This window comes from Rhinolophus sinicus, linkage group LG07, assembly GCF_036562045.2.
Source record: "Rhinolophus sinicus isolate RSC01 linkage group LG07, ASM3656204v1, whole genome shotgun sequence".
In the NCBI taxonomy this organism is placed as follows: domain Eukaryota; kingdom Metazoa; phylum Chordata; class Mammalia; order Chiroptera; family Rhinolophidae; genus Rhinolophus; species Rhinolophus sinicus.
The window spans coordinates 85,197,134-85,409,928 of NC_133757.1; the positions used below are offsets into that span (position 1 = coordinate 85,197,134).

The 212,795-nt window shown below is 43.5% G+C and overlaps 3 protein-coding genes across 8 annotated transcripts; 1 reads left to right on the forward strand and 2 right to left on the reverse strand.

The window, feature by feature from the left end:
- Window positions 1–18,320: 18,320 nt before the first annotated feature.
- Window positions 18,321–125,978, reverse strand: DPYSL2 (dihydropyrimidinase like 2). Of its 3 annotated transcripts, none has more exons than XM_019714962.2 (14): window positions 125,625–125,978; window positions 81,517–81,605; window positions 79,704–79,888; window positions 46,681–46,845; window positions 44,378–44,439; window positions 43,778–43,858; window positions 43,147–43,215; window positions 39,118–39,238; window positions 30,721–30,877; window positions 30,114–30,255; window positions 28,319–28,489; window positions 23,418–23,597; window positions 22,431–22,596; window positions 18,321–20,859 (listed from the first exon to the last, which is right to left on the reverse strand). In XM_019714962.2, the coding sequence occupies exons 1-14, from the start codon at window positions 125,976–125,978 to the stop codon at window positions 20,768–20,770; spliced, it is 2,034 nt and encodes a 677-aa protein (XP_019570521.1). In that variant the 3' UTR covers window positions 18,321–20,767. The 3 variants fall into 3 exon arrangements, with proteins under 3 accessions (XP_019570521.1, XP_019570544.1, XP_019570537.1); XM_019714985.2 differs by lacking the exon at window positions 125,625–125,978 and adding an exon at window positions 84,906–85,235; XM_019714978.2 differs by lacking the exon at window positions 125,625–125,978 and adding an exon at window positions 84,304–84,654.
- A 222-nt stretch (window positions 125,979–126,200) lies between these two features.
- PNMA2 (PNMA family member 2) lies at window positions 126,201–133,274 on the forward strand. Its single transcript, XM_019714942.2, has 3 exons — window positions 126,201–126,472; window positions 129,183–129,311; window positions 129,615–133,274. The coding sequence occupies exon 3, from the start codon at window positions 130,114–130,116 to the stop codon at window positions 131,206–131,208; it is 1,095 nt and encodes a 364-aa protein (XP_019570501.2). The 5' UTR covers window positions 126,201–126,472; window positions 129,183–129,311; window positions 129,615–130,113; the 3' UTR covers window positions 131,209–133,274.
- A 55,278-nt stretch (window positions 133,275–188,552) lies between these two features.
- Window positions 188,553–209,347, reverse strand: BNIP3L (BCL2 interacting protein 3 like). Of its 4 annotated transcripts, none has more exons than XM_019714909.2 (6): window positions 209,150–209,347; window positions 201,889–202,072; window positions 197,814–197,886; window positions 193,233–193,357; window positions 192,961–193,110; window positions 188,553–191,322 (listed from the first exon to the last, which is right to left on the reverse strand). In XM_019714909.2, the coding sequence occupies exons 1-6, from the start codon at window positions 209,247–209,249 to the stop codon at window positions 191,274–191,276; spliced, it is 681 nt and encodes a 226-aa protein (XP_019570468.1). In that variant the 5' UTR covers window positions 209,250–209,347; the 3' UTR covers window positions 188,553–191,273. The 4 variants fall into 4 exon arrangements, with proteins under 4 accessions (XP_019570468.1, XP_019570476.1, XP_019570491.1 ...); XM_019714917.2 differs by having other exon boundaries at window positions 193,233–193,336; window positions 209,150–209,346; XM_019714932.2 differs by lacking the exon at window positions 209,150–209,347 and adding an exon at window positions 202,791–202,919 and having other exon boundaries at window positions 193,233–193,336.
- Window positions 209,348–212,795: the final 3,448 nt, after the last annotated feature.

Below are 212,795 nucleotides of genomic sequence, written 5' to 3' on the forward strand. Positions count from 1 at the left end.
AGTCAGATAATATAGAGCCAGCCCATACTTTTTATAATTGGTGTCAAGGGGCTCTACTACTTGAAGGAGGCCTCTTCAATATGTCAAGCATTTAATTCTCCTCCAGTCTTTACATACAAAACAAATCACATTCCCTGAACTGCACACACATTTACAACCTAGTTATGGCTCTGGGCTCAGACAGTTTTATGGGTAAGTCTTTGCAAACTTTCAAACAGATAGTCCTTGTACTATGTAAACTCTTGTGCAGCACAGGAAAAAATGGAAACAATTCTAATTAACTTAAGAAAATATCACAGCTCTAGAGCCAAAACCTCACAAAATCAGCATGTACAAAAAAATTAGACTAATCTCAATGACAAATATTGACCCCCAACTTGAATTCTAACAAATTGATATCAGCTTTTTGTTAAAAAATAATATGCATGAGTTAAGTAAATTTGTCACATCAATAGATCAAAAAAGAAAAAATTACATAATTATCCCAATAGGAGTCGCTAAAAAATTTTTTTAATTAAAGTTTATTGGGGTGACAATGGTTAGTAAAGTTACATAGATTTCAGGTGTACAATTCTGTATTATATCGTCTATAAATCCCATTGTGTGTTCACCATCCAGAGTCAGTTCTCCTTCCATCACCATATATTTGATTCCATTTACCCTCCTCCCACTCCCCTGCCCCCTTACCCTCTGGTAACCACTAAACTATTGCCTATGTCTATGAGTTTTTGTTTCTTTGTTTGTTCCTCTTGCTCCTTTGTTGCTTTCAGTTTACATCCCACATATCAGTGAAATCACGTGGTTCTCGACTTTTTCTGTCTGACTTATTTCACTTAGCATAATAATCTCAAGATCCATCCATATTGTCTCAGGATTTGCTAAAATTTGGTATCTGTTCTTAAGGGGAAAATATGACCTTCTCTAAAATAGGATTTTAAAAATATTTTTCTAACATGATAAAGAATTTCTATGTGACTAGAACAGCCAAAGCCATATTTACTTGGTATTTCCTAAAATATGTCCCAAATAATTATAGTTCTGAGGGATTTTATTAGTAAGTGTAAAAATAATGCTATGATTAAATAAATTAAAGATATGGTAAATTTACCAAATTAAACAGGCTTTTATGTGCTTATATGTTTTCCAAATGACCAAATGTTCGATACCCATTTGACACCATAGGACATTGTTTCTACAGAGCATCTCACCAGACTAGTCTTTTACAGGAAGTCACTTTGAAAAATGTTGTAATGACTGTCTCCCCAATAATGTGGAGACAAAATAAGAATGCTGCTCGTTCCACTTTAACCTTGTTCTAAAATTTCAAATCAAATTGTTCTCATACCAATTCATGTTGGTATGAATTGACATAAGTAGACAGATAATCATTGTGGACATTGAGAGAATTGAACAACTCTACCAGCCAACTTGATCTACTGACACCTCCCCACCAACAACAGAAAACACTCTTCTCAAGTGCGCTTGAAGATGGACCACCTTTAGGGCCATAAAGCTTTTCTCAATAAATGTAACACAGAGAAGAAAAACACTGCCAATGCCAGGTAATCAAGATTTGCATCCACAGTAATAAATCATGGTGACAATATATACCCTTAATATGATGTGATGAGATGACAATGTGATGGGAATGGCACTTTACCTCTGTGGTCATCCTCCCAAAATCAACACCCCCTCCCTTCTAATTATGAGAAAAGCATCAGACAAATCCCTATCGGGCAACATTCTTCAAAATATCTGACCAGCTCTCCTCAACACTGTTAAGATCATCAAACTCAAAGAAAGTCTGAGAAACTGTCTTATCCAAGGGAGTCTAAGGAGACATGACAACTAAAAAAAATGTGGTCTCCTGGATGGGATCCTACATTTGAAAAAGGACAGTAGGTAAAAGTTAAGGAAATATGAGTAAAGTGGACTTTAGTTATTAGAAATATATCAATGCTGGGTCATTAAATGTGACAAATGTACCATACTTATATAAGATGGTAATGCTAAAGGACGCTCACTGGGTGTGGGGCATATGGGAAATCTCTCTACTAACTTTACAGAACATCAACATGAAACACCAGAACAGGTTACCAGGGGAAATGAAGAGCCCAAATCCTACTGTGTCTGGTTAGCTAATTGACAACACTGCTGTAAATTACTTAAAAAAAAAAAGAAAAAGAAAAGAAAAGAAAAACAGGCCACCTGTAACAGGAAGATCATCTGAGACTTTTTAGTGACTCTTGTTAAATCTACACACCAACTTTGTATTAAAACATAACTCTCCAAACTTGGAGTCATCCACTGGTCTCCTCATACACAGAACACAGCCCATATCCCTACGTAGCTGACCAGGTGCTTGTTTCAGAATGGGTTTTCACCGATTTAGGTGTTACATTCTATTCTTTTCATGCTTGGTTTCAAGGTTCAGAAACTTGCTCTTGCACAGCTCATATACTGCTGCCATCTAGTGAAAAAAACTGTGCAACCTACCAGAGCTAAGTTTTTAACTCTTCAAATTCTCAACAAATACTTTGTCAACTGAGACTCTTAGGTCTTCGGCCTGTCATCCAGGAAAAAGTAGGCATGGCAAGAGCAGACAGGACCCCGTAGCAAACTGAAACTGAGCTTTAAAGGCAATCAGGTGAAGGACCATTCATCTAAATAAGAACCTAAATAATAGAATGCCCATTCTGGAATGGGTGGGAGTTGAATGGTAAGGTGGAGTGTGGAGAAGACAGAGAACTAGGAATGAGGGCGAGAGAGAGCAGTAGCAATTTCAATAGAGTAATCCTTTGTGCACGTTGTAACATTTCAACAAGTAACCCCATATCTGACATGCAAATGAGTCACTAAGAATTGATAGAAACTTCTTGGGGAATGAACAGCAGAACCAGAGAAATAGAACATCTGATCATCTTGGTCCTAAAACAGTTTACATAAAAAGCTCAAGTTCAAGGATCAGATTAGCGCCCTTGGAAAAGAACTAGGCTGAGACCTCATTTGATCATTTTCTACTATATTGGGTTTGGTGGGGGATCCACCTCTCCACAAACTGTCAGCGAGAAGGAGATTCATGAAGGTGTGTAAGTATAATCTGTACCACACTGCCCTTTGCTCTCTGCCAAGTAAGCTCCCCATGAAAGGAATTTATGGATGAACACTGAGGACAATTATGTCAAGAGCTGAGGTCATAATCAAGAGATCTCTAAGATGACATCTAGAGTAAACAGCTGCAACACTTTAGGAATCAATTTCCCACTTTTCTTAAGATAAAAATGATAAGATTATCAGCTAGTAGAGAGACACTTGGGCTTTACAAATATCTTGTAACTAATCTGAGGGTAGTGACATCAATGGTGTTTTCCATCCCTCTTCTGCTTCTATCACCCCAATTTTCCTTTGGGGAACTACCTCCTCCCTAGTGTGGCAGAGAGAATGCTCTGTGTTAACCAAACTGTTTCATTGTCATTGTGGGCACAAGGGAAGCCTATATTTCCCAAGCTGTTTGCATGTAAGTGGCTCATGAAATGAGTTCTGGCCAATGGAATGCAAGCAAAATGATGCACCTATCTCTAGGCCTGACCTAAAACCTCCTCTCTCTCGTCCTCGTCTGCCCACACTGGAGTCCACACGTTAAGGATGGTGGTTTCAGAGAATGAAATGAGCCAGGTTCACTGCGTCACCACTTAGAAGAAAAACACGCAGGAGAGCCTCTTGGCCTTAAACAGCTATGACAGAATTTGCTGGAATAAACTGTTGTTCTCTTAGCCACTTTGATTTAAATGTCATTTGTTCCAAAAAGCTTACAGACTACTTTGGGAGATGAGACATGCACCTTAAAGAGAAAATGACAATAATAGCAAGTGCTTGTGTAGTGCTTATGGTGGGCCAAGCACTGCTCTAAGCACCTTGAATATCATAGCTTATTTAATTCTCACTATAAATGTATAAGGTGGGAAATATTGATTATCTCCAATTTGGGGATGCAGAAGCTAGGGCAGAGAATGTTTAAGTCACTTGCTCAAGAGCACAAAGCTAGTAAGTAGCAGATCTGGAACCTGAACCCAAATTAGTCTGGCTACAGAGTCCATGTTCTTAAATACCATATTGCCTGCTTATAACACAGCTCAACTGACATTTATTCAGGACCTATTTGTGCAAGAAACTGTGCTAAATGCTATGGGAGACGAATAAAGCATGGCTCTATCCTTAAACAACTGATGATCTCAGAAGGTAAAATTGAAAAGCATCTACTGAGTATGAGTATTAAGTACTGACTATTGAGTACTGAGTATTGATACTTAAGAAATTAAACAAGGGGCAGAGAAGATCCAAGATGGCAGAGTAGATAAATGCTGTGCTTTCCTCATCCCGTGAACACATCAAAATTACAATTAAATTATAGAACAATCAACCTGGAGAACCATCTGAAGTCTAGCTGAACAGAAGTTTTATAATTAAGGATGTAAAGAAGAAGTCACATCAAAACTGGTAAAAGGGGCAGAGAAGTGAAATGGCTGGTCCCACATTCACATGTGGCAGTTGAAAATCCAGAGAGATAGCTCAGTCACAGAGGTTCCCCATGAAGGAGTGAGGGACCCCAGCACCCCTCACCAAGCTCCCCAGCTCAGTTTACTGGTGCTGGGAAGAGGAGCTCCCACAACATCTGGCTGTGAAAAACAGTGGGGATTCTGACCATGTGGACAGGAAGGAAGGCTGTGGGAAACCCAGACATCCTCTTAAAGGGCTCAAACAAGTACCTACCTTGGGCTCTGGATGAAGGAACGGTGACTCTGGGGGCATCGGAGACATAGGGGGAGAAACTGAGTTGTGTAACTTCGGGATGAGGAATGGAGGCACAGTACCCATTTTCCCTGTGTGGGGTCCTCCTGTATAGATGGCAGGTGGGTGCTATCTTTCCTGTGTTGAGCCTGCCCCCACAGGCCAAATCTGTATCTGATTTATCTAATTCGCCTGGTGAGTTCCGTGGCTCTGCCCTGTTGACTCACCCAACTTGCATACTGCAGGAGGCTTTATCAGCAGCTGAACCTCACAGGAGCCAGCAGGGGGCAGCCATCCTCAGTTCGCAGTGTGGTCTCTCCCACTCCCCTCCAGGTACAGTACAGGCAGCAACCAACAGTGGATCGCTTTGTAGCTCCTACCAGGCACTCCCTGGCCAGTCACAGGCAGTGGCTGACCTTAGCCTGCACCAAAGCCCCTTCCAAGGAGCCCCAGAACTAACAGAGCATCACAACAGAGCACCACCCAATTAGCTTCACAGGTGACACACACAAAGGGCAGTCTCAACAGGCACCAGAGCCTGCTGGGGCGAATCCCACTCCATGAGGTAAACTCCCCCTCACCTCCCTACCCACAGCAGCCCATAAGTTATTGACATGGCCAAACCCCACAGCGAATCAGCCTGAGGGTCAATACCACCCACAAACATGCCAACAGCAATCAAGGCTCAACTATAACAGGAAGGTACAGGCAACCACACAAGGGACACTCCTGGAGCACCTGGCTCAGGTGACGTGCCACTGGGCCCACAGGACACCTACCACATAAAGCTACCTGGTAAGACTGGGAGATGTAGCAGATCTACCTCATAGATAGAAACAAACACAGAGCCACAGCCAACATGAGAAAACAAAGAGATATGTCCCAAATAAAAGAAAAGGAGAAAACTCCAGAAAAAGAACTGAAAATAGAGGCAAGCAATCTACCACAGAGAGGATTCAAAACAATGGTTATAAAGATGATCAAGGAACTTAGTGAGAATTTCAACAAAGAGATAGCAAGCATAAAAAGGACATAGAAACCATAAAAAAAGAACCAGTCAGAAGCAAAGAATACAGTAACTGAAATGAAGAATGCACTAGAAGGAATCACCAGCAGAATAGATGGAGCATAAGATCAATCAGTGATTGGAAGGCAAGGTAGCAGAAAGCACCCAATTGGAACAGCAAAAACAAAAAAATGAGGATGGTTTAAGAGACCTCTGGGACAATATCAAGCATAACAACATTCACATCATGGGGTTACGAGAAGGAGAAGAGAGAAAGCAAGGGATTGAGAACCTATTTGAAGAAATAATGACTGAAAACTTTCCTAACCTGGCAAAGGAAATAGACATACAAGCCCAGGAAGCATAGAGAGCCCCCAAAAAAGATGAACCCAAACAGACCCACACCAAGACACATTATGATTAAAATGGCAAAGGCTAAAGACAAAGAGAGAATCCTAAAAGCAGCAAGAGAAAAGCAGTTACCTACAAGGGAGCTCCCATAAGATTATCAGCTGATGTCTCAACAGAAATTTTGTAGGCCAGAAGCGATTGGCACAAAATATTCAACGTGATGAAAAATAAGGACCTACAAACAAGGATACTCTACCCAACAAGGCTATTATTTAAAATCAAAGGACAAATAAAGAGTTTCCCAGACAAGAAAAAGCTAAATGAGTTCACCACCACCAAACCAGTGTTACAAGAGACTCACTTTAGATTGAAAGACACACAGAGACAGAAAGTAAAGGGTTGAAAAAAAGATAGTTCATGAAAAGGAAATGAAAAAAAAAAAAAGCTGGGGTGACAATACTTACACCAGACAAAATAGACTTTAAAACGAAGGCTATAACAAGAGACCAAGAAGAACCCAGTAATTTATCCAAAGAAACCCAAAACGCTACTCTGAGGGGACATGTGCATCCACATGTTCATTGCAGCATTATTTACAATGGCCAAGATGTGGAGGCAGCCTGGGTGCCCATGTATGAAAAAATGGATAAAGATGATGTGGTACATATATACAGTGGAATATTGCTCGGCCAGGGAAGGGAATGGGTTCCTGCCATCTGCGGTGGCATGGATGGATCTGGAGGGTGTTGTGCTGAGTGGAGTATGTCAGACAGTAAAAGACAGATGCAATGTGATTTCACTTATATGTGGAATCTAAAGAAGGAAATAAAGAGACTCATCTGCTTGCCAGATGGGAGGGGGCTTGATGGGGTGTGTGAAAAAGGGGAAGTGATTAAGAAGTACAAATTTGTTGTTACAAAGTAGTCATGGGGATGCAGGGTATAGTATAAGGAATATACTTAATAATATTGTAGTAACTGTGAGGTGTGATCAAAAAATATGGTGAATGTTTAAATTTTAAAAAACATTACAATAAAAGACACATTGCCATTAATCCCCCCCAACAAACTCCCCCTCGCTTTGAACACACTTATTCCATCATTCTTGCCACTTTCTGAAGCAGTTCTGGAAGTCCTCTTTCATGAGTATCTTTAGTGGCTGCCTCGATGTCCTGAATCGATTCAAAACATTTACCTTTCATGTCATTTTGACTTTGGGGAAGAGCCAGAAGCTGCACCATGCCAGATCTGGTAAATAAGGTGGATGAGGACACACCATAATATTTTCGACAGAAATTGCCGTATACCAAAAGCGATGTGTGACATTGTCATAATGGAAAATAAAGTAAAGACACTCACGAAAGAGGGACTTCCAAACTGCTTCAGAAAGTGGCAAGAATGAAGGAATAAGTGTGTTTGAAGCGACGGGGGGCATTCTGAGGGGGATTAATGGCAATGTGTCTTTTACTGTAATAAATTTTTTAATGTAAACATTCACTGTATTTTTCTATCACACATTCTATGTATGGTGTCAAATGGGTACTAGATTTATCAGGGTTATAGATGGGAGGGGTTTGGGGACAGGGTAAAAAAAGGTGAAGGGATTAAGAAGTACAAATTGGTAGTTACAAAATAATCATGGGGATATAAAGTAAAACATAGAGAATATAGTCAATAATAAGTTAATAACCATGTATAGTGTTAGGTGGGTACTAGACTAGTCAGGGGGATCACTTCTTAAATTATATAAATGTCTAACCATATGCTGTACCCCTGAAATTAACAGAAAATAATAGTGAATGTCAACTGTAATTGAAAAATTAAAAATGGAGATGTAAAGGGGAATAAGAGGTCCAAATTTCCAGGCATAAAACAAATAAGTCATGGGGATGTAATGTACAGCATGGGGAATACAGTCAATAATATTGTGACAGCGTGGGACAGTGTCTGATTGTTGCTGGACTTTTGGTGATCACTTCTTTAGGTATATAAATGTTGAATAACTATTGTGTACACATAAAACTAATATAATATTGTACATTAGCTATATTTTTAATAAAAAATCTTTTTAAAAAAAAGAAATTAAAGAAGGGAAAGCTAACAGTGCAGTGAGTGTAAAATAACTAACAGCTACTGAGCGCTGAGCAAACCAGGCAGTGATCCAAGTGTGTTTCACACACTAACCCATTTAAGCCTCAAACAACCACAAGAAGGATGGCCTCTGATGACTCCCCATCCTACAAAGTAGGAAATAGGCACAGTGCTTCAAGGACTTGCCCACACACCCAACTGGGAGATGGCTAAGCTAGGGTTCACATCCACACAGCCTGGCTGCAGACGCCACGCTCTTACCACTAGTCTCTATTGCCTCTCATGACTCAGCAAAAGAGCCCGCGATGAGACTCATGGATTTCAAATTTTGCCATTTCCAGGAATATGAGCCGGAGCCTATTATTTGTTTATCCATAAAATGGAGCTAACAATTTCTCCTGTGCTCACTAAATTATATTTACTACTGGTATTATTGATATTATTATTATTGTTGTTATTTTATAATTATTATTATTATTGTTATTGTTATTATAATTATTGTTATTATTATTATTACTAGTATTATCATTAGATACGGAGGCAAACAAAAGCGTGCTGAAGGGTGGTGTTCCAAGCAAGCGTGCTGAGGGAAAACTACACAAAGATGTGTAACTCTGCTACAAAATGTCTTGGAAGGTCTGTCAATTATAAGAAATAACTCAACCTTACTGAGTCAGCTAACTGTAAATATACCTGGTGAAAATGTTTCTTTACTATTGTATCAGGAACCTTGCTATCAGTGCAGGTCCTGTGGCTTTGCTCCTAGGAATCCGTCCCCATTCATTCCTCTACAACCTTCTTTTTCCACCTTCTAACTTCAGGTCATCAGCTTTAGCCTATTCTACTCCCTGTACTTGAGCCAGTAAGTCCTATTAAACGACATTTTTATGTCATTTGCTGTGGATCTTCAGAGAGGAGCACCTATATAATAGGAGGGGAGAAAACTTAAAAAAAAAACAAAAAACACAAATACTCAACCTCTCTTGCTAACATGGACCATCTCTCATAGTATAATGCCAAAACATTATTTTACCAAAAGGTCCCCTTCACACCAGGCATGAGAATGGGATGGAACAAAGAAAGTGAAGGGGCCAAGCTTGTTTGGAAAACAATAAGGAGATTAGTCTGACTGAAGCAGAGATTTATTTCACTGAGATAATGTAAAGAATTTAGTGAAAGAAAATGTAACAAATACAAAGTCAAAATTAACAGATGAGGCCCAGGGAAGAGAAAACATTTTTACAACCAAAGCACTTCCCATTAAGTCTACTCAGGGACCAGCCAACCTCAGGACCGAGCCCTGCCAGATGGGATGTGGCACATGGCATGGATTGCCAGGGAGACATTAGTCAGGAGCCTTCACCGTGATGTGGTCCTCTGCAGCTGGTGCTCTGGATAAGCACAGGGTGGTGTGGGGGCTGCTGGCTGGCGGGGCTGCTATGGTGGGAGGTCCAAGCTGGGTTTGTTTAACAGGTACAATTGGAGAACATGAGTTCAAGAAATTGAGGGAATTTGTAAGAAAGTTAAAGTACCTGCCATGGGGTCCTTGTGAGAGGCTAGGGGGAGGCTAATCACTGGAGGATAACCCAGACACAAGATTGAAGGTGTAGGATGTCAAAAAGTGGGTGTACGGGGAGGGGTGGATGGGAAAGCTGGTCAGAGACTGGAAGATGAAACTGGGAGGCCATCTCCCTACCTCTCAGCAGGACACCCACAGTCCATGCCAGCAGATGGCAAGCCCTTCTCCTCCTCATTCCCTTGAGAGACAAAGCAGTCCTTGAATACCTTCTCTGCTTTCTCACCTAACGCTTAAATAGGTAGGAAAAGATAAAAGGCATGTGTCCCCAGCAGAGGGATTGCAACAGCACGCATAAGTTGACCTCTTGTAACCGGCTTGTTGCGAGCTCAGAGGCCTCTTGAATTTCTGAGGGATGAAAATGGCGAAACTTTGTAGTGATAGGAAAAAGCAAGGGAAATAACCACCAAAAAGGGAAAGTCCACTGTACATCTAGTCTTCTCTAAGAAAGGACTGACCCTAAACAGCTATGGACAGCACACCTATAAGTTCTCCCCTCCTGCTCCCTTCTTCCCTGAAGAGTCCACACTTGGGTTCTATCAAGGGTCCCTGGTGTCCTCAGTCACAAGATGAAACTGAAAAGAGCTGGCCACAGGCAAGGTCATCATTGCAGGAGCATGGCCCACTTCTCTCTGACCTCCACCCTGTTCCTTTCACACACACCAGGTTGCCAGATGGTTCTGTGCTGTAGGATGAAGTTTATTAGAATGAAAATTGTTTCTGTAACTAGAGCACAGCTCAGCTGCCTAAGCTGGTCACATACATAATCTCAATGTGATAAGTGATTTGAACCATAAATCTTTCTATGGCAGAGTGCTTGGTCTTCAGTCCTCCCCATGTTTCTGCATGGGCTCCTCACATCATGTCCAGCCCTGAGAGACCCCCCCACCCTGAGTGGATGCCACAATCCTCGTTGCTAATGGCAGCGCCAGCTTATCCCCTTCCTGACTGCACCAGCCCTCTCCTGACAGCAAATCTGCATAAGATGACAATGTATTTACATGTCTAGGTCCCTGTGCTCCTTTGTAAAATGCTTTCGATAGGCATTATTTTATTCACTCTTGTCAGATTCCTATAAAAAGAGTTATATATGTAATTTGTGTATAGAGACACATTTGCAGTTTTTCACCAAATCAGCACAATTTACCCAAATCTCATACATAAAACTTAATGTACTCAAATTATCATTTTCATTTGCATTTTCTGTCGTTCTCTAAACCATTTTTTTTTTCTCCTGGATCTCTATGAATTGTATAGACCTCTTATTTCTTCTTCCCTAGAGCCTCTATATCTCCAAATTCATGTTGGCTTCATTAGATCACTGTATTCTTTTCTGCAAAGCTCATGTGTCCACGGTTTTCCTCCATGCATCTGCCTACCTGTCTGCACAGCTTTATTCTCTGGCACTTTCCATCTCTCCTTTTCCCACACCCTTCGAAGTGGGAGCTTTCTCATAGATAATAGAATAATAACAGCATAATAGATGAAAAACATGGCCACTGACCCAACTGAACAGGTTCAAAGCCTGGTTCTGAGCAAGTTGCTTAATGTTCCGTGCTTCTGTCTCAGCTGTATGATAGCAAAAATAACAGTGCCTTCCTCTGGATTGCTGCAATGATTGAGTTAATATGTAAAATGTCCTTAGAGCAGTGCCTGACACGTAATAATAAATGTTAGCTGTTATCAATGTAACTTTAAAAACAGATTGTTTTATTTAATAATTGACAGCATCTCTGATGTCTCAGAGTTCTACAATCTTTGCAATCAATTAACGACCTTTGCAGACATCAGTTTCCTTCTATTTCTATTTCAAAAGAGAAACTTAGGACATTATTTCCAACGTCTTTCTTTACTCTTTGCAATCCTCTACTTTGCACCATATCTGATTTATGGCTTGCCCTTTCTGATTTGGGCCTAAGCTGGGAGCAAAGCTGAGTCTATAACATCACCTCTCTGCTGCACAGAGAGTAAATAAGGCCCATAGAAGTGAACAACCTTCTGAAAAACACATACCTAATTAGTAGCACCATCAAAATTTATCTCCATCTCAAGATCCAAGATGATGGAGTAGATAAACACCATGCCTGCTTACTTCCATGAACACATTAAAATTAAAATTATAGAACAATCAACCTGGAGAACCATCTGAAGTCTGGCTGAATAGAAGATTTATAACTAAGGATATAAAGAAGCCACGTTGAGACTGGTAGGAGGGGCAGAGACGTGAAACAGGCTTGTCCCAAACCTCCATGTGGTGGTTGAAAATAGGGAGGGATACCTCGCCGTGGAGGTTTCCCGTGGAGAAGCGAAGGACCCCAGCCACACTCCAGGCTCCCCAGCCCAGAGCACTGGAGTTAGGAAAAGGAGGCCCCACAACATCTGGCTGTGAAAAACAGTGGGGATTCAAATAATCCAGGAGGGACAGAAGGTTGCGGAAAACCCAGGCGTCCTCTTAAATGGTCCACGCACAGACTCACTCCAGGCACTCACCTTGGGCTCCAGCGGGGGACATTGACTCGGTAAGTGTCACAGGCATACAGGGAGCAGACTGAGGTATGTGGCTTTGAGGCCGGGGCTGGAAAACAATCACCATTTTCCCTGTCTGGGGTCATACTCCTGTGCAGCCAGGCATGCAGACGCCATCTTTAATGTGTTGAACACACCCCCTACGCTTACGACCAAATCTGAATCTGATTGGTCTGGTAAGCTCCAGGGCTCCACCCTGCTGAATCACTGGGCTCCTGCCCTGCCCAACTCCCCCAATGCCAGAGGCACTTTCTCAGCAAACAGTCAGTCCCTCCCCTCTGCACTCTTTCTTGGAGAACTATCAGAGTCCATAGGCCCCAAGCAGGTGACGACTGGCCTCGGTGTGCTCTGAGACTTTTCCTGAGTAGCTCCAGGCTCAGCACTGGCACCAAATCAGAATCTACATTAACCTAGGAACAAAAACTTCTCATTTCCTGAGACCCTGCCTCACCCACCTCGCATACCACATGAGGCTTTATCAGTGGCTGAATGTTAAGGGAGCCAGCAGGTGGCAGCAGGCCTCCAGGTATTCTGGCATTTTGCAGAGCTACCCCAGGCCCGGTACTGGTGGCAGCTGTCCCAGCTGTCCTCGGTTTGCAGCGTGGTCTCTCCCACATGCCTCCAGGTTTAGCACAGGCAATAAAAAACCATGGATCGCTTTGTAGCTCCTACCAGGTAGTCCCTGACCAGTCACAGACAGTGGGTGACCTTGGCCTGCACTGAAGCCCCTCCCAAGAGGCCCCAGAACCAACATGTCTTCAGACCACAGCAGAGCACCACCCAATTAGCCCCACAAGCGGCACACACAAAGGGTGCTTTCAACAGGCACCAGAGCCTGCTGGGGCAAATCCCACTCAATAGGGTAAGCCCCCCACACAGCTGCCTGTAAGAGGTGGACATGGCCAAACCCCACAGCCAATCAGTCTGAGGGTAAATCCCACCCACTGGTGTGCCCACAATAATCAAGGCTCAACTATAACAGGAGGGTACATGCAACCTCCACAAGGGACACTCCTGGAACACCTGGCTCAGGTGACCAGGGAAAGTGTGCCAGGGCCCCACAGAGCACCTACTACATAAGGCCACATGGCTAAGAGGGGGACACATAGCAAATCTACCTCATACATAGAAACAAACACAGATACATGGTCAAAATGAGGAAACAATGAAATACATCCCAAATAAAAGAGCATGAGAAAACTCCAGAAAAAGAATGAAACGAAATGGAGGCTAGCAATCTACCAGATACAGATTTCAAAACAATTGTTATAAGGATGATCAAGGAACCTTGTGAGAACTTCAACAGAGACAGCAAGCGTAAAATAAGACATGGAAACCATAAAAAAAAAAAACACAAATAAACAATAAAAAAAACAGTCAGAAGTGAAGAATACAATAACTGAAATGAAGAACGCACTAGAAGGAATCACCAACAGACTAGATGGAGCAAGGAACAAATCAGTGATTTGGAAGGCAAGGTAGCAGAAAACACTCAGTTAGAACAGCAAAAAGAAAAAAAAATCCAAAAAACAAGGATAGTTTAAAAGACCTCTGGGACATCAAGTGTAATGACATTTACATCAAAGGGTTACCAGAAGGAGAAGAGAGAGAGCAAGGGATTGAGATACTATTTAAAGAAATAATGACTGAAAACTTTCCTAATCTAGTAAAGGAAATAGACATACAAGTCCGGGAAGCACAGTGAGTCCCAAAAAAGATGAACCCAAACAGGCCCACACCAAGACACATTATAATTAGAATGGCAAATGTTAAGGACAGAGAGAATCTTAAAAGCAGGAAGAGAAATCAACTAGTAATTTATAAGAGAGCTCCCATAAGATTGTTAGCTGATTTCTCAACAGAAACTTTGCAGGCCAGAAGGGATTGGCAGGAAATATTCACAGTGATGGAAAACAAAGATAAGGCTGGCCTGGTGGCTCAGGTGGTTGGAGCACCGTCCTCCTAACGCTGAGGTCGCCAGTTCGAATGCCACATGGGCCAGTGAGCTGCACCCACTATAGCTAAGATTGTGAACAACAGCTCTCCCTGAACCTGGGCTGCTGTGAGCAGTTGGAGGTCAGTTTGAATGGCTGGCAGCCATTGTGAGCGGCTGGCAGCCCAAGAGAGCTGCTGTGAGGTTCTGTGATTGGCCGACCTATGACTGGCAACTGACTGCATCAGCCGGGGGGAGCACAAGGCTCATAACACCAGCACGGGCGAGGGAGCTGTGTCCTACACAACTAGACTGAGAAACAATGGCTTGAACTGGAGTGGGCGGGGTGAGGGGGTGCGGAAGAAGGGGGAAAAAGAAAAAAAAAGAAAAACAAGGATCTACAGCCAAGATTACTCTACCCAGCAAGGCTATCATTTAAAATTGGAGGACAGATAAAGAGCTTCGCAGACAAGAAAAGGTTAAAGGAGTTCATCACCACCAAACCAGTATTACAACGAATCTTAGAGGGACTTTTTTAAGATGGGGCGGGGGATGAAAATTATGAATAATAAAATGGCAATAGCTATATACTTTCAATTATTTTCAATGTAAATTGATTGAATGCTCCAATCAAAAGACATAGGAGGGCTGAATGGATAAGAAACCCCACATATGCTGCCTACGAAAGAATCACTTCAGATTGAAAGACACACACAGGCAGAAAGAGATGGAAAAAATTTTTCATAAAAACAGAAACAACAAAAAAGTTGGCATAGTCATACTTATACCAGACAAAACAGACTTTAAAACAAAGGCTATAACAAGAGACAAAGAAGAAGCCAGTGATCCCACTTCTGGGTACTTATCCGAAGAAACCCAAAATGCTACTTCGAAGGGACGCGTGCATCCATATGTTCATTGCAGTTTTGTTTACAATGGCCAAGATGTGGAGGCAGTGTGGGTGTCCATGTATGAAAAAATGGATAAAGATGATGTGGTATATATACAAGTTCGGACAATTAAGTTTGTGAACCTGTTGCAATGATGTTGCTAAACTTTTTAGATATCAGAGGGATTATTCATTACGAATTTGTACCAACTGAACAGTTAACCAAGTTCACTATTTGGAAGTGCTGAAAAGGCTGTGTGCAGCAGTTAGACAACATGAACTTCTTGCCAACAATTCATGGCTCTTGCATCACGACAATGCACCAGCTCACATGGCACTGTCTGTGAAGGAGTTTTTAGCCAGTAAACAAATAACTGTATTAGAACACACTCCCTTCTCACCTCATCTGGCCCTCAATGACTATTTTCTTTACCCAAAGATAAAGGAAATATTGAAAGGAAGGCATTTTGATGAGATTCAGGACATCAAGGGTAATATGGTGACATCTCTGATGGCCATTCCAGAAAAAGAGTTCCAAAATTGCTTTGAAGAGTGGACTAGGCGCTGGATCAGTGCATAGCTTCCCAAGGGGAGTACTTCAAAGGTGACCATAATGATATTCAGCAATGAGGTATGTAGCACTTTTCTAAGATGAGTTCACGAACTTAATTGTCACACCTTGTATACAGTGGAATATTGCTCAGCTATGGAAGGGAATGGGTTCTTGCCATCTGTGGTGGCATGAATGGACCTGGAGGGTATTGTGCTGAGTAGAGTATGTCAGACAGAGAAAGATGGATGCAATGTGATTTCACTTATATGTGGAATCTAAAGAACAAAATAAACAAATCAGAAACAAACTCATAGATATAGAAAACATTTTGGTGGTTGCCAGATGAGAAAGGGTTTGGAGGTGTCGGTGAAAAAAGGAGAAGGGATTAAGAAGTACAGATTTGTTGTTACAAAGTAGTCATGGGGATGTAAGGTATAGCATAAGAGACATAGTCAATAATATTGTAATAACTATGGGTGTCAGATGGGTACTAGATTTGTTGGGGTGATAGATGAGAGGAGGCTGGGGACAGGGTAAAAAGGATGAAGGGATTAAGAAGTACAACTTGGTAGTTACAAATTAATCATGGGGATGGAAAGTAAAGCACAGGGAATATAGTCAATAATAAGGTAATAACTACATATAGTGCCAGGTGGGTACTAGTCAGGGGATCACTTCTTAAATTATATAAATGTCTAACCACTGTGCTGTACACCTGAAATTAATATAAAATAATATTGAATGTCAACTGTAACTGAAAAATTAAAAAGGGGGGAAGTGAAGGGCAATAAGTGATCCAGATTTCAAGGTATAAAACAAGTCATGGGGATGTAATGTACAGCATAGGGAATGTAATCAATATTGTGATAGTATAGTACGGTGTCAGATGGTTGCTGGACTTATCATGGTGATCACTTCTTTAGTTCTATAAATGTCAAACCAACTGGAGTACCCCTGAAACTTATATAACATTCTATGTTAGCTACATTCTTAATAAAAATCTGTTTTAAAAAAATGATACACTCGCACAAAAGAAACTTATCCCCCACTCTATTGATGAGGGGGAAAAAAGCTGCCTTTTCTTACAGAATATATGTGCTACAGACACTTGCCAGAGGATGTGACTTTAGACTCACGGCAATACAAGACAAAAACACTCCTGAATGGTATGCACTCCTTTTTCTAGATGCTCTGAAATCTCTTTGGAGGAAATCACACCATTCAAGTTATATACCTGGCCCCATTGTTTAGCTGCGTGGCACTCATGGCCATGCCCCTCCTAGCTCTAACGGACCCAAGCCTACAGCCAGAGCTTACATGGGCCCCTCTGCTGGGTCATCCTTCGGAGGGCAGAGCTCACCGCTGGTGTGGACAGCCCGTGGAGTGTCTTGTTTGCTAGGGGTTGGGCAAGACTTCGAATGTGGCTTGGGGTGTCCTCAGGAATGAGCATGGGGCCTGTCATGGTGTGATGAAGCCAGGATAACAGGAGGATGGGCCGTGGGCCTGGGATTTTTAACTCTTGTTGTAGGTTCTAACTCTTGTTGCCCCCCTCCCAAACAGATTTGATTTTCCTGGATCACTGTGCTCTGCCATCGGCAGTGAAGGAAGCCTAAGAGCCAGCCGTAGACACGCAACTCTGGTTACTGGGGGTCCCACTTGCCTACAGGTCTGAGGACCAAGAATTTCTATATTTCTTCTGAAGATCAAATTTATCTTCTGGCTGCCACAAATGTTATAGTTTTCTGACCCGGTCTCCCTTTTTGTATTTGCTGCTAGAACACTCAGGGTCCCTCACCATTTCCCAACCTCATGGCAGGTGTGTTGTACTAACCCCAGTCAGGCCTTATCTTATTTTTCCTACTCTAATTTTCCCTTCATTCAAACACTGTTTATGAAAGCTTGGTATAGTGTATAGTTTTTGTAAATCATCGCATATCCTGTTTGGACAGGGCTGGGTAGAAAACAAAAAGAGAAAAGAAAAAAAGACTTCATCAACCATGACAGGCCCAGGGAACCCCCAGCACACACCCTCTTCATTCCATGTTTTTGGAACCAATGCCAGTGCCAGTTAATGGGAAACTGTGGGAACCAAGCACCCAGCCTGCTCTCATTCCCAACTTGCACTCTTGACACTTACTTGGGGTGGAAGAACATATGCTTTATACCCTGGTTTCCTGCAACTTCCTGGACTGAGGTCGGGATGCAAGTCAACACACACGTTTCTCATCTTCCATGCCACCATGTAGGTCGAGAATTTTCCAGGGTGAACAGCTATAAGGACACAGGAAGCCCAGGGGTCATCTACACTAACCTATGCGGCCCCACCCAGTTAGGTTTGCAGCTTGGTTCAGGAGCCATCATGGTCTCTCTAGAATATAGTCTATGAATTTCTGACACTGAGCTCTGCCATGCAGAACTCTGATGGAATTACACCGCAGTGGCTGGGACATAACAATCTGGACATGCAGTTAAAACTCTTGAACTCTTGAATTGGGACAGTCACGAAAACGAGGCCAAAGGCACCTGTGAGTGCTTCAGGAAGCGAGGTTTTCCTGGAAGGCCGGGCTAAGCAGCTGCCACTTTAAACATCTCAACACAGACACACCCCTGAAACAACCACATTTTGCTTTATTAGGCGTTCCATGGTAATATAACACAGAGTTCTTAAGGAATAATAAACACAAGACTTGCTTTTTTACCATAATTATTTTGCCATTTAAGACAGTGGTTACAAAAAAAAAAAAAAAAAAAAAAAAGTTCTCTTCTGGCTACACACACGATCAGCTTTAGCACTGAAAGCTCCTCCGCTCAGGGTCACAATCACAATTCCAAGGATTAAAAACCATCTATTATTAAATCCTACACTGTTTTAGAGCATCAAGTCACTGCAGTTGTTCAGTTCTGAGACACTGTCGATTTATTTTAGCATTTACATATGACATTCATTTAACAGACACACAAAGCAAGCCAACAGGTAAACATGCTTACACAGCCTGCGAAAATCTTCAGGTTTTAAGTTGTTTTAAGAAAGCAATCAGGATAATCAAAATTACCATGACCTGGTAGAGGAAAAACAGGAAGACTCAAGTGAACACTAAAGAGCTGCGGGTGTTTCTTAGAATTGAAACAAAATTTTTTTTTCCAACTGGTTCAAATTTCCTCTAAGTACAGATGAGAAAAAAAGCAAATATATTAAGTTAACCAATTATTCTTTAAAAGTGCAATTTACTTTTCAAATAACAAATAACAAAAAATAAACCCCAACTATAACCCCAAAGGCAAAACGTGTGGAGACAAGTGGAATGACGGAATGACCTACTTTTTTTATGTGATGCTTTACAAAAACAGATTTGATTTTATAAAAGCCTGCAGACGTAACATTGCTTAGGAGAACCTGTAAACACGCGTGGAAGGATATATGCAACATCAGTCAGCAAAGACAGGGACAGGTACAAAGGCAGCTAGTGGAGAGGGTCACTGAGACAGGGAGAGGGAAGATGTGGACACAAGATCACCTTCGGTCTCTAAGGGGCCACATGTTTGATTTGTAAAGTTTTCTACCCACAATAGCTCTGACGTGACGTATCACTCATTAAATAGATGGTTCGTTCCCCTTGCAAAGTAAAATGGACTTTAAGTCCAACTTCCCAAGGATTTTCTGAGTTTAGAAGGCCTCCCTATACTACATGATGTCTTCTGAAATCACTGGACAAAGAAAATATATTTTTTCCCCAAAGTGAGAAACCCAGGGTGTTCTGGAATCCCAAAAGATACTTAACCAGGGAATAGCAGGCCCTTGGGGCCAGACTCCCACTAGTTCAACACTTCTGCGCTGGTGCTGACTTGAGGCTGGCTGGCTTACTTGGGTTTTGGGGCTCAACTTACAGATTTGAGCGTCTCTTTATCCAGTTAGCATTGCACGAAGGGAAAAAAACTCTCAGGTCCTGTAGCCTCAGACTTCTGCAACATTACAGCACTACCTGAGGGTCTGTTCTGGGCCCACGTGTGTTAGTGTGGGTGCGTAACACGGCCCTTCCCTGCACCTGGGAGTGTCTCAAACTTACATGTATACCCTCACGATGGTGGGTGGGTAGCACCAGTCTTATAGGGACTAGGACAGCAGATTACTATGGTTGTGATGACAAAACTCATATCCTCCCAGGCAGGTTCTTATGACCACAGTAGAAAGGTAGACGTGGTCATTTGAAAAGACAATAAGGGAAGGAGAGAAAAACACTGTCTCAGAGCCAAGGGCTGGAGGAAACACAAAGAAAGAGACAGACGTGAAAATATCCATGAATAAAAAAGTTACAGGGAAAAAGGAGAAGAGAAGTGAGGAAAGAGAATCATCAAGATTTAATCTGCAGCAAAATCTAGGCCAAAAAGAAAACCTGCCTTTATCAACAGTTGACCCAGAAGACTACGGAATGGTGATGTGGACATTCTGGAACCTCTCAGGAGGGACGATGAGTTTGCCAACCACCCTGAATCAGCTTGATGGTTACATAATTAATTGCATCATTAGGATGTCCAGTTCAAACCCCTTGTATTACTATTGAATTAAGCTTTCCAATTTAGTATTAAAAAAAAAACCTCATCCCCTCCCTCACCCACCCCTCCCAGCCCCACAAAGAAAACTTTTTTTTTTTTTTTAATTTAAAAAGAAAAAGGCAGCTCTGGGCAATTCACTTTATCTTCCCCCACAATGAAAAGGAAGATGATAAGTACAACAAGAGATTAGAGATGGAAAACACCCTCATGGTGATTTGCTCTGTTTCGCATGTCTGAGTGTTGGATGCAGTCCCATGTATGGGGTTGGTGGATAGACGTGGTGTGATATTCGTAGATGTGTAGGGAAGTGGGTGAGCAAAATCAGTGACTCCGGGTGACGAACCGAGTGTGGGGGCCCAAGAGGGAGCCCCGTGAACTGGCTGCCCCACAGTAACTATCACAGGCTCTTAAAGAAAAAAAATAAAAGAAGGAAGGAAGGAAGTCTCAGAATGTCCTCAGGTGTCCCATCCCCCATCCCCAAGTGAACTGTGTGGCTCAGGAACTCTAACCCAGGCTGGTGATGTTCGCACGGCCACCAGGGGGCGCCACGATGCGCTGGGTGGTACGGCGGGGGATGTTGTCGTCAATTTGAGCGCCTGGAGAGGAGAGAGGGGTAAAGGTCAAAAACAGTTACAGGAGTTCCTGCTTCAATCCGAAATAACACAGCTAAAGAGCAAAACGGCCAGGCCCACTTTGTCCTCTCAAAACCTCACTGAAAGCTGAAACTACAAAGAAGGGACGGGCTTAAAGTAGCCACAGAATCAGACACTATAAAGCAGTCCTTGCAGAAGCCCATGGGAGCCACTACTTGAAAAAGTAAAACTACTTCTAAAATAACACTACGTTTCATTTCAACTAAGTCAGACTACATCCTGTCCCTATTCTCACTGAGTGTGGCTTTTCTGAAGGTACGGCCCTCTCTCTGGGATTCTGTTCCCTGACACAACACACCTGACTGTATAATCAAAAGTAGAGGGGAAAAAAAAAAAAGTAGGAGTAATGATGGTCCCTTATACGTAAATGGCCTGGTGACATAACATAATATGGACATTATTGTGCCCATTTTACTTTATGACAAATTTAAGTTTCATTATTTTTAAATTGGTAATTGCATAGGCATATATGGCAATGTTCTAGAAACCAGTATATCTGACAAGAAAAAAAAAATCTATCTGATTGACTGTTTAACACACCATAGAAATCTGGATATATATCTGTGGCTCAGGAAGCTAGAAAAGCGGAAGGGTTCTCGTCATGGGCCAAATGAAGAATTGGAAGGAAGTTTCAAGTAAGGAAGCTCTAAAATCTGTACCCTTTCCTCTCATCGTCCCTGACATCACATGTTTTATCCAAGCAACTAGCTAACAATTTTCCAGTGGCCCTTTACATGTATATTAACTCACGTAATTTACATGTATATTAACTCATTTAATCCTCACAGCAACCCCATGAGGTAGCCACTGCTATTATACCCATTCTATAGATGAGTAACCTGAGGCACAGCTAGCCACCACCTGGACTGCGAAGTTAAGCTGCTGTAACTCCAGACTCCATACTAAACTACTGCAATATACAGCTGACCCTTAAACAAAGCAGGGGTTGGGGTGCCGACCCCATGTGTAATTTTGACTCCTCAAAACCTTATAGTTACAGTCAGCCCTTTGCATCTGTGGAGTCAACCAAACTTGGATCAAAAACAGTATTTTCTATCTGCGTTTGGGAACCCACAGTTGAGAATATGAAAATATTTTTGATTTGTGGTTGGTTGAATCCACGGGTAAATCCCCAGAGGCAAAGGGCCAAATGTATTTACTAAAAAAGTCCTCATATAAGGGAACCCACATATGGGGGAGAAGAAAAATCCTGAAATACCACATCCTTTATTTAGGATGGACATAATACATGTAAAAAAGTCCTCTTAATATACTGCATAGTCCACATAATGTATGCATCATGACAGTATATGTGACATAAACTGATGTCAAGATTCTGAAACCCAACTGGCCATCGTCTGTGAATTGCGTCTCCGGTGATATTAGTATTTCCACTTGGGAAGAATGGGAATGTCATTCACTTCACTGCTTCTCTTTCTACAAGTGATTCCAGACTCGCCAGCCCCAGGGAACATGGCCTGCAGAACAGGGTCCTCACCAAACCATAACCATACCAGACAAGCTGAATCCAGACTGGTGCAGGTTCCGGACAGGTGGGGCCTGCTGCTTGGCCGGGGACGTCTTAGCCGAGGAAGCTGGAGTGACTGTCTTGGGTGTCACAGACACCTCACACACAGGTCCGTCATACAGGCCACGAGGAACCCCCCTCAGCTCTGCCAGCTGCAAAACACAAGAGCCCCTCGACTCAGGCCACATTCACACAGGATGCCTCCCTGGCAGACCTCCTGATGGGGAAGGAACAGAGGCCAGGAGAGGCCTATGAGATTTGGGGATGGGAGATTCTCCTTATGGAGGGGTGTGGCGGGGACAGATGTCAGCATGGGAGTAGCCAGCCCCAAGGCTCTAGGCCAAAGCTTCCTACAAGGTAGATTACCAGTAACTCGTTACTCTTCTTACCATTTTCCCCCAAGGCACTTCCACTTAAACCCTGTAGGAATTCCCAAACATGCTGTAAAGAAAATCTGGCCTCCTGTTCAAGATCTGGCCCCAAACTTTCTTTCCAATCTCACTGTCCCTTTAATTCCTTTACAGCTCCATCCATCTGGCCTCACAGCCCCCAAGCAACAGTGCTGTGGACTGTTCACCATGTCCTGAATACACCATATTTTTCCATGCTCATGACATTCTCTCCATCTACTTCCCTTGTCTCCCTTCCTTGGCTTGTCAACCTTCCACTTCACCTTCAAGACCCAACTCAAAATGCCCTCTCCCCATGATACTTTCCCCCACGACTCCATAGCAGTGGATCCCTCCTCTGAACCTCATCACAGCACATGTCAGTCTTACTTCCTTCTGGCTGGCTGTGGAAACATCTGATTCCTCTGCTGGTATTCTGAACTCTGGGAATAAAAAGACCATGTTTCCCTTATCCCCGAATCCTCCATACTCATCTCAATATCCTGATTCAAAGTGCTTAGCCAGTGTTTACGAAACTGAACTTAACCCATGACAAAACAATTCAAAAGATCTGAGCTACTTACCCTGCTCCTTGCCTTGATACGTTTGTAAACGAAATCAGGGAAGGGCTTTCGGGGGATGTAGCGCCCAGAGCCCTCGGTGACATGAAGGGTACCGTCTTCTAGGACAATCTTCCCCTGGCTGATGACCACCAGTGGAGAGCCACGGCACTCCATGCCTTCAAAGATGTTGTACTCAAGAGCCTAGAGAAAGGGATCACAGTACACTTTATGGTATAAACGCCCTGCCATCCTGGCTATATCTAACAGTCCGGCAGCACCCACTGCCCGCCATCCCACAAACAAAAAAAAGGTCCAGGGCTATAGTCCCTGCCCCGACTGGCCACATCAGAAGGCGCTTCATCTCTATGTCCTAATTTCCCTGTCTCGAATATGGAATCATCTTTTCCCACCTGTCAAAAATGTGGGGGGGGGGGGATAATGGAACAGAAAAATTGTATGGAAAAGCATGAGGGTTTATAAATGCCACACAAATATAAGAAAAGGATTTCATGCATTAGCAATGACTTTGTTCTCCTCACTGCTCAAGCTCCCATCAGGTTCCAGTGCAAAGGCTGTCTGTGGCCAAGTTCTAAATTTAACCTTGAAATGGGCCATCCACGAGTAGCTTTTCCCACTGGTTTGCCTGGTTTTCCAAACTGTTAGCGATGTGGTAAACCTGAAGTCCCTAAATGAAAGGACTGTGGTGATTTAAGAGGCACGCCTTCACGAAGATGTTTGCGGTCTAGTTAATTTCCCATACAATGCTGTGGTCCTTTTGGTTTCAAGCTTTTCAGGGTGAAAGAGTGGTGTATCTGTGTTGCCTCTTGGGAAACATGCTGGGTCTCTATATGCAGTGAGTTTCTTGTTGGACAACGAGGCACCAGCAATCCGGGGACACTGTGCCCATCATGAAAAACTCCATGTCACAGTCCCATCGCATGGCTTTGGCTCACCCAGGACCATTCCCCAGATTCCAGAAGGCCTCCTGCTTCTTCCTGCCTGGCCTGCGCACAGGCACCAATGTCTGTGCTGTGCCCAGGACTGGAGCATTCATAGGGGACTCCAACCATCAAAAGCCACGTGGATCTCGGGGGGAATTTAAGCCAGGTTATCATCATGAAAGGAATTAGCCTGTGAACAGAGAGCTGTAACAGTGCCCGCACTGCAAGTAACATCTCTGCTCAGTGTACTGGCTGATTCGTAGGGAGAAGCCTCTGCTGGCTCCTCAGTTCATTAGGTGTCAAAATGCAGAGGTGCTGATTGAAAACAGCAATGAGGGGCTCTCAGCTCTGTCCTGAGACTCCAAGGAGTCATGTGGGAGCTACCGGAGGAATGAGGCAGAGAGGCATCTGGGAGGAGGGAAGGGACTCTACACGGGGATTCCCAGGACCCAAGTGTGTGTCCCCACGTCTCTCAGTGATTCTAAGACACTCCTCACTGAAGTCAGAACATGTCTGACAGCAGATGGACCTGCGCAGTTGCTGTCAGCATAGACAGACCCAAGTTCTTCCAGGGGGACATGCGTTCGTTTTCCCCTGTGGCCTCGGGGATTACCCCACGGAAGCCATTTTACTTTATACTCTTGGCTTCAGGTTTTTCTGGACCCTGCTGGCATCAGAAACTGAGAATTCCAACTTGCACGAGAAGCAGTTTTCAGTTCATATTCTCCAAGGAGACGTTTTGTCCTCTCCGCACCCAAAGCCAAAGTCAAGGCATACAAGATGTTTGCCACCCTTTCTATGTGGCAGATTTACATCTTATTTATCCTACACTAAACACAAGCTGGCCCTCGGTGGCACAACATATTTTTATGAATCTCCTGTTACTGTCATCTTGGGTGTGTTTTGCTTCATGATGATATATAAACTAATGGAATATCTGGAAATCGATGGCATCTTAGATTTGCTGAAATCCAGAAGCTATGTGATTCTGGGCAGATCACTTGAGTCCTGCCTCAGAAATTCAATTTCTTCATCTGCCTCCGACGCAAGGCTTGGTGAAGATGACAACACAAAAAGCATCATATGTGTGTGGATCCTCATGAAAGAATTCTGTCAGCTCTGAAATAACCTTTGAAAGGGTGTGCATCACCCTTTAAGGGTTGGATCCAGCCCCATGTCTACCATGTTACTCCACAGCTAATTGTCTATATTCTGACAAACTCCTCCTGCCCCCTGGAGTAACGGAGACAACCGTCAACACCACCATCTGCCTGGGTTCCCGTCCCAGATCTGCCACTCGCCAGATCACTCTGTGACTTTGGACAAGTCCTTGACACACCTCTCAGCCTCAGCTTCCTCATCTACAAGGGGAAATAGCCCACTTCGCAGAAATGATGCTAGGATCACAAGAAACAAAAGGAACAAAAGCATTTAGCATGCTACTTGGCACAAAGTAGGCACTTAGAAAAATGTTCACTCATTCACTGTCTGGTTGTTTTCATTCCACTTTTCCAATAAGATTGCAAGTCCTTTAGTGTCAAAGACATTGTAAGACACATACATTGAGTTTAGTTGCTTATAAATAACTGACCGTAAACACCTAGAGGAGCTTTGGACCATCTTCCATTTTTAAAAGATGGAGGAACCAGCAACATGACTCCTCCACATGACTTAAAATCGAAAAGTCCAGTAGTCAGATCACAGCTCTGGGTATTCAGAGCCTACTTTCTGTCAAACGATGAAGGCAGTCAGGCTTCATCACGCACCAGGTACAGGCATTTTTAACCTACATCTACACGGGCTCCCTAAAATTACTCATCTGGCTGGATGCCTGGAAAATCCAAGCAGAGGCTTAGCAACAGGGCTGTCAATAATAGTTAGCTAAATACTCCAAATTAAAGCTAATGAGCTCCTGGTAGAAACACTGTATTACATGGAAAAGCCGTTTACTAGTAGTCTCTCAAATGATTAATTGCACAGGCGTGCTTAATGTGGGCTCTTGAAAACAGGTGAGGACAGAAAAGAGGGACTTTTGGAAGCCAGTATTTCTTCCGTGGGGTTGCCTGGAGGTAAAGGCTGGGCGGTGCTACTGCTCTGGAAATGTTTGGACGGAATGGCTGGAGGGCAGACTCTGTCTTCTTGAATCATGGCTTCTTCACATCTTCTCTTCTGCCAGGTGAAGGGCTCCAAATGCCAGCTCCCTAGCTAGGTCACCTGCCGCTTAAATAATGAGTCCACTTCCCCATTTGCATTACCTCTGGGGAAGGGACTCTGCAAGGGAGGGGAGGAATTTTCTCCATGTAACTCTGACCAAGAGGTTGCATACGCAGTCTGGCAGGGAATAGCCATGGACAATTTTGGGTTCTAATTCTGGCTCTACCGCAAAATAGCTATGTAACATTAGACTAGTCACTTAAGCTCTCTATGCCTCCGTTTATTTATCTTCCCAATTGTGATAATAATACCATCCCTTTATTGAAAAGGCCAAAATAAAAGAGTAAATGGGAATATGATATTCAATGTATATGAATAGGGGGGCTCACTAGGGAGGACCCTAGGGCCCCTGCCTGTAAAGAAGCCATCCTGGACCCCCAAGAGGTTGTAATCTAAGTTACAAGTCGGTGTGGCCATAAGGCTATGCTGCAAAGCTAAGTCAACCAATGGGAAAGGAGGGAAAAAAGGCAACTATAAATAAATACTGAGAGCTGAGCAGCCTTCCCAGAAGGCACCCACCATCCTGGCACCCACAGATGCCAGCAGAAACTAGAAGTGCGCTCTGTACCCCAAGCTCCTCTGCTCAAATGGGAGAGGACTGGGATACAGCAAAGGGCCCAGGGCTGTCCTGGAGAAATGCCAGAAACACAGCCCTGAGCTGTCGTGGCACTTGGGGGAGGCGTCAGCACTTCTAGCCCAGGCTAACTAGGGGGGGCAGTCTAGAATCAGATTCCCTATTGAGCCAGCTTTCAATTTAGAACTTGATCTAGAATATCGTCTTCATTCATTATGAATCTCTTCATTCAATATGAATCTCTTCAAGATTCATGAGTTTCTGACAAAGAACACTTCTTCCCTATGCCCATTTCTTTTTCAAAGCTGCCCCTTTGTCCATATTCTTGCATGTATCTATATATGTAGCTATAGGTATAGATACACACACACCCACATGTAGTTTTTTTCTATGAAGGACCAATAGTATCTAACACCTCTGCTTAATGCCCCTGACCTCACAGAGTCACAGGGCACTCAGAGACCCCGTTTAAACCCTGGATTTATTCTCAGGTGAGGAGCCTGAGACATAACATGAAGTCACCTGCCCAGATTCTCATTAACAAGACAGGGCATCCCCAAGCTTTGTATTCCACGCTGAGAGACCAGAGATACCCCAAAACTGCAGGTCCTAAAGTCATGATCAGAACGGCTGCCAGGGTTATTTCTTCTGTTTGGGGAGAAGTCAAAGTCAATTAATACCTTGAGGACAATAAGAGCATCTGTCATTTAGGTTTCTATACGGCTACACTGATATGAGAAAACAATGGCTTAAAAGAATAAAAGTGCCCGGTGGGCGTCTCAGGAATGGACGTTTGGATGTTTTATTTCCGTCCCTTGCACCCAGCGTTGCCATGAGACATGCTGCCCGGACTATAAAAATGGAATGGCATGGTACCTGAGCTCTAGAAGCTTCTGATATCCTGGCATGACATGGGAGGCTCCGAAGGTCTATAGATAGAGACCTCTATCTATAAGAGAGGCTGTGGTGTTCCAAAATAGTGATAAGAGTAACTGATTCTCAGTCTTATTGACCTCAGTAAAGACAAAAAAGTTATGTTTTTTTCTCAGCAAATTGCAAGTTATCATATATCCTGGGGAGAAGTTCATTCCTCTCACAGCGAGTTCTTTTCATAATTCCTGGGGACTCTCCCCACCTCGGTCTCTTTCTGTGACTGATCTGTTTGGAGTGGGTCGACACAGGGCAGGACTTACACTATTGTGGGTCTTGGCAGAGATGGTTTTAACGCTGTCGGGGTCCCAGATGACCAGGTCAGCATCAGACCCCACGGCAATGCGGCCTTTCCGGGGGTAAAGGTTGAAGACTTTGGCTGCATTGGTGCTGGTCACGGCCACAAACTGGTTCTCATCCATCTTCCCAGTGACCTGAGGAGTACAACATGCACACACGCACACACGCACACACACACACACCAAAAGCAGGTCAACAAACGTGAAGGGTAGAACACGACTTAGCAATAAAAAGGAACACACTTTTGATACACACAACTTAGACGGATGTTAAGGGCATTATGCTAAGTGAAACTACCTATCTCAAAAGGTCACATACTGTATGATTTCATTTATGTAAACATTCTCAAAATAACAAACGTTCTAGAGATGGAGAACAGACAAGGAGTGAGATGCAGATCTGCCCAGGGTGTAAGGTTGACTATAAAAGAATAGCACAAAGCAGGTCTTTGCGGTGATGGAGGACATTTGTATCTTGATTTTCCTGGTGCCTACACGAATCTACATAGGACCAAAGGACACAGAACCAAACGCACACGTTGCACCCTTGTCAGTCTCCAGGCTTTGATATCATACTATAATTATGTGAGACGCAACCATGGGAGAGAATGGGGAAAGGGTACACATCCCCTCTGTGTCCTATTTTTATAACTTCTTCTGAATCTATAATTATTTCAAAGTGAAAGTAAAAAAAAAAAAAAAAAAAAAAAGCTGACGGGGCTGCAGTGCCTCTTCAGGAAACATCATTTGGCTTGAATGGCTGTCCTTTTCAAAGGTACAGGCATAGACCTAGGCGTCTAGTCTAGCCCACCCAGGAGTCTTAGCCCCGATTCTGGGTTTCCGCAGCCACAGGTGCCAATTGTGTTTCCTCACATCCTTCCTGCACCTTCTGATGCCTACGACTTCCTTTAAATACAGAATTTTTAAGAAACGGCTGCATATCTCAGTTAGGAAACCTACTCCAAAGCTAGTAGAAAAATGAGCAAAGGAAATGAGCAGGTTTTGAGAAAGCAAAAAATACAAATGGCTCATAAGCATATGTAAAAAAAAAAAATAATCACTCTAATGAGTAACTGAAGAGACTAAACGTAAAATAAAATTCACCCATCAAATCAGTAATATTTTGGTTTGGGGAGGGTAACACCAATTTGGACCTTGTAGAAGAAACTGGGGGATGCCATACAGTGCTGACTGCACACAAATTGATGCAATCTTTCTAGGAGGAATGTTGACAAGACATATCAAAAGCCTTAAAAATATGCACACCCTTTGACCCAGCAATACCACTTGTAGAAATTTCTCCTACAAACATAATTAAAGACGTGTCCAAGGATGTTCATCCCGGTAACAAAATCAGAAACATAAATATTCAAAGAACTGCACATGAATTCCATTTCAGCATTAAAATGAAATGGTCCGCTATTAAAAACCAAGAGTTTCAAGTATATTTAAGGATGTAAAAACTTTTTCATAATATACTGTTTTAATAAAGCAGCGCACAAAATAGTATGTATGCTGCCAATGTTCTTTACACACTCACACACATGCATAACATATACACACATATGGAATGTTAAGTAGAAAACGATCTCTAAGGAGTGGTCTTGGATTCCCAAACCTAAGATATATTGTCACACAAGTACCAGCTTCTAGAATTTTCTCAGCTGACATTTCAAGGTCTACATGACACCCATGGCCCTCAGAGGAGGAGGCAGGAGAAAGGCGAGACCCACCCATGAGTGACATCACTGCTCCTTACCACAGCCTTGTCCCAGATGACGGACATCCGCTCCTCCGTGCCATTGGTGCCTTCAGGGATCAGGGTGAAGTTGTCCTTTCCTACAGCCTTCTGGGCAGTGTTGAACGTACAATGGCCACTCCCAGTAACCTGGAGATCTCCACTAGAAGGAAAACATATAAGTGGCTTTTCTCTTCAAATCATCAAATTTGAACATGGTTTTTTGATGTGTCAGGCAGGCCACTGACCGTTTTTGAAATAACCTTTTCTCCCCTCAGGAGACAGGTAATTTGGGAAGATATGACATGATACTGAAGCTTCATTATAATGCTGTGCCCCTAAATCTATGTTGTGAGGTGTCTTATGGGTGACGATGCACCACAATGGAATCCTTTTGATACCTCATTATCCCCTTTGGTTGACCTTCAAAATGGCCCAAGTTTTTATTCAGAATTCCCCCTCAGAAAAGTGTCAAAGTGATAATCTCCAGTTCCTATCTGTTGACCTGAGTTTGGAGAATAAGGGTCTGTTTGCAAGCCTGCTTTCGCCCACCATGTTATAACCCACCAGGTCATTTGTCTGAGGAAAGACTGAGAATGCAAAGTGTGAACAAGTCTCCAAGACTCACCAGGACAGCAAGGAGTTCAGAAAGTCCGGAGTGGTCGGGTCGGGGCTCAGGGGTGGGGAGGTAACAAAAGCAGCAGCCTTGGCCCAGTTCTTGCTCCAGTAGTGGGAGCCATCAGTTCCCAAGCTGGCAGTGATAGGCTCACCATACACCACGGTTCCTGACAAACAAGACAACAAAGCTGAGTACGATACAATGAGGGAAAAGGGAAACCACCCTTGTTGGGAGCAGCTACCTACCCAGCAGCATGACAAGAGCTCTCAGGTAAGGACACTGATGCCAGACGAGGTAAAATACGTCAGCCAGCCAAAGTCATCGATCCAACATGTGCTCCCTAAGATTGCATCTTTAGCTCCTGCTCTCCTAACTCACCCCAAACAGTCCACCTCCTACATTGTTGATTCCCAAATCTATTATTAGGTTGGTGCAAAAGTAATTGCTGTTTAAAAGGTTAAAAATAATTGGGGAAAAAAACACGCAATTACTTACCTTGGCACCAACCTAATAACAATCTCAGACTGCATTCCAGCACCCAGTGCCAAGTGCCATCTAGACTCTTATTTTGGAGTGACCCAGGGCATCTCAAACTTAACCTTACTACTCACCAAACACTCATCTTGCTCTTCCAACATCTCCTATCCCCCCTTCGCAGTGTCTAGTTCTGGCTAATGGGCTGAGAGAGGAAATCAGATGTGATGCCAGTGGGCTGAAGCATTTGAGAGCAAGCACACATCTGCCCAAGCAACAGCCTGGATCCCTGAGTCACCACCTGAAGGCAGCTGCCCTTAGCGCCACCAGATTCACAGGCGATGTAAGAGTGAGAAATAAAGGACTGCGCACATTTATGCTACAAAGATTTCAGTTTCTGGAAGCCTCATCTAACTGAATTAATACATTGCCATGAAAGAAATGTCAGTTCCCTGATGCTCAAATCATGTCCTCTTCTCTGTCCATTCATGTGCATGCCAGTAAGGTGGCCTATATCCACTGAATGCCAATGCTTTAGTGCTTTAAATACATCCTTTCCTTTCCGAAACTCCACATACCTTCCCTTAATTCAGGCCTTCATCATTTCTCCCCAGCTCATTCCAACAGAGCCTCCCAATCAGTTTAGATTTATTTTGCTTTCCCAACCTTCTTCCCCATCTCTCCATTCATTCTCCATGACACGTCCAGAGTGATCTTCCTAAAACATAACCTTCCCAGACCATTGTCATGCATAAAGTCCTCCCAAGGAGCTTTCTGCCTTTAAGGACAGAAACAAACTCTTCACGGACACATCTGATGCCCTTAATTGTCCAGCCACCTTTCAAAGCTGATATCCTCTTTCACATATTCCAAAACTCAATCCCATCCTCCACTCCAATAATCCAATAATCACCCCATTTTGAATTTTTTGATTTTCCACTAGATGGAGAGACCCTGAAGAAAATACATCAGCCTGCACATACTAGGTACTCAATAAATGTGTGTCACATTAAATACAAGGTACCATCTTTTATTAACGAAAGGCATCACTGCTGGAATTTGATGGCAGGCCAGCCTTACCACCATCAGGAATTCACCTCTCTTCACCTCCCCCCCATCACAGGGCTACCCCCCAAAGTCCTGCCAAATGTTCTCTTTGCTCCAAACACAGGGCCCTCAGGGCCAAACACTTCTCAGTCAGGAATGTGTGTTCTTTCCTCTCCACAGCATTTTCCAAGGCCTTATCTCTCGATAATAAACCACAACACTCTCTATGTTGCACTCACCATTCAGAGCTGGCTCCTGGAGCTGCCCCTCCAGCCTCAGGAATTTCACAAAGGAGTCCCTGTTCAGCCAGGGAGTGTTAGAGGCCAGAGCAGGCAGCTCACGTGGGGAAATCAGTAATAATCCCGAAGCAGGATGGAGGGCTCCAAATCCCGGGGAAGCCTCACCCAGAAGGAAGCCCCCAGGAGGAAAAGGGCCAATGCTCAGAGTCACCTGGATCTATATACAAAGCCTCCCAGGCAGGATTTTGGGAGCCAGCTGGGCAGCTGCACAGACCGCTCCAGCTCACCCCAAATTGGAAAAACACCGCATAATGAGAAGGCCTCGGCTGCTGCCAAGTCGGCTTATGAAATGCAAATGTCTGAGCAGGACCCAGGGTTCTCACAGGACCTCCACTCCCTGCTTTGGTTTGAGCCGGAACTGGCTGAGTTGATTGTGGCTCTTCTAACCAGCCAGGTCTGGAGGTCCCGCTGGCTATTGTCTGAGCACAAGGGTGAAGTTGGGGCAAGTCATTAGGAAAACAAAGGACTCCTAATCCCAAAGGTTTCCTGGCTTTATAGACAGGAGAAAGTTCAAGAGCAGAACTGCTTGGAGGGAAAGAGTGGCTTGCCGGTCTTTGAAAATCCTTGGACAAGCATAAACAGTTTCCTGATTTTCCTGTAACTTGCTGGTGTTCGTCCTCTCCCTGGATCTGCAATTCAGTCCTGCTTTGGAAACTTGAGTACAAGGAGGGGCTGGTTCCTGGATGGCGTCCTGAATCCCACACACGTGAGTGCCCTTGACTGTGGCCTTCATCTCACTCTGAACTACAACTGTGATGGGGTGGAGAGCTGGTGCACAGGGGCTGGGTCCCGTTCTCCATGCACAGAACATGTACCTCAACACAAAGGAATGAATTTGGCCTTCAGCCTCTGGAAAACCGAGAACTGGGTTGGAGCTTCAAGGTCATGGCTGACCAGATCTGCCTCCTTAGACCAAGGCTGAGCCAGGACTCCTGGGGCGGGGCCCAGCTGAGATGGAGGCACTTGGCGAAGGAAGAAGGCACCTTGTGGCTCATATCTGTTTTGCCCTGTTCAAATTGCAGGGAATTCAGAGGTCCTTGCTGTCTTTTGGTTTATTTATTTTCTTTAGCCCCCAAAGGCACTGCAGGAGTTAAACCATTCTATGGGAGACTGCCACGGCACGCGCAGGTGAGGGCTCTGCCTCCCAGCACCAATGGCCTACAGCCACCCCAGGGCTGCTCTCCCCATTTTATAAATAGCCATGGATACCAAAATTTGACAGCATTGCCCACATGTAGGCCCCTGATTGGGACAGTGATTGGGACACACATACACACACTTCTGGACCTCCGTCAGGCCACAGACACCACTGAACTGCATGCCAGAAATAATTACCATTAATAATAATGAACCGTAGAATAGGTTTAATTGGCCTTTCTGCACTCCTCTAAACACACTCTGATCCTTTCTTGGTGGAGGTTAGACCTTTATAATTTTCTTCTCCAGGGAAAGTCTAAACTGAAAGATGTGACCCCCAAGCCAGCCTCGGGCAGGCTTTCTAGAGCAGTCAGGAACTGCAGGGGACTTTGGGGGTGGTGTGTATTCACAACGAGCCTGAGAAATGTTTGACAGCTCCCTCTCGTCTCAGAAAGCATGTTCCAGAACAAACAGCCAGGGCCTATCCATGGGTAACCCTGTGAGATTTTGGTACCAAGAGTGGTTCTAGAGGAAGAGAATCGAAGTTTTCTGAATAGGTCTGGGGGTTCTGGAACTGACTCTAATCTGATTTGATTTAAAGGCATGACTCATTTCTACTAGCACTGGTAATCCGAGGCGTGTTGAGGCAACAGAGATGCACAAATATCACCACGGGAGACTCCTAATCAAGTAAACACATATCGTACGAGGCAATGTTTGAGTTGACCATGTATTTGATACCTTAGACCGTTTTTGTCAAACTGAGTATAATGAGATTGGCTGGTTATTCCTAATTATGTAGGACAAAGCGAGGAAAGAAAGCATGAGCTCAGGGATTCAAACTCCCGGCCCAAGTGCGGCACCAAGGACCCCAAAGTTTCTGCCTGTCCCGAAGGAACTCCTCATCTGCAGTAGCCTCAGAATTCAGATGGCTGAAAACCAAACCCGAGCTCTCATCTTGCAAGTGGTTGCATTACAATGCAAATTGAATTCCCAATGTCTCAGTGTCTTTTGTTCAAGGGAGGGCATTGATTGGGAAGGAATTCTGCCTCCAGACAGCCTTGGAGCTCCAGCTGTAACATCAACTCTTTGCTGTAGGCCCACCCTGAAGATTTCAGACTTGCCAGCGCCTACTACTGCATGAGCCAATTCTTAAGATCAATCCCTCTCTCTCTCGCCCTCTATTATTGTTCTATTTATTGGTTCAGTTTCTTTGAAACGTCCTGACTACCAGATTTTGGTGAGATTTTATGACATTCACAAGCCAACGCACATGCCACTCTGGGTTCAAGAATGCTAGGCTGTGCATGAGCTTAACACCACGGATTCATTCCCAGGTTGGGGTGGTCCTCACCACCCCATGACCACATGCCTCAGTCATTCCTATTGACCCACAAGGCACAGAAGCCTTGCCTCGGTTTGGGTTCCCAGGGTTGAACATCCAGGCACCAGATGTTCTGAACGGTTCTGCATGTGGGTGATGGGGGTGGGTGAGGAGGAGGCTGGAGAAGGTTGTCCGCCGGAGGAGCTCACCAGGCACTGCCTTCGCGCTCCCATCCACACATGGAAGGCATCAGGAGCCACACTGGACACTCCGTGGAAAGAGAGCTGGCCAGGAGTACAGAACCCCGGGTTCTATTTCCCATGGGATAGATGATCTTGGGCAAGATATTCAATGTCCACATTCAGGTTCTCTTTCGTGACATAAGCCTATTAAATGGACCAACGTCTAAGTTCTTTTGAAGAGTAAAAATTGCTCAGGGTGTTCTGATGCTGGCTGTGTTTTCATTTCCTTCTCTGCAGAATGGGGTTGATGACACACTGTCCTGCCAGATGGCACAGAAGGAAGGAGGCAGCATGTGCAGCGCTGTCTCTGGGGGGCGAGGAAGACACATGCGGACGGTCGTGTTGGGTCAAGCAGGCATGTGAAAATAGTTCTCATTTACATTTTATCTCATATCCTTGCTTACCCAAACACCTCCTGTCTTAGTTTAGGACCAGCAGGTCTCTGGGTGGGGAGTTCACGGGATCAATAAGAGAAGAGGTAGGGTTATGATTTTTCAACACCTGCCATTTTCAGAGAAATGGTGAGTCCCCCCCTTACGTAGCCTGAGACAGGCAGGGTGAGTGTCTGTAAACAGCGGTGCATTCCTCTGTGCTGTAACCATCTTGGCTGCACTTCTCTGATAATATTGACCATTTGCCATTGTGACTTTCTGCCCATGTGTCCCTCCCCTGCTAGTGAAGGATTTAAGGGCTGGGACCATTTCTCTCGTGTCTGGCACAAAGGCTTGAAGTATCACATCGTAAAAATCAAAGTAAATAGTAAAAGTTCATGAATGAATGACGATCTCTCCAATTCACAGAGGAAGAAACGAAGCAGCAGGTAGTTGGCCGTGCCTCACACTTGTCTTCAGGGGCCGGAAGAACCCGCGTGAAGAAACAAAGAATCCTTAGCAGGAAACCCTTGCCCTAGGTCAGCAGACATCTTTGCTGTGCTTTTCTAAGCAGCCCTTCATCATTAATCGTATCAGTAGTTGGTACAGTTATTACATACGTCTTTATGAACAGTATCTCATTTACGCATCACCATCACCCTGTGAGATGAGTCACCATTACTACCCTCCCTTTGCAGGTGGGGAAATAAGACCTGAAGGTGATACGGAACCTGCCCAGCATCACATGCTAGTGCACAATGGACCTGGGATTTGGTCCAGGACAGGATACTGATCCCGGAGCGCTAACACTTAACACAGCCTTATATTGTTTTTCTTCTCGGTCCATATTATCCATGGCAGTGCTGGGTGCCAGGCTCCAGTTTTACAGGGTTTGTTGAGGAACTAAACCCCAACGGATACCGACAAGGAGATGGTCGCAGCATTCCCCATATTAAAATAATCTCAAAGCATGACGTCAGTCAGATATTAACATGGATATTCATGGCCTGACGTCAGATGCCTGATGATCAAGGCCCAATTCTACCATTCAGCAGCTCTGAGCTTTAGTTTCCTTAGCTGCAAAGTAAAACAAAGGACAAAACTCCCTGTCTCGGGCCACCTCCCCAAGTTGTTGTGTAGTTCTAGCAAGATGAAAAGACTCTTAAGCGCCTACAATGCAAGCTAGGGTTTCCCATGCGTGCTCATTAGCACCGGAATGCACTGGAAATTCTTTCCTGGAAGCTCAGGTTCCTCTAAAAGCAAAGGCTTCTAAGGACTGGAGAGTAAGAGTCTGAATGCAAGAGCCACCCTAAGAACCATGATGCGGGCACAGTTAGACTCACACCTGGAAGGTTCTGGAACAAATAGACTAAAATAGACCCTTCATCGTGCTCACCCCCCAGGAATCACACAGGATCAAAGTCTTAAAAACAGATGGAAATCATCAGGCACTGAGTCACAGAGTATTAGAGTGGAACTGGACTGTATAACACACTCCAGCTCCACATCTTCAAATGGGGAAACTGAAGCATGCAGAGAAGGAGCTCCACCACAGCGGGCAGGGCTGGCTCAGACCTCAGTGCTCTGCAAACCAGACCAGGGCCAGCTCCACCTGCCCGACCCAGGTCTGGTGAGAGACCCTACTCATCCATCCTTCAATCTGGGCAAGTCAGAGTCTGAATTGGAAAACAAGGCCTCAGTTTTTAAATTATATTAAATTGAATGTTTTATTACATTAAAGTTATGTTAAAATATTCAATTTTTTTGTTTCGTATTATCATCTGGGTACAGCATGGTTGCTGAAAAAAAAGCCATACCCTATCTTCCCCTTTTCAGACACTGTGCCCACTGTCCCCACGCTACGTGGAACTCCTGTGACTAGTGTTGGGTGCTGAGTGGTTCCCACACTTGCCCAGCCATACTGAAAATGGGGGCCTGGGTCACAGAGAGCCCAGGTGAAGGAGGGTCACCAACAGTCATCATCCACAATGTCTCCTAGACAAGTGAAAGCCGATTCTGAAGCGACGATCCTATTTCAGAGAAATGTTTATTTTTAAAAGGCAGTTACTTCCAGCTGCCAGGAGAGGGCAGACTTCCAGGAAGATGGCAATGCAGCAACCATAGTGTTCCCCCGAAAACAAGCCCTAGCATGATTTTTCAGGATGACATCCCCTGAACTTAAGCCCTAATGCGTCTCTTGGAGCAAAAATTAATATAAGACCCGGTGTTATTTTCGGGGAAACATGGCATTTGATGCAGAGCCTGAGGACAGAGACCCCAGGAGAGTTTCAGGGAAGAGGGGCCATCTGGAAGCCACACTCTCTTGGGACCAGCTGAATCAGTGGTCACTGAGCAATGTGATCTAGGTCTTGCATCAAGTCACCCACCAGTGAAGAAATCCTACAGTCTTCCTTCTCCACGTGGATCCCATCCCGCAGAACTAGAAACCGAATCACAGATGTCAAACTGCTCCCATACTGACAGAGAAGGAGGGACGCAGAAAGAGAGACAAAGGGATAGAAATGAGAAAGAGACCAAGAAAAAGATACGGAGACCAGGAGAAAATGGGACAACAACCAAGAGAGAAATGGAGACATGCAGATGGAGAGTGAAACAGAACAAGAAAGAGAGAGAAATGGAGACATACAGAGATGGAGAGGTCCAGAGAGACAAAAGAGTGGAGGACATAATGTGGAAGAAAGGATGGAAGAAGAGAAGAAAGGAAGGAGGGACAGAGGGCCCTTGTATGATATTCACGTTCCCATCAGGCCAAGAGCCACCCTCAAAGTCCACTACTGGTGAGCAGGCTCTGTGTGTGTGAAGGTACACTCCCAAGCACAGAACACATGGTGTGATCATCCAAACTCCTTGCCAAGGGCAGGTTTACAGCAGAGCTCTGCTGCATCCATAATAGATAAGGTGGCCCACGGAACAGCCTCTGGAAGCAGCGCTGGAAGCTGCACTTAGTAAATTAGTTTCCAAGAACATTCTTGATGGACTCCCAGTAACACGAGAGCCAGGCTCAGCCCCGAATATATCAATATAATTTACAGGGAGTGACTTGAGCCCCAGGAGACCTGGATTTGATGGGGCCAGGGCAACATCACCTCCCCCACACCCCCACAAGGTACTCTTACTTACTCCAGTGGATATCACTACCAGCCACGAAGGGAAATGCATTTTGCAATAGGAAGTTTCCCAGGATGCTGATTCTGTGGCAGATGAAAACTGATGTCATCTGTGTATGTGCCTAGTGTATTTAGACTGCATCAAATTAAACTCAACCTTTCTATAGAAGGCGGGCAGGAGAAAAATGTGCCTGCCCACCCACTTCTTGCTGTGTGGCTTTAAATAGACACTAACAAGGCCGCAGCGGCGGAACAGAGGGAGAAACTGGAGCTCCCTGCCTCACTGAGCTGTAATTAGGTTAATGCTGGCACGTGATGAAAGCAGCTTACTTGGCATGAGGGTCTGGAAAAGGAGCCCACAGTCAGACAGCCCGTAACGCTTACCCTTTTTCCGAGCCTGGGCAATGACTTCGGCAGCGCTCTTGCTCATCACCTTGGTGACGTACAGGGGGCAGTTGGTCTGGTTGGCAATGGTAATCGAACGATTCACGGCTTCAGCCTCGACCTACGGAAGAGCATCTGAACATGAGAACTGTGCCCACTCCACGAGCGCACCTTTACCCTCCACCCACCAAGAAAGGCTAAGATGAATGGGAGACCACTGTGCCGCAAGGTGCTACCCTCCATGGCACTGCAGGAGGGCGATGTGACCTGCCCAGAGTCACCCCACATTGACTGCTTGAAATCAGGGGGCATTCCTTCCTGGCCCTTCTGAGTGGTTCTCAGTCTGGTCGGCAGGCCTGCAATGTTAGCATCAGCCTGGAATCTGTAAGAAATGCAGATTCTCGGGCCCTGCCACAGACCCACAGGATCTGCATCTCTTGGAGGTGGGACCCAGAAATGTAGGTCTAACAACTCTATATGGTTTTCATGCTTGCTAATGTCTGAGAACCACCATGCACGGAAACATTGTTCCCAATTTGGTGCATTCATTGCCATGGCGTGGTCATGAGGCAAGACCCTCAGGGATGTGACTTTTGCACTGAGTTTCTGTCCGATGCACACAGAGGAAGCCAGCACCACCCAAGGAACAATGCGACCTCACAGGGCTCTGGGAATGGAGCAGGCAGTGCTTGTGCAAACCAAAGGCCCTCTGTATGTGAAACACGACCATGGCCAGCCACAGACTGGTACGACCTTCGGCCCGAGATGGGAAAGAGCTGCTCCAATTAATAATCTGATTCTTTAAACCTGATGTTTCAATGGATGATATTTCAAAGACCCCACGTGATGACTGCTAAATACTTTATCAGGTAAGACTACATAGATCAAATTATATCTTACACAGGAATCAGCCATGGGCAACTCAAAGAGCAAGTAAGATTATGGAACCACAGAGCTCAAAAAAGTCTTTTGCTTCCTCCCAAATGCTGGCAAAAGGCTGTAGCTTCAACTCTTTAAGGAAAGGGGCTGGGTCTTACTTGTATTTTTGTATCCTGCATGCCCCACCACCCATAGGTCCCAACGTCGTGCCCAGGACACAGCAGGTGCTCAAAACTGTTTACTGAACAAATAAATGTCTTCATGTTAATGGTTAACACGAGGCTATTCCATAAAGAGCTGCTATTTTTCACAAGAAATGACTGAACTCCTAGCTCCTTTCAGGCAACAAATATGTGAAGAGACATGTCTAGAAATCTAAAGGCAAACCAAATGGCTCTTGAAAAAGCTCATTAAACATCCAAATGTTTTTAATTCCTGGAATAGCTGAACGATTCGCACTTTCTCTCTCTCCTTGACTCCAGCGACAGCCGAAGTGCCTCTGGCCCGGGCAGCAGAGAGAAGGGACATCCTACATCCCTGTGGTCACCTCAACAGTCCACAGTCAAGCGAGAGAAGGACTCCATGAGCATCCTCGTCGCTTTCCAGTGGTGCCAGTGACTTCTCAATTTGCTGTCCCAACCCAGACACTCTGAAAGTGAACAGAGGCACTATTCATCATTGTATGGGAGCCATGGGTGGGGACCAAGCTGTCCTGGGTGAACTGGAATGCGTAATCATCCTATTTAGGGAGTAAATGGAGTGAAAGTACCAGTTCTATCCCAGCCCTACCCTGGGAGCGCTGGCTGCCATGAAGACGCTTTGGACTGAAGAATCCGGGCCCCAGGGCCTGTCTGGATTCACTCATCCTGTGTGAGCTGAGTTCTGACCCGCCTCTTGCCCCAGCCCTGCACAGGCCTGGCATGAGGAGGGCAGAGGCTGCACTCCAAGGTGACCTCATGGAGACAGAAGGTCATGTAAACCCCAGCTCTCCACGTTCCACCCAGAACCATGGAAGGAGCCACATCTGACCCTTCTGTGTGTGTGTAGGTGTGTGCCTCTGACATACAACATCAAGTACCTTGCCCACACGGAGCTCTGCTTTACATATTTACCAAAATTGTATTACTGTGGAAACATAAAATCTTATTTGCCTCCTTAAAGAGCTATCCGGGATTTGGAGGGGTTCCCGAGCCCTGCTTTCTGATTGTTAAAGATGAGGCACCCCAAGGTCCGGAGAGGAAAGCAAACTATACAGGAACATACAACAGTGTCAACACACACGCCAGCACCGGGACACCCAGCGGTCAGTACACAACACGCCCTTTGCGGCCCAGCGCCCCAGGAGTTTGCACATCCCAACCACGCCTCTCTGAAGGGCCCCGTTAAGAAGTTCCCTTCTCTGTTAAGAATTCTTCGCCCTCACCTCCTCCTCGTCCCCACTCTCTTCCCAGAGACAGAGTCTTAGGGCTGTACCTTGCTCGGAGCCCTCACCTTCGATCCTACTCAGGTACTTTCCATCTCCCTCTTTGTTCCTTTCAGAGGGGGTCTCTTCCTCATTCCTCTCACTGCCCCCCCACAGGCCCTCAACTGTCATGCGTGCTCGGGCACCATGCATGGATAGGTGGTTTCTAGATTTCTGCATTCTTTCCGTCTCCCTTTCAATTTTCTCAGCTGAAAACTGCAGAAAACCCTGCTGAATCAGCTCAGAAGGTGATCACCCTGAAAAGCAGAAAGAAAGCCCTCACAGCAGCCTCTTGTGAGGTGAGAGGACTTTCCCAAGGAGCCAAAATCTTCCGATATTGGGGCGTTCCCGGATCTTTCAGCCGCCAAAGGAGCCTCTGTAACCCACTGCTGTGGATTGTGAAACCCTCCGTGTAACAACTGCTATCAGACAGGTCTCCTATGTTAATCATGGACACTTGGGCTTGATTTCTGTGGTCAAAATAGCAATCGGGAAAATGTTCTTCTGCTAGCTGTGGCCTGTTCAGTGAGCCCAGGGCTGGCTTTGTGTTGTTTTCAGGTTTGCAGGGATCTGGGGATCCAAGAAGACAGCAGGAGAAAGGAAAGCAAGCCCCACGAAGGCTCTAACAATTAAGTGTGTGGCTCTCAGAAGTAGCCCCATGTAACAGGGTGTGTGGCATTTGCTTTCTCAGAGGCCACCTTCTTCCCACCACCTGTACAGTGTCTCCCTCACAGGATGGTTACAAAGCTGAAATGTGAACTGTCTACGGCCTCTGGGTGCTCAGTAAATGCTGGCTCTGAATGGGGCTTGTAAGAAAAAGAAAGGTAAGCCATCATGAGAGCCCTGTCAGCCCTCTGCCTCTCCCAAGGTCCTTGCAACTCAAAGGCTTGCGTTCACTCTGAAACCCATCCCTTTTCCATCACTTCTTTCCTGTAAAGAGGAAGTCTGTTCCTTTCCAGGAGACTCCCCAGCGTTCTCTTTGCTTGGAGCTGCCAGACCCTCAAAAGCCCGACCTTGAGCCTTTCATTAAGGAGCCAACTCCTGAGAATTACTGAAAGGCCACAAATTCTGATCTAGAAAAATAGATTCTTCATCACATACGTTGTAAGCACCCCTTTCTAATTTAAAATCGCTGGATGGTGATCTAAGACAGGGATAATTCAACCTTTTTGCCAGTAAGGCCCCAGGTCTTAATTTTCCTTCCCCAATTTTGAAAGATTCTGTCTACCAAACTCTACCGATCATGTTATAACCAGATTATGTGCAGACTTACCACAGGAAAACCTACAATTCCTTTATGCTTTCTAGACATTTAGAAGAGCTTTTAGATCCCCGTGACTACGTTTTGGTGACTGGTGAAATTTTGAAGGCCCCAAGTCATGAGTCATGAAACTCTGTCTACACGACGCTGACAAAAAGCTGTTTGTGTCTCCCCAAGAAAGGGCTGGAGAATTAGAGACCGAAAGAGGAGTCTTCAAGCTAAACAAGCCACACTGCTTCACCCCACGGCTCAGTCTAACCCTTCATTTTGCCTGAGTAGACACACACGTGGATAACCTGTGACTTCTCAGAGGGACCAAAATCAGCATCTGAGAGCCCCATTCTCAACAGGCAGGAAGGTGGGTTCTAAGCAGTTCTGACAGCCCAAGGGACACAAAGGACACATATTCCATTCAGCAGATGTTCACCTCCTCAGGCCGGCTCAGCACATGTCCCTCGGGGCCCGTGATGCCCAGGTCCAGGATCCTCTGCTGTTCCTGCAATGTTTAAAGAAAGCCAGGCAGTCAGGGAGAGCCGTGCGTGTGTGTGTGCTGACCTCAGGTGGCTCTGACTGCTCGAGCACTGGGTTCAAGTTACTCAGGCAAGATGTAAAAATGGCACTGCTGATGACTCAGCCTTCATCCCAAGACCCTTGAAGAGAAGGGCTCCCTACCCTATTCCCAGTCCTTCCTGAGCTACGACCGATCAATTACAGCCTCCCAAATACATGCAGCTGCTCCCCTGAGATGCTACCATGTCTGCATGTGGGAGCCCACGGCCTCCCAGCACACACAGGCAGCTGCATCACAGCACTGAGAGAAACGACGTCTCTGTGGAAAGGGAATAAACAGGCTGTGTGTCCTACAGGACACACAGAGAAGCGTCTGCACCACCGACATTCACGCTGTCGGTGAGACTGAGCACAGCGCCCGAGGACAGTCACACCAGGTCCCCCTGCTTTTCCACTTGGATGCTGAGCTACAGAAGTGGCTTGCCTTCCTTGAGCCTGCCTCTCCCGCTGTGGGTCATGCGGAAAGGATAGAGAGGAAGGCACCATACCTCTGCAATGATGTCGCCGTTCTCTGCGTGGACCTGGGCGATGGCACCGATATCCCGGATCACACTCAGTACTTCATAGATCTGAGAGAGGAAGGGGGTGGCATCAGAGCCCGGGACGTCCATCTTCCTGTTCACAAGCACAACCCTCTCCCTGGCGGCCACAGAGATCAAAAACGGCACCCCTCGGCTACTTCTATCAAGTTCTGCTTTTTTTGCCATGCCCCAAGGGCAATGTTTCTGGCCACATGTGGCACAGCAAGACCTCTCAGTAATTACCAGAAGCAGGGCAACCTACAAGGAGATGGATTAGAAGGGAGAAGCTCGGAGAAGCTCATGGATGACACTGGGTCTGAGTACACCTCTTGGCCACAGTCTAAGGCAGGCTGATTCCAGAGCCTGGGGGAACACTGGTCCTGGGGGGGCCAGGGCACTGGGGTCATGACCTCCCAAAAGGGACAGTGACATCAGGGACTTCATCCACCAGTCATTTCCACGAAGCTAAGGGATGTACATACACTGGAGGCAGCTTTCAAGACAAAAGCCGTGGCCTGAATATACCAAATGCCAGTCACCTTGTTCAGGAAAGGTGACTTTTCTTACCTGGGAATCCGTTAGCTGGAAGCGATCTTTGAAAGCCATGTACACGAGGAAAGAATTTACCCCTGGAGGACAGACAAAATAGACAGGTGGAGATGTGACTTTGGTAAACCAAAGAATCTGGAAGGAAATAAGAAAGCTATAATACCATGCATATGTGTGAGAGAGATGAGAGAAGGAGAAGAGAGAGACAAACAGATACAGAATGATAACGCAAATAGACAAAACAGACACAACTAGTAAATCTGGGAATAAGATGCAAAAGTTCTTTTTAGTATTCTTATCCTTTTTCTGTAAGTTTAAAACTGTATCAAAACTAAAAGTTGCTTGTATTTAGACACCCACACAAATACACAGCAGCATTATTCAAAATAGCCAAAGAGTGGAAGCAACCCAAGTGTCCCCTGACAGCTGAATGACTAAACAAAATGTGGCATATGCCTGCAATGGAACATCATTCAGCCTTAAGCAGGAAGGAAATTCTGACACATGCTACAAGATGAATCAGCCCGAAGGACTTCATGCTAAGTGAAGTAAGCCAGTCACAGAAAGACAAATACTGTAGGATTCCACCTTTATGTCAAATTCATAGAGACAGAAATTAGGATGAGGGTTGCCAGGAGCTGGGGGAAGGAGGGAATGGGGAGTTGTTTAATGGGGATAGAGTTTCAGTTTGAAAAGATGAAAGGTTCTGGAGATGGATGGTTGTGATGGTTGCACAACAATGTGAATGTACTTAACGCCACTGAACACTCAGCAATGGTTAAAGTGGTAAATTTAATGTTATGTTGCATTTTACCACAATTAAACATTAAAATATTAAACACAAAAGTTTCCCCCAACTTGTTGTGACTTTTAACAAGAAAATGAATTAGAAGATCCTATCAAAAAGATCTACAATAAGTGTCTTTTCTTCGATAAACAGACTGCCCTACATGCCAATTTTTAAGAAACATTTTTAAACAAGAAAAAAGTCCATGAATAGGACAAGCAGATGTCGTAATCCACATCCTGGCATTTTAGAGTTCTGGCCTCCCTAGGCACCAGACCAAACATCCCTGCCCAACATCCATCACGATGGTAAACAATTGTACTGACAATCTCCTAGCCCTAGAGCTTATTAATTCAAGCCACTGGGGGTGCTGGAAGCTGCCTAAATTCAAGCCTCAGGACGCCATGGACCTCTCTCCTGCCAGGCAAGAGTTGCTTTGGTAACCCTCTTGGCTGCTTTAGAGTAGATTCATTGTAAGTATCAAAAGTTGAAAGTTAAATCTTGGTATTCTCAAAAGTGACAAAGATCAAGGGTTAGCTATTTTCTTTCATGTAGGACCTTCATGCTATAAACAATCTTAGAATATCTAGTCCAACACCCTCCAGTGAGAGTTTTTTGTGTTTTTTTAATTGAGACACATAAAATTTAAGTGATTTTGCCCAAGCTCACACAGCTAGTTTGTGGAAGAGCAAAACTCTAGATTTTCATTTGGGGCTTTTCCTACCATATCTCTGCCTAGCAATTTCTCTTCAGTCATTCCCTCGCAGCTCCTGGAACTTTTGAGTTTAGAAGTCTCCAAAACCTAAAACAATAGGTGCTCCCCTGACAGTTAAGATCCAGTGAGGTCAACTTGTGACCCAGGGGTCAAGTCCACAGCCAAGCTCAAGGGGACCCCAGAAGATGATGTGACCTGGCAAAACCACCTTAACCCCCAAGGTTCCTGTGGACAAAAAGGTCCCTGAGGCACCTTGGGATAGTCAAGATTTCTCCAGCCTCCCTGGCAATCTTTCAGAACCCAATCCCTGGAATCCTGCTCCCCAAAATAGTTCTGCAGACCAAAAGAGAACCCTCAGGTTGTCCTAGGGGCCTCCTCACCCTTAAATCTGTCCTGGTTCTTCCAGGTTTGCAGGAAGAAGGTGCCCAAGCCCTCTACACCAGGTCCTAGGCACGCGCCTACAACTGCCCACAATCCTCACTGGGATATGCATTGTTATCCTTTGAGGGCAAATCACTCTCGTAGCCGCAACTCCCCAACCTGGGGAGGGTGCACGGTCCCCTCAAACCAGTAAGCTCTGAACAGTGGTTACATGAGAACAGGTCCCTGGGGTAAGGCTCGGGTTCTTGTATCAACGACAACTCCCGTTGCTGCATTGGGTTTGGCCACCTCCAGTCAGCATGAGCTGCAGCCCAAGCCCTCTCTCCTTGCAGGCCAGGTGGTGAGGACCGAAAGGGATCTATAAGCACATTCACAGAGCTTGTCTTCACAGGGCTGTGCCAGCTCACGGACTGGGGGTACTGGGTCAGCACAACCTACCGTGGTCCTTCACCAGGGCCTCCATCTCCTCTTGGATGCCCTTGTGCCACTCGGTAATGTCCACGTGCAGAGAGTAGTCACAGCAAGACTTGCTGTCGGCCCATTCCCTCCACTGGTCAAAGGCGGCCAGCAGGCTCGTCCCAGGCTCTGGTACGACATGGTCAACTAGAAAAGAACAGACATTTGTCGTCATCAACAGAAACCTCAAGGGCCACAGGCCAGCAGCTGTTTTCCCATTTCAACCCTGAACAAGGCTTCTTGGGTTCAAAGTCGAGATGGTGATCTCTACAACCAGCTTCTAAGAATCCACTTAAACCAGCTGACTACCCAATAGAGAAAAAGCAGAAACTTGGCATGGCATGGTTACTCCAGTGAAACCACGCATGAACTGCCCAGATCTGATTTCCCAGCTCAAAGGCCCTGAAAGCACACACCTCGGGCACATTTCTCGGACAATGAGTCATTATGGACAATGGCGGTGTCAAATGGCCAGCCAGAGCCCGCCAAATCCTTCTTTGTGTTGATAGCTACTTGTGAGACGCCCCCCCACCAGACAAGAAGGCAAGGAACTTGAAGATACTGGACCCAAGCCAGGTAGACTGCGCCTTTTAAAAGGTCCCTGGCATATCCACTCTCTCATCACCACTCGTATTTCTGCAGCATAATACCACTTTGTAATTTAAGGGAGAACTCTCATCTTAAGAGTTCAAAGTGTTTCAAAACTGTGGTTATTGTTATATTATTGAGCTCAGCTGATATGGAGACAGAGGACTCGAGTCAGGCTGAGCTGAGTTTGTTTCCTGGCTTAAGTGCTCTTAGGTAAGCTACTTAATCTCCTCTACCCTGAGCTTCTGTGCTGGTTTAAAATAGGGACATAACCTACCACAATACATTTGTCATGAGGATTAAATGAGATAGCATATCAACTTTAAGTCACTCCCCTATTCCCCTTGCTTTTCAGATAAAGATTAAAGTCCCCAACAAGGTCTACATGATCCTGCCCAATTTGGCCTGTGACTAATTCTACAGCATCAGCCTGGTCCATCTCCCCCCTCATACTCTGCTCTCCAACCACACACGGCTGCATTTCACTTCCTACAATATCAGCCTGCTCCCTTCTGCCACAGGGCCTTTGCACATGCTGTCTCTCCTAGGTCTTGGAGCGCTCTCACCCAGTGACCAAACTGAAATGACCTGTCCAAGGTTAAATCAAACTTGGGCAACAAAGAAGATAAAACATAGGACTTGATGCCTTAAGCAATGAATCATTCTCCTAAATAAAATATTAGATTGTACTACACCCAAGTAAGCAGTTCTTAGCTAAGAAAATGCCAGCCCAAGCAATGCTAGTGAGCTCAGATTTCTGAAATGGATCAAATCTTGCAGATGCTGCTAAATTGTAATTAACTGAGCTTGGCTCCATATGTCTCAAAAATACGGACATCTAAGCTGACTTTTCTTTTGACAAAATTTACTTTTTATAAGTAGTAGTATATGCAATTAAATGGGTACATACATAGCCGGTACTGGTAATACAATGTTGTCTAATGAAAGCAATGAGGATGTGTCCTTCTGGTGTAAGTCTGTTCCATCTGTAAAATGCCTGCACAGAAACCCTGACAAAACAATTCCACTATCTCTTCTTAAATTGTGTCCCCTTTCCTCCACTTCCACAAGAAAGAAAAGAAGAGAAAAAAGGAAAGGAAAAGAAAGGAAAGGGAAAGGAAGGGAAGGGAAGGGAAGGGAGGGGAAGGGAAGGGAAGGGAAGAGTTTGCAGTAATCACACTTTGGACAGACTCTCCCTAGTCACGTCCCTCTGCCCTGGCTTCATCACTTGCCTTCCTCCAAACCACTCTTCTAAGCAGTCAGAAGGATCTTAAACCTTTCATCAGATCCTGTCCTTCTCTGATTAAATCCTTCAATAGCTGTCCATCATTCTAGAATAAAATTCAAACTCCTCCCCTGGTCCTCCTGCAGATCCAGTCTTGGCCCATCTCTTCTTCGTACTGTCACCTGTCCCTGCTCACCACCATCAGGCCACCCCTGCGGTTTTTCACCCTTTGACCTGCCCAAGTCCTCCCCACATTCATGCCTTTGCACAAACACTTCCCTCTCTGGAAATCCATTCCCCTTATTCTTTACTCAGGCATCTCCTCTTCTTCCTTCTCATCAGACTAATTGTCACCATTCCAGGGTCACAACCCCATTTGCAGTCATTTCTGTGTCAGTTTCCCTAGTTTACTCTCTGACCCCTCGCTAGGACGTAAACTCCCTCAAGGCAGGGAGTGAGTACCTAGATACAGCAAGAGCTCAATAAATGTTCTCAACATTTATGGTCATTCAATAAATGAGTGACTTCCTTCCGGCTCACATTCCACCCAGCAACATGGGGTCAGGAAGGAGGTGTTCTCCTGGGAACACAACCAGATTTTCCTGCTCAATCCCATGAGTGTGTAAAAACATCTGGTGCTACGCTCCTCATCTTGAGACCTTATTAAAACACAGGTACCTTGGCCATCACCCCCGGGGATTTCAGATTCTGCAGGTCTGGGCTGGGACTTGAGAATTTGCTTTTTTTTTTTTTTTGCTTTTTTAATAAGCTCCCTGGGAGCTAACGAGTCTGCCTTTGGACCACCTGAACATCACCGATTAAGTGCAAATCTTCCCCTTTACTTCTCCTGCCACCTCCATTCACTCATGTGCATTGTACCAGGAGGGACAGTCTTACTTACAAAAAATATCAGGTTTCCTGACTGTAATACTGTGGCTTCCCTCCATATACAGACAACTCCTAGAGTTATGAACTCTTCAAAACTCAGGACACAAACAAAGCTGACGTCTTCAGGGAAATACACATTTCCTCCAAGAGCTCACAACACTCAAGAACGTGTCCACGAAAAGCCTCCACATGTTTTCCCACAGTTCTCTTTTCATGGAAGGTCTCCGGGGAAGAGCTGTTCCAGGGAACAGGGCAGAATGTCATACTCACTTCCGGAGGAAGCTGAGATTCCCCACTGAGGACACAAGCCTGAAAACGACTTGCCTGGAACTCACAGGCCTTTTCTCGGGTGACTGTCCTAAGCTATCTGTCCCTGCAAAAGCTTGGCTTTTGCCTTGCAGCTGACTTCTCTCCATTTGTGTAAGACAGGAGGGAAAGCTTGCCAACCCAGTCTTTCACCGTGCAGTGAAAAGAAGATGGACTTGGGGGGTCACCGGGTCCCAAGTTCTAATTCTGGTTCTTGCTGCAGCACTGTTGCTGTACGTAGTCTTCAGGACCTCTATTTCTTCATATATAAACCAGGGGCATGACATGACCTACAGTGCAGGGCTGCAAGGAGTTTAAGAAAGCGTGTGGGAAAGCTCCTGGCAAAACGGCGGCCACAAACTGAGTTTTCAGCCCCTCAGGATGAGCAGGCAGAAACGCCACTGTGGTTTCAGTGGCAGTCCGGTGAATCTGTTCACAAGGGAGGGAGCCAGGAACACGCCTGAGGACAGTGGCCTGACTTTGGAGTTATAACCAGTGTCCAGAAGTGCTTTCATCTAGAAGACACCAGCTAGTTCCAAAGGACTATTACGACTTCTCTTAAAACTATCAAAGGATCCTAAATCTTTAACAACTTTATTGAAATACGATTCACAAACTATACAATCCACCCATTTAAACGGTACAATTCAATGGTTTTTAGTCTAGTCACAGAGTTGTGCAACCATCACCGCAACCTATTTGTAAAACATCACCCAAAAAAGAAACCCCTGACCCACGAGCCGTCCCTCCCTGGGCCCCCCTGGCCCAGCTACTCCCAAACCTAAGCAATCATTAAGATGCTTTCTTTCTACATAGATTTGCCTGTTCTGCACATTTCATATAAATGGAGTCACACAGTATGTGGTCTTTTGTGTCTGGCTTCTTTCACTGAGCGTAACATTTCCAAGGTTCATCCATGTTGTGGCGTGGATCAGCACTTCATTCCTTTTTATTGCTTTCAGTGGTTTTTGGTATCCTATTTTTATGTTTATTGGACACTGGCAAAGTGTTAGACACAGAGTAGGCGGGCTGCTCCTCGAAAATACAATGATAGGGCTCCTTTGGGGTTTGCAGTATTGAAAAGGCGCTCCTTTTGAAAAACTTTTTATTTCGAGGTGATTGTAGATTCCCCTTGCAGGCGTAAGAAATGATACAGAGAGATCCTACGACCCACCACCCCGGTCCCTCAGGGGTAATAACATGTGACTTGAGCACATCACAACCAGGAAGTCCATATTGACAGAATCCAAGACCCCAAGTTTTTCAAAGGCCAGCGTTGGTACGTCTGATAGGCTCTCCAGGGGCCCTTTGTATTTAACACACTTAGAGATGCCAGAAAACGCCTCATCACAGAGCCTGTTCTGGAACTGAAGCGGCTAAGCAGGAACCACCACCTGAACGTCTGCTGGGAGGTAAGCATGTGGGGACGGAGGAAGCAGGCGGCAGCCCTTCCCCTCGCTCCGCCATCACCGCCTCTCTCTCCGAAGCCTCACATGTGGTCTCATGCAGGGGCAGGTCTAGAAGTTCCTGTTCGTCAGTCCACACACAGCCCTCGCTCCCTGGGGTATTCACTGCATCACGGTTGTCCATCTCCTGCCTCCCATTCCAGGATCATCGCTGCTTCATTCTCTAGTTCTGCATTCAACGGTGTGTGCAGTGGGTGGCCTCTCTCCTTTTCATCTTGGATAAGTTAATGGGCTTGAATTAAAAGCAATCCATCAGGGAGATGACAACACAAACGCGGGCTTATCTACGGCGCTCGGGAGCTGGCATCTACTCAGCAAAAAGCCGGGTGACCTATTCAATAGGGAAGGGCTTTTGCTGGTGGAGAGATAAGAGCCTCTGGGAGCCCAGCCTGCCAGTTAGGATAAGACGGTTTTGTTCTGGAAAAAGGCAGAAAGGGAAGAGAAAGCACCTGTCCCAGGGAATATACGGGGTGCCCATGGGAGAGGTGGTGGAGGATAGACTGGGGCCCGACGCCTGAGGATATGGACAGTTCTGCCATTTACTCATCATGCATGTGGCTTTGGACTTCAGATTGCTCATCTGTAAAATGGGGCTAATACTAGGACCTTGCCCATGGGGTTCCAGTGAGGCGTAAACGAGTTAACACGGGAACTACTTAGAAGAGTGCCTGCTACAGGGACGTACTCCATAAACACCAGCAGGAAGATAAAGTTATATTCTCTATAAGGAAAGCTACCCCACATAAACCCCTTTGTGAAGTATTCAGGTGCCTCCAAAGCACATGCTGACAGGGCTAACTACTTGCCTGGCACAAACACAGAGGACCCTTGAATAACGGGTTTGAACTGCATAGGCCCACTTATCTGCGGATTTTTTTCAATAAATACAGTAAATGTATTTTCTCTTCCATATGATTTTTTTATATTTAATTGAATTTTTTTTTCAGTTACAGTTGACATTCGATATAATTTTATATTAGTTTCAGGTGTACAGCATAGTGGTTAGCCATTTACATAATTGATGCAGTGATCCTCCAAATTAGTGTGGTACCCACCTGGCACTACACATAGTTGTTGCAACATTACTGACTACGTATATTCTCTATGCTGCACTTTACATCCTCATGACTATTTTGTAACTACCAATTTGTAATTCTTGATTCCTTCACCTTTTTCACTCTGCTCCCCAACCCCGCCTCTCCTCTGGCAACCATCAGTTTGTTCTCTGCATCTGAGTCTGTTTCTGTTTTGTCTGTTCATTTATTTTTGTTCTTTAGATTCCACATATAAGTGAGATCATATGGTATGTCTTTTTCAATCTGACGTACTTCACTTAGCATAAAACCCTCTAGGTCCACCCATATTGTCTCATGTATGATTTTCTTAATACTTTCTTTTTCTAGCTTATTTTATTGTAAGAATAGAGTATATAACATACAGTATACAAAATGTTTTAATCAACTGTCCATGTCATCGATAAGGCTTCTGGTCAACAATAGGCTATTAGTAGTTAAGTTTTCGGGGAGTCAAAACTTGTAAGTGGGAGGGTGGCCAGATGGCTCAGTTGGTTAGAGCGCAAGCTCTTAACAACAAGGTTGCTGGTTCAATTCCCACATGGGATGGTGGACTGCGCCCCCTGCAACTAAAGATTGAAAACAGCAACTGGACTTGGAGCTGAGCTGCGCCCTCCACAACTAGATTGAAGGACAACGACTTGACTTGGAGCTGATGGGCCCTGGAAAAACACACTGCTCCCCAATATTCCCCAATTAAAAAAAGAAGTTGTAAGTGGATTTTTGACAGCGGGGGTTGGGGGGACGGGGGAGGGGGAAGGGTTGGCGGCCCTAACCTGTATTGTTCAAGGGTCAACTGTATGCTGCTTCTCCCACAACACAAAGAAGCATTTTCCTAAGAGCTGGAACTCTCTGTAATGTTTGTGCCTCGTTTTCTCATCTATAAACCGGTGACGATACCATACCTCACAGCATGTCTATGAATGTGCAATAAGATAGTGTTTGTAAACTAAAAACTGCTGGTCAAATCTGACCAATTATCATTCACATTGTCTTCTGTGTCTCCCAAAGCATCACGCAGGAGGACTGGCATAGAGAAGTGCTCAATAATCGTGGGAGAGAACAAATATGGCACGTGCCTCTAGCAAGCAAGAACCTGGCCACCTCTGGTCCTGCAGCACTGGACAGCCTCTTCCCGCAAGGGGCCCAGCCACCGGACTCCGCAACTGAACACGCCAAGCTAAGAACCCCTGGCCTCCGCCAAAGTCCTGGGACCGCACCGCAATCACGTCCATCCACCGTACAGACGCACTGTGGCTACCTTGACGTTCCCAGCCCTCCTAAATGCTGGCAAGGGGCCCCGCTGCCTTTGGTTAACACTAGCCAAGGAAAGTGTGGCTAACTTTAACATAAGTAGAATTCATATTCGTCGGACATGGGAGCAATAGTGAATATGTATTGAACACTTCCTATGTGTCTGGTACTATACTGGGCATCGTCCATGGATTATCTTCTTTTATCTTTATACCAGCTCCCCAAGGTCGAAGCCAGTGCTGGCCCAAGTTTTCACTTGAAGAAGCTGAGGGACCATGAGATTAAGTACCCTGCTCACGTTATTAAAAACGCACCCCGCAGAGGGCCTGGCTGACGGAAGGGGCGCACCATTCATACCACCTGTGCTTTGGCCCAGTCAGGCCCTTGGTAGAACTGGATGGTGATCAGTAATGTGCCCTTGGGCTGGTGCAACTAATGATGGGCAGAGGTGGAATGTGACTCCAGAGCCCCGACTCTTAACCACTCCTGCTCAAGAGAGAGCGGGGAGTGAGGGGTTGAGAAGTGAAATGCAGCCTGTCCCTTACTTGTTTGTAACTACAACAAATACTTCAATACTTAAGTAAATAGAGGAAAACTGTAATTAGCCTAACAGTCACAAAGATATTAACACATACTCCTAACTGCTTGAAACTTGAGTAATCCCCTTATTTCTCGTTCCCAAACTTTCTCTGATATAATGTCGCTTTTAAAACTGGATGAATATCTTCATATAAACCAAGCTGAGCCGTAAGCAACTGTTCCATACCCAGCCATCAGTGCTAAGCCAGAATCTGGCCGGAATAGGGGCTGAGGCAAAATTCAGTAAAATGTATGTATAAAACAAACAAACAACTTCTTACGTGATCTGATGATCAGCCAGCTTGGGAGAAAACAAAGAGGTAGAAGACAGAGACCATGCCCTTAACATATTTAAAAATCTAGTTGAGAAAAAAAAATACATTAAAAGGTAACATAGGAAATGATGCTGCTTGATCCTTGTGTTCTGCCCTCTTACAGCCCTGCCCTTCTCACCAAGCTCTGGAACGAGCTGAATGCTGTTGACGCCCCAATTTCTCGCATCCCTTCCCTCTTGGCACACACACTTCAGCCTTGGCTCCACCCTGCCTCCGAAGTGCTCCTGGTGCATCCCATCCCTGTCCACGCCCCCCACCTTCCATGGTCGTGGGGTGACCGCCCACAGAATCACTGCCCCTCCTGCCCACCCCCATCCCAGTTTCCAGACAGCACTGCGAGTCTGTCTCTGCCCCTAGGAATAATGTCCCCTGGCTCTGTTTCTCCTCCACATTTTCAATGCTCGTGTCCCCAGGAGGTCTGCCCTACTTCATTAGATTCCACTCACATTTCTGACATTTATTCACAAGGTCCTGAGCTGGGGATCGGAACAGGGGGACACTAAGTCCTTCTCCGGCTGGCCCACATGGGGTTCCCTATTTCTTACTCTTGTGTGTCCTTTCCTCTCTCATTCCTCCCAGCAACATCCTTCTTTCCTCCCTCCTGATCTCCTTCCTCCCTTCCTCCACATTCCTCTGATTCCCGTAGTCTTCTTCAGGACGTCTGGAGCTCAGCACTCACCAGCTGATGGATTTGGGGACCAGAGCCTTCTTCGGTCCCTGGCAAATCCCCATGACAAGCAGCTGGAAGCAGGTGGGACCCACATGCCGCAGCATCTGTCAGGGTTGGCTCCTGCCGCACGAAGGAAGCTGCCCATCCAGAAGCTGGGAGTGGGAACCTGGGCGCCCTCACCTGCAGCACACGCCCCTGGCCCATCAACTTTCCCTTCCCGTGGCCCAGGCCGCTGTAATGAGGTTGCCCATCCCTTCCAGGAGGCTGAAAGAAGACTCTGAGGGTCCAGGTGTCAGAACCGCAGACCAAGGGTGGGAAAGGAGATGGGGAGCAGCGCAGAGAGAAGATCAGGAGGGAGGAAAGAAGCATGTTGCTGGGAGGAATGAGAGAGGAAAGGACAGACAAGAGTAAGAAATAAGGAACCCCACGTGGGCCAGCCGGAGAAGGACTTAGTGTCCCCCTGTTCGGATTCTAAACCCAGTGCTATTTCTGATTCTAAAGATGATCTTGGAAACACATCTTCTGCTTTTCATTCCATTTGCACAATTTAACACAGGCATAACCAGAGCTCCCTCCTTTAGGGAAATACAGATACCCCTCCAGAAATATTTTTAAATGGGAATAGGACAGCTGAACCATGTTATAATTTCATACCACTGTTTCCATTTATTTGACAGCAACAATACCAACCTCACGTGGGTATGTAACTTTTTAGTGGTTCACAAAGGGCTACCATGTGCCTTATCTCATTTGATGCTCCAACTAGGTAGACATGGCAGGGTCCCAATGCTCGCATCACAGACGAGGGAACTGAGGGCCACAAGACTCGCCTGCAGTCATGCAGACACTAACTGACAGAGCAGGACCCAAACCTACCTTGTTTCATAGCCTTTCCCAACTACCACCTTCTTGGCATTTCCATACCTACACCCTTTTCTATCATCGAAAACATATGTAGGTTCACATAACTGGACAGCTAATGAACTAAACCCAGGGGACAGAGCGGGAAATAGCCAATAGGAGTCAGTGAAAGTTAATTTGAGGCACCAGATAAAGAGCTTGTCAAAATGTCAGCACCCCATAAAACCCTTTTCTTTGAGGTCTGGGGTAGCTTGCACATGGCCTCTTTGCATGCGAGATCAAAGGCCAGGCTAATGAAATCTGTGTGTGGCGATGAAGGGTCATTTATAATGTGTAAATGCTAAGAGTGACAAACCAAACGTGGAGCAGAAAGAAATCCTCCCCTTGACTCATCAAAAGCAGCCGTGGAGAGACTGGGAGAGCAGAGAGCCCATCTGTAGGCAGCATGGCGTCAGCCTTGCCAGCAAGGGGCCCACCAGAGTCAACCAGCGGGCATGAGAAGGAAGGGCCGAAAGCGACCCACGTCGCCAGAACCGGCTTTCCTTGAAAAACAGCCTCCGTGGCAGGACTGGGTAGTTCGCACTCCACTGTCCTGAGAACGGCCGTGTACGGGCCAAGGCAACAGTGCCTCAGGGAAGGCTTCATCAAACCTTCAATGGTAGAAGCACTGTTTAACCACCAGGAGGGCTCTAAGGACGTCAACTGTCTGTGCATAACGATGCTACCAACTGCCCGAGTGTTACTTACCGATACAAGCAAGTCCGGCAGACTCTACCTGAAGAGACGGTTAGTGGCTAGAATCAGCATCAGACCCAGGGGCCCTAAGAACTCGCTCTGTCTTTTTACTGCTGAGGAGTCTGAGTTCCAGGGAAGTTTCTTCAAGAGTTGTGAAAAGACACGTCACGAGAGGCGGCAATACTGAAATGAATTCGAGGTCTGAATGCGAAATCTGTACTGTCTCCTTTATTTATTTATTTATTTATTTATTTTATAATAGGAGAAAATAGTACCTCTAATCCTGCCATCCTGCCAATAACTATTAATCTTTTTCTATATCTTCCAGATCTGTCACGTGCATGTATTTAATGTGGGTGTAATCACAGGGCACGCTCACTTTTAATTGTGGCTTTTTTCTTAATACCCTGTGGTCTTAGACTTCATAATTCAATTTTTTTATATAAGCACTTTCTCGGGGACAGCTATACTATGACTTTCTTAACTATTACCCAATATTGAACATACAGATTGCTTCCAATTTTCCTCTAGGCTAGATAATGTTCTTATGAACATAATCACACCAATAACTTCTCCCTATTTTAAATGGTTTTCTCCGAAAAGGGTCCTAGAGTTGGGATAATTGGATGAGCTATGGTTCTTCATAAAGATGACGACATTGCATTCCCAAAGTCTCACCACTTTATGCTACCACCAGCAACGCATCAGGATGTCACCCCAATTGCTGCTAGGATTTTCATTTATTTGCTTACTTGTAAGGGGGTTAAAAAAAACAGAGCTGTTTCACAATACTAGGCCATCTTTGTTTCAGACATACGGCAACCTTCCAAGACCCAAATAGGGGACTGAGTAATCCCTGAGAGATCAGATCAACAAGTATCACAGAGAAGTTACTGACAATTTAGCAGAAATATGATTAAATGGCTACGTCCACCATCTTTGTTCTAAGCACCTCCCAGTTTTGTCCACGTAAGCATTACGATGAATGTCACCAAGGGTGCCTTGTTAGGTGGACAAGACATAGGCCAGTGGGCCCCAGATAGACAGACAGGTGCTGTGCTTTGTCTCAGCTCCATGTATGTTCACAGAGGGACACTTACAAGGAAATGCCATCCCTAAAGCAGAATGACGAAATCACGGCCGAGGAGAAGGCAAGGAGAGCCAAAGGTGAAAACCCCAGCCAAACTCATTGGAATGCAAAGCTTCAAACTTCAGGTCCATGTAGAATTTCTCCAAGAAATGTTGAAACCATTGGCTAACTGTGGGAGAGGGCTCTGTTTCCTGTAATTAGAGTCAGAGTCTGAAAAGAAGCCAAGTTTATGGCATCTCTCATCCATGCACCAGTAGGAGAAACAGTTTGCTTCCTGCTTGCGTTTCCATCCTGGGATTCCTCTAAGCATGCTTAAGTCCTGGGGAACGACTGCTCCCGTACTGGGACTTCACATACCGTCAAGCTTGCTGGCTCTCAAATGCCCCGCTCAGAAAGCGGGGCCTCAACTCCACCATCCGAAAAGCTGACCTGAAATACGCTCTCATCCATGAGAGAAATGATAGAGAACTGGAAAAAACAGTGCTGTGTGAGACTAGCCCCCAATGCTGTCCGCACTGACTGTGCTGGAAAGAGGGCATGATGAAAAGACCCGGGGAGTTTACTGCAGAGGCTCAGAGCTCTGGGCTCCGACGCTTGCTCACCTGTCTGGGGTAGAATCTGGGCTCTGCCACTGACCAGTTCTAGGACCTCAGGCAAGTGACTTAACCCCCAGTGCCTCGGTTTCCGTATCACAAAATAGGAATAGCAACAGTGCCTCCTTCATAGTAGAGGGGTTAAAAGCGTGCACTCCGGAGTCAGACTGCCTGAGCTGGCATCCCAGCCCTGCCACCCACTCACTGCATAACCTCAGGATCCTTTACCATCTCCCAGCCTGTTTTGTTATCTGTAAAAATATGGATGTAACAATGGAGATAACAACAGTACCCACGCACTGGGTTGTTATAAAATGGGTTGTATTTGTAAAGGGCTTATAACAAACAGTACCTGGAACGCTTGTTCCTATACAAACATTTGTTACATAAATAGGAAATAACATTGGATTGTTTGAGAATATAAGGCCGCTTGACCCAATTTGTGGCATGCAGTCAGCCTTCTCCAAGTGTTCAATTCCACACTGAGGTATAGTGTAAAGGGGGTCAGAGCTTGGGGGGGCTTCAGGGAGGGGCACAGAATCTAGGAGGTCAAGGGCACCTTCCAGTGGGGCTGTGGGCCCGGTGGCAGAGATAGGGCTCAGAGGAATAGGCTCAGGACGAGGACCCACGAGGAATAACAGGTGTGAGAAGGGACCAAATAAAGGAGTTATTGAAAGGGGGGAGGCCCGAGGCTCCTGGTGTCACAAGAAAGGCATAGAACTTGAAGCCATTCATTTAGCAGAACCGTCTTCTGCATAAAATTGAGTTAAGACTAAAATGAGCAAAACAAATCTGTCCTGTTTACACAGCAAGTAGGCACTGGTTGTAAAAGGATGGTAAGATCCCCTGTCAACAGACATAAATGTAGACTTTTTACCTCCTGGGGAACCTCCCCCCTCATGACGCCTGGACACCATCATGGAAACTATCTTCCCATCAAATGGAATATATTAGGAATGAATAAATTCATCCCCATTTTATTATGAATCAAATGCAAGAAAAACTGCCCATCAGGGCAGAAGTACAAACCAGTCATCATTAACAGAATTCATGTAACTCCAATCACAAGCAAAGAAACCCGATTCCACCTTCAAAACGTCACTTCAGTTAAATATCTAGCAGACTTTTAGAATATTGAAACTATTTGTATGTTCAAAAATGCCTAGGGATATGGGAACCACAGACTAGGATGGATGACCTAGATCTCTCTTTCTTTTCCCACGTGAGGATGAGAGGACCGAGCAGGAAGTGAGTTTCCTAAGAGCGCCTGGCACAGGCAGCCTGAGGCGCTGCAGATTTCCTGAGCAGACCCCCCCTTCCATCAGCACCTTTTACCAGAAACAAGGCCCCAGGCACCAGGATGTTGCCTGGAGACTGTGTGCGTGTGTATGCACACATGCATGTGTATATGTGTGCACACATATGTATGTGGGTGCATGTGTGTGTGTGCATGTGCACTGGTGCGTGCATGTGTGCACACCTGTGTGTGCTGTGCCTGTGAGTGTGACAGGATCAAAGGGGTCGGGGGTGAGCGCCCTATTCCACCTCCCGTGGCTTTCAGGCTGCTTTAAGAAAATGGACACCTCCTAGTTTTCAGCACAAAGTCTGCCATAAAATGAATTGCAGACTATGAACCAATTACAGAAAGAGTGAAGGAAAGTAATGAGCAACAAGGACCCTAGGGGCTGGGACAACCTAAAGGGACCCCATACGGGGCCAGGTCAGACTCAGCTCTGAGGAACTCCACCTCGAAAGAGGGGCGGCCGCTGGCTATGTCGGGACAAGATGAAGTGGCTGGGAAACATGTTGAGTAATGACACTTCCTCTGTTTGTCTCAGCTTTTGGTTGCCTGGGACTACCAGACCACAGATTTGGTGCGGGCCTGCCAAAAATAAGAGATTACAGAGCTGTGTGGAACATCAAAAAAAATAACAGCCATACCACAGGCTTTCACGTGCAAAGACTGGGTTTGTCTCCGTTTTCCTTCACGATGGTTCCTTGTTGGAAGGGAATCTGGCAACAAACTCTAGGACTTGCAGCTTCCTAATTAGAGATCGACAGAAACACACGTACTTACATGCATAATGTGCAGAACTATGTCAAAAATGCTCCAGCCAAAGCTCCAAGGTCATTGTCAATAACAGGAAAGAACAAGGAGCAAATTAATGAAAACAGTGTTGTGTTTACATTCCTACTGAAGAAGATAAACAAACTCTATGATCTGATAACAATAATCCTGTGAAAACATGGACAGAAATAGAAGACATGGTGTTCGCACCAGTTATTTTGGGACATCATCCATGGACACACACCAAATCATATAATAAAGACACAAGAGCTTAGTTCAAATAAGAACAGCCGTGTGCACAGGACTCTAACTAGCAAATGAGCAACTCTCCCACCCTGGTACAAAGAATGGCTCTGGCTCTCAAATGCCCTGTTTAGCATTTGTATGGATGGTAAAGAAGTATCAGCTATTCAATTGGAGCTCCACCAGAAACAAAAGCATGAGGAGCCTGGTCTCTATTCTGTTTATTTCAATGTGGCACAATTCCCCTCCTTGTACCCCCTCCAAATAAAGTCCGGCAGGGAAGGAAGAGTTAGTGATGTCATATGTTGACTGGGATCTATCTAGAGCCAACATAATTGACCGGTGTTTTCCTCCTAGGAACCTGGACTGAATTCAAAAACACAGCATAACATCTCTGGAGACTGAACACGGCCATTGTACCATCGTGTGCTCTCCATCTCGGCTGAGGGCTAACTATTCAATGGGTCTTTTTCTGCCCAGTGGATTGATAAGACTGAATAAAAGCCAATGTATCTGGACAATAAGGTTTAAGTCTGATAAGGGATCCAGCTGTCAGGGAACCTTTAATTACACTTTCCAACTGTGTGGACAGTTGAGGGTTCAGATTCCACAAAAACGCCAGCCCGCACCACTGGACATAAATTCAAACACTTCCTCACATTATGTTCTCTTCCTTCCCAGGAATGACAGGGGTAAGAAATAGTAACCCAGATGCAAAGGAGCGCTCCGAGAGGACTTTTCTTTTTCTAAAACTCCTTTAGTGCAAAAGTACTTAAATGTCAAAAAAAAAACCTTGGGAAAACAGAAAGAACTGAATTTTCCATTATCCCATCACCCAAAGAAAATGACTATTAATATATTGATGTATGTCTATCCAATCTTTTTTCCTACCCACTTATACACACACATATATTCTTGACAAAAATCGTATCATAACTTTATAGTATGTGAATTCTACTTCAGTAAAGCTCTTTAAAAAAGTAGTATCAAGTTGGACATAGTGATCAAGCCTGCTTTCTCCCATCAATATAACATGAACATGTTCATAGTAATGTTTTCCACAATGAGTTCTAATGACTACACATTATTTTTCCCTAGAGATGGCCAAAATTTACTTAACCAATTATCTATTTTGGTCATTTTTTCTCATCATATATAATGTTATGACGAACATCCTTAAAACTAAATGTTTGCACATTGATTATTCTGGGTCAACGGGGATGAACGTTTTTTGTTATAACATTTTAAAGCTCTTGTTAGATATTCTTACTACCCTCCAGAAAGGTCGTACCCATGTAAACACCTACCAGCAGTTTATGAGTGCACATTTTACTACAACGTAGCCAACACTAGGTACTATAACTCCGTTAATTATCTGAAAATTTAGTAGACAAAAACTTAGCTCATTGTCATTTTAATTTATATTCCTTTTATTACTTATTCAGTTAAATATTTTTCCTAAGTTTAAATGGTAGAATTATTTCTTCTTTTGCGAATACCTTGTTCATACCCTTTACTTTTCCTATTAGCATTCATCTTTTTATCAAAATGTTGATTGTATATTTTAAATGCAACTACCCTTTTATTATATATTACAAATCTAGTTTCCTACTTCTTGTGTTTCTTTTCATTATTTTACTCTGATGGTGTTTTTAACTTCTGTGTAGTCAAGTGTCTCCCTCCATCTTTTCTGATTTGTCCCTCTGATGAAACATGGAAATTATATGACTCTTCATCTGTTATTTCCTTCCGGTTCTCTTTGACTTTGTTGTTTAAATTTAACTTTAACCCATCTTAAAAGTATTTTGGTATATGATGTAGTGTAAAGCGTTTACCTTTCTTTGTTTTTCAAATGGCTATTCCAGCATAATACTGTGACTATGCCATCATCTCCCCATGAGTTTGAAATATTACTTTTTTCAATCCCTTTCAAATATTTTTACTTCTTATTTTTCTTGTCTTATTACATTGTCTAGCACTTCCAGAAAAATAATAGTATAATAGAGATAGTAATTGGCATTCTGGTCCCGGACTCATCAGAGGGAGACCCTGAAGTATTTGCCGGGCCAGTGCTAATGCTCCTGCCCAAGGTCCAGGGCCCAGAGACCTGGTATAAAATGGAAGTTCAAGGCAAAGAGAAGACAGCAGTTTCTACACATTTTCCACACACAAACAAAATGCCTTTGAGAAGCACCTAAGATATTGGATACTAAACAGACCAAATGAAGACAATGCTAATATTTCCTATGGTAAATCCAAGACTTTGACAGGGAGGGGATTAGGGTAGAGAGATCGTCAGATGTCAGATTTTTCATTAGTCCTGCAGTGAAGGAGTGTTCAAAACGTGGCGGCCCTGGAGCTCACGGGGCAGCCAGTAGCTGAATTCCTAGCTCGGCGCTTCCTTTGACTCTCAAGAGACAGATTCCCTCACTCATTTCCTTCACTTCCTCTTTCCCCCACTAGGTTCATTTCCCCCTCATCCAGGAAGCCTTTACAGACTATCCAGATGGAAGCTGGCCACTTGCCCTTCAGACCAAGCAGAGTGCTCATCTGGCTTTCACCTTTTCCCTGGCATGACTTTCTAGGACACACTGGCTCCTCACTATCCAACTCTGACCATCTGACTCCCTCACTTCAACTCCACAAAAGTGCCAGAAAAGAACTCCATTCAGCCAAAGCAAATTGCTCTCAGGGTAGGGTGGTTATAGATCCTCACTCAGGACCGATATCTTCCTACTTTCACACAGGGGTGAGGATCTGAGTCATCTGGTCCCCACGCAGAAAGAAGACTTTAATTTCAATGAGGGAGTATGGCAACCACGGACAGGTCCACTAACAGCAGTAATAAAGTGAGAGAAGAGAGGAAGGGAGGAGGCAGGAAAATGATGCAACGGAAACAGATATTCCCAACAGCTAACGAGCATTTGTGGGCGTTGTTAAAATAAAAGTCCATCACTTTGTAGGTAAACATAGGGCTAATCTAACAGATTTAAAACCATAACTCTGAGTCATCGATAAAGGTTTAAATGATATTTCATTCCCTCCAGTTAGAAGGAAACATGCGTTACCCTTGAAGAGGTAGTCTCCCTTGTTTTAAAGGGGGAATTTTTCAGGAGAGGGTCTTTCAGGAAGGAAGGGACTTAACACTTATTAAGTGCCAGGTATATGCTTGATACTTTTTACACTCTACCAAATTCAAGCTGCACAGTAACCTTGAAACATTGTATTACAAATCAGAAAACAGTGGCTCAGGATTACCATCTGATTCAGGAATTCCACTTCTGGGTATATACACAAAAGAATTAAGAGCAAGGAGTATTGGTTCATAGCAGCATTATTCACAATAGCCACAAGGTGGAAACAACCCGTGTCCATCAATAGACAAATAGATTTTAAAATGCGGTAGCTGCATACAATGGAATATTATTCAGCCTTAAAAAGGAAGGAAATTCTGACACATGCAACATAGATGGACCTTGAAGCCATGATACTGAGTGATATAAGCCAGTCACAAAAGTTAAACACTGTTTGGATTGTATTTGTATGCAGTACCTAGAGTATTCAAATTCACAGAAACAGAAAGTAGAATGGTGGCAACCAGTGGCTGGAAGGAGAGGAATGGAGAGTTAGTGTTTAATTAATACAGAGTTTCAGTTTTGCAAGATGAAAAAAGTCCTGGAGATGGATGGTGGTGATGGCTGTACAACAATGTGAGTGCACTTACTGCCATTGAGCTGTACACTTAAAAATGGTTAAAGTGGTCAGCTTTATGTTGTGTGTATGTTAGCACAATTTTTTAAAAAGAGAGAAAGAGAAGGAGGGAGGGAAGAGGGAAAAAAAGAAAACTGTGGCTCAAAGAAATGAAAAATACTTCCCAGCTAGAAGACAGTGAAGGTACAAATCAAACACCATGTGGCCAAATCCCGAGTCCAAGCTCCCTTCCCTCACGGCACCTCCTGGAGCTCCCCCCGTCCCCACCTCAGGCACCTGAAGACCTGCCCTCACACAGCACAGGCTTCTTGCCAATGCCCTGCTCCTGCTCTCCAGGAACTAACTCTCCAGCAAAGCAGATTCCGCTGCCCAAAATCCCAGGAGCACCTGCCACCCCCCTGCCTGCCAGGCTACACAGTCAGGAGACCCTCGACAGTGCCTGTGAGAGGACTGGCTGGATTGTGATGGTAAATAGAAGGGAGTGGAGACTGGAGAGGAACTGAGAAAAACAGGCAGGTGGAGCGGACTTGCAACCACAGTGAACAGTGAATACTACTGTGCTCCAGCCCTTCACACTAAAACTTTTTTTAAATACCCAGCAATACTGATTGATTTGTAAATTCTAAAACATACCAGACTCTTGTTTACCAAATTCCACAAGCCTCAATCCATCCACACGCCACCTCTGTGTTGGCTGCCCACCCCACAATCAGACTCTACGGCAAATCCTGACCGGCCTACAAGTCTTGGCTCACTCAGGACCTGTTCGGGGAAGCCTACCGGTGACTCTCTCAGGCAGATTTTAAAGGTTTCTTCTTCTCTGTGGTCCCTGAACCTTAGTATAGAAATTATTCACATTTTATGATGATCTTTCATTGGTAGGTCTCCTCAGTAGCCTACAAGAACAGGGACCATATCTGTAGTTCTGATGCCTAGACCAGGAACGCCCACGGGGCCTAGCAAACATCAGCTGAATGTGCACGGGTGACGGGATGAATGAACAGGGGTTTCTTCGCAGTGAAAACGACAGTGCTAATTAACTGCGTTTAGGCAGAGCAGTAGCTGTGATGGCACTGGGGAAGTGACCACATCCTTCCTTCTGGTTATCACCCTCCATCAGCCCACATCAATGCAGCCTCAGCTGTCTAGCTCAATATTCTCTGTTCTGTCAGGTGCTCACTGCTGTTACATCACCGGAAACATCCGGAAACAAGGATGGAGTCGCCTCAAAGGACAGGGACTGAATGAAACCACACTTCACACCTGATGTCCCTCCTATGACAGAGGCCCAGCAGGACACATGCTGCCCAAGGAGCCAGATGGTCAGGGTTTCCGTCCTTATTTGGCCTTGGCATTAGTTGGGTGGCCTTGGGCAAGTCCCTTAACCTTTCCATTCTGCCATTTCCTCATGGGAAGTGGAGGATATTTTTGGCCCTATCTATTTTATAGAGTGAGCGGGAGGGTCCCAGGGGACAGCAGCTATCAATGCAGAACGTAATGAGTCTTCTTACTCTGGCCTATGGAGAGGGGGCATGGCCATCTGAGGCCGGAATGGACTGGCCTGGGAAATCCCCAGCACGGGGCCAAGGGTGCCCAGGCCTGGCGGGCTAGTGTGCTATGTCAGAAGAGGGACACTGCAGCAAAGAGAGTCCAAGGCCCCTGCCAGTTCTGCCCGACCCAGGACCATTTATTCACTCATGCCACCGGAAAGCAGAATGAAGGATGCTCACAAAAGACAGCAAAACTTACTAACACTTGTCACCCCAATAAACTTTAATTAAAAAAGAAAATTTAAAAAAAAAAAAAAGACGGCAAAACAGGACTCATTCTGGGCCACTTGGTGAAAGGGGAGGAAGTCTGGAGGGGATGGAGGTCGCCATTCCAACTAGCCAGGGACAGGGAACCCAGAGAGAGGGCTCCAGGGGTTGCTGGGGTGGGGTGAGGGGTGGGGGGCAGTGCTGGCTGAGTCCTACTTCACTGGGGCACCCCTGGTTTCAATTCTTCTTTCCCATCACTATGACCATCCTTATACTTTTCCCATCAGATGTCTCCACGCAGGGTTAGGAAAACACACTCACAACCAAGTCCTCACGTCATAGATCAAGACAAGGCGTGATTAAGAGTGAGTGACTGAGTGACTGGCCTTAAAATAAAGCCTCACGTCAAAAGCACAATGAGAGACTCACTCCTCCCCCAGATGGCAGTGATCGAAACGATGGATGATAACAAGTGATGGCGAGCGCATGCCGAGCTTGGAGCCTTCCTACGTTCCCTGCGGCTGGAAGTGTAAAATGGTGCCACTGTGGAAAACACTTTGGCAGTTCCTCAAAAAGTTAAAGGTGGTATTACCATATAACCCAGCAACCCACTTCAAGAAACATGAAAACAAATGCACACTCAAAAACTTGTCCATGAATGAACATTACTCACACGCAATATCCAAAAAGCGGAAACAACCCAAATGCCATCAACTGATCAATGGACAAGCAACATGTAGTACATCCACACAACGGAACGGTGCGCAGCCATAAAAAGGAATGAAGTACTGATACACGCTACAACATGCATGAGCCTTGAAACCTACGCTCAGCAAAAAAGCCAGACACAAAAGGCCATATACTGTATGATTCCGTTTATATGAAATGTTCCGAACAGGCAAATCCATAGAGACAGAACGTTGAACGGTGTTTGGCACAGGCTGAGAAAGGGGGAGTAGCTGTAAATTGGCATGGAGTTTCTTTGTGGAGTGGTAAGAATGTTCTGAAATTAAACAGAAGTGATAGTTGCACAATTCTGTGAATATACTTATAGAATCACTGCATTATACACTTCAAAAGACTGAATTTTATGGTATATAAATTATACATAAATTTTTAAAGAGTCAGTATAGTTTGTATAAGCCAACATATAACATAAATAATGAATGAATGAAGCAACCGTAAACTGATAAGATTCTGTTATTACTCAGCATCTTTTTTTAAATTCTTAAGAACAAGTAAGAATTAGCTGTTTTTTCGCAAAGCATCTTAAGAATAAAGAGAATGAAGAAAAGAAAGGGTCAAGCCAATACATGAAGAGGGAAAACAACCGGGGAAGTCACATTTTCTGGCACAATCATGGATGGAAAACCTATCGGTTGCTAGAGGCCACCTTTAACTGCCAGAGACCATGGAAATAGGGGATTTATGTCAGAGAAGCAGAAATGTCTCACAGAGCATTGCTTCTGGATCGCCTGACTCGCTCAGAACACAGACATAAAGCTCAAATGCCCGTCTGCACAAGCCAGAGAACACAACTGAGTGAGAACTTCCCACTCCCCTACATAGGAGAACCCATTCCTTTTTAATTGATCAGCTTTTCCAGTCTGTCTTTCATAAAGAGGACTTGCCATTTCATGAAAACCCACACTTCACTACACAGAAAGATAACACCTTCTTCAGCTATTCTCGGGAAAATAAGCTTTGTCTTAGAGATGAGTTTGCAGTGAGTTTCATGTCACCAGCACTCACTATCAATAATGAGCTACGAGGCACAAAGCAGCAGAAGTAGTACAGATATAAACGTGCACCATGGGCCCAAAAGTGGGCTCAGTCCTGCCTCCAAGGTCATGTCACCTCCTGTGCCTTAGTTTCCCAGCAGCAAAATGAGGGGATTGCAACAAACACTCTCTATGTCCCAGCCACAGCCCTCACCTGGAACTTGCAATCAGGTGTCAGGTTACCACCCATCCCCCAGTAATAAAGAGTTTGGTACTGAAGCTTTACCTGTCCTTCAGACCAACCATTACTTAAAAGTACCTTTTTCTACAATATAAAGGGAGAAATGATCAGATATCTTGACTCTCCCACTAAGCAGGATATAAAATTTAGTAAAGCAGATCTTCCTTTTCCAAAGTAAGATGGAAAATACATTTTCGTAGAGGAGGTGGGGAAAGAACTCACCGACAAACAGAGCTGAAAGCTTTCAGCAAGAAAAGACATTTAGGTGACCCTCCAGAGGTGCCTCTGTAACATCCAGAAGAAAAGCATTTCGGAGCTATGCTGACCATTATAATCGAAAAAATAAGTAAAAAGATATACAACGAAATGAGAGGCTTGCTGAAGTCAATCACACAAAACCCAGTTAGCCCTCCACACATCCAGGATCCAGGTGTCATGATAAAAAGTTCTGAGTGTCAGAGCAAAACTGGGCTGAAGGGGCTACTATCCCCACCCACGTAATCTGCCCCAAGCCCTGTCCTACCCATTTCCCTGAATCCTTAGCAACCCTGTTAGGCAAGAAAGGCTGGTCTAGGCCCTTCTGACAACGGACAAAAGCAAGACAGAGATGTGGGTCAACGTGCCTGAACGAATAAGCAGCACAGTGGAGACCAGAATTAAGGTCTCCTGAGTCCCAGCTCCATGAAGATGCATCGTCAAGAAGTTTAGGCCTCAAATTCTTTCCATTACACCTCATGCTTCTTCCCCTTGGATTTCTTCCATAAAGGAAAAAACAATGCAGAGAACAGCAAACCCAACTCTGAGAAACTGTTTGATTTTCCTCCCTGTCCCTGTGACTCCTCAAAAAATGCCATCTGCCTGAGGTGCTTCCCGACCAGAGAGCAGAGCCTAGTGAACCTTGATGAAAGACGAGACCCAGGCAAGACAGCCTTTGAAGCTGCTTACGGGACAGAGCTCAGCACGACCCAGCCCTGTGTGGAAATGGGTTCCTGGGCCTCCAGGAAGAGGGATTAAGCTCAGTTGATGAACGCATGACAACAGTTTCTCCTCTCAACTGCTCTCCGAATCCCATCTGGGAGACAGGGGGAAATCTAGGTCATCAATCCAGTGCTTCTGTTCGGGAGACCAGAGATACTCAACACACCACCATCTTGGTGAGCATCCTCCCCGTTGGGCATGGCCTCTTGCTTAGTGACACATGTTCACTATCTGATCACTTTCTCCCTTTATATTGGGGGGGGGGAGGGGGACAAAAACCAAACAACTTTTCAATGAAAGTTGGATCAAAGGGCAGGCGAAAGCTTAAACACTGAAATCTTTCTGTCCCTTGGGGATGGATCTAAGCCCAACACCTGAGCACTAACTCCAGGTGGTGACTGCATCTGGGACGTCTGGGAAGCACCTGGCACAATGCTGGGCACAGGGCAGCATTCAGGGGCACACTTTTTAATGGTTAAAAAGCATACAATGTTCCTTTATACTGAGATCTGCGAGTGCCGTTGGCCCAGAGCTTGGATCAGAATCCTAGCCCCTAACTCCTGCAAGCTCCCTGGCATGAGGCGAGTCACCTGGCTTCTCTGGGCTTCCCATTTCCTCATTTACGGTCTGAGGAGAAGCCCACATATCTTCAGGGTTGACATAAAGATTAGACACAGTGTTCATAGGGCTTTCATGGCACAGATCCCCAAGAAATGATATCAACTATCTGATCCCTCCAAAGTACCTTTCTTCTGACCATCTCATGTGCAGAGGATGAAGGCATGCAGCATCTCCCTATGAGTCTGCAGGTCAGTGGAGGGGTCCAGAGAGTGTCCACTGGGTCATTCCCTTTCAGAGCTCATCAGAGGACAAGAGCATTCAATGCAAGCCCCTGAGAGGAAAAGTGACGTGTGTCTGGGTTTACCTGGGACAGCCCTGGTTTGCATTGTTGTCCTGGGGTAAAAATTAGTAATTTTAAGAGTGTATTTTCACTCTTAAAAATACATCCATTTGGACAGTAACTTAAAGGACTGAAGTCCCCATCTAATGGTATAAAACGATACTTAAAACACACACCACCAATACTGGGCCTGGGCTGCGACACTCTGTTGGGCTTGCATTCAAAACGCTGAAGCAAACATGGGATTTCTTCTAGAATATTAAGTCCGCCCTCCTCCACTGGGCTCAGAGTGGTCCCCACATATCTGTCAATCCCTGGGGCATAGTTTTCTAACTCAACTCTCGTATTGCCTTAACTATGGATCTGTTCTGCCTGCCTTTTTATCCCCTACGATTTGTACAGCTAACGAACCAAGGCACCGAATACATACCAATGGTACAGACTGCCAGCTGAATGAAAGAAGCATGAGCTGCACACGTTAAAGAAAAAGCAGCTGTTTGCTCTGCCAGAACTGGCCAATAATGGGTCAGGGACCAGCGCTTTCATCTGAGGGGTGCGACACAATCCCTCCATTTGATGTCAGGAAAGGGGAATGAGTCACTCACCAGGCCTGCCCAGAGGAGAGGGCCTTGCATTCTGCCAGGACCGTCACGCCATGCTTCTCTGCGTGTTAGGCCCTGTATGACTAAATGCTTCCTGAGCTGAAATAACCCCTGGGGAAGAATTTGTCACCAGTGCTGCCAGAGGAATGACCCCTGGGTCTTGCACTGGAAGCTCCACTAGCTGCAGGGCTCTGGGAAGGAGAATGTTGGCACAAGTTCAGCGAGGACGGCAGACCTCTCTGAAGCGACCATAATGAATCCACTAGGAGAAACAGAGTGGGTCCGGGCGTTCAACAGCACAGTAATGACCAATTATAAAGTTGGCCTCGTTTGAATTCCTTTTTTGGCTGAAAATTCAAATCTAGAACAAGTTATTGACTTGATGAGCTGTTTCCTGGTGACACTTTGGCATCTGCGGAGCAGGATGTGTTGTCAAGAAATTTAGGCCCCGAATTCTCCAATGATTATTGAGGGGAAAGAAATAAAGTGGAAAGTAAAATTTTTATTTTTTTGTATAAGAAGCGATATTAAAGGGCTTATTATACAGAGCTGTTTTTCCTGCTATGTTCAAAACAAACTCCATTACATGGACTTAGAGATGAAACAAGCCTTGACCTCTCTTTCTAATCTCACCAAGTGGCAATAAAGGGAGGTGACCCATCTGGGATCAGCTGTCATGTGACTGCATCCTTGGATCAGGAGAGATGAACAATAGATGATTGAGAGATACAGACAGAAAGATAGATAGATAGATAGATGGATATTAGATTAGATACATTAGATAGACGATAGAGACTAGATTAGATAGATGCACAGACTCAGATATTTAACAGATTAAATATGTAGATATATGGACTAGGCAGATAAGATAGATGATAAGATATATGATAAATTAGATAGATAATTGAGAGATAGATTATAGCTAGACAATAGATAGATACATAGATAGATTGATTGATTGATTGATAGATGATAGACTGATTCACACATGTAACCAAAAGTGTCACAATAATCATTTTTAAATAGTATGGCGCAAACAATCTCACTTTTCACATAATCCTAACAAATAGGAATCTAGTGTCTCCATTTTATAGATGTGGAAATGGCCATTTGGAAATATATTAAATAGTCACACTCAAACAGAAAGTACTAGAAAGAGACACCGAACTTAGACCTTCCGATCCGTGGAACGCCCCCTTCCTGTCCCACGGCGTTACTTACGAGCTCACCCTCTGAAGCACGGTCCAGTAAACTTCACCCAGCTGGGAGAGAAGCGGAGACAGAAGATCTCAGTGGTTGCCTGAAGAGCCTATGATTCTATGTTATTACCAGGCTCTTTGGATTTTTCCCTCACAGGCTCCCCACAAGGAAGGATTCCAGTTCTGACCTATCATTAGAGGGAGATTAGGTCATAAACACTATTGGTTCAACCTAAAGAGAGTAGGGTTTTCTCAGGGAAACCAGCACAGCAGGTGGCCCAGGGAGCTGGGGACAGCAGTCCAGGTTCCAGCTGCACTCCACCTTCTGCACTCCCTCTCGTGACACCACCTCCAGGTCCTAACCAGTGCCCTACTCAGCCAGGTAAAACCAGAGGACACCAAGAACAGCAACTGAAGGAGGAGGCCCTTCGCTCTGCCCACCCTGCTTCATAAGCGCCAGGAGGGCACCTGGCTGCAGAGTCCACCCACCCCAGGTCAGGACAGTGTAATCCGCCTTTCTTCCTAAAGGGAACAGAGGGCAGAGATGTGACGCCTCCAGCTTTTAGAAAACCTTGTCAGACATTCAATTTCAGCAGAAGTCCAGCTGTTGGAGCAAGTATCTTAGCTCCGTGGCTTTTTAATGCTGGCTATCCCTTACGGCAGAAGCTTAAAACTATCAACGCACTCAGGCCCACCAGAACAATGAAATCAGAAGTTCCTGTCTCCGTACCTTATGAAAACTCCCCAGGGGATTCCAGCGTGTTCTCGAGGTGTGTAACTACAGCACTGGCTCACTGCAAAATTCCCTCCACCAGATAGTCAGCCTGGGCCACAAAGACCCAACCCCCGCTGCCTCCTCTCTATCATTAGGGGAACATTTAGTCACAGTCAAAGAAAGCCTCCCAAATGGGTTAACCAGAGAGAACTCTAATTTCTACTCACTGTAATGCCCCTATATCATTACCATGGCCATTAAGATGGACTAAAAGCAAGGAATTTGGGTAAACGGCTTCACCCAACAACAGCAGCAAGTCAGAGACAGAGCCCTCAAAACCCAAACAAATAAATAATCCTTCTCCCCCGAGAATAGGAAGATCTTCTCAAAGAGGGAAAAAGGGAAAGAAGGGGAGAGGGCCCCAAATGGAGTAATTTGGGGCCAGAGTTATGGACAGTAGGTAGGAAAACGCAAATCCCTTGGCCAACCACTCCCAAAAACAGTCATTTTTTCCTTTAAAATACGGTGTACCATTAATTTTTTAAAGATAGAGTATTCACCTATTACGGGCTCTCACGGAAAGCAAACGAATGCAAACCTAGGCAGGGAAAATGAAATGGGTACTTTGTCCCATTTCCTGTCATAAACAGAAGGAGGTATTATTAAACAAACCCACTGAAAACGTACAGTGTTGTTAGTTTTCTTAATGACTAAGTGGGTATGTCCCTTTTAATCACCCTTTTTCCCTGCAACTCAGCATGGGAGCTGTGCAGGGACCATGCTTTGGAGGGAAGGTAAGCAACGGGGGAAGGCAGTAAGGGGATGGGGTGGTTTCCCAGCTGTGTTTCCCCAGGCCCTAGGATTCCCCGGAGGCAGAGGGGCTGCCAAGAGGGAGAAGACAGGGAGAAAGGAGGTGAGCATCTGGGCTCCTCCACAGCACGCCATTCCAGTCAGAGCAGGACTGCCTTTATCAGTCTCATCTGCCAGGTTGTGTGTGTGTGAGGGGGAGGACACAGAACAAGGGCGTCCTTGGACATGTGAGTGTTATGTAGGCTCTCCTCTAGCCACACGGAACCCTGAGGCCATGGGATACTGACCGCTGAATGCCTGCGCCTCATGTCCAAAGACTAGGAAGACTTTATGGAGCCCCACATTTCCACTTCCCCCACGCCTCTCCTGGCCCTAGCTGTCATTCTGGGCAACAGGACTGACAGCAAGTTCCCAACAGTCTGCACATACCCTGTCTATAGAAAGTCAGAGAACAGGCTCGGGAAGCATCCAAGTACGGACACTCTCCAAGCTCTGTGTACAACACCCACAGGCAGAGTCAGAACTGGATTGGGTAGGATGCAGGCTCCATCTTCAGAGGTGAGAAAACCCACCCCCTTCATGGGGATGGGGTGATTTCCAAAGCTGCCAGCTCTCAAGTCAGGAACCTGGTATGAAACCACTAAGCAGACGAGGATAACTGCCACGATGCCCATCACATAGGGTTTAGGGAGCCAAACAGGAATGTCCTCGCTTCTGGAAGGGCCTAGGAAGACCCTAACCCCCACCGGGCTAGGAGGCTGGTGGGTGGAGCCCAACAGAGTAGCCTCCATCATGAGACAAGCACGTGTAGCGTGCCGGGCCTCCGGGTACAGCTGCGCTATTTCTCAGGACTCATCACTGTTTTCACACTCTTCCTCTGCTCAGCACCAGGAATTCGGTGATGAGCCCAAAATATCCCCAGGAGTGGATGGATTCTTCCAGTCAAGCCCCTCGTGGTGGAGATTTGCGACACCTGAGCGAGCCCCGTCCTGGGGTGTCTGCTTGCAGAAGGCACCCATGTCTTTAGGCAAAATGTGTGACCTCGCCCCTGTGGAGCCTGGGGGGACTCGAGGAGGGGCAGACGGAAAGTGCCCACACCATCAGCCATCGGATAACGTGGCTTTCTAATCGCCAGGCCATGGGCAGATTTTGCGGCGATAACTCTGGTCCTGGACTTTGAAACTTCAGTTTGATGTGGTCAGTCTTCTGTGTAAACACTTCCTACCCCGAGTCAAATGAATGATGCAAAGGGAATAATCAAAGTATCAATTACAGACACATTCATATTATAGTGTGTGTGTGTGTGCACGCGCTCACACATGTGTACTCGTCAGAAAGAGGGAGCAAACCCAACTGCCACATGGATGAAAAAATAACAAGCAATGGATGTGCCACAGTGACACGGAGCCACGTCTCCTCAGGAAAGCCCAGCCAGCAGCATATGAAAAGCCTGCTCGCCTATGTCTCGGGCCTCCTGCCTCCACGGGCGAGGATCTCTAGAAAGAACTAGGACAAGCCCAAGGGGTTTTAGGAAATGAGCGCTGAGTCTGCCGTGGTGCTTAGTTAAGGCCACTTCTCAAACAGATCTGACCCTGTGCACTCATATGCAAGCTCTCTCACAGGAGGGCCAGCAAGAGCTGCTATTCCCACTGCCTTCCAAAATGACAGTCCAGGAGGAGGGAGGGGCCCCCATCCACAATCTCAGGCTGATATGTGGGCTCTGGACTTTCCCCTCCTGCCTCTCTCCCCCAGCTGCTGCAACAGAGTGGCCCACTGCAGGGACCCAGTGGCTGAGCAGCAGAAATGGGGGCACGGCTGAAGAGGCAGCAGATACAATTAACATCAGACTCCCAGCTTTCTAGCATCACATTCAGATAAAGCAAAAAACCAAGTCCCATTAGTGTATTCATTCATTCATTCATTCATTCATTCATTCATTCATGCAATAGCAGACATTAATGGAGTATCTCAGGAGTGACACTGCTGGGTGGGTGGGGAATATTAAAATGAAAGAGACAGAGGAACCTTGATCAAACTGTAACGCAGGATGGATGTCAAAAGGGCCAAGAGGGAAAAACCCAAGGTTGGTGAAGATGCAAAGAAACAGCAGATTATAGTGAAGGGGGCTGAGCAGTGGCTTCGGAACAAAGGTGGCACCTAGGCTGGGCCATGGAGGGTTAACGAAGAGTCCCAGGGGCAGAGGCAAGAAAGGAAGGGCATCTCTGGCTTAATGACGAGGTGAGTCCAGGCTGGGCAGCAGGACTGGGCCACATCATGGAGGACTCTGCACTTGGGCTACATTCTCAGAGCCAAGAGGAGGCGCTGAGGGCCTCAGAGAAGGGAGAGGCATGATCCACGCTGGGCTGTGCTGGAGAAAGAGCCCGGGCTGCAGAGGCAGCACAGCAGGGGCAGTGAGACTTCTCAGAAGGCTGGGAGAAGACAGAAGTCTGAGTCAGGGGCAGTAGAGGAATGGGTGTAATAGTTAACACAGACACAAAATTGACTCAGTTCAGCACAGGGTGACTCTGTGGGTTCAAGCCAGCACAACCACAAGGGCAGCCCTCTCTGGGGCTGGGCACCAGCAGAGAGGCAAGAGTACGGGAGAAATGGTGAGTCTGATTGGAGATGGCTGCCGGGAGGTGCCTGAGGCACATCTGGGAGCCACTTCTAGAAGGTAAGTGACAAGTCCAGAGTTCAGGAGAGAGGGCCCTTCTAGAGCTGTGGCAACCACCTGTCCTCACCCTCTCTGTGATCAAGTCCCATCCTGATCCCTGCTGTATGGTGGGGCACAGGGGCAGGGGAGGATGCCCCCTTGGGTGTGCTGTGCCCAGGACTCCATGCCCTCTAGGCAAAGCCTTGAGTTCAGGTTAGTAGCAATGACAGTCAGGCTCTCGTCTGAGCTGTAGGTTGTTGGAGACCTAGAGTCTGCAGATCTGGCGTGGACCCCCATACTTTCAAACAACAATCACCAGATTCAAATGCAGATTCACAGATCCCACCAGCAGACTACCTACTACTTCAATAGGTTGGGTGGGGCCCGGCATGCACTGCAGCTGACACCGGGGTACACAGTCTGCTGACCACGCTTGGAGAAGCCATGCTCCCAGCAATCAGGTCAGACCCTCCTGCAGCTGCAACCTCTTTCCTCTGCCTCTGGTGAGAAAGCAGAGATGGGGGAGGGAGGCGGGGAGCATCTACAGAGATGGGGGTTGCTAGAACCTCACGTGAGATGGAATAGTAACTGCCTCACTCGAGTGCTTACTATTACAGGTGCTGTTCTGATGCCTCCAAGTCAATCTTTGTAATAACTTTCCTCATTTTCCAGATGAGATGACTGAAACCCCTCAGCCGGTCTGCATGCCGCCTACAGGGCACGTCTGGAGCCTCTGCCCACCCATCACAAGATGGAAAGGGCAAAGGGTGCTCCCTCTGCCCTGCACTGAGTACTCCTTACAAAGGTCTCACTGTGGAAGTCTCAATAGGAGGCTCTGTTTGACGGCAATAATATTATTTTCTGCTGCTGACGTGTCACCTCCATTTTCAAACTGGGAAAATTCGCCTGCATTTTCCACTGCAGGCAGTGCCATTTCAGACAGAAACGAATCCTCCAGGTCCCATATGACATGGGAGACACACAGCAGGGGCAGGTGACACAGCTTGGAAACACTCAGAAAGGCGGGAGCAAGGGGAGGTGGGCTGTATTGTACCAATTTACTTCAGTGGCTTGTTTCTGCGTGTTTGCACTTGAATCTCTTCCAAGTGTACCAAGCATTTATTTCTGGCCTCAATACTCATTAAAGAATTGACAAGTCATAGGTACCAATAAAGTCACATTCAACTAGCTGCTTTTTGCAAGGCTCCCTCTCTGAAAAGAGGCCCCGGCCACTCACTCACTTGAAGCAATGCAGAATGTATGCTCAGCAAGCAGGAAAAAATCCTGCTTTCCTCATCTGCATTACACCACGTATGTCCTGAGGGAAGGGCAGGCGAATGGAAATTCTATAGTAACCTCAGCTGGTTATTTGCAAGAGTAGTTAATATTTTTCTCAAGCTGTAAAAACAGTGGAGTTTGGAGTGTGACAACTGCGACCACATCCCCACCACCTCTGATGACTTTTATTCTTTGGGGTTTGTTCATTCAATCCGCCTACTCTTCAGCCTAATTGACTATTACACACCCCGCATTAAAAGGTGATCGCATTCTGCCCAATTGAGCTGGGTGGGCAGTCTGATGTTTCCTTTCTCCCTCATTTCTGTTTGCCGTAGGGCATCTGCTGACTCTTCTGGGCCCCATAGGCCAGGTGCTGGACTCCTGGGGATGTCCCTCGTCCCTGCACTGAAGGAATCACCTGGAATGAAGGGAAAGACGCCCAAACCACTGAGAAAGAAGGCCGAAGAGAAAGTCAGGACATCGGTAAGAAGGGAGGTGCCCACCTGGCGATGGCAGAAGGGGAGGGAAAGCAGAAAAGGGAAAAGCAGCAAGAGAGGAACCAAAGAATGGGACACGTGTGAGGAGTGCAGAGGCACATTCAGGAATGAGAGAGTTAGGAGAAATAGACTGATGGGGTCTTTCAAGTACATGAGAACAAAATAGGCTTTTCTGTATCTGTTGAACAAAGTGCATTTAGAGGCAAGCTCTGTCCTGAGCTCAGTGACTTGCCAAATGTGGAAGCTAGAAAGTTCATCCAGGGTCACCTAATACAAAAGTGACTTACCCAAGGTCACACAGCAAGTTAGTGTTAGAGGGAGACCAGAACAGCAGACTCCTGTCTGGAGGGCATTTCCCCCAAGGACAGACATCACTGATCACTCGCTCGGGAAATATAAGTTGTGGCTTACTAACACTGTGACCAAGGTAAGGGCCTGCAGTGCCCCCATATGAACTCCAAAACTGAGGCAGATTATAACCTTGACTTGACCTTCCAGGCTGACACCAAACAGTCTATGATTCTCCAAGCTCCAGTGTGGCTCTACAGCCAGCCCTGGAGGAGGGGCAGAAATGCCCGGTGGTGCCAAGTGCGTCCTGACTGACACCACTCAAAATGGCAGAACGGAGTCCCCAGGTATATGTGGAGGGCCCCCCCTTGAAAATGGTACCCAGTAGGTTAGAAGGTGATGTGTGCAAGAAAGAAGTACTAAGGCTTAAATATTGGAGACTATTAAAAAAAAAAAAAAATTGGAGACTCTTTCTGGGCAGTGATGAGAAAGTTGATACAAGAGAGTGGTCCCTAATCTTTCAGACACACAGAAGAGCAGGACTGAGAGAACATGAGAAGGTGAGTGTGTGATTTAAAATGTAGGGGAGTTCAGACTAGGAAGGGATGGCTGGGCAACATTCTTGTAGGTGGTAGGATAGAAAAGAGGAAGCTTAGAGACAGACCCTAAGTCACAGGTCAAGAGACCATCATTGTGAAAAATAACAAGTTAAGATTGGTTTTCCTAAAGGATATCCTCAATACCTGAGTTCCTTTCATTTTGACCCTCTTCTGAAACGAACTGTTAGCTTTTAAGACAGACTGTATGTTGACGTTCACTCTTGGATAAAAAAAATGTTTTTAAATGTGTCAATAGGCCCCACTGTGCATCTTCCCTACCTCCGCAAAAACAAAATACTTCTCAAAGGGACAATCAGCAGGCATGTTGGAAACGCGCCACTCACAAGCAAACTCCTAACATGTACGTTATGAACCCCAGGAAATATACATTAGATGTGGCCCAATGAAAAGCATAAATCCCTTCAGTGCAAGACATGAGGACATTTCAATGGCTTGTTTCTGCATGTTTGCACTCCAGCTGTTGGCGGGAGCAGTTTTCTAAACCAAATGAAAATTAATATTAGCTATGGGTCCCTCTCCAAACAGAACTGCCCAATTCCATGTATGTCAAACTCAGGCCAGGAAGTATTGCCCCCATTTGATTTTCTTGTCAGTAGAATAGAGATTCCTGATGGAACATTTGCTATACCCCATCTTCATTCCGACAAGATTCACTGCCAGGAATTCTTTAAAAATCAAAAAATACTTAAGAGCAAAGACTCGAAACTATAATAATAGCTCTGGAGATTACTCCAATTGCTGTGTTTTCAAAACAATCACAATCAGATCATATTTTTGGGCTAAGGAAGACAAAAGTTCTCAAGCAAAGAAAGTAAGAATCCATTCCTTTCATCCTACCAAAATTCTCTAGAACCATATTCTCAAGTTCAACAGAACTCAGAGTTGGACAGAGAATGTGAGGAAGGAAACGAGACAACCACTGGCCCACCCCACCCCTTGAAGTGGTAGAGCAAGGCCACTGCTCAGTGCAGCAACTTTGAGAAGAGGCAAACAGCACAGACTCATTCTCAAATGATAAAAGTTCCCAAGCGCTAAGATAATTATTTTTAAGCTGTCTTACTGATCATGGTGGTTCCCCCAGCCAGCGCTGCCTTGGTGCCTTGAAAGAAGTCATCGGCGGAAGTCATTCCCTGGTCAGGCATCTGGAAGCGGGTATGAACGTCGATCCCTCCAGGAATCACCATCCTAGAATGGGCCTCGATGGTCTTCACCCCTCCTGGCACAATCAGGTTTTCTCCTATTTGCCTAAATAAACAGGGTGGGTGACGATTGTGGTAAATGAAATGTCCTCAAATCAAATGGGATCTGACAGACATTTCCTCCAACCCCTCAATTACCTGCCCCTGTGTTCCCTGGACTCTTCCAGTTACTGTGAGCATTCATAACATATTCACTCCCCATTCCCCACTCCCAATTAAGAGGCAATGCAGCCCTTACTAGAAAACAACATTCAAATAAGGCATCAGAGGCCTGATCAAGGAGGCTTAGTTACCGGAAAATCCCTAAGATCAAATATAACAAGGCCCCAAGATATTTACAGAAAATGCCACTACATATACTCTATAACACACACAGCTGAGCTAATTATCCTATAGCAATTTCCTCCAGACCCGGTTGCACTTTACAAATATAGAGATCCTTTGCAATATAGAGCAAATAGAGGTGGAAGGGTGAAGGTAGAACAAAACAAAGGGGAAAAAAAGTGCATACTATGACTGAAACGATTTAAAAATTTGGAAGTATGGGATTATCAACTCAGGTAGTAAGAGCAAAAAAATTAATATTCATTATGCTGGGGGACATGCAGATTTCCGATTTTTAAAAAATATCTCTGCTACATCTTCCTATCAGTTTTTTTTGTTTGGATAGAAGTTCAAAAACAAATTAGTGATGATTAGAAATAGAGGCTTGCTCACTTACAGGCCAGTGTCTTTCTGCTAGACCAGACCATACAGACTGCGAACTAGGGGAAAATGGAACAGGCAAGTCATGGTATTTGAGAGCCTGGAGCTGAGACTGTCACAAGCAAACACACATGGAGAAAACATTAAACGTGGAAATGGGAAGACCTATTTTAGGTTCATAAATCTGGGTGTGAGTTTCCAGGCAACAGACACATCCATTCTAGTTTTCCACTCCTCGGGACTGGTATGCTATAGTACTTGATGAATGCTGCTTATTCAAAAGATGTCATTTGCTACAGTGTTTGTCTTTAAACAGATGTGCTGTTTCTCCAGAGCCCTGTGAGCTGTCCCAGTCAGAAGGGCATGAGGATACTGGTATGTAGTCAGCTCACTTAACCCTCTAGAGTCCAAAAACACCCTAATGCAGTAACTGCTCTGTTGTTAGTAACACAATACACAGTAAACATAAGGGCAGTCTTATTGGTGTTTGTTTGCACTTACGGAATGAAACCTAAAATTCCCTAGGGGATGAGGCAGTATTTTGTCTGTGTTACTTGGTAATTAATTTGGTGTCCTTTGGCCCCAACCACTTGGATTCTTGATTCAGAAAGCAGATGTGCTAAAAGAGGTTGTACTCCATGTTTGTGTCCTTCGACTGGGCAAACCATCCAAACAACTACATTCTAAAAAAAACCTTTAATATTTCAATAGATCATAAACCAAGTATTTGAGCTGGCAACAAGAAGATATTCTGTCACCTAGATTAAAAATAGTAAATTACATAATGGGTAAGGAAATGGGTGTGCATTTAATTGTGGCTTTCAAATTCACAAATTACCACCAATCAAAATGGGCTTAAACAAATATTAAGTCACTCTGAAATCACTGGAAGCTTGATACTCTGTGTGTGACTCATAGGTAATGCTTGGGAATACTGGAAGCTACATATCTATACAATGTTACACTTACTTGATCAACCCATCTTCCATGTATATGTCTGCATAGAATGATTGGTCATCATTAACGATTTTACCTCCTTTGATCAGAAGCCGATCACTCTGAAACAAAGATATAATAAGGTCACAATGTATACATGACCCATGAGAAACACTGATACTAAAATAAACGAGTTAAGGACACATTTTCCCTACTCAAAAGTGATGCTCAAAATGAGCCAATTTTGGTAATGTTCAGTGACAAAAGTGAACCTGTATGTGGCAACTTATTCATCACCTCATGAGTCAAAAAACAATGGCAAAGCTCAAAGCTTATTATAGGTTAAAACAAACAAACAAACAAACAAAAAAAAACCCTCTTTCCAAAGACAATACTTTTTTAAATGTCTTTAGGATAAACTTCATTTTTCAAACAAATACACCCACATGTAGGGAAGTCAATTCTTGGCAAGGTTTGTGTCGGGGAAAATTAACCAAAAGTCTGTTGTCATGGGAAACTCTACACAAACACACTTGGTTCCTCCATAACAAGGTTCCAATTCAGTATGTTCTTTATATTTGTATTTCTCTTTAAAGGTAAATCACAGCGATTGCAGAAAACAAGGATAAAACACTTCAAGTGTGCACCACTTTAACTATTAAGCTGTTAAGAAAAAAAGTAAAGTTTTATAATAAAGTAGATGAGATGGCAGGTTCTAAAATCTAACACCACTAGAGATTGTTAATACACTTATATTTTAATTGCAACAAAATATATGGCAAGCAGCACATGAGGGCCAGGAATGCACAGAAATGTTACATTATGATTCAGGCTATTGATGGAATGGAAAGTTAAAATCCTGTGTTCAATGTCTAGTCACCTATTCAACGCTATTTCAGACTGGGTTGAAATGTAATAAGTTGAACCACAAACTGCCCTTTTAATATGCAAAACATTTCAAAGGATGGCATTCATTTTGACAATGGCTAACTCAAAATTCAGTTATGAAACAACATTCTCAGCACGTGCTATTTATATTTAGCACCTACCAAGAAAATTATAGCGAATCTGTAATAAAAAATATATAAACTATGACAGACCCAGGAGTAAAGATACTTTTGTACATAAATGCGCACATGGGGTTAGAAAGTGTTTATAGTTTCTCCAACATAATGAAAACCAGTTAAGATGATTTAAATTTCGTACATTTTAGGGTCGGTCCTTCATCCTGCTGTAGACTTTGGAAAGTTAGTGGAACTAAAAGAGTCAACAATTCCTGCACTTGTATAAAGTAAATGTAAAGACCTTTACAAAATCTTGTCGTGTACACCATGTCACCCAAGCCTCACAACAAATCTGAGGCGGATGGAGTCAGATCCTTATTCCCATGACATAAAGAAAACTGAGGCTCAGAGGGGTTAAGCCACTTGCCCAAGGTTACCCAATAATCCAGCGCACTTTCCTGTCTTCCCAGCTCTCTCCCTCTCTGTATTCGGCTTTGATGGGATGAATACAGCTATGGAGGCAAAGAGAAGCCCTGCCCTGCACCACCTGCTCTCTTAGCCGGGTGGTACTTGTCCCAGCCATCATTGCGAATCCGGAGCCAACATCACACCAAGAAAAAAAATGAAACATCACAGCCCCGTTCATTCTAGTGCCTTCCAGAAGGCTTCTTACATAAGAGGCTGGCCATGATGATGGACAGAGGGAAACCATGCTATATAGGTCCTACATCACGCAACCAGATTTTTTTAAAGAGTAGAGGGGGCGCTCTTTTAAAAATCGGTCTTGTTTTTTGCTTTTTGAATTTTTTTCTCCCCACACTGTCAAAACGAAACTGCCTTTTTCATTCATGAAGACAGCAAATTACTTGAGGCTTGCAGCAAATCTCCACACCCCCACTACCCAGACTCCTTCCTCCCATCAGAGAACACAGAACGTCGGGTCCCATCGCGCATTGCCCTTGGGGGGTCTTGGGTCTTTGGCCTTCCAGAAAAAACTAGTATCCACCCTTGCTGTAGAACTGCCTAGCTCGTCCTATAAAATCTTCCCGGCACACGCCCCCTCCCCTGTGCATTTGTTTTCACATCTCTCTCCTGCAGATGGGTGTGCCCTTGTGTATCCAGAGGAAGCCCGGGTCCCCGTGGCTAAGAAGGAAACCAGAACGAAAGCGCGCCCTCAAATCCAGCACTGAACGCATCTGCACTTTTCAAAGATTCTATGGGTCTCTGCCTCAGCCCTGGGTTCTACCCAGCAATCAGCTGGCCATTTGCAATTGCACATCATTATATAACAATGAATTTTTCCCTCGCGTTCCTTCCTCCCTCCCCTGGGCTTCATTTGGGATGTTGAGAACTAGGACTGGCGAGGTTTTTCCTGGAAAGATGGGGAGAGGGTTGGCGGCAGGGGAGCGGTGGGAGCAAGAACCTGTGTTCATCGCTGAAGCATCGCCAATTCATCGCTTAGATGTGTTTTTCGTGATTTACAAACTAACCACCCCAGGCCCCAGGGCTGCGCCGGCACCTCCAACCGCCGTGATTATTGTCTGGCCGAGGCCGGGACGGGCCATCTGCTTCGTGCGTCGCGCAGCGCCATTACCTCCCTGAGCCCGGCTCGGCGCTGTCCCCAACGCCCACCCTTCCAGCCCGCTTTGTATGCGCCAACACAGACGTCTCCCGGACTGCAGAAGAGGTAGAAAGAGACAAGAAAGAGAGCCCAAAGCCCTGCCAGGGTCCCAGTCCCGAACCAGACGGCGGAAAAGCCAAGAGAGCCACCAAAAACCGGTCCCTGGTCAACAAAAAGCCCACGCCTGGTCCCCACCTTTCTCCGCTCATCACCACGTCCCTGTTTTTCCTTCCCGTTTCCACATCCTCCTGGTACACCCTGCCCTTTTAGCATCCCTCTGCTGTCATTACGCCTCCAGGCTGAAACCCGCTCCTTTTTCTAAGGAACCGGAGGAAAGCTCCAGAAAGCCCTTTACAGTGGGGGCGGGAGACACAGGGAGAATCCATTTCCCATCTCCTCATCCAGCTCCTGGAGTCCAGCCTCGCAGCACGCAGTCCGGAGAACAATATCCGAGCTTCAACCATGCATATTCAATCTGGCATCCATTTGCTTACACCCCGCAGGCCAGCACTGCAGCATCTTGCTCTGACAATAAAAGGATACAGCGGGTCTGGCGCGCTACCCAGGACGACCTTAATGCACTCAACGCTCCTATTTTAATGCCTTACAAATGATGTGGCTTACAATTCTATATTATTGCGTCTCCCACCACCACGATTGCCTTCTTTAGCAAACGGGGGGTGGGGGGAAAGTTGAGTCCCTCTTCCTCCCCCTCTTTTTAAAAAATTCCTTAGATGTTCTGTCCCACAAAAGGTTGCTTGCTGGCCGACCGCAGGTTTACCAAGTACCAAACTCACCGTGATGCGTGGAATATTTTTCTTCCCCTGATAAGACATCTCTCTCCTGGGAAAAAATTAATTTCAAGAGGGCAGCTTTAAAGCAAAAAATTGCCAGGAAGGAGACTTGGTATTTTTGTTTTGTTTTTGCAGGATGGAAAAAGGTGCAACGCTTAAGCTGGTCTTGCTGATAGCAAATTCCAGGAACGTAAAGGATAAATGCAATCCTCTGTCGCTCTTCCTTTTCTCCAACACAGCCCCAGCTAGGGCGGAAAAAAAAGAAAGAGAGAGCGAGAACAGGAGGGAAGGGGGTGGAAATAAACTACAGCAATAAAAGCCTCGGTTCAAGTCGGCCACCGCGGCGCATGCGCCGCCAGCCACTCCCTTTCCTCCCAGGCAAAATCCATCCGCTTCGAGAGAGACGAGCCCTGATTGGCCACAATCGTGGAATATGCAAATAAGGCAGGCAGGGAGGGAAGAGGAGCGGCGCGAGAGCGCGAAATGCTGCAGTGTGCCGCGGAGGGCGGCGGTCGGGGCGGGCGCCCGCGCTGGGGACGCGCCTTTCGCGCCCTTTCTCTAGGCCAAGGCATCCGGCACTGTGGCTGGCTGCAGCCCCAAAGGCAGCATCTGCAACGCAGGGACAATGGTGGGGTGACCATTAGGGACAGGGGGAGCCCAGCCCGAAGGAGGTGGGCCTCGGTGCAGCTCGGGCGGCACGCACCCGCTCGCGCGCGCCCCGGTGGATGCCCGCCCGCGCGCCAATCCGCGGAGGCCGCCGCTGCAGCCCCGCGTGGGGTGACTGCGCGGAGCCAATGGCTTCGCTGGCGGCGAGCGCGCGACTGCACCGCCGGCCGGCGCCGCACCGCCCGGGAGGGGCGCCGGAGCCCTCCTCCCGCCGCCCTCGCCTTTCACGAAGGCTCACTCGGCCTCCGCCCTGGAGTCGACGGGGGAATTCAAATGGCAGAGAGTAGAGGGAAGGGAGCGGGGAGGAAAGGGGAGGGCTCGCTGCGGCACCGCCCAGCTCCAGAGAGGGGCGGCTGGACGTGGGCCTGCTAGCTGGGCGGCGTTGGGGCGTCCTGCGGGCTCCCCGCGGGCGGGGAGGGGCACGGGCCCGAGGCGACACTGGAAATGTAGTCCGAGGGCAGGCGCTGGGCTGGAAGCAAGAAACGAAAGTCTGACGCCCTTCCTTCTCCCAGTAGAGAAGTGAGGCGGCCAGGGAAGGCCGCAGGACGCTGCTGCGGATGAGAAACCCTCGCCTGAACCGTCCCTTTGTGCCTTCGGGCCACAAGGAACTTGGGGGCAGGGGAGAATGCAACCGCAAGTTGAGGCAAAAAATGGTCCAACCTAAGCCACTGCCCTCTTTAACAGACACGCCCACCTAGACCCATTTGTGGGGCTGGGGGGTGGTCGCATTTCGTTGGTGCGTGCATATCTGTTGAGGAAAAGCTGTTGGGATCACAGCGCCCAAAGAGCCCAAAGAATTATGAGGCTCATAATGAGGCAAAAAGCGAGGAAATGAACTGGAGAAGCAGGAGGAATGAAAGAAAGGAAAGCTTCTGCCCCAAAAGAAGGGGAAACCGAGTCACAGAAAATCTCCTGGAATCAGAGTTAAAAACACAAGGGAGTCTTGACTCCCCAGTCAGAAATACTAGTCATACCTAAAACAGCATTCAAGGCCTCTCTTCTTGGGGCTAGCAATTGAACAGGCTTTGGGCCCCTTGCCTTTGTAAAAATCCCCATAGAGGGGAAAAAAGGCTGGTCCAGTTCATCCTGAGCAATCTACCAGGGGTCAACTCTTTGAAAGTTTGCCCACGCAGGTGCACAGACTACGACCAAAGAGCACAGACAAACCAAAGACCTAGGTGGCTTTGAGATCAAACGAGATAGAATCAATCTCTACATAATCTGGGCCCTCAAGCAGCCATGGTGGGGGTGGGGGTGGGGAATCTGTTTAATTGGCTCACACCTACTCAGCAAAGATGAGCCAGATAAACACGAAATAATCCTGGGGCTACTGTGGTCCCATGTAATAATGTCTTTCTGCATCTGGCCACTTGGGATGGTTATCTGTCCAGAAGGTATGAAATGCACCCTTTCACTCCTATTCCTGTAAATTCTAAAGTCCCAGAAAGGGGCTGAGGTATGCAGCAAGCTTCCTGTCTGGGTAATTCATTCAAGTTCCAATTAGCTATGCATCTTGAAAATAAAATCGAAGCACTTCCCCCTACATGTGATGTGCTAAGAGCAAAGGGAGTTGATGTCAGCAAGTATTGGCGTCAGCCTGTAGGAGTTCAAGTTTATAAGTCTGAGAAAACATAAAATGGGCCCTGCAACCTGGAAAGCCAACTGTAGATTCTAACAGTGTGTGTGTGTGTGGGGGGGGGGGGGGGAGGACAAGTGTCCTATTAAATCATAAGAAAAATACCACTTGGCAAGCAAGTAAATGAGATTCAAATTAACTTAAAATAACCTCTAATTATATTGTTTGTTTATATTCTTGTTATATTTTCCTGCCCCTGAATTGTTTGATCGTAACAGATGTAATTATACCATATTTGCCAATTTGCCATTGAATATTTTGCGTTACAATAAAAGCTCCCAAGAACTTTTGTGTCCAGTCTTATTTGTGTCAGTCTTATTTCTATAGCCACTGATACGAGGTTCCAAGTACATAATTGACATTTCCACTCATAAATATCCAAAGATGTAAGGTTTAAATTGATTGATCTGTTCTGATTAGATAGAGTCTAAGAGTATTTGGCATATAGAAGATAGCAAGTGATTTTAGTGGACCAAGGAAAGAACTGTTTGCAATCTGCATTTCTTACCGTACTTGCCGCTCAATGCAATGCAGAAAACTAAAGGGGGAAGGGGAGATTTTCCACCCGTTCTGCACTGACAGACTTGTTCATATACACTATTTTTTTTACATTGTCTTGACAAACTCTCCACGAAAGTTTCTCATAAAGTTTCAAATCATTATCCCTCTACCAAATATCTGAATCAATTCTCAGGTATGATTTTTCTGAATTTTTAGAAAATTAAATGCATGTCAAACATGAAAAAGCATTGTAAGATAGCCTATTCCACATTATGACCCTTTCCCAAAGCCCCTGCCTTCCCATACAAAGAGCAAGATGTGGTGACTACATGACAGCCATTTCATGAAATGGTTCTTTCCTGAGCATTCTGGGTTGTCTGGGGGAAGGGAGAACCTGCCTAAATAGATGCATGAGCACAAGGAATGAGTTCTACCCAGGTGAGTATCAGACTGACCACAGCCTCCTCTGCAGCTTTATGTCCCGTCCCTGACACCCACACCCCATGCTTGGGGTGCGTGCAAACTTGCACCAACACACACACTGCCCCTTCTCAAATCTGTGCCCTGTTCTGCATTCTTCCCCAAACTTCCATCCCTTTTTCCTCAACACTTCCTCTAAAAGTGAGCTTAAATCTCACCTCCCCGATAAAGTCTGTCCCCTGAAGCCTGAAGCACTACCTCCTGTATTCACCTCTACTGTAACATACATCTGCCATATTGTTTGCATTCCTCTTTTTCCAGGAACCAGAGCACTGTCTGATCCATGGTGGGGGCCCTCTACGTTTGGTGCGTAAATAAACGCTGTCATTGCTCTTACAAGAGAGAACAGATTCTTCCTTGTCACCACTATGGTCAGTTTTGATGGCAACACAATCCCCAACTCACATGTCTCTTAGCACTGTCTCCTGGCTGGGTCTTCCTTCTTGGCAGCCTAGCTCCCCTCCTGCAAGTCCCTGAAACTCCAAGAGAACCTTCTCATCATGCAGCTCATTATTCTTTGCACGGGTATAGCTGCCTGAATTTTAAGCTACGCCTCCACTAAACAAAACGGCCACATACCACCAAGCCTGAGAAAACACAGGGAGAGAGCATCCAATCCTACAATGAACTCCAGAGTCATACGAGGCATCTCCAGTACCTCTCAGCACCAATTTCTTCAATTGTTCCCTCTCCACTCTCGCCTTATTCTTTGTACTTGGTTGCATTACAGCATTTATCATATACCACCTAGGCTATACTGGCCTTACCAACACCATAACTCGGTGAGCATTACTTTCCCTCCAATTAAAGTTGGAGCTCACAGACACCAGAACAACATACAAAAGTCTTATTCATGTCGTACCCTTATATAGGGCCTGGCGAGTGAGGACTCAGAGAGAATGGGATGCATAGGTAGATGTCCGAGTGACAACATCCAACGCTGACTTTTAAGATGTCTGCATCATACAATTTGCCAGGAACTGGGGGTGGGGAGATGGAATGCTGCCACTCAGAAATGCGGGGTGACAGATGGGCGGCTTTCAGTTCCTCAGCACCCTGCACAGTATGCGTTGTCCCGGACCAGGCCCGTCCCTGGGCTTGGTTTCATCTTCCCCCTTTGGGAAGCAGGAGTGATCATTTCTGCTTTGTGGCCTCGCCTGGGCCTCTGCAGAAGTTTACTGTTCAGGATGTCACAGAGTAGGGAAACTCCAAAACGGAAATTGCTGACAGAAAGAACGGACCCTAGGTATGATAAAGAAGAGAAACCCCTGCGTCCCTGCATTACTGCAGTACTGACGCCAAAGGCCGTGGCCTCCGATGCAGCCTGCAGAGGAGTTCAACTTAATGCGGTGGTAAAGAGAAGGTACAGGAATTCCTTGCCAAAAACTGAGGGCATTGACTAGGACACTTGATCTGGAAGCGATATCTTCTTCTCTGTAGATGGAAACAGGCCATCACAGTCGTTTTCGTTGGGCACGTAACCCTGAAGGGGCAGAGTCTGCAGAGGCACAGCCAAGGCCCAACCGATCCAAGCTTGCCCAGGAGGTGCATTCTTTACCAGGGGGGACGCAGTGGTGACCGATGAGGGTTGGGAGTGACTGGCTGCCCGAGCCAGATGCTGCTTTTGCTGAAACTAGAAAGACTATTGGTCAACTCAGTGGGGGCTGTGAAAGCATCCAGAAGTCCTTACTGCATAAAGGTAGGAGGCTCATCTGTCCACATCCACAGAGGAAAGTGTGCACTTCACAGAATCTAGTACACTTGGTTTTCTCCTCTTATTTCCAGTTAGCACACAGTCCTCCAGAATACTCCCTGCGTTACCTACCTTGCCCATCATCCATCCTGTATAACCACACATTTTCCCTGGGGTTTTTCTGCAGAGCAGGAGACAGACAGCATCTTGCTATGGACATCACACCTCAGGTCCGCCCTCTGGTGGCTTATGCGGGAAGTGCACTGGGTCCCTTCCATCCTTGACTGGCTGGTGACAATGGACTAGAAAAGGGCCTTGTTCCAGTGTTCCTGGGTCTGAATTACCCAGAGTGATTTCACCTCTTTGTTGGAATAATCTGAATCTAATCAGTTCAGGCCACCTGATTAGAATCTCCAGAGATAAGGCCCAGGAATGATTTTTTTTTTACTAGTCTACCTCCAGCCACTAGACCACTCCCAACCACGTTTTATAGAAGAGGAAGAGAGAACATGGACTAAAACACAGGTCTCGCTCCCTACCTAAGACTTGTCCCGTTCCTCAAAGTACATCGATGGCCCTGCTCTTTACCCAGTGGGAACATCTCATGAAAGACTGGTAAATATTATCATCACGATCTTTCTAACTTGTCTGCCTTCTAGGAAAACACTGTTATGTAGTCAGTAAAGAGGGAATTAACATTTACTGAGCACCTACCATAGTCTAGGTATAGCACTGAGTACTGTAAATATATCTTATTTAATCCTCCCAAAAAAATCTTACTATGTAAAATCTTATTCTTATTTTATAGGCAGGAGAGTAAAGCTCAAAGGAACCTCTTGTTCCAGGCCCATGTTCACGCAAGAGCAAGAGCTGGACTCGAATCCAGATCTGTGTGATGGCCTCAAGCCCAAAGGGCTAGTTCATTAAATGATAAAGTACTTGTTTAGCAGAAATCAGGACCCAGCTTGTGAAAGAGGTGGGCCTAGGTGGTCTGCTGTTTTTTTCTTTACCACTTTCACAATTCCTTGCTGCCACTCAAGGCTCCCAGAATTTCCATCAGTCTGCTGGGACCTGTATGCGTTCCTTAGATGCTTCCCCTTGTCCGCAAATTAATTCTCTATCTCTGTTTTTCCTCATCACCCAACGAGACTCAGTTTCTCTTAGTGGCCCAGCTCTCCTTTCATTGGGAACATGATAAATTAACAACAAAGTTTGAATAAGCAATGAACCCTTCATGTGCTAAAAGAGGAACACTCTAATTGGCAGAATTTCAGACAACGAAGCAGGCTGCTTGCAGAAATGAAATGCAAACTGTTTATCAAGACGGCCTTCCTTCCCAGCCTCACCTTGTGCTCCCCCACCCATAAACCTGCAGCACCCTGGTCTCCCTGTTTCCTCTCAGTGCCCCCTCTTCTCCCATTCATTGCAGGGCTGGCTCTTTCTCGCCCTCCAATGCCCTCTTCAGGGAGACCCTCCCTGACCACCCTGTCTGAAGTCCACCCACAGATTCGCCACTATTCCCTATCTGAGCACTGTCTCTTCAACAGCAATCGTCACTAGCTGAACCTATTTTTGTGTATTTGCTTACTTGGGTATTTTTAGTCTCTACCTCTCAATTGCAAACTCCTAAGCCACCTTGTTCTCTAGTAGCAAGGCCTTCAGGCCTTCATGATAGGACTAACGCTCAACAAACAGGAGTTGAAGAAGCAAAGCAAGGCAGAGTCTCTCTAACGACCCTGTGCAGGTTCCCTCCTGGCCCTGCCCCACTGCACCAGCCACCAGCCTAGGTGATCAAGGCCCCACCTTTCACCTCTGTCTCCCTCATGGAAACCTCAGGTTTTTAAAATGCCAGATGGCAAGAATCCACCTCACTGGATTGGGTCATATGGCCTGGGGTCCAATTATCCATGGCAGAGCATGCAGAATCCTTTCCCACGGGGAATTGTCCTCCGAAAGCATCAGGCCTGCCCATCAAAAAGCTCAGCCCCACCTGCAGCTCCAGTTTGGTAATAGCAGTTGGGGTCCTCTTTCCAAGCCCGTCCTCCTGGCACAGGCTTCACTACACCCAGTCAATACAGCAGATCCTCGTCAATCTAGGACCTCCTCCATTCAGGAGCTGTGTCAGTTCCAAAAAGGGACAAGAAAAAGAGTGAATGATGTGCCTAGAGAGTGTAAACTATATTTCAGGAGTTTGTCTCTTAAAAGAACCAGCCACATTCAAATACTGGGAACTAGTTACATATTTAGAAACACTCCATGCCTCTTGCTCATTCGTTCGGACAGGTTCCCTAGAGACCTCATCGCGGGCAATTTATTAGCTTTGTCTGTGAATTCTTGAAAGTGGTCCCACTTGGATATTGTAAAGATGAAAAGAAACACTGAATTTCCCCTTAATCAGATTGGTCTTCCTTCTCCCTTCCTCACTCCCCTCTCCCCTGCCCACCCTCTATTTCTTTCCAAATTGACAGGAGTTTATTATCCCCCATGTGCCAGCCCAAGGAGACTAAAGGGTTACTGGGAGGTAAGCTTGCAAGCTCCTCACGCAGCCCCTGTATGCCACAAGGTCCTGTGAGCCGCAAAGCCATGGGGTGGTGCCACATGGACACCACGTGCTTCACAGGCTCCAGAGAAGCTGTGCTCCTCTGCCCTCAGCTTGGGGGCCCTGTCAGCCACCCAAAGACTGACTGCCACCCAACTTCTGAGCAATCCAGTCTCCCTCGAGAACAGAATGGGACCTCATGAGGACACGTGGATAAGGAAATTGTTAAAAGGATAAACAGCCAACTGGAGTTGTGTTAGGAAGAAATTGTCCATCATGTATGTGGGCCTTTAAACTAGATTCTACATCAATGAGCAATGGTGACTTCGTGTGGACATGTAAATCAAACGAGGGGAAGAATCGGAGTATCTACACTCATCCATGAGACTCAAGAGTTCTCTTCTGTTCCTTAGGAATTGAGAAATACAGTTAAATTAGTGAAATGGCCACTTTAAGGGATCGGGCTGAGAGAGGAAGAAAGTAATCCCTGGGGGCCTGAGGGATTAAGGGGGAGGTAGTACCCTCCCTCCCTCTTCTCTCCTCTCCACCCAAGACCACTGCCTTCATCTGAGGTGTCACCATCTTTCCCAATTAATTAACTGGGACCCTGCTTCCAGGTCTTATTCTGTCCTGAAGTCAGGGTACTTTTTCAAAAGTGCGATTCTGACCATGTTACTCTTCTGCTTATAATGCATTCAAGACTCCACAAAACCTATGTCATAAAGTCCAAAATCATTAGCAGATATCCAGGCTTTTTAAATACTTCAGCTTCGGCCTATTTCTTTTGCTTCCTTTAGTGTTATCTGCACCTCTATTTCACACTCCATGCTCCAGCCACATAAAACTCTGTGTTCCCTGAGTGTGTCGAGTTGCCTGTAGCTTGTGTCTGCACTCACATCTCTACCTCTCCCAGCACATCCATCCCCACTCTGACTCCTCACACCGTCACTTCCTCCGTGCAGTCATTCCTGAGCCTTCAAGTAGAGCTGGTCACTCCTGTGTACACCACAGAGCCCTGTACAGACTCCTGGACAAATGCCTGAAACAGTTTCCTCACTATTTTTTTGTACATTGTCTCTTTCTCCTAAACAATAAGCTTTTTGGAGTCAGAGGCTATACTTTCTTTCTTCAGCATAGAGCATAGGGCCTTGCAACAAATTTTGTAAGGATGGATGGATGAGTAGCTGGGTGGATAGATGGATGGATGGGTGAATGGATGTATGGGTGGATGATGGATGGATAAATAGATGGATGATGGATGAATGATGGATGGATGAGTGGATGGATGGATATAAGGGTGGATGATGGATGGATGAATGGATGGATGGATGGACGGATGGACGGACGGACGGACGGATGGATGGATGGGTAGGTAAAAGCTGGACAGATGAATAAGATCCTTGAACAAAAGTCCTAGTTATAAAATACAGTTACACTGGGTCTTGAGTCTAAAATAAACTTACAGGGCAAAAAATTCACAGCTGTGCTGTCTTAGGCCTCATCCATTTAAAGTTCCCAGGAGGACTGATGGGCACTCATGACAATCATTCTCCCCAACTAGAGAAGACTGCAGAACTGTCACTAAGGACCAGGTGCCTCTGCTTGCTACCAGCACCACCCTCTACTCATAGATATATTAGGCCCTCTCTGGAAGACACTTTGAATGTTACATAAACTTTAGAATCTACAGATGTGACTCCAGAAACTTTTCCTTGATGGGAATGAACTCAGAGAGCTTAACCAAAGGACATTTCACAGCATTGGCATCATCCAGTGTGACAAGTATCTGTATTGGTTGGTATGGAGGAAGTTACCATAGGCAAAGGAAGGCTGATCAAGTTCACCTGGTGAAATGTTCATTCAATCCAGTATTGAGATAAATGCTCCTTTCCTTGCGCCCTCCCCCTATTTTTCCTCTTTTTTTGTTGTTGTTGTTGTTTGTTTATTTGTTTGTTTGACTTATCAAGTCATTTGGACATTTGGCCTATAGAATGCCAGAAGTAGTCATGGTCTGGTGCATGACCAAGGTTGTCACCAGAACTGCAGGTGACCCCTGGGAAGCCAGCAGTGTGAGTAAGCCCTCCCCTTTCAGCCCTCCGTAGGGTCAAAGCCAAAGCGGAGAGATATGACGTGAGCCTCACGCAGATCCTTTCCTGAATCCTCGTTCGTATGATCTCCAAATCAGAATGGGGAAGAGCGGTGCGGAACTGCGTTTCATTCTTTCTGCACTTTCATTCTCTTTCTTCTCTCTACATTTCCATTTTAAAAGTTTCAGTTGACATTTCTTCAAACTCACTGACTCTTTCTTTGGTGGTACCTACTGTATTGGTAAGCCCATCAAAGGTGTTCTTCATTTCTGTTACAGTGTTTTTGTTTTCTAGAATTTTCTTTTGACTCTTTCTTATAATTTCTATCTCTCTGCTCACATTATCTCTCTGTTCTTTCATGTTTGCCACTTTTTCCATGAAAGCCCTTAGTAGATTAATCATAGTTATTTTAAATTTCCGGTTTGATAATTTTTCAGAATCTCTGTCATAGCTGAGACTGTCCATGAGTCTGGTTCTGTTCTGTGTCTTCGAAGTGTGTTTTGTCTTTTAGTATGCTTTGCAGTCTTTTGTTGAGGTAGTGATAAAGCCCTAGGTAAGAAGCATCCAGTACTTGCTCCTGTGGTGGGCTTCTGCTCCAGGAAACTCTGGTTCTCTGTATTAGCTTGTCTCTCCAGTTGTAGGTGCAGCAGTTGGCCCTGTGACTTCATTTATCTAATGGATCCAAGAAGGTCATTGATTTTCAGTTTATTCAGCTTTTCTCGTGTTGTGAGGATAGGAGTCAGGACTTCCAAGCTCCTAACACATCCGCCCTCACATCTTATCACATTTTTTAAAATGTAATATACACAGAGCATACACACAATAAATGTAAATAAAGGCACATGTATGAATTAAAAAAAAATATTCTAGAAGGATGTACATCAAAAATGCTAATAGTATTAATATTTTATGAGCAGTTTCTATGTGACAGATATTGTTTTAAGCTCTTTACAATAATTCATAATTATTATATTAGTGTTATATTATTATATAATTACTACTAATAATAATTGAGTGAAGTAATTTGTTTAAATAACTATTTAATTAAGTAGTTATTTAAATAAATAAATAGGTGACTTATTCTTCACAACAATCCTAGAGATAGGTAAGAGTCGCCGCTTTATATCTTTTTCAGTGTCTGAATTTTCTGCAATGAGCATATATTACTTCTGTAATACAATAAAGATACTAACTTTGATGAAAACAAGAAGGTATGAAAAGCAGCCAAGGGAAGAAATCACAGAAAACATTTCAAAGTCAAATCTAAACTGCTCTTGTATCATCACATCACTGTTTGTCTCCATGAAGGACTAAAAATATATTCTAACTAAAAAACTTTAAACCAGTGTTTTGCAAACATTTTGACCAAGATCCTTAGAGAAAAATACATTTTACACCTAAATCTGTGACCTAGCATAGATTATGTCTATGCAACTGGACTAAAAGAAAATATCTTTTTTATAAAAAATTGGTCACAATCCACTGTAGTGATCTCGCCACCCATTCGCCCCAATTGAAAGACTCTTAGACAATTATAACGAAGCAGTAATTGGTATGAATGATCAGCAATGTGACTGTAAGTCCCTCTCCGTCGCTTGCAACTAAACTTGGTATCAGGAGTTTAGAAGGTTTTTCTACTTACACATTTTGACTTCACAACTCATCTGCCACAGAGCTTTTACATCCACTTTCTCAGGTGGCCAATGTTCAAAACTGGAGAAATCTCATGCTCTTTTGAGGTCCTGGGGTACCATGCAGCAGGCAACGGCTGCAAAGCTCACCAGCTCCTGGGCCTGGTTAGTTTTCTGTGCCAACTTAGCTGGGCTGCAGTACCCAGGTATTTGATTAAATGTTATGCTGGATGTTTCTGTGAAGGTATGTTGAGATAGGAGTAACATTGAAGTCAGTAAACTTTGCATAAAGCAGTTAGCCTGCACAATGTGAATGGGCCTTCTCCAGTCACTTGAAGGTTTTAAGAGAAAGGGACCAACCTCCCCCTGAGAAAAAGAAGGAAATCCTGCCAGCAGACCACCTTCAGACTTGTACTGCAACACCAGCTCTTCCCTGGGTCTCCAGTCTTCAGATCACTCTGCAGACGGTGGGTGGACTTGCCAGTCTCCAGAATCACATGAGCCAATTCCATAAAATAAATCTTCCTCCCTATGTAAGCACATCGTATTGGTTCTATTTCCCTGGAGAACCCTAACAAAATGATGAACACACAAAAGATTATGGTTTCCGTCTTATTAGCCTACTCTCCCAACTGCCTTCTCTGTTTGCGCACTTTGATGAAGCAAGTTGCCATGTTGGAAAGACCCACCTAGCTAGTACCTGAGGGTTTGATAACAGCCAACGAGGAAGTGAGACCTCAGTAACCGAAGAAAAAAATGAATCCTTCTGACAGCCATGTGAGTGAGCCTGGAAGCAGACTCAAAGTGAGAGATGACTGCAACCTTTGCCAGCACCTAGATCACACAGCTTGTGAGCGATCCTAAAGCAGAGCTAAGCTGTGCCCAGGGTCCCAACCCACAGACACTGTGATCATTTCTGTGAGATAACAAATGTTGTTTTAAGCCACTAAGTTTTGAAGTAATTTTTATGCAGCAACAGATAATAATACACTACTAAGAGTACTACTAGTAGTAGTAGTATAAAAATATAAATTCAAAATTACTATTATTAGCATTGGGAATAAGGTTTTTAAATATGGGAATAGCCAATGGAGGTTTTTCAAATTAGCAAATACTTTGGTGAAATGGCAGGAGTTGAGGCAACAAATCCATATATGCATATATGTGTGTATATATATATATATATATATATATATATATATATATATGTATACACACACACACACACACACACACACACATATTTAAAGTGTCCAGGTGATTCTGATACTTGGTCTCTTTGGGAACCCTCGACATGACCCATGCCCTAATTCCATGAAGTTATTTCATAACAAAGGATGCTGTCTGGGGCTCAGATTGCTCTGGGCAACCCACTGGACCACTATTTCCCAGTGTAGAGGTACCCAAGGTGGCACTCCAACATTTTGTTTGAATAGTTACATATTTATGATGCATGACAAATAACAACTGGCATGTCAACTCCATATTTTTACATCTATTGTTGCTTAGACCAAAGTTAAAAAATAAATAGATAAATAAAATAAAATATGCAAGTTACTTCCCCTTTCTTCCCCCTCCCTTTGCTCAGGACATGTCCTGGGAGAGCACTCGGTCGGTGCACCCAGCAGTAGTGGAAGGTGAAGGAGGAGAAGTCCCAGGCTGAAGAAATGGCCCCTGTGACCAGGAAGACAGGTACATACACGGGTGTTGAGAAAAGTAAATAACATTCAGGACAATGGGAGTCATATCTCTTATTGTCATAAAAGAAAAAGGAGAAAGCAAGAATAAATTCTCTAGAATAAATTCTTCTGGAATTGGAAGAATCAGTTTTTAATATACAGAGACATAGGAAAATAAGTACATAGATAGATATAGATGTGTGTGTCTATATGTTTGTCATGATTTGCATACATACATATATTTTCCAGCCCTGTCCAATGAGAGGGCCTAGAAACAATGACAATTCAGTGGCACTAAGCACATCTAGCACCTTGAGTCTCACCCATTTCTGGTTTAGATGATATTTAGATGAGACTTTGGATTTTAGACTTTGACATTGATACCAGAACAAGTTAGGACTTTAGGGGCTATTGAGATTGAACAAAGGTATTTTATGTGTGAGAATAACATAAACTGGGGGGAACCAGGGGTGGAATGTTATGGACTGAATGTTTGTGTCCCCAGAGAATTTATATGTTGAAATCTAATCCCCAATAACTAAGGTAGGTAGTCAGGTCAAAAAAGCATAAACCATAAAGAAACATCAGACAAATCCAAATTGAGAGGCATTCTACAAAATCCTTAGTCTGTGATCTTCATTAAGTGTCAGGGTTATAAAAGTCCAGGAAAGATGAACTATTCCAGATTCAAGGATATTAAAGAGACATGGAAACTAGTGGTTTGGTGCAAAAGTAATTGCGGTTTTGGCAATTATTTTTAACCTTTTAAGCCACAATTACTTTTGCACCAACCTAATAAATGTAAATCCTGGCTTGGATATTGGACTTATAAATAGTATTGGCCAACTGGCAAAGTTGGAATGGCGTCTGAGGATTTCATGGTAGAACTAAATTTTCCAGTGTCATGGTCACACTTTGGTTATGGAGAGTAGTGTTCTGGTTTTTTAGGACATATACACTGAAGTACTAAAGGATCATGGAGCATCATTATCTGCAACTTATTCTCAAATGATTCGGAAAAAAATATACAATTGTGTGTGCTGCGTGCGAAAGAGAGAGAGAGGCAGATAGAGCAAAACGCCAACAATTTAAGGAACCTAGGTGAAAGGTATACAGAAATTCTTTTGTAACAATTAAATTTTAAATTACTTCAAAATATAAAGTTAAAAATAAGCTTACAAGCAGACGTCCATTTTTCTAAAATATTGAATAAATAATAGGAAAGACCATGTGCACATATGGCAAAAACTAATGACTGGAGTTAGGAACCCAGTGCTCTATCATCCTGCAACTCCTGAACTGGCCTTGACTTTGCAAAGGTGGGGCAACCAGCCCAAATCAGGCTCCACTAATGGGAAAGAGGAGAATCAAGGCCATTCCTCAGCTTCTCCCTCAATACCTGGTTTTGCCCTAGTCATTCAAGTATTTAGGCAATAGTGAGGAAAGTATTGCCTTTTGTAGGAATTACTTCTGAGTCCCCCAGCTGTAAGCAAATCTATTTAAGTCAACCGAAATGCCCATCAGTAGATAATTAGATAAAGAAACTGGTACATTTTTACAATGGAATACTATTCGGCCATTAAAAAGAATGAAATCCTACCGTTTGCAACAATATGGATAGACCTAGAGAATATTATGCTAAGTGAAATAAGTCAGACTGAGAAAGACATATAGCCATATGATCTCACGTGTATGTGGAATCTAAAGAACAGACTAAACGAGCAAACTAAACAGAAATAGACTCAGAGATATAGAGAAAAAAACGGATGGTTGCTAGATGGGAAGGGGGTGGGGATGTGGGAGAAGGTGAGGGGTTAGAAAGTAAAAATTAATAGTCACAATATGATACGGGGATATGAAATACAGTATAGGGAATATAATCAATACTGTTGTAAAGAGTATGTAGGGTGTCAGATGGACACTGGACTTATTAGAGAGAATAGTTCATAGACTGTGTAGATGCCTGACCACTGCACTGTACACCTGAAGGTGAAGTTGAATAATATTGAATGTCAACTATAATTTTATATATATATATATATAAATGTAAAGTACAGCATAGGGAATATAGTCAATGGTTTATAACAGCTATATACAATGTCAGAGAGGTAGTAGATTGGGGGGTGGTTATCACTTTGTGAGGGGTCTAAATGTGTAACTATTACATTGCTTTGTACACCTGAAACTAATAAAAAAAAGTTCTATCAAACAAATATATCCTTACTATCTATCATGACTTTCATTTATATGCCTCTCAGCTATGAAGGGACATCAGGCTTACTAGACATTTCTCACCCATTGCCCTTGGTGGCCCCAGTCAGGTTGTAATTCATATCCTCCTCACCGTTCTTTCACTGTCTTTCCCGTCAACAAAGCTGCATTCAGAATCTTCACTAATTCCCTATGAGATGCAAATGTTTCTCTTGTATTTCTGTTTTGTTTCTGTTTTGTTTCTACACTTATTGCCTAATTCTTCCTGTTCAAACACAATTTACTCCCCTTCACAAATGCACTACTCTCGTCTTGCTCACCTAATAATTTACTGTTGAAAAACGTTACCCACAGAGCACTTATCTAGATAGGGAGAAAGCTTTCTGCATTGGTGAGGACACTGCACACGGCTGACAGCACTGTGCGTTAACATGAAATTCCTGCTGCTGCTGAAGCGGAATATGTTGGCACTGCGTCCTGGCACACTCATTTCAAGACGCCAACATATTAGCGATGTCATCTGACCAGCTCATCTAAGGAAATAATTAGGTTACATCCCATTTGTCATATTGATCTACATGACCCCTCCACTGAAAAAAACCCTAATCTCAATATTCAACTTTGCGTAAACAGGCTTGGAACCTAGTATATGTTTCTCTCATTCGTTTTCTACCACAATCTCCGTACCTACCTTCTGTGAAATGAATTCAGGCTTCAGACTAGAAAAAGATCATGCAGTACCACAGGTAGTATTTTGGTTTTTTACGAGGTGCCAGTTCATGCTTTAAAAACTATATATGTATTACACATTTAATCCCCCTAAACAGCTCTAATGTTACGAATTGAATGCTTCTATCCCCCCAGATTCATCTGTTGAAAGCTACCTCCCAGTGCAATGGTATTAGGAGGTAGGGCCTTTGGGAGATGATGAGATCATGAGGGTGGGGCTCTTAGAAGAAGAGGCCAGAAAGCTCTCACCCCATTTGCCTCATCCTCCATGGGAGGATACAGACTTCCTGCCTCCAGAACTGTGAGAAAGAAATGTTTGTTGTTTAAACCACCCAGTCTACAGTAATTTGTTACAGCAGCCCAAACTGGCTAGCACACTTAAGGGTGAGACACCATTCTTATCTTAATTTAAGAAATGAGGAAATAGTCACAGAAATACCATTACCAGATAAAATACCAAAAAAAGGTGCCCAGGTAAATTTGGATTTCAGCTAAACAATGAATAATTTGTTTTAGTATAAGCATGTCCCAAATATTGCATGGGATATATTTATAATAACCAAAGTAAAAAATTATTTGATGTTTACCTGAAATTCAAAATTAATTGGGTGTCCTCTATTTTTATTTGCCAAAACTGGCAATCCTACATAGAAAGAGTAGGTAAGTTGGCCAACATGACACAGCTGGTAAGCGCAGCAACTGCCAATATAAAGCCGGGCAGCTGACTCCAGAGCTCACACTTCTACTTCGTGGATCTTTGTAAGGATTAAATGAGACAGTCCACAAAAATGGCTTAGAATGGTGTGTGACATCTACTAAGGATAATAATATTAATAACCAGCATTTTGTCATTGATAGTCCTAATATCTCCAACTCTAAAGGACACTATCAAGAAAGTAAAAAGACAGCCCACAGAATGGGGAAAAAATATTTGCAAATCATATATCTGATAAGGAACTGGTATTCAGAATACATAAAGAATGCCTAAAACTCAACAAGAAAATGACAAAACAACTCAATTTTTAAAAATTGGCAAAGGGCTTGAATAGACATTTCTCCAAAGAAGATATACAAATAGCCAACAAGTACATGAAAAGATGCTCAACATCATTAGTCATCAGGGAAATGCAAATCCAAACCAAAATGCAATACCACTTCATGACCAGGAGGATGGCTGTAAGCAAAAAGACAATAGCAAGAGTTGATGAGAATGTAGAGAAACTGGAGCCCTCATACACTACTAGGGGGAATGTAAAATGCGGCCACCACTGCGGAAAACAGTTTGGCAAGTTCATTAAAAAGTTAAACATAGAGTTATCATATGACCCAGAAATTCCACTCTTAAATACATACCTAAGAGAATTGAAAACATATGTCCACCAAAAACTGTACATAAATATGCATAGCAGCGTTATTCATACTAGTCAAAAAGTGGAAACAACCCAAGGTCTGTCAACTGATGAATGGCTAAAGAAAAGTAGTAATATTCATACAATGAAATATAATTCAACCATTTAAGAAATGAAGTCCTAATACATATTACAACATGGCTGAACTTTGAAAACACTATGCTAAGTGTTTAAGTGTGGGCTGGTCTAAGAGAATGCTACACTATGGGTGGCTTAAACATTTATTTCTCACGGTTCTGAAGGCTGGAGGTTTAAGAGCAGGGTGTCAGTATGATTGGGTTCTGGCGAGAGTCTTCTTCCTGACTTAAAGGTGGCCATTTACTCACTGTATCCTCACTCATTTGGTGGAGAGATGGAGGGATAACTCTCTTCTTCCTTTTAAAAGGACACTAATCGCATCATGGGGACTCCACTCTTTTGACCTAACCACCTCCCAAAGGTCCCACTTCCTACTACAATTCCATTGGGGGTTAGGGTTTCAACATAGGAATTTGGGGGAACACAAACATTCAGTCCCTAAAATTAAGGGAAAGGAGCCAGTCACAAAAGGCTTCCTATTGTATGATCCTATTTATATGAAATGTCCAGAATAGGCAAATTCAGAGACAGAAAACAAATTAGTGGTTTCCAGGAACTAGGAGTGGAGAGAATAGAGAGTAGTGCTTAATGAGTTTCTTTTGGAGTGATGAAAATGCATTGAAAGTAGATAGTGTTGATGGTTGCACAACTAGTGAATACACTAAAACCACTGAATTGCATACTTTAAAGGGGTGAAATTTTATGGTATGTGAATTATATCTCAATAAAAAAATGCTTTACCAAAACTCACTCCTCTCCTCAAGTCTACCCTGGCCCCACTTACCTTTGGAAGGTACCCTCCCCTCCTCTTTTACCTAAAATTAAAGCCCATAAGGCATCAGCTCCTTCAAGGTCCCTCCCTTCACCTTCAACCCCATGCCCGGGGTCACACAGTCTCTTCCCAGCTGCAAGAGAAAGCCCAGATCATCCCTGAGCAACCACATGCTCCTCTGCACTTAAAGCCAATCGCTCCTTTCTTATCAGGGAACCACAGCCCCACTCTATCAGGCCTGCCCTCCCACTGAGCCGTCCTCTCACGACACAAATATGACCAGCGTTCCCCTTCTTGTCAAAAGCAAATGAACTTACAAACACAGAAGGGCCCTCCCTGTGCCTGCCTCCCCAGCAAAATGCCTGTCTTCCCTAAGGACACCAAGATGAGATCCCCCATCAACCCCCACCACCTCACCTCCCAATCTCCCCAACCTCACAGCACCTAGCTGCTGCTACCCAACCTGCACCAAGACTGCTCACACTTGACTCCCGCAAGGGATGGTGAGCTGTGTCCCGTGCAACTAGCAACGGCAACTGGACCTGGAGCTGAGCTGCGCCTCCACCACTAAGACTGAAAGGACAACAACTTGAAGCTGAATGGCACCCTCCACAACTAAGACTGAGAGAACAACTTGACTTGGAATAGTCCGTGAAGTACATACTGTTCCCCAATAAAGTCCTGTTCCCCTTTCCCAGCAAAAATCTTTAAAAAAAAAAAAAAAAAAAAGATTGCTCACACAAAGACTAGTGCCTAATGGCCAACCAGTGGTCTTTCTTCAGGCTTCATTCCACTTCATTTTATTCTGCTTTGGACGGCATTGACCATCCTGCACCTTCTGAAATTTCCTTCCTTCCCCTCCCTATCTTCACTTTTATGATATTAATTAACATAAAACAGCCATTAATTAAGCACCTGCTAATACCAGGCACTGCACTTCCACCAATGGTCTTGGTTAGTCTGAACCAAGCTGTAGAATAGGGATTGTCTCTATTTCCTTATGTGGCTCCCAAGCCAGTAGATTCATTACAGTGATGCTCAGCGTTCAATACCTTACTCATCCTCAGCCCCAGATGGTTCTGACATCAGTCCTCCACCTGCCACGCTACCACTCCTGCCTGGTATTGCTCCTATTTCTCTGGCTACTTTTTCTTAATCTTTTTTGGTCATTTTGCCACCAGATTCTTCCCACCGCTAATAAATTCTTCCCCCTCCTGACAGAACAATCTTTTCACAGCAGATATCTAATCATGTCATTTCTGTTGAGAAACCTCCCACAGCTTTTCATCAGAGCTTCAAAGAAGAGCTAAATCTGAATTTATGTAAACCAGGCCACGGCAAAAAGAAGGAAAGCTTCTCAATCCCACAAAGGCAGCATAATAATCTAACAGCAAACCTTGGGGATACAAGAAAAGAGAAATCTAAAATCACATTATTTAAGACATTCCAGGAAAATATAAAGACAGAAACGCCACCATTAACGCCGCTCCCCCGCTAGCTATAATAAAACTCCAACACCTTAGCCTGTCTTCCCCAGCCCTGCACAATCTGGCCTCAACTCCTTTTGCAGCTTCATTTCCTGATGGTTTACTCTTTCCTGCTCCCTCCTCCCTCCTGACAAGCAATGCATTCGCTCAACTCAATGGCATCAATATTCGCTTCTTTCTGCCTGGTACAGTCCCTTTCTCTTCATGATGGAAAGTCCTCCTCATATTTCAAAGCCAACCTCAAAAACCATATCCTCTACGTGGGAAACCCTGACCCCTGTCATTCAATTCATCCAACAAAATCACATGAAGCATGTCTCTATCCCAGGCACAGGAAATTTAAAAGTTAAAAGAGACATGGCTTCTGCCACCAAGTTTACAATCTATGGGAGGAAGAACAATATTAAGCAAGTAGATAATAACAGCTAATATTTATGTAGACTTCCTGTATACCAGGCACTATTTTAAGCTCCTGACAACTGCGCAACACTCTAAGACAGGGACTATTCCTCTGTTAGGTTAACAGGTAAGAACACCGAGGCACAGGAACGTTAACTAACTTTCTCAGAGATCATGCAACAGGAAAACGGTAGAACCAGGATTTGAACTCAGTTGGTCTAGTTCTGAAGTCCATCCTCTAACTCCTCTGAGTACCCCCAGGACCATGGCTATGAAAGAAGTAAACAGAGATGTGACAGAGGGTAACTAGGACAGGGGACAGTGTGACTCTAAGGCTGTGATATCCAATACAGTTTCCAATGGCCGCCTATGGCTATTGACCCCTAGAAAGGTGGGTCGCCCAAACTGAGGGGTGTTGTACGAATAAATAGCATGTCTACCAGATTGCAAAGATGTGGTATGGATGACTATCAACAAGATGACCAACTATAGTACCCTTCGCTTGTATCCATCTTGTATGCCAGGATACCTTTGGCATCCATCTGCAGACAAAAGTGCCTTTGGGGGAGCTGTGGGTTCCAGCACCATAATCCAAGGGACCCTGGAAGAGTCTTGCTCACCTGTGTATCAGGTAATAGGTCAGAGAGACCTCGGTTCCAGCTGTGGACGCTGCAGTGGCTCGTGAACCAGCTCCAGCCCCTGTCAGCCATGGGCCACGAGCCTCTGGACAACACTGTCTTAGATAATCACTCAGGGATAGAGAGCCTTTATGGGAGCCCAGATTTCCAGCAGAGATGTACCAGTGTGTCACTGGAGAAAAAAATATACGAGTTTGGATGCCTTGGAGTGGGTGAGAGGAACAGGTGGGCTTTATCTGCATCCTACCTCCCCCAAGGTGGCACAGCCCGCAATGCCAAGAGTCCTTCTTGGTCCATGATTTCTCCCATGGAGGACAGTGAGAATGTGTAAGTGAGCCCCCAGTTTCCCCAGCTGTGTGGGACGCTGCCACAGTGGCCCATTTCTCTCTCACCCCACCCAGAGTACTGAGTTAGGAGCTGCATGACTGGGGTCAGGAAGAGGCTGGGAGAGCAACAGATAGGACACTTGGAGGGCATTAAACTATACTCTATTGTGTGCTCTATCAAGAAGCCAACCCAGGAGCCATTGGGGACGCCTCCTTTGCAGATCCCCCCAGCTGGATCACAGGTAAAAGCAGTGCTCTGAGCACTTCAACCCCACACACACACACACACACCCTGTGGCCAGCTCTGGGTACATGCTCCTGACAGTGGCAAGAATGACAACAGCAAGCTTTGGCAGACAGCTAGTGAGTACCCTCAGACAGCTGGCCCAAATTTGTGGGCCAGAGAGAGACCACGAACTTGCCCTTGAGCTCCACTCTTGGGAAAGCAAAAAGAATGCTAGCAGCACCTGGCCTGGTGCATTGCAAGATTGAGAGAAGGCATATAATCTTAAGCATTCTGCCACAAGAGGGAGCAAGAAACACGAAGCAAGCATATCTATAGAAGATCTGAGAGGCCTCTGAATCCCTAGTAAGTAGGGTGACAGAAAGCATTTCTCTCCCAAAGTCAGTCAGTAAAGACTGGAGGAGGTGACTGCTACTGTAAATGTGAAGACAACAACCCAAGACTTCATGGAACATGAAAAATCAAGGAAACATGACACCACCAGAGGAGCATAATAATCTCCCAGTACCTAACCCCGTAGACGTGTAGAAGTGCGATTTATCCAATAAAAAATTCAAAATAGCTGTTTTAAGGAAGCTCAGTGAGCTATAAGGAAACACAGAAAGACAATTTAATGAAATCAGGAAAACAACACATGAACAAAATGAGGAGTTTAACAAAGAATTAGAGGAGTTTAACAAATCATAAAAAAATAATAATAAAAAAACCCCAACTGAAATTTGGCACTGAAGAATACAGTGAATGAAAATTTAAAAAATGCAATAGAGAGCATCAAAAACCAAATAGATAAAGCAGAAGAATCTGTGAATTAGAAGACAGGACCTTTGAAATTATGCTGTCAGCGGAGAAGGAAGAAAAAGAATGAAAAGGAGTGAAGAAAGCCTATGTGATCTATGGGAGACCATCGACGGAAACAATATGTGAATCATTGGAATTCCAGAAAGAGAAGCGAGGGAGAAGGGGACAGAAAGCTATTTAAAGAAATAATGGCTGACACTCTTGATGGGAATGTAAACAGGAGCAGCCAATATGGAAAACAGCATGGAAGTGCCTCAAAATTTAAAAATAGAGCTATCATATGGATCCAGCAATTCCACTTCTGGGTATTTATCAAAGATTAAATCACTATGTGGAAGAGACATCTGCACTCCCATGTTTGTTGCATCATTATTCACAATGGTCAAGATATGAAAACACGTGTCTGTCTACTACTGAGTAAAGAAGATGCGATAGATACATATATGAATATTATGTGATATATGCTATATATACATATATATAATACATATATATGTATGTATTAGGTCACCCATGAGACAAAAGAAAAACGAGCCATTTGCAACAACATGGATGGACCTTGAGGGCATTATGATGATAAGTAAAATAAGACAGACAGATAAATACTATTTATCACTTATATGTGGACTCTAAAAAAACCCAAACTCATAAAAACGGGGAGTAGAATGGTGGTTGCCAGGGATTGTGAATTGGGAGGAATAGGAGAGATGTTGGAAAAGGGCACAAACTTCCTGTTGTAAGATGAATAAATTCTGGTTATTTAATGTACAAAATAGTGACTATAGGTAACAACACTGTATTATGTACTTGAAAGTTGCTAAGAGAGTAAATCTTAAATGTTCTCACCACACAAAAAAATGGTAATTATGTGAGGTAATGGAGACGTTAACTAACCTTACTGTTTTAATCATGTTGCAACATGATATAGATACGTTTATCAAATCATTATGTAGTACACCTTAAGTTACACAATGTTATGTCAATTATATCTCAATATAGCTAGGGGAAAAGACAGTATGAGAGAAAAGAATGTAAAAGATGTCATTAATGATTTTATACTGACTGCACATTGAAATGACAATATTTTGGATACATTTGGGTTAACTCAAATATATTATTACAATTAATTTTACAGGGGCAGCCAGTTAGCTCAGTTGGTTAGAGTGTGGTGCTTTGAACAACAAGGTTGCTGGTTCGATCCCCACATGGGCCACTGTGAGCTGCGCCCTCCACAACTAGACTGAAACAACTACTTGACTTGGAGCTGATGGGTCCTGGAAAAACACACTAAAAATAAATTTAAAAGTTTAAAAAAATGTAATTTTACATATTTGTTTTACTTTTTCAATGTGGCTACTAGCAAGTGTAAAGTTATCTATGTGGCACCCATTATATTGGAAAGCACTGCTTTAGATAAAGGGAAGCCTTTCTGTAGGAAAACTTCATTGTAAAGGTGACATTTAACCTGAAGTATAAGAAGGAGTTACTCATGCAAAGTACTGGGGAAAGAATAATCCTAGTAGAGCACAGAGACAATACAAAGACTAAGAGATGAGAAAGAGCTCACCATGCCCAAAGAACAGAAAAGAATCTTGAGTGACTAGAGCATAAAGAAGAAGGGGATGAGTGGTCTGAATGCAGCTGGAGAGGAAAGCAAGTGCCAAATCATGAAGTCTTTGAGAAACTGAAACGAAGGCCAGAACTACTTTAGGCCAAAGAATGACACGATCTAATTTCCATTTTTAAAGAATCACTCTAGTTGTTGTAGGACAATTCGCTGGATTATAGCAGCACTAGAATGAATCAGTGGTGATGATTAGAGGCGGTTACTGTGGTCCATGTGAGACACGATGGTCTCTGGGACGAAGTATTAAGAGGTGTGTGGTGCAGAGTCAACGGGTTTCAGGTGTTTTGCAGGTAAACCCTACAGATTGCTGATGGGATGGATATGAGAGAAGGACAGGGAGACATCGTGGATGAGTCTTGGGATTTTTGACTCGTGCAACCAAGTACGTGATATATCATACATCGAAGAAGACCTGGGGGGAGATGAGCATATTTAGGAAAAAATCTAAAGTTCTATTTTGAACATGTTAATTTTGAAATGTCTGTTAAATACATGAGTGAAAATGTTGAGTAGGCAAGCAGATAAGTCTAAGTTGGCCACATAAATTTGAATTCATTAGCACAAGTATTTAAAGCCATGGGATTGGATGACATCATCTAGGTAGACAAAGAAGATTTGAGCCCAAGTCTGAGTCCTAAAGCACTCATTCCAACACTCATTCCAGTCCTAAAACACTCAATCCAACACTGGGAGGTCTAAGGTATCAATACTTTATTATAATACTAAGATGAAATTTGCTTTATTCAATTTCCTTCTCTCATGAGTATACAGTAGAGTTTTCCAAAGCCTACATGATGTCTGATAACATCATGGTTCCAACAGCTAATGGAATATGTTCTTGCATAGCCTTAGGTTTTTGAGAATTTTCTAAAGTGGTAGATTTAGGTTATAAATATGTGTGTTTTCACAGATTAACTCTGTTCCCGGAACTTCTACTCTGCTCTTACCAGCTATTTTTAATTAGACCTGCTGTAATATCCGTGTACTCTCATTATCATCTAATAAGCAGTTACTTTGAAATTCCAGGTTTTCTTGAACCTGTGTGGAAACATAACTAGAACCAAGTTATATTTCGTTGCTTTTTTTTGCAATACTTTTTAAAATTTTGAAATCTTTTCAAAATTAAAAATCTTTCATCGCACTCTGTCATTATTTAGACTGTCTTGTTCTAAAATAAAAGAACATTTATTTATAATATTTCTATTATATTTAAGGATGGATTGTTGGCTTTAAGAAAAAGAGATCAGAAGAATCAATTTCTAAACACATACTTATATTGTCCACACTTAAAGATGATAAAAGATGCAATTGACATATCAGAAGGTTCTGTCAGTCACTTTTCATGTAAAAAATGTTATTTATGTTAACCTGTAATGGGTTTATTATTGTTATTTTAAATAAATAAATATTCTTTAAGTCCCAAGTTTTAATTTCTAATATGACAGAGATATAACCTACAAAAACAAAGGCTCAGGGGTCCTCAATAATTTTTAAGAATGTAAAGACATCCTGAGTCCAAAAAGTCTAAGAACCACTGATATAGAGGATAGAAAAGCATGAGTCAGCAAGGAGAAATGAGCGAAAGGCTGGTGAGTAGGAGGAGGGTGTGGCATTCTAGAAGTCAGAAAGAGTGTTTTAAGAAGGATAGTTCAATAAGTGGATTAAAGATGCCCCTATATCTCGGCCCCGAGGTTGTCTGCTTCACAGTATACTGGGACTGTGGGCTCAAAGCCTCCCAGTACCAAATTCAAATGTTTACACATCCAACTGCTATAAATACTCCCAATAAGCATATTTTTAGCCATTTAGAGCCTGCCTGCTTTGCATGTCCTGCAAAACCCGCACGCAACATCTGCTAGCCCTAGAGAAATCAAACCTTTTGGTTTTGCAAGACGCCAAGCTGCTGTGTTGCTGCCATTCAGTCTCTACCACAGAGACCCCCACTGCAGTGCTGAGCAACATCATGGGACACAGAAGCCCCTAATCCCTGCCCTGTATGATGTCCCTCTCCGCCAGGTGTCTCCTTGTCCTCTTTCCCTTCTGGATGGTGGCTCACACCTGTCCTTGGAAGGGCTGACGCTGTGAGGATTTCCCCTCTCAGGCCACTGTCAGTGTTGCCCAAATAAACCTGGCTGTGTGCTACTGCCATCTCTGCCATCTAGTGGTCCTGTTTTCCCTTTGCCAGCCCTGATATCCTCATGGGCATGGTCATGAACTCCTGGGTGATGGATTAAGATAATGACAAGGAAGGAAGGATCTATGAAGCCCACTACATGAAGGACACTGTGACCTTGACAAGTTTCACTAGAGATAACAACCATATTGGAATGGTTTGAAGAGCGAGTTGTGGTATCCCTAATATGTAAATAACTCTTAACAAACCAAAAGACAAAGACAATCAAACCCATAGAAAAATAGGTAAAGATTATAGGCAGGTAGTTGACCAAAGCAGCACTATAAACGACCAGTCGTCATATGAAAAGATGCTCCATCCGCTAGCACCAGACAAAGACAAGGGGAAACTATGAGATACCATTTTTAACCTACGTGATTGGCAATTTTTTAAATTTGATATTGAGTATTAAATTTGATACCAACTCATGGGGAAATAGGTATGCTCTTATATGACTGAGGAGAGTGTAAAATGGACAGTCCCTTGCTGTCCACTTCTGACAATATCTGTAGTAACGTTAAGTATGCTTGCCCGTGAGCCAGGAGTTTCACTATCTAGTGTCTACCATAAAGGCACACTCACACTCCTGCACAAGCAAAAAGAATGTGCAAGAGGCTCCCTGAAGTGTTGTTCATTACCAATAAAAACTGGGAACAACCGAAAAATGGCTCAATATCCCATGGTATATTCAAACTGTGGAACAATGCAGTGGTTGAGGACACATACTCTGGAGCCAAATGCCTGATTTTATATCCTGACTTCATCACTTACTGAGCACATAACCTTAAGCATGTTACTTGGTCTCTTTCTACCTCAGTTTCCTCATGAAAAGGGAGACACTAATGCCCACCCCACCCCCCCAGGGTCAGTGAATGGTCTAAATAAATAACCACGTGTAAAACAATTTGAATTGTGCTTAGGACACATTTAGCACCCAATAAGTCTTAGCAATTATGATTGGTATCAGCAGCTAAAAGAATGTAAGCTTATATGAACTAATATAATTTATATGTACTAACATAGACCTCTGCAACACAGAGAAAGAAAAAGAACAAGTTGTTGATATATAGTGATATCATTTATGTAAAACAAACACACATGCACGCACACATACATACACACGGAAGCACACAAATAATACTACACATTTTCTCCAAGGACAGATATACATGTAAATAGGTAGAAGTCCAAAAGGATACGAAGGAATGAATAAACCGTGGTTATAGTTTATCCAGGAGGGAAGGGGACCGGGATGAGGAGAGTGGTCAAAGGGGGCTTTAGCCATCTCTCTGTTTAATAATATATTCCTGTGTGATGTACGTTAGTTCTTTTTTTTTTTTAAGCAGTGAATGGGAGATGAAGAAACACAGCAAATATAGGTTAAGTCTTTAGAAAAGTTTGCTAAGAAAAGGAGCAGACAAACAAAATTTGGAGAAAAATATGGGTCAAGAGGGGATTTTTGTGAGTTTTCTTGTTGTTGTTTTATAATAGAGGTGCTAAGGGACGTGTGTATGCTGATAGAAACGATCCAGTAGATGGTGAGGAGGTGGACAGTTTCGGGAAGGAGGAAGGATGGTATTCAGGGCATACATGTGCCAATGGCCATAGGCGGAGTAGGGACCTTCCTTCTGCTGAGCGGTGGGGAGGGGAAAGCAGTACCAGTGATGGAAAATGATAAGTTTGGTGGTGAGAAGATAAGTGGGTGTCTTTCTGGAGACTTGTTCCCTCCACCCACTCCCTCCCAGTGAGTAAAGTGGAGTCATGCACTGAAAGAAGGTAGATGGAAAGAGTGTGTGAAATGTGAGGGAGAGGAGAAGATGTGGAGCATTTCTCTTGGTACTGGAAAGGGTTGAACGTCCATTTGTAGTTTGTGGCCGTAAATGAAAAGAAACCAAAGTCTCCCCACCTTGGCACCTTCACAGCAACGCTTCCGTACCTTTCTTACGGACCTCCTCAAAGATGTTCCAATTACCTTCACACACATCCATCACCTATTCATTTTACAGCATTAACAGCTCAGTTTGCTAGGTTCCTACTCAGGCCAAACATTTTCCATATATTACTCCGTTCAATCCTCACAATAACTCCAGGAGGTCACTATTTTGATGCCCACTTTTCAAATGAAAAAGCAGGTCTAAAAGAAATAGGTGATTTGCTCAAAACTACCACCTGGTATAATCAAAAATCTCTCTATAACATGGCAAACTCAGCCTAATAGTTTGCACACTAAATTCTCCAGTGACATTTAAGGAAACCTTAAGCATGAGTGTGAAGCACTGGACTGGTTTTCTCACAGAAGCACATCTTCTTATCTAACTAAATGGCCAAAAGGAAAGACAAAAAACTACCGGGTGATAGTGTCAAACAGTAAAGGGTCCTAAAAGCAGTCCCGAGTCCTGTTGGGCCTGAGAAGTTTGTAGAATGTCTCTGCATTGCTTTTCCTGGTCCCACATTTGGATTACTTCAATGCACGGCTTAACTCCTGAATCCTGCACAATAATTTTCAGAGTCCATACTTAATTAGGATGTGACCAAAAAATACCACAGACCAGTTAAGGGTGAGGTCAAGAAAAAACATTATGGAGATGTACTTTTGCTGGTATACTATTGATGAGCTAAGACAGCCCCAGTGCCATGATTGGGGGGCTCATTGTTACTGGATGAGCTCATGGTCAGGAGGTAAAGCTGATCCTTCCCAGAAACCCTGTTTTTGCTGATTCTGTCACTGACGTTGGAGGAGAGTTAGTGAGCAGAGAAGTAGATGATCATTTTTTGCAGTTGACTTTTCTCCAGCCATCTTCACTACCAGCTTTGGCGTAATCATATGTCCTCTAAGATCTATAGTTTATTTACAGAAATAAATAAAAAGACCCAGCCTTGTAATGGACAGGTGTGGACTCCATTGCTTTTAGTGAGCATGACTGTAACTCTGAACATGCATCAGGTTTTAAAAGTCAGCTTATGGATTTCCAGCCTTCAAAAGGCTTTAGGCCAGAGACCCCAGACAGAACACTCCAGCTAAAATACTAATGAAGGTCATACAAATACAAAAGTGCCCAATAAATCTATAAACCTAAAACCAACAGACACGTAAGGCCAGAACCTTGTAAGAATCTTAGGTCTACTATTGCCAGCTAATATTGTTATACTAATCATGCTTTTTCATGTTCTGCATTTCTGGTGCTTGGACATCTGGGGCCTTGATGACCCTGGAGAGGCTGCCGCTGCCAGGGCTGGCCAATTCCTAGATTCCTAAACTCTCCTGGGAATGCACTTCTTATAGGCAAAACAATCAATGCAAAGCCCATACCCCCATCTACCTCTTTGTGGAAGCTCTTAAACTCAGGGTCACTGTCTCCCTAACCTAATCACCCCAGGGTTAGGTTCCAGACAACTAGGGACAGCCCCTATGCCCCAGAGCCCACTAAAATTCTCCAACTAGCCAGTCCTAAGCCTGTTGACCCTACCTTGCCTGTACCTTCCCAGAAACTACAACAATAGCTCTTGCCCGTGTCTACCCCTCCCTCCCACGGCCTCCTGACTAGCTCCATGTTTCCCTGAGTGGCCCTGCACACATGCTATGTCTCCTGTTTCTGGGGATCTGTGAGTATAAAAAGTCCTTCTTTCATGACAGTCAGGTCCATGTCTGCGTGTATTACCTTAGCTGCTTAAAACCAATCCCAGTGATTTGAAACAATTGCCCATACGGGCCTGTGAGGCTCCTATCTCTTTATTGAACAGAGATAACAACCCCTGGAAAGAGACTGTGCAGGAAGGGGCAGATAAGGAGTGAGAGAGACGCCACTTCAACCAATACTGGTGTAGCAGCTGATGCCAGGCTTCCTGGGGCAAAGTGTTCACAAATCTAGGTCAAAATGAGAACCATATGATAATACATTTGATTTTTCATAAACTTCAATTTATGCATATTTTTTTAATTCTAGAGTTATTTTCTCTTGAATATTTTTGGTGCTAAAATAGTCTTCATTTTAGGAGATAATATTACGTAATAGTTTTTTTTTTCAGTGTCCCTATTTTGGCAACAGAAAAATTTGGCAACCATGAAGTTGTTCCCCAAATTTATTTTTGAAAGTTAACTGGAGTATGCAAGCCAAAGTCTGCAACCTCAGCACCAGAAAATGGAAAATGGACAAAGAACTGGTACCTGAATCAATCCTCAAACTGTAACCATAATAAAGAAGGCTCAACTGTACATGTGGTTGGAGAGTGGGGCCAAAGACAGTCAGTCACACACTCCTCTGCCAAAGACGTGGACTCTGAAGGGATCTCACCTGAGGGGGTAAACACAGAGGAAAAAATACCAAGCTTATGAAAAACTATTACAGAACAAGGGATAGGAGGTATCCTTGGAGGGAGTGAGTTCAGGAAACTATTTGGCATCTTCAGTGGAAGATAGGAAGACATCTCTAAAACAAAAACAGATATAAAACACTATAGAATATAATCCTACAACACCAAACCCTGATTTTAACAGCACAGCGAGAAATAGAAAATAGCTGCCAAGAGCTGGCCTGGCACTCACAGCGAGGTCTTCCCGTTGAAAGTAAATTTCACAGAGCATCCACATCAGACAAGACCACTCAGGGACCATGATGGATCAAGACAAAAATGAGACCCCTCCATAATCACATCTAATAAAATATGAACATTGCCCAAATCACCAAATACTAAACGTCCCTCTCTCCTCACTAATGAGTGCCTACTGCTTCAATACCAATCACAGCTTTGGCTTCAGTCTAATCTACCCCTCTATAGATAAGGTTTCTTGAGATCCCCAATCACAGAATTGTCCCCACTTTATGACAGAGCCCAGTCCAGAGGGAATCCTCGCTTCCTTGGACCCTCCCCAAAGTCACCCCACCAAAGCTCAGACCTCTAATACCTTTCCCTACAGAGATGCCTGATGGCTCCCCATTGTATGTGTTCTCCCTCAATTTAACAAGTGAGAAACCCAACTCGTGCCACTATAGTTGTGGTCCTGGTGGTCATTGGATGAAGGACGTTGACAGCATGCACAAGTAGGAATTGAATGATTATTTAACAAGATTGAGAGTAGCTCTCTCAAACGATAATGAAAGCATAGAGACCTTTTCATTAAAGTCAGAAATCAAACAGGGAACCTTAATATTACCACTTCTACCCAAAATGTTTCTAGAAGGGCTAGGCAATGTAATCATACAAAGAAAAGAAATAATAAATAAAGGCGGTAAAAAGACGTTAAAGTAGTACTAGATAATAAAACTGTTCCAAGAAAATCAATCGAAAACTATTAGAACCAAGAGTAAGTTCAGCAAGGCAATCTATTACCAATTAATATATAACTGAAGAGTCACCAGAATGTAAACTTCAAAATACAATGGGGAAATTTCCCATTCACAAAAAACATAAGGGAATAAATGTAACAAAAGATTTCAGAGGAATAGAACCAAATAACTGAAAAAAAGGCAAGACATACTATACACTTAAGTAAAAAGGCTTACTATCTTAAATATTTCTTATAATTCAATATACAAATTCAGTATAGATCTGGTAAAAATCATATCAAGGTTCTGTAATTTCATGGAAAATGCAGGTGAATGACAAAAAAAATAAACAAAAGTAAAGATATTTTTAAAATTACAGTAATTAAAGTGGTATTGAACCATTCCAAAATTAGTAAGGCAGATCAGTGAAACACAGAAGGAAGCCAAAAAATGCCCAGACATATATTAAAAAATTGAGTATATAAAAACTAAGTAAAATAACATTAATTATTAAATAAATACCATTAGGACAACTGGCTAACTATTTGAAAATTTGTTACACCTTATTTCAAGTTATAGGTAAAAATTAATTTCCAGATTTAAATACAAATAAACACAAAATTCAAAAAGGTTTTAGAAGAAAACTATAATTAAATATTAATATTGAAAGGCAAAAAACACAGAAAAGATGAATTAACTACATAAAATTTAAATTCGGATGCCAAAAAATGAAGACTATAAAAAAATTAGATGCAAACTAGGAAAAAATGTGTTAATAAGTGACATTAAAATGGATACATTTTAACATAATTTTTACAAATCAATGTTTAAAATATGAATACATCAAGAGGAAAATGGGCAAAAAGCAGGAAGTCATTGTCACCTATAAATTTGGGAAATACTGTAAGAACTATAAGACCCCGTGATGTCAGGAATGCTAAAAAGCAGTATTTCTCATTCATTTTTGACGGGAGAGTAAAGACTAGAAAAACAAACAAACAACAAAATGCTATTAATGGTTATTTCTAGATAATAAGATTATCAATGATTTCTTTCTTTCTTAAAAAATTTGCTTAGCAGTATAATCTACAATAAACATGGTACTTTGTCATGTTACCTCTAAAAAATGGAAAATAAAAATTGAATTCAATTAGTTTCTCTAACTAATTTTTCCTAAATTCAGCTTGTTAAGTCACAGCCCTCCTCAACACCATCCTGCCACTCCCAAATCACCGATTTGGTAAACAAATTTTCAAGTTCATTAAAATACACACACACACACACACACACACACACACACACACAAAGGGTGCCAAAAAAATGTGTACACATTTTAAGAAAGGAAAACTGTATTAAAATTGTAGTATTCAATACACACCAATAACAAAAGATGAACACAAGTCACGTTTGATTTCTGCAACTACAAGAGATGCTCAAAGTGGTTACCATCAGCATCCAGACACTTCTGATTATGGCGAACTACTGCTTGAGCAACATTGACCAAAGTGCCCACTTGTATACGTTTTTTGGTACCCCTGATGTATTACATTATATTATATTATATTATATTATATTATATTATATTATATTATATTATATTATATTATATTATATTATATTATATTTGTATAGTACCACATATATGTATACTACCACATATATATATGTGTACACACACACACACACACACACACACACACACACAAGAATTTTCTTTGTATGGTTGGATCACAAGATAGAAAGACCAAACTTAAGCAGTACACAAAACACTCAAGAATACTAACCTATTGCAAATGTTCTTCTTAATAAATTTCAAGGTTCCCATAAAACAATAGGGTTTAGTTAGATGAATATCATTCTAGGAAATGAGGCCCTAGAACTTCTTTACTAGATTTCAGTTGATCCAACAGTTCTGAGAACACCCAGGGATAATGTAACAACAAAAGCATAAGCAACAAAAGAAAATATAAATTGAACTTCGTCAAAATTAAAAACTTTTGGGAATCAAAGGGCACTATCAAGAAAGAGAATCCACAGAACAGGGGGAGATATTTGCAAATCATGTATCTGATAAGGTGCTGGTATCTAGAATATATAAAGAACTCCTACAACTCAACAAGAAAAAGACAACTCAATTTTTAAAAATTGGCAAAGAACTTGAATAGATATTTATCCAAGGAAGATACACAAACAGCCAAGAACATGAAAGATGCTTAACATCATTAGTCATTAGGGAAACGCAAATCCAAACCACAATGAGACACCACTTCACATCCACTAGGATAGTTATAGTTTTTAAAAAGGGGAAAAGAACCAGTGTGGTGGAGAATGTGCAAAAATTGGAACCCTTGTACATTGTTGGCAAGAATGCAAAAAGGTGGTAAAATGGGAGAAAACAATTTGGCAGTTCCTCAAAAGGCTAAACAGAAATACCATGTTTCCCTGAAAATAAGACCTAGCTGGACCATCAGCTCTAATGCATCTTTTGGAGCAAAAATTAATATAAGACCCAGTGTTGTTATGTTATGTTATGTTATGTTATGTTATGTTATGTTATGTTATGTTATGTTATACCAGGTCTTATAGTAAAATAAGACCAGGTCTTATATTAATTTTTGCTCTGAAAGATGCATTAGAGCTGATGGTCCAGCTAGGTCTTATTTTTGGGGAAACATGGTACCATGTGATCTAGCAATTCCCACCCTAGATATATACCTAACAGAACTGAAAACATATGTTTAAACAAAAACTCTTAAAAGAATGTTAACAGCAGTATTATTCATGATAGCCAAAAAGTGGAACCAACCCAAGTGTCCATCAAATGTTGACTAGATAAATAAATGCGCTATAATATATACAAACAATGACATATTGCTCAGCGATAAAAAGGAACGAAGGACTGACACATGCTACAATATGGATGAACCTTGAAAACATCACAATAAATGAAAGAAGCCAGACCCAAAAGGCCACATATTGTATGATTCCATTTACGCAAAGTGTCCAGAAAAAGCAAATCTATGGAGACAGAAAGCAGATTCATGGCTGCCATAGGTGCGAGTAAGGGTATAATAAGAAATGATTGCTTAATGAATATGAGATTTCTTTTTGGAGTGATAAAAAAATGTCCTGGAAATAGGCAATAGTGATGGTTGCACAACATTATAAATGCTCTAAAGTCACTGAATTGTAGACCACAATGAGAATTTTATGTTATGTACATTTTACCCTAATTGAAAAAAAGAACAAAACCAGGGACATCACAGGTTTCCTTCAAAACCTTTAGTGGAAATTGGAGACAGAGCCTTACAGATCAAGGCCCAGCTTGATGACAGCCCCCGGTTAGGTGATCGCGCAGGAAACACAGCTAGCAAACAACAGGGCCAGACGACAAGCCAGGCTTCCCGTCTCCCAGCCCTGAGTTCTTTCTGTCAGAGAGCTAGCGAGCTGCCTCAGAATCAGAGCCGAGTCAAACTGTCCACACGTGTCTCAAAAGCAGACCCCAGCCACCTTCAAGACCACGTCTTTCCCCTTCAAACACTCTTTTTGTGCAGCTCTGGGCCTATGCTACCCATCAATCCAGCTCAAGTGTCCATCAGACCACCTGCCAATGCTCCTATTGGTGGCTTGGTCATTGTTTGCTTGTCATTCATGATTTACATTAAGTGGAAAAATCACCTTGTCATCACATTGCTCTAATCTTTGAAAAATATGTCATTCATACTCTCAGAGTTGGCCTCTGTCCCAGCGATATTTGAAGACATCTCTTGTGTTTAAAAAAACTGATGGACAGACTACCCGCAGTTTAGGGCACGTTCATAAAGCAAATCAACAGTCCCTTTTGTAAATGGCTTCAAAGAATTCATTGAAAACAAACAAACAAAAAACCACATAGGTACAGCAGCTTTTTGCAACAGTTAATTCTTTGGAGACGATATAAGAATAATTAATAGAGAAAGCAATTCAGTACATCACAGTGCTTAAGAGTCTCTTTAGTCGCATAGACCCTGGGCTCCAATCCTGCCTCTGGCTTTTCATTAGCAAGTTGCTTTGCAAGTTTCTTTCACCTTTAGACATCTCTGTTGCAAAATAAGGATAACAGTAGTACCTGCTTAATAGAGTTGTCTTAGCATTAATAAAATGGCACAAATAAAGCATGTAGCTCAGGGCCTACCCCATAAAACATATGAAGTTTAATGGGATATGAAATACTTTGGCCACAAAACTAAATTGTACGTTTACGTGCACTATCTCTGGCAGTGGAACAGAGCCACAGAATGCAGTGTTGCAAGAAATATGGGACTGAATCAAGAAACATTGGTTCAAATCCTAGCTCATGTACCTACTAAATAGCAAGACCTTAGGATAAGTCAGTAAATATCACCAGGACTCTGTCTTTATTCACACAAAGGGAATAATGCCTCTATCAGAAAGTGCTGGGACAAGCTTTAAAATAATATATTCTGAACACTCTTAAATAGACATACATTCTTGAGTTATATAATGCTACATAAATCACAAGGTTTCAGTGCTATAGGCCTGCGGTGGGACCGGGCGGTGACAGGCCTCTGTCCCACTCCTGGGACTGTCACCTGAGTTGCATGGGATGAAGAAGTGTTTTGCTGGGCATCACTTTCTCCACCTTTAGAATGAGGTGATTAAACAATCATGAGGTCTCTTGCAAGCTCTGACATTCAGTGGTAGTACACATTGGAATCCACGATCAATTCTGACTCTCTCTTTTTCTCAAGGAAGTAGACAGGGACACTCGGACCAAAGAACCCATCAGAATACCTGGCTTGTCTTTATCACTGGTAGGAAACCGTCCAGCCCTATCTGGATTTCCACAGCCCACAAGTTCATGAACTATGCAACATTGGAGAGGTCATAGCCAGATGTTGTCACTGGAGGTTCCATGACAGTAATTCTTCTCTCCACCCTTAAGCTACAAGAGAGAAAGATTGTAGAAGCTGTTTAGCTGGAGGGAGTTTTCTTCTACTCAGCCTTGGGTCCCAGATGGATGGGGAAGGTCTATCTCATCCCAAATATAACACTTCTTACTTCCTCCGACAATTAATTCATTGCAGGTCTATTAATCGAGCAACAACTTTTCAATATCAATGACTCATTAAAATTTACTAACTATGGGAATATTATTCAACCTTAAAAAAGGAAGAAATCCTGTTGTATGCCACGTGGATGAACCTTAAGGACATTATGCTAAGTGAAATAAACCAGTCACAAAAAGACAAACACTATATGATTCCATTTATATGAGGTTACCTAGAGTAGTCAGATTCACAGAGACAAAGTAGAATGGTGGTTGCCAGGGGCTGGGGGAAGAGGATATGGGGAGTTACTGTATAATGGGCACAGAATTTCAATTTTGCAAAACGGAAAAGTTCTGGAGATGGGTTGCAAAACAATATGAGTATATTTCACACTACTGAACTGTACACTTAAATATAGTTAAAATGTTAAATTTTATGTTATGTGTATTTTACCACAATTAGATGTTTTTTTTTAAATTTAACTAATTATATGATTAGTCAAAAAATCATCTAGGAAATCAAGAACAACCAACAATTACGGATTATTACCATTTCCTTCTCCTACCCAAGCCCCTCTCTCCCTTTGAATGCAGATGGGTCTTAGGTATATTGGAATCCTGAACCATAAATGTTCATATTTGTGTCTCCTCTTTCGAAACAATGTGGCCTCTAAAGTATCAAATTAATGCCCTTGTTCTAGGCTCCCAGCCAAATCTCTACCACACATCCTGCTAACTAGGCATTCATTTTGTTGAACAGGCTAATCTATTATCAAACACGTATCTCTGGGGACAACTTGTGTATCAGTCATTCACAGAAGCGATGGATGCCTTGAATCATTGGGATTTCTCTCTAGCTAAGATTAACACAAGGAAGGGATTTTGAATGAGAGAAGGGAGGGCAAAAGGAAAGAGAGTGATTTCAGAACTCGTTGCTTTTGGAGGAAGAAAGCTCTAGAAGGGGCATCACCATCACAAAGGGGCAAGGGTAGCATTAAACATTAAGAGGGCAGCAGAGTCCCTGGGCACCCAGGGCTGAGAGACCATCAACATGGGGAGACGGGATGGAGACATAGAATGGAAAGGCATGTCAGAAAGCGTTTTACAGACTGGGTGATTTTGTCAAGTTCAGCAGCACTCTCATGCAGTTCCCTGACTGGCACCTGCCCCCAGAGAAATGGAGAATCAGTCCCCTGCCACCCTAGTCCATGCAGGCTGTTTGCTGCTGAGAAAAGGGCCTGGGAGCCCCATTGGAAGGGATGCTCATGATCCAGTTTCCCTGGTGGAACAGCTGTTTCTGGCTAACACGTGTCTGAGGTAGAATGGAGGGAATTCTTAGGTGGAAGGGAGGAGGCTGAGAGACCCCTGGGCACTAGCAGGAAAGAATACAGCCAACAGTAGTGTCCTTCTGCTTTCTATTGCAAGAGGCTCAGAGTCCCTAACAGGTGGTCACCAATTTAACCTCACTGCAGCCCAAGATGGACTTCCCCCAAGGAGACAAAGGGAAAAGAGAGTAGTGAGATAGAAACTTTCCTCATTTGCACTCATGGCACTGGCTCTTCCTTTCACCAAAACCTAACATTCCAGCCCAAGCCACACCGAGTGCTTTCTGGTGCTGACTTGTTGACATTTGCATGCTGGGATACATGCAACTCAACTTCCCCTAGTCTCCCATAAGCCATGTGGCATCCGGGCTAAGGAGGCGTGTTCCCTCCCTTCCCACCACCTTACTGGAGGAACAGCAGAACTCCTAGTGTGGCAGGTGGGCAAAGCCCCTCTGCATGCATTAATAACACCTATAAACACACATTTAGGGGAGGAGGAAAGATGTGAGATCCACTCACTCTAGTGTATTCCCCCACCTCTCTATGTGCCAGGGCTTCAGATAAAAACGTACTGAGATATTGGCAGTCACCCTACTCATTAGCTGAAAACTACTGTTTCCGCGAAAATAAGACCTAGCTGGATCATCAGCTCTAATGCATCTTTTGAAGCAAAAATTAATATAAGACCCGGTCTTATTTTACTATAACATAAGACCGGGTCTTATCTAACATAATATAATATAAGACCGGGTCTTATATTGATTTTTGCTCCAAACGACGCATTAGAGCTGATTGCCCAGCGAGGTCTTATTTTCGGGGAAACACGGTAAGTAATGGCTACTTGATTCAGTCAAAATGGTGGGCCCAACTGTACTTTTGGAAATCACCATTGTTACACACACACACACACACACACACACACACACACACGTCTTTTGTGTCTTGAATAGTCATGAAATATTCAAACACTGTTAAGTACTAATCCTGGTAAATACTCTTAGTCACGAATGACACAAATCCCAAAGGAACAGCCCTTACATGATAAGGCAAGATTGAAAATGAAAATTCAGGGAAGGCGGCATAAAGACCAAGCCAGAATCACCCTCTGCTGCTAATAACCAGGCAACTGAAGCAACTTTGGGTTTCCAGAGGCTAAAACTGCCTAGGGTTTGGTTTCCTCTTCAAATCTCCCTCTCCATGTGCTCTAGCATTCCTATTAAATTTAGAAAGTGTTCAAACAAGTAACTCTGATGATCAAATATTTGAACTTCTAAATGCATAGAAAAAGAGATGTGTGATTCAACCCAGTGAAACTTTGCCTTTCAAATCTGAGTTTTAATTCACTGCCATCATTATCAAGGAGACCACTGTCAGCCTGCACCCCTGGAGCGGCCATTTTTAAAAATGATCTCTTCCTTATCTCGAGGCATTTTCCTGCTCCCTATAGGACATTAGAATTTTCAGCACACCTTGTTTCAGATGAGGACACTCACACAAACATGTGAGTGGCACTAGAGGTTCTGCTGTTCATGCTATAATGATCATGGTTTGGCCCTCACCAGTGTGTTCACGTAGGAAAGCATTTCACACTCACTCAGCTTTCATTTTAAGTTACATCACTAGAAACTTTTACTTCAGTTGTCTGATGACTTGGTACAAAGTAACTTTTCTGGATTAAGTTCTTCTGGCTGACTGATAGTGAAATATGGATATCCGGTAACCCCCTCCCCCATATGAATAAATCAGAGCACAGGGCTGGGAGAGAAGGAATCACGTCATTAGTTGCCCCCTTTTGAAAATGACAACAGATGGTTTATCTTTCCTAGAATTGGTCCAACAAAAGTGAAAAGCTGCAAAATTCTATGCCACATCAGGAAAGAGTAACATGGTTGTGCCATTAGCACCAACTCTTCATTGTTCTCTGATGTGTTCATTATAAGCACAGTGTCTGAAGCCCAGCCAAATAAATGCTTGTGGAATCACTTAGTGAATATGTATAGGCCACTCCCAACTACTCTGAAAGCCCCGTAAGAAGAAATCACCTTGAACTTTTTATATATAGCTAACTTTCCCCTGTCCCACAAGGCAAGGCACGCAATAAGTATTCAATAAATAATCAATCATTGACTGATTTCTCATTTTCACCAATGGGCCTGGGAAAGAAACAGCAAACAAATGTTGAAACACTTCACACTGTAATTTATCAGTTGAGGAATTAAGGCTCGGGGGGGGGGCTGGGGGGAATGCACAAGTATGAAGGTCACCCTGATAAAGAAAAAAAAACAAACTGTGGTGTGAGAAGACGACTGCCCTTCAAATGCACGCTGTTATTCGCCAGAGATGACGAACATTTTCTAAAATCAAGGTTTACCAAATTGGTCTTCTTTGTTCCCCCATTAACACAGTATGGAGGGTGCCAATCCATCTTTGACACTGGATCCAAAATGTGAAGGTTTTTTTCCCCTTTTCTTTTCACTCTTTGAACATAATCCACTTGTTCCCTATCCCCAAAGCGCCTCCCACATAGGGCGGGTTGGGGGGAGCGCGCTGGGAAGCCCTTGCTGAAATACTTAGCGGAACTTTGTTCTCCACATGGGCTATTTAGGAGCGTCTGGGTTTCTTCGGGGGGACTCCACCGCCTGCCTCGTTCTTCTCACGCGGCACACTGGAGTCAGGGCGATGAGATTCTCCAGGGCGGTCCGGGAGGCGAGGCGCTGACCATGGTCCTGGCCTCCAGCTCAGGACGCGAGCGCGGAAGGCAAGGAAGGAGATGCTGTAGGAGAGCGCGCAGGGCGCGGCGGGGAGCAGCCGTCGAAGCCCCCGCCCCTCCTGACCCCCAGGGAGCCCCTCGGCCTTCATGCGAACCCTCCACTGCACGCCCAGAGCTGCATCCAAAAAAGGGTGGGGCACCCAGCCACAGCTGCGATCGGAAGCCGCCCGGGAGGATTTAAGAAGAATGGAACCGCGGCCCATCCCCATCCCCCACCTTGCGACCCCCAAGCCGAGGATCGGCCGAACCTTTACCATCACCACCCATCAGGCCCAGGAAAGCGCGGGCAGCCTTTGTGGGCGCACGGCTGCCACAGCCAAGCCCGCGCCTCTCCGTACCTTTCGCGGAGAAGGGGCGGGTTGGGTGGGGTGCGTGTACATATGCAGGGAGGGGCAGGACGGTGGGCACGCTGGGATGCTCGGTTCTCCACCGAGCTGTAAGGGGGGCGACGGAAGGGCGATCTCTGCGCCGGGTCCTCCGTCTCAAACACCCCCACCACCCAATACCAACCTGGTCGTAGATGTTCTGCAGGGCTTCCTTGCCCGAGGCCCGCCGGATCTCCACCTTCCGGCCGGATTCAACAGATGGCTCCCCACCCGCGCGCCGGCCCTGCCGGGAGTACGGTGGCTGCGGGTCGGGGCCCAAGTGGGCGACGTCCCGTTGCTGAGCCACCACCTGCCCCGAGCCCCGGCCCACTGACAGTGAGTCGAAGTCGATGGTCTTGTTCTCCGAGGACCCTTCTACCGGGCAAAACATGCCACAGAATTTCTGCCGGGGCTTGGGGCTGCCTGAACCCAGGTTTTTAAAAAAGGCAGGGACCTCTTCGTCCTCTGCCGCCTTCCCGGATTGCTTCCTCTCGGCCATGGCGCGGGGGGCTCGGGGAGGGTCCTCTGCGTCCGCCCGTCCGTCTGCGATCCCTAAGTCTGCCTCTCTGTGCAGAAGCCTCTGCAGCGGCTGCCGCTCTCTGCCTACCGCAAGGTGCACAGAAAGGAAGGAGGGCTGGTGAGCGGGCGACCCTCCCTCCCGGTCCCTCCCCCTGACCCCTCTTTTTCCCCTCCCTGCCCACGCCCCCCGCCGCCACGCGAGCTCCCGCAAGCTGCAAAGTTGGGTCTGGGAGCGCAGCCGCTGCGGCAGCGGGAGTGACAGGCTGCCGGTTCCCGGCAGCTGCAGGCGGAGGGAGGTACAGGCGGGGCGCGGCGGGGGCGGGGCGGGGCGCTGGGCGCTCCGGACCCGAGCTGAGCGCGTGGGAGGGGGGGAGGGTTGCGCCGCCCAGAGCCCCGCGCTCCGGAAGTGAAGCTGCCAGACCACCGGCTAATGGATGCGGAGTGGAGGGCCCACTAACAGCTCTCGGCTCCAGGGTGAGTATGGGATAGGCACGCTGGGCGAAGACCCGAGGGCGCAGCCAGCCCCTGGTCCCCGCGCCCTTCTCTCCTACCTATGCTACCCAGGCGCCTCTCCCCCACCGCATTGCGGAGGTAAACGGGGGGCTAGGGCCCTTTATGGGGAGGGCTCCCTCCTCTTATCTCGGGCATGAGCTGATGGATGAGGAAAGGGAAACAAACTGGCTGGCGACAAGACACCGGGGCAGAAGGGAAGAGGCCGCAGTGAGGATGGGGAGGGAATGGCGCAGGCCGTGCGGAGAGGTGGGGGCCATGTTCCGATGCGCAAGACACCAAAGCTTCAGTCTACCGACGGGCTTTGGAGGGCTGTTGGGGGCAGAGTGAAACGAGAAGGTTCTCACTCAGTGCATCCACAATTGTGGAGGGCGCACAGCGCGGCAGGGAGAAATGCAGAGGCGGAGCAAATGGTGGTGGATCTGGGGTATAAAGAGACATAGGTCTGTGTGCTTGCGAGTGTAGCCAAAAATACAGTGCAAATTCCGGCCCAGCACAACTAATACATAGAGAGGGTGCCTGAGGGCGCCACGTACCGTAATTGCGCCACTGCGCCAAGAAGTGCCCAGGAGAATGTTCTGATTTGGTATCTTATGCCCCCACCCTCAAAGGGAGGGAAAGGCACAGATTACAACCCACTCCCCAAATCTCCAGCCCTTACCTGTCTGCCTCCCCTGTACCCTCGCCCCTGTTGCGCACTGCGCCAGAGCCGCGTGCGGGGGTGGGGGTGGGGTGGGGGGCATATGTGCCCGCGCGAGTCCAGTGTGAGGTAAGAGATGGGGCTGTGATTGAACGCTTTGAATTGTATGAGGCCAAGCAGGGAAACGGTGTGTGGAGATGTGGTTGTGTATGTGCGGGTAGACCAGGCACAGCTACCCGGTTGGTGGATATCCAGAGAGCATTTTGATATGTGCTAACACCGTCACTGAGCGCGCTTCATTGCTCACTCCCATCCCCACGTACTTTTCTTGTATCAATCTTTGCCTCTGGTCGATTACAGCCCCGCCCCTTTTACTACAGTGGCAATATCCTGCAAAGATGATGCCCATCCTTTGGTGGTTCGAGAGAGAAGTCTGGGCATGCTCAGTAACGAGGGTGGGTTTGGGCTAAAAGAGGCTGTTTGCCGCGCCGGCAAGTGTGACCAAGGATTCTGTCCCATTGTCAGCGCTTGCCCTTATTAGGATTAGATGTGGATACTCTCCCTCAACCCAAATGTGAGGGATAGTTTGGTGAATGGAGTTAAATTTGGAGGACCATCAGTCACAGTTTGAGGAATAGCCCACCATGATAGGTGGGAAGGATTCTCCTGATGAGAAGGGGAGGAGGAAGGAGAGCGATACACGTGTAGGGGGTTGAGAGACCCACAGGTGGACATTCAGACTCAGCACCAGATGTGCTTCTAATTTGAATAAAGTGCTTTCATACGAATTACATCATTTCCTACTCACAGCAGCCTGTGAGATGCGTTCTTTTCCATTACTACTTTCCAGGGTAGGAAACAGATTTAGAGAAATTGAGACGCTTTGCCCAAGGTTACTAATTAAATGATCCAACAATTCCAGTGGGGGTCTTCCACCTGAAAGTATAGTCCCTTTTCCAACTTATCCTTATGTTAGAAAATACAAGATTTTTCACATTTTTTCCATATCCAAATATTTCCTTCCGTGGACTTACTGTGTATCAAAATCGGTGGTTCAATTGCCATCTTTTTATTTGACAGTTAACCTTGCAGGTAGGGACTGCATTTGGAGGAAGAAGCCATGGCAATTATTCCATAGACCTTGGAAATGTTTCTTCCTGCACATTTGATGCCTTTTTACATCTCATGTTTCCTCTAAATATTACAACGTGGGAGGAAGGTCACCCCCACATTGAAAGGGAAAGGGAGGCATGGAGAAGTCACTGGGCTCAGATCCATGGGGCTGCTGGGCCAGGGCATTATCCAGCATTTTGCCCTTCTGAACCTTGGGCACACTCCATGCCGTCAGCACCTTCCAGAAGGACTGAGGAAATGTGCCTGTAGCAGGAACAGCTGCCACTATGGCAACAGGTTGGCATCTGTGGCCTATGCACCTCACTCGGCTTGATGGAGATTTTCAGGCCTAAGGAAGAATGATCATGGCCCCTTAACACGCTCTCTACAACAGAACTGGGAGACTCTAGGAACTCTTCCCTTTTTACATTACATTACCCAATCTCCACTGGCTCTCTATAGATATGCTCTGTCTTCCTTTTTCCTCAAATGATCCATTCAAGTTCAAATGCTACAACAATAATGTCTTGTTAGTAACTTAACATTCATAGCAAAAGAAACACCTACTTGTGCGTTTGCCAAGCCTGACCGGACATAACAAAAGAGCATGATTCATAATCCAAGTTTAACTTATTTGGCCCTGAGATTTTCAAAAATTATTAAACGTATATTAAATTCTTATACCTATATTATTATATTAAAGTATATTATATAAGTTATATTGTTATACTGACATTAATTGGTTTTAAGTGTTCGAGTGATTTCTAATTGGACTTTTTTCATCAAAGAACTGAAGCAACTATATTGTTTAGTAGATTGAATTGTGAAGGATAGTCATATTTTTTAATAAACTCGCTGACAGTCTTCATCATTGGATATTATCAAACCATAAAATACACCATTATTATTTATGTGCAACAGGGCAGCTTGGCTTGGCCAGAGCTAAGAAGGATCCAGACACACCATTGTATGGAGTTGGGTGACATCTTCATGTAGGAGAAGCTGAATAAATAAGATCAACTCTCATGGAACATTGGAACACATAAACAGGTATCCAGCCACGTCTCCTCATATAATTCTTACCGTGGGAAGGATCTTGAATCCTGGCCATAAGTGGGCTCAGACATTAATTGGTGTGTCTGATGAGTATATTGTGGGGAAGCCAGATGGCAGGAGGGTCCCCAAGAGGGAAAAAAAAATCACTAGGAGCAAAGAAGAGATCTGACAGAGTGGGACAGCACACATACCATGTGAGGCAGAACCTTCGTCTGTCTTCACTTCCATCCACAACTAGAGTGTGGATGCTTCCTGGGAAGGAGAGGGCTGTGTGGTAACTGACCGTTGTTTCACTAGGAGTCCAAGCCACTCTGCTGTGAGACTTCTCTCCAGGAGTTCTGGGTGCCACGGCAGAGGCGTTTCCCCACTGACTAGAGAGAGGTGAGGCGGCAGAAACCCGGAGAGTGTGAAAGCAGTTCTCGCCTTTCTCCACTGGTCAGAGAGGGTCAACACCACCACGTGGCTGCTGGCATCCAGGAGAGAAACAGCACCCATGGGACTGCAGAGCCACAGACAATGGCGCTGTCATAACTGAGACACTAACCACACACCTTGGGTCTGTTCCAGAGACGTAACTGGAAGTGCTGAGTGCTTGCCACTGGACAAGTAAGGGGTTTACTGGTCCGTCCAGAAGACTTTGAGACTGATGTTGGAGTGACCTGACCTGGACCCGTTCACTGGTGGGTTCAAGGTTCAGGAGCCCATTTAAAGGATACTTTAAATCCTAAGGCAGTGCCTACCTATGCCACAAACGAATTGGTATCCGTAGAGTTAGAGCAAATAAATCCTCGTGAAGATGGCACTGGCGCTGTTGGAGGACTGGTGCCGGATAATGAGTGTGGATGATCAGAAATCATTGATGGTCACGGGCATACCGGTGGAATGTGATGAGACGGAGATTCAGGAGGTTCTCCAGGAGACTTTCAAGTCTCTGGGCAGGTATAGACTGCTCGGCAAAATATTCAGGAAGCAAGAGAATGCAAATGCTGTCTTGTTAGAGCTCGTAGAGGACACTGACGTCTCAGTGATCCCCAGTGAGGTTCAGGGGAAGGGGGGTGTCTGGAAAGTGGTCTTTAAAACCCCTAACCAGGACACTGAATTTCTTGAAAGACTGAACCTCTTTCTAGAAAAAGAGGGGCAGACAGTCTCAGGTATGTTCCGGGCACTTGGACATGAGGGTGTATCTCCAGCCTCAGTGCCCTGTGTGTCACCGGAGTTACTGGCCCATTTGTTGGGACAGGCAATCGCACATGCCCCTCAGCCCCTGCTCCCCATGAGATACCGGAAGCTGAGAGTGTTCTCGGGGAGCGCTGTGCCCGCCCCAGAGGAAGAGCCCTTTGAAATCTGGTTGGAACAGGCTATGGAGATAGTCAAAGAGTGGCCCGTAGCAGAGGCAGAAAAGAAAAGGTGGTTGATGGAAAGCCTGCGTGGCCCCGCCCTGGACCTCATGCATATAGTGCAGGCAGACAATCCTTCCATAAGCGTGGAAGAGTGTCTGGAGGCATTTAAGCAAGTGTTTGGAAGCCTGGAGAGCCGCAGGACCTCACAGGTGAAATACCTGAAGACCTATCAGGAGGAAGGAGAGAAAGTCTCCGCCTACGTGTTGCGGTTAGAGACCCTGCTCCGGAGGGCTGTGGAGAAACGGGCCATCCCCAGGAATATCGCAGATCAGGTCCGCTTAGAGCAGGTCATGGCTGGGGCGAGCCTCAGTGAGATCCTGTGGTGTAGGCTTAGGGAGTTGAAAGATCAGGGACCGCCCCCGAGCTTCCTTGAGTTAATGAAGGTGATCCGAGAAGAGGAGGAGGAAGAGGCCTCTTTTGAAAATGAGAATATTGAAGAGGCGGATGAAGGGGATGGCTATGGCCCCTGGGAAAATGAGGCAGATGACTAAAAGCCAACTCAGGGCGGGACCTACAGCCTGTGGGCCTGGGGATATTCACTTTACCAGGCTAAGACCTTTCCCATGTTATTTCCTTGAATGAATGCAATTGAAATCAAGGCATTCGAGCCAGGTCATGATCCTCCTTTCTAAGAAAATTACTGAGAGTTTCTTGGACCCTACATAGATCACCAATAAACAGACGATTTAATTCCAAATATGACATAGGAAGGCTAAAGGAAACTTCAGGGTTCCTTTAAACATTCCCCAGATAAACCAAAATGTACCCAGACCATAGAAGAAAGAGTTGACGTGAGAAAAAGAATCTTTCGTTCCTCTATCTAAAAAGATCTAAGTTTTTTGACTTGTCAGGTGTTTTCCTTTTACAAAGCGGCAAATTCTGTGTCCAGAGCGGGGTAAGGCACTGTTTGAGGAGGTAACAGGCATATACCTATGTGGCCGAGCTCTCAGGAAGTGACAGTCTCGTTGAGGACACGGTCTCCACACGTAGAAGCTAAATAAGCTTATGTGTAAATCCAAGGCCAGTGGAAGCCAGCAGAAGTGTGACTGTTAAATGAACACAACCATCTCCACCTTCAGGTTGCTTTCTCTCCTTCCTTGGAAAGTGCTCCTCCCTCTTCTCTGCTAGGTGTCAGAGAGACAGTTCTAGGCGCTGCGTTATGCCCTGCTTTCATGAGGTTCCCAGTGAGAGGCATCGTCAAGAAAGGGCAGGCGTTACTGGAGGGCATGCTGGAGAGTTAGGATTTAGTGAACAGGCCAGTCTGGGTAGAGAAGATTTTTAGTGGTGACAGAGGGCAAAGAGAAGAGGAGGGGCTTCTATGTGCCTGGTGTTGTGCTCATGTCTCATTTAATGTGTACAGCAACCCCAAAGTGGTAGAATTTTGCTCTTTTTGAAAGAAACTGAAGCTCCAGTGGGTTAAGGTGTCTTCTCAATATCAACTTGCTAACAAGTGGCAAACCCAAGACAGGAATCCATAACTCTCTGACTCTTGCTAATCTGCCCTACATCATGATCGTGGTTTCCAAGTTGTGCAGACATTTTTCAGCAGTTCCATCTTTAAAATGTATTTTAAGCCCTAAAGTCTAATAAGTAACAGGTGGACACAAGTGTGTTGGTATCCAAATTGTAACATCCAGCCATTCACCAGCCGACTCACTTTTATTTCCAGATGGACTCATTTTGTGCAGACCTTGGAAAAAAGGTTCCCTTGCAATGTCTGGGCACATATCTGAATTTATCTTAATGTTCATAGATTAGAGGAGCTAAACACCTCATGAGTGTTTAAATCAGGCCCATGCGTGTCCTGTGATGTAAAATGTACTGGTAGAGGATAAATGAGCACCATTCCGTGAAATGCTAGTTGATGTATCACATCCTGGTAGCTTGTGTGCACAACAAACAAGTTGCCTAACTTCTCCAAACATCACTTTCCTCATCAAAAAATGGGAAGATAATAGACTAGAGCTGTTATGTAAGGATAATGCCTTGTGAGGACCTACCGTGGTGTCTGGAAGATAGAAAGCCCTCACTACATTGAGACTTATTATTATTTTCATGATGCTTATTGTCTGCTCAATGCATGCTCTCTTTATTGTTCTAACAGTTGTGCAGTAACTATGCAGTCTGTCGGTCAAGTTGTGATAACATTGCAGTAGAAACAGTTTTAGCTCTTATGGTAAGTCCGAATGCTTGTTGTCTATTATTTTGCGATAAGTATTCCAGCAATTGTGGACTATTCTTAGTGATTCAACTTTGAAACAATAAATTGTTCTTTCTGATCATGGATACTTTTAACTGAAGAATATCCTGAGATTGTAAGAAAAGCATTTTTTAAAAAGGTATCATTTGTGATCATTTATCTAAGTTATATATTTCAATACTGTTCAACCAAAGTGATACAGTTATCATCCAATACACCCTGATTTTGTATGTTTTTGTATTCATGAAAATGGCCTCCGTTTTCTCATTTATTGACAGCATATGAAGTAAAATGTTATCAATGTGAAGTTAAAAAATAAATACATGCTAATAAAATTCTGAGTATTTTTCTGTTTCATGCATTGTGGTTTTGTATAAACTATTGCTTGAAGAAGGAGTTTTATTACTAAAAGAAAAATTTGCATAGGTAATGTTAGAAAATCAATCCAAAGCCAAAAGGTCTTAAACTCTTCTAGACATAAAAACCGGATAGAAAAATGCTGCAATAAGAATAGTTGGGCTTTGTCTCCAGGGATGAGTGAGGGCTCAGTCCACCCATCATTGATTTCTCTTTTAAAATACAAGAAATGACAGATGGAGGCCAGTTCCCTCAGAGGCCTCCAACTCATTTGCTTAGGCAAGTAAGTGTACAGTGAAATTCACCAGCCTCTGTTCTGCCAAGGGTGAAATGACCTAATGCTGAAATACTGCCTCTCTTGGATGGAGTCATTTTTTTACTGCATAGATGTATAGGGAGAAAATTCCTCTTGGCTTTGGCCCTCTTACAGTTGCTGCTTTTCCTCTTTTCTATAGTACAAAGGGGGCGCATTCCTCACTGGGCTGCCCACAGTGCAGATCGACCCACTACAAGACAAGAGTCCTAAGGGATGTCCAACACCCTCTCCCAATCACTTGTGCAAAAACTGCCCAGGAGATTGGTCTCGCCTTGTACTGAACATGTCTCCAGTCCTGACCCTCAGAGACTAAGGCTTCCAAGATTACAAAGCCCGCTGCTGAAGACAACTTTTTAGCAGGGGTGATCAGCCACTTCAGGCCTTCAGGAGAGGTCACCTGACATCACCTATACCAGCCAGTCCTGTGAAGCCTCTCACCCTGTGTTCCTTGGCTGGCCATCCTAAATGCAGGACTCGATCATCAGTCCTCACCTTTCCTGTTTTGTACATGCTACCATACGCTTCTTCCCAGTGCTTTAGGACCCTCCAACATGCCTACTGCATATTCCATGATGTCTGAAACAAACCAGCCTAAATCAGCATCCTTGCAGAGTACCCTGTATCAGATTCCTTAATTGACCATGGGTCTTCCTGGTAGTCGGGTACCTTCAAGCCCCATGAGGGAAGCTGCTCAGCCTCCCCACCTCAGGAAAGACTAGAGAATAGTGGTCGCATTTCTTTTGGGTCACCATCATCATTTCCCCATTTGCAAACACATTCCCTCCTTCCTGGCACACACTCAGCCACTCTGCTGTGTCACCCACCCACTGTGGACCAGGCTAACAATCCTGGACAGAGCACTGGCAAAGAAGCTAAGTCCTGGCCCACCCAGGACTGAATCAGGCTGGGTGTCATCTAAAGCAACGAAATGGAAGAAAAAGATCGTGACTGTAAGCCACGTCCAGGAGAGTTTTACAAGTCAAGACTGGAGAAGCAAAGAGGGTTGGAAGCTAGAATATTGAAGTAGAGCCTAAAATGAAACAAAGAAGTGAAGAGTCTGAGACAGAATTGTCTAATGTGCTAAGGGTTTGTTTTTTGTTGATTACCAGCATAATCTTTGGATGGTCTAAAGGCCCACGACCAGGACAAGCATCTCTCCTATCCCCTTCCTGACCAGGTGGGCCAGGAACTCCTTGAGTTTGCCCAGGGACTACCTGCATCGAGACGCTCTCTTAGGGTAGACCCTGGTGTCCCTAGATGGGCTTTTCAGAACCTAGCCTTGCCATGGCAGCAGGCCCTGGAGCTGTCCCTGGTCCAGACCTGCATTACGCAACTGTCTGCTGTCCCCAAGTGGTCCTTGACACCCAAAATGGACACTTCCTTAAAAACTAGAGTAACCCCAGAGTATATGCCAAAATCAATTCTATCATAAGAAAACAAGGTGTAGGATTTCAGTCTCTTTCGAATACCAGCTGGAGCTGCCCATTAATTGTCTGGGCTGCTTTAAGCAGCAGCTGAGACTTTTTCCCAGTCTGCCCCACCCTCACCCACCCCTGAAGGGAGGAGTTACCCAGATTGCCATGCCGCTGAGGCTGGGAGCCCCTGCAGGAAGTCCCCAAGGAAGGTAGGGGAAGCTTACCCCTATCCCATCCTGTCCCAGGCCTGTCCCTGCTCTCTGTGGCCTAAAGGTGAACGCACTGTTTCTTTCCTGCTTGGCAGAACAGCTTGGCCAACAAACTCAATTACCAAAATAAAGCTTTCTTAAAATAACAAGCAATTATCACGAAACTAAACCTTAGTTTTTTTCCAGCTTTGTTAAGGTATAGTTGACAAAAAGTGTATATATCTGAGGAATACGATGTAATGTGATATATGTATACACTGTGAAGTGGTCTCCACAATCAAGCTACCGTGTTTCCCCAAAAATAAGACCGAGCCGGACAATCAGCTCTAATGTGTCTTTTGGAGCAAAAATTAATAGACCCAGTCTTATTTTACTATGAGACCGGGCCTTATGTAATATAATATAATATAATATAATATAATATAATATAATATAATATAATATAATGTAAGACCGGGCCTTACATTAATTTTTGCTCCAAAGGACACATTAGAGCTGATTGTCTGGCTAGATCTTATTTTTGGGGAAACACGGTAATTAACACGTCCATCACCTTACATAGTTACCACTGTGTGTGTGTGTGTGGGGGGTGTATGTACGTAGTGAGAACACTTAAGATCTGTTCTCTTAGTAAGTTTCAAGAATAAACTACAGATTAACTATGTCACCGTGCTGTGCATTAGACCTCCGGAACTGATTCATCCTGCGTAAGTGAAAGTTTGTAGTCTGTGGCCAACATCTCTCCGCTTCGCCCACCCACCCCCATGCCCCTAGCAGACACCATTCTACTCTTTGCTTTTATGAGTTTGACTTTTTTAGATAACACATATAAGTGAGATCATACAGTATTTATTTTTCTGTGCCTGGCTTATTTTACTTATATACTATCCTCCAGGCTCATCCATATTGTCACAAATGGCAGGATTTCCTTCTACAGAAGTAAACTTTATACTGGAAATGAATATAAGTGAGATGGGAAACCCAGCTGGTGAATAAGGGATGCCGAGTTCTGCCGACGAGCCATCATATTGCACTCCCTGGCAACATGCCCTACAAGGGTGTTGGTCTCTGATGACACTTGTTGAGCTCGGGGACCCTGCTATTCCAAATAGTGGCTAGTGGATACGTTAAAGCTTCTAAATAGAAAGCTTCTATGTGCGCCTAAAGCAGCTGTACATATCTAGGACTAGGTGTGCTGCCATCTTGGGAGAAACATCTACCAACTCAGAATTGCCAGGGCTATTTCCAATTCCAATTATAGGTGATTTATGAGTCTAAAACCAAGGTAGTAATTCTTTGGACTCTCAAGCCTTGTCACTGGTCTGGGTTTATGACCAACAGGTGGCAATGTGGGGTGAGGACCCAGGCTCACAGGTTCCACAGGCCATAATCAGTGTGTTGGGTGGGTTTTCATTCTATCACTAAAAGGACAACCTGGCAGAGCTGTGGAATCTCTAGATCATATTTCCTCACCAGGACCATTCCGTTTTATCAGCAGCTGAACTACTTGAGAGCTAGTCCTCCTTGACCAAGGCCCATCTGAAAGCTTTTTAATGCTTCAGAATATGCAATGGCATGGATCTGAAATGTATGTCCCTGGTAACTAGAATCGTTTTGGCTTAGGAATCCATGAAAGTTGTAATGCAAGGGATAAGTGCTGGGGGCATCTACCTCCTCTGTTACCAGGCAGCCTGTGGTGTTTGCCAGGATTGGGCAGGTTAAGTTGAACTGGGTATCTGCTTATGAAGTAGACAAAGCCCTCAGAGGCACAGTGATGGGGACTGACATAAACTGAGGAATAAAGAGAGAGGCAGAGGGGGCCATGCATGCCTCCTACCCATCTTCCCCCACTGCTGGCACTTCCAACCTATGTCTAAAACAAAGGATAAAGCACCAGAAATAGACAAGGATTTACGGTGGCCAAGACATGGAAACAACCAAAATGTCCTTCGATAGATGAATGGATAAAGAAGTTGTGGTATATATACACAATGGAATACTATTCGGCGGTAAGAAAAGATGATATAGGAACATTTGTGACAACATGGATGGATCTTGAGAGTGTAATGCTGAGCGAAATAAGTCAGACAGAAAAAGCAGAGAACCATGTGATTTCACTGATATGTGGTATATAAACCAAAAATAACAAAAGAACAAGACAAACAAATGAGAAACAGAAACTCATAGACACAGACAATAGTTTAGTGGTTACCAGAGAGTAAGGGGGGTGGGGGGTGGGAGATGAGGTTAAAGGGGATCAAATATATGGTGATGGAAGGAGAACTGACTCTGGGTGATGAACACACAATGGGATTTATAGATGATGTAATACAGAATTGTACACCTGAAATCTATGTAATTTTGCTAACAATTGTCACCCCAATAAATTTTTAAAAATAAATAAAATAAAATAAAGAAAAAAAAAAGAAATAGACAAGAAGTGGAACAAAACACAAGCATGAGAACAATAACTCCAAACAGAATAAGTAGGAAGAAAACACATATAGGCACATTATAGTTAAATGCTGTAACCAAAGATGTACTACTATAAAATGAAAAAATCCTGAAAGCACCCAGAGGAAAACAGCATATTACATACAGCGGAGTAATGATAGGAATTACTGCTGACTTCTCATAAGAAAATATAGAGGTCAAAAGACAGAACAATAACATCTTTAAACCACTGGATTAATAGGGATTTTTTTTTTTTTTTTAAAGTTTGGGGCCAAGGTTTAGTAAAACTTTGCCTTTAAAATAATTTGAACCTGGAATATATTTGGAGGTGGTTGGCAGTATCGGGAGTTGGGGCAACTGGCGAGAAACTTCTAACTACTGATTGGATTTCTTTAATGGTAATTGGAATATTCAGGTTTTCGATTTTCTTCTGGAGTCAATTTTAGTTGCTCAGATTTTCTATTTTTTTTTCCATTTTATCTAAGTTTTTCAAATGTATAAGCATAAATTTGTCAGTGTTCTCTTCAGGTGTTTGAAATTATCAATGCTTCTATAGTTATGGCTCTTTTTTATTCCTAATATTAATTATTTGTGGGGTTTCTTTTCTTTCTGGGTTAATGTTGCCAGAAGTTTAGCTATTTCATTAATGTGTTTCAAAGAATCAGCTTTTGTTTCTCTTCTTCATCATTATTTTATTAATTTTCGGTCAACAACAGACCACATATGCAATGGTGGTCCCATAAGATTCTAATGGAGCTGAAAAATTCCTATCACCTAGTTTCTTCATAGCTGTCATAACGCCGTAGTACAACACATTATTCAAGGGTTTATGGCGACACTAGTGTAAACAAACCCACCACGCTGCCAATGGCATAAAAGTAATGTAGCACATGCAATTATGTACAGTACATAATACTTGATGATGATAGTAAATGACTGTTATTGATTTATGTACTAGCTATCCTATATTTTTTATCATTATTTCAGAGTGTATTCTTTCTACTTATTAAAAAGTTTGCTGTAAAACAGTATGTCTGTTACGCCAGCAGCAGCCTCATACATCTCGTCTCTACCACATCTTTTGATTGCATCATTTTCTCTTGTATTTGATTTAATCTTATGTTGTTTTGTCCATCATGGCCCCTAAGTGTACAAAATCCACTGCTAAGGTTACCAGGAAGAGGCCAAGTCGAGTGATTGACCTGGAAAAAAATTAAAAGTGATTAAGGACTACGAAGGTGGAAAATCAGTGATGGTTATTGCTCGCCAAACAGGCATGTCCCATTCCACCATAGCTACAATCTTGAAAAACAAGAACAAAGTGACAAAAGTTGTTAAAGGATCAACTTCATTGATGGCAACAAGACTAACAAAAACTCAAGAAGAGCCTATAGCAGACATAGAGAAACTTCTAACAGCCTGGATTGAAGACCAGACACAGAAGCATGTCCCTCCGCACCATGACGATCACAGCCAAAGCAAAAAGTTTGTGATGTTGAAAGAAAACGCTGGAGCAGACTACAATGTTGAAATTACTGCTAGCTCTGGGTGGTTTAAACGATTCAAGAATCATTATTCATTACATAATGTGAAAGGGAGTGGTGAGTCTCTGAGTGCTGATGTGTAGGCAGCTGAAGAATTTTTGGAAACTCTAGATGAGCTGATTATGGAAGAAAATTACTTGCCAGACCAAATATTCAATATATAGATGAAACCTCTCTATTCTAGAAATGGATGCCTGAAAAGACTTTCATACATAATGAGGCCAAGTGAATGCCAGGTTTTAAGACTTTTAAGGACAGGGTAACAGTCTTGCTTGGGGCTGTTGTTTCACAAACGGTACAAATGGAAACCCTTTGTGATCTGGCACAGTGAGAACCCAGGGCCTTCAAGTGTGTCAATACGTACACGTAGCGAGTGTCCTGCAGGAGCAATAAGAAGTCATGGATGACCCAGCTCCTCCTCCAAGATGCCCTCCTGAATTGCTGCGCCCGTGAAATGGAGACGTGCTGTTCGGAGCATAACACACCTTTCCAGGTGTTGCTTCTTGTTGGGAATGCTCCTGGACAGCCTCCTTTTATGGGTGAGCTGTGTCCCTATATCAAAGTGGTTTCTCCCTCCAAACACCACCTCTTCGATCCAACCAATGGGTCAAGGAGTTGTAGCAGCTTTTAAGGCCTCCTACCTGAGGGGGACCTTTGCCCAGGTTATTGCTGCAACTGAGGAAGACACTGATGCAATTCTGGAAGGATTCCATCTGTGATTGCATCCAGAACCTTGCTTGGACTTGGCGTGATGTCACCAAGGAGTGTACGGATGGCACTGAAAGAAGACACTCAAGAGGTTAGTCCACGACTTCAAAGGATTTGCCAAGGAGAAGGAGGTTGCAAAAATCAACAAGACTGTGGTTGAGATGGCAGCCGGCTTGATCCTGGGTGTGGCTGAGTATGACACTGAGGAGCTCTTGGAGGTACTTTCTGAGGAATTGACTTGAAGTGTTGTTGGAACTAGAACATGAACTCATAGCTGAAGAAGAGGCAAAAGAAAAGGAAACTGCAGGAGAAGGAAAAGAAGAACCCCTAGGAAAATTCACAGTGAAGGGTGTAGCAGAAGCTTTTGCAGACTTCAACGAGTTCCTTAAAAAGTTTGAAAAGATGGACCCCAACACTGAAAGGTTTTCATTAACAGAGAGGAATGCTTATGATGTGTTATATGCTTACAAGCAAATTTATGATGAAAAAAAGAAGTAAACCAAGCAAACCACCATGGACATATTTCTGAAAAGAGTGACACATTCTCAAGAAGGGCCTCAGGCAGGTTCTTCAGGAGTAAGTACAGTCTGTGTTCTCACAATGACAGAATCACCTAATGAGGCATTTCTCAGAATGTATTCCTGTCCATAAGCACTGCATGAATGTTTATGACATTCTGGAAAAGACAAAATTATGGAGACAGTAAAAAGATAAGTGGTTACCAGGGGTGGGGGTGGAAGGCAGGGATGAATAAATGGAACACAGAGGATTTTTAGGGACAGTGAAAATACTCTATGATACTATAATGAGGGATATATATCATTATACATTTGTCCAAATCCAAAGAATGTACAACACCAAGAGTGAACCCTAAGGCAAACCATGGACTTTGAGTGATAATGATGTGTCAGTGTGGGTTCATCATTTGTAACAAATGTACCACTCTGGTGAGGGATATTGATAATGGCAGAGACTGTGCATGTGTGGAGATGGGGGAATATGGGAAATTTCTGTAACTTCCTCTCAATTTTTCTATGAACCCAAAACTGCTCTAAAAGTAAAATCTTTTTTTAAAAATTAGGCTCTTTTCCCCAACTGATAGAAGGGTAAGGGAGATCAAAGTGTGAGAACTTGACACCGTTGCTGCTTTGAAGATGGAGAAGAAATGTAGACCTAAAGTGGCTGATGGCAGACCCTGGCTAGCAGCCAGCAAGGAAACATAGACCTCAGACCTACAACCTGCAACCTAAAACGGTTCTGCCAATAACCTGAATGATCTTGAAAGTAAATTCTTCCCTAGAACCTCCAAATGAGAGCCCAGCCTAGCCATCACCAAAGTGTGAGATCCAGAGCAGAGAGAAAAGTCCAGCCCACCCCAATTACCCCAATATCTGATCTACAGAATTGTTAGATAATAAATGGGTTGTGTTTTTTAAACCTCCTTTGTGGTAATTTGCTATACATCAACAGAAAATTAATAACCATACACTCACTTTGAGGAATTTCTTATCATTACTGAATGTTAGATTTTGTCATTAGCTATCTATTGAGATAATCATATAGTGTTTCTTTCTTTATTGAGTGGTTCTTTTTTAGTCTGTTTATATAGGCAATTACTTTCAATGACTTGCAAATGTTAAACCAACCTTGCATTCCTGGGATAAATCCCACTTGGTCATGATGGTTGCATTATTTTAGTCGTTGTTTTAGGGTCTATAGTATCTATCTTTAACTTACCACAGTCTAACTTCAAGTGATGTTACATCATTTCACATATAGTATAAATACCGTACAGTAGTACACTTCATTTCTCCTCTCTTGGCCTTTGTGCTATTGTTGTTATGTATTTTACTTCTACATGTTATAAGCCCAAAATACATTATTATTTTTGGTTTAAATTGTCAATTATTGTTCAAGTTATATAACAATTGAAAACTATCATATATTCACTTATATGAGAGGGGCAGGCAATTCCACCCATGGTGTGTCATTACCATATCCAGTGCTTTTCATTCCTCTGTATAGATCCATATTTTCACCTAGTATCATGTTCCTTCTGCTTGAAGGACTTCCTTTAACATTTCTTGCAGTGTAAGAAATGCATTAGTTTTTTCAGCTTTAGTATATCTGAAAAATGTCCTTATTTCATGTTCTTTTTTGAAAGATATTTATGCTGAATAAAGAATTCTATATTGACATTTTTTTTCTTTCAGCACTTTAAAGATGTTGCTTTCCCAACTTCTAGCTTTCATTGTTTCTAATGAGAAAACTGCTGTGATCCTTAACTTTGTATTTCATATGTAATGTGTCTTTTATCACTGCTACTTTTAAGTTTTTCCTCTTTATTTTTGGTTTTAAGCAATTTTATTATTATGTGCCTTGGTGTATATGCTTTATATTTCTTGTGCTTGGAGTCCTTTGGATGTCTTTGATCTAGCTATAGGTATAGAGCTTTTATCAAATTTGGGAAACTTTGATCATTTCTTTAAATATGTTTTTGTTTCCTCCTTCCTTTGGTGATTTGAATTACATGTATATTAGGCCACATAAAATTATGCTCCAAATCATTGTTGCTCGTCTTTTTGTTTAGGTCTTTTTTTCTCTGGTTTCTTTTTGGCTCATTTCTGTTGCTATGTCTTCTGGTTCATTAATGTTTTCTTCTGCAATAGATAATCTGATTAATTACATTGCATGTATTTTTTTTTCAGACATGATAGTTTTCCATCTCTAGAAATTTGATTTGGGTTTTTTTGTATCTTCTGTATCTCTACTTATCTTTCCTTTAGCTTCTTAAATATATAGAATACAGTCATTAAAAATGTTTTGATGCTCTCTTCTATTAATTCTATTTTCTGAGTCATTTCTGGGTCAGTTTCCATTGATTTTCTCATTATGTGAATGCCTGGTAATTTTTGCCAGATATTGTGAATTTTGCTTGCTGAATATATACAATTTTTAATCTTATAAATATTCTTGAGCTTTGTTCTGGGAGGTGGATAAGTATGTGATAACAACTTTATCCTTCTTACTTTTAAGCATTGTTAGGCAGCCGCCAGTATAGAATTTAGTCTAGATCTACTTTGCCCCAATACTGTGACAAAATCTTTCTGAGTACTCTATCCAATGCCCCATAAATTATGAGGCTTTCCACTCTAGTTGGTGGGAACAGGCAGTATTCCTGGACCTGGTGTGAGTACCAATGACTTTTACCTTTAATACTTTTAAGTGGTTTTTTTCCCCAGCATTGGGTGGTTTCTTCATACATGAGCTAATCAGTACTCAGCTGACCACTTGATAGGGACCTTGTGCAGATCTCCAGAATTCTCTCTGTGTGAAAGCTCTCCCATCTCCAGCACTCTGCCCTATGAACTCTAGCTACCCTGGCCTCTTTGTGCTCCCAGCTCCTTCTCTGTTACTCAGGGAGACCACCATTTGGGTTTTATCTCCCTGCACTGCAGTCAACATTTTCTTCAGGCAGTAAGCAGGAACAATTATGGGGGCCACTTTTTTTTCCCCCTGATTCTCAGGGATCACTGGTGTTTGCTTCCTGATAACCAACATCTTGTGAACTGTTATTTCATGTATTTTTCTGATTTCTTCAGACCAAAAAAAGAAAAAAAGTAAATCTAATCCCTGTTACTCCATGTTGGCTAAAAACGAAAGTCTTCTGTGTTTAATTTTCTTTTAAACAGATTTTAAAATTAGAAGAAATATCTCTAATATTTACTCACCCAATTAATAGTTCTAGTACTCTTCACTTTTTGTGTGCATTTGAGTTTCTGTCTAGTATCATTTTCCTTCAGCCTGAGAAGTCTCCTTTAACAATTTCTTTTAGTGCTAGTCTATTGGCAATGAATTATCTCAAGTTGTATGAATAATGTCTTTATTTTATCTCTACTTTTTAAGAGTATTTTCACGACAAATAGAATTCTAGGTTAGGAATTTATTTTAATTTCAGCACATTGGATGTCATTCCTGTATCTTCCAGCTTGCACTATTTTTGACAAAAAGTCTATAGTAAATCTCACTTTTGTTCTGTTGTATATAATATCTTTTTTTTCTAGTTTCTTTAAGAGTTTTCTCTTTCTCAGTGGTTTTCATCAATTAGAATATCATGTACTTTGATGTGGCATTCATTTACTCTACTTGGTGTTCATTGAACTTGAATATAGAGGTTTATATTTCTCAACAAATTTAGAAAATTTTTGACTATTATTCAAATTATTTTCTGATCCCACTCTCTTTTGGGGACTCCAATTGCAAATAAGTTAGACCACTTGATATTGTCCTATTAATCACCGAGGCTCTGTTCCTTTTTTTTTTTTTTTTTCAGCCTTTTTTTCTCTCTGTGCTTCTACTTAGAGATTTTCTTTACTATGCCTTCAATTTAATAGATACTTTTTCTTCTGTAGTGTCTAATCTAAAGTTAAACCCATTTGGTGATTTTTTTTCGCTTTAGACATTTTTCAGTTCTTGATGTTCCACTTACTTCCTTTTTATACCTTCTATGTATCGTCTCGTTATCTTCAGGTTTTCCTTTAAATTCTTGAATATGTTCATGATGGCTCTTTCAAATTCCTTTTCCATTAATTCCATCATCTCTGTCATGTCTGGGTGTGTTTATATTTTTATCCTTGTTGTGGGTCTCATTTTCCTGCATCATTGCCTGTCTAATAATTTTTATTTCGAATGCTAAACATGGTGGTTTTGTTATATGTCAACTTGTGTAGGCTAAATTACAGTCCCCAGAATTCCCCTTGTAGTATGTTTCCAGTTAGGGTAGGGTACAGGGTCTCTCATGAGAGTTGCAGGACAGAAGGAAAGAAGCAGCAGTTACAGAAAACACACACCTTGTCCCATTTATTCAATCAAACACACGCTTCCACGAGGACGTTAGCACAGCTAAATTTTCACAGGTCATGAGGATGAGGGGCAGGGGCCAGGGTCAGCTCTCCTCTGAGGGGAAAGCACTGCTCATTGCCAAGGTCAACAAAGAGCCACAAAAAAAGGAAGCCAGGGCAGACGCTGTTGCTCAGAATGTGCAAACATGGCCCTTTTCCAAAATTAGAGAACTCTGCACTCCACTACTGTGTTGCTCTAAATAGCTCCAGTTAACTCTGCTGTCAGCTTTTTTCAGACCTCATCGTTGCCATCTTTTAATCCCTTGATGATCACCAGTGTGGCCCTGCAGAGCGACACTGAGATCTGCCCTCCTGGGCCTGCGAAAGCCACCTGGGGCTTGTCTGGATGATCTCCCCTTGCCTCATCTGATCTCATTTTCAATGCTGGCCATTACTGCCAAGAAGAGAAAAGTGGGGGTCTGGCATGCAGAACAAGAAATTCTTTCAAAGAAAGCCTGTTGCCATGGGAACTGGTTGTCAACCACTTTTCTGCACTGGAGGTGTCAAGAGTGGGGCCACAGCTTTCCCTAAGCACTGCCTGTTTTTCTCTTTAATTTTCGACAAGACAATGAATGATTGGGGAGGGGAGTGGGGAGGGAAGTGCTCCTCTGTCAGGATTTCTCCCTGAGAGTGAGCCAGGGGCTTAAGGTATGGCCTGTTCTAATGGAGCTTTCAAGCTGCAGTGTTTAGGGATGGAGCGGGGGACACACTGGAGATGGGATGAGGAAGCAGTGAGAAGCCACAGTGGATGGATCACAAAGTGTCCCCGGGGCTTTCATTCTGTGCTCAGCCAGGGGCTGGGCTCTGTCAGGATGCTGAGGAAGTCAGACCCCATCTTTGGCTTTGGAGAGCTCGTACCTTGCTGGGGAAGGGGAACCAAGACACCATATGAGGATAGAACTTACACAAATCAAGTGGGATATTGACAGGTGTTGCTACTCTAATGATGCCTCATCTCCATGGGCAATACTGCCTAGCGTGGATACACTCTTGAGAATGACATGTCCACGCTTGACCCGTGTCCTTGAAGGGCTGCTTCCCTTTGCTTGGGGCCAAAGCTAGTGAGGCAGGAACAGAGATGCGCTAATCAGATCACCCTTCATGGAAGCACTGACCTAGCCACACCCCATGTGGTTCACTGACAGACTCTGGTCCTTAACTCCTTCGGATCCACCTCAGCTTTGGAGTCACAGTCACGCTCTTCCTGGAGCAGCTGACACAATGACTGAGCAAGATGCTGCAGGAGTGCCTGGCCATTCCCATCCACCACTCCTCTGGCAGGCAGGCGTGTGCTCCAGAGCTCTCGCTGGCAGAGACTCAGAATTGTCCTGCGTTCTGACTGCCCAGCACCCCTGCGCCCTCCTGTTTCCCACTTTTTCCTTTCACAGGTGTACTGACTGATAGGGTAGGTAGATAGATAAAAATGAGCAGGAGAAGGAGGAATTTAGCTCTGGTTAGAAAGCCCCTTGCTGCAGCTCCTACTGGGCTCAAGACCCCTTGCAGCTGCCCAGCAGGGTTCCAGGTTTTCACATACTCCAAAGGGATGTGTTTACACATGTCCTTAAATCAAAGAACTGCATTGCTAAATGCCAGAGAACTAGCCACCTCAGGGGAAGAAAGAGATAAGAGAAGCAAGAGGGGCAGGCAGTTCCACTCATAGAAATAAAAGCCTTCATGCAATGTAAAGCCAGGCTGATTCTTGGGCCACCCTGCCCCATGTCTCGGAGTGTACTTTTTTTTTACTAATACACTTCTGCTGTTCATGCTGCACAAAATTCTGTCTCTTGAGTGAAGTCTGTCCTTCAAGAATACAAGAACTGAGGTTACAACATCATTTCCCGGTAACACTACCATTAATAAACCTTTTGTACTCTTAATTCATCTTAGTATCTGCTTCCCTGAGGACCCTAGCAGAGCTAACTTTTCACTGGTCATAAGGCAACTATTGGAACCTACAACCATTCTAGAATATTGACAGTAATTGGGGTCTTAGAAAGCTGTTGTGCAGATGTGTTATTTTTATGGGCTCAGGGACTCCTCAGAATCTGGGGGTGACAGGGAATTATTTTTCTGTGCTGATGTGGACAAAAAAGGGGGCCACATACTAAACATGAGAAGCTCAAGGGAGGCCTGCATGGTGGGCCTTACAAACTAAGAAGATGGAAAGTAACCACATATCATGTTTCCCCGAAAATAAGAGCTAGCCGAACAATCAGCTCTAATGGTAGGTCTTATTTTCGGGGACACACGGTAGGATGAACAGAAAAATTCCTAACTAAAAGCAGGTCAAGGTAGGTACTCACATCCTAGGCTCCCTGTATCTTCCTTGACTAAGGTTAATCTTTACCTTAAGTGAGCCTATTGTCTTTTTGCATCTAGAAAACAAACCTTTGAAAGGGCTGAGTAATCTCCTCTTCCAGACCCCTCAGAGCACAACCACCAGAGCTCAAGACTGATAGGGTAGGTTGAAAAGTAGAAATGAGCAGAAGGGGGAAACTAGCCCAGGTTAGGAGGTCCCTTGCAGCTGCTCTCATCAGGGGTACAAACACCTTGCTTGCTCAGCAGGATACTGAGAACAAGATATGTTGTTAGAAGGAAAAATGCCCAAGAGGGAGGGAAAACGTCTGCTTATCAGAATAGACATCCTTCTCAAGACCATTTTAATGAGCTGCTCAAATTAATCATAGGAAATTGACGGGTTCATGCTTATGCCCTAAGAAACAACCTTGGGAAGCAGAGGGAGGATGGGATACCTTAGCAGAGAGAAGAAAATAATATGGAGGGGGGAGAGAATTCTACCCATAGAGCTAAAAACCCTCACACAATGCAGGGAGAGGCTGCTTCCCTCTCTTGGGTCAGCCCTCTCCATGTCTCAGAGTGTACCTTCTTATTAATAAACCTTGCTTTTTGCAACTCGCTTAATTCTGTCTCTTGACTGAATTCTTTCCTTCAAGAAGACAAGAACCAAGGAAAACATCATTCCCGGTAAAAAGACCACAGAACCCCTCGTGGTTATCTTGTTCCTCGCATACCATTTCTGAGTTGTAAATGTTAATTATTAATTATTCTGAACCCACCAATGTAAAAGAAGTATGTGTCTATTTTACTTTTTATTCAATCCCGGAGATTTCCTCACTTTGCTTTCTCCCACCTGGTCATCTACCACCAATGGGCTTCATATGCTTCATATAACCCTCCTTACGTCTCTTCCTTTGATTCTAATGTATAAAATAAGCTGCAAAACTGCCATTCTTCAAAGCATTTCCTCAATCTGTTGAGATTTTGCTGCCTGGCAATTGTCAGTTTGGCTCAAATAAACTCATAAAATTTCTCTACAGGTTTGGATATTTCTTGTCACACTGGTGTGAAAATTAATAAACAGAAACCTCATTTACAATGGAGTTGTGAGGCTAGAAGAGAGAACTCTCTTACATGTCACTCAACAGACACTACTGACCTTACCTTGCCTTTCTGACAGGAAGTGAATCTACTTTACAACCTTCACAGGAGGAAGAAAAGATTCCTCCTCGCCCAGTAACAGCCCAGCCAATGGGACACTGTCATAACTCAGCCAATGAAAAAATGGCAGGTTGCAATCCTTAGGAGGACGCTTAGAAAAAGAAAGTCCATTCTCCTCTAACGATAGGACCAAAGTACTCAAGAATCCCCATGGCAGGAAGCAAAGGGCTGACTATTAATGAAAATGTCTCAATGGTTGATTTATAACATGTGGGGCTGGACTTGCTTGAATTCCTCCTGCCTCAGGACCGGGTTCACCTGTCATTTATAATTTTCCTATTTGTCTTCCTCGCTAAGTTGTGAGTTCCTTAAGTGTTGTGTCCCCAGCTGGGTAGGTGCTCCATAAATGATGATGGAATGAATGAATGAATGAACGGTCTTTGGCTGAGGAGCAGCACTGCAGAGATTGCTAAATCAGGCAGTGACTGAGGAGACAAGATATTAGAAAGGAGCCAGAGCACCACCCCCAAGCCCCGCAGGAACCTCGGTGGGCCCTTGTTAGAATTGTCTCCTAGAATTCTTTGTACTTCTGAGTTTTAAAAAACCACACACACTTGGTTTATTAAATAAACACAAGGGTTTTTTTCTATATATTAAAGTTGAATTGACTTAATTTTTCATTTCACTTGCTTTTTCTATGTGTGGTGGGAGGGGCTGTAAATAGCATTAGAGAAGGTAGACGGAAGGTTCTGGGCTTCTCAGAAGCATCCGATCCATTATTTATCCAAGGCCACAAAGAGCCTGGAATCCTAGCATCCTCCTTCTGAGATGTTCCCATGGCAACCACGTTTGTGTTATGCATACAGAAGGGCAACTTCTAGTACCATCAGCCCTGGCTCCTGAGAGAATGTAGTGCCTGGGGTGGGAGCTTGCGGACAAGTCACCAGGAGGGAAAAGCAAAAAGATTTCTGCTCTACAACCAGAACATACACCTCCTTCCTCTTGCTCTTGCATTCCCAAGAAACATGAAGGGAAATGTGCCAGCCCCTCAATGAGGTGGAGCACAGACCTCCCCTCGCCTGGATGACAGGTCAAACAGGCATCTACCTAGGAAGGCTACAATGTTAATTGCACCCTGTGGTGTCAGAGAAGGAAATGAGCCAGGGCTGAGGGGCAGAGAAGGAATTTTGCTTGGTCAATGTCTTTGATGCATTCTGCTGTGTGGACAGATGATGATGGGGTAATAAGGACAACAGAGAAAGGGCTGCTGCTTCCCTGGGCAGGGAGATGCTGGCCACCCCACCCTGCCCCTGACTCCTGGTCAGCCTGTCGGGAATTCTTTTAGGCAGGAGCCACTGGAGTTCTTCATTTGAGCTCTAAGGAAATGGTGATGACGTGAAATACGAGCTAGATTGCAGGCATAGCTGCATGCTAGGAGAAAGAAACATCAGTTACTGGATTCTTTCCCAGAAAGTCAAAAGCCACTCTCGATAGCTGGGTTTAATAGCATTCATCTGTTGTAGAGTCACTCACATTTAGGGGCAATTTTTATCAGCATTATTGTGCCGGCCTTCGAAGAAGGCAGCCAGGAAGATCAGTCTGTATTGAGAATCCTATGGGGAAGTCATTTAGTCACTCATTCATATGACAAATATTTATTGAGTGCCTACTATGAGAGCGGTTATGGATTAAGGACTGAGGGTAAAATGGTGAGCAAAGGCATTCAAAATCCACAGCCTCACGGAGTTTACAGTCGAAGGGTGAAACGGGCACTACGCAAATCACACAAGCTATATAAAATGGCAACTGTGACAGATGTTCGTTCCACAGGAGAGAGCCTGTGCTGTAAAGGGGAGGTTTGTCCCACTCAGAGAGTCAGCTTCCTTGCTAAGCGATGCTTGAGCTGAGTTATGCATACTGACTAGGTGTTCCCAGGAATCAAGGCAGGGTAAGGATTCCAACTGGAGGAAACCGCATGTGCAAAAGGCCTGGGGTGTAAGGGGTATGGAGAGTAGGCGGGACTGAATCAGGCCTGAGTGAATAGGATGCGGAGGGAGGGTTGTGGGGTGAGGAACTTGTTAGGGGTTTTAACTATTCTGGAAGCAGGAGGGTAACATGAAGAGATTTGCATGTCAAAGAGGTCATTCAAGCTACTGTCCCATTTGCAATAGTTCAGGTGAGAAAAAAATGTAGCCCAAACTGTGTCGTTACTGTTTTGGGTGGCAGTGGTGGTGGTGGTGGTGGTGATGGTGATGGTGGAGGTGGTGGAGAGAAGTGAATGAATTTGAGAAACATTTTGGACCCATTGTTGACAAGATTTGGATAAGAGGATGAGGAAAGGGGAAGGTGAGGGCTGACCCTGAGGGCTCTGGCTTGCCCGAGTCCATAGTGACATGCACAGAGAAGGGACTGCTGGAAGAAGACTAGAATCGGGGTCAAGTCAGAGGGTTAATTTAGGGCATGTTAATATTGAGGCAAGTGCTGAGCTGTCCAAAAGGTGATGCTGGTCTGGAGTTCAAAGAACACGCTTGGGTCAGAGATCATTTTGACGTTTTTCTGTAGTTGTGAATTGTAGATGTGCCTGGATGGGGGGAAGGGGCAGTAGGAGAGAAAGTGGAGTGAGAGGAGCTCCTAGGATGCTGCCTTGAGAAAAAACAGCTCTGAGGAAGTGGAGCCTGCAAGAGAGTCGCAGAAGAAACATCTCCAAAGCTGTAAAAGTCCAGAGCAATGCTGGATCACTGAGGCCAAGGGGAGGAAAACATCAAGAGTCAAGAAGAATGATTGATCATGTCAGGTTCTGCCAAGAAGTCAAGACTGATGAGGACTGAAGTATGTGTTGCATTGAACAATATGGATATTACTGATGGATCGCTCAGGAGTTGTTTTGGTCCAAATGTAGTGCTAATCAGAATACATATCATTGCCTTGAATGCTGTCAGTCTGGGTAGAGGGGAATTAATGACTTTGAGCTTGGAGGTTCTCCTTATTAAAGATGCATTTTCTGTCATTTCGTGGGATTTGGGATAGCAGAAGAACTAGATACATGTACTTGGTATACCATTTTGATCCAATCTCTATGATTTTATTACAAGGGGAAAAGCAATTGAGAAAGCATATTTCAAAACAAAAAGATGAGAAGAAAGTAGGGCTGATGCTCGAGGAAAGAGGGTGATTGGTAATGGAAAAATTTTAGGTATCAGAACACAGTTTACTTGGAGGCTTGGAGCCTTTCTAGGGCAACCCAAATTATCCTGTGAAGGTAAACTTCTCTTCTAAGCATAAATGCAGCTCTGCTAGTTGTATCTGGCTTGACATGGGCCAGAGAGAAATGAAAGCAGAAAATCTGGAGTCCGATGACAGACTGAATCCTTGGCTAAAGAATCAAGGCCTGGAGCCAGGAGCCAAGTCCTATGCTGAGTGTCACCAGGAATTACTAAGATTTGAGCCAAAAAGAGGCTATATGTTATTATAAATTGTATCCAGGATTATTTTATTCAGGTATGGTAAGACATACAGACACAAAAATGACTGTCATGGAGGAAGTCTTTATACTCGCGCATCCCTAAAAATAGGGGACGTGGTATGCCTTCCTGGACCGCATGGGGAAGCACCAGGCTTGGTCATGAGGCAGAGGGAGCGAGGGGAAAATGTAGGCAAGAGCCTCTATTGTGGCTTTTGTGGGAAAGGCAAAGCAGGGGAAGAAGGCCTATGACTGACTGGTTTGAATAATTTCAGCTGGCTCTGGAGCACAGGGCCTGTCCCTAGTTGTCTGGTCCTGGGGTGACTGGGGCCAGCGGATAGGTCCAGAGTGTTAGAGCTGATAAAGAAGGTGGTTGAGGGTGTGGCTTTGGACGGGTTGGATTGCATGTGAAAGGTGTACCTGCAGGCAAGTCTCTACTCTCTCTACGAATTGGGAAGCCCTGGGAAGAGCTGTCTCTCCAGGATCAGCAAGGTCCCAGACGTCAAAACACCAAAAACTACGAAGAATAAAAAGGCACGATTAATACAGACGTCCCAGCTCAACGTGGGAATTGAGCATCAGAAATCAAGAACAAGGTCAAGGTGCTGGCAAATTGGAAGATAAGAAATGGCCATGTGGGGGCCTCTCCAAAGAGGACCTTAGGGTGGCTTCCAGAAGGCTGCCCACCCGTGGGCTAACTCCAGCCTCCTGCCTCACGTTTGATGTCGTAAAGGCAATGCCTGATGCTGCTCAGAAGATTGTGTCCCGGGCTGGAACGTCTTGCCTTTCAGTTTCCCCATAGCTCATACAACACAAAAATAAGAGCAAGTGGCTGTCCAAAAGGATTTTTTTTTAATTAGTGAATTTACATGAGAAACTTTACAAAGATATAAAATTTACATCACATTTAACTGTTACATTTAGCACTTCATCTCCATTCTAATGAATCAAGTCATGACAATCTGAACAATGCCAGACTAACTCAGCCTGTTCCTCCGAGAATAGGAAGTCTGGTTTCCATCAGCGGGTGGATGGATCCAGCTCCCCCTGCTGATAAGCTACCGAGGAGAAAGCAGGCAGACAGCAGGGAAGCTGCCAGGCCTGCAGATGGGCACACATACAGAATGCCAATGTGCAGATCCACCAAAGTAGACCAGCCATCTCCCGTGAGCTCTCCAACTCAGCCCAATCCAGCTAAGATGCTAAACAGAGTCCACCAGGGACAGCAAGCCTAGCCGGCCTACAGCCAAGCTCAAGGCAATGCATCTGGTCTAATGAAAAGGCCTCTAGCTGGTGGCACTAGAGGCAACAAGTACAATCCTCTGAGATGGCTGAGGCGACTCCTTTGTCCCCTTCTTCTGCTGTCTTGGCAGCTGCACCTGCTCCAGCATGAAGAAATGCTGAAGCAGCAGGATAGCTATGACCGGAGTTGATAATTCATGGAGGGCAGGAGAAAGACGAGCTCTGCCAACTCCTTCTCAGCTTCCCACCAGGGAGAGAGGCAACAGAGCCAGTGGCTATGAATGCACATTCATTTTTATAACCATCAAACATTTGTGCAGCCGCGCAGAGCCAGGCAAGGGGCAGGGTGAGATAGGGTGCTGTGGGACATGCAAAGAATAAAATCCAGGCTCTGCCCTTTGAGAACTCACCAACCAGAAAGGGTTGATAAGGCCAGTACACAAAGGTCCGGAAAGAGAGTTAGAAACAGCCTCATGGGGGAGCAAGGATTCCCCCCCCAAACCAGCAACCATCTACAGCTGCTTGGACCAGACAGTGCTGGGAACCAGGAACAAAAACATCCCCTCCCCCTAAGGAAGTCAGTCAAGTGGGAGGAGCAAAGGGAAGAATGCAAACCGACACTTCTGAGCCAGTGCCGTATATGCAGTAATAGCAGTGCACACGAAGCCCAGAAACAGCACAGTTGGAGTACTTGAGCTCAGTTTTCAAAGCATAGGCAGGATTTCAACAGGGTAAGAAGGAGAGAAAATCAGTGTTCCAGCCAGAGGGAGCGCCGCACGCCAACGCGAAGAAGCAAGGATTTTCCGGGTACTTCCAGGTTAGGTAAGCAGAAAGCTTAGGTGTGTGTGGAAGGGCTTTGAAAGCCAGAGTGCAAAGGGTAGATTCAGTCAACCCATCCATCAGTCATTTTCTTTTTTTTTAATTGTGGAAAAAAGGGCACAACATAAAATTTACCATCTTGACCATGTTTAAGTTCAGTAGTGTTAAGTAGATTCACATTGTCATGAATGAGATCTCCAGAATTTCTTGATCTTGCAAAGCTGAAACTCTGTACCCATTAAACAACTCCCTTTTTCCCCCTCCCCCCAACTCCAGGTAACTCCCATTTTACTTTCTGTCTCTTTGAATTTGACCACTCATTTAAGTGGAATCATACAGTATTTGTTTTTTTGTGACTGGCTTCTTTCACTTAACATATAATGTCTTCAGGGCTCATCCATGTTATTTTATACATGTGGCAGGATTTCCTTCCTTTTTAAGGCTGAATAATATTCCATTGTAGGTATACCACACTTTGTTTACCCATTCATCTGTTGATGGACACTTGGGCTGCTTCCACCTTTTGGTTATGGTGAGTAATGCTGCGTTGAACACAATTGTACAAATATGTCTTTGAGTCCGTGCTTTCAAGTCTTTTGGATATGTATACTCAGAAGTAGAATTTCTGGATCATAATGGCAGTTCTGTTTTTAATTGTTTGAGGACGTGCCCTACTGTTTTCCACAGTGGTTGCACCATTTTACGTTCCGACCAAGAGTGAACCGGGTCCTCACATCCTCGCCAACACTTGTTTTCTCTTTTGATAGTTGCCATCCTAGTGTGTGTGAGCTTCCATGGGTATTTGTGAGCAGGGAGATGATCAGAGCTGGGTATTGGAGGGTCTCTCTGGCAGCAGAAAAGTCAAAAGACAGGAGATTGTCAAGACTTTGGTGATGGCCAGACAGAAGGGAGGGACTCCTGACCAGGGGTAGTGGCAGAAGCAACAAGGGCCACAAAAAGAAAGAAACAGCCAGACTTATGGCAGAAAGGGGAGGCCAGGGAGCGGGAGGAGCGAGACATGACTTAAGTTTCAAGCACAAAAGACTAAGAAAATAGCGATATAATGAGAAAAATAGGAAGTTGGAAGCCATGACTATTTGTGGCGAGGTACTGAGATCTGACAGGTGCCCAAAGGTGGAAGGTTAGTTGTTGATATATGGCTGGTGCCCGGAAGAGGGTGCAGGGCTAGAGACGATTATGATATCCATTCGTGTAGCACTTTTATTTACATGATCCCCCTCCATGCTCATGACACCTGTGAGGTCAGCCCAAGCAAGTGTCATTTCCTCCAGCTGAGTGATGAGAAACCAGGAAGTACAAATAACAAGCCAAGGCCACGTGGCATGTCAGAATCAGAGCCTGGGTAAGCTTCCGAATCAGGTTCTAGGTAAGTGGCCTCTTCTTTTCCTGACATAAGACTTGTCTAGGAGTACATGGAGGTCCAACAATGAAACATTCATTCATTCAAAAAAGATTTTCTTGAATGTTGGGCAGTGTTCTAGGTGCTGTGGTTTCACTAGTTAATAAAATAGACAGAATAGACATGATCTTGCTCTCATGGAGCCTATATTCTTGTAGATGATATAACAGATCCACTGGCCTTTTGGCAGTTTTCCTAGAAGCCCAGAGAATTCCCCAGGAGAAGTGTCCCAAGGCAAATCTGTACCTCACAGACAGAAGCTGCTCTGCTGTATCTGTTATGATAACTCAAGTTGACACACATGCAGTTAAGAAAAGAAGGCTTCCTGGAGGAATTGACATTTCAGCTGAGCACTGGAGAGTTCAGAGGAGGAGGAAGAACTAGTATGAGGAGAAGGAAGGAGACCGGGGGGCCATGAGAAGCGGGAGAATGTGTTTTAGAATGGAAAGAAGAGCATGTATGACTGGCTGGGAGCAAACTAGAGCACTGCACATTTGAACAACTAAACTTCAGAGTGTCTGGGTGAGATAGCCTGAGATGCAGGGAGAGGCACAAGATTTGACACTGATTTTAAGCTCTCTATATGGCAGCTTAGAGAGTGGAATGAAAGAGAGGGAGGCCAGTAGGGAGAATGCTGTTGATCTGACGATGAAATTCTGCTGACCAGGGATCTGCTTGATGTGGTTACTATGGAAATAGTAGATCACAGACCCAGAAGCATCTAGTCAACCCTTCTTATTAAAGATGATGACACTAACGACGAGACTGGGAAAGAGATTTCCTGGCTTTCCATATTGGCAGTGTAGAATCCCACCCTCCCGCCTTTTTACAACATATATAGTGGTAAAATATACATAAAATTGACCATCTTAACCATTTTAAGGGTATGGTACAGTGGTATTAAGTACATTCACAGTATTGTGCATCCATCACTTTTCATCTCCAGAATTTTTCATCATCCCAAACTGAAAATCTGTACCAATTGTAACTCCCATCACCCCTTCCCCTATTTCTTGGAAACCACCATTCTACTTTCTGTTTCAATGAATCTGACTACTCAAGGTACCTTGTGTAAATGGACTCATACAGGATTTGTTCTTCTGTGACTGACTTATTTTACTTCGCATAATATCCTCAAGGTTCCTCCATGTGTCAGAATTTCCTTCCTTTTTAAGGCTAAATAATATTGCATTGTATGTATAGACCACATTTTGTTTATCCAATCACCCACTAATAGACACTTGGGTTGTTTCCGCATTTGGGGCGATTGTAAAATGATGCTGCTATGAACATGGGTGAGTGGAAGCCTCCTTTGTAGACTTGGATTATTGGTATTTAGTGAAGAAGACTTTTGCTAATGACTTTTGAGTAAAAGTAAAGGAGAATAAAGAGAAAAGAATAATAAGTTTTTCCTAAAAGTCAGTCAGAAGTACCGTTTGTGCTGGAAGCTTTAAGGACTCATTCCAGGCAATGTTCTCCCTTGCTACTGTGCAATCATCACCACCATCCGTTTCCAGAACTCTTTTCATCACCCCAGACCAAAACTCTGTACTCATTAAACACTAAATTTTCATTCTCTCTTCCCTCCAATCCAGGGCAACTGCCATTCTACTTTCTATTACTATGAATTTGACTACTCCAGTATCTGAAATGAATCATACAATATTTGTCTTTTTGTGTCTGGCTCATTTCACTCAGCATAATGTCCTTAAAGTTCATCCATGTTGTTGCATGTGTCAGAATTCCCTGCCTTTTTAAGGCTGAATAATATCCATTGTATGTATATACACATTTCGTTTACCTGTTCATTTATCAACGGAGAGTTGTGTTGCTTCCACCTTTTGGCTATTATAAATAATGCTGCTACAGGACACAAAATTAATATTAGAAATCGGTTGCATTTTTATACACCAATAATGAACTTTCAGAAAGAGAAATTACAAAAACAATCCCATTTACAATTGCATCAAAAAAAATAATAAAATACTTAGGAATAAATTTAATCAAGGAAGTAGAAGACCCGTACTCAGAAAATTATAAGACATTGAAGAGAGAAATTAAAGAAGATATAAATAAATGGAAACATATACCATGCTCATGGATAGGAGGATTAATATAGTTAAAATGTCCATACTATCCAAAGCAATAGATAGATTCAACACAATACAATCCCTATCAAAATACAAATGACATTTTTCACAGAACTAAAGCAAATAATCCTAAAATTTATATGGAACCATAAAAGACCCCGAATAGCCAAGGTGATCCTGAGAAATAAGAACAAAGCTGGAGGTATCATGCTACCTAATATCAAATTATTCTACAAGAGCATAGTAATCAAAACAGCATGGTATTGGCATAAAAACTAACACAGAGATCAATGGAACAGAGAGCTCAGAAATAAATCCATGCCTATATGGTCATTTAATCTATGATAAAGGAAACAAGAATTTACACTGGGGTAAAGACAGTCTGTTTAATAATTCACGCTGGGAAAACTGGACAGATACATGAAAAAAGATGAAACTGGACCACCTTCTTATGCCATAAACAAGAATAAACTCAAAATGGATTAAAGACTTAAATGTAAGACCCGAAACCATAAAACTCTTAAAAGAAAATATAGAAAGTAAACTCTCAGACTTTACCCTTAGTAATGTTTTTACTGATATATCTCCTCGGGCAAGGGAAACAAAAGAAAAAATAAACAAATGGGACTACATCAAACTAAAAAGTTTTTTCACAGCAAAGGAAATCACCAAAACAAAACACAACCTACCTAATGGGAGAAGTTATTAGCCAATGACACATCTGATAAGGGATTCATACCCCAAATTTACAAAAAACTCATACAAATGAACATCAAAAAAACAAACAATCCAATTTAAAAAATGGGCAGAGGATACAAATAGACATTTCTCCAAAGAGGACATACAGATGGCCAAGAGGAATGAATAAATGAATGAGTGAATCCTAAGTTAGACACCGACACAGACAGAGCTGTATTACTTGTCCAGTGGGTGTCCTAACATCAAGATGCTGAGTCAGTTAAGAAACTAATCTCCTTGGATCCCATCCAAGAAGTGAAGAAAACACTTCCCCTGCCTTGGTTTATCACCTTTGCCCCCAATTGTTGCCCCATGGAAGGTCCAGCTGCCTAACGTCTCTGGGTTGGTCACAAGACACCAATTCTGAGGGAGGCATAGCTGAGGCCACTCAGAGAAGAAGGAATTCTTTACTCTGAGACATCTGAGGAACCACTCACCACATTCCTTCATGAAATAATAATAACATTAATAGCTAACATTTTTGTATGCTTACATTGTGCCAGGTGCTTTTTAAGCAGTATCTAATTAAATTAAATCACCCTGAGTTAGGTACTGTAAGACTCCTCACTTTATAGAACCAAAAACAACGCACAGAGAAGTTAATTAACTTGCCCATGATCACCCAGCTGGAAAATGGCAGAGCCAGGGTTTGAATCCAGGCACTCATAACTCTAGAACCTGCCAGGCAGAAGAAGAATGCATCATCAATTGCTCAGGCTGAGAGCAGTTTTCAATTAGTTATGTTGAAGTTAACCAAGTTCATTTTATAATAATTTTTCAAATTTTAAGTAAGATTTATTGTATATATTTTGGAAAATGCACAAAATTTTTTTTTAAATTTAAGTTACATAATCCCACCAAAAAATGATAACCACTTTTAACAAAGTGGTCTTCCCAGTAGTTTCTCCTTACTTATATGTATTAATTTAGTCAATATACAGTCAGCCCTCCATATCCTGGGGTTTCATATCTGCACATTCAACCAACCAAAGTTGGAAAATATTCAAAAAAAAAGTTAACATTGTTGTTGATGTGTACTGTGTAATTAGGCCTACAATGATTGCATCTATTCTGAACGTGTACAGACATTTTTTGTGTCATTATTCCCTAAACAGTATAACAACTACTTACATAGCATTTACATTGTATTAGGTATTACAAGTAATCTGGCGATGATTTAAAGCGTACAAGAGGATGTGGGTAGTTATATGCAAATACGTCATTTTGTATAGGAGACATGAGCTCAAGTTTTCATGGTTTTCAATAGGACAGGTAGCTATAGAAATAAATATATAGGCATAGATGTAAATATCTGAATGCATCTTCATGTATATTCCTAGATCTGTCCACTGAGGATCTGGGAGTGGCAAATATCCCAATTTTAATGAGCAAATCTTGTTTTCTAAATTCGTTCTCTGCTCAATAGAACCAATGCTCCTAGGACAAATAGCTGGGGCAGGGAGAGGATAAGATGTGGATAGAATATTCTTATAATAGTCTTACAATATTCTTATAAAAAGGAAGCACTCAAAGATTGATGGCTGCGCTGCCCAATCACTGCTTAGCACAGGGCCCTGCACACAGCAGGTGGTCAATATTTGCTGAATTGTGTTTTCACCTGGTGAACCCCCTGAAGTTCACATGCCACGTCAATTACTGAAACTGAGAGCATTGTTTCCGTTGCTTCCTGAGCCAGGAAGAGCAAAGTTCCTGGCACTGTGTGGTATTACAGCTTGCTTATTCCAGACATAGCTGAGCTGCATCTGAGGTCCACTGGAGAGATTTGGCCTCTTCCCACAGGAGGGCTAAGGCCAGACTGGCCTGGACTCAGAGGCTGCAGAGGCAGGAGAAGGGGTGAGGGTGCTGAGGGCACCTGCAGGCACAGTGACTCCAAGGGGCTACCCTCGCGCAGAAGGAATCACATAGCTGCACCCAACAGTTTAACTTCCTGATTCTCATGTAAGTATTAGGATGAGAGATAATGGGGTTTTTATCTTTTCTGAAAAGTCTCAAGTATCCATCTAAACCTGGCTCTTCTGGATTTTCTATTTGGGTGAAATTCTTAACATGTGTCAATACCCTTGTTTAACTTGTGCCCATCGTGGATGGAAAGCAACAGGAAACTTTGGCCAGAAAGAAAATCATCCTAGCATGACCCAGACCATAGCATATCCAACAGTTGCTAACTTTTCCTCTGCTATCACCTCAGTCCACACCAAACCACCCCAGATGGGCAGTCTTCCTCCTCTTGCCCCCGTGGACCCTCCATCTTTCCACAATGCAGCCAGAACCATGAGCTTTGGGCTCGGGCTCTCTGTTAGTTCCACCTGGTTTTCAGACCATGGTGCTAAAGGAGATGCTGGTCTGGTGACTTACGGGTGGTGTGGGGGGAGTGTCACGTAAGGGAAAATGGGCCCCCTTGGGCTACTTCATAGTGACATTTCTAAAAGACATGCCACTCTTGATGAGGTAGTTTGGTTCAAAAGTGGCCACAACAATCCCTCCCATCCCACCTGCCTTTTTGCAGTGTGACTTTTGCCACTCCTCCTAGAAAGAGATGGTTCCATGTCCTTCTGCTGAGTCCTGCTGGCCTTGTGACTTTTTCAGTCAATAGAATGCAGAAGTGACACTGAATGACTCCTAGGCCTCGGTAATAAAGGCCTCGTGGAACAACACACTGCCACACTGTTAAGAAGCAGTCTGGCCCACAGAAAAGATGAGAGGGACCATGGAGAACGGAGGAGCGCCTGCTGGTGGCCAGCACCCGCTGCCAGCCACAGGAGTGAGGACACCTAGGCCCTCCCCGTCTGACTGCACTACACGGGTGACGCCAGGCAAAAACGTGCGCCAAAGCCATACACTTCAGCCCACACGGCACCTTCATGAGCAAATAAATGGTTGTTGTTTTAAGTCACAAGTTTTGGGGGTGGGGAGTTGTTAAACTGGAACGGCAACTTAAAACATCTGCTAAAGCTGACTGCTTTTCCTGGCATTTGTGTTAGACTAAGAGAGTCTCTATCCCTTTTCTCCATCTTATCAAGAACCCGTCTTATTATCCTAGCTTGGAATGGGCCAGGGCCCCAGGAAGGGGTGGACATAAGTGTCCCATCTCAGCAAGAGGGGGAGGGGAGAAGACAACGATGCAACCTACCAGTTATACCTGGAAGAGTTTAGTGAGAGCCTGAAGTCCATTCAGCATAATTTTGGGTGCTGTAGGAATACAAAGATATATCTGGGAACCTCTCTGCCCCCAGGAAACTTACACTCCAGTTGAGGAGGTAAGATTCATAAATACAGAACAATGGCAGGCAACTCACAATCACACAAGCACGTGCAATGACACTGAATGCTGTGAGTTCACAGAACAAGGTTGCAGCTATCAGGGAAGGACTGAGGATAGACACCGGCTTTCACTAGACCTGGAAGATGGGAATGACTGACTGGCTCGGGAGAGATGTTTTTAGGTATGAGCATGGTGTGATCCTGAGAGTAGGTGTATAAAGATGTAAATGAGCTTGTTGAGGAGACGGGCAACGCGGATGCTGAGAGAAGGCAGACACTGCCAGGCCAGAAGGAAGAGGGGTCTCACAGCCATTTTCTTCAGTGCTGCCTGTAGGGTTCACTGGGATGTGTCAATGACATTCAATGGCTGACAGCAGCACAGCCTGCTTAGCATAGTATTATATGAAGCTCTGTGGAAAGACCCTGCTTCCAAGAACAAGCCTGTCATCATCAAAGCAGGATGCACCTGGAGAAGGAAGCAAAGGAAGCAAGGCTGGCCAAGTTCCAGAGGGCTTGGCTGCCTATTGCACTGCAGAGGAAAGAAGGTGCAACTTATTTGCATTTATGGCCACATTCTGGGCTCAGCCCTGACTGTTCCATCAATCAAGCTACTGCCTAACTTACAGCCCCACGTTTAGCACAAAGAGAAGCTTCACCTGCCCTGGCCAGCGCTGGGGCATTCACAGAGCCATGCTCTGCCCCAGGGAAACCCCAGTGTCATGACATCTCTCTCTGCCAAGTCCGCCACACCTCCCCAGCCTTCCTTCTCCCCTCCCTTTGGAGGGTGCCTCCCTTCCTGCCAGGCTCCCCTGTGTTGCTGCAGCCATGCCAAGGCATTGACCTCACTGGCAGGCCGTTCCCACTCCATCCCACAAAAATGACAGTCCCACCCACCAAACTGCATTGACGCAGGAGGAGCTACTTAATATTGCACCTACCCTGAGGGGAGCTAAACAGTATCCTTACTCCTGATTTACAGCTGGAGAAATTGAGTCATGGAAGTGGCTTACCACGGCATTCTCAACACGTCAGTGACTCAGTGAGGTCCCACAAAGCCCAACCCACAAGCTGTGTGACTTCAGGCACGTCACTCCATTCCATGGTGTGTCACTGACATGGGGACTGACGGGTGCCAGAACTTTTGCCTAAGGCTCTGCGGTGGCAGTTCTGGGATCCTGCCTCCCAGATCCTGTTGTGTTGATGCCATTAAAGCTAGAATCCTGAACCCAACACAGACACCTGCCAACCAAGGAATTCTGGCTGAGGATAATCTCGATAGTTCCATATACCTATGAAGAGATAAAGCCATCAAATGTGTGTCTCTCTGTGTGTGCTTATCCATTCTGATAAAATCAGCGTCAGTACATTCCCTCTGCTGTGACACGTAAGAATTCCCAATGAAGAATAAACACGTGAAGGCCATAAATTTTAATGCAGACCCCATCTGTAGGAGGATGTGAGTCCCAGAAGCAGATGGCCAGCTACGCCAGGCACCTGTTCTGTTTGACCCTTGGACACCTATTCTGTTGGACTCTGCTTCATAGCTGTGTTGGTAAAGTGTCCAGGGAAGCTCACAAGTTGACTCTCTTCTTCCAGGAGGGAAAAGGGCTAAGATTATTAAGCACTTATGCTGGGGCCGGCACTGCAATTTTACATATATTACAAATCTTCACCACAGTGAGATGTTGTCCCACCTGTGGAAGGGGACATTGAGATTCAGAAAGGCTACCTCGGTCAGGTCACACACTGCTGAGTGTAGGAGGGGTGTCCCTCAGACCCACCTGGCACCTGGCACAGGTATACTCTGCAGGGCACTGGGCTGGCCTGGGACCTTTCCAGTGCCCTTCCCACTCCCCCAGTCCTGGACCTCAGCAAGCCTGTGCCTCCATCACCTCATTCCCTTGGCCTGGGGCATCCACATCTCCACCCAGCAGATCGCCCCATTTTTTAAGGACCACCTCTCCTCCACTCTGACGCTGGCTGGCAAACCCCGCCGTCAGACCTTACAGACGCTCCTATAACTGCGCCTCTTTCAGGGTCCTCCTAATGACCTTGTAATCCAGTTCCGCAGCCCACTCACCCAGCCCCGCCCCGAGCACTGAGTAGGTCCCTTTGGAGGTCGCTGAGTGCACCACCCTCCACCCCTCCGTTAGGCCACCAAGTGCCCGGGACATGACCCCGATGTCCCTCCCCTCCGGCGCGCTGCCCAGCAGCCGAGGGACGGAAGGGAGGCAGCTGGGAGAACGGCCGGGGAACAACTGAAATGCTCAGAAACGTGCTGTGACCGGAAACCGCCTGGGCGCGGCGACCGCGCGGGAGCCAAGGCTCTGCCAGCACCTGCAAACCCGGTCCCCTGCCTGTGCCTTCCGCGCACCCGCATGCACCCGCGGGCCCTTTACGTTTTCTCCTCTAAGGACCAATAATGATTCATCAATGATTCCCAAGAGGGGGACCCGGTCCCCGCAGGCTGAGACTAGGCCACCGCCCCGGCGACAGGGGAGCACCCCCATCCCATCTCCTCCCTACCTTGTCCCGCTCCCTCTTCCCACCTTCCCCTCTCCTTCACTCCCACCTCTCGTCACCCCACCCCCTTCTTTTCCGCTCCTCCTCCCCTGCACCCTGCTCTACACCTCTCCACCCTATCCAACCCCTCCTCACTTGGTCCCTCTCCCCTTCTTCTCCCGACTCCACCCTTCTCTCTAGACTTCCTTCCTGCCCCCTCCCCCAGCCGCGCCCCCAGCACCCCGCGCACCCGGCTGGACCCATCTCATTCCCAGCCGATGGGTCCGGGGCTCCACAGCCGGCCTGTCCTCCTGGGGGAACCCTGTGGCCGGAGAAACGGAATCAAGTACAGTGTGTGCGACAGCCGTGCAGGAGTGCACGTCTAGGTGCAGAAGAAACCGGGAGATGGGCGGGGTGTCCAGACATCAAACACTTCGCCGAAATCCTGGAGCTGACGTTAGTCATGTGCCTGTAGCACTTAATGACTTACGAAATGCTTTCCTATAAATGATCTCATTTGGGCCTCAAAACAACCCAGTCGGGCGGGTGTCATTATCTGCTTGTCACAGGGACGGAAATTAAAGCGCGGAGAGATGAAGTAACTTGCCCAGGGTCTCGGGCTGGGGGGCGGAGCCGGGTTGGGTCAGACGCAGATCCAGGCCGGATTTCACCTCCCTCCTACTCAAAAACCGAGGACAAGTTGAGGCAGCAGTGATTTTTTCCGTTGTTCCCGTTTGAGATCCACTTCCCAGGACTACACTTCTAAGAATTTCGGTGGTGCAAGAATGGAAAAATAGGGGAAGCTGGCTGGAATGTGAGGTGGAGTTTAGGGGAAGGACGTTCAGGTTGAGGAAACGGAAAGAAAATCCAAGTTTGCCTTGAGGTTTCTTCTGCTACAAGCCTAGCAGATCTAAGGGGGGAATTTGCACTTAAAAAATAAAGCCAAAGTAGAAAAGTCTTGGGAACTACGGTGAATGGCAGAAACCTTAGGTGGACAACGCTTTACTTGTGAGTGTCCCCAAGGACACACAGAGCCTGGTGCTCCATGCATTCCAGCGCCTCTCCATCTTGCAGAGCCGCTCAAGTTACAGCTCAGCAACAGTGCTGCCAGGGCACACGCAAACAGGGGTCTGAAATAAACACACAGTGAGGATGGGTCTGCTTCACCTTTCACCAGTTCACCAGCTCGCTCTACTCCAGCCTCCCTGAAACAGACAGCTCTGCCTCAATGCCCACAGGCCTTTCCAATGCTGCAGCTTCTTCCAGTTTTCCGGAGAGCTCACTTTCTCTACTCAAAGGTCTCCTTGCCAGTGCCCCTTCACTGCCTACTTTTTCTCCCTAGCACTTGTCAGGGCCTAAGCAGTGCTTCTCAAACCTGAATGTCCTTGTGACTCACCTGGGCATCTTGCTACAACACAGATGCTCATTCCCTTGGTCCAGAATAGGTCCCCAAGTTTCTAACACATTCCCACATTATGCCGCTGATGCCTCTCTGCCTGTGGATCTGTGGAGGACACTTTAAACAGAAATCATCTGAAACACTATATTGTGTTTTTCATATTTATCGTGTTGTACTTTCTTTCTCCCTGCACTAGAATGTAAATTCCAGGAGGGTAAATACTTGGTCTGTTTTGTTCCCTACTATATCCTCAACACCTAGAACAGTACCTGGCACACAGTAAGGGCACATGATTATTTACTGAAGGAAGGGAGGAAGGAAGGAGTGGAGGAAACACAAGCCAAAAAAGAAAGCAAAGGTGATAAACCTAGTGTCATACAAAGAAAAGGTGAAAACTGTAAATGGAACAAACGTTTATTTTGTATTTATAAAAAAGGGCAAAAACAAAGTCACAAACCCTGGGGTCTTGAATAGTATTATATCAACTTATTTAAAGTAAAAACTGTCAAAAAAAAAACCACAAGGAAAATTGCAAGTATCAGATTGATTTTAGAAACTCAAACAAACTCCTTTTTTTTTTTTTAAAAGGAGGGCGCAGCTCACAGTGGCCCATGCGGGGATCGAACCGGCAACCTTGGTGCTACCAGCACCATGCTCTAACCAACTGGGCTAACCGGCCACCCCAAATTCCCTCTTTCTTGATCATATCTCTTAGGCAATAGGTGGCATAGAAGACTTATATAAACAAATTAACTTGAGGAGATCCAAGTTAAAGCAGGCATAAACACTGTGCCGGCTTCCTTCCGTGAACACATTAAAATTACAACTAAATTATAGAACGGTCAACCTGGAGAGCCATCTGAAGTCTCACTGAACAGTTTTATAACTAAGGATATAAAGGAGTTATGTGGAGACTGGTATGAGAGGTGGAGACGCAAAATGGGCTGGTTCCAAACCTCCATGCAGCTGAGAACTGGGAGGGATATCTTAGCCATGGAGGTTCCCCATAGAGGAGCAAGAGACCCCAGCTGCAAACCAGTCTCCCCAGCCCAACTGGTGCCAGGAAGAGGAGCCCCCACAACATCTGGCTGTGTAAAACAGAGGTTTCTGACCATTCGGGTGGGACGGAAGACTGTGGGAAACCCAAACGTCCTCTAAAGAGCCCGTGCACAGATTCTCTCACAGGTACTCACCTTGGGCTCCAGTGGTGGGACAGTGGCCGGGGGTTGTCAGGGACAAGCGCGGAGCAGACTGAGGTGCATGTCTTCCTAGCGAGGACTGGAAGACAGTTGCCATTTTCCCTGTGTGAGGTCCTACTCCCAAGCAGCCTGCAGGTGGGCTATCTTTCCTGTGTTGAGCCCTCCCCCACAGGCCAAATCTGAATCTGATTGGCTTGAGGAGCTCTACTTGCTCCACCCTGCTGACTCACTGGGACCCCGTCCCACCCAACACCCAACTCGCCCAACACCAGAGGCACTTTCTCTGGGAGCAGCCAGGCCCACCTGAATTGCATTCTTCCTTGGAAAACTTTCAGAATCTATGGGCCCCTGGGTTTGCTCTGAGACTTTTGCTGGGTAGCTTCATTGGCACCAAAGCAGAGTCTATATTAACCTGTTGACCACAACTCTTCCACTATAGTGACTCCCTGAGACCCCGCCTTACCCAACTTGTGTACCGCATGAGGCTTTATCAGGGGCGGAATGTTAAGGGAGCTGACAGGTGACAGCAGGCCTCGGGGTGTCCCGGCACTTTACAGAGTTACCTCAGGCCCGATACCGAGGGTAGAAATCCTCAGTTTGCAGCGTGGCCTCTCCCACGTGCCTCCAGGCTTAGCACAGGCAGTGAACAACTGTGGATCACTTTGTAGCTCCTATCAGAAGTCCCTGGTTGGTCACAGACAGTGGGTGACCTTGGCCTGCACTGGAGTCCCTCCCAAGAGGCCCCAGAACCAACATGTCTTCAGACCACAGCAGAGCACCACCCAATTAGCCCCACAAGCAGCACACAAAGGGTGCTTTCAACAGGCACCAGAGCCCACTGGGGCTAATCTCATTCAGTGGGGTAAGCCCCTCCCACAGCAGCCTGTAAGCTCTGCACATGGCCAAACCCCACTGCCAATCAGTCTGAGGGTCAGTCCCACCCACTGACGTGCCAATAGCAATCAAGGCTCAACTATAACAAGAGGGCATACACAACCCACACACCTGGAGCAGGTGACCAGGGAGACTGTGCCAGGACCCCACAAGGAACCTACTATATAAGGACACACAGCCAAGACTGGGAGACATAGCAGATCTACCTAATACATAGAAACAAACAGATAGGCAACCAAAATGAGGAAACAAAGAAATACATCCCAAATGAAAGAACAGGAGAAAACTCCAGAAGAAGAACTAAACAAAATGGAGGCAAGCAACCTACCAGAGACAGAGTTCAAAACAATGATTATAAAGATGATCAAGGAACTTAGTGAGCACTTCAACAGAGAGATAACGAGCATAAAAAAGGACATAGAAACCATAAAAAAAGAAACAGTCACAAGTGAAGAACACAATAACTGAAATGAAGAATGCACTAGAAGGAATCACCAACAGACCAGATGGAGCAGGATTAAATCAGTGATTTGGAAGACAAGGTAGCAGAAAACACCCAATCAGAATAGCAAAAAGAAAAAAGAATCCAAAAAATGAGGATTGTTTAAGAGACCTCTGGGACAATATCAAGCATAAAAACATTCACATCATAGGGGTACCAGAAGAAGAGAGAAAGCAAGGGATTGAGAACCTATTTGAAGAAATGACTGAAAACTTTTCTAACCTGGCAAAGGAAATAGACATACAAGTCCAGGAAGAACAGAGAGTCCCAAACAAGATGAACCCAAATAGGCCCACTCCAAGACACATTATAATTAGAATGGTAGTTTAAAGACAAAGAGAGAACCCTAAAAGCAGCAAGAGAAAGGCAACTAGTAACTTATAAGAGAGCTCCTGTAAGACTGTTCGCTGATTTCTCAACAGAAACCTTGCAGGACAGAAGGGATTGGCACAAAATATTCAACATGATAAAATTTACGTTACTTTTAATGTCAGTGGATTAAATGTTCCACTCAAAAGACATAGGAGGGCTGAATGAATAAGAACATGACCCTTACATATGCTGCCTACAAGAGACTCACTTCAGATTGAAAGATACACACAGACAGAAGGTAAAGAGATAGAATAAGATATTTCATGAAAATGGAAACAAACAAACAGAAAAGGCTAGGGTAGCAATACTTATACCAGACAAAATAGACTTTAGAACAAAGGCTATAATGAGAGACAAAGAAGAACCCAGTAATCCCACTTAGAGTATTTATCTGAAGAAACCCATACATTACTTTGAGGGAAGACGTGCATTCATATATTCACGGCAGCATTGTTTACAATGGCCAAGACGTGGAGGCAGCCTGGGTGTCTGTCTATGGAAGAATGGTTAAAGAGGAGGTGGTACATATATACAGTGGACTATTGCTCGGCCAGGGAAGGGAATGGGTTCTTGCCATCTGTGGTGGCATGGATGGACCTGGAGGGTGTTGTGCTGAGGAGTATATCAAACAAAGAAAGACAGATGTAATGTGATTTTGCTTATATGTGGAATCTAAGAACAAAATTAACAAACTAACTCAGGAAACATTTTGATTGTTGCCAGATGGGATGGGCATGGGGGGGTGGGTGAAAGAAGGGGAAGGGATTAGAAATACAAGTTGGTTGTTACAAAGTAGTTATGGGGACGTAGCGTATAGCATAAGAGATATAGTCAATGACACTTTACATATAACTATGTACAGTGCCAGGTGGGTACTAGACTAGGCAGGGGGATCACTTCTTAAATTATATAAATGTCTAACCATTATGCTCTATACCTGAAATTAACATAAAATAATATTGAATGTCACCTGTAATTGAAAAATTAAAAAGGGGGGAAGTGAAGGTCAATAAGAGGTCCAAATTTCCAGGAATAAAACAAATAAGTCACGGGGATGTGATGTACAGCATGGGGAACATAATCAGTAGTATTGCAATAGTGTGGTACAGTGTCAGATGGTTGCTGGACTTATCATGGTGATCACTTCTTTAGATCTATAAATGGTGAATAATTATGGTGTACCCCCAAAACTAATATAATATTGTATGTTAGCTATACGAGTATTTTAATAAAAATCTTTTAAAAAATACCCTTCAAACTACCTCAAATTCTTTTAACATAGTCCTTTTCCTTCCTTCCTCCCTTCCTCTCTCCTCCCCTCCTTCTTTCCCTCCTCTCCTCCCTCTCTCCCTCCTGCCCTCCCTCCCTCCCTCCCTCCCCGTTTTACTCTCTTTCACTCTCTGTCCTTGCAGTTAGCAGCCCTGACTGATGCCTAAATCTATGCTTCAGATATTATCATCACACACCAATGCACACAGGTGTGTAGACAGAATTCCCGAAGCAGACTCTTAAATGGCTGATAAACAAATAAAAAATGTTCCACTCTGTTAAGAATCAAATAAGTATGAACTAAAATAAAATATAATTTTTCAATTAAAAAGAAATTAACTTGATTTAAGAGCTCCGTATTTACCTTTTTATTGTGATAAAATATACATAAGATTTCGCATTTTTGCCATTTTTAAATGTATGGTTCAAGGACATTAAGTATTTCACATTGTTGTGTAACCATCACACCATCCATCTCCAAAACTTTTCTCATCTCCCCAAACTGAAACTCCATGCCCAGTAAACACTAACTCCCAATTTTCCCCAACCCCCAGTCCCTGGCAATCACCATCCTATTTTCTGTCTCTGAATGTGATTACTCTAGGTATCTCATATAAGTGGAATCATACAATAGTTATCCTTTTATAACTGGCTTATTTCACTTAGCATGTTTTTAAGCTCATATATGTTGAGGCAGGTGTCAGAACTTCCTTCCTTTTAAGGCTAAATAACATTCCATTTTATATATACACCACATTTTGTTTATTCATCTGTTGATGGACACTTGGCTTGTTCCAATTCTTGGCTATTGTGAGAAATGCTGCTATGCACATGGGCATACAAATATCTGTTCAAGTCCCTCCTTTCAATTCTTCTAAGTATATGAGTACCAGAAGTGGGATTGCTGGAGCATATGGACCATTCCGTGTTCAGTATTTTGAGGAACCACCATACTGTTTTCCATAGCAGCTATACAATTTTACATTCCTGCCAGCAATGCACAACGATTCCAATTTGTGTAAATCCTTTTCTGCCCTTGTTATTTTCTTTCCTTATTATTTTTATAATAGCCGTCCTATTGGGTGTGCAGTGGTATCTCATTGTGGTTTGGATTTGCATTTCCCTGATGACTAATGATGTTGAGCGTTTTTTCATGTGCGTATTGGCCATTTGTATGTCTTCTTTGGGGGAATGTCTATTCAAGTCCGTGGCCCATTTTTAAATTGGATTCTTTGTTGTTGAGTTGTAGGAATTTGTTACATATTCTAGATATAATCCCTTATCAGATATGTGATTTACAAATATTTTCTCCCATTCTACAGGTTGCCTTTTCATTACGCTGATTGATAGTGCCCTTTGAAGCCCAAATGTTTTTAATTTCAGGGAAGTTCACTTTATCTATTTTTTCTTTTGTTGGCTGTGCTTTTGGTGTCATATCCAAGAAATTATCTCCAAATCCCATGTCACGAAGCTTTCCCCCTATATCTTCTCTGTTTTATAGTTTTAAGAGCTCTATATTTACTTTTATAGAAAATATATATTCTTTTTGAAAGCTTGATACACTTCAGAAGTAGAAATTGTACAGGCCACAATAACTAGCTCCAATACAATAAAAACTAGTAGTTAACATATTAGTAATTGTATATTTGAAAGTTACTAAGAGAGTAGATCTTAACAGTTCTTATCACAAGAAAAAAAATACGTAACTATGTGTGGTAATGGGTATTAACTAAACTTACTGTGATGATCATTTCACAATATATACATATATCAAATCATTATGTCATATACCTTTAAAACTAATACAATGCTATATGTCAATTATATCTCAATGGGGGGGAAAAACACTAGAAGCTGAAGCAAGTAATTGGGACTTGATTCTCTATACGGTTGCCTTACCCATCTCTGTTTCCTGTCGAGTTCAACATAATGTCCTCACACAGTTGGTGTCAATTAATGCCAGTCAACTAAACAAGTGTCTGGGTGGCCGGTTAGCTCAGTTGGTCAGGGCATGGTGCTCTTAACAACAAGGTTGCTGGTTTGATTCCCACATGGGCCAGTGTGAGCTGCGCCCTCCACAACTAGATTGAAACAGCTACTTGAGTTGGAGCTGATGGGTCCTGGAAAAACACACTTAAATAAACAAAAGTTACAAAAAAGAAGTTTCTCTTAAACACACACACATACCCCTTCCCACTCACCTCCATCATTACAAAAACAAAAACAAACTAGTAATTCATATCAAAGGCTAACCAATTGGAAATGTTAGAACCCTCTCTTTAACTCTTGGGTCAAAGAGAAACTCAAGACTAAAATAATAGACCGGTTAGAAAATAACACGGAGGTATTTACCTATGAAAAATAAATTTAAGGAAATCAAAAAGAAGAAATTAATGAGGATAAGGGGGAATTAATTCTTTAGAAAATAAACAATAGTAGTGAAGAAATTTTAAAAAATAATGAAGTTTGGTTTTTTTTCCAAATTAAGAAAAATGGATGTAGAAGATGGCAAGGAACTGGGGGAGAAGTGCAGGTAGTTCCAATGAGAAGAGAGAAAAGGAACCAAAGCAATATTCATCTACTTTCCCTGCCGCTGCCCACAGCCTGACTGCCACAGAGTTCAAGTTTGACAGTGCTAGCAAATACTAGGTTTGTGAATGTGGACAAATTACTTGACCTCTCTCTGAACTTCGGTATGTTTCTCTGAATAGTAGGGATGATATGTACTTTTTAGGAGGAAGGAGGAAATGACCTACTGATCGGAAAGAACTAAATACAGGGCCTGGCACCTGGGGATGGTTATTACTATTTTGTTGGTGGTGATATTTTAATGAGATTATTAATATTTTGTTTTACCCTATGGGAGGTCCCAGAGGAAAACGTGGGTGGAAAACCGAGTGCCCAGCCTGGGGCCATGTTCACCTGTGACACAGGAAGGCAGGCATCCAGCAGGGCAGGAGGGCAGCCCAGTACACAACAGGTGCCACCTCCTCCTCCGACATTGTCCCACAGGTGAACGAAGGTGAAAATGAAGGTCTCTCTCTCTATAGGGAGAGGCCTGGACTCGTTGTCCTGGGGTCTTTTCTAGCTCTTCTGGCCTATGGTCAGGGAACTAAGTCTGAGGATGAGAAACATGGAAGGAAAGCCCACTGGAGGGAAGTAGGGCAGCTCTCCAGCTGAGACACTAAGAGCGATGGCAGTGGGATGTTGATGGAGTCATGACCCAGGTATGGACCTCAAGATGTTTTTAGCTTCCTGCTTGCCTGTCCTGGGAGAGGAAGAAGCCGGCCAGTTTGGAGCACGAGACAGACGGGATTCCCTGCACCCCAAGGGGGGCTGTGAAGGGAGAACCTGATGTGTAACAGGGAGTCCCAAAGGGCATAGTGCAAGGAGCCGCACCCAGTGGCCAGCCACCCTGTGTCGCAGCCCTGGAGGCTCAGAACACTGGAGAGATTCTAGGTGCTGAGCCCAGCCCACTCACTTGAGCAACCTTGTTCACTGGCTCTTATCTCATGAGGGCAGGTGAGGACACGAGGGCAAATGCCAGATTCCTGAATAGGATAAAGGGCTTGACACATCTGCATCCATCAAAAGCACATGAACCCTATGTCAGCGGAGCTAGTGTCTGTCGATCGTGCAAGTAGCCCACACAGACAAGATAGCCAGGGAGAAGCTGGTATTTCCAGCTGGGGCTTTCTCTCCTTGCCCACTTTTGGGTAGAGGCAGAGAAAGAACATTGCCTGGCGGTACTTTGGAGAATGATCCCCCACATTCCGTGATAATCCTCCTCTGTTGCTATGATTTGGGCAAGCTGTCTCCATGCTTCAAAGGATGGGCATGCGACTCCTTTGGGGGTTGCCACAGACTTTTTTCTGTGATTACCTTTGCAAACCTGGATGGAATCAGGATGGGCAGAGGGTAATCGCAGACACCTGGGGGGAGTAATCCTTTCTGAGAATGAAGCAACACTGAGGAAAGCAGAACCACTCCCTTGTGTTTCAAAAGTTATGCAGGTAGATAAACTCCCTTTCTGCGTAAGCCAGAGGTTATCCAATGCTTTCGAAAGAGCAGACCTAATACACCAGGTGGGCTGAATTGTGTCCCTCTAAAGGATTTGTTCAGTCTTAACCTCTGCTACCTGTGAATGGATCTTATTTGGAATTAGAGACCTTACAGATGTGCTCAAGCTAAGGTGAGGTCATTTTCTTACAAGACAAAGAAAATTTGAGCACACAGACACACGCTGGGGGGGACACCATGTGAAGATGGGGGCAGAGATTGGAGTGATGCATCTACAAGTCAAGAAACACACAGAATTGTCAGAAGCCACCAGAAGCTAGGAGAGAGGCACGGAATTACCCTCAGATTCTCTTCAGAACCTCCAGAAGGCACACTTAGGTTTTGGACTTCTAGCTTCTAGAACCGGGAGAGAATAAATTTCTGTTGTTTTAAGCCTTCCATTTTGTGGTACTTTGTAATGGCAGCCCTAGGAAGCAAATACAACCCCCAACAGATGGTGTTGAGTATGGTATCACCTCCTACCTCTTTCTTCCAGGAAACACATGCAAGAGACTTCTATGAAGTGATATCAGTGGTTCACCATCTTTTACCTGAAGATGAAGTTTTGGCAGCTGTTTTCATCAGATCCATGGGCTCTTGGCTATCCTGCCAACTCTTCCCCCAGCAACTATGCCAAGTGAAGTCTTATGTAGGCCCTGCTCATATCTTGCCTAGGTAGCTATAAATCATCTGCCATCCTTTTCTCTCTTGGTCCACCCTCCATGCTGCCACTTCTTCCCCAACAAACTGGGCTCATCATTCCTCTTATAACACAGCCAAAGGGGTGGAAGCCATACGTATGTATTTACACCAGTCGTTCTCAACGCTGGCTCCATGTTAGAATGACCTGGGACCTTTTGATACAGACAAGTATCTCTGGAGGGTCTGATTAACTTGGTCTGGTGACACCCCCCCTTCCCTACTCCATCTAATTTTTAAAAGCTCCCTGGGTGATTCTAACATATAATCAGGGATGAGAATGACCAATTTAAAAGAGGAGCAGTGTGGACTGGGAAGGCTCCTAGGAGGATGTGATCCGTGGGCTAGCCTTGACGCACAGGGTACATGTGGACAGAAAGAGTAGGAGTATTTGAAGAGGGAGGAAAGCTGAATGCAGGGGCAGGAATGAAATGTCAGTCTGGTTGTCAGCCAATCAACCAGACTAGTTGGAAAATGTTCTACCGCGTTTTCCCAAAAATAAGACCTAACCGGAAAATAAGCCCTAGCATGATTTTTCAGGATGATATCCCCTGAATATAAGCCCTAATGCATCTTTTGGAGCAAACCTTAATATAAGACCCGGTCTTATTTTTGGGGAAACATGGTAACAGGTCAGTATTGGGAGATGCAGCTAGAAATACACGTATGTGGGCCTGTCTGGGAAAGGACTCAAATGCCCAGACAACAAGTTTAGACCATCCTGAAGGCAAGGATAAGTCACAGGCGAATTTTATGCTAAGAAAGTAACACGATGAAAGAGAAATTTAAGACGATAACTCCATGTGCAGAAGGGATATAAACTATCTGAATTATTAAATAATGATACACTAAGATAATTACACTTGAGCTAAAGCAGACACCAAGGAGGTTGTCTGTGGATCTGAGGTTCTCCCAGGTTAACCTTCCTTCCCACAACCTGAACGTACCGGTCTTGCCCGTTCAGACATGTTCAGACCTCAGTGATGGTGCTAACAGAACCCCAGGTTTGTTTGGAGATCCTCGTTAATCAGCAATCAGGTTTCTTTCAACTTTTTCTCCCTAATGCCTGCATAGTATACCAGTGTCTGGTGCCTTTCGGGTTCTCAAGAAAGGTTTATAGAAAGGGAGGAGGAAAGGAAGAGACCTACAACAAGGGAAGGTCAACTCCATATAACTCGGGTAGGCTCAGCTGCAAGGCATGCTGGGGCCTCAGAAACATAGACGGTGGGGAAATGGAAGAGAGGGCCAGACTCAGTTGGAGCTGAAAGAAGTAACTGGTGTAGGGCTGGCCTCACGTGGGCTGAAAAACAGTACAACGCAGAACACTGCAAGGGCTGTGGTGAGAAACCAGGAATTGATTTAGGCCAATAGTCCAAACTTGAGATGGTGGAGAGCACCCTATCACAGGAGGCTCCAGGTGGCATGCAGTCATGCTGAAGGCAGGTAGACAATGGAACCACAGTCGCAGCTGCTTAGTTGGGTGGGAGAGTCCTGGCCGGGGGAATGGCCCACGAGCTCACTCAGCAGGGTGTCAATCCAGACCAGCTCTGAAGTGCACAGGTGGAGAAACAGGGCCATCACAGCTGGCAATAGGGTCAGGTGGTAGCTCTGAGGCACGTCGCTGCCTGAGGATCACCTGAGCCTCGGTGTCATGGCAGGAGAGACAGGTGTGGACCCCACCAAACAAAGGGTGTAAGACAACCAGTGTCCTAGCCAGCACGGCCCCAGCAGCGGCAGGGGGCATCCACCCAGCACAACTCCAGCTGACTGAAGTGGAAGGTGGGTCCAGGGAGCATTTGCTGAAGATGCCCAGTGCCAAGGTACCCAGGAGAAAAAACAGGGCTTGCAGATTTGTTTTCAAGACATGGGTTGCAAATGAGTGAAGTGAAAACACAATTTTCTGGCTTCCTTTGTCTTCTGAAAGGGAAGTGATGTGATCAGCATCCACTTCCCTGTACTTTCCAACTCCAGGACGGCCAGGGGTCCCACCCTTCCCTCATCCACCCCAACCTCTCTGAGCCTGCACCAACGGGCTCCCTCCAGGGTCGTCATACAGCAAATAATAAGCTCCAGAGCGTAGATACCTTGAGGAGACTCTCTGAGGAGGCAGCATACTGTTGGGAAAACAGCCTGGCCTGGAGTCAGAAGACCTGAGTTCCAGTCCTGATTTCATCACTAATCCACTCCCTGCCCTTAAGCATGGTGCCCACAGGCTCTATCATCTTGCCCACCTGCAGACCAGTTTTCCGACTTCCCCTCCTGCTCTCCCACTCTGAACTTTCACATTCGTGTGCTGAATAGCAGGCCGGGTGTGCGGTGCGTCAGGACAAAAGCAAGATGGCTGTCACCTCTCCTGTCTCGCCAGACCCTTCTCAACGCTGAATTGGTAACTGCACTGTAATGCACGGTGGGGGGGAGTGGGGAAGATGGTGTCAGACATGGGGCAATCAAGCTGCAATGTGGGAAGAAGCTGCTGCGGTGCCCTCACCAGAAACACTGCCAGACCACTGGGGTGAGTGGGGCTGCTGACAGCCCACAGCCCCCCTTGTCTGGAGAAGGAGCCTTCACCGACGGAAGCCCCCCACAGCCATGAACTGATTGATACTGTATACAAAGCTGACCCTTTGCTCGAGGTGGGTCAGCTCTGCAGTGCATTTTTGTTCCAGAACCTTCCCCCGGTGGATTCAGCCAAACCTAAACTTTACTTGAGGCTATATCCTTGTTCAGCCCCTTCCCTTCTCTCTCCTGCGGGTTTCTCTCCCTTACAGCTTCTTCCTGGAGGGCATTTCTTAATAAATCACTTTCACAAGAATATCTGTCTCAGGTCTTGCTTCTAGGGACTTGATCTAAAACACTGCCTTTTACAAATCAAAGTAAAAATGCCACTGATGGGTAAAACACGAAGGGGGCAAAACGCATATGGGCGTATGGGAAGCAAATGCCCAGATTCATTCTAAAAAAAGAAAAAAGAAAAGGCTGCCCCAGTCTGTTTGTGGGGGAAGGAAGCAGAGAAAGGCCAGCTTCCTGTTCATTCCTGGAAGGCAGTTCCCTGGTATTGAAACCCCATTTGTCTGATTCACTTCCTAAGTATCACAGGGCAGCTGAGCGTTTCCAAAGTAAGGATCAGTCCCATTTTCTTGCCCAGTACCAGTCAGTGACTAACCTGACTCATGCAGAAGCTCCTTTTAATGAAATTCCAATAGTGAATGCGGTCCTTTTCCTGTTGGAGACCAGACTCATCTGGGAAAAGTACAATTCAAAAAGGCTACAGAGGCTCAAACTAGTCCAGCCCCCAGTGGCCACTCAAGTTCCAAGTGAGGGTACTTTGTATAAGTCCTGCCTCTTATAAAGCTCTGTGGGCCCACACACTGCTGTCAGGCACATCAATTAGATTTTCTAGCACAGTGGTTAACAGCACAAGCTCTGGAACCAACAGGCACGCTTTTGATTCCTGGCTCTGCCCCTTGGTACCTGCATGGACCTGCCTCAGCATCCTCAGCTGTCAAATTAGGGGCTCACGTGTCATTAACTGCATTAATAAAGTGAACGAGCCGAGAATCGTGTTTGACACATGGTGAGGTTCAGTACATGTTAGCTTATTACCATCATAGCACGTCACTGCTGCTTCATTTGAGGGCACCTGGGTCACCACCGCTAAGTGCTGTGTGTATCTGAGCAAAACACTTCAGCATGTCAAGCTCTTCAACGCCAGGTTCTGTAGGTCGCCCTCTGAAGTCAGCTCCAGACCTAAAACTGAGTGACTCGATGAATGACCTACTAAGGGCAACTTTGAGCTCAGCATGCTTCCAGTTCCAGGTCCTGAACTATAATTGTAACCTGGACATTTTTCTCATTTATCCATGTGAGACTTGTGATGGATAATTTTGTGTCAACTTGACTGGGCCATGGGGGGCCCAGACGTTTGGTTAAACATGAGTCTGAGTGTGTCTGTCAGGGTGGTTCTGGACGAGATAAGCGTCTGAATCAGGGGACTGAGGAAAGCAGAAGGCCCTGCGTAGTGCGGGTGGGCCTCATCCAATCCATTCAGGGCCCAAAGAGAACAAAAAGGTGGAGCAAGGGAGAATTCACTCTGCCTGTTTTCAAGCTGGGACATGGGTCTTCTGCCCTCAGACTGGATCATTCACCACCCACTTTTCTGGGCTTCCAGCTTGCAGATGGCAGATTGTGGGACTTCTCAGCTTCCATAATCACATGAGCCAATTCCTGATAACAAGTCTCTTTATATTTATATACATATGTATATATTAATATATTTATATATAGAACTAGAACTGGTTTTGTTTCTCTGGAGACTCTTAATACATAACTATTTATGCATGACCCTCAACAAAAAGACACTGAAACAGGGATTTATTTAAACAAACAAACAAAAAATTCAGGAGTGTGGTTTAGTTTTTAAAAAGAAAAAAGGCAGCAGGGATAAAACTTTGCACATCTCAGGCCAATATGTTTCATTATTTGATGGTCTCTCTCTCCTTCCAAAGGGTTTAAGCCTTTACCAGAGATGTACTCTTGCCACCTACCTGGTACCATGGCAGCCAAGCATTCACAGTGGAACTTAGCTTTCATTTTAGAGGAGGGAGTGTTGGGTTCAGGAGGGACCCAAAAACCATGGCTTCGAGCAGGCAGCTCTTCCTTCAAATCGGCCTCCATTACTTGTTAGTTGGCACCACTGAATACTTACCGAATTGAGTCCCCGTTTCCTCCTCTGTGGTATGATAATAATATCTACCTTTCAGGAATGTCATGAGGTATAAATGAGAGAATGCATGTGTATTAGTCACCCACTGCTGCTGTTACAAATCACCACAAACATAGTGGCTTACAACAGCACAAATGCATTGACTTACAGTTCTGGAGGTCAAAGTCTAACATGGGTCAGCAGGGCTGTGTTCCTTCTGCAGGCTCTAGAGGAGAATCCATTTCCTCAGCTTTTCCAGGTCTAGATGCTGTGCGTTGGTTGGCTCATGGCCCCATATCACTCAGAAGTCTGCTTCCAATGTCACAACTTCTTCTCTGACTCAGCGCTCCCTTTTCCTTATAAGGACCCTATGATTACATTGGGCTCAGCTGGGTAAGGATAACTTCTTCTTCTCAAGATCTTTAACTTAATTACAACTGCATAGTCTCTTTTGCCACAGAAGGTAACAGGCATATTCATAGGTTCCAGGGACTGGGATGTGGACATGTTTTGGGGGGGTCATTATTGGGGGGTCATCCTAACATGTGAAAGACCTGGGACAATAATTCCGAGCACAGAATAGATGCTTCACAAATAGCATTTATTTAGCAAGGAAAGCGGGGAGGCAGCAGGACTAGAATAATTAATTAATGTGATACAGCATTCACTGGTCCACTACCAATTGCTGACCACTGACATAGGCCTGGGTGTTCAAAGGTGAGTGATTAACTGTCTAGGATGATGCAGCACTAACAATACCATGTGATAAATAATACCACTGGGACCATTACAAGAGGCGCTGAGAGCCAGGAAGGGGTCACTGCACACACCCAGCAAGACTTGCTGCGGGCACCAACCCTGCAGCTTGAAGGCACTGTCCCAGGCTCCGCCCTCTCAAGTCTGGCTGGAATGTGTTCCCCGATGGGAGACCAAGATGACCCAACTGTCCTTGGACTATACAATAAACCAGTGGCTGAGGCACTTCTAAATATTGTAAGCTCTGTACTTGGCTCAAGTGTCGTCAGCAAAACTGATTCATTTATAACTAAGGTTAAAAACCAGTGAGATCGAGTTAACCAATTCCGCCCATTTTCTTGAGAAGAATGAGACACTTCAGAAGTAAATACGGTGGCTCTTGAAGAGGGTCGTGGAGGGGACATGCCCAGTCAGTGACTCTTAAGGACAGTGGTCCATAACATGAGCATGCATCTGGTTAAGGTGAATGTGTTCAGGAAATAATAATAATAATAACCGACATTCACTGAGTGCTTGCCCCTCCTGGGCAGCGCTCCATGCTCTTTACATCTATTAGCACAGTTAATCCTCACAGTAAACCTACGAGATAGATACTATTATTATCCCCCTTCCTGTTTTCATTGTGGTAAAATATATATAACTTAAATTTTACCAGTTTAATTATTTTTAAAGAATTAAAAATAATTGTGAACAGTTCAATGGCAATCAGTACACTCATGTTGTGTAACCATCACCACCAACCATTTCCAGAATTTTTTATCTTTCCAAATTGAAATCCATACCCATTAAACAGTAACTCCCCAGCCTTCTTCTCCCAGCCCCTGGAAACCACCTCTGGAATATGATACAGACTTAAAAAAGAAGGAACTCTTGTCACATGCTAGTACGTGGATGAACCTTGAGGACATTATGCTAAGGGAACTAAGCCAGTCACAAAAAGGCAAAGACTATACAATTCCACCCATACGAGGTAACTAGAGTAGTCAAATTCAAAGAGACAGAAAGCAGAATGGAGGTTGTCAAAAGCTGGGGGTTGGGGGCCGAGGGTTAGGGAGATGTTGTATAACGGGTGTAGAGTTTCAGTTTTGCAAGATGAAAAAGTTCTAGAGATCTGTTTCATAACAATGCACATAGTTAACATACTGAACTGTACACTTAAAAATGGTTGAGATCACTCAGAATGGATCAAAGGCATAAATGTAAAATGCAAAACTCTAAAACTCACAGAGGACAACATAGGAACAAGTCTAAATGACCTTGGATTTGGTGATGATTTTTTTAGCTAGGCACGATCCCTGAAAGAATTTACAAGCTGCACTTCATTAATTTTTTTCAGCTCTGTGAAAAACAATGTCAAGAGAATAAAGACAAAACACAGACTGGGAGAAAATATTCGTAAAAGACCCATCTGATAAAGGACTGTTATCCAAAACACACAAAGAATTCTTAAAACTCAACAATAAGAAAATAACCTGATTAAAAAATGGGCCAAAGTACTTCACAGACAGCTCACCAAAGAAGATACACAGCTGGCAAATAAGCACATGAAAAGATGCTCCACATCGTGTCATCAGAGAAATGTAAAGTAAAACAACGAGATACTACGACACACCGATTAAATGGCGAAAATCCAGAACACTGACACCACCAAATGCTGACAACGTAGAGCAACAGGAACTCCCATTCATTGCTGGTGGGAATGCAAAACGGTGCTGTCACTTTGGAACAACAGTTGGACAGTTTCTTACAACTAGACATACTCTCACTATGTGATCCAGCAATTTCACTCCCTGGTTATTTACGCAAAAGAGCTGGAAACTTAACGTCCACACAAAACCCTGCATACAGATATTTAGAGCAGCTTTATTGATCATTGCCACAACTTGGTAGCTACCAAGAGGCCCATCAGTAGCTGAAATAAACCGTGGTACATCCAAACAATGACATATTATATTCAGTGATTTAAAAAAGTAAGTTATGAAGCCATGAAAAGACATGGGTGAAGTTCGAATGCGTGTTCCTAAGTGAAAGAAAGCCATCTGAAAAAGGCTACATATGCTATGATTCCAACTATATGACTTCCGGGAAAGGCAAAACTATGGACACAGTAAAAGGACCAGTGGTTGCCGGGGATTAGGGGGGAGGACGGGCTGGGAGGAGAAGCACAGAGGATTTTTAAGGCAGTGAAAACACTCTGCACAATATTACAATGATGGACGCATGTCATTACACATTTGTCCAAACCCAGAGAATGTAAGGTCCCAGAGGAACCCTAATGTAAACTCGGGGTGAGAATGACGTGTCAATGTGGGTTCATCAGTTGTAACAAATGCACCATTCTGGTGGGGGTGTTGATAATGGAGGCTGTACTTGTGTGAGGGTGAGGGGTACATGGGAAATTTCTGTACCTTCCTCTCTTTTGCTATGAACCTAAAATTGCTCTCAAAAATCAAGTCTATTAAAAGTGGTTAAGATGGTGGATTTGATGCTCTGTGTTTTACTATAATTAAAAAAAAAAAAACACCACCACTCTGGTCTCAAAGAGACTAATCAACTTGAGATGGTCAAAATTTGACTTTCATGAGAAGAGATTTATAAATTTGTGTTTGCAAATTAGTATCAATAAAATCTCATATTATAGTAAAAAAAAAATTAACTCCTGATTGGACACATCCTAATTCAAAAAGTTGAAATGACTTTTTATTCAGTAGCTTTATCATTTTGTCTAGGAAATTAAGCTCTGAAATAATCTGAACTGTGCGTGTTTCGCTTTGTCTCTCGCCCTCCTTCCCTCCCCCTCCAGGGGTCTTTCCCTGCCCCTGCCTCTCCCCCTTGCCCCATGCACCTTTGATGTATATCCATCATAAGAAACCCCCTTGCAGGCACAGTGAGGCCACAGGGGACTTCACCTGGGGGCTTGAGGACCTCAGCAAATGCAGGAACCAAAACAGCTGAGTTTGAGACAGAGCTGCTTTATTTTACCATTAGGTGTCTTCATGGTTTTGCGATCATGGTCTGCAGGCTTACCTGCCGGAGGTCTCTGTAGAGCATGCGCAGGCAGAAGGCCTCCCCCACCTGTGTGTTTGGTGGTGCCCCTGCCCAGTCTCCCAGGGCCCCTGAGCTTAGCTCCATCAGCTCCTGGGTGTGAGGCTTCACCGCGGGCTGCCGACCTAGAGCCCACAGTTTCCACCTCTGCTCACAGTTTTACATTTCTCCACTATGGAAGTGGTTATCATGTTTTGAGTGTGGCTATGGCTTTCCCCATTCAAGAAATTTTTTAACCTATTTGATTTGCTTAGAACAATTTGGAGAGAGCTTTTTACAAAACCATGTAAGCCAATAAATACTGCTTGTAAAGTGATTTTTAAAGGCATGTTTGCAAGTACATCCAACACTTGCAATTATGATACTACATACCTGGTATGATTATAAAATCTGCCTGCTACCATCTTTTCTTTTCTTTTTTTTTTTTTTTTTTAATGATTTTTGTCTGGTGACTGCTTAAGCTCCCAAATTACCATTGATTGAGGTCATTTCCAGTTTTCCAATCAGTATTTTGTTCTTACTATGAGGATAAAATTAATAATATGAAGATGTGGGAATTTGGCGGGGTGAGTGATGGAACTGTTCTGTATCTTGATTGTGGGGGTGGTTATACAACTGTACACATTTGTCGAAACTTGAAGACCTGTATACTAAAAAGTTTTACTTTGTATATATTAAGCCTGATTTTGTTAATGGGAAAAGTAAGTTACTTGGTAAATACAGCTTTCTCTGAATTAGTTTTGACCCACTTATGAAATTCATCTCTTTGAATGCCCCTCAATTAATCCATTTAGTTACTGGGACAAACAAGACAGACTTCACTGGAGATTTTGTTTGGGAAGAAGAGATTTACATTCCAAATCCTTCTCAGCTAGAGAATTTCTGTGGCCTCTTTCCTCTTCCTGGATCCTTCTCTGTCCCCTAGAAACCCTACAATCACCCAAATGCCTCTCCTTGGATGATAAGGAACCATTCAGCTCTTTCCATGTGCCCTCCAATCACATACCAGGTGTGACTGCAAGTGTTGGGTGTAGTTGCAAACATGCCTTTACAAATCCCTTTACAAGTAGTACTTATTGTTTTAATGGTGTTGAAACTAAGCACATCACTATGCTCAGAACAGCTGTTCCCTTGGGCATTTTCACTGGCCTTCCGGAACAGTCAGGGGCTTGGAGGCCCAGGGTACCTCTGAGCAATCTTGAGGTGGTTTTAGCCTCCTCTGTGACACAACTTAGTATGTCAACAAGAAACAAAACTGCAAACTTGCATCCCATCTTTATCAACTTCTTTCTACTAGACCCTTAAGTATTTAAATATGCTCAAATCTGTTCCATCTTTAAAAAAAAAAAAAAAATCCTCCCTCAAGCCCCCCCCACCCCACCCCAGCCCCACCCCTTCCCGTTACCATTTTGTCTCTTTCTTCTCCTTCACAGCATTTCCAGAAAGGGCTGCCCCTACTCTCCCTTCTCACTCCCTAAGCACTCTAGTCTGGCCCCAATCTTCTAAATGGGCTGTGGTTCCACTCAGTGATTTTCATGTTGATGAGAGCGGCCAATGCACTGAGTCATTTAGATGGGTCTTGAAACAACACTTGGCATTGCCGCTCTACAAAACCCGCTCTTCTCTTGCTTCCCATGCCCAGCTCACCTCCTCCTCTGGCGTTTCCTTCCCACCCCCCTTTTAGCTTCTCTGTCCAAATCATCAGAGTGTGGTTCTCTGGGTTTCTTCCTAGACCTACCTTCCTTCTCTTTCACTCTCTGCCTCTAGACCATATCCTCCACTCCATGACTTCATCTATTTACTGATTAAGACCAAAATCTGTACCTGAAACCCAGTTCTTTCTCTGAGTTCCAGACACATCTATCCAATGACCTGACTTCTACCTGGTTACAATGACAAGCCCTCAAACATTAGACTGGCTGTGCCTCAGGAAATGGAACCATCATCCAGCAGCCACCTAGGAGTAACCTTTTTCACATTTGGGTGACATATCCCATCATGCATTTGGCACGATTGATTTTACTTCCTGGATATTTCTCAAATCCCCATCTTTCCCCATCTCCACAACCACACTTAGTTTTAAGCCATTATAATCTCTTTCTTCTAACTGGTCATCCCACATCCATTCTTGTCCTTCTCAAGTTCATTCTTTTAAGTTCAAAAGAGTGGTCTTTTAATAAAGCAAATCTATGCCTGTTGGTCCTGTTTTTCTTCAATGATTTCCCTAAACTCTTGAAATGAAGACCATAGTCACTGGCATGGCCTCTGAGGCCGTATCTAATCTGTTTGCTGTCTGCCTGTCCAATTTCTCCCCAACTGAGTCTCATCACCGACCATCTTTCAGTTACTCGCATGTTGTCCTTTTTCACCTTAAGAGCAGACGCTGCTCTTCTATGCCTAGATTGTTTTTCTCCACCCTCTTCCCCTAGCAGCTGACTTACAGCTTTCAGGGCTGAGTTTAAGGCTCCATCCTCTGCTCCCTCACACTTAAGTCCCCACGTACTAGGCTCTCAAAGTTTTCCTTATACTTATCGTAGTAATTTGTGAAGTTATTTGGCTGTTTACTTTCCCTGCTAGAAGGAAAGTTCCATGTCTGTTTTGTTCAGTCATAGATGACATTTGACTTTCCTTCTGGGGACGCAGCACTTGATCTTTCTATGCTGGAAGAATCAACCTCTTTATGAATCCTGGTGGAAGGGGCGAGAAGGTGAAAGACCATCCCCAGCTCCTCACTCTCCTAGCTGCTCCTGCAGGCAGGACATGAGCCATCCCCCAGCTGGTACATCCTTCAAGGAACTTGCTCAATAACTAGTAACACAGGAGGAAAAGGTTGGGAAACTCACTCCTCCCCTTGGGGAGGAAATGGTGGTGGCGGTGGCTTCAAGGGTGAGCTCCTGGGACAGAAGCAGTTTGGTGATGGCAGCAGCAGTGGCTGCCAACTAAGGTCCTGGGAGTAGAACTGAAAAACGTAGTGCCTATTGTTCAGCAGTTTCCATCAGTTCTGTGGAGTGGCTCTCCAGCCTCCCAATGATTCTGTCACTTGTAATCAAATTAATCAACTTTTTAATAGAACCCTGTGTATATCAGATCAGACTACTCCAGAATTTAGTAGGTACAGCTGCATACTACAACAGCTATAAATCTAGTGTTCCGGGAGAATCCCTGGCATGTAGCCGTACACAATGAATATTTGCTGGTTTTAAAAAATGCATGGAACAAGAGGGTCATATATGCCTTTGTGGACTGAAGATTGCTATTTTTACACAGAATAATTTTTAAAACTCACATCCACCTGACATTTAAATAGCAAAAATCATAAATGTTAAACCAAAGTTTGGAAAATGCTTCATTTATTAACATTGGAAATTCCTTTAAGATTGTGTTTACTACATTAATCCATGATTTCTTCTCCCACTAGGAAAAAAAGTTGCATCCATCAGAGAACAAAATGTTGACCCAGCAACCAGGGAGCGTGCATTATGTGAAGGGCAGTTTACTTGGAGGTATGGGCCATCTAACTATGGACCAAAAACCAAAGGATTTAGAAGCTCAGAGAAAGAATGCAGACAGAGACCTGGTTCATTTCTTGAACCACGATTTTTCTCTTCTGGAAAACCAAAAGAGCAACTACCTCAAATGGATTGTTGTGACAATTAAAGAATGTTTAAGATTTCAAAAGGCAATGTCTGGATTATGCTAAGCATTCCTTCAATGGTTCCATATTTCCTCCTCCCTCCCTTGCTCCTCACTCCTCACCCAAATCAGTGATTTATTAAATGAGATGGCTAACACGGTCATGTTTAAGAAACCAGCGATGCTGACAGTTTTCATGCTTTTCTCACCCTGAATTATACCCGGCCCTCTATGTGACTCTGGCAGAAACATTATAGAATCTAGAAAAGCACAGGTGATATGAAAATTAACTTTCAGAAATGGATGAAATGTGTATGGATTTTCTTTTTCAGGTTTACACACGATGCAGAACTTAGTGATGCCCAAATGGACAGCTTGAAGCTTAAAGTCTATCTTTACACAAGGGTTAGCAGTGTTGCCCAATACAACCACATGCCACGCTGACAACACGGCCTGGTGTTTGATCCGATTCTGTTATTTCCCCGATCTACCGTTAGGACAGTTGACAAATATGTTCAAGAATATTAATTATTGCGTAAGTCTAATGTTTTGGTTAGCTGTGAATTTCAGGATATAAACTGACACTTCAGAATTATTTCAGGAAAAGTAGGAAACCCCAGGTGCTTCAATTCCTATTGTAAACAGTTTAGTGAACTTTTAATGGTTCCAAAAGTTAACCTTCCCTCTGAGTCCTTAATACATTCCTCCTACTCCCTCTAGGATCTCATTCCATTCTTTATCTGCTCCTTGTAACTTCAGTATTTCCTTTGTACTCTCTCCTGAGCCTACAAACTTACTACCTCTGTATCCCAACCTAAGCAAACAACCCTACCATCCTGTCTTTTCAAAATCCTCCTCATTTTCTTCATCTCTAAATTTACTGAGAAAAGCCAACACTTTCTTACTTGCTGTTTATTTATTGACCCAATACAATCTTATCCAGGACCCACCTTATGCTCCTACAGAACGCTGTTGCAAAGAGGGGCAGTGATTCAGTTGTCAAGTTCAAAAGCTTCCCTCCTTCAATTCACCCTCCTTTAGCACTAACTTTGACAGGATTCATTGCCTCCTCTTGGGGGGTTCTCCTACCAGGCTATTTCCACCACTGACCATTTGGGCTTCTCTTCTGCTCAGTCTTCAAATGTTCAACTTCACTGCTGTTTTAACTCCTTTCTTCGTTCCCCGTGGTCAAATCTTTAAATAATGTATAATGTATATGCATGTGTGTCGCAGTGTGTTTCATCCCCACTCCAAAACGTTCTCCTGAGTCTAGCTCTACACAAGAAGTAGTTATGTTCAAACCAGGTTCAACATATTCAAAGTGGAAACCATCTTTCTCTGTCTACCACTCCTCCTGTCCTCACTTCCTCAGTTAATGGCACCAATACTCAGCCCCCCCACCACCACAACAAAAGCAAGAACACACATGCCTTCTTACCCCCTAAATCATCTTTCCACATTTTCAGCTTTGTGTCTCATACCTACATATCTACCCTGGCCTACCTTTCCCATCCATAGGGTTATAGCCGAGGACAAGCCCTTCTTCGTTACCTACAGAACTGACTCATCTCCTTGCCTCTGGTACTTTCACACTTTCATAACCGTCTAAAACTTAACTCTTCAACCATTTCCCTGCTTTAAACAGGCCCCTCAAAGGTATTCCACCAACTAACACAATTAGGTTCAACCCCCGGATGGCCATATACATTTCAATTTGGTTCAACACTAAACTGTATTTTCAGTTTCCTCTCTGCCCACATTTTCCAGTCACGCTGAACTTCATGTGATTCCTGGAATGTATTTTCCCATGCCAGTTCCTGCCATTCCCTTTACAGGCATACCCTTCATTCCGTTTTGCATGGGAACACTTACTCGTCTTTCAGTATGTCACCTCCTCTGTGAATAATGTCCTGACACTATCTGGCAGAACAAATGCTCTGAATACTCCGAAGGCCCCACTGTACTTCACACACCCTTCTCCAATAACTAATCATACTGTGTGATGACTGACTCGAGTACGAAACTCGAGCATGTAGGAGTCTCATTTACTCCTGTCGCGCTTGGCACACCGTCAGGCATGCTTCTATTTGAGGAACTCAACTATGACAAATTTCTGTGTAGACAGATGAGGCCTCGTCTCCTCTAAACTCCCAGGCAACACACGTGACATAAAATGATATACTGACAGAAGAAGTTTTGTGAGAGCTTTAATGGCACAAAATGTTTATAGCTACAAGTTATACATGTATTGTAAACTGTATATAATGATACAAAGTGCTAACTAAATAGATGAAGAATGCATAATCACTTTGGCTCAGTTAATTCCAATAATTTCAACAACTGGTCCACTTAAAAATTCATCTGCCTGGCTAAGTCTTCAATTTTCCTTTTTAGAATAGTAAATATTTTTACTGCAATCAAAGTAACTTGTTGCACTTTTCAACGTGCAAGTTTGTGCAGTGTTGCTCTTGATTCTATTTACAAATATTTTAAGCCAGTTTTCATCCAACATAAGAAAAACAAAACCTGCCTTTTCATCCCCAAATTGTAAACAGGTGTAAAGCTTTTTAAATATTAATCTTAAAATGTCAACTGTTAATTGTTGGATTCTCCTTTCTAATCACATAACCTGTTTCCGTTCAACACAAATCTGATTAGGAGCATAAACATTTATCCCATATGTTAGGGCTATCAATAAATACTGCATGATTTCATTTTATGAGAAGTTCTACTATGATCATGTTAATAGTCCAAAATTTCACAGATATTTTAAGAAAAAGAACAGAACTAAATTTATTTTCAATGTTGAAAAAAATACCATAAATATACCCAAGTTCAATCACACTACTGATAGAGCTGCTGCTGAATTTCAAGAGGGCAATGTATTGCCTGTAAAAAGTTGCTCTTATTTTAAGAATAATTTTACGTTTCCCTCCCATGATACCAATTGTTATAGAAATTGTATACTACAGCAATTTAGTTATTTAGTTCTTTTAATTTTACCAGCCTTTCCAATTTTATTCAGGCTTTTCAAAAACAGTGGGTGATCAGATTTACTTTCCTCCCAAAGAAATTCCAATATGAACACTTGAAATAAATAGGTTATAGAAGGCAAATCAAGTGTTACCAGGTTTAAGAATAAGAGAGAAACAGGTATAATATAAAGATGTCCAAATTATTTAGCATCAAATGCTAGAAAGAAAAACAAAGTAAAATAATTTAGAAAACTATTTTGGGTATATCATCTTTTTCTTAAAGATAGCTAACTATACTCTTGAAAAAGAACACAGAATTATTTGTTTAATCTATATGTTATTTTCCATTATAACACATCAATTTTACAAAACTTGATGTGAGAGAAAAGAGTTTCTGCAAATTGGCAAACCTGGTTGTCATAGTGTTTTTATTCAAGTCAACCCGATATACTTTATTTAATGAGTAGATTGTTAGTTTTAAAATTAACAATGGTTTCTAAGTATTCAATAGTAATGTCTATATCATAAACAGTAATTATTTATAGTATATAAAACATATAATAGTATCCTTTAGAGTCATGCTATGTGTTCTGAAATCCAATAAATCTAATTGAAATAATTGGTAATCCTGATGCTTTCTAACAATTTGGTCCTAAAGCTTCACATTTTAGAAACAAACAAACAAACAAAAAGTATATCATTGAAGGAAGTTGTTGAGCATTCTGGAATTTAACATAAATGGAGATGGCTACAAAAGAAAATGACCAGTGCCTGCAGAATCACAGGAATCACCTTGGGAAGATTGTACAGTAAACATTAAAAAGGGAGAAATCAGAAGAAAACAAATGGCATCTTTTCAGAACTTTGTCAACTGTTCCCACAAACCAAGTCTGTTTTACAAAGTTGCACAAGTGCTTGGAATAACTCTGAAACAATTATTTTCAGAGTTTAAAGGCTTCAGAGTTTAAAGAGTTTAGGAATACGTGATGCTTCCTAAAACAAGAAGCCTGCATTTATACCATAAACTGACCTCTTTCCAAAATCTACTAGAAAAAAAAAAGAAATTAAACAAAAGTTTTAAGAAAGTCATGAAAAATTCACATGCAGCTAGTAAACATAAAAATACCAAACATACACACAAAAAATCCCAAAAGCAATTTCATATAGTTCTAGGCCTGAGACGTTCCTTGTCAGAAATAAAGATTCTACACCATAGAAAAGACAACATTACAACATACTAGTATTAAAATCTGCTGATGTATTTTAGTTCTTATTCTATTTCATACCTATCATTTATATAGCCTGCCTCCTACAAATTAAAAGGCGCCATTAGGAGGCTTAGACAAAAAGTGGCTCCAAAGCTGGTTTGAAATAATTTTTTATTGCCCAGGATATTTTTTTTTCTTGTGGCTTGTGTTTTTTTTCTCGTTTTATTTTTTAGTAACTATAAATTCAAGCTTAAGGAAGCTTGCCTTTGTCTTGAAAAACAAAACGAAACAATGAAGCTTGTATATCATTTGCTAAACTGATCTTGTTTTAAGAGAGAGATGGGAGTTATCTTGCAAGAGTAAAATTTATACCATGAATGATGCAGGTCTAAGTCTGGTGGTACTAAAAGGAGACAATAGCATTGTTGACAAAATTATTATCTGCTGGTGGCATTTGCGGAAAAGAAGCCCTTGCAAATTTCTAAACAACAGTAAACTCTGTTAGGAAATTCTAAAGTGTCTTACAGACCAGAAAGGGAATGAGGTTATTAGTAAAATGCCTCAACAGAGTTTGAATAAAATACTGGATTTAAGAGTTACTGGAGCTTGGATATGTAAAAATAGGGTTGTAAGTTGGGTCATGCTTACAATGGTCTCAAGTTCAAATAAACTACTGTGACAATACACCACTTCACAGGTCACACGCTTTCCCAGGGGCTTTCTTTCCTTCAGTAGGTGCTGGCAGAAGGTGTGCTCAGTCGTTTTCCAATATAGATGCTGAAAGGAAACAGAGTGGACCATGTTTCATTTGTGTCGACAGTTCTACACCAGTTTGTCCACAGACTGAACAGTACTTGAAAACTCGATTTTTCAGTCCTTGTAAAAGGCTCAAGTTATATGTGCACAGTTCTCTAACACCCTAAAAACATTACCGACTTACTTAAAACTAGTCACCAGCCAGCCAAATGGGTTTAATATGACTATGTTTACTCATGAGGCAGGACTGGACTGCATAGGGGCAGTGATTAGACAAGGAAAGCCAGAACAGATCCCTCCAAAGAATAAAACAGAGCCAACCTCCTCTGAGATATTCCTTTGTGGTAGACAAAAAGTTCTGCTTTTGTAGATTGATTGATACTTCAGATATAAAATACAGCAATATGGCAAATTACCAAGCTGCCAGTGCTTTCAAGAGGGCACTTACTAACAGTTTAACTCTTAAGGATTAAGAGCCTAAATTTACTTTTCCATGCCAAGCAAGTATTTTATCTTTAAATAACATAAGCAAAGGGAAGTCGAGGAAAATATGGAATTAGCCCCACCCTTCAGTGTAATAAAAGCAAGCAACTTTTTAAAATCCTTTTTTCTACATTCATCTATAACAATAGTTACTTTAAACCAGAAAGAGAAACAGTCTGAGGTTCATGAAAGGAAGAGATACTGCAAGGTACAAAAACCAACCTCTTGAGGACAAATGAACTATTGTGCAGTCGGTACTACAGGGGAATTGAAACTCCTACCCCTGCGGCCACACCAACCTCGTAGAACATTCACACGTTCCCTTCCTCCACAAACACCTTCCATTCTGATGTTTGGGATCACTGTCTTCGCCAACAAAAAAGCACACCAAGCCCCCAAAAAGACAAAAGGGGTGTGTGGGGAAAGTCACACATATGTTTCCATGTTCATGACTGTGAATATCTCTCCCGTATACTGAGTTCCTTAAAGGGAAGATAAGGGATGATGTATCTTTTGTGTATTATATACGGAAAATGACTCTTTGGATACGCTTAAAGAGAATAACAGATATGTCTTCAAAAAAATTAACAGCTAGTGTTTAACTCCTAAAGTCTTTCAAAAATATATTTCCTCAACTGTTCAAATCAAGGAAAAAAAATTAAAAGATACCTGAAAAATTAATGAATTACAGGTAAATGTGGGACTGATTCTAGAACAATAAATGAAAATGCTACAAAGGAAAAAAATGTATCCCCAACCAACCTACCAGTTTCACTCAATGACTGTTCAATAAAATGGTGTATTTCCCATCTGGGAAAAAAATGTTCACATCGGTTCTAAATTTACACACTAAAGATTAGTTTACTTTCAAAATTGAGATAATCTTGCATAATTTATAAGGAACAACAACAAAACCCAAAAGGAAAAATCAACCAGAGAAGAGCCCACTTAAAAATAATCATTTAGGGGACTAATATGAACAACTTATTCAAATAAGAAAAAAACCTCTATTATTAAAAATGCTTATCAGTATACCAGTAGTGTATCAACTTTAATAATATTCTTAAGCTCACCCTATTTGCACTAAAACATTAAAAGCAAAACAATACAAACTGCTTTCACGTAAGAGTATAAAATGAATGGAAAAAAACCCTGTAGGAGTTGACCAGTACTTACCCTAGCCCCAAAGCCAAAACATGAGAAAGGAAGAGAGATGGAATGAACACTTTAAGAAATTCTGCAGAGAAAATACCCCCTTTCTTCATGGCTCCACTTTTCCTCATGCTTAAAGAAACGGAACGTTTAGGGTGTCTGAAGTGGAACTCCCTGGGGGAAGAAATTCAGAAGGAGGTGTCAGAAAGGTATTTACTTAAAATATCTTGGAAATTAGCAGGTCCACTGCATATACATCCACTGTGTCCGCCAAAAAGAAACACGCGAGAACTTACTTAGGTGGAATGTTTTCAGGCCTACTGGACCAGTCGGACACCCAGTCTACACTTTTCTTCAAAGCATCCATTTCTTTCTCTCCTTCTACAACTTCTTCTTCTGACTGTAAAAAAGAATTCAAACTCTAAAAAAGAAAAAAAGACCAGTTCTTCCTACTACAAAAGATAAATCTAGACAGAAAATATACCAAAATCATAGGCTGTCCATCAGTAATTTTTATGTAAGAAACATGCCGTTTTTCTAAAAAAAAAGAAAAAGGCTGACAAAATAAGCTAAGATCAGAGTATCTAAAATCTTAAAAATAATTTGTTTCACTATTGTTATATCTAAGCATAGAATATGAACCTGAAACTTCAGTTATACCCTCGTGGAAAAAAAATAAGAAAACCTGACAAAAGTGTGTTTTGGACATAATACTAACTAAAGTGTGGAAAATGTTGATAACTGTTGAATCTGAGTGAGGCTTATATGGAGGTCATCATAACACCCTTTTTACTTTTGTATGCATTTAAAACTTTCCCCAGTTAAAAATAATACATATCAAAAAGTATATGCAAACAAATATAAAGTGAAGAGAATAAAAGTAACTGGGAGACATAATGAGGAAATAATAATAGTATTTATTAAGCATGTATCAAGAGACAAGCATGATTCTAAGCCCTTTACACACACTGACTTTTACCTTGCAACAACCCTACAAAAATAGAAACTGTTAATACTCTATTTTATAGATGAGAAAACTGATATATAAAGTAAGTAATTGCCTACGGTTCCATAAGTAGTACGCAGCAGGGCCAGTATTCAAATTGTCTCTAGAACCCTCACTGTTAAGCATTAGATTTTATTCCTTGGAAGGAGATTATACTTTTTAGACAAATCACTATCCAAACATGTCCCAAGATTTATTCCAAACCACTTATAAAATAAGTTATTTTATACTGAGTCACAGTTTGACATCTTGCATCAAATAAATGATAAAAAAAATCAGTTTTCTTACTAATGATAACCTAAAGCTTCAGGCCAAAAACAATAAAAATTTCCACAGCTTCTCTTTCCATAGAAGGCACAGGAATGAGACATTCCTAAAAATGACACAGCATTATTTATCAGTTTTAAGGAATGTGATGCTATGACCTCAAACCAAAGCTAAGAACTGTTTTGCTTTGTTATTTTGTTTGAATAGGATTCAGCCTTTGGTCAATGCTTCCATTCTTTTCAGTAGGTAGTTATGAAATGCGGGGCTTGACATACCCCTGTAATTCCTTTTTTGACAGGTCTAGTTCTCTGTGGACAGGCTGCCCGGGAAAGGTAGCTTCACATAGTCCCTTTTACTATCAAACCGAAAGTAAAATCCCTGTGGATTTTTACAACTCTGTAGTATCATTCTTACTTAGTTCTGGGGACTTGGCAAATTCTACTGAATGACACAATGTAGCCTTTAGGATTAAGCTTTTTCCACTGAGTACTGAGATTACTCAGAATCATGAGTTGGCTCTTTAGAGTTAATCTGCAAACATCCTAAATCAAAAACAATGTTACAATGTGCTTATAGATCAATTCGTGTACACATAATATCTGACTAGATTCAACAACACCCTGCAGGTCTCTTCTATTTAGTTTCCACCTTTGGTCTCACATGTCTCTAAAACTGTTCCAAGTTTTAGATGTAAATTTGTGAACAAGTTAGTATTTCATATGCTCTGAGAGAATGAAAACGTAGAACAATTTTTATGCTCTAAATTATTTTTAAGATGATGTAATTTTCTCTCAGCTGAGTGACGCACAGTTATTTTTGAAGTATTATTTAAAAAAGAAAAAATCCCCGATCAGTTTAGCATGCTAGCCTTAGGACTCAGAGTCAGAAGCTAGCCAGCTCTCTTCATTCACGACTGCCCTGTTCTTCCTTTTATTAATCTCAAATTGGCCAGTTTCAGGTTTTCAATTTCTTTCCAAGTCTTGGGATTCCAGAGCATGGTAAATCTAATTAAACAAGAGTTATGCTTTCAATCGAATCAATCATCCTCTCTCTATACCTACATCTATGCAGAGAGAAGATTCTGATCACTCTTAGCCTGTTCTCCTGGGGAAGGCCCTTACCTTCTAATCTCTTACATTCCCTTCTCTGGCCCACCTCAAGTTCTTTAGGTCTCTAAACATGGATAGGAAACTGCATAGTGGTCTGTGTTCAGATAACCCACAGTTTTACAAGAGGGGCGACGGAGGACAATTTCAGTTTCTATCATCATCCAATGATACCCAATATTGTGCTGGCCTCTTTGGTCCCAGAAACGCATGTAAAAATGCCTTCAAGAGACAATCTACAGTCTGTTTTCTGCTACAAAACTGAGACTCCTGAGGATGATCATTCTAAAAGTATAGTTTAAATGATATTTTTCCTAAATGTGTCACACCTTAGGCTTCTTCATACTGCAACGTAACTCACCAGACTAGATGTTTTACTTCATTCTCACAACCTTATGGGCTCTCCTGAAATCGATCCCATTCATTGACTTACTTTAGCAGAAGGAACGGGCCACAGGTTCAGAAAGCCCTGGTTTCAATCCTGGCTCTATCACTTACTTGCTTTGCAATCTTAGATAAGTAACTTAATTAAATCAAAGTAATACCTTTCCCATTTGTTCATGGAGATAATATCACCTCTTTCACTGGACTGAGAACATTAAAAGTGGGAAAAACTTAAAATTCATCCTCCCAAACCCTAAAATGATTAATTTTTAAATTACCATTTTTTTCAATTAGAAACGTAATTTAAAAGGCTTTCTGAAAGTTTAAATAACTTATACCTACTGATTTCCTCACTAAAAGACTTACCCTAAAAGATACAATTTTTCTTTATAGGAGTTAAGACTGCTTTTCCAAAAATGTAACCTTATTTAAACTGACTGATCTAATGGTTAATCGCTTACCCACGGCTTGATGACACCCAATGTTCTTTTAGGTTCTTGTGTCCAAATAGGGATCATACTAGCAATTCTATCATAATCTGACACAGAGGCCAAAAGCCTTACATTTTTAGCTCTAGAAGTCCACTTAAAATTCAGTTATCAGTTAAGCCTAACTGTACACCTGCCACTCCATGAGCCAGGCAGGACAGCACTTATCAAAAGTATCCCTTTAAGTTTTTAGGTAGATTATTAAGAGAAAAAGTAAATAATCAGGAAATACTTGGTTTAAATAAACAGATTTCTTTACTGCAAGAGCTGTCAGAGCTTTTAATATGCTAGTATGCGCTGTGACTAAAGAGGGGGAAAATGAGGGAGGCCAGGGGCTGCATTACTTTCCACTTATTTGACTTCAGAACTATTTTCTGGAGTTTCCCCACGGAACAAATGTTCCTTGAAACGTATTTTGGAAAATGCTGATCTAGATTTTCAACTAGTGTGTACAAAAGATAATATGGACTGGGGATATCTTCCTCAGGAAAGACTAGAGCAAAGAATTCTTTCCATTTCTCTGTCTTGGGATTCCTTAGTACACCTTCTGCCATGAAAACTTTATATACTTTCTTCTTCATGTTAGAGTTTACTGAACGTGGCAAAACTGACACACAAAAGCCAGCAATTCAACAACTCCAGTCAGACCCCTTATCTTCCTACATGAGAGCCTTGCTACTCTAAGCTTCTTAACAGTATAAAGTTCATCATAAAATAAATTTGTGTTCAATCCCACAGATTTTTCTAGGTTTCAGAGAACAGCACAAACAGAGAATAGTCAAAGCAGGGAGAAATCGTGCCGCCTTCTGAAACAGAAAGAACACTGGGTGGACCCAAGACAACATGCAAAGTATTTCCAGTGCAAAGCGTTCAGAACATTGTTCAGTGAGAATCCCACAAAACAAAGGTTTTGTTAGAATTTATTTAAATATTCACGCAACATACATTCTTCAAGCATCTTAACACAGAAGAAAAACACAATGGTTCAGGTCCTCAAGAATTTGCACTCTGATACTTTCAGATTTTAGATGACCTGATACCTCAGTAAAGTTAAGAGCTGGCCAGGAATATTCTAAATAATTAGCAATTATTTACTTATCATAAATTTTATCATGTAAACCTTTGTAAGCTTTCAATACTGTATCCATTTACATTTCCAACAACGTCAGCGCCTAGTGGACTATATTTATCTTCTTTAACTTAAGGAACCTGCATAATTTAAACAAATTTTATCTTAGCTGTTGGAATTCATCTCAAGTCACTGCTTTCATTGCAGACACAGAAAAGGGTTTCACACCTGGTTCTACAACAATCTTCCTTTTCATTTATTTTGTGACCTTAAGTAAGCCATATAAGCCTGGAATACTGGAATGATACATCACAGACAAGAATTTTCCATTCTTTTAGGGTGATAAGTCCCCAAATTATCAGTTGTAAAGGGGTACAAAATAACTATGGCATTCTAATTAAGTTCCAAAACCAGAATTTAATAACTTAAAACAGCTTCAAACTATTTTTAAGTCTTCTTATTCTTTAATATATTTTAGCAAAATATATTTATATAGAGTTTTGCATTTTCCCTTATTATTTATTGAAAATCAGAAAAATAAACCAACAAACACACACCTGAGAGCTATGGTCCCTGCTGGTGTGCATTTCCACATCAAACATAATTTGTCCATCTTCTTGTGGGGAAGGGCTGGAAGAGAAGGAATTTAGCCGTTAGTTTGAATTTTCCTTTTGTCAAATAAATTAGCCTTTACGGGAAATTAGAAAATTAAAAGTTACAGTCATACAGCTTTGAAAAAGCAGCAAATCAGAAAGTGTATCATTTTTCCACATGCAAGAAAAAGAGAAATTGTACACTCTTACTCCCAAAATGTTCTGGAATTTTTCAGTGGTGAAAAATTCCTTCACAATGATAATTTTACAAAGGAAATGTTACCTAAAGACACAAGACTGTCATATTTTCTTATTTTTACTAATTTTTTCAATAAAGGTAAAACAAGCTTCAAATTCAGAAACCCAATTTGGGGTTCTGTGTCTCAAAGTTCTTTGATCATTAAATAATTCATCACCAGCAGCTCTCGAAGGGTGAAAGCAGTTTTCAAAGACTCATTCACAGGGTCTTCTAGGTTAAAATTGTTTTCATAATACTATTAGGATTCATTTGCCTTTTTCATTCGCATTCTCTCATGAGTGTACACTGAAATTTTCCAGGGGATCCATGTGTGATATTACAACAGATCGAATGCAAAAGCAGATTAGAACCCACCTATTTTCTATTAAGCCAGACATCAGAGATTTGCAAAAATGTAAAATAATGCCACCGGTCTTCCTAATTTGAGGGGGTTATGGAAAATCATTATTTTTCATTTTTGAAAAATTACTTATGTTAAAATATAACTGATTTATTTTTATTGAATAAATGAATACACGTTTTACAATTTTCTCAGTTTTAGTTTCTAATAATGGTAAATACCAAAATATATAACCCGTATAAACTAAAGATCTTTGGGGTCCCTAATAATTTGTAGGAGTATAAAGGAGCACAGAGACCAAAGAGTTTGAGAACCACTATTCTACTTATTTCAGAAACATTTGCTCTGAGATATTTCAGAGTGAATTAGATAAGATTATACATACGAACATATAACCTTTAATGAAAAATACAAGATATAGTTCCAGAACTACAAAAATTTACAGATAAATTTTTAGACAAAAGCACATGATCATGAACTGCACTTGATATTACACAACAGAGGAATACAATGTGCTAAGTTCTAGTCTTAGCTTTATCAATGATTCCTTGTGTAACCACAGCAAGTCTCTAGGTTGTTCACTACACACCCCACCCCCTAGAATCTAAATTCAAGTAGGGATGAAAAATGCTCCAAGCTTAATTTGCTCAAAGGAATAGATATGAATTAGTAAAGTTATTAAGAACATGAGTACAGTGGTAATATATAGAGATGTTGGTGAAACTGACTCAAAAATAAGTAAGATCACCAGCCTATGAGTACCAGACTATTATAATTGACACAGGAGAGTCTTAAATGAGGACAGGAAAAGAGAAAAGCTGGTTCTGTATCAAACATGTAAACGTATTTAGAAAATGTTTATCCCGAACCAGAAATCTCAGGCTATAGCACGGGAACCAAGTAGAACAAGGCACTCTCGTTGTCCTCAGTTGACAGTCATTATGCTCAGAACCCTGTTGGGTTCACAGCCAGAGATCAAGTTAAGGGCCAACTTTAACAGCCATGACCAGGTCAAGGCAGCAGCTCGATGATGTCGAGAATCCGACAGAAACACTGATCGACTTCTACACTTTTCTTTCCCACTGGCACCCATCTTACTCGGAAAAACACTAAACATTTCCCTGGTAGCTGTTTACTACTCCTAACAATTTGGAATGTGGTAGAGCTTCCACCCTGGCTCGTGTTAGGATCGGCTGGGGAGCTTTTAAAATATTCTCATGTTTCTACCCCACCCCTGACAACAGAAAGAGAATCTCCAGGGATGGTGTCTGTGCACTGGTATTTTTAAAAGCTCCCTGGGTAAATCTAGTAAGTTGAAAACTCCTACAACAGGGTGGAACAGAAAGCAAAACACAAAGAGGTATCTGCTAACGACCACCATAGTGACAAAAATATATCTGTGGAATCATTTTTAAATTGAAAGTACACATCAATTAGCTTTGGGACTAATGTCCAACAATTCTAAAACTTTTCCACCTACAAGAAACACCTCTCAACAAGTTCAAACATAGAGATGCATGGCAATTCAAACGGCATGAATTTGGATGACACCGTTAAATGTTCACGTGTGTTGTACCCCCGGAGAGTACTAGAGGTAGATAAGAGTTCCAGGCCTCCTCTGAAACATGACCCGTGACCCAGAGCCTCAAGATACACAGGCTGAGGGATAGGAAAGTGTTCAAAAGCATTTGGCATACCTCACTTCACATCTTTAGAAACACAACGTAAACACAATCACGGGAAGGTGAATTCATATTGGATCACAAGGATAATTGCAACCATAAATGAAACAAGATAACCTGAAAGGCAAGCTGGTGACTTTCTCTCTGCTCCATGATAGCACCAAGTAAATGACAGGTTAAGGGACACACTGGCACCAATGATTAATGGTCATGTAAACTTGGATGTACAGGAAAAGCTTTCTCAACAGGCCCACAATGAACAGAAAACTTCAGAGGCCCACTGATGCAGTGGTATTTTATTTTGTGCACTTTTATTTTGTCCGCTTCACTTTATTATCGCACGTCACAGATGTTGCAGTTTTTACAAATTGAAGGCAAGAGACCCTCCCCAGCAAAAAGATTACAACTCACTTTATTTTTTGCTTTTCTGTGGTGATCTGGAACCAAACCCACAATATCTCTGAGGTCTGCCTGTATTAATATAAACTTCATTCTGAAAGACAGACTAATGCTGTAGCTACTGGAATCAATGGCAAGCTGCTCAGAAAAGGGCCATCTGTTCTGCTTCTGCTTATGACTAGAGCTACCCCAGGCTTTTAAGAAGCACAGGGAAAAGTCAGAGAGGAGACAGGGTGGCGGGGGTGCACAGAGCAGGCAAACCAGTCCTCTGCTGCCTTGGTGACATGTCTGGGTCATAAGACATACAGGCACTTCAAACACAATTTAACTCTGTTTCTCCTTTTATATTTTTTCTGATAAGCAATAATATGTGCAATATACACAATTTTTACAAAATGCAAAAAACATTTAGAAGAAAAACCCGTAATTCTACGCCCTAATCACTGTTTACATTTTTAAATGCTTCCTTCATCTTTTTCATGTGCATTTGCATTTTCTCCAGGGCAGATATCAGTTAACTCTTAATTAACCAGAAGATCACCCAGTACCCCAGCACGCTATCAGTATGGCTGCGACTGGTCTAAGCATTGTTCACATACCACTGTCATTTAATACCTGGACCCTCTAGAAACAAAGAGACACTTCACTTACACTGAAAAATAAACATAGCTCGGTGTCATTACACTCACACCTGTCTCTATATTCTTATTCTTTCACCATAAGCAGCCCTCAATCAGTGGAATTAGTTTTCTTAACTCAAATATACCAAAATGAGGTCTGAAATAAAACTTGCTCTAAGAAAACAGAATGGCCTTCAAAATGAACTATCTTTACAGACCTCGGTTGGTGTTCCTGTGCAAATACTGCTGTAACTTGAATCCATTTGTAGTTCCTATGACACAAACCTTTACTGAGTGTCTACTACGTGCCAGCCCCGTTACTGTGAGTGCAAAGGAGATGAAACATGACCCTGCCTTTTAAAGCCTCGCCATCTAGAAGGGAGGACAGACATACACAGAGACAACCGTATTCTAGGAGAATGTGATCTGTGAAACAGAGGCACAAAGGAAAATGGGAGACAGTCAGATCAATTCTGTACATAAACATTTATGCCATTGACTTTTAAACTGATAAACATCTAAAATGATACAATCTGGTAAGGACATTGATTTAATCTGGGGGAAAACAAAGGGCACTCAAGTACTTGTCCGTCAGCTGTCTGATTTAAATACACATGCTGCAATAAATCAAGAATCCTATTTTTGTTAAATGAAGATGTAAGCCATTTATTTTTTCTAATGGAAGTTCCCCTTGTAACCCATGTTTCCTGAATTCTACCAAAACGCGGCCCTCACTTACCTGTCACAGTGAGAGCTGCCTCTTGAACTACTCTGTCCCGATTCATGTTGTGCATCCAAGAGAATCTTCTCCATGTCTCCATTGTGGATGGAGGATGAGGAAGGGACGTGTTCCAGCCCCCCGTTTTTCCCATTGCCATTATCATTGCCATTGGTGCTGTTCATGGGTAGCTCCACCCAGGAACCTGTTGGACAAGTCAGATAACTTACGTTAACCACAGCAGAACTGCAATCTGTCATGCGCACACAGATGTGAATATGGTGAATTCAGATAAGTCTGACTCACCTAAACCAAATGCAGAAAGAATTCTGCAAAAAATAAGCAAAGAGCAATAAACGTATACAAATCTATATAGCTCTGTCCCTGATGTAGCTCACACAATCAACGAATGTAGAAGCTGGGACTCTAAAACTAGTATCTTAGAAAATGTATCTTTCGGTCAATTTTCTCTCTGGTTAAAGCTTAGTTTATATACAACAAACACTTCAGTAAGAGCTTTTAGGTCACTTTTTAAAAAATAAATCGCTATTTTACTTTTAGACAGGCTACTTACCTTCAATATTCTAGTTATGTATGTTTTTTTCATAGTCTACCCCAGCTATTTAGTTGTTTCCTCTCCACAAATGAAATAAACATATGACTTAAAAACTTCATAAAAGTCATCTAAATAAATTAACAACTAAGTCATACTTAGCACAAACAACTGAGAAGCTCCTAGAGAGGGAACTTAAATACAATAAAAAAATTTCAACTTGTGTACAAATCTGGAGCATAAAATTAACGCAGCCAGCTCTCAACTAAATCAGGTTGCTAAAAATTCTGAAAAAAGTTTTGCCTCTATCCCACGAATTAGTTTCTTCCTTTCCTTTATACCTCCCTCTTTCTCTACGCATTAAACATACCTTGTGAACTTGTCTTTTCTCTCTTCTCTCCCACGAGGTCCTACTTTCTAGGGTTTTCATTAAGCCTCGTTAGTTTTGGGGGGTAGAAATGGCTGAGGATCTGCTACAGGCAACACTGAAGTTTTCTCAGGGGAACAAAGGGGGTGGAGCCACAGGAAAGGGGCGTGGCTCTGGTAATTTGGTTAGGTCTTGAAAATATTTATTGGCTCAATGAGTTTGCCGAACACATTAAGGTAGTTTTAGTAAGAGTTGGTGGATAGAGGGTGAGAAGGGACATGTTGGCAGCCAAGAAGCCAACTTTACAACAAAAAGAGATAGTAGTGTATGTTTTTTCCCATAATTTCCATTTTTTACAATAAAATTTGTTTTAGAAAGTACAGCCAAGCAGGTTGGTGGGGCCATTCCTCTAAACTCCCAGCAGAAGCATTAGAGAGAGTCCTGTGGCTGAACAGTTTCTATCAGAATAATCATGAAAACAGGTTCGAAACCTAAAGGCACTCTAAATGAGATGATGACTATTCCAGATCCAGAAGTGAACTCAGCATCATCGGAAGGAAAAGCTCAAAGGTAAACCTGGTTGGAAATCTGACTCCACCCCTTACTATCTATCTGACTTTCTGATCTTGAGTTTCCTCATTTGTAAAACAGATAACATAGTACTTACCTTCCAGGGCTGCTATAAGGACTAAATATAGGAACATAGGTAAAGGACCTAGTAAACAGTAGATGCTGTTATATACTACTTAAAAGAGTTTTTATTTGTAAAGCACTTAAAACAGTGTTTGCTAAATAAAAATGAAGTTACCCTTTCCTTCCTTTCCCTCTAAGGCCGTCCCGGGGTTGTCACAGTCCCTTAATCAGCACCAATTCTTTGGGACGATACTGTCAAACAACAGTTGTATGACATCTCCGTGTTCTCGTTCTATATACACACAAGAATGGACACAGACTAGATAGAACTCAACATGGATCAACACACTTAACTAACAAAGCTAAGATAGACCTAACACTGAACGTAATTTTACTAAATATTTGCAGTGCCTCTGGCGTGTATAAAACATATGCCAAACTCAGTCCTAAATTTAGGGCTCTGCAAAATATTTTAACTAGAAAGAGAGAGACAGTGGTATATGATAAACTTTTTTTCTACTGGCACTGTTTCTAGGATTTTCAAACTTACTTTAAACCAATGGGACCTGTTCTTCTTGTACAGAAGCCCAATGTGTAAAATAAACAAAAACAAATAAAAAGCCTGCTTCTGCGCTGGCAGAAGCAGGACTACGTAAGCTATCAGGAGTTCTGGAGAGGTCTCTGTGGAAGCAAATCTTCCTCAAAATAAAATTAATGTTCACTTGTAGCTGACCAAAGAGAAAAAGGGGTGTAACAATAGCAGGTTTTCTGGACTTTACTTTTTTGAAGGATTTCCAAACCATTTCTACTTCCTGCATTAAAAATATGTAAGCAATCATAATCTAGGAACTTGAGGAGACATACCTAGAAAAGCTTAGTGAAGTGATTTCTGCAATGGCCCTAACCCTCAGCCTAACTGAAGGCATTTCTACTTCAGGCAGACAATACTGTTTGTGCATCTATTACTAGTACAGTGGGTAAGTGCACAGACGGAAGCCAGACTCCCATCCTATCCCTGTACCTGTTACACCCTAGATCTGTCAGTTTTCTAATCTGTAAAGTAGGAATAATAACTGTATCTACCTCACAGTTAGAAGGATGAAATGAATAAAGCACATAAAAAAAATACAAAAGGTGCCTAGTACATGGTAAGTGCTATGTGTTAGCTAATGTTATAATTATACTCCTTTAAAACATTTATTTACAAAAATGTGTTTCTTGAAAATGCAAACATCAGTCCATAAAGTAGAAATTAATACTTCTTCTCCCAATCTCACATTCCTATACCAAAAGAAACCACTTTTAAAACTTTTACATGTAAACTTCTAGAGTTCTTACAAAAACAGGGACTCATACTGCATGTATCTTCCTGTAAGTAGCATTCCTTACCTAACAACTTGCAGATGTCTTTCAACATCAATATATACTGCCTTACTTCATTCTTTTAAACAACTGCTTTGCTTCCCATCATAAAGCTATACCATACTTGAACCATTATCCAAATGGCAATGGTTAACCATTAACGAAATTACTGTTTCTAATGTTATTAAAATCAAGGCTTCAATGGAGGGTAACTTGGCAATATGTATTAGGAGCCTTAAAAAGGTAGATTTCCTTTAACTTAGTAATTCTCTTCCAGAAGTATCACCTATGGAAAAACAGTACTGCAGAGAAAATTATGTACATAGATATTCATTAAGAGGCTACATATCAGCTATATCTTTTGAGAAAAATGGGGGGGGGGGGAAGCAAACTTATCTTTCCCAATAGATGAACCACATGTGCATTTTATCATCACCTAGTTCACTCCCCATTCACAGCCTCAGAATTTTGTAATGTTCTAATTCTACCAATCCTAAGTCCCTTCCTACTTGGAAAGGAGACACGGTAAGATATGATTGGGCTGTCCAAGCAATATAAAGTAGAAAACAATCTCAGAGTGAATTCTCTTTTGACCAATCAAGCTTTAAAATTAAAAAAAGCATGCAGGTTCTATTATATTCAAAGCCTACTTACAAACTGAAAACTGTTCTGTCATGCCAGATTGTACATATACACAGCACATGAGATATTTTCTAATACAAGTTTCTGACACTCGCTAAGAGATTCAGAGACGCATCCTTCCACTTTCTCCAACATAGCAGTACATTGCGAAGGTTGGTCCAGTGATTGTCATTATATTCATGACTATAAGTTGTATATACTCTTTATAGTTTTATAATCACCAGTTCAATCCTCTTTCAAGAAGGGGTGTGGGAAAGTTAGGGGTGGGGAGGGAGAGGGAAAGAAAAAGAGTACTATTCCCCATTTTCCACAAGATGACAAGGCCCCACGTGTCACTCTAACCCTAACCGGGGTGACACATTTCATTATGTCTTATCTTCTTTCCCCAAAGCCTTTATTTATTTCAAATACCTAATGCTGGAATCCAGAACAGAAACAGTCACTGACATTACTATTAAAAAAAAAAAAAAAAACTGGTCTTTTTGCACAAGCAGGTACTCAAGACACCAGTTACTTATGCATTCAAAATAGTATTATAAGCAGTGAAGTTTCGTGTGTCATAGCCTTAAAAGCCTTCTTGTCGTACTTGGGGAGCAAGAACATCATGGTAGATGTTTAAAAAGGAGAAAAAAGGCTGTACTTCCCATGTTAAACAACAAGAGTTATACTGCTACCTTGGTTTTCCTATTACCTTCTGATTTTTACGACCTATATGTTCTACACAAATATTCTTGAGTAACTTAATAGTTTTCTTAAGAGTAAAACTAACAACTGAAAACTAGAAAATAACCTTTTAGCTTTGGAAATAATTCAGATCTGTGTGTTTATTAATTTGTAATCGAAGTGAACAGTTCCCCTACGATGGTAAACAAAAAAAGTCAGAGAAAGATTTCATTACTCCAAAGATTTCAATAATTTGTTATTAAAACTCTGCTTTGACCCCTGAACTAAAGATAAAATCCCAAGGCAGAGATAATCTCTACAATGAGTTCATCTCCTGTTTTTCAGTTCTGCAAATTTATCCGAAAAAGAACTTCAACTTATCAGCAATTTGGATAGTACATGTTAGATGCCTGAATAAGCTGTTTTGCCCAAAAATCACTTGAAGGAATCAATAAGGCTTCTTGTTTTGTTCAGTTCAGTGTTGTATAATGAGCTAAAAAAAACAAAAAACAAACACAGTAAAAAGCAAGAGGGGAGTAATTAAATATGGCACTATCCAAAAGCTTTTTAGTAACTTAAAAGGTCACCCTACCCCAAATAAAATACTTTCTATCTAGCAGATTTCCCAAAGCAACATTCTGATATCACACACATGCTGAGTGTTCTTCCACTTCCTAAGAGCTAACATAAACGTAGCAGCAACTGCTTGGCCAAGAACATCAAATACCTCATAGGTCTGTCAGACATGGAGATTAAACAATCACATACAGCTCAACCCCATTTTTTTTTTGTTAAATGGTGAAAGGAAATTACAATTCCTTTGCTTTCTGTGAAATCATGTATACGTATTAACCAAACAGCTAACTTGTAAGTATCACAGGAACACAATGAGTACAATTAAGAGACAGGACTAAAAAGAGACAGGCAGGTCACTTCTGTACATTACATTAGGTGGAGTAACATACTGAGAGAATAAGAACCACACAATTGGGCCAACGTGGTGGCTCAGGTGGTTGGAGCGCCGTGCCCCTAAGCTGAGGTCACCGGTTCGATTCCCACAGGAGCCAGTGAGCTGTGCCCTCCACAGCTACGATTGTGAACAACAGCTCTCCCTGGAGCTGGGCTGCTGCGCGCTGCCGTGAGCGGCCGGCAGTCAGCGTGAGTGGCCGGCAGCCAGCAAGAGCTGCCATGAGCTGCAGTGAGTGGCCCAGCTGCTGTGAGCAGTGCACCGATGACCGACAACCTACTGACTCAGCTGGGGGAGCACAAGGCTCATCACACCGGCATAGGCCAGGGAGCTGTGTCCTACACAACTAGACTGAGAAACTACGGCTTGAACTGGAGTGGGGGGAGGCCAAAGAAGGGGGAAAACAACCACAAAGAAACACACGAGATCAGGGGATTCTGGTCCACCGAAAAGAAATGTCCTGAAAGGAGCACTAGATTGGGTGTAAGTAAAAACCTCAGCTCTATCTTAGAGGACTGTGAACTTGGACAATACACTCTACTCCAGACCTGTTTCTTTACCAGTCAATAAAAGGGGACAGTTATCTCTAAAGTCTCTTCACTAAAAGGGGACAGTTATTTCTCAAGTCTCTTCCTGGTCTAAAAATCCCATGTTAAACAACATGCAAACAATGATAAATAATTCATAAATGCATATATGTGAAGCAAGTACATTTACAGACACATAAATTAATCCTAATTTACTGTGGGAAGTTATAATATTCAGTATTACATTCTAAAACATAAGACACTTAAAAGTTTTAATAAGTCAACATTTAAAGAATTTATCCATGAAAAGATGGAGGAGTGGCAATAAGCAATGAAAACATCTTAAAACACTCAAATTCTATCTGCATCTTGCAAGGACAGGAACGTTCTTCCCTAAAACAATTTTTAGGCCATACTGGAATCCCTCCCTCTTATGAAAGATACTGCAATGCCTTTAGATGTCATTTAAGCACCCAAATGATTTTTAAACAATTTCACGTGGCCATATGCTAAATGTCCCAACCACCTCTTTCATGAGAGGAATTCCTGAAAGATTAGGCAAAAACCTTTCCAAGACTATGAGCTTTAAGGACACCTGGGAATAACCTTAGGACAAGACGTCTGAGTACCAGAATGTTATGAAAAGCAACTGTAGTTGGTCGTAATTCAACACTGCCATTAACTTTCAACCGCCCTTGTGTATGAATCTGTTTTTAATCCCGTTTCTGAAAATTCATTGCCCCACACTCTGTGATTTGTGCAATCTTGGATGGTTCAAGAGGCTGTTTGTTCATAAAGAGGTTTACAGGGCACACAGCCCCATCGTTAAAAAAAACACACAAAAAACACTTAAGCAACTCTGAAATATCTATAAAAAAAAAGTAGCATAGCTTCCTCACACCTCGCCACCCCTACGGGATACAAGTAACCACTAAATTACCAAATGATTTTCCTGATCACGCTGTGGTAACAAAGAAAGGCAACCAGAGGGCTCACGTTCCGAGCCGGGGAGACAGGCCGACCCAGCGAGTGCAGTGGGGTCAGCCCGGCCAGGCCAAGCCCCGCCGCACACCTGACCTCCCGCCTGTCACCCGGCCGCCCCCTCTCCTGGGCCAGCGGCCCGCGTCCATCCCCCGGCGTCCCCGCCGCACGTCCCCATCCCTGCCCACGTCCCCTCCGCGGCCCGCTCCGCCCACCCTCCTTCCCCGCGCTCCAAGGCCCGCCCCTCCACGCCCCGATTGGCTCCTCTCAGGGGCCCACCACAGGTAGGATCGGCTCTTCCTGCCTCTCTTCCCACCCACCTGCCCTCCACAACAGCGAACCCAAGCAGCCCCCTACCCAAGACCCCAGGAGGGAAGGGGAGACTGGTCCAAAGGAAGGCAACAGCACCTCCTTTTGACAGGTGAAGGGAGCTGTCAGTCACCCGCACATCCTTGGCCTGGACCAATGGGCTACCTTCTCCTCCCGCCCTCCCCCCACCTCCCCACCCCCGGTGGAGCTGGTGGCGGTGGCTGGAGCAGCTCCTCCTCCCCCATCTCCTTCACCCAGCCCGCCCGCCTAGCACTCACTGTTGAGGCCGGCTGGCGGTGGCAAAGGCTGTTCGCCTTCTTCGCAGTTGTTATTGTTGTTGTGCAGGGGCGGCGGCTGTTCTACTAAATGAGACGACATTGTCGGGCGCCTGGAAGAGCTGTGGCCGCAGCTGGACCGTCTCCGGTTCTCCGGCAGCAACACAACAAGCCGAGTCCCCCGCCCCCTTTTCTGCGCCTGCGCAGTCCCTCCCCTCCCCTTGACGTCAGGGCCCGCCAGGACCACGTGACGACAACACAACAAGCGACGGGCGGGGCGGGGGCGTTCCCAGGAGGGCTACAGTCCTGAAGACCCGGGAGTCACGCTGACGCGCGCGCCAGGAATGAATTCTTGTGTGTCGTTTGTACTGGCAGGACGGAGTGAGTTATGCGGCTGGAACTGGGATGGAGGACAGGGAGAACTGTGTAATGAGGAAGTGTAAGGTGTTATGTGTCGGCACCCAAATCTCCCACACCTACAAGATCAACATTGTGTTATCCATCTGTGCGCATTTTCCTTTTAACATCTGTAAGGACTCACTTCTGTAATAGGTATGGTGGATGACACAAAGGAAGCAAAGACCCCAGTGCCTCCCTGTCATTAAACCTAAAATAAAGATGGTGAAACATTAACAATATAAAGCAGACCAGACTTTTTAGTTGTTAAAGAATTTAAAAACGTTTTCATTGTAAAGAAAATTGGAAAATTCCAGGAAAACGTAGAGAAGATAAATAATCACCCAGATCCCATCACCTAACTTATTTCTGGGACAGCACATGGAAAGCCATGTTACCTCGTATATGTGGGTGACACTAAACTACTTTATGTTCCAAATACTCCACCTACTTAGTATTTCAATGTCTTTGTCCAGTTTCCTTGGTCTGATTTATGTGGCATACGTTTCTCTCAGTCTGTCACTTGTCTTTTAACTTGTTTTGCTCGGCAGACGTTTAAAATTTTCACGTAATCAAATTTATTACTTGTTATATGACTTGGGAATGCCATCATAATCTATTCCTTATGAGTTTTTCTAATTTTCTTAATAGGTTTCATTTTTATATTTAGACTGTTAATCCACCTGAAATTTATTTTTTATATGTTGTCAATTACTTAACTTCAGTTCTTTATAATTAGTCAATTGACTCAACAATGTTTATTCGTTTTTAAGTCATCCTTTCCACACTGTATGAAATTGCACTTTTAACGCATCCTAAATTCCCACAAAAAGGTGTCTATTTCAGCTCTCTACAATAGCTCTGTTAGACAAATATTAGAAAAAGTGTCTCCGTATTTGTCTTTTTAAAATTTTTCATAACTGTTTAATTATTCTTCAGATGAACTTAAAAATTCCCTTGTCCAAGATTGGCCATGTGTTGGTAATTATTGAAGCTAGGTGATGGATACATTAAACTACTCTTCCTATTTTTGAATATACTTGACATTTTTCACACTAAAAAGATTTTTAAAGGATCAGTTTGTCAAATCCCATCGCAAATTATTTTAATATTTTGATCAGAAATATATTCAATTAATAGGTTAATTGGGGGGATAATTGACATATTTACAAAATTGTTTTCCCTTTCAGACTATATCCCTCCTTATTCTGTTTTTCTTAAATAAAAAAGTTACTTCTTAGAAAATGTCTTAATCATTTCCTAATCTTTTTTGAGATATGGTATAATTTTATGCTCGTTTTATTTTTAAAAAAAAAGGCATGTTTCTTTTACTATGGTCTTAAGTAAATGAAGTTGAAATTACTTTTCTTTAAGCATTTGGTTCTCCTAAGGAAATAGTTCCCCTGCAGAAACATACAGATCTAAGAGTTTTTAGGGAGGTTAGCTCTGTTTCTATAGGTGGTTACCTTTATTTCTTATTTTGTGTTATTTGTCCTCTACTTTTTCTTGATTATATTACCTAATGGTCTATCTATTTTATTGACTCTTAAATCTAGTTGCTTCTTCCAGCTGTATTCTTAACTTTTTTTAACAGCTTGGGATATAATTCATATACTATAAAATTAATCCATATAAAGTTCACAATTTAGTGTTTTTATTAGATATACAGAGTTGTACAACCATTGTTACAATTTAATTTTGGAACACCTTTGTCACCCCAAAAAGAAACCTTGTACTCATTAGCCATCACTCCGCATCTTTTCCTAACTTTTTACATTTGATGCTTATTTCGTTCTTTCTTTAATTATTTGGGTATTTAAGAATTTTTCCCTGGTCAGGGTATATTTTTGTACTATTTCCAGTTTGGAGAGTCTTCTTAGGTTTTCTCTGAGGCCTAATATATGGTCCCTTTTGGGGAATGTTCCATGAGTATTTTGAAAATAAGGTGTAGCTTCTGTGTTCAGGGTATCAGATTTGATGTATCTATTGGAACTAATAATAATGTCATTTAAATTTTATATTTCCCCCCCCTCTTTATGTGTCATGGATTCCATGAGGTCAATTAATATCTCCTAATATGTTTGTTTCTTCTATCTCCTTTCATAATAGTTAATGCTTCATTATTTAATGCAGGTATTCCTAACTGTCTCTTTATCACTGTGGTCATAATTTTGTCCTCAGTTAAACTTTGTCTGATATTAAAATCATGATGCTAGTTTAATTATTGCTGTTGTTAGTGTTTTGTTTAGTTGCAACATCCTAATGTACATTTACCCATTCTTTTTGCTACCTTTCTGAATCACTTTCTATTCGGTGTATCACTTGATAACCGCAAAAAGTAGTCTTTGTTTTAGGGTACAGTCAGAATTTTTTTCTTTTAATAGGATAGTTTAACACATTTACACTTACTGATAATATCAATGTATTTGTATTTAATTTCGTTATTTTATATCATGCTTTCCATTTCATATCTTAAAATATCCTTCACTATGGGCTTATTTGTTTTATAATATATTTCATTTTAAAATGTAGAAATTTTTATTTTTTATTCAGTGGTTTCCCTTTATAACTGTGTATTTTTAGATATAATTCCTTTAATCTCCATTTCTTTAGACAGTTTCTTTTAATACTCAGAAAGGAACAATAATGAAATTAGTGTAATTCCTCTTCTTCCACCGTTCCCGCAACTACCCATCTTTTAATTGATCATACTCTCTTAATATTGACTTTTGTAGTTTTAGCTATTTAGCTATAGTTGTACATGTATCACTTGATTTATCAACTTAATATAAATTTGATGAGTAGAAATAAGGTAGCATACTTGCCCACTTACTTGTCCCCCTTTTCCCCACCATAAACAACTTTTGTTAATTATTCATTTCAATATTATTAGAGTTTATATATCACAGTATTTGTATTTTATACTTATTGCCACAATCATGCTGCATAGTAAACCCCCCAGCTCCCTGGCTTAAACAAGAAACATTAATTCTCTCTCATGCATCTGAAGGATAGTTAATACAGACTTAGCTCAGATGGATTTGGTTCCAAGGTGAAAGTTGGTCCAGCTCTGCTCCCCTGTCTGTCATCCTCTTTGGACCATGGGTTGGCCAGGGCATATTCTTCTCACGATGAAAGAAACTCAAAAAGAATGAGCAGATGCAGCTCTGACCTATCATTTCCATGTACATTCCATTGGCCAAAACAAGTCAGATATTCAACTGCAAAGTCATATTTCAAAAGGAATGGATTC

Coding starts and splice junctions, on each gene's coding strand:
- DPYSL2 (XM_019714962.2), bottom strand. CDS start 125,978: ATGGCCGAGAGGAAGCAATCCGGGAAGGCGGCAGAGGACGAAGAGGTC. Junction 79,889..81,516: donor ATGGAAGATGGGTTGATCAA/GTAAGTGTAACA, acceptor CTGTTTATTTAG/GCAAATAGGAGAAAACCTGA. Junction 30,878..39,117: donor TGCCCAGGCTCGGAAAAAGG/GTAAGCGTTACG, acceptor CTTGTTTGTCAG/GAACCGTGGTGTATGGTGAG.
- PNMA2 (XM_019714942.2), top strand. CDS start 130,114: ATGGCACTGGCGCTGTTGGAGGACTGGTGCCGGATAATGAGTGTGGAT.
- BNIP3L (XM_019714909.2), bottom strand. CDS start 209,249: ATGTCGTCTCATTTAGTAGAACAGCCGCCGCCCCTGCACAACAACAAT. Junction 197,887..201,888: donor GGCAGCTCTCACTGTGACAG/GTAAGTGAGGGC, acceptor CTTCTCTTCCAG/CCCTTCCCCACAAGAAGATG. Junction 191,323..192,960: donor GTTTTGGCTTTGGGGCTAGG/GTAAGTACTGGT, acceptor GTTTCCTTTCAG/CATCTATATTGGAAAACGAC.